The sequence below is a fragment of the Camelus bactrianus genome, chromosome 3 (assembly GCF_048773025.1).
Source record: "Camelus bactrianus isolate YW-2024 breed Bactrian camel chromosome 3, ASM4877302v1, whole genome shotgun sequence".
NCBI lineage: Eukaryota > Metazoa > Chordata > Mammalia > Artiodactyla > Camelidae > Camelus > Camelus bactrianus.
Window position 1 is genome coordinate 36,030,177 of NC_133541.1, and position 288,358 is coordinate 36,318,534.

At 37.2% G+C, this 288,358-nt stretch overlaps 2 protein-coding genes, 1 long non-coding RNA gene and 1 pseudogene across 6 annotated transcripts; 2 read left to right on the forward strand and 2 right to left on the reverse strand.

The window, feature by feature from the left end:
- Window positions 1-48,960: 48,960 nt before the first annotated feature.
- Window positions 48,961-49,660, reverse strand: LOC123620048 (serine/threonine-protein kinase VRK3 pseudogene; annotated as a pseudogene).
- A 14,890-nt stretch (window positions 49,661-64,550) lies between these two features.
- FST (follistatin) lies at window positions 64,551-71,208 on the forward strand. 3 transcript variants are annotated; one of them, XM_010966300.3, is made up of 6 exons: window positions 64,551-65,050; window positions 66,946-67,137; window positions 67,575-67,793; window positions 68,124-68,348; window positions 69,018-69,245; window positions 69,997-71,208. In XM_010966300.3, exons 1-6 carry the CDS (start codon window positions 64,966-64,968, stop codon window positions 70,077-70,079), a joined length of 1,032 nt encoding a protein of 343 aa, XP_010964602.1. In that variant the 5' UTR covers window positions 64,551-64,965; the 3' UTR covers window positions 70,080-71,208. The 3 variants fall into 3 exon arrangements, with proteins under 3 accessions (XP_010964602.1, XP_045381070.1, XP_010964601.1); XM_045525114.2 differs by lacking the exon at window positions 69,997-71,208 and adding an exon at window positions 69,714-69,924 and having other exon boundaries at window positions 64,552-65,050; window positions 69,015-69,245; XM_010966299.3 differs by having other exon boundaries at window positions 64,555-65,050; window positions 69,015-69,245.
- A 41,966-nt stretch (window positions 71,209-113,174) lies between these two features.
- Window positions 113,175-211,493, forward strand: NDUFS4 (NADH:ubiquinone oxidoreductase subunit S4). 2 transcript variants are annotated; one of them, XM_045525073.2, is made up of 6 exons: window positions 113,175-113,324; window positions 153,668-153,746; window positions 181,530-181,702; window positions 193,375-193,448; window positions 196,555-196,585; window positions 211,275-211,493. In XM_045525073.2, exons 1-5 carry the CDS (start codon window positions 113,227-113,229, stop codon window positions 196,581-196,583), a joined length of 453 nt encoding a protein of 150 aa, XP_045381029.2. In that variant the 5' UTR covers window positions 113,175-113,226; the 3' UTR covers window positions 196,584-196,585; window positions 211,275-211,493. The 2 variants fall into 2 exon arrangements, with proteins under 2 accessions (XP_045381029.2, XP_010964600.2); XM_010966298.3 differs by lacking the exon at window positions 196,555-196,585.
- Window positions 200,763-202,839, reverse strand: LOC141575991 (uncharacterized). Its single transcript, XR_012504138.1, has 3 exons — window positions 202,774-202,839; window positions 202,076-202,253; window positions 200,763-200,902 (listed from the first exon to the last, which is right to left on the reverse strand). It is a non-coding gene; the product is annotated as an uncharacterized LOC141575991 (long non-coding RNA).
- Window positions 211,494-288,358: the final 76,865 nt, after the last annotated feature.

Consider the following 288,358-nt stretch of genomic DNA (forward strand, 5'->3'; position numbering starts at 1 on the left):
GATATGATTTCAATCTTCTTAAATTTACTGAGACATGTCTGATGTCCTAGCATGTGATATATCCTGGAGAATGTTCCCTGTGCACTTGAAAAGGATGTGTATTCTGCTTCTTTGGAATAGAATGTTTCTATCATAAAGTCCATCATCCAGTCTAATGTGTCATGTAAAGCCAGTGCTTCCTTATTGATTTTTCCACTTGGATAATTTGTCTATTGATGTAAGTGTGGTATGAAAGTCCCCTACTATTATTTTATTACTGTCAATTTCTCTCTTTATGTCAATTAATATATACTTTATGTATTTAGGTGCTACTGTGTTTGATGCATATATATTTACCATTGTTCTATCTTCTTGTTGAACTGGTCCCTTTATCATTATGTAATGTCCTTTGTTTCTTGTAAGTCTTTGTGTTTTAAAGTCTATTTTGTCTGAGATAAGTATTGCTACCCAGCTTTCTTTTTGTCTCTATTTAAATGGAATACCTTTTTCTATGTCCTCACTTTCAGTCTGTGTCTTTAGATCTGAAATGAGTCTCCTGTAGACAGCATATATAAGGGTCTTGTTTTTGTATCCATTCAGCTACTCTACATCTTTTGACTGTGGCATTTAGTCCACTTACATTTAAAATAATTATTGATAGGTATGTACTTATTGTCATTTTGTTCATTGTTTTGGGGTTGTTTCCATGGTTCTTTTATGTTCCTTTCTTCTTTTTAGATCAGCTAAAGTTTCAAGTTAAGATGTCACTAGTGCTTAGAAAACAGCACAAAGGTGAGACTAAAAGGAGGAAAAACAAAAAAGTTCTCAGTTGCAGTATTTCTTTCTAGGGCTTGTCTAGGTTATAAGCAAAGTAAACTGGAGACTTCTACTTCGGAAAACAGGAAATGAAGAAATTCTGCCCTTCTTATAAAAATAGCATCACATCCTTCCTGTGCATACTTTAAAAATAAATATTTTACTTGTTTATGGTGATTTAAGTGCCCTTCATTATATTCCTTTGGAACAACTCTTACCCTAGGCTGAACTACCCTCTCACTGATAAACCTCAGCACTCACTTCTGTGTCTTCTCAGGTTCTCAGCCTGGGTGGCCAGGGAGCAGCACATCACTGGATCCAATCTAGAGTAGGAACAACTAGGAGCTGAGGCCATAACAAACTACGAGTCAAGATTAGGAGTCCCATTCTTCTGGTTCAGAAGTGCTTTGGGGAGATCCCAAGGGGAGGAGCATCAGGGAATTTCTCATCAGGGTTGAGGCTTATGGAGCTCCCCATTCTCCACCAGTACAAAAGGAGTAAAGCCCAACTCTGAGGATTATACCAGGGATTGAAATATAAGAGAACAAATCTAGATCTTAGTTCCAGAAGTTCTTGGATAGCTTCTATGGCCAGGCACCATGCCAGGTGCTAAAGAGAGAGAGATAATGATGAATGTTGCTGTGGATCCCTACAGCCTCAAGAAGCTCACAATCCGATATGTTTTGTAAGATTCTCTCACATGTTTGCATTTACCAATTTTATAGTTTTAGCTCTTATATTTAGGTCTGTGATCCATTTTGAACTAATTTTTGTATATGATGTGAAGTAAGGGTAGAGGTTTATATCTCTGTACATAACTATCCAATTGTACCAGCACCCTTTGTTGAAAAGATCATTCTTTTCCCCACTGGATTGCTTTGATGCCTTTTCTGAAAATCAATTGGCCATATATGCATGAGTCTATCTGTGGACTTTTTATTCTATTCCATTGACTTATTGGTCTATTTTTACACCAATACCACACTGTCTTGGTTACTAATGCTTTATTACAAGTCTTGAAACTAGGTAGTGTAGGTCTTCCAATTTTTTTTCTTCTTTTAAAAAATCTTTTTGGTTTTTCTTGATTCTTTGCATTTCCACAGAAAGTTCAGAATCAGTTTGTTCAAAAGCAAAACAAAACAAAAAGTTTACTGATAGTATGATTGAGTTCAAGTTGACTTTATAAATCAATTTGGAGAGAATTAACATCTTAACAATATCACTATTTCCAATCATGAACATACAAAATTCCTTTTTCATCACTATGCCTGTGTTATCAATCTTTCTAAGTACTCTTCTTGGAATTTTTTAGAACCAAAATTCTCTTCTCAGTATTGAGGACATATATGATGTCTAATAAGTGTCAAAGTCAATAATGCTACACAAGAAATGGTATAAAAGCATATTATGATTACAACAAATAACAGAAAACTTACATTATTACATTTAATTTTGCTAATATGCCTTCTTACTAATAGACTTTCTAAAATTGTTATGCTGTTTGGTCTTTATGTATTTATTCTCCTTGGATTGTGTAAATAAATGTCTAACTTCACTTTTTACTTAAAGGATATTCACCTTCACTTTCAGTCTTTCAGTTCCTCAGGTCTGAGCAAATCCTTTACAAAATTTGTCCCTGAATAGCAGAAAATGGTGAAATCTCAAGATTTCACATCTAGATTCTTCTTAATGGAAATAAGAAAGGACTATATCTCTTTAGATATGCAAGTATGATGTATGGCTAGGGTTAAAGTTCAACAGTCCAAACAGAATAGATCTAAACAATCAGAAAAGATACCCTCCAGAAATAAACCATACAGCAATTTTGTTGCAAGCCAACTAAATACAAGCCTTGTTCATAGACATAAGGAGAACTCTCTGTTAACTTCAAGTGTCTCATAGGAAGACAGTTGAACTTCAGTGAAATTTTAATGTTTGCAACAATTGTCTTCACAACTGCCCACACTTTTATTTTCTGAATCTTTTGTAGCTTCAGGCAGTTCCTCCTGCTTCCCAGAGACCAGCATCACAATGTCTTATCCTCCCCAAGCCTAAAACTGTTCCATGATTCCAATAGTTCTCTCCAATGAATCCAGGAATTAGAGGTTATCAGTGCTAAGAGGAATCTTAGAAATCATGTAACCCAAGGCCCCTAATTCACAACTGGGGAAACAGAGACCTAAGAACACAAAATTACTTATCCAAAGTTATGCCATATAGTGCTAATACAGAAATTGAGCTGGAATTCAAGCTTTCTACCATTTACTGCCTTCAGAACTATCACAGAATACCGTATCAGAGAAATTAGTTTAAACTATTATGTTACAGGACTAATTAACCCAGGATAGTCCCATTTATTTTCTCTTTTTAATTAAAGAAATAATATACAGAAATTCATTTTTTAAATTTCAGATAATATAGATAATGCACAAATCTCTCTTGGTCCTACAAAATCCCACTCCCACCCGCTGACATACTTTAATTCTCAGACTGGTCTATATCTTTTTTTCTTCACATTTACATACAAATATTTCTACATGTAATTTTGTTTTTAAGGTTTTTTTAATAATATTACAATTACCTATTGTTGACAACTTGGTTTGTTTATTTGTTGACTTAGCATATAGGAGATGTACCACATAATATTCAACAGTGTGTCAAATGGTCAACATCATAGCTTCCTCCTTCTATATTCTTACTATCACAAGGGAAAAGCTTAAAATTATCTTTCCTAGAATCCCTTTTAATTCTGGTTCTGAGTTAAATTCTGTCAGTAAGAGGTACCCTCACAAGAATAAGCAGACAATAGAGGAGAGCCAATATTTTCTATTAGGCATTGAGGACAGATGTGGACAAATGGGAAAAGATGGGTGTTTACAGCAATTTCTGAGAAAGCTCCTGAAAAATCACCTGCTCCCAACTTTAAAAAGCCTCATGAAGAGCAAGGATATTAATGAAGGACTATTTGAAGTACAGAAATTCCAACCATTTCTCTAGACACAGGTTTACTTCCTGGATCAAGTAGAGCCATCATCTCCCATGTCCTATTGTCAAACTGCACCTCCCACTCTCACTTTTTATTTTCTTTCCCTAAGGTTTGTTTTGATTCAATATCTAGAGGTGGCACTAGTGATTCAATTCACTCTAGAGGCAGCACTGTAAATCCAGTTCTGATATCTTCTTAGCGATACTGCTAAGGACATTGCTTCCTATAATGAAGGTCCACTGAGAAATTTCTTTCAGAACTAATGCCAAAAGAAACATCTGTAAATATAAGAAACTGGTGTGTTAATCATTTAACTTATCATTTTGTCTGATAGGAAAATTAGAGCTAACTTATACTCAATTTTCAGGAACTGCATAGGACACAATGGCTTGTATGTTATATCTTCACATACCTCCCACACAATTTATGCTTTCCCCAGCCCATATTTTTTAATTTACTTAAATTTTCCCATTTTATCATGTATATATTTATATTTTACACTACCTCCTCCAATTAAGAAATATAATATACACTTAACTATAAAATTTTTTTAAATACATGTAGCCCAAGTTTCCTCAGACCTCATCACCATATGAATATAAATATGGTAACTCAAACAATAATTAAAATTTTACTAGTTTATACTCTTATTTATTCATGAAAGTCTTTAGATTTCTATAAAACATGTCACTTCTGCCCCCAACCAAATGTTTCTGGAAGTCTCCAGTGGGTGTTTTACATGGATTTACACATGTCTGTTTTCCTATCAGGCACCACCATGGTAGCTGGACATCACAGTCATGTATTTCTCCCCTCAAGTGACAGTTCTAAATGCATACTCAGGTCAGCAGGGCAACTCACCTCTCCATGGTCACTCATGAACCTAAGCTGATGGCTGCTCTGCCATTTTCAACATGTGACTTCCAACTTGCCTGGAGTATTAACATCCCAATCAACTGAAAGTATTTAAAAAAAAAAAAAAAAAAAGCAGGGGAAACCTGTGGGACATTTTTATAAGTCAACCCTGAAAGTGGAATACATCATTTATGTTCACATTCCATTGGAGAGAACTAAATCACATGTTCTCATGGTCACACAAAAGTGCAAGGGAGCCTGGGAAATATAGTCTATATGCTATACACTAGGAATAAGCAAAGGGATTTTGGTAGATAATCATAGTAGTTTCCTCAATGGTGCATTTTCTTCTATACTTTTTGCTTTTTTTTTTTCAACAAAATTAGGATCATATTTTATTCACTATTCATTTAAAATTATATTAACCATTTGCCTGTCATAAAATTGTCTTCAAAAGCAGTTTTAAAAGACAATATATTATTATGTATGTATATACCTATTCTCCTGCTATTGGATATTTAACTTCTTTTCAATTAAATTGTTTTTGATTTAATAAATGAGACTAAAATTCATGTATTACATACAAATCTTTAGCAGCTCTTCTAAAACTTTTCTTATGACAGGTTCTTATAGTGGAATTACAGGGCCAAAGGACATATACATCCATAGAGAGTGTGTTTTATTCCCATTCCTCTTGGTGAAGAATGGAAATGTTGAGTTAGCCCTGTTTAATCACATCCCAGTATCGATGCAGATTTCCCTTCCCCATCATCACCCCTCTAGGTGTTGAGGGCCCCACCTTCCTTCTCAGAAGGCATCTAAGATTATTCTAAGCCATTGAAAAGAGGGGTTTTTTTGCCTAAAGTCAAATAGGAATTGACCATAATCTCCAAATGATCACTGGGAAATATACTGGCTACTGGGCCTGGAAGGCTCCCACCAATGTCAATATGAAAGGCATCTAAGCAGGTCCTCAGCACAAGCTATGTATAATATTTAGTGAAAGGGAAAGAGAATGGTCCACAGACATTGGTTTTGCACCCAAGTTATTTCCTGGTACTAGCAATGGATGTACTCAATCTCATGTAACAGGAGCTGACTCCATTCCTACCACAAAATCTCAGCAGGCCCCAGTGACCCTCTAACCTGCTATATGCATTTTTAAGCATGTAGTGTTATATAAATTCTTGTAAGTGGCTTCAAACATTATGCAATGTGTTGATCTACAAACAAGTAAATAAGAAAAATTATATACTATAGAATAGGAAGTGGCAAACTACAGTCCACAGGTGAAATCTGGTCTGCAGCTTGTTTTTGTAAATAAAAGTTTTACTGGAACACAGCTATGTCCATTCATTTATGTACTGTCTATGGCAGCTTTCTACTACAACTCCAGAGTTGGGCAGTTGTGGCAGAGACCTTATGGGCCCCAAACCTAAAATATTTACTCTCTAGTCCCTTACAGAAAACGGTCTCTATGCCCTGCTCTAGAATCTAGGCTACAAACTACTAAGCTGGCTGCTGTACTCAACACACATCCCTATTCATCTGTTGAGCTTGTTTAGCTCCACACAATTTTTTTTACTCTACTTATGAATGTCCAGTAATATATTAGTGCATTATTAATGCATCTGGCCTTCTTAACTTCAGACCACCATGCCCACTTGCCATAATTAATTTTTAAATTTCACTCCTCTCCTCCTACTCAACTTTGGTTCACAATTTATGTGTACACACTATGTTTCAGTCATTAATAATAAACATGTTGAGTGGCATTTTTCCCTCTGGAAATGAAGAACTTAAGTATTTTCAAACGCTTGGTGAGCAGCACTATTGATATTTCTTTTTCTCTTATTCCTAGTAAATATTATGCTGTGTCTGTGTGGTCATAATCATTTACATCACAAAAGACTCTACAAACTCAGGATTACCTCATCCCAATAGAAACAAAGGGAAAAAGGAATTAAGCCGAAGGGAAAGCTAAAGTAAAACCATTTTCAGTGATATCAAAGGGTTTTAGAAATAACAGAGTGTGTTTCTTTCAAATAAATGTCCCTTTCTTTCAAAAGCCTATTGTGGCATAGAAAACTATCTTTAGAGTCCTAAAAATTGCCATTAAATATAAAGGAAGATAGGAAGGATCATTAAAATTAAAAATCAATTAAAAACATTCTAAAATTTAAAATATTTGCCTAAAGCAAATTAAGCAGCACAAGGGAAAACACATAGCTATTTCAGAAGTACACATAAAACTGCAAGATATTCTTGTCTCCTAGTTAAACAGCTAGTTAGTTAATCACTGTTTCCAACTGACGTAACAAGGATGTACTTGCGTGTATTATTTACAAAACCAAATACATGATTAATAAAAAGACAGAGTTTAAAACACCCTCTTTTAATGTTTTTGTTATACAAGTGGACCCAGATTTGTGATTAAAACTCGTCAGAGAAGCATGTGAAAAAAAGTGGTATGAATCACTACTGATTTCCTGCCTTACCTCTCTCCAAAGAACCTCATCCCTTCCCCCAACTAAAAACATATAAAACATTGACAGTTATAAAACCACTTAGAAAGAAAGCAATTTGTTTAAAAGAATTTTTTTAATCTCTAATACAAAGCTTTCTTAAATGCTCATATGTCATTTAAGTCCTTCCTGGAGTTAGAAAAGTGACTCATAGTTTAATATAGTTGGAATAATTTTAGAAAGAGCCCCTTTTGTTTAAATGAATATTTAAACCTTTTGCCAAACTCTGGAAACTGCTGCTTTCCTTGGCACATTGACTTTTAAAAGGTGAGACAGTCTTTGGTAGCTTCAACTAGTGTCTTGTATAGGGGAAAAAAAGGCCTAAAGAATCTCCAGAAAGAAAATTTTTTACCTCTATTACTATCATCATACTATTTGATGAAATCCAAGATTTGCTCAAGTGAAAATCAATTTTTGAAACTTCACATAGTGTTAAAAGATAGATCCATTTCCAAGTTTTCATACTCAGGAGTCCTTCCCAAACTAATGTCCACCCCTTTGACTTTTTTCTTTCTTTCTCGTACTCTGGGAATGGAGTATTAAATTCATTTTCTCCTCCCCACCCTCACCTTTCCCAGCCCCATCTCTATATACCCTTTATAAAGTGTAAAATAGTGTCTGTCGTTGACTTTTCTGAAGTTTCCTTTCAATATCTCCCTCCTTAATTTTGCTTTTTTCTTCAAAAAATCTAGCACTATATGCTGGGCCCTATTTCTGTTTAACAAATTACCACATAACTTTATGGCTTTAAACAATAAGTATTTATTATCTCACACTGATTCTGTGGGCCGGGAATTTGGATGAGCTTTAGCCAGGTAGTTCTCCTCCAGGTATCTCATGACACTGAAGTCAACAGTCTTCTGAAGGCTTCACTCGGGCTGGAAAATACACTTCCAACATGGCTTGTGCATTTACCCAGCTAATTAGTGCTTATTTGGAAGAAGGCCTTAGTTCTTCACCATATGAATTTCTCTATAAAGCTGTCTGAGTGTCCTCACAATATGGCAGCTTGCTTTCCTCAGAAAGATTGATTTCACAGAAGCCTCAACGTGACATTGGTTGGTTATAATGCAACCCTTACTCAAAGTGGTAGAGACAACAAAAGTGTGACTAATAGGAAACGAGAATCACTGGGGGCCATCTGGGAGGTCACCACAGACCCTAACTACCTAAGGCCTTCCATTCTGGCCTGTCCACCCGCATGGGTTCTGGCCATCCTCTCCAGATGGCCTCCTCAAACAAAGCAAATTTCTAATGTGTTTATCCTCTTCATTCTCTATTCTTTACTAAGTGTAGCTTTGCTGATCTGGTAAGTAATTTTTATTAATGCGTTCAGAGAACGCTGCAGGGGAAAAGTATTACTTCCAGCTCACATTCTCCTTCATCAGAGAATAAAAGAGCCAAGTCCTTGATAAGCACTAACTCTAGGGATGGAAACATCAAGTATACTACAAATAGATGGGGGAAATGCCTTGTATTAAAGTCCTGGGAAAATCTCACCACGTAGGCATATACCTGTTTCCACAACTCCTAAATCTGAGTTTGTAGGGACAATGTGGACAATAGAATAATTTTAGTCTTAAGTTTTTACTTTAGCTCTCCACTGGCAGAAATAACAGATCATGATCGGATTCCTGTGCACACTTGTGTATCCTCAAAGCCTGCCAGAGACTAAGCGTTCGATAAACACTAGTTCAATAAAAGAAGGAAGGTGCAGACAGACTTGATTTCTGAATAAATGAAAGAACTGATGTAGCTACCTACTTGCTTTCTAGAAACTCAACAGGCACAATTTCAATAAAGAAGAGCAGAAAAAAAGCAAAAGAAAAACTGTTCAGCACACTTTAAGTCAATGCAACACAGTTACTATTAGACAAGAACAATTAGAAGCAGAGCTCTCTGAAATCAAAAAAGCCAATCAGAGGATGACTTAATTCAAGTTATGTATTTAAGATTAAAAATAAAAGAACTACAGTCATTATGAGAGACTAACAATAATAACTCCATTTACTGAGCATCCAACTTGGGTCATGCACTTTGCATACATTAGCCATACTTTTTTCAACAACCCTATAGGACAGACACTAGGAACCTCATTCCAAAAGGAAAAACAAAGAGGAGTCAAATGGCTAGTTAGAGACATAGAGCTGGGCCTCAAACCCAGGTTTGTCAGACTCCAAAACACAAATGGTTTCTTCAAAGCTATGCTGACTAACTGGCTGCTTCCTCTAATCAAAAAACCAGGTTCATGTGTACAGGTGTTGTCAGACTGGCCTGGTGCGAAACTGTGGGTTTGCCCAATAAGCAAGCCTGCCAGACCCAGGGACTTTATAGGGTTCATCCTGACTAAACAACTTTCTTGGGGAGTACAGGAAAAATATTACTAGGTTAAGGTTCACCACAGCAATGAAGCCTATAAACTATTATGCTGTGTATAAATTGACTGGAAGATGATAGAAAAGAGAAGAATGCAATATTTACACTTCCTGAAAAATGGTAAGTTAAATTTATTTTTCCCCTGTTGGTGTATAGATACATGCAAAAAGTTGATTTTTTTTTTGTACATCACTATTTTCTTAATTCTGTAGCAGCATTCACCTCTGCATGAAAATTCTAGGCCATTAATAAAGCGTTTTAATGAGAAATAAAAGAAGAGGAAATTATTACCCATGTTCACATATGGCCATCAAGCACACAACCTCCAAAGGAAAAACAAATCACCTATAAACTACAGATTTAGTTAAAAGAATGTTGGAAACATAATGTGTTGAATTCTATCATCTGATTACTCAGTGCTAAACAACACTAAAATCCTTACAAAAGGAAAGAGAAAAAATGAAGAAATTCTCATGAAGAGGATTATTAACAAACTTGCAAACTAATCCTCCATGGAAATCAGTAAGAAAACAGTAGTTTTTTTATTTCTTAAAATTTCATAAACTTTTGAAAGTGTTTCCATTCTCTTCTTTGCATGTCATTGAGAATTTAAAATTTAAGTTATCTAGAATTTTAATAACTTCTGTATTTCAGCTTTGTCCTGGCATTGTGGAGGATACAAAGATTTGTCTTTTCCTTTATAACAGTGGTTCTCAAATTTGAGTGTATACTCAAGTCATCTGGAAGGCTTGTTAAAATACAGAGTGCTGGGCCCCACACCTAGAATTTCTGATTCAGCAGCTCTGGGGTGGTGCCTAAGAAATTATAGTTCTAACAAATCCTCAGATGATGCTGTTATGGCCTAGGAACTACACTTGGAGAACCACCACTATTGAACCGAGTCTGTAGCCTAGATAAAGAAGCAAGGCACAGACATCTACAAAGGGAAGGAATTCTGCACGGTAGCATCAGATCAGACACCAACTCAGAAAGATAAGTGGTACAAAAGAGAGTGATGAACCTACAGAGGGAGTGATAGCACAGGCATGAGTCAACAGAAAGGAAGTGAGACTTGGGTTGGTTCTCACTGAATTAGTAGGAGGAAGAAGAGGAAGGGCACCTCAATCGTGTTTCGCAAAGCTAACCAAGCCACTCTGAGAAGAGATTCCCCACTGGCTGACATGTTTGAAAAGTACACTGGGGCCAATGAATGCAGAGAAGCACTGAATGAAGATTAAAGGATTCATGGGCTTTAGGAACCACTGACAGTGCTTTAGGGGAAAAGCAAGAATTTTAGTCAAGATTTAATGAGGATTTTGGTGAGGATTAAAAGGGAACAGCACACACATTTGATTGGGAGAGACCAGACAGAGGGAAGCACCAGCTAGACAGTAAATGCTATGATCTAGGCCTGAGGTGATAAAAGCCTGAAAGGACTGAAGGCAGCAGAAAACAAGAGGAAGAGACAGACTGAAACAAGCAGAGAACTATCAAATCAAAACTACCTTTTGATACGAAAGCCAATGTAAAGGAGAGAGAAGAGAGTCAAAGTTTACTGAGGCTATGAACCCTACGACTTGGGAGAAAACCATACCACTTTACTCTGTTGGACAATGCCCAAGTATTTCTGCTAACAATATAATATCAGAAGGTATTGACATTTAGGGAGGAATATGAGAGTCTATTTTGGCAAGTTTCAAACTTTCCCTAATCTTACAGGGTCAGGATTTCAAGTCTGAATCTCATTTGTGTCCAAACCCATTTAAACTCTTTAAAAAGTGATTTCCTGTTTTAAAGAGAAAAATTATATATATATTTCTTTAAAATTATTCAAAGGGCTTAAATACTTCTTAGACATCAAACAACTCTTAAGAAATAATATTTTGAAGATTAATCAAAAACATACGGATTGAATTTCCTTTCAAATACACACAGTGTTTAGAAAGTAAGGGCAAAACTGCTTCATAAAATGAGTTTGCTCTTTTATCAAACCCAATATGGCTGAAAAGCTCTTCAAACATTCAAATTCCAGCCAGATTTGTCCTACCCTGGTTTCTGTGTTATTGAGTATCAGAATCTTTTAGGGCATTTTACTTTTTTCAGTCAATGAATCATGACATTGGTTTCCACAAGACATAATATTTATGGACTGTTTTGACATGTACATCTACAAAATAGGTAATGCAGTTGAATCCGATGAATGCTCCAGTGAGAACTTCCATACACATCCAAGAGTGCCCACTGCTATCAGTAACCTATGATGATGGTTTTCATCTTTGGGAAAAGAGATGGTTCTTCTGGGTAAACCCTCCTCCCTAAGGAGTCATGTGGAAGATGACAAGCTTTGCTAGCTGTGGTCCACTCAACACCCTCACCACCAACCTGCACACACACACAAAAGCAAAACTGTATGGCTTTTGTGTCTTCCTTGTATATTCTGATTCCCATTTAGCACAAACTCCATTACCCTCATCTTAGATTTTGTCATACTCCAAAATCCGTTATGTATCTTCCCATACTCCTAATTAACACCTCCCTGATTTCTATATTGCATTCCTTCAAAGCCCTAATCCTCTTCTGCAAAAATAGGTAATAATGGGCTATTCACCAGAAAAATCAAACCCGTAATTTCTTCACACCTGAGGGGTAGGAAGAACTTCACGGGTCACTTAGTTCAGCTCCCTTGCTATCAGACAAGTGAAGAGAGTTCCCCTAGGAGATACAGCTGGTCAGTAGCCAAGCCAGGATTAGAGTGTAAGTCTCCTGATTTCCTTTCCATTTTTCCCCCCAATACACCACATTATCTCATGGACACCTGGTTTTCACAAGTGACTGTGTGACTCCTGAGTGGCTGTCTTTTTTTTTTAAATCAAAAAGGAACCATTTCCCTGGCTGATTTCCCAATCACTTATTCTCAACTTTCTGTAACTATTCCAGCTAACATGTTTATGGTCAGCCTTCCTAGAAGATGCTGTGGTCAGGGGTAGGTATTATTGGTCAAAACAGTATTTCCGGGGTGCTTATATCGTATTTCATTATTTACTACTGCTGACTCAACTCATGCATAAAGCCAGATCTATTCCACACAACCACGCTTAGTTTAGGGCAGTGACTCCAACTGGGAGTGACTTTGGCCCCCCAGGGGACCTCTGTCAATGTCTGAAGACATTTTTGGTTTTCACAACTGGGGAATACTAGTGGCATCTAGTGGGCAGAAGCCAGGGATGCTGCTAAACCTCCTACAATGCACAGGACAGCCCCCTACAACAAAGAACAACAAAGAATTGTCAGGCCCAAAATGACAACAGAGCAGAATTTGGGGCCATGGTTTGAGGATGCTGCAGACATCAATACAAGAATTCCAATACGTTTCCAGCTTTGCAGGTAATAGCTAGACCCTTCTGTCTCAGAGCACTCATTCAGCACCTACTACATGCCAGGCATTGCACTAGGCACTGCTGCAAAATTTACATTAGAAACACAGAATGTCGCAGTCCTGCAAGGTTCGACACGATGAATGACAGTGTTCAGCCACATGTGTTCTGGAGCATGCTACATTACAACTGAAATGCTCCACCCACTGGAAGTCATGATGTGCCTCACCCATCCCTGGGATCAACATCAGCCTGGTGGAGAACTTTCAAAAGATGAATACGGTGTCGGTGCCCTGAAGCCATCCAAGAACAACTAGACAGGCATCTGTAAAGAATGCTTTGCAAAGTGAAAAATGCCCACATGGTTTCTTTTGTTGTTGTTGTTGTTGTTGTCCTGCCAAGTGAAATGCAAACTATGCTTTAAATGTTTCAGGAAAGAAAAATCTCCCTTTGATAACATGTCTTATTCACTTTCACCAAAATGTCATCCTGTCAGGCTGGGTGCTATTCGGGACATATCAAAAGCCTCTTTTATCAGTGTTAATTCCTACTTTGGACTCATTCCTTTAATTTAAGTCAGTAAGACTGGTTTGTATTAAAATACTGGAAAGATTCTTGGGTTTCAAACTGATAATAAATCCATAAAAAAGCAAATGGCTTTTCCATTTCCGGGAAATCCAATTAAATGTTTTGAAAACAAATGTGCTCCAGTGAAGTATATAATGGAATAATATTGAAGAATAAATATTGAGTGTCTCTTGTTTGGTAAGCTCTCTAAACTCTTAAGAATGTGAGGAAAATACCTTCCCAAGCTATGGAATCCAGAAACAGGGAGATAAGGAATGATAACACTCTCTCAAAGCTACTCCAGATCCTCCATGCTAAACCTAAATCAAATTAAGGGAAGACCTCCTCTACAGGTTCAGCTAACATAGTTCTCCTGTCAGTCAGCAAATTTTGTATCTGAGGGGTTTTATCTCTCCTAGAGTCTACCAGAATCCTCAGGTGAGAAAAAACATTCCCAGGTCTTCTATGTCCCTCTCAGCCTTTCCCCAACTATCACCACATCACACTCAATCTCACTTGGTAATGGTAGACCCCTCCACAAGATGGCGGTCAGAGTTTATCTCTGTTTTCAGTGTCTATCTTTACAGAATATTTGTGAGGTTCAGTGATTCTGCCATGGGATCTCTTTGGGAATGAGGGTACATGTAGTGTTGTAGTGACCCATAATCTACACTGGTGCCTTTCCTACCAACCTGCATACAATCTAAACAAAAATGTATAGCAAAAATGTATTTGCTATACAAACACAGCTTTGAGGCAAGTTCTTTTCCAGACAGATTGCTGCTTAACGAAACTATTCTACAGTTCAACATCAATGCACATGGTTGGGATTTATATTTTTATAGAAAATAATATCACTGTGACTTATGTCACCCAATTTACAAGGTATTGAATGTTCTATTATATTTCACAGTTTATCATATTTCTGACACCCTCCCCCAAACTCGCAGAGTTATAGAGGCTGGAAGGAGGCATCATGCACTTCTCTGTACTGACCTGGCCAATAATCCTGCCTACTCTCCCATCTCCCTTCTGATCAGCTTAACTGGGATTGAACTTTAAAGGAATTAAGACTACCACCTTTTCTGCCTTCCTAAATCCCCAGGAAGCTCACTGCCAGTACATTTGAACTACCTTTCCTGCTTCCCACTTGAAGAAGAGACTTAACTATTGGTGACTTTTGTACAGATACGTTTTATAATTTTCCAAAAACATATACAAACATTAACTCTCTACTGGATGTAAGTAGGGCACTTACTATCTTACTAACTCACTCAGGTTTATATGGTTCTTAATAAACTGCAGCACTGATGTATTAAATCAGCTTTGCTTTAATTGGCAAATAGAGATCTCATGAATATGGGCCTCCCCAGCTGGAGTGTCCTCTTCACCTAAGTAACATCCTCATCACCAGCATCCTGTCTAATACTTTCTCATAATGCCACTTGGCTCAGCTGTGTCTGTATGACTCTATCTGTTTGAGTAGGTCTGCTTAAATGTGTACAGTGGAAGGTCATGGAAGCTATCAAAGGATCTAGCTGAGTGAGAGCATCACTGCAATTAAAGATATAGTAAAAATCGCTCACACTATATTACCTCAGAGAGTCTTTACTCTTCGTTCTCTGGCCTTCAGAACCAGTAGCATAAGCATAAGCAATAACCACTGAGTTAAATATGTAAAAAGTCTCATTTAAAGATAGAACAGTAAGCTAAAAAACAGTAAGCAAGTTCCAATATATTGTGAATTTGCTAATAGAGAGAGGAAATATTATACCAGTTTCAATTTTTCTCCCTCTGAGATGACTTATAAGCAACTGCTCACAACTCTATTATTCTTAAAGTAGTAAGTTTTGTCTAACATGACAAGTGTAACACCTTAGTGCATTTATTTCTTTGCAAATCTGCACTTCCTCCAACCACCCCACCCTTAAGAGGGTAGGTATTATATATCATATACTGTGTTATATTCTCTGAAATCCCAACACCTAGCATTATGCCTGTACAATGCCAGTGGTTAATAAATGCCTGTTGATAAGATTAAACAAGTGACTATGAAAAGTTCTTCTAAATTAAAAAATTAAAGTTTATAAAAATGGGCAATAGATAAGAGATGTACATGTCCATGAAACACATTAAAAGATTGTCATCCACATTACACATCAGGGTAATGTAACCCAAAATAATGAAATATTCTTCATCCATCAGATGACATTATTTAATTAAAATAATTATTCAAATATTACGTCTTGACAAATAGAAATAAGCACACTCAAATGTATAAATTGATTCAATTTGACAATATCTATCAAAATGTAAAATGTGCTAAAATTTTGATGTAGCAATTTCACTTTGAGGAACCCACACAGAAGAAAAACTTAACATGTGCACAAAAGTATAAGGTTCAACAAAGCATAGCTTATAACTGAAAAAAATGGAGAAGTCATATTTCCATTAATAGAGTAATGGTAAGTAAATGGTAGTACAACCAGATTATGAAGCACTGTGGCAACATCAGGAAGAATGAGGTAATTTCTTATTCATGTTGAAAGACTTCTGACTCTCATTAAGAAGAGCAATAAGACACTGATGAAGCAGAATATGCCACCCCAAAATATGCATCGTTGGCGTAAGGATTATTTTGAACTGGTTATTAAAAAAAAAAAGAGAGAGAGAGAGCAAGAGAGAGATGTAGGAGAAGCTCTGAAAACCAAGTGGAAGTTACCATTTTGCAAGAAACATTTACATTTATAAAAGAAATCTCCATTTTTACGGGTGCCTCCCCTCTCTGTACCAGGAAGAGGAAGTTGACTCTAAATCTTTAGAATTAATCTCTTATCAATGCAGAAAACAATAAATCTGCAAAATAATCATACTCTTGTTCACTGTGCTTTTCTTGGTAACCTCCTTTAACAGGCCTCCCCTACCACTCCCACCCCACACCTTTCTTTTCTCTTTAGCTGGAGATAGTATTTAAAGTGGTGGCTTGGGACATTTCAGGGAGTTACTCAGTATTCCTGGATATCTCCCATGTATACAGCAGGTATACATGTTATTAAAGTTGTTTGTTTTTCTCTTATTAATCCAACTTTTTATTACAGGAGGTTCTCAGCCAAAAACCTAGAAGGGTAGAGGAAAAATTATTTTTACTCCCCTACAAGATGATCTCATTTTGGCTTTTTTTTTTTTTCTTTCTTTCTTTTTTTTTTTTTTTAATTTGGGGGGAAGTTTTTGTTTTGGGGGTTTTTTTTGGATTTTTTTGTATGTGCACATATATGTGTGAGGTAGGCTTTGTTGAAGAGTGCCTGGGGCTGGACATAGAGGAAAAGGGCACTATAGCACATCAATTTGAGGCTAAATACGTTATTCGTCTTCTTCTTAATAGTCCTACTAGAGTATTTTCATTGACTGCTCTGCCACACATGGTGCCCTGCAGGCTCACACCTTCTCAGTGGTTTTTCTCTCTCTTCTATTTTTTTAATGTGAGTGCATCTACAAATATGGTTATGAAATGCACAGAGGGGTAGTAGAGAAAATGTACATCTAATTTGATAATGGTTTACTCTGGGAGGGGAACAGAAATGATGTTAGAAAGACATTTTCATCTTTTATTCTTCATTTTTTCAAACAACTGTGTGGGTGAATCTAAAACAAGACTGTACCCATGTACTACTTGAATAATAAAATAAAAAAGAAGGGAGTAAGAGATGAACTACGAGTGATTTTTTTAAATTTCTTTTATATATCTTCCTGAGTTGTTCAAATAATTCTTTTTAAGACCCTGGAAAGACTCAGTTTCCAGGGAAGGAAAGGGGAAAGAAATAATTCAAACTATGATAAGTGCCACAGAAAAAAATACAGAGAGCTACAAGTACCTTTAAGATGTTCTGACCCCCAAGGGGAAGACTTCTCTAAGAAAATGACTAAGTGGAAGTCTAAAATTTGTACCTTGTTGTTGGGGGGATGGTGTTATTTAACTTGTAGTAACTGAAATTCATACATATAAGGAACCAGGCAAAATGGAGACTACGTGTACATATGACCTCTCACTACTCTCTTGGGAAACTGAGTCTTGTTGCCTTCATCCTCAGTGTACTGGCCTTTCACATGCTTAAAAAAAGGTTTCATAATCGATAGGGATACACAAGTGTAAGGGTAGAAACTAAGATTGAAAGTTCTGAGGTTGGCAGAAGGAAAAGCAGAGGATAAGAGAGAAATTTGCAAGATGGGAGAAAGGCATGCCTAGAGCTTGGAGACCAGTTAGGTGGCTAGTAGCCAAGTGAAAGAAGGTAGTAGCTAGGAGTGGAGATATACAAAAGTAAGCAGACCTTGAGAGACATCTGGCAAGTAAAATGGAGAGGACTTGATGGGGAATTATGTAGGAAAGGGGAGTGTCAAGGATGAAGCCTAGGTTCCAAGGCTTGCATAAGCAAATAGTCAGTGGTGACCTTCCCTGAGCCAAGGAGCACAGGAAGAAGAGAACTGAGGGTGGAGAACACGCAGGGGAGTTCTTGAGGTCAACATTCAATATGTCCACATTGAATGGTCTTTAGAACAGCCAACTAGAGATGCTGAGCAGGAGTTCAGAAGAGCAATCTAGGCTGGATGTAAGCATGGGAATCACTGACATATAGATGTGTCGGTGATGTCAAATGGGTCAGACAAATGCTGAATAGAAATAGAAATGGGTAGTGGTCAATGGCAAAAATTACCCAGTTTGACATGACCAGAGCTGGTAACCATAAAGTCCACTGAGATAAGGCCCATCTGCCCTCTAGTGGAATCCAAGCCATTTTAACAGTCTGCATGAAGAAATACATTGAGCTGATTTTCAAATGACTGTGAACAGAAACACCGTAGGCTTTCTGTGGAGGACAAAGGACCCCACGGTAAGCCACCAATCTCCCTCCACAAAGCTCTGGATAAAATGAGATTTCTCTCTTCTTAATGAAATCCAAAAAATAAAGCTAATTCATCATTTTGTTTTTGAAATATCAGTCTACAATCCTTTTTCCTTAACTCAGATAACCAAAAGTTTCTAAAGACCAAAAGGTTTCTTTTTCTAAACTCTTTTAGTGGCAAATCTGACTTGATCTGAAAGCTCATTTGATGGCAAAAATCTGACCTGAATGTCCATGAGGCTATTTACAGTCTTGATTTAGCCCTCATAGTATAAATATAATGCATTTCATTGCAAAAATGTGATTGACTATGGATGCTGGTCCAGACCCAGATAAGGGTGTTACATCACATACTAAATACATCTTATTGTCTTTCTAAAAATCTAAAACATAAAGTCTAAAATCTCTAAGACACTCAACTCTAAAACTTACAAGTTTCAAGTGGTCCTGAGGTTTTTAGCATGAGGATCAGACAGATTACCAATGGCAAAAGAAGCCCCAACACTTCAGCTTTTAACCATAGGGATGTTCAAAGAAGGAAAATTACCACTGAGTAATTTAAACAAAAACATATGCAAGCTCTAGTTATCTAAGATTCAACAAGAGTGCAACAAGGAATCTGAACAAAAGGCACAAGCCAAGTACTCAAGTTCGACTGTTTCAACAGCAAGGTTAGCCATCGAGTGAGCTGCCACTGTCCTGATGACATGTGTGTATACGTGTGTGTGTGTGTGTGTGTATGCACACATGTGTAAGTATATCATGCTTATGAATCAAGAGTCAGGCATAGACTGTAGATGCCTTCACTCTCCCTGAGCTGCAAGCCATGGCCAGGGGTCTCCCTGCTTTGAAGTCTCTAGGAAATATAGACTGCAATGGACTTATCAAGATCCTACATCCTATATCTAGTTCTCTTCTCATATAATTCTTAAAAACTGAGATGCAAAAAATCTAGAAGACGATTCTATACAGTGACTTTTCCTTTAAAAATACATAATAAAAAACAATAACCATTTTCCACTAAAACCATGCCTAGAAAAAAACACTGTGTACTCTGAAAGGCTCTTCACTACTGATATGAAAAATCTATGATAATCTCATTCCTTGTGCTCTTCTGATAGGTCCATGGCCCAGGGCCAGAAGCAAGTCAAGGCAAAAATATTATCAAAAATTTTTGTTTTACTTTATGTTTAATAAAAAAAAATTGACTAGTTTAAAGTGCAACATCCTCTCCCAGAAAGCAGTACCTAAAATTCATTTAGAGCTAGAGAATTTTACATGATATTTATTCATTCATTCAAAATATATTTATTGTGTGGTTATTAGGCACCATGCATTGTTCTCGATATGGTGAACAAGGCAAAGTCCTAATTCAGGTGTAGGGTGAAGAAGCCAGAGAGCATTTTCCCATTTTACAGATGACAGAAATAAGACTGAGTGACTACGTGTAAACAATAAAAGTCATAGAAGCAGTATTTGCCTGCAGGCCCTCCTCCATAAGTCTCTGTCTACTAACTCATAACCCTCCACCTGCCCCATGCCCTGTATATCAGAGGCCAAAGCAAACAGCAGAGATAAATCCTAGAGGAGTAGCAGAGATGACCACAGGAGGAAGTCAGAGCCAGCCAGATCACATACATCCAAGCCCCAACGTGAGAGGAACAATACAATGGCCCCAAAGAAGCCAAAGAGGAGGGTGACCCCAAAACCAAACCCACCAAAATCCAAATCTAGATTATGTTTAGGTCTCTTTCTAGAATGGATAGAGTAGAAGAACTGATTTATAGCTAATTTATTTATTAGGATTTTCCTCCACAGGGTGCCTTAAGATAAAGATTTGAGAGGGGTCTTCTCCTGAAAAATAGGAAATAATCCCAAGAACAACATACCTCGATTTTAGAGGGCTTCTTTTCCTGCCAAGGACCTCAGAGCACTTTCTGGGGGTACCAGATTTCCAAGGAGCAGTAGCTAAATAGGAGGTGTTTCCACAGTCTCTTGGAATTTCCTGAAGAAAGACAAAAGCAAAGAAGGGGTCACTGAAGGCCGCAGACACATTGTGTAAAGTATGTATTCATGCATATTTTACAGACAGGTATAGCAGGAGTTAGAGATGTTACAGTTCTGTAAGCTTTGGGCTCCCAAAGGATTGAGACTGGCCAAAAATGCAGGTAAACAAAATACCAGCTGAAAACTCCTCTACAAGAATGCTTTGGAATATCACACCTGGATTTTGGCTCCAAGCCACCAAAAACAGAGCATGTGGGCTTACTGGCATTGGAACAAGAATATCTGTGGGAGAAATCAGGGGAGTAGATGGCTTAGGGACCTGATAATGGGATACATTTTGCCTCTTATCATCTGGCTCAGATTCAGGCCAGGTGGAAAGAGACAGAAAAATGGCTGCCTTATTGTGGCCTCTGGGCTTGGACGTTTCTACTCAGGTTCTGGTAAACAAGGATCCAACTCCCTCAAACAAAAGGCTTAAAACAGAAACCTGGAGCAAATGTCTAACAGATCTGCCAAGAACTCAGTGGGCCATAAAAAAGAAAAAAATAGTAATAATAATAATAACAATAAACCAGGAGAAAAAAGGAAAAAAGCCTTCATCTTAATAGATGATTAGAAGCTGGCTGTTATTGTGGTAAACCTACCTGGGGTCTTGAAGGAGGGCTCATGTAAAGAAGCAGTCAGTTAAGGCATGAAGTCAGTTACTAGATTACAATATAATGAGCAAAATCTCAGCCTCAAGTAACTCTGAGGTGGGAAGAGATGAGACAGCTAGATTTAACTGAACACAGGAAAACAGGAATGTCTGAAGCCACATCTTCATCTCACCCATAAAACTGTCTTTCTTTTCCAACTTCCTGAGCTACAACCATCCTTCTAGGTCAAGGTTTCTCAACCTCAACACTTGATCACTTTGAGCTGGATTGTTCTTTGTGGCTATTCTACACATTATTGAGCAGCGTATCTGCCCTCTACCCACTAGAAACCAGTAGCAGCCTCCACCTACCCCACAAGTGAGACAACCCAGAATGTCTCCAGACATTGCCTTGGGGGCAAAACTGTCCTCAGTGAAGGACCACTGCTCTCAGATAAGGGGCTGAATAAAGTAACAAAAAAAGCATAAGTTCTGGAGTCTGCAGCCCTGGGTGTGGTCTGAATCTCTCTTTCTATCTGTGAGACCCTGAGCAAGTTACTGACCACCCTGAGCCTCAGTACCTTTGCATGCAAACTGCTACCCTTCTAGGGTAGATTAAATCAGAATCTGGGATATGGTGGGATATGGATAAATTAATCTGGGAAGATTAAATCAGAGCCTGGCATATGGTGGGTGTTCAATTTTCATTTTCTTCCCTTCTACTCTCTAAGGCCCCCTTCCTTATTAGTCTAACCTCTCTCCCACTCCTGTTCTCCAACAAATTCCCTAATTCTTTCTCTGGTCTGTCCGTGTGAGAACTGAAATCAAAAGACTTGAGAATTACGCCTCAGCTTTGCACTTACTGGATAGATGACCTTGGACAACTTATTTAACCTCTTTTGGATTCTCTGATATTAAGTCAGTATCATCATCCTGGTACCTACAAAACTACATGAAGTTATTACTGCTTTGCTCAGAAGCCTGACCTGACCCAATATTACTTTGTGAGTCATGTAAAACATGGATTGCAGGCTCTTTACTCAATCACGTATATGTCTTATTAAATTGATTCTCAAACATCTCTATGCATTAAGATATCTTGTGAAAATTTTCAAAACAAAACACGGAGACTCAGGACACCATCTCCAGTGGTATCTTATTTAAAGGTCTGCTGTGGGGCTCAAGCAGCTATCATTTTTTTTGGTTTAACTTCTCAGGTGATGCTGATATCGTTGCCAGGATTGAAACCACAGTCCTTGACTCAATCTATTAAGCACACTTGCTTACCATCCCTAATTTATGACTAACTCCCTCCCACCTTCAAGCTTTGCACAAATTACTGCCTCTACCTGGGTTGTTTCCCCAACTCTTTTCCGTCAGTCCTTGACTTTTCCTTCTTTCAAGACTAAATCCCTTTAGGAAGCCTTCCCACTTTTCTCTGGTACCAGGACTTGCTCGTCCATAAAAATTCTTAAGACATGCATGATATATGATGCTTAGAAAATAAAATTTATTTTCAAACAAAAATAAGCACTACACAGTATTGTTACACAGTAACAAAAGAGAAGTTCCAGAAGGACTTCTACAAAGAGCATCACTAATTAGAACGTTAGTTTGAACTCTTCTTATTTAACGGATGTCAAAGACAGATTCTGAGACATACTGTTTGGGTTACAAAAATCTCTACAGTTCATCTTCATCAACACACCCTGCTCACCAGAGCACCTGGCTCTAAATATCTTTCAGAGATTTCTAAATACTAAATCCACCATGTAAAAGGATGATTTATTATGGTCGGTAGTATTTTTAAATTGTACTACAAGATCTGAAGACAATTTTTTAAATGCTTTGAACACAGCAGCATTGTTGGAATAAGAGTATAGTCTTACAAGTCGATTACTTGGATAGAAACACTCATTTGAATAAATAAATAATAATATGTTTGTTTTGAAAGAAACTGTCACCATCAATCAAAACATTACTACAAGTTTAACTACTATTATTAGCTTGAAAGCTGTTTGATTAGAGTGGTGGTTCTCAATGAGGAGACATTTGGCAATGTCTGGAAACCCTGTTGATTGTCACAAGTGGAGGCGGCTTGCTACTGGTCAATAGTGCCACACTTGAAAACACTGGTTCAGATGTTTCCATGGCTCTGCAGCATGTTTTCTTTATATTTTGATCTGCTTGTTCCCTCTTTAGAAGAAATTTCATAGCCCTCAGGGCAGAGGTGAATAGGTGAAGGCAACAGGGGAAATGCTATGTGACTGGCTAGCAGTTTTCTTCTGGTACTTAGAAATCCCCATTAATCAGGAGTCATGATCCCAAGATGTGACAGACAACAGCATAATGTGACAGGGAGTGTGGACTCTGGAGGTTAGCCTGCCTGGGTATAAATCTCAACTCTGTCATTTACTAGTTATGTGACTTGGGGGAATTTACTTAACCTCCCTATGCCTAAACTTCATCTATAAAATGTGAGTAACACTACTTCTTATCTCATTGTTTTTGTAAAAGGAAAATAAATCGTAAAGTGCTTAGTGCCTGGCATATAAGAAGTGCTCAATAATTGTTAGTCATCATCATCATCATCATCATCATCATTTTAAATAAACATCATTGCAAAGATTAAAGTGCTAGACATTTGCAGACAGTGCAAACCCAATTAAACTCATGACTGGAATTGACAGAGCATGAGAGCAGCGGCCCTCCACCTTGGCTGGCTATTAGGATCAGCTAGGGAACTTTTTATAAAACCCTAAAGCCTGGGCCACATTACAGATCTGTCCATCACAATTCCTGCTGATGGGACCCAAGTATCAGTATTTTTTGACCTCTCCACATGATCCCAATACATAGTAAAGGTTGAGGGCCACTGCATTAAAGTTATTAACAAAGTACTATATCTCTCAGTGGGATGATAAAAAGAGGGCATATTAAGAAAAGAAACAAAGGTTTGTGAAAGAAGAGGTGGGGAATAATCTTTGAGTTATTAAACACATTCAGCTTAATAGAAATACAGAGATAAATATACAATAGTTTCTAACCTTTGAAGAATATACAACCTCTTTACCAATAAAACATCTAAGGTGCTATGGGAATAGGAAGGAAAAAGCACTGAAATATGGCTATATGGGCAAGTGGCTGTAAAGCAATTTATATAGAATTGAGTGAGGAAAGAAAAACTCTATAGAAAGTTGGGGAGGTAAGAACACCCAAGACAGTTTACGACTGGAGACAATGTCACCTATGATAGGGTGACAAGATTTTTAAAATTTAAAAGCAATCACACTGATAGTTCAATAAGGAGTTCTTAATAACCAAGGAAAAGTTATTTACTGTTGGTATTTTTTAAAAGGTTAATTTCACAGAGATGAAGTACTTTATTGCCTATCCCAGAAACTACAGCAAACCAAACATACAATCTTAAAAACTGGTCTGCTCTACTGGGCCCAATATTTCATAAATCTTGTGCCAACAATATACAGAATGACAACCCTCAAGGAAACCCACACTCACCAGTTTAAAAGCAGACCAGTAAATGACCCATGTACAATCAAATGAATTCATTAATGAAAAGGAATGGACACTTTTTATTCTTACCCCAAGACTCGAATACAGATAGAGTAGGTAACATTTTATATTCAGAAGACTAACATTCAGGACCAAATCAGCTTTTGAGCAATAACACCAAAAACCCTGTTAACAGAAACTTATATCCTATTGACCTGGGTATTAGTCTCTGGAACACCAGGGAGGGTTTTGTTTTGTTTTGTTTTTTTTAAGAAAATTTTGCCTTTCACTTTAACTTAAAATAAAAGCATGTGCAATCTTCACTTGGTAACCACTAAAACAAGTAGTTCTATATACACTGGAAGAAGTTTTCAGTTTGTACATTTGCCTCTCCAAAGGCCTATTAAACAGATCAAAACCTAACTGGGAAAAAAGCTACCTCCATTCACTGGAACCAGGCACAAGCCTTGATGTCTTGTACTTTTCTATGTGCATCCTATTATGGACCTATGTAACAATGCAAGACCACCACGCAGGGTGGGGAGGGACTTGAATTGTAACAGCTGTGGTCTCAATGCAGGAACCGCAGCACACTGTGAAATTCTCCATAGCTTTGGATCACAGAGTAACACCTGTGCAAAACAGGTTTTTTCTGATCCCCTAGAAAGCCCTCTATTTTACGCAGGCCCAAACTGTGTTTGTTGTTCTTAAGCCAGTCTCTGCCTTGGAATTTAGACAGTCATTCAACTGCTTGTTTCATCCCTCTAAAGCAATCCAGAGAGTTTATGGGAGATACATCAATGAGTCAGTTCATTTCTGCCTCACCCAGTCCTTCTCTATGTGACTACCTGGGCAAGACCACTTTTACAAGGATGAAAAAGAATATCCTTTGTCTATGATACATAAAGGCTTTTCATGAAGTCAAATCTTCTATAGTGCTGATGGCATGGAGGAAGAAGGGGAAGGATGTGATTCCTCCATTCTGCAGGCTCTACTCCACAGGGGAAAGAGGCACAACTGCGTGCCCCAAGGAAAGGGCTACCAAAACTGAGGCAATCACACTAAAACTTTCTGCAGCTTCTGCTTAAAAGGAGTCAGAAGAATGTTATTCTTGGACACTACTAAAAACGTGATTAAGACAACTCTTCAGAGGTTCACAATAGACAGGAAATGTCAAAATCAAATTTTCAGGCTCAATTATTCATCTCATAAATAAATTCTGAAGATGGGTTTGTCTCATGAAAGTTGAGAAGTACAATGTTTAGCAATTATGCAAACCTTGAAGACTTGGCTCCCTGAAATCATTTCTGTTGGTCTTGGAACGCTCTCTGGATCCAAGTAGCTGACAAAGTTTTTTATTATTATTATTAATAACACAAGGCTTTAAGAAAGGTATGAGCTCTTTGAGTGAGTAAAGAGACTCTGGCTTAATTCCATTTTTCCAGTCTTACTATTGACCAATGGTTGCTGGTTTTCTACTTCTACTTTGCTCTCATGTCTTTTCTAGTAATAATAATTCATTATTTAATTTGGGATGAATTCAAAATCAAGATGTTAGGTTTTTTAGCCTAACAGAAATATATGCACAAAGGAAAATCAGGTAAAATCTCAGTAGGTAGTAACTGCAATAATTGCTCTCCTGGTGTGCCTGGCCACTGGGAGTATACCTACAGAATAGCTCGTTGCTGTCTCACATCCATCATAAAGTATCAGAGCAAGCATGCATCCCATGGAAACTTTTAATGAGGTTTCTATTACTCTCATGGCCCTCATTGTTCAATATAGTCAAACAGCCTAAAATGTCTAAAGCCCCATTTTAAAAAAAAAAAGCCTGCAAGCCCTAGGCTGTGACCCCTAGGGGCTTACATCCTTAGTGGGTAAACCACACTTGCACATAGTTAGTAAGAAATGTGTTTAAATAAAATGCTTACCATGCACTTAGCATTTTGCTAGGTACTGTGGAAGTTTAAGACACATAAAACATGCCTCATCCTCAAAGAGGATGCAGTAGAGTTAGAGACAAGATAAATGTGAGAAAGATCAGCAAGGACTGGAAAGATAAGAGAAAAGTTCAGGAAGACATGTACTTTTAGCTAGGCCTTGAAGGACAGATAAGATTTGGGTGAAAAGAAGGCATTTAGGCAAGAGGCTAAGATAAGCAAAGATGTGAAGGCAGGAACATGGCAGTCAAATGGGATTCACAAGGGGGTTTCTTTCCTCCCTTCCATTTTTCTTCTGATCTTATTAGAGATGGAAACAAGTTTATAATTATTTGAAAAAATTTTGTCTCATCCACATGGACTTCCAATGGAAAAAGAAAGACAAAGGAGCCTTTGAATGAGAGAACTGTGATAACTCAGTGGACTGGAAACATTGTGTTTGGGGGAAAAAAGGTAGTCAGAAGGATTATAATTACAATACAATGTGTAAAGTGCTGCCATGGGACAGTCCTGGGTCAGAAAGATTCCCAGGAAGACAGGACTCCTTTCATTCAGTTAGGTGACCACACACACACTCACACTCACACTCACACTCACACACACACACACACACACACACACACCATAGATCTGGTTAAACTTGGCTGCCAATTATAGACTGTGAGAGTGCACAACATTACAGGTGATGTCCAAGTTTCTCATCCTTCTCCCTGGCTTCATGCTCTCCCATCCATGTGCTCCCATAATTCTAAACAGAGCCTCCTCATGGCTGCCACCAAAAATCCACTCATGCTCAAGCATCTCTTGAATTTATTACCTTGTTAAAGTCATGAAGAGAGAGTGTATTACAGAGTATGTGACTTTCTGTCATTTGGGTGGATCCAGCAGTACTAGTCTTTCCTTTCCTCTCCTCCCAGAAGTGAGAAAGTTCTTTGTCTAGCCCAAAAGAGTTACATCCTCATCCTTGGAATCTCTTCTAAAACACACTCACTTTCCTAAACAGTACGTTTGTCCATCTAAGTGAATTCTAGTGAATGAAATTTTTCCATCTTATTAAAATTCCCCTAAGTGAAGGGGAAAAGGGGAATATTAGCAGTCTTTCACAGTTTTTACCAAGTTCTCCCCCAAAGGAAAAAGTAAGGAGAAGACAAAGCATGTTGATTACTTGGCACTCCATTCCCCTCCACACCACACCTGCTTCACTACAGGGCCCTAACTTCCTCCATCCTTCTCCAATGGCCTTAAAGAAATCCAGCCTCTAAAGATCTTGTTGGAATTCTCTTCCAGTTTTGCTTCTTTATTCATCTGAGGGGTCCTCTCCCACTCAGTTCAATCAGACAGTCTTCTCTGGCAACAAGAACCTGGAGAGAAGTCTGTGAATGTAGCACTACTGCAATACAGTCAGTGGCACTAGGCTTAAGGGAGCCCCAAGAAGGGGGTGAGACTCCCAGTCTAAACCTTATGCCACATTTCCTTCATCCTCAGAGTCATAGACCACCCTGGATATCGTTAAGTGGGTACCCTCCCCCCTGCAGCTCCTCCCTCAAGAGCCTCACCCACATACAAGGAAAGGTTAGGTGTTTATATGAGCACCTTTGCTCATGGTGCTAGAGTACTTCACTTCTTTGACCTCTTCCCACTTCCTCACCTTTGGGAAAAGCAATGGTTTTCCCTGTTAGTAGGAGTTTGCCACAAAATGTCTCTTCTCTCCATTAACAAAACCACACTGCCATGGATGTTCCTATGTCTCTTATATTGACAGATATTACCACCCATCTTGTTTGTGATTCAGCACATATCTGGCTTTTTCTGAAATAGCCAGTATTAAACTTTCTCCAAAGGCTGCACTGTGTATTTCAAAAAGGTTTCCATAACTTTGCTCTAAATTTAAATGGAATTTCCAAAATTATCAAAAATTTTAGTCAATCCAGCAAACCCGTAATCTCCCTGTACAGTGTCCCCCACAGTTTGGAAGTCATTATAAGGCTGTACTTCTGGCTCAGCTCTGCCCCTTAATTCAAACAATACTGGACAGGACCCCAAAATGAAACACAGATGTCAAATAGGAAACTTGGAGATCTGTTTAAACTTGGGCAAACCCAAATTCTGTAAGATTGTTAAAGGCAGAATCCTCCCCATGATTCTTGTGAGTGCCCAGGACTGGTTTCCTTGGGCTTCTGCCTCTATGCTTCCACACATCAATCCAGGCAGGAAGCCCAATCTGTTCACCAGTTTCTATAAAAATCTACTCACACCCAAACATTTTTTGAGTCTAGAATCTTTAGGAGGATTTGGGGACAGTTTCACCTTGTTGTTCTCCATCTTCCTCTATTCATTTCTTCCTATCTTCCTTTCTTTCTTTCTTTCTTTCTTTCTTTCTTTCTTTCTTTCTTTCTTTCTTTTCTTTTTCTTTCTTTCTTTCTCTCTCCCTCTCTCTCTCTCTCTACCCCCCTCCCCAGAAAAAACAGAAGAAAGGGAAAAGAATATTAAGGCAGAGAAAATGGGCCCCTTAAAGAGGAAACAAGGACATATGGTAAATTAGTGGGGGAAAGCTGAGACGCTCCAATGAAAGCGCGTGGAGAAAAGATTCCTGGTCCTAACATTTTTAGCTGGAAATAACCAACAAATGGAAACACATGGTTGGTGATTGAACTTGAATCTATTAGGTTGAATCATATGACGTTGCTAATATTCAAATGTTTTTCTCCTATGGAAATAACAATGCTATATGATTCAACCAAATCTAATAAACCAGACAATTCAGTAGATGATTACTCAATCTGAGGAGGATGATGGGAAATAATTGTCTGTAAATGATTCATTTATTTATTTTTTGCCTCATAGTTTCAAGTTAATGAAAATACAAGCAGAAATTAAAGTTACCACTAAAACATGACAAGATCAACTGTATTTCTTTACATCTTTAGTATTTGTCTGCATATATTCAAATATAAACTTTATATTAAATGTGTATGTATACTTTAATTATGAAATCAAATGTACTATCTAACAAGCCCATTAATAATCAGGCAAGTGGTTATCAGGAGGGTCAGGTAACTTTTTTTTAATTTGCATATATGTATCCCACAATATGTCCAAGTTCTATGGAGAGCAGAGTAGAAAGATGCCACAACTGTCATTCAGCCAAGGCCAGGGACTAAAAAGACAAATGAGTCCTGTGTCAGATCTTTTCCTTTACCCAAAAATGAAAATACGGGAGGTGGGACTCACCAGAATCAGGTATAGGAAAACTAGCAGATGGAATCTGTGATCAAGTGGAAACACAGTGCTTATCAGAGGAAAATATTGCCTATGGAAGTATAGACATTGTTATTCTCCAACACAGCTCACTAATGGAATGGGATTCTGTGCCAGTGAGTAAAAAGCAGTAGAATACTGTAACCATATATATGTCTAGCTTGAGATTTTCTATTTCAGAACTTCACTTGCTCCAAGAATGACAAATTAAAGTTTAACAAATATAATAATTTTTGGTCTTTGTTTATTTCTTCTCAAAAGAAAAAGAAAGAGTAGAAATTTCACAACTGGGAATAGAAAATACCTTGTGGATATGGATTTTACTGTAAGCTATGCATCTGAGTTAAATATGTTAATGCTGAATTCACCCACCAAGATCAAAACTCCTACAAAACTCTTCCAGCTGCAGCATTTATGGCTCCAGGTTTTGTTTCAGAAAGTGAGGAATACGTTCCAGCATTATGATCTTATTTCTCTTTCCTGCCTGTTGTAAGTATAACCATAGTCTGCTCTTTTAACGCTATGGGAATGTTCAGTTGGCATTGTTTTTCCCACAACCATGGAAACACCTGCTTCCAAATTATTTTATAATCTATTTTGCACTTATGGCTGCAAGCCACATTCTAGTGTTTTGGTTTTTTTTTTTTTTTTAAGAATTTTGGGATAGAAAAGCATATAAGTTTATAATGTCTGCTTCTTCTCTTTTCTGCTCCTTATGACATAATGCTGGCTTTTACAAATTTCATTTTATTTCCAGTTTTTTAAGATGTTAATAATATGTAAAGATGTGTGATATGTTGGAAGACATGTAAAGTTTTTTCTGAGTCTTTCAATTCATATCTCAACACAGACATTGTACACTACACATACTTTTCTTGCTTCTTGGTCCCAATTTCTCTTTTTATTTGGCCAGATAAAACCATGCAGTAAAGTACCTTTGGAGTTACCTTAATGAAGAAAGAAATCTGAGCGTGCTCTCAATTTCATTAACTTCAAATGTGAATGATTCACTTCTGTAAAAATATTTATTTCCCCTTAGATTTTATGGTAAGGTAAAGGGAAGATATGTTTAATATATTCCAGATGATCCTATGGAAGAAGGATTATAAAATCAATCTAACTACTGTTTCCTTGACTTTGCTTTGTTCTATTTATCAATTACAGGGGCACAGAACTTTATAACTAAAACAACATTTAAGCTATTTTAAATATTATACTGAGGCCAGTATTGAGTTACTATATTAATTTTTTAATATTTTAAAATATTTTATGAAAGTAAAAATTCCTTTCTCACAACAAAGAGAAACAACAACAAAAAAACTTGAAACTGAATCAACTTTGGTAACAGAAATATCTAGTCTGACAAAAGACAGGCAATTAAAATCAGTGACATCATATTGCCTTCAAATATCTGTCATTTTTTAGTTCAAGAATGGTGACAGTATGCTTACTATCTATAGAAAAATTAAAAATAAAAAATGTTCAAGTTGAAAAATATTTAGTCTCTTTCAGTGCTGAACTTTATAGAAAAAAGAGCAGAGGGGAAGATGGGAATGGAAGCATTTGCTTCCAATAGCAAAACCTGAGCTTGCAAATCAAGGATAATACTATTCAACCATTCTGGGTTCCCAAACTGGGGATGAGTCATCATTCAAAAGCATCAAAACTGAAGTTCACCACTTGCTTCTTTCCATTACTGAGAGAGAGCCTGTGTAATCTAAGGATAGAAATAAATACGTTTAGCTTCTAAGAATTCCATGTGTCATTATTATACGATAAGGAACTTTTGTTTCAATCACCGTCATCATTTGTGATTAATTCCTCTATAAGTTAATGAATAGGACAAAGAAGTAATAAATCGATTTTTTAAATTAGTGTCTTGGGAGCTTTTGACAAATATTAAATGTTATTCATTCCTTTCTTATTAAATGTATATACAGTCCAATATATACTGATTTTACAAGCAGTCACTAATACTTAAGTTTTTTGTAACGTGAGATGTAGGTCACCATCATTTGAAGTCTCCCGAGTTATGTTGTTGCATCACTGTTGTTTATCATACCAACCTGCAAGTTCACACAGGAGTGTCAGCATGGGATGCCTTTACAGTTCACAGACAAGACTCATAATTCACTCCCTCAGAGTCCTGGAGCATTCATTCCTTCATTTGTTTATCTTCGTAATCTTTTCAATTAAAAAGAAAAAGATTCTAATGCAGAGGACACAAATAACAGGTACATTAGCAGCCTTGACTTTGTAGGAAGGGATTAGTAACATCACCGTGTAAAATGGTAAGGAGCCATTGCCTAACTGGTAGGCCATTCCCTACAGACCACGGTATTAGTCACCTATTTATTTACTTCTTGTTTCATGTATCAAATTTGCTTACTGGTTTTCCCTGTCTAAAAAGGCTTTCATGCCCTGCCACATTGGTGTTGTTCATGCTAGACTGTCAAATCTCAAGATCAGGGGTATGGCATCCAGAGACATATTATAACAGTTTTACAGAGGATGAGTGGATGGGTTAGTTGTGAAATAAACACATCTACAAACCCTTTAGTAGTCATAAGATACTCATTATTTGGGGCATTGTCATTTTAATAGTGCATGTTGGTGTTAAGATAAAAATTAATTTACTTTGGTTCTCCATTTCTAGGCAACAAAGTGGTTCACTGCCTTTCAATCAGCAATCCTCTAGATATTTGCAGAAACTGTTAAGACATTACCAGAGGATGATGAAGACTGTTTGTATTGGAATACACTTTTGATAAGCATATACCTTTTAGTTATCACCTACATAGGAACAGTAAAAACAACTTTTAAGAAGCGAATTCCCTTCCTTTCTTGCCTCTCTTTCTAACTCTGGTAATGTGAATACTATTCCTCCTTCCCTGGGTCTTCTTCCTCTTTCCAAGGAATTCTCCTAATAAATGGGCAACCTCCAGAACTGAGACCTCAGGCTTTCAACAAATCCTGCTTTTTTAAGAGTCCTCTCAAGATGAGTTTGAGATTTGCAAATGTTAACCACTATATATAAAAATAGATAAAAAACAAGTTTCTTCTGTATAGCCCAGGGAACTATATGCAGTATCTTGTAATAACCTCTAATGAAAAAGAATATGAGAATGAATATATATGCATAACTGGGACGTTATGTTGTACACCAGAAACTGACACATTGTAACTGATGATACTTCAATTAAAAAAAAAATTTAAACAAAAAGAGTTCTCCCAAGATAAAAGCCTCAGTTACTGCAGCTATGCTAGCGGCTCCCAAATCTACATTCTCAGTCATGCATCTGTTAGAATTTTTGGCCTACATTTCTCAGAAAATAATGCTACTAATGTGTATAAATCCCACCTTTCCCTAACAACTAGCTCCTTTTCCAACACCTCAACTTCAATTATTTATCACTGTAACCTCTTTATCTACCCCTAACTCATTATTCTCCTTCTCTGCTTTATTTTTTTAAAGCACTTATCAGCAGCTAATACACTATATATTTTACTTGTTTATATTTTTAATTATCTGTTTCTCCCTCTCTTGAATGTAAGCTCCATGAGGCCAGGGAGTATTCAATGCTTCTGTTCACTGTATCCCAGTACGGAGAACACAGTAGGTACTAAATAAATACTTCTTGAATAAGTAAAAAGATAAGTGGATAAATGAATGAATGAAGCCATAATTCTCAAAAACCTCTAGACCAGAAAAAGTAGAATTACATTTGAATCTGATCTCACATCTGTCCTGAACATCTAATTAGTTACAAGTCCTATGATTTATCCTTTCAACATTTCCTCTCCACCAAGTCCAAACCCAAATGCTTCACACATGGATTTAAGACAAAAAGTCTCCAGGCTGTCTCTATTTCAATCACTTCCTGCAAATGAGTCTTTTTACAACTCTAGTTTTCAAATATACCAGTTGTCCTTTGTAGTTACAAACAACTTCCTTGGTGTAGCCTCTAAAACCCTCTATAAACTGATCCCACTTTACTGATACATTGTAATTCTCAATTGTTATTCATCATTCTTCTTTCTCTTTCCCTTAGGCTGAACTCCTGACTAGCCCCCCTTAGATGTAACGTTCATTCCTACCTCCTGCCTTTACTTTGGTATATTTCTTCTGGCTAACATGTCCTTCCTTCTCGCCATCTATTCAAGTCCTATATATTTTTTGAGATCTGAGTCACAGCTATGTTCCATTAAGCTCTTTGAGAACTTCACCAACAACCACAGCCCACATTGATTCTTGCTTTGTCTGGTATCTGGAAACACGTATCGTCTGCACCTCACAATCCATCACTCTGTTTGCCAGTGGTTTTGTGGCTTCAACTTGGCTCTTCAATATGATAGTAACACAAAGCTGAACCATTCTCATGGCCAGTCTTAGATCAGTGCTGTATCCAACAGAAGCATAAGTTCAAAACCCAAGATACATTTAAGAATATCTTAAATTTATACTGAGATTTTTCAAAGAGACAGAAAATATCATAAAGATCCTCTTTTTCCATCACTGTCTCTGAAGTCTTTTATAACAGCTGCTTAGTAGTCACTCTTCTCTCTCCCTCTTAATTACATTCTCTACCCTTAAAACTCTAGTCCATACTTCTGTTTTATTTCTCTCATATTCTCTTACCTCTCAATCTAGTATTCTCCCTGAATATTTCTCTACTCTGTCTCTTGAATATTGATTTTTAGAGCTTCTTCATTTAGTATACCCCAGACATTAACCAAAACAAAATCCAGTCCCTGGGATGGTTGAAGAAAAGAGAACTCTTCCTCCTTCAAAGGTAAAGAAAAAGGGGAAGGCTAACAGTATTTACCAGGTTAATTCTTTTGTTCTTGTCATAGCTTCCCCCTAGTTAAACCTTGATGGGGGTGTCTACAAAAAAGGACATGCTACTTGTTCCCCAGAGGCACTTTCCATCAGATCACAAATCTTTCCAACCTCTCTCCTTCTCCTGTAGGGTTGGAAGATTTGTCTTAACAGCAAACATTATCATCAGCTGGACTGAGCCAGACAGTAGACTATCCAGCCAGAAGCTCCAGCTACACTCCCTCCAGTGATTTCCGGCCTCTGACTGCCATACCACATGTAAAAGCACATCAGATGAGTGCCCTGCACACATCAGCCCTTCCTTCCAGATGCTTTGTCCTCTGTAGAGAAAGATCATCTGGTCACTAGGTTGTTTTTCTCATAGATTCATGATACTGCTGTATCTGTGCACAAAATAGGTCATGATGTGACAGTGGAGCAGGCTCAGTGCCACAAGGTCTTGCACATTTCAACCCCTGGAGACATCAGCAGGCACAAACATCCACAGCAGTAGACCAGAGGAGGAAGAAAATGGTAGACACGACATGGCAAATGGAAGGGCAGTGGTAAATGCAGACTATTTTCATGAGTACACAGGGGACACCCCCAGGCATTTTCCATAATAATTAAGGGGGCTTTGGAAGAGTGAAGGTCTATAAATATAGACAGCTTAAATACAGAGCTAGGAACACAATGATATTATGTGTGTGATTCCTATTTTATCCCTTCATTCTGCAACTAGGAAAACAAGGAATGCATGAAAAGTGAATTAAGCACAACTACCTCAAAGGGCTTTTGTAAAACTTACAAGGTGTGGAAAGTGTGAACATAAAGTCTAGCACATAGTAGGAGCATAACTCCATAGCTCTCCCTCTACTATTCTTCTCAACCCCTCGAAGGACAGGCTCCATATTTTCCTAAAATTTATTCATTCAAAAAATATTCATCAAGCACTTATTAGGCATTGGAATCAGTGGTGAATAGGACAGAAATAATTATACGTCACTGGAGAGCTGGGCACAGAGCATGTGCTTCATAAATACCCGTGCATGGACAAGACCAATCCCTAGAAGCCTCATCTCAGACAACCCTCCACTGCAATCCTCATACCTCACGGAGCTCTAACCAGGGTCTGTTGTCACAGGGAGTAGTTAATACTAACTTCATGCTTAAGGATAACCAAGAGATGGAAATAAAAATAGGTGTCCTGGGGAAAAAAAGATGGCGGAGAGATCTAGCTTGAAAATGAATTTCTAAAATGTCTATCCCCAACAATAGGAAGAAAAGCTGGCAAATTCCAGGTGGGAATATATCAATGTTTACATTACCAGACTACACCAAAGTCCATCATAAATTAAAGCAGGGAAGGGTCAAATGAAAATTTTTACTGCTGAGATTTTAAATAGCTACTTGTATATCATTCAGGGTATACAATTTAATTATTACAGTTGATAAGATTTATAAGGGGTCAGTTTGCAACTGGATTCCACTTAAAGGATATTGAATAAAATTTAAATACATTTTTAAATATATCAACAAATCACTATAATAAATTATGCTTTCTTAAGATCTTAAAATCTGTTTGTCACAGAATGACCTGTTAAATATATGCCATATCTTCTTGGGTCTCACATTACAAGAAAAGATTTTCTTAGTCAACAAGCACTACTGAATGCCTGCTTACCACGTAACACGTACCCTTCCATTCTTTGGAGAGACAACGATGACTAAGGCAAAATGCCATGTAATGTGAAGTTCACAGACTAGCACAGAGAAAAAATAAAGAAAGATAAATAATGTAACCAGTACTCTGAGAGAGGCTGGATAATGAAAGAACAGTAAATCCTTCTTGGGGGATGGAAGATGATCCAAGTGTCCCCCCCTAAAAATGGTTCTTAAATTAAGCCCTGGAAAATAAATAGGAGTTTGTTTGGTGGATGTGGGTAGAGGTGAGGAATAGAAGGGGACCGCAGTCATGGCAAAGAAATATGAGGGTGTGGCAATTCTGGGATCCACAAATATTAGCTATGTATTGTTGTTGCAAGATTGCTCCATCATTTAATAGTATTTTCAAATAAGGACAAAGAAAGTACTCCTTATTTACCATAATATTTTAACAGATCCCCTGGCATACAGTAGGCATTCAATAACTGTCTATTAAATGAATAAGGTCTCAAAGAGCAGAGAGGTTCCAAATTACTAAGGGTTCCGTAGGTTATGCTAAGAATTAATCCTCCGTGGGACACTCTAAAGAATTCTACAGCAAGAGAATAATATGACTGGGTTTGGGTTTTAGAAAGTTTCTGCCAGCAGCCCTTCAAAAGACGGACTGAAGAGAGTAAGAAAGTAAATAGGGAAACCAGGTTGGAAGTAACTGCAAGAAATGATGAGACCTGGACTAAGGCATAGCCAGGAGCTGGAGAGGAGAGATCACTTGGGAGAATCACTTGGGAAACAGAACTCTAGTGCCACGTGACTATTTAGACAGGGGGGAGGAGGGAGGGCGAAGGGGGCAGCCTAGACTAACTCCCAGATGTCTGACATCCGCCACTAGAAGAATGCTGCTGCTGTTCAACAATGTAAGAAACATGAACAAGTATCTTCTACGAAACTATGAAAAACACACCCACATATATATACATTAAAAATCGTGGACTAGATATGAAGATACATGTTGGGAAAGTTGGGATTGTTTCGTGGTTTGTTTATTTATTCAAAGAATACTTAACGAGCTCCACACTCGGTAGTCACTGGGCAAATAACTGCAGAGAAAAGAACAAATACGGTCTCCACTCTCACTGAGCTTACAGCTTTTTGTGGGAAACAGGCTATCAATATTATTACAGAGAGATGGGGGCACATCGCATGAGGCCTGGAAGGCTAAGTAAAAGACACTCTCTTTATTTACATCAAGAGCTACAGAGAGTCCTGGAATGGTTTTGAGAAGTGAGGGGAGGAAGGAGACCAAACACGGTATGTACTTGAAAACCATCACTCTGGAGACCGTGCAGCAGATTAGGGCACACCAGAGGACCCGCTTAGGAGGCCCTTAAGGGTCCAGGCCAGAGGCACCTGGACCTCAGATTCCAGAGAAGAGGGGTGACCAGTATGACTGTTTTGGTTATTTATAACCAGCCTCCATCCTGACAGGTCAGTGCCTTGTGCCATACTAGTTATTAAATATTCTGAATATAAACCCTGCTATGGAGGTGGTAGTGGAGATGGAAAGAGATGGAAGAATTCAGAAAGTTTCTAGGAGCTAGAAATGATACCCTCTCAGCATATCAACAGGCTTTACCACCAGTCACCAGCCTCCTCTGAGAGGTAGGAGGTACTGAGGGCACAAGAGGGACAAGAAAGAGCCCACGTATTTGGCAGCAGTGAAAAACCACACTGGGAAGTCGCCATCCCCTTTTTTTTATTTCTATTCCTCCCACTGACACTTGGCCATTTCCATCTCTAGGGACAGCACCACTTAGCCTTTCGGTTTATAAATGAGGAAAACTGGGCATTAGAAAGTAAGTAGTATAGTTCAAGCTCTTCATGAAACAAATCGTCAGATGCTTGTTTCCCCACAAGACAAGGCGAAATGCTTGTTGAGTGCACTTGGCAGGTGTTGCTCTTTGGCCAGCATAACCAGACAAAAGCTACCTGTCCTGTGCATATCCTTTGCTTCTCTTTCACTCTGACTTATGTTCCTTATGCTATTTGTAGCCAAAGCAAGCAGAGTGAATGAAACTCACCAATTTGTTGCTTATTGCAACTCAGCTCAGATAAAAGGCTCAGTTGATAGGGGAATAATTAAACCCTTTGTTCTAAGTGAGCTTATAGGATTATCTCTAGATTTTTAGTTCTCTATGCCATCTTTGTCCTGAGGTGCCACACATAATCCCATGTTGGCTAGAAGCAGGACCTGGCAAGCAGGAAAATTGTGAAGTAAAACTAAGGCAAAAATCAATAACCAGCCAATATATTTTTATTGAGCAGCTGCTTTTTGGAAATCATTGTGCTACTCTCTACAGCAGGTACAAGATGCTGCACCTTCAAGAAGCATACAATCTTACTAATTAAAAAAAAAAAAACAGTTACTAACAGTATGTGATCTGCATCAAATGAAGCATAAACACATGTCTTTGAGAGTCCTGAGGAGAGGTGGAGTTTGGGGCAGTGGCCAGAAACACAGGGACAGAGCTGCCAGTGATGGGCAAGATGATGTAAAAGGGAAGTCCAAGGGAAGCATGGTCCAAGAATGGATGACTAGAGTCTAGCAGAGCAGGAAAGAGAGGAGGGGGGCTTTCTAGCTGTTGGACAGTTTTAGGGATTTGGAGGAGAGGTTGGATTTGTTTGTTTGTTTGTTTCATTGGTTGATTGGCTTTCAGATACATTTGCTTCAACTTTACCAGAAAGTTTGGGGGAGGAGTAAGAAGTAGAAAGAAAAGGCCTATACTGTTTACTCTGGTAGATAACTTAAAGTTTTGAGAAATACTTTTCTTATTTATTTTTGCTTTTGTTGATTATGCTTTTGGTATCATATCCAAAATATCACTATCAAAACCAAAGGTAAGGAGCTTCTTTGCTATGATTTCTTCTAGTATTTTTACAATTTCAGGTCTTATGTTTAAATATTTAATCCATTTTGAGTTAATTTTTGTGAGGAGTGTGAGACAGGCATCCAGTTTCACTCTTCTGCATGTGATTATCCAGTTTTCCCAGCACCATTTATTGAAAAGACTATCCTTACCACTCCCACCCCCAAGTATTCTTGGCTCTCTCGTCAAATATTAGTTGGCTGCATATGCATGAGTTTATTTCAACAAATGGGACTACATCAAACTAAACAGCTTCTGGATGGACCCAGAGAATATTATGCTTAGTGAAATAAGTCAGAGAAAGGTAAATGCTCTATGTTACCACTTATATATGGAATCTAAAAATTAAACAAACAAATATATATAACAAAACAGAGCAGACTCACAGAAAACAAACTAGTGGTTACCAGTGGCAGGGGTGGGCAAGACAGGAGTAGGGGATTGAGAGGTACAAATTACTATGTATAAAATAAATAAGCAACAAGGATATACTATACAACATAGGGAAATATAGCCCTTATTTTTGTAATAACTTTAAATAGAGTATAATCTGTAAAAATCCTGAATCACTATATTGTACACCTGAAACTACCATAATATTGTAAAGCAACTATATTTCAATTTTAAAAACTAAACAGCCTCTGCACAGAAAAAGAAACAACCAACACAATGAAAAGGTAGCCTAAAGAAGGGCAGAAAATACTTGTAAACCACTATCTACATGATAAGGGGTTAATATCCAAAATATATAAGGAAATCATACAACTCAATAGCAAAAAAAAAACTGATTAGAAAATGGGCAGAGGACCCAAATAGATATTTTTCCAAAGAAGATATACAAATGCCCAATGGGTACACAAAAAGATGTTCAGCATCACTAATCATCAAGGAACTGCAAATCAAAACCTTAAAGATGGTCATTCTCATTCTGTCACTCTCACCTTCTGCACTCTGTCTATCAAGTGTGTTTCTACTTTTACTTTTAACTGAACACCCCACACCTCTCAGTCTCTCTCCCTCTCACATTTCTGAGATGGTCCACATTCTGCCTATGGACTGTATATCTCCTAAGCCGTTTCCCCTTCTGAGTGAGACAGACCACACTTTGTCTATGGAGTGTGTATCTCTCTAAATAAACTTGCTTTCATTTTACTATGCCTTGCTCTTAAATTCTTTCCTGCGAGAGGCAAGAACCTATTCTCCCTCAACACAACCACATAAGGGACCCCAGGACAGAATCTCCCACTGAGCCCTCCCTGAATTCCCAACCACAGAAACAGGGGTTGGTAATAAAATGATAACAAAATGGTTGATTTAAGTCAAAAAAAAAAAAAACAGCTTAAAGAGCTATCACCTCACACTTGTCAGAATGGCTATTATCAAAAAGACAAGAGATAACAGGTATTGGCAAGGACGTAAAGAGAAGAAAACTCTTGGTCACTGATGGCGGAAATGTAAACTGGTACAACCACTATGGAAAACAATAAGGGGAGACCTCAAAAGGTTAAAAATAGAACTAACATATGATCCAGCAATTCCTCTTCTGGATATAAACATCCAAAGGAAATGAAATCAGGATCTTGAACAGATAGCTGCACTCTCACATTCACTGCAGTACATTAACCAAGGTTTGGAAAGAAACTAAGTGTATGTGTGTCTGTGTGTGTGTGTGTATACAGCATTCAGCCATGAGAAAAAAGGAAATCCTGCCATGTATGACAACACAAATAGATCTTAGACAAAGCAAAATAAGTAAGTCAGAGAAAAACAAATACTGTATGATCTCACTATGTGTGGAATCTAAAAAAGCTGACACTATAATGATACTCTTGAACAACATGGGTTTGAACTGCATGGGCCCACTTATACATGGATTCTTTCAGTAAATACAGTAGTATACAACCTGCAGTTGGATGAATCCAAGAATGTGGAACCTTAGAAAAATAGGGCCAACGATGGGATTTGAGCACCTACGGATCTGGATATCCACAGAGGGTCCTGGAATCATTCCTGTGTAGATACCAAGGGATAACTGTATTATGTACCTGGATGTTGCTAAGAGAATAGATTGTAAACATTCTTACCATACATACATTTTTTAAAAGCATTATATGAGGCAATGAAGACATTAACTACTCTTATTTGGCAATTGCTTCACAATATATATGTGTATCAAATCACCATGTTGTACATCTTTAATGTATATAATGTTGTATGTCAATTTTACTGTTATGACTCCGAGGCTTTAACTCAACATGAGGAAACCATGTGTCCTCCAGCAAGCAAATTCCTCTGGGGATGGCTTGTGCTTAAAGAAAGAACCTCCTGAACACTGAGGCAAAGACCACCAGGGGCCTGGTCCTAAGAGAAACCTCTGCCTGTGAGCAGCAGCAGAGAGCATCCTCCTGCTCACGAGCCTCTTTACTCCTGGGTCACCTGTTTAAGGCTGCATATCTAAGTCTCCCACCTCTCCTGGAACACCAAACCAAGAAAATCTACACAAGCACAAAGGAAGAAAAAGCACTGTGGGCTACAGTCATATGGAAAGTTCTTATACAAAAATAATGTGAATAATAATAGCTACCATGTATTGAATATCTATTCTTATGGGCACTGTACTTGGCATATTTCTATATTATCTAATTAAATTTTGACTCTGTGACAGAATTATGTTTTCAGAGCTACCAGTAAGTAGCAAAGAGAGGATTCCAATACTGGCCTAAGTCTGAAACCCATAATATTTCAGTTCAGGGAAGCCACTGAAGTACTTAATATGATCTGATATAGAAAATAATGAGATGAAGAGAGAAGAAACAGCCGAAGTGATCAAAGGAAAAAGCACAAGGCACGTCTAGATGAAGGGAAAACACAGAAAGGGTGAGACTACAAGGTTACCTGGCAGTTTGGGAGCACTCACAATAAAGAGAATAGGACATATAGGTGAGCATGTGAAAGGACTGGTAGACTTCAGGAAGATAAGAAACAGTGGGAACACAGTCAAGGGAGATCCTAACACAAAGAGAAGTTGGTAAGTGTCCCAGGGCTGGGTTCCAACATGACAGGCATACTTGGCTTGACAAACCGGAAAGTGCCTGAAAGAAGAAAGCCTGGATGGAGATGAAAGGAAAGAAGCAGACACACCCACCTGCTGGAAAACAGAAATGGACCTACAGCAACAGCAGCTGATACCCTGCATTTTCAAACGGGCTGAGCTCTAACACAAAGGAGTGACAGATTGTCAGCAACTGTTTTCAAAAGAAAGACTGTGATCACAAGACCCAGGACATATCTGGATCTGCACCACATGTCACTGGGGCCAGCAGAAATGAAAACCCTCTACCCCTACAGCTCGGTTAAGTTGAAGGAGTTTATCTCTGAGAATTCTTTGTTTTTCAGACTTTCTTGTGGACCAGTACTGCCTTTTCCAAAAGAAGGTTTTCATGTCTCCCATTTTCCAGATGAGGGAGATTAAGTCATAGACACACTGCCCAAAGCAACACTTAACTCTTCTGGGGACTGGCCCTGGACAGAATCATGAAGAGGCCAAAGCTCAGCTTTGGTGTCTCCCGTTCACCCCCTCTCTGCTGTCCTCTTCATCTTGACATATTCTTTCCTCCTCCTCAGGCACTACCCTGCATTCTAAAGAGTTTTGTTCTCAGAGGCCTCTCAACTTTTTTCAGTGATTCTACAACTTCACTGGATATAAGTCACCCTGGCTCACTCATCTTCCCATCCAAAGATTCTGTCCAAACTGGTCTGGGGTAGGACCCCTAAATCAGTGTTTTTAACAGAATTTCCAGGTGATTCTGATGCAGATCGTTCACCAATAAATACTGCACTAAGCTTGGTAATTATGCATTACGGTATTATTGGTAATTAAAGTATTCATTGATAATAGCTTAGGTTTCACCAAAGAACTCTTGACGGAAAGTATTTAGAGCTTCAGATATGTATCTCCAATGGTGTAATACTGGCCACAGAGTGGATATTTGAAATGCAGAAGATCTACAGCCATGCCGCCCTGAACATGCCCAATCACGTCTGAAATGCCGATCACTTTCAGTGCTCTCCCATTGAACGTCGTTCATCCTATAAAAAAGGGCTCAAATAAAACACTGTAAGAAATAACTACTACCCTACACATAAGATGGGGACCCTTGGAGCATCCTTTTTATGACCAATACATATTTGCCTCAATCCTCAGGATAAATTCACAGAATATCTGACTATTTCCAAGCTATCCACACAGCAATATAATTAAACAGAAAACAAAGTTTATAAAGTTTAAATTTAAAGATGCTGCTTTTTTCCTCAAAATCACAGTCAAAACCAAACATCAAAACCAGTCACCATAGTAAAAATGACCATGCCTCTATTCTTTGTAGGTTTAATTATTCTGCCAACAACTTTTTATTTTTATATTTTCAATTTTATTTTGGATTATAACATCTTTTTTACACATTTATAACTACCTTAAAAACATAGGCCTTACTAACATGAGCTGATAACCAAAAAGAAAGAATAATAAAATGATAAATGCATACTCTACAGGTCACATTTGACCTTTACTCTTTCTACTTTAAATTGCCCTCCCCATCACTGCTGTAGAGAAATCTAAGAAACAATATGGAATTGCATACAACCCTCGACCCTAAGACAGCTCTCTATTAGAACCCTCCAGCCCTAAATTTCAGTAAGTTCCACTAGAGGGCAGTTTTCCAGGTTCCTGCAAGGTTAAATTTATTCTGCCAGAACTATTTCCAATTGGCTAGTTTTCCTTTTTTTCCTTTTTAAAACTACCATTAGTTGAGGGAAAGGGCCAGCAGCAGGGAAGGGGTCATAATTCCAAAGGAAGCGTTTTTAGCCCTAACAGTCATTAATACAAGTACCATGCTCCAAATTTGAAAAGTCTGGTTATTTTCCAAAAAACTCTTAAAGATCAAGTATATGACATCCATATTACATTCTTCTCTGAAGAAGAATGCCCTTTGTTTCTAAAGTCACTGCTTCATAAAACCAATCATGAATCACTTCATTATTGTCCCAGGCCAGCATAGTTAATTAATACAAAGGAAAGCTGCTGGTTGTCATTTTAAAATAATTTCTCAGTAGAGTTCATTCCAAATAGTCTAAGACTTACCCTTTGCTTTTTAGAAAGCTGTAAAGGTTAATTAATAAAACATACTCCTAGAACATTTTGAAAGTGATTTTTCACAAATTCAGAGAGTTAGGGTTCTGGTTGAGGGAGCCGATTCCCCCTGCCCCCAACTCTCTGGAACAACTCTGTTGCCCCTTTTTACAGACTTCAAGGAGTCTGAGCATGTGTAAGTCTTAAAAGATGCTAAGATTCTCCAACAGTGTTTTCATTTGAGAAGGGAAACCCTGTGTAGGTTCTACTTGTCAACAGAAAATCAAGGTATCTTTAACATCTCTTTGATTGAATCAGGGTTCATTCATTCATTCAACAACTATTTTTATTTATCAATTTTATTTTGGGTTATAACATCTTTTTTACACATTGTAACTACCTTAAAACACAGGCCTTACAAACATGAGCTAATAAGCAAAAAGTGCCAGAATGGCGTGAACGAATCAACAATGCATTAATCAAACAAAATTGAACTCATCTTCATCTTCAGTTTGTTGAGAAAGAGGTTAGGAATGTGATCAAACCAATTCTGAGAGTAAATGTTCACAGGTTAAAAAATATATATATTTTTTAATGTTTTGTCCTCCTAGAAGTAAAATGAAATTCTGCATAACATGACTTTGGTTAGACATTGAAAGTTTACTAAACCACAACCCAAAACTTCTTGTCTCCAAGCCACTTACTTTAGGGGAAAACCATTCATCTACACTTGGAGATGTTATAAAAATGGACTGGGACAGGGATTCTAGCATATTTGAAAGGAATTATAAAGTATTATATAATTATTCCTCCCAATTCTCAGGGCCTAGCTCAAACTTCATCTCATTGTTGAAATATTACACAAATTTCACTAAACTCCTACAAATAACTTTTACCTTTGGGGGCTCTAAAGCACTTACCACATGCTGCCTTACATCACAGTCCAGGTGTGCAGTTGTGCATTCATTTACCTCTTATGGAGTACCTAATATGTTATAAACACTTCGGTGCAGTCGTTGAGAGAGGGAGCCCTGGACCAGATTTTCAGAGCTAACTCCCATTTCTGTGTGACCCTAGCCTGTTTTCACATCTTTAAAAATAAATGATAACAGTCCTACCACATGGAATTATTGTGATGAGTAAGAATGCTACTTTATACTGTCACAGTCAAGAGGAGCCTAAGGAAATATAACAACTAATGGTAATGTGGTATCCTGGATGGATTCTAGAACAAAAAAAAGAAAAGAAATTAGGTAGAAACTAAGGAAATTCAAACGAAGTATGGACTTTTTGTTAATAATAATGTATAATGTAGATTCATTAATTATGACAAATATATAATAATAATGTAAAATTAATAATAGTAGAAATAGAGTGCAGGATACATGGAACTTCCTATACTATCTTCACAACTTTTCTGTTAATCCAAATCTATCCTAAAATCAACAGTTTATTTAAAAGGTAAAAACTAGAAATAGAAAAAATTTAAATGTTACTATAGGTAAAGCATTGGGAATAATATATAGACTTACTATTGTTAAAATGCTATACTATCCAAAGTAATCTACAGAGTCAATGCAATCCCTATTAAAACCCAATGGCATTTTTCACAGAAAGAGAAAAAAAATTCTACAATTCATACAGAAACACAAAAGACCACAAAGAGCCAAATCAATTTTGAGAAAGAACAACAAAGCTAGAAGTACCACATTTCCTTAATTCAAAATATATTGTAAAACATAGTAATGGTACTGGCATAAAGACAAACGTATACATCAACGGAACAGAATAGAGTCCAGAAATAAATCCACATATAAATGGTCAATTGATATTCAGCAAGGATGTCAAAAACATACAATGGCAAAAGAACAGTCTCTTCAACAAATGGTGTTGGGAAAACTCAATATCCATATGCAAAACAATGAAATTGGATGCTTATCTTACACCATAAGCAAAAAAATCAACTCAAAATACATCAAAGACTTAAACACAAGACCTGAAACTATAAAAATCCCAGAAGAAAAATAGGGAAAAAGCTTCATGACATTGGTCTTGACAATGATTTGACACCAAATCATTGCTGTGCTGACAAAAGCACAGACAACAAAAATAAATAAACAAGTGGGACTATTATCAAACTAAAAAGTTCTACACAGTAAAGGAAACAGAGTGAAAAGGTAACTTATGGGTTAGGAAAAAATATTTGCAAACTATCCATCTGACAAGGAGTTAGTATCAAACATATATAAGAAACTTCTACAACTCAAAAATAACTAATAGTGCAATTATAAATAGACTAAAAGCTTGCAGAGATATTTATCCAAAGTAGACATATAGATAGTAGACATGCAGATGCTTAATGTCACTAATTATCTGGGAATTGTAAATCAAAACCATAATAAGATATCACTCCACACCTGTCAGGAAGGCTAATAAATAAATACATAAATAAATCAAAACAAGTGTTAGAGGGTGTGGAGAAACTGAAGCCCCTGGCACTATTGGTGATAATGTAAAATAGTGCAGCTACTATGGAAAACAGTATAGAAATTCCTCAAAAAATTAAAAATAGAACTACCATAGGATCCAACAGTCTCATTACTGGGTATTTACCCAAAAGAACTGAAATCAGGATCTCAAAGAGATATTAGCACTCTTCTGCTCACTGCAGCACTATTCACAATAGCCAAGATGTGGAAATAATCTAAATGTCCATGGGATAGATGAATGGATAAGGAAACTGTGGTATATACATACAATGGAATACTATTTGGCCTTAATAAAAGGAAATTCTGCAATATGCAACAATATGAACCAACTTTGAGGACATTATGTGAAGTGTAATAAACCAATCACAGAAGACAAACACTACATGATTCCACTTTTATGAGGTATCTAAATTAGTCAAATTCATAGAACCAAAGAGCAGGATTGTCAGAAGTGCAGGGAGGGGAAAATAGGGAATTAACTAATCAATGGGCATAAAGTTTCAGTCAAGCAAGATAAGTAAGATCTAGAGATCTGCTGTACAACACTGTACCCATAGTCAACAGTTATATACTAACACACTTTAAAATTAGTTAAAAGGGTAAATCTCATGTTAAGTGTTCTTTCCAGAAAAAAAAAATTTTTTTAACTTGTAAAACAAAACAAAACAATATCTGGCCAATAATAGGTCCTCAATAAAAGACAAATAGCAAGTGTTTGTACAAGTAGCAATAAGAGCAGTAAGAAGCCAGCAAAATCTTTTCATTAAAATAGTGAATTTCTTTTGCTTTTTGCTTTTTGGTTGTTTTTTGTTTGTTTATTTGTTATCTTTTTTTTTTTTTTTTACTGCTTTGGAGGTTTTCTTTTTTATATAATATTTAGCAAAAGGCTGTAACTTTAAACAAAACTATTATCTAATTTTTAGCACTATATAGGAAAGGTTTTAGTGTGCTGAAGACTGTATACTTTGTGCCTTTTGGTCATAATCGTATGTTGTGTGATTAGCTAAAGAGACATGTATGAAATGTTAACAGCACCTGCTTGAGAAGCTATGAACTTACTCTATAGGCTTTCCATCTGAATTGTTGGAGTTTTTTGTTTTTATTGAATGATTCAGTTTACACGGAAAGTCCGGAACAGGCAAATGGAGACAGAAAGTAGATTAGTGGTTGTCAAGGGCTAGAGAGCCAGAGGAAAAGGAAGTGACTACTAAAAGCCACGGGGCTTCCTTTTAAGATGATGGAAATGTTCTGGAATTAGATAGGGGTGATGGTTACACACTATTGTGAATACACTAAAACCCACTGAACTATGCACTTTAAATGGTGAATTTCATGTTATATGAATTTTATCTCAATTTAAAAATTGCAACAACAACAAAAAAAAACCACATAAAGCACTTAGAACAGGGCCCGGCCTTAAGTAAGTACTCAGTGAATGTTAGGTATAATTGATACTAATACCCCCTGCACAGTTATCATTTTCTTCATTGCAATAAAGTGATTCCATTTTTTAATGTTTGACAACTGACAGCTTTTCAGCCTGGCCCTGTCTCTTCCCCACCTACCCACATCTGGGAAGCTGATAAGAAAGCCTGGGTGTTCCCTTCTTTGGTGCCAGTGAGGGATTCAAACTAAGTGAGGCCCTGGCCCCCTTAACCACAACAAAAACCCAGGCCAAGCTCCTTCCCTTGCTCTCTCAAGGCATTTCAAACCTACTCTCCCCAGAGACCTCAGTTATGCAAGCAATAAACATTTCATATCCTCTTGATGTCTGACATCATCAGTCTCAACAATCAAGCCAAATTTGGGGGTGGGGGGGTGTCCATCCTTTCTCTGCAGGGTTTATACAACAATCATCATCATCCTTATCCATCAGCCACACTGGGGCCTGCACTCCCACATGACAGCACTAGGTGCCACTGAAGAAGAGAACCCTCTTTACACCGGGCACAAGCTCTCCAGTTGGCCACAGTCCCCACCACTCCCAATTACCTACTCCCAGAGTCCAGCACTCATTTATTCTACCTGCCCTGCCCCTGTAGGGGGTAGGTTTGCAGTCCCGAGTCTAAGAGAAGGTTGCCTAGAGGCAGGTCTGCAGCTGGGATATGGATTTCATTCCCATTCGGAGAAAGGGATCCCCCTCCCCTCACCGTGGCACTGAGATGACTGGGCCCAGCCCAGCACCTGCCCTCCATGGACAGTGTACCTTAATAGAGAATGCCTTGATCATCCCTGGTCCGGAGGGATCCATAGTTTGCAGTGCTGCCCACTCCTGTCTGTCAGCACCGTTTCCCCGGGCAAGGCCTCAAGCAAGGCGGTCACTCGGTTTCACTTCAGTGTTTGAGGGCTTCACTTGGTCGCGTGCAGGCCGCTTTAGAGGGCTGGGGTCTACACCAGGACCTTTGGGTCTCTCGAGGGGACTCAAGGTATCTTCAGACCCAGGACTCTCACCGTCTGAGAAGAGGGCTGATGGAGAGGTGACAGAGCTGGCCCACTGCACTTTCTTAAAAGAGATTTCCAGAAGCGGCATTCAGCTCCCTCCTCGAGCCTCAGAAGGCTGCTTCAAGCACTCTGACGAAGGTCTGGGACCTGACGCTCCTCTGGGAGCAAAGGTTCACCGCGGTAGGGGCAGAATTCGAACAGTGCTCCGATACTTCTGCCACAATCTGGACAGAAGGTGATTATGCTTTATGGGGCCACAGCCCGAGCCTCAGATTCACCGGGCTGGAAACTCCACCTCAGCGTCCTTCCCGACTTGCGCCGCAGAAACGGCCGCTGGGAGCAGGCGTCGCTGCGCGCGCACCCTCTGCCCAGAGGCGGGACTGCAGCTGCGCAAGCCGGAACTCTTGTTTCAATTCCTGAATATTTCTGGATGTATTTCATAGTAACAGTTACAGATCTAGTCATGTTTTATGGCCTTTAATGTCTCACATTGTTCACAAGATCAAATCTAAATGTCTTAATCTGCCATTAACCTGTACAATTTAATCTTTCCGGACTCACCAGCTACAGTACCCGCCTCAGAAGCCTGTGCTTTTCAAAAATTGGCACTATTTCTTCTGCTTCTGCCTAGACTACCCTTCTATTCATTCTTCTCGTAATAAAATAATTCTCTTTTGAGGTCTCTTCCATATGTTATGACCACTTCTTTGACTTCTTTGGAAAATTTAATTACTTATGGAGGAATAAATAGTGCCAATTTATGAAAAGCACAGGCTTTATAGCATTTTACCTATAAAGATTATAAAAACTATTATCTTCTGGGGATCACTAAGTATGCTTTATTCATCTTTATTTTTTGAGTTGAATTTGTCATTTCAAATTATCCTGTCTTGGAAACATAATGACTGTGAACAGCTAAACTAACAGATTCACACAAAATATTTTCTTATCTTGAATTCCTTTGGAAATTATGTATACTATGTGTACCACATGGCCATTAACTTGATTTTAGGTTACTTTGCGATTAGTCCATTGCTGTTCAAGTCTTCACTCTCTGCCTTAATTAGACAATCTTTTAAGAAATGAGATCAGATCTACCTTTTTTGTTGTTGTTGTTCCCTCATAGGTCAAGAGCATAAGTAGCTGTGTATAATAAAGTGAATAGCCACAAGTTTATAAACCTGAGCAAGCTTCATTCTGTATTCAAATAGTTGAAATTTTAATGTTTATTCTCTTCAATTTTATCTCTGAGGAATGCTGAACCTGAATACTCAAGAGTTCTCTCATCTAAGAGTCTGCTTGAATTTATATTTTATCCTTAGGTACCTAAACAACCATTAAAAAATGCTGCTTCACTTTATAGAAGGCTAGTATTCTCCTCAAAGATAGCCAAAGTTGACAATACGCATTTTTTCTTTGCAAAATTAATATATTTTTACAAGACTTCAAATACCCAAAAGTAGAAAGGTAAATCCCTCTTTAATCCCCCAATATTGCAATTTATTTCATAATGTGTAAGACATCTCATTTCTAAATACACTAAATGTTTCATATATTAAATACATATTTCTCTAATTTTTATACCCATAAATCATTTCGTATCAACCATTCTACTTAATAAGTAACAGAAATCTTCCTATGTCTACATTTCATCTCTTTTGTTTTTATTTTGACCAAGGCATATAAACCTATTTGGAAAAGAGCAGTTTTAATAAGAAACAGAATATAGAATGCAGTAATAAAAACAAGTGTCCAAATGTCACATCTGTCTACAGACAGGCTTTTTTCCTCAATGAAGCAAGAGGTTCAAGTTCTGTGGTATCAGGGATAATCCTCAAAAAGCACAGAACTTAGTTCTTGAATTTAAACTTTACCCTGATCTGCTTCATTTCCACATCTTTGATACTATCAGTTCAATGTATATTGTTAGCCTAACTCAGACCCTTATACCAAAATCTTAACAAGTAGGTATCTTGACAAGAAAGTTTTCCTAAACTTCTAAAATAATGATGAAGCCAGCATGTTAGATTGGTGGCAGACTTTACTAAAGCTATGAAATCTGCTCTTCACCACCAGTTGAATTTGGGTACATCTATTTGTGCAGTGTGCTAGACAAAACCGTGATTCTAAAAGCCAGAATCAGACTATGCCCAGCATTCTCTTAAAAATCAAGCCAGCACAGAAGGCAGGATCATGCAACATTGGTGCAATCATTCAAGAACTTCTATATATTCATTGACTGTACTTCTAAACCCAAAGCATAAGAAAATACATGTGATTCCATGGAATTCTGTCCCAGATGATACAAAATCATACCAAGGCAAAAATATGATCCAAAGACTGAGGTGGTATTCTCATCCTCACAGAGGAGATTTCCAGAAATCCAATGAGGAGAACTAATTGCAAATGCCCCTTCCTAGGAAACTTGTTCAGAAATGCATGGGCAGCCTTAAAAAAATAGAACACTTGTTCAAAAAAGCTGCCTTCTGGTGGACATCACCTCAAAAGGACCGAGACATGGCATCAAGCAGTCAACCAAAGTAAACCTCTGCACTGTAAGGATTTCTCCTAAGGAAGAATGACAGTAACTTGGACTCCCATCTGCTCCCTCCCGCAGTTTCCACAGCATCACCCATGCGCCATAATTAACATCAGTGGAAACGCAAGAGTGCCAAAAACAAAGATCCAAGGTATAGTCACTCCATCAGCATCTAAGCTCTGCTCATTGAATCTCTGCCCCAGACATATGCACTAAACCACAGCAGCTGCACCCACCGTAAGCCAAAGGGGCTTGATTAGAAGCAGGGTCAACAAAAGAAAACTGGGAAGAATGTGTAGAAGCTCAACAGCTAGCCACGCGGCATATTCTCTGGCTCTGGGAAACCACAGCAGTCAACAAATCAGTGCTGCATAGTTCAAACCTGGAGGAGCTTTTTGTTAACTGAGATTTCATGCAGCCCCAGAGGTGAAGAGGGAAAGTTACCAATGGTGACAGACAGACAGCCTGTCTACATGCGTACTTAGACGCCATTGAACTATGCGTCATTAATCGGGCAGCTTTTGAGCCCCGCTCTCACACATGAATCGTAATGCCATCAGCGGCAGCGTCTCCTAATACCAAGTACAAAAATAAATACTTAACATGAAGTATAGACACAGGTCAAGACAGGCCTCTCTTGAGTCTTGAATCCTCATCACAGACGGAAGATGATGGATGGTGATGGTGCTTTGGTTAATGGACGTATCACTGCGTTTCCCATCATTTTTCCAGTACATGGTTCTGAGCCCCCTGATGATATTCAGCCTTTACAATGTAATTCTTCCTGAAATCCCCATTCCACTTTCTCGTTGCCTCAGCTAACCAGCGGTTTCACTGAGCTGGCTGTGCTCTCCTTTCCTTTCTGTCCGTGTAGCATGTGAGCTTTCATTGTTCAGCTCCCTGAGCATTTGTCCTTTCCCCGCACCCTCCCCCACCATTTGACCCAGACTGTTCTAGCCTGTCCAGGTGAAAACAACACTGTGACACTCAGAACAAACTTCTCCTGTCAGATGCACACAGGGGCCCTCTGTTGCACAGTCTGCACTTGTCCCTCATGCAGTAGAGATTCAACGCACAGATACGAGATCCAGAGTGCAGATCAGAGGGGAGACTAACTTCTGCCCTTCATTTGGGCCAAAGAATCCTTATCTCCTTATTTCCAGCTTCCTCTCAAGTTGCAGCTAGACCTGGGGAGATGTAAATATGTAAGTAAAACCCAAGACCATATTCACAGGTTATCCTTTTCAAAATGCCAGCACTTCTCAGTTGCCTTATCACAGGCTGAGTCAACTCCTTATTCATAAAGGGCCAATAGCAAGAAAAGGCAGCTCAGTGTGCTGGGAGGACCGCAGAAGTTACCGCCATATACTGATCTTTTTGTTCTGACACATTGGTGTGTGGGACTGGGCTGTGGGCAAAGTTTCTATGTCTCTCTTTCTTGCAGCCCCAGGCTGTCCTTAATCCATAGCTCTGCTGAAGAAATCCTTTCTAGGGCAGACATAACATAGGAAATTTCAACAATTGTTGTTAGTGTTTAATATTTATTGAACACCCACGATTGGACTACTGATGTATGGCTTGTATCTTATTAAAAGTTTCTAGGGGGGACAAAAACACTTTGGCTGAAAGCTAAAAGCTGTCTAGCTATTGTGAGGCCAACAAGAACACACATTCCTCAAATATCTCTAATTGCTTCACATAACACAATACAATTTTCTACTTCTTTCATTAACATTTTAATGAATATAATATAGTCTATGAGCAAGCTTTATGGTACTTCTTTAAACATTCAATTAAGGCCACTAGTAGCCTGAGCTGAGAAAAAAGACATCATATTAAAACAGTTTTAAAGACTTCTTTTTTCAGAAAAAAAAAATGTGTAACTATAATTAGAAATAAGACTTATTTTCAACCTGCATGGTGTTAGTCCTTGGCTTGGTTATCTGCCTTTCTTTTCCTCAGAACCCCAGGTTGGAGCCTCTGATGAGCTCCATCAATAGAGGACAAGTCCATCCCCTTTCCTGAGACAGTCCTACCAGAAAAATGAGGAACAGAGTAGCCATAACCCTACCATTCTTAAAGAGCTTGGCAGCAGGTCAGTTTCCCCTGACGCACGAGCCTTCCATCTTGTGTCTTCTTCACTGGCAGTGAGATCTGGAACCCTGCTTGAAACTCAGTCTGCAGGCTGAGAACCCTGAATCCCGTCTACTTCCTATGAGCCTTCCTTCCTAGAGCTAGACTCTGTGTGTTGGCAAGAATCCTGAAAAGTGGGAATTATTTGCAGCATCCCTACGTCTTTGTTGGTGAGATTCTACACGCCCAAAAGGACTAGTATTGGTGATCTTCTGAGTCATTGTTTTTATACATAGAAAAAAATCTGGATGAATATACACCAAAGCATTAATAATCATTATCTCTGGGTGGTAAGAAAACACATGATTTCAACTTTCTCCTTTACTATATTTTCCAAATGTTCTTTTTAACTTTTGTACTCAGGGAAAAAAAAAAAGTTCTGTTTTCCTAAGTTACCAAGACATACCACTATCCCTTCACCTGTGTTTCTGCTTCAGTAAATTCTATATTCTCTTTTCCAAATCCAGCCCTGATAAAAGAGAGCTTTCTCTCCACAAAGAAGGCCAAAAATCTAAAGAACAAATTCTAAGAGAAAACATTTTAAAAATAGGTTTTAAGATCTTCTGTATCATAAAAAAGCAAGGTTTTGAAACCATATCCTTTATAACATAGAAAAAGAAAAGTAAATGATTTAATTAATGATATAAAAAAATCAAGATTTTGATGGCGCTATGAAAATTATAAAGTAAAAAACTGAAGTTAAAAATTAGAAAATAAAAAATTACATTAGTTTAACGTATTGTTAAAACTACACTGGAAAATGTGAATCCAAGCCACAAAAAGGGGAAGGCAGGACACAAGGAATTAAGCCCTGGACATAAAATCAAATGACCTCCAACTTTAGAAGTGCCCCTCACTCTCCCCCTCCCCCACCCCCCACCAGTGCTTTAGTAGCAAGACTTGAATCTTTCTGTGTTGATGGGGCGTTGACTTCTTGTAATCTCACAGTTTTTCACTCTACCTGAGAAATGTGTTTTCTTCCTCAATGAATTGTTTATATTGTGTTGCAGTCTCTATAAGCTACTTTCCTCAAATGCATCCACCAAAACTAAAGTTCACTGTTGTGCATTTGAATTTTTTTCCTCTGAAATGTACAGGCTGCTGTCATTTGCTTCCTCATTACAAAATCTCTTTATATGACTTTAGTTTCAAAAAGAATCTATTACTTTTGGGAAAAAAAAAAACTTAAGATACCACACCTATTAATATGGCTATAAAAAAAAAAAAGCAGTTACTAGCAAGGGCTGGCAAGAATGTGGAGAAATTAGAACACTCGTACTTTGTTGGTGGAATTAAATATAATATGAACAGTTTCCAAAATACTGTTGGAAAACAATTTGGTAGCAAATCAAAAAGTTTAAATGGAGTTATCTATGATCCAGTAATTCCACTTCTAGGTTTACATGTATAGTATTCCTAGATATACAAGACAGATGAAAATATAGGTTGTAAAAAACTTGTATGAGTATATTCATAGCAGTATTATCCAGAACAGCTAAAGAGTGAGCACAACCCAAATATTAGTGAGGATATATAAATATTGACATAAATGTCAATTCCCCATCAATTATTCATTTAATGGTTTTGCTACCAATTGTTACTCAATTGTACTCAATTAATTCTGTTCACACAATAAACATTGTATAATGTATGAATGAACACCCGAAGTAGCTGAAGATGGATTTCTCATCTTCTACTCTCTCCATCCCCACTTCAGGAGCTGGATCCTGGATAGCAATGCCTTCTGGGACTGGGATAGATTTACACAACATAAAGATTCCCACACAGTTGTGTATCTTAAGAGAGTGCTTGGGCCCCTTTCATCCTATCCTCATGTAAGTTTTATATATTGAGTTGCTGCTACCCTTTAAAGCTAGCGCTTAGAAAGTGCAAAGGGGCACATGTATTTTCTTGGTATTGATTTATGAAATAACCACCCATTTGTGTTCATTTGTTTAGTTAGTTCATTCAAAGTGCTTTGTATTCTTGGTTGTAATTGGTCATATCTAGGTAGATCTGCCTATTTTCAGGGTCAGAAAGAAAGACTGTCTTGTGTTACCCACAACAGATTTGTTCACAAAGATGACCTTAGCAATTCAGGGCATTCAAAATTTCTTGAATCCCACAAGTCCCAAACAGAAACCTGCCCCTCCACCAGTGTTGTTTATCTCAGGAAATGACATCACCATCCACATCCTTATTCATACCAGAAACCCGAGAGTCATCCCTGTGTCCTTCTCCTCCCTCATCTCCCTCATTCCATCAATCAACAGAACGTATCAATTCTACCTCTTAACCATGTCTTAAATCTATCCTCCTCTTCAACCCTGATAGAGTTCTGCTGCAGGGATGGCATCCCAAAAGGTAGCCTTTCACCAGTGCTAGTGCCTTCAAAGTCTGTCTCCACAGTTCAGACACAGAGAACATTTCCAGGTCAAATATTCCCATGGATTTCCTCTGGGCAACCAGTGAACCCAGGATTTTTATAAGCACACATGTAACCTGCACCATCAACTTCTTCCATCTCCTCAATTTCCACTTTTCATCTCTAAGTATGTGCTTTGGTCATTACTAAACATCTTTTGGTTCCTCAAACGATTTTTCTCTTGCCTCCTGGGCTTCAAAAATACTCTTCCACCATCTCCTCCATGCACTACCTTCTGCTGGATAACCCCTCCTCAAACACAAGGAAGGTCTCAGCTAAATGTCACTTCATTAGGAAGACCTTCCCTGGCCATCCTCATCACAATTTATTATTTGCACTTATTTAATATCTGCCGTCCCTGTTATCTCAAAAGTGCTAAGCAGGCTGCAACTAGATTCGCCTTGTTTTCTTCTCTATCTGTACCACAGAGTCTGGAAACTATCACAGACGTTTAATAAATATTTGTTGAAATTATGTGGAAAATTAAGCCACAGAAAGACTGTAAGCTATTTGCTTTAGCAAATTTTGTGTGCCTCAACTGCAGATTTTATGCATACAGTAGAAAAACATCATTTGTAAAAGTATGTTAAGTTGTTTAGAATATAGTATTCCTTATAGAGCTGTTTCTTTTGCTCATTACTTTTTGGAATGCTAAAGTACAATCCCTTCCTAAATGCTGGGCTATAAAGTTTTCCTGGCTCAGCTTTCTTTGGTTTTGTGGAGAGATCTAGGAAATGGTGATAATATCATCTATCTGGAAAGTAGTTAAGAAAATAGAGATGATATATTTCCTCTTCCTGGCATGAAATAGGTACTCAATACATGGTAGCTATTATTAAAAGACAAAATAATAGATAGATGCATATCGGGGTGTGTGTATGTGTGTGTATTTTGAACCCTCTCAAGACAGTTGTTCTAATGGTTAACACTGGTTAATTATGTAAGACACATTAATATATGGAATTATTCTAGGGAGGACACACTAACTATGGTTTGAATGATTCTTGAAAAACAGATAGGCTGATTGGGGTGCACAGGCAGAATAATCAGACCATCTAGCAGTTGGATCTTTCAAAATCAGGGGTCTTGATCTGGGGTCCATGGAACCCTGCAAGGATTCATGCATAGATTTCAAAATACTTACAACCTTCCTAAAAATGAATGCAAAATTTTGTGCAGGTGTATATGTGTTGGTTTATGTGCACTATGCCAAGGAAATGGTTCATATCTTTCAATAGTTTCTCAGATAGACAGTGAATAAGAAAAAGTTAGGAATCACTGCCTAAAAGTTTCTTCAGGAAATCTGGTGCTCTGGCAAAATGAAAATGTTGACATTGTGATGGTTGTGTCATCTGGCTGGCCAAAGCAATGTTTTCTATTAAAGCAAAGATTAGACGTCTTGAGGCCAAAATGATCTCAACTAAATAGTTCTTCCACACTATGTTTCCATCTGCCCAGCATGTGAGCCATTAACACATGGTTCATGTTGATGATTTTCATATCCTTGTTTGCAAGGAAATCACACTGAGACTAGTTTAGAAGAATCATTTAACTAATGTATTGGAAAATCAAATAAATGAGCCTCCTATATACACAAAAAATTTATATTGTTAAAGAATGACTATTTATGGGAGATTAAGCATACATTGACCAAAACTGCCTTTAAGTCATTCATCTACTAGTCTTCAAAATATACATACTCCTATTCCAGTCCAAAAAAATACCAAGGTTCACCATGTGTTGAAATAATTTATTTCAACACTTAATGCATCATCTGTTCTTTATTTCCACATGTTGTGTCATCACCATTTGACCTCAACCCATTGTTAAATATTTAATAGTACTGTTGGATAAACAATATAAAGTATAGTTTACTTTTGAATGTAGCATTTACATGAAAAAAATAAGCCAATATATGCTGCAAAAGGTACAATTTTGGGTTATAGTACTAATCCTTCTGGTGGACGGAAAATGAGATATAAGAGGAAAAGAAACCACAGGGAGGATGAATGAATCAGGGAGAGCAATGACAAATGAAAAGATGACATAACTCTTCAATAAAGAATACAGACAAAAAGTAACTGCCACATAATGTTGGCACAACAGGAACTGCATGTTTCCACCTCTCAAAACTTAAGCATGATGATGGATTATTTTGAGTAGGAATATATTCACATGAAAATTCTGAAAGAATATTCAACAAAACACTAACCAATAAAGGGTCATTTGTAACACTCACTGGGAATCTTATGGTGACAGAAATTATTCATTTAAAGGAGTGACTATGGTCTAAGAGAAACACCAAAAGAATGCATGCAAGAGATCTTGATGAGTTAGCACATCACTCCTGGAAAATGTGCTCAATATATTTTTTTTGACTGACCATAGATAGTCAGCCTTAGAAAATCTGAAGACATGTATAAACCTGAACCAGGAAATCTTTATAACCTATTGAGTTCCTTTGTGATAAAGAGCTGAAAACTTCATTTATTACCCTGCTTCAGCATGTTTTTCAAAAACAGTCAAAATATAAAATGGATCTACAGACCATAGTTGAGAGAAATTAAAGAAAACCTAAGTAAATGGAAAAATATACCATGTTCATGGTTTTGAAAACTCAATATCTTTAAAAGGTCAATTCTCCCCAGACTGATCTATCCCAATCACAATCCCATCAAGCTTTTTTCTTTTCTTTTCTTTTCTTTACTTTTTTTTTTTTTTTTGGTAGAATCCAACTAGTGGATTCTAAAATTTATATGAAAATGCAACTAGAATACCCAAAGCAATCTTGAAAAAGAACTAAGTTGGAGGAACTACACTACCTGACTTCCTTACTTACTACAAAGTCACAGTGGTCAAGATGATGTGAGACTGGCATAGGATCAACAAATAGATCAATGGAACAAAATAGAGAACCCAGTAATAGATCCATTCATACTTATGAGGTGCAAAGGCAAATGCAATATAGATTTGGAATGACTTCCCCTTTGAGGAAAGATGACTAACTAAAAATCTATAGAAAGATGCAATAGGATGCATAAAGCCATGTCTGTCTTGTGAACTTTGGACCTATCATAAATATAACATTTCACTTTTGGGGTAAATTAGACATCAGAAATGAAATAGGATTCATGTCAAATAAAAAAAAAAATACAAATGACACCATGGATGATTAAACAGCAATTCTGTCAACTACTGACTGCAATATTGAATGGACAAACATTTAGAAAAGAACTAATTATTAAATGTGCAAACCACTGCTACTCTATGGGAAGCTAAAATGAGGTAACAGAAACCATAATATACAAAAGTAACATATCAGCTCACCTTCAACCAATGAATAATCCAGAAAGGTGGAACTGACTTTGACTGACACATTGTTTCAGTCACAAAGTAGGGAAACAGAACAGCAAATACTGATTTGCTCTCCTCACCCTTTCCATACAGTAGGAAATATAAACAGAATCAGGGTTAAAAGTGCTAAAGATCATACACTGATATTTTCATTCATATAAATATATGAATCATTTGTGCCGTCACAGTTGAACTAAAATACAGTAAACTATTAGAAGTTTCTACTAATCCAATATAACATTCCTATCCTGAGACATAATTTGAATTCCTTACTATGGTTTATTTTAATGACTTAGTTATATTAAACTTGAATATGCTTATACGGCTGGTTTAAGTGACTATGTGCCACATAGCATAGATGACTTCTGGAAACCCAAAATATTTCTGAAATTGAAGGGCAAAATAAAGCAATAGAAACGTTAGAAACCAGTAGTATCAAAAAGAAAGGGCTGTCCATGATTGGCTGACTCTACATAACATAAAAGCAACACTGAAAATAGAAACGTTCAGGTAATCAGTTGATTGTTTTCTCAGTAGTATGTTTAAAAACCATATATTCTAATGACTTTTTAAAAACTTAATCAACTGGTGGTTTGGACCTCTTGGATAAACATTGCTTTTATGTACTCACATTTCTTAACTTAGTTCTGCAACAATTCAGCCAATACAGAACTACTACCCCTGACCTCAAATCCTCATCCTAGTCTATGAAGTTACACAACACCTAGGACTATGACGCATTAAGTAACTGTTCTGTACCTAGAAGAACAAAATCTGATTTTAAAATCACTTCAGCCTGTTTCTCAAGTGCTTAAATTTTGTTAATCAAGGTTGATTATCTGCATTTGAAATTTTAATATTCATTTTGGAAAATCCCTTACTTCAAAAAAGTTTGATGGTTAATTTTAAAGCAAAAAATAAAAGCTACTTAGTTCATTATTTCCAAAAATTCCATATATAACCTCACCCTACCCCCTCCATATTTTCTTTTTAGGGACTAAAATTTAACCAGGTCAGTTCTGCCTCAAACAACAATTTGATAACGGTTTCAACTAGCTATCTTGGGAGTTAGATTGAATTATTTGCTAAGCTCTATATATTTTAAATTTATAAACTTTAGAAGGAAGATAGTTTTTGAAGCTGACAAGAAAACAATCAGAGAACAGCAGTCTTTTTGTGTGCTGCCCAGAGAGTCAGCTACAAAGTGGTCCTATTGTGTTTCTCATGATTTACATTTACTTTTCTGGCAGAGCAGAAAGGGAAAAAAATAAGAAGTCAAACTTGGAGGCATACAAAAAAAATGAAAGAAGGCATTTTTATTTTAAAATGTCCCCTTGACATTTAGACATCTACAAACCCAATATTTAACATTTACAGGAGATAAAACAGTAAAAGAAACAGCAGCTGTTTTTCTGTGATGTCACTGAACAGGTGTGATACCATTTCATACCCAGAAATTGGATGGATCTCTTGCTGATGTTCACAGGAAGCCCATATGAAACCAATATTGACCTGTATCTCATTTCCTCAGACTGGCCAGAAAATAACCCAAGGCCAACAAGAATCCTGATGACTGATCTGTGCCGATTCGGGAGCAGACATTCTCCCAAACAGATCAATACTATCCAAGGTGCAGCTGAAAACAGGATGAGCTTGTATCACTAAACAAACACCAAACTGCTTATTCACAAAGGCAAGAGCAACACAGCACTTATGTTTTCCACCGTGTGTTTGCCTGTGACCTCAACCCTGACCCTCAGGGCCACCCTCTCGGGGGCAAGAAGTAATCCTGTATTGGGTCTGCCTCTGGTCCTGGAGCATTCCCGTGAGCGGCGGCAATTTTTACAATGAGAGCTACTGTGTCTGCTTTGGCTTAGCCTAGACAATCACATGATGCCAAACCCACTAGTCAATGCAGTCAATTTAGTTAAATGACTGGTCTGAGTACTTGGCATTATGTAGACAAAGAATAAAACAGAAACAGAATTTTTACTTTTTACCCATCATACTGGAATTGTGTGGACATACCTTGGATTAAATTAATTTAGAAATTTTTTATGATACCAGTTGTTTCTATGTACACAAACTAAAATAACTTGCTGAATAAACCAAATACATTTGCTTAAGTATCCAGATTAAATATTCTTTTGATTAATCCCTCAAAACTGCATGTATTCTAATTTTCATTTAGCCAATTAGATCCTCCCCCAAAAAAGTCATATTGTGTATGAATTTTTATATCAATATACTCTATGTGCACATGTAAATGAAAAAGGGTTAAATCTATTGAGAACATGGAAGTGACACCACTATTTTTATTGCTATAAGGTTATAAAATACAAGGAAATTATGGTCTTTAAAACAATCGTCCCAAAAGTACTGAGAAAATAAACTATGCATTACAATATGACCCCGTATTCTTCTAGGCAAGATGACTTCATATACCACCAATCATGAGTAAAATTTAAATGTTTTGCATGGTCCTAAGGTGAAAAATTTAACTACAATTAGATTTTTTTCAGGTTCAAGAGGCTACAGAAGATTCAAGACCAATAAATGTATTTTTTAAAGGAGGCAAATATAAAATCATATGATTACATTTGAGTCTTAAAATGTTTTAATGGCTATTGGTAGCACAACCATAAGATCCCACCATCTACCTAAGATTTTTATGTATTTAGAATATTTATTTTCCAACCCTAGATACACGATTTGATAAACCTTAATATAACATAATCTGTGTCTCTTGCTGCTGTAAAGACAAATCTATACCCCCCCCCCGAAAAAGTCAAGTAACAATAATGGTTAGCTTCCCCCTTTCCTTCAAATAACTTTTCCCTGGAAAAAAAAGACTTGAAGGGGAGAAAGCAAACTTCCCCTCCAGCACATTACTGTATAAGCACTATGTCCATCTGCCTGAATAAAGAAGGAATAAATTCAACTTTGGAACTCAGCCATTGAGTGTCGGCTCCTGCAGAGGGGACAGTTTGCTATTAATTGTTAATGTCGTCTGCCATTAGAGGGCACTAAACAACTCTACATTAATGCTGCATTGGAGGGAAGAGAGAAAGGAAGACGGGAAAAAAAGAGGGGAGGGTAAAGGGTGGGGAAGAATGAGCAGAGTCGGGGAAGAAGGGAAAGAAAAAAGAGAAGGGGTGGGCAAACGGGAGGGAAAAGAGAGAAGAGGGAAGAGAGAGAATAAATCTGGAAAGATTAAAAAGGATGTGGAGCCCCCAGAGCCGTCTGAAGTGAGCAAAACGCCAGCGCCCCCACCCACCCGCCCCTACCGCCCGCGCCCCTCCCCTCCAGTACTCAGGACGGTAATTATAAAGCGAAAAGCAGCGGCGAGGTCACCCGTTTTTACCAGCCTGCTGCACCGAATGCGCGCGGTGCAGGTGCGGCGGCCGCGGGGCTTTGTGATTCATGCCCACTTTCAAAGGGGGGCTTGGGCCCGTCTGAGAGGCACCCAAACAACTGTCTTCTAATATTAGCACGGCTGTATTTCGGGATCTATTATAGTCTGTCCAGACAGATCCCATTGTAATGGGATCTTTTATTAAAAGATTAGCACTATCTCCTGCAGTTGGTGGAAAAAAATCTGTTATCACTGAGTTATTTGCAGTTGTGGAGGGGGTGGGAGGAGGGTGGTGGAAGATGGGGGGTGGGAGGGCGAGAGGAGGCATGGGGGGCGGTCTGGCGGGGGAAGGCTGGGGGTGGGGGGGCGAAGAGGGGGCGGATTTGAAATTTGTAGGAGAACAAATCCCAGTGACCTGCGAATGTCCAAGAATTTTGTCTGCATACTTCGCTGTCTGTTGTCCTTCGCGCTCCAGAAGCGAAAAGAATAGAAATTAAAAAGGCAGCTTTGGAATAAACAATATAGCATTTTCCGTGAAGTAATCGTTTTATATAAAAGGAAATATCGCCTCCTCAGTTTCATTCAGCGGTGCCAAAAATGTTATAAATGAGAGACCCGCCAACTTTCAGCGAAGAATGCCAGGCACTGTGCTTAATAAACTGAGGCTACAGAAGTTCATTATCGATGTTGCAATCTTTTTTATTCCGCGAACCGAGAGAGAGAGAGAGAGAGAGAGAGAGAGAGAGAGAGAGAGAAGAGGAGGAGACTGGAAGAGACAGAGACTCACAGGGCAGAAACTGGGGAGTCTCCGAGAGCGGGGGGTGGGGGGGGTGGCCAGACCGCCTACGTCGGCGCCCCAGCTCCAGGCTCCGACTCCGACTCCAGACGCGGCGAAGTGAAAGGGGAGAAAAGAAAGGGAGAGGGCGAGACTGTGACGGCGGGGCGGCCGGGCCTGAGGTGTTAAACATTTTTGTTTGCTTCTGACTCGTCGAGACCGAGGGCCGCGTCTCGGCCCGGCTCAGCTGGGGTGGAACGTGCCAGGGCCACGGTTCCCAGCCACAGCTCTGGGGTCGGGGTGGCCACAGAGCTCGGCAAGAGGAGACCCAGACACAAAACGTCGCGGGGTCCCGCGCCCAAGCTGCGGGGGCCTAAAACGGCGGCGACCCGACCCCGAGCTGGGTATTTCGGCAGCTCGGGGCTCTCTGGGCATTTGTAAAGTCTTCTTGGAACGGAGGAGTGGCGGTGCGGAGACCAACTCCTGGGCCACCCCTGTCCCCGCTCCACTCCACCCCGCCCGCCGCCGCCTCCAGCGCCCCCACCGCGACCCCCTCCCCAACACACACACACACACACACACACACACACACACACACACACACACACACACACACACACACACACACGCCGCCACCCCGGGCGCGCCGGCGCTGCCTGCGAGCGGCGGCGTGCAGGACTTGAAGTGGGTGTTCTCCCCCACTCCCCACCCCCGAAGCGTCGCCCCCATCCCCCGCCCCGGTCGCCTGCCCCCTCCCTCTCGCTCCTACGCAAATAAGAACTCGGCGATTCCCCTCCTGCCGCTTTGATTTCGGGCACCTCCACCAGATAATTGGGAAGGGTTTCCAGAAGGTGGGAAATGTCACCTGATTCACACTGAACTTTTAAAAGCTCCCCACCCCCAAGGAGCCTCGCACACCCTTGCTCGCGGCCGCCCTCCCACTGCCCCACACACTGGGAGACCGCCCACCGCAAACTGCGGAGACCCCCGTCTAGATTTAAAGCGCGGCTGCGCCCGGCTTCTGACGTCCATTGAATCGCGCGGGCGGCCGGCGGCGAGCGCGGGGCTGCGCCGGGATCGCTGCGCCCTCCGCCGCTCGCCTCTGCGACGCGCGCCGCTCGCCGGAGCCACTCGCCGCCGCGCCCGCTCCCCGCGCCGCCGCGCTCCTCGCCCCGCGCCTGCCCCCAGGATGGTCCGTCCCAGGCACCAGCCCGGCGGGCTTTGCCTCCTGCTGCTGCTGCTCTGCCAGTTCATGGAGGACCGCAGCGCCCAGGGTAAGCGAGAGGGGATGCGCTGGGAGGCTCGGCTGAGGGCAGGGGTTTGTTCTTCTGTCGTCTCCCCGGGGTCTGTTCTGAGCAACGTTGCTCTCTGAAGATGTTGGACCAACTTAGCGAGTCTGGGATGGAGAGGAGTGGGAAAACTGAAGGCAGTTACACTTTAGGACCGGGAGCCGAGTTTGGAGCGCGGTTATCCTTTAAAAGGAAAGGGAGTGAGCTGGAGTCTTTCTCAGTACTTAGGGTTAGATGCTCCAAGTTCTGGACATAGTGAGTCTAGATGTTATCTCCCCTGTTTGGCTCTGAAGAAGGGGACAAGCATCAGTAGTCCGGAGATTTAAGTCGAACCATTAGCAATCTAACCTCTCTCCTTCCTACATCTTTTGGATACTTTTAAAAACGACTGGGTGGGAAGGGGGGGAATACTGAAATTTCTTCGGTGGCTGGGGGACATGATTTCAGAAACTTTGCCCAAACTTGGAAATGTGGGTGCCGAAAATTTTAGAAGGAATTAGTTTTCTGCCTAGTGGACGCTTCTTCCAACCCCCTCCCCACAACCCCGCAGAAATATATATATATATATGACTGTTTTGAGTAGTTTACAGTTTCTTTTCCCTTTGCCTCATTCCTCTGGCTGTTAACTTTCTGTAGAACAGTGAGAAGCCCACAATTGATTTACATTCTGAGATACATTTAAAAGCAGATTTCTAAAGTTTGGGGGGTTTTCATTAGATTTGTTTACTTCAATTAATATTTGGGCAGAATTTTTCAATAATAATAACAGCTTGCTGTCCAAATATTGTTAAAGTTATGTGGATGATTCATGAGAAGTCTTCCTGACCAAAGTCCAAACATTAAAAGGGAGGAAGGGGGAAAATTCACTTGCAAAGATTTCTTGGTAGGTGTGAGATAGGTACATATATGTTACCGTGAAATGGTAGGAAGCCTCCCTCCCAACCCCTTTTTTCTCTCTACACTTTTCTTGAGACAGACGTGTAACTTTCCTGGTTTCAGCGTTAACATTTTGAGTGTATTGTAAGCTGTCTCCCTGGGCACTGCCCCATGCCGTCTGCAACGCACTCCTCCGAGTTGCCCGCCTTTCCGGGAGAGGCGCTGCCTGGGTGCCGGGGACGTGGGCGCCGGGGAAAGCAGCCCTCGGAGATTTCGAAAGATCGCGGTGGCCGCGGGCGTCCTCTGGGTCTAGCGGATTGCAAAACGGGCCCGTCGGGCGGGCTGCTCCTCGAGGCCGCGCGGGGCAGCTCCGGGCAGGGCCCGATTGCTTTTTTGCTTTCATTTTTCACAAGTGCTTTTTCCTTGATCTGTTCCTGTATGTGTGTCTGTCTCGGTCTCTCTCTCCACCTCCCAACCCTTTTTTCCCCTTTCTCTCGCTGTCTTAAATTCTCCTACTTTCTTAACCTCTGTCACAAATAATACTCATACCGCCTACATGAAACCGACATGTAAAAACATCCGTCGCATCCTGTTTTTGTCAGGTTCTTTAATCTGCTCTTCGAGTCGCTGCAGGTTATGAAATGGGACGAATAAAAGTAAACAGTCTAGTAAAAGTCAATGCAAGCTGCACGTGTTGTGTCTGGGTCACTGGTAACTGACATTGATATGGCTGGGGCGCTCCGGCTTCTCGCTCTCGCCCTCCCTCCCCCTCGCCCACCTCCCACTTCTTCAGTCTAGGCTTTTTCCCCCCTCTCTTTCCCCACCCCTTTCACTCCCTCCGGTTTATTTTCTGCTTTTCTCTACCGTCTCGCTCTCCTCCTCCTCCTCCACACTCACTCCCTCCCCATCCCCGCCGGGCCTCCTCTTGCCCTCGCCGGCTCGCCGCCTCCCTCCCCCTACCCCGCCGCTTACTCGCCCACCTCCCCACCCCTGTCTCCCCGCAGCTGGGAATTGCTGGCTCCGCCAGGCAAAGAACGGCCGCTGCCAAGTCCTGTACAAGACAGAACTGAGCAAGGAGGAGTGCTGCAGCACCGGCCGCCTGAGCACCTCGTGGACAGAGGAGGACGTAAATGACAACACGCTCTTCAAGTGGATGATTTTCAACGGGGGCGCCCCCAACTGCATCCCCTGTAAAGGTAGGGCCCTTCCTCCCCAATTTGCAGGCTTTCAGTAGAGGGCGTCTTACCCTCAGCTTCCCTGCTGCCCAGCTGGGGTTTGGGACTAGGAGAGCTTTGTTCGCGGGTTTCCCCTAAGTCCCCCAGCCCTGGTAAGCCACTCGGGTTGAATCTTGCCTGTCTCATACTACAAGCAAAACAAAGTCGGCAGAAGTTCTCAGACTTCTGAGCCAAATGTGGCGGTGAAGCCAGCCAGCCCGCGCGCTTTGAGCGAAATTTGGGTATGGGATGCAACCCACGGTCCCCAACCCCCGTCCCTCCTCAGCTTCTGGGCAAGAGCCTAGGCCCCTCGGTCTCGAACTCTTGGTTGCAGATTGCGCAAGGCATCCGCAGCCCTGCTGGCTGACCTGCGTGATGCCTGACCCTGGTTTCAATCTCTGCCTCTTTCCAACTCCTAGAAACGTGCGAGAACGTGGACTGTGGACCCGGGAAAAAATGCCGAATGAACAAGAAGAACAAACCCCGCTGTGTCTGCGCCCCAGACTGTTCTAACATCACCTGGAAAGGCCCAGTCTGTGGGCTGGACGGGAAAACCTACCGCAACGAATGTGCACTCCTCAAGGCTAGATGTAAAGAGCAGCCAGAACTGGAAGTCCAGTACCAGGGCAAATGTAAAAGTAGGTCCTACCCCACCCCTCCTCCAGCTTTCTGCCTGAGCTAGACCCACTGGAAGACCCCTGTGGGAAGGTGTAGTCTGCAGTAAGAGCATAATAAAAATAATAATAATGATACCAAATAAAGGAACCCTTTTCTAACTTCCAAAGACTCCTTAAGAACACTGAAGGGACCAACCTAGAGTCGTAGTTTGGTTTTGAAAACCACAGGGCTCCCAAAGGGCTTTTTGAAAGCTGGGTGCTTCTATTTTGTGATTTCCTTAATAGTATTAAATGCTCAGTCCTCAGGGACCAGAAGATGCCTATTAATGTCTGTTTCCCTCTTTGTTTCAGAGACCTGTCGGGATGTTTTCTGTCCAGGCAGCTCCACATGCGTGGTAGACCAGACTAATAACGCCTACTGTGTGACATGTAACCGCATTTGCCCGGAGCCCACCTCCTCTGAGCAGTATCTCTGTGGGAATGATGGAGTGACCTACTCCAGTGCCTGTCACCTAAGAAAGGCTACCTGCCTCCTGGGCAGATCTATTGGACTGGCCTATGAGGGAAAGTGTATCAGTAGGTATTCTGGATTGAGGAAAGAAAAGAAAAAACAGGAAAAGAGAAAAATGCTACTTCTAGTGTTAAAACTGTGAGGTTAACCAATAAATAGGCCCAAAGCCTCCCCAAACACATAGCTTCACCAAAGGGAGAAATACTCTCCAGCTTGGGTAAACTGTCATGACCACAGCATTCCTGAAGAAAACCATTGTCTTCCGGAAGCATTGGCATATATATTCAAATACCAGCAAGAAATGGGAAACAATTTCCCTTCTTAGAAAACTTAGAACTCAATTTTACACATTTCTTAAGTGCTAGACTTGCTGGAAGCAAGAAATAATTACTTAACAGTTCCTAAAATGTGTTATCAGATTCTGATAACTGATGGAATTCTTTTTTTTTTAAAGAACCCCCTTGTGGGAAATCAAATACACATTTAAGTCAAGAATACTGTGAAATCCTGTTCCAAAAAAAATACTACAGTATTTTCATACACTAATATAATAAGTAGGAAACGGGGGTTGGGGGGGTTGGTTTCAGTTTTATTATAAAGCATTTTTTGCACAGTATCTCCATTAGTGAGAGATAAGCTGTATGTTATATGTTGACATGCATTGATAGGAGACTAGAGAAAGGGGGCAAGGAGGAAATGGATTTACTCATCACAGGTATATTATATCCTAGAAGCAAAGTCCTGTGAAGATATCCAGTGTACTGGTGGAAAAAAGTGTTTATGGGATTTCAAGGTTGGCAGAGGCCGGTGTTCCCTCTGCGATGAGCTGTGCCCTGAGAGCAAGTCTGAGGAGCCTGTCTGTGCCAGTGACAATGCCACCTACGCCAGCGAGTGTGCCATGAAGGAGGCGGCCTGCTCCTCAGGTGTGCTGCTGGAAGTTAAGCACTCTGGATCTTGTAACTGTAAGTGCGATTTCTAACCTTGCCACAATTTAAGGCTTTCCTAGGCAAGCCCTAGGGAATGGAGATGTAAGAAGCACTAAAAACTCCCCATATAGGCCCATTTCTGTTTCAGTTAGGTGGCTGATAAGTTTCACCAGCAATTCAGCAATTCAGCAATTCACGGAGAAAGTCCCTGGAATGTCTCCGGGCTTTTAGGTCTTGCTCAATGATCATCAATGGGGTTGCATCTAAAAACCTGTTTCCACTCATTTGCTCATAATTTCTTTTGCTTTAGTAGTGTGCTTTGCTGTTTGCTTTATTAACACTTGAATCTAAACTAACTGCTTCAAAGTATGTTTTTTTTTTTCTTTTCCAAAGACAGCTTTGTCACACGTGGGCTGCTGCTTTGTGCAGTTGCCTCTACTAACTGAATTAAGGACCCAAAGCAGTTATACCTAGAACACAAGAGCGCTTTTTATCTAATTTCAGGAATCTGCCTGTAAAACCTGAGCCATTGATTCTTCAGAACTTTCTGCAGTTTTTGACTTCATAGATAATGTTTTTTTAAAAAAAAATTTTAAACTTATTTCATAACAGCAGATGCCAAAAACAAACCAAAAAAAAAAAAAAAAAACCATCTTACTGCAAGTCACATAAAAATGCAACGCTGTAATATGGCTGTTTCAGAGGGCTTTGAAAACATACACTGAGCTGCTTCTGCGCTGTTGTTGTCCATATTTAAACAGCAGCTCCCCTGTATTCCCCCATCTAGCCATTTCGGAAGACACCGAGGAAGAGGAGGAAGATGAAGACCAGGACTACAGCTTTCCTATATCTTCCATTCTAGAGTGGTAAACCCTCCACCAATGTTAAGTGTTGACATAGCCTTTGGGCAAAAAAAAAAAAAAAAAAAGAAGGAAAGAAAAAAGAAAAGAAAAAAAAGAAAAAGAAAAATATATTGTCCATACTGTAAATAAGTGTATGCTTATTTATTTGGGGGGAAAACTATACATAAAGGACCTTTGTCCTAATGCTCTCTCCCAGGCCACCTTGTTACTCATTGGACCCGGAGAGGCGGTCATTGTGAGGTCTACTGGATGAGGCCCGTAGTTGAGACTTGTAGACATTTATTTATACTGTGTCATGTTTTATAATTTATACATAAAATGTCTGGTTGACTGTACACCTTGTTTTTGAAGAAATTTATTCGTGAAAGGAAGAGCAGTTATTTATTGTGAGGTCTCTTGCTTGTAAAGTAAAAGCTTTTTTTTTTCCTTGTAAACCATTTAAGTCCATTCCTTACTATCCATTCACTCATCCATCTCCCTTCATTTCACTGTTGTTAGGCTCCTTTCCACTTTAGCAAACTGGCATGTCAGTTTCTGTCATGTTTATTTATTGGATTCTCTGCTGCCTGTTGTGTACATACATGATCCCTCGGGTTTTGTTTACAAGGAATCTTGACTGACCAAAAGGCATTATAACTCTGACTCAAAGAGAAGGTACAGAGGATACATCTTTGAGGAAACTCCTACTTCAGTTCTCTTGTTTTGATGAAGACATTTGTGAGAGAGAGGGGGTGATAGGATTGTTAGGTTTCTAATTACTGTACTTTTAAGACTTTCCAGATCCAAAGAAATTGAGTGATATGGGTGTCAAGAGCCTGAAGGGGAATCCTACACATTCAACCTTTTCTTAGGTGTTTCCTTTAAGCTAGTCTGCTGTACCTTTCAAGTTAGTTCTCTTCACCCAATGTGTCATGAAAAGTTATATCAAAGCTTTATCAGTTCAAGTTTCTTGCTTTTCATAATACTTTTTTCTGATGCAATTTTATATTTTCAAACATGGCAAGTTAAATATAAATTCATTTAAATATATAGTTTTGTACTTTTCTACCATGTAAATGTGCAATGTATATAAAAGTTATAATGTGTATTTGTAAATAAATGATGAGTGAAAAAATAAAAAAATTTTAAAAAGCCAATGGTCTCAATTGCTGCTGATGTCAAAGAAGTTATTTGGGCTTTTGAGTAAAAATGTATATGATACATTTGCTGAGAAATAGAGTTGTCACTGAAATTAAATGGCCAGGGCAGCCAGAGCTCCAAAGCAAGGTAAATTACAGGTCATCTCAGTGGAGCTCAAAAGATAAAGGGACCTAAGGTCCAGTAACCCCTTTGTAGGAGTGATGGCAGACCTACCACTAAGCAAGGGAGAGGAGGGCTACAGATGTTCCTCCTGCAGTGCACCAAGCCTAAAGTTTCCTCTTTAAAAACACAGTCTTCTTAGCTAGCCTTGTTCCAAACTCATCTCCATAGCCAGAGGCACCCTTTATCTTTCCTGATCTAAATAAAGTGGATCTTAGATCTTTAAAAGACAAAGCACATTACAAGGAACAGTGAAAATAGACTAATCTATGACAACATATTCTAGAAATCAGAATATCAGCTACAGAAATAAAGGCCATATAGTGTTGGAATTCTAGGGGGGCTTGGTGAGCAAAGGATGGGGCAGGGGTGGGTTTCCACAAAGAAGTCCATGTCACATGGAGATCAATGACACCCTCAAGGTAAGAAGACGTGGCAATATATTGCAGTTTCCACTAGACAGCCAGGTCACTCACACTATTAGAGCCTCAGATTGGCATTTGCCACATCAGTTGTCCCTGTAATACACTAATACGCAGTGACACATAACTAGATAATCTCAAGTTTCCAACTCACTGTGTGCTAATTCATTGGCTAAGTATTAAAAATACCAATTGCAAGTTGTGAAGTGAGGATTAGGATTGTGGGAGCGAATAAGCAAAGAATAATCAATATTGCCAACATTTGCTAAACAAATATGTTCTTTCAAAGACTGTGGCCCAAGTTCTTTTAAAATGTTTATCCCTTTTGTGAAAACCTAATATAAATAATTATTTTAAATGATTATAGGAGACTGTTGGCTGTCAAATGTGGTCACCAAATGAGAAATTTGGTGGAGGCAGAGGGGCCTCTTGGGTGGGCAGAGTTTGTATAATGATTAGGAGCCTGTAGGGTTTTGTTAGCCCTCAGCCCCGGGTTCCCAGAGAAAGGGGAAAGGGAGGTGCAGAAGACAAACAGGCTGCCGTTAACCACGGGAAGACAAGGATTATAACCTCTATGGTGACCAGGAGCTGCTGGCTTGCCACTAAGGATGGGCTCTGGGAATAGGAAAGAATGGGCAGATAAGGTTTCATATCCCATCCTGGAATTGATATGTTACCTTTTTCTGGGATGCTACAGATGCTTTAAAACTACCATTGATGATCAGAGTAAAAACGCCAAATTTAACAGGCACTAATATGTGTCCTGGCAAAGGAGTGTGACAAAATAAACAGCTTGCCTTTTAAACAATATCTGGATTATTTATTTAAAAATTTTATTTTATGTTTGTCAGCATCAATCATTCCTCTCAAACACCAGACAGTATCTCACTTTCCTTCTTGGAGTTTCCAACTTTTCCCGTAATCCTTCATTAGGATAATTAATACCAAAAAATAGAAATCTCTTTTAAAATTAAAATTAGATTAATACCATTAGGCTACTGTTAGAATTTTAGTTATGACTCAGAAGATTCTAATTCACTTAGGCGTATAATGTAATTAATAGAAACAGTTGCTAGTAACTAGTTTTAATTAGTATGATTACATTCTAATCATCATTAGGAATTGCAAAATATCAAGTAATAAAGAGAAACCTATCAGATGTCTAATTTTCATCAGATATCCACTTCAATTAAGATTTTTATATGTTCCATAGGTATGGTCCTTAGTGTATAGCAAAAACAAAATCTGCCATAATTGGAATCATTCTCAAACAATGTAGCTCAATACGGTACCAGACCTTAAATTGTACCCAAGGAGGAAAGTGCTATATATAACATTATTAAGCCAATTGACAAAACTGGACTACTGTTCAGAGATTAAAGTATCAATGTCAAATTTACTGAAATTAATTACTGTACTATACATTCAAGAGAATATTCCTATACTTAGGAAAGACACACTGAAGTATTTAGGGGAAAGGACCAAAATGTAATTTACCCTTAAATGATTAAGCAAGAAAAAATATGAATTCAGAGAGCATAAAAATGATAAAAGAAGCGGAGTAAAATGTTTATTAACAGTAAGTAAATTTGAGTAAAAGGTATATGGGTATCTTTAATACTATCTTTATTTTTGCAACTTTTCTGTGTTTGAAGTTATAGCCAAATAAAAAGTTTAAAAATTTAAAAAGTCATTCTCAAGGATAAGTGCACAGTGGACTGCTTCTCCCAATCTCTAGGAAAGCAACTGAAAGAGAGTCATTTACCAAATCATTTTGTGGGGGGAGGGTATAGCTCAGTGGTAGAGTGTGCTTAACATGCAGGAGGTCCTGGTTCAATCCCCAGTACCTCCATTAAAATAAATTAATTAATTAAAACCTAATTACTCCCCCCATAAAAAATGATTTATAAAAAAAATTTTTAAATCATTTTGAATGACCGAAAGACTGGAAAGTAATTCCAGTGATTTTACAAAGGCTAAAAATCAAAATTGGCAATGAGAGAATTTCTGACATCTAAACCTTACCTAAACTGAGAAAAATAGATTTTTTCTTTTCTATAATCATCTTAAAATTGAGAATGATTAATAGCTTTGCTAAAACACTTCAAACACCCAAAACCCCAGTTCTCCCCACTACTTGGTATGTATTATTTGGACAAGGAATTTAACCCCTTTGTGCCTTAATTTCCCCATGTTTGTAATCAGGATAATGAAACTGTCTCCCTGAAAATAATGTTCTGAGGATTAAAAGAAATAAGATGTATAAAGTGCTTGGATCAGTGCTTGGGATATAAAGAAACAGTCAGTAAATAAGTATCCTCTAGGATTATAATAATTGCTATTAATTAAAGGAAATAAACCTGGAATTGCGATTCATTAACCAAACTCTACCTTGAAGATTCAATGAATGAGGAATGGCACCAATCAAGACCAGAAGCACAAGTGTAAACATTTGTTTTAAATGAAAGGTATATATAATTTTAAAGTATCTAGCCATGTTAATGTTTAACAAAACATCAAAAAGTTCTAGGTGCTATAGCAAAAGTTCACAGTCCAAATACCAGGTTTAGCTACATTATTTTCCATGGAAATTTAGAAAAAATTTCATCACCCACCCACCTTTCCGAAGCCACAAAATATGCCTTTTGTCTTTTTATTCACACACTCAACACAGTCCCTGGTAGTAAACTAAATTAAACCCATCTTCTTTAATTTTGATATAATTTCCTACAAGAGGACTATAGATTCCTAAAGATAGTAATAAGCTATTTCTAAACTACCAAAAATCCCAATGTAAATTGTACAATTACCAGATTTAAAAAGATAATATATGATTTAATCAACAAACTCATATATTAAAAAACATTTTTCAAAACCTGAGTCCTAAGACAGACACATTTCTGTTCTTCCCATTCCACTTTCCATTCAGATCAGCAATCACTCTTCAGCCAAAAGCTGTCATGTAAATAGACTCCAGGCATGCCTGCCCTGAGTATTCAGCAGACCTGCCCAGACATGTCCAAATCCCAGCTTCTGCTTAGCTGGACTCCCCCCATGAGTACTGATGGTCCCTGGGTTTTGCCATCCTTGGACCTCAGATATCTTGGCTGGTACCATCAAGATTCCTGTGGCTGAGTCCTTAGACAACTTGAAAACATATTCTCTGGATTACACCAAATGTAGTCCTGGCAGAGCTGTAATTTGTCATTTTTCTATTTTAAGAATATGGCCCAGGAACCAACTGGTACGGTTGGGAGCCAGATATATTCCCACCAAAAGTCTCTTGTATTAATTCCCTAACAACTCAGATCTCTCTTTTCTCAAGAATTTGAGGCAAGCAAGAAATTAGAGACAAAGTTACAATTCTGGTGAGACAGAGAGGGCTGTATATCTATTCTAGTTCCAAGAGATCTGGATAGATCTCTATCTTTTCTAGCATCAAAAAAAAAAGTGTTGGGGTGATTTCATGGTCATGATGCTTCCCATAAACAGTGGTTGCAGTGAAAGACCAAGGCAAAGGTCAGTCTCTATAGTTTCTTGAAATTGCTGTGGGCTTACTGGCTAATGATAGCAGAGGAACTGGATTACTCAAAAGGCTAGCCATACCTGAAACTCCTAAGGTAGAGACTTCTGTAGGATCAGTGCCCCAGGGAAAGTTATCAAAATAGATCTAGAGCAATTTATTTATTAAGTATGTGGAACCAGGACCCAGACAATAAAATTCCCAAATTGAAACAGTGCTGCTTCAAGCGTTGGTGCCTGGACCAGCAGCATCAGCATTACCTGGGAGCTTGCTGGAAATACAATGTTAGAGTGTTACCAGGAAAAGGAAAATATGAATTACTTCGGTTCTTAGTCCCCCGAAAAAAGATTTTTGATGAGAGACAGAAAGCGTGATATAAGCAAGATTTTCATTAGTGAAGTAAAAAAATAGTGAAAGATAGTACACTCCTGAGAATTGGGAGCGGGCCAATCCAAGAGAGGAAAAATGGTGCCGTTCCTTTGTTTCTCCTATTTTTATATCCTGGTTTCATGATTGATTGATTGATTGACAACTCAGGTTCCCTGCTCTCTGGTTGACTGACAGCTCAGGTTCCTTGTGTCCTGGATTGTTCCTTTCCCCTTCCACTCCCCCTGCCCAGTGCTCATTTCTATCTAAAGTATCTAACAAGAGTACTACCCCAGAATCACTGAACAAAATTCACTTGGGGTCAAGATCTATGACTTAACAAGCTTTCCAGGTGACTCTTATGCATGCTAAAATTTGAGAACTACTGCCTAGAACCATTTCAAGTTCTGAGTGAGCCCTGGCTACCTGATGTTCCAAAAGTAGCCAGAATACCCATGCATGGGTCTCTGATAAGGCTACAGAGAAGCCATGCTCACCCTGTTCCCCTAGCCTGACATGGCCAGGATTCCTACACATAACTAGCCTTATCTGTAGGAGTGCACCTGCTGGTGGTAAAGGCACTTGGCCATAAACATCACAGGGCACATACTTTCTAAGAATATTCTCAGCCTTCACCATCTTAAAGGAGATCTTCTTCCCAATGAGACTTAAGTTGGGCTGGCTAAGAGTTGTAGACTTGCCTCTACCATTCCTTCCAGCCATAGGTGGTGGTTTTATCAAGTGGTAAGTTTGTCAAGAAGAGACATGAATTTTGAATGGAATTGCAACATTCTAACTGTGGTCTTCCCCTAAGTTCACATTTGGTCCACTTCCCTTCCTTGGCACTTGCCTACTTCTTCCAGGAGTTTTACATCATCTTAGAGTAGCATTTTAGCTTCATTCATGGGTCAGGAAGCCAAAACTGCTTCTTATCTGATCCACGTCTTCTAAGAACATGGAGGTCTAAGCAACCAGATGGAATACACATATTCCAAACAATAACAAGTGACATCCTCCTAAGGTTGCATCCAGATGCAACAACATCCCAAGGTGCATGGCCTGAACCAAGGGTAGACAGGCCTCTCTCTCAATTTTTTAACATTCTAGCCCTCCAGACCTCATGTCATTTCCTACCTCAATCTCCTCAATGATTCTCTCACCAGATCCTTGGTTCAGTTCATTTCCACACAATCTCTGACCAAAATCCTAACCATCGATGAAATCCACCTTCTCCACACCTATACCCATGCTGCTGAGCAAGGATGAAATCCTCAAAAAGTTCCACTGAGTGACCTTACACAAGTATGGTATCTAATCTCAACCGGGTTCTTTAAGAGCAATACATTATGCACATCTCTCTTTTCCCATCTCTCCCTCTCTGGCACTTCCAAACCCTCACCACCTTCCTCAAGCAGCATATCCGCTTCCACTCCCCTCCCTCTCAGTGAACTTTCTCTCATCTACTTAGCTAGAAAATTCTGCCACCAGGAAAGAATTCTGTCAGCTTCCTCCACTGCCAGCATTACCATGAGTTTGCCCAAGTCCATACCATTTCTAATAACCTTCCCTCCACTCTCTGAGAATCTCATTTTCCAGCTGTGTTTTCATAGCTATGGTACCCCCTCCCATCTCTTCTAGAAATTCACTCTATTAGCAGAGCTTTCCCTCCATCATTTTAAATTTCTCCCTCTATGGTGGTTTTTATTAATCTGAGCCTGTAAATATGCTTTATAAAGTTTTGTAAATAAGGATACAATAATTGAAATAATATAATTAGTAAAGTTTGCCTCATTCAAGATACCCACACACACATAAATGCTTCAGCCTTGGCTAGCTCTTTTAAAAAAAAAAAAAAAAAGAAAAGAAAAGTCTTCTTATGTCTCCCTCTAGATACAACCTGTGGAATAATCTGTACTCTGCCTCCACTATCTCACCTCTCATTCATTCCTCAACCCTCTATAACGTGGACTTTTCTCCTATTATTCATCTAAAGAGATTCGACACAGATTAGCAATGACGTTCAAGCTCTCAATACAATAGACACAGTGGACATTACTCTGTTCTTATCTAATGAATCACTCTCTAACTTGTACACTGTCAATCAGATTCTGTTCTTTTCAATTCTCCTGGCTTTTGTATTCCCACTGCCTGTTATCTCACCATTTTTATGGGACTTCTTTATGCGCTGTGTACTTCTCACCAGTTAAAGTAGGAATTAAAAGGTGGCAATCGATGGACTGTATCCAGTTTATATTTTACTTGATCACATAAAGCTATAAAATTATTTTGAATTAGTTAAAAACATTTTCAAATTAGGAAATTCCACCCCAAATCTGAATTTCTACTTTCTCTTGACAAATCTGAAAAACAGATATGACAAGGCCCAAATCCCATAAAGGCACAATCACCAGGAGCAGAGCAGACAGCAGCCGCTCTTTCCTTTAGATGGGGTATTCACTCCCTAGCTTACTGCATCAGGAGTATTTTCTCAGAAGCACTCAAGAACCGGGAAGTGGTTCACAATCTACTACCAGTCAAACGCTCCACCCAATAAAATGCAGCCTCCAAACACTCTATGCTGTTCCAGTGCAATTCAGAGGAACATGGGGAGGGCAGGGAAACAGAACAGAGAGCAACAAAATCAGGCAAACAGAGATAAGCAATTTCTTAAATCATGAACAGCAGTCAGCATTTGGCAGAATGTTTTGCAATTGAAAGCTTTTTGACCTCCAGCCTCTAATGGACCAGTGCAGGAACTCATCCTTACAAATACATGACTGAGGAGCCTGAACTCAACCTCCAGCAAAGACTGGTAGAAAACTAGGAATTCTCTGAAATTAGCAAAAATCTTATATAGGAAAGTCAGCTCGGTGCTGATGACATGGGACAGAGATCTAGGTGACAAAAGATAAAGGATCAGATCAAGATAAACATTTCCCTTCACTGATATTCCAGGGCCAAGGGAATGAATACAGACTAAAGTAACATTTTGAAAGTTGTTTGTTTGATTTATTGATTTTTTTTATCTGTTTAAAATTCTCCTAAAGTGTTTTACATTTTATGGGCCAAGATTTCACCTCAACAGAAATCCAAGGGTATCATTTATTCATACTTTATGACAGCAGTTTGAGGATCAACTATACTTTTTTCAAAAATCTTATATGTGACCTCAGTATTAAATTCATACAAAATTTCAATAGTCAATTAATTAGAAAGAAAACAAATTTGTATAACAAATCAATGTAAAATTCAGAATTTGTCTGAGAAATATTGTACCTTTAAAAATTTGCCAAGATGTCCAGAATAGACAAATCTATAGAGACAGAAAGATTATTGGTTGTCCAGGGCTAGGAGGATGGGAGAGAAATGGGGAGCTGACTGCTAATGGGTATGGGAATTTTCTTTGAAGGGATGAATACATTCTCAAAATGATTGTGAAGATGATTCACAACTCTGTGAATATAAACACCGTTGAACTGCACATTTTAAATAAATGAATTTTATGGTATATGAATTTTATCTCAATGAAGCTGGTTTTTTAACAGAATTTCCAAGATAATTTAAGTAGAAGAATTTCATAGTTTTGCTTACTTTTAAAATTGTTTTAGTTTAACAAAAATCGATTTATATAAGACACACATTATTAGATTTTAACACATTCTACTGTGTACTCATATTTACCCTAGATTTCTATGCCCTAAAATATCAGTTTTGATGGTGGTAAATGTAAACCAAGTATTGAAATTATAGCTCTAGAAAATAAAGTCATTTTAGCTTCAATAGGAATCTTTTCATGAATTAAAAATACACCATACTTTCATCCCAGTTTCATTACCACAGAGACAGTAAAATAAGGAGTCAGACTTCTATGGAAAAAAAGGCTTAATCTACTAATATAAATTTCTTTTAACATTACTGAAATAACTCTCAGAGTAGGTAAATGATAAAAATCTCAGTCATCTCAAGTCCTAATTTTCACTGAAAACGTTTATCATAAAATTAAAAGAACAACAATAACCAAATTTATATAAAAACTTTACCCAAAGAGAATAATTTTTGTTCCCACCTGGCTATTAACATAGTCAATCTTAAGGCAATTAATTATGTCAGCACATGTTTTTATTGGTGTGCTGCCAATTTCTATCAGCACAGAAGTTAATTTTTTTTTCCCTTTTGGGTGTAAAGTGATGTTGGAAAAGAGAATTATTAGTGTAGTACAGTTTAATCTGTAGTAATATTTTTGTTTTGCTTGTTATGCTTCATCTTAGAAATGAAAAGTTTGTAACGTTTTTGGGCAAATACATTTAAACACACTCATTCTTTCTGATTAGAGCAAATGATTCCTTCTTTAAGAAAAATTTTTAGTCCTCAAATAAATACACTTTGTTTTCCACTTCAAAACTCGGTAAAAAATTAGACCCTACCATCTGAATGCTAATTTTCTTTAATTAAATTAAATTTTCACACATTACAGTTTTAAAATTGCAGCTTTCCCTTTCAAAATGCAGAAGGAAAGAGTTAACTATATCTTTTCTCCTTAACATGATCTTTTGTAAAACCCTCCAATTTTACTCAGATTATTATTCTTTAGTTAAAGTTGAATATGCACTTTTTCTTTTTTTAGATTTTAATCTGATCATTCAATTCCTCTAGGTGGGAAACTTGAGAATTTATGCAAGCACTTTGTTGTTTATCTAGAATATTAACTACATATCTCAAAATATGATAAGCAACATACTATGGCAATGATGCATATGTCATGAACAGATATCCAGAGAGAATCTTTCCTTAAAACTCTACTTCCACAGGGCTCCCATAATCACCCAGAGCTAGTTGCGATTTGGAAAAACCGAGGTTACTAATAGCTTACCAGTCAGAGACACACGTACACATTTTGCTCCATCTTGGAATTTACCCAGGGGATTTTAATGCAGGAAAAGCTGAGTGTGCTGATTATTCTGTTTGCATTTCCACTCCCATCCACGCTCCATCCTTCTGTCTCCTGCTCTGTGCCCTCCAAGGCTGAGCGCTGCAGAATGTGTTTCTCATGCCCCCATGGGGGCTGGTCTCCCTCTAGGTTTGGCCAGGGCACTGAGAAGAGAGTAGAGGCCGGGGGCAGAGAGATGTGGGGTACTGGTACCCTGCTCCCTCCTTGTTTCAACACCAGCTCTCTGCCAATAGCTGCTTCCCCGCAAGATTGTCCAGGAGAAGCAGGGCAGCCCTATCTACACATTTCCACTTCTCTTTGACTCCAGAAACTTTATTTCCTGCCCTTGTCCCTTATTCTCTGGGGAAAGCAAGGTCTTCCTATTGTTGCTTGTCTAGGAGCCATTGCTTGCTTACTCCCTACACCTGCCCACACCACTGTGAGGAGTCCTGTCGTGAATGAAGATTCAGACACACCCTGGAAGATCAGTTCTCTCTTCTTGCCTGAACTTTTGACTGACACACGAGTCATCTACACTTCCTATTCAGATCTGATTTTTGGTTGATCAATCCTTATTTCATATAGGAAAAGGGAGGAAGAAAAAACTCAGGGAGAGAATAGTTCCTCTACCAGTCCCAGATATGATGCTTCTTAATTTGATCTACCTCATTTTCTAAAATTAAAAACCCCTGTTTTTGCTAACACTGCTTCTAAACTTTGGATCCTTACTGAAAACACCTGCATGCATGCATTTTTTTTTTTCTATCTAATTTAGTGAATACAGCAGTTTCACACTCTCAAATTGGGAATAGGCAGCAAAGACAGGCAGCTTTCACTGAAAACCAAAACAGAGGTTTCCTGAGTGTTCCTCACTTGTTATGTTTGCATACTGCACTTTTAGGGCAATCTGTTCCACCACCCTTTGTTCAGATTTGTCTCCAGGACCATGGCACCAATCTGTTTGAAAGCACAAGTTTTTCAATTGTGTTTTTGATAATGAGTCTGCTATAAGCACTGCTTTATTTTCTTGCACAACTGAGGAGAAAAGTCTAGACTCAGAATCTGCTACATTTTTGAATTAACAAGAGAGCTTATCGTATTTATATAGAGAATAAATATAATAAGACCAGTAAGATCACAGTCAGTGTGTTAATTATCACAAGTAGGAAAATAAATTCAAATTTCTAAGACAAACATATATATTACTTTAAGTGAATAAATGTAACTTTGTATAACACATATTCTAACAGATCCAGTTTCTAAAACATGCTTTGAGATTAACATAACTAAGTTTATAGGTTATAATTGTTAACTAAAAGTCCTTTATATTTAGAAGCTGCATATCATAGAGGACTTCCTCATAAATGTTAATGGACATAAGAAAACATAATGGTGTTTAAAAGAGACAAAATTTATACAATTTAAAGTGGAAGAGCTTTGCTCCTCCTCCCACCCTAGGCTGAGAGTTATTTGTATATCATGTTCTTAAAATCACTTACACACTTTTTTTTTTTTAAGGCATGTTTTATTTGAATAAGAAATGCATACACATGTTATGAAATCAAAAGGGAACAAAAGGATGGTTAGGGAAAAGAATATTTCCCTCCTACCTCAATACCCTCATCACCAAATTCCCCTCTTCTGAAGCAATAATGGTACCAGATTCCTGTATATTTTTTGGAAATATTCAGTGCATAAATAAACATGTACCTGTACTTTTGTTTTGCATAAATGTTACCTTAATAGAAATTTTATTGTGCAGTTTGCTTTGTCTGCTTTTTATACCTTATAACTTATAAATTGTTTCATATTGGTTTAGAGCTGGCTCATTAAAAAAAAAAAAAGGGAAAGTGTTAAACTGCATCGGTGTACCACAACTTAGTTTATTTTTTAAGATCATTCTTGCTTTGAGTGCCCTGTACAATCTCCTCATCAATCCTTTACTTCTCCCTCATCTTTTATTTTCAGTTCTTTTTTTTTTTTTTTTTTTGGTTTATTTGTTTGTTTTCACTTATATAGCAGGAAAGATAAAAACAATGTGATAATGATGATAATGACATAAGGATATATGAGGGTGAAGAGATAACTTGCTTCCACTGAGGATTTTTCAGTTGTGTGCTGGTAAGTGTGGTTTAACAATCAGTGTTGCAGAGATAAAAAGCCCTGAGTTTGTGGCATTTGCTGATTATCCTATCAGAGTCAATTTCAAGCTGCCAGTATGATGCCACTGAACCCAGAGTTGGGAAGAGATACCCACCATTCTGTAATATTTGCACTGTATAGATATGAGATACTTTTACCCTCATCATCATGGACAATCATTAGGAAGTGATGAGTTTTAAAATATGTATTATTTTTGCTTTGGTATAATTTAATTAGTACACCTTATATACTTACATGGCTTAATTTTGAATAACAGCTTGTTAATTTTTAACAATTGGCTAACAAAATTCCTGAAAATGGTGTAATCAGCTGTCATGAGCTGGTATGAGCCAGCTCTAGCATACCTCTAATTGTGTTTCTCCTCATCGAACAGATACCCACATTAGCATATACCTAAAGATATCTTTTCTTGACTCAATAAGGTAACTCAGACTTAATATGTCCAAAACCAAATTCCTGATTACCACCCCATCCTCAAACCCTCTCCTCCAAGAGTCTTCTGTATACCAGCAAACAGTGACTCTGTTCTGATTGCTCCAGTCAGAAGCCTTGAAGGCATCCTTGACACTTTTCTTTCATAAATGACATCTAATCTGTCCATAAATCCTATGGCTATGGGCTCTACTTTCACAATATATCCAGGATCCAACCACTTCTCCACTGATACTAGCCTGGTCCCTCTTACATGTCAGCACAAGGTGTTGCCTAGCACATACTAGATACTAAACAAATGAAGATGTGCCTGCAAGGAAGAATATTTTGAAAAAACATTAATCTCATTTTCATGTAGTTTAACTTTCCTTTGTCATTGTCCAATCCAAAATCTTCAATGGATCCTTATTTTCCAGAAAACTATTTGCAATTTGTAAGCCACTGAGTTTGCACGGAGTCCACAAATCCATGTACACACCAAATATAATACATCTGGTAAGATACAAACATCCATTCTTTTCTTATGTCTGTAGATGCTTTGGTGATAAATAGAACACAAGTTTATTTTAAAATACCATGAAGGGGGAGGATATAGCTCAAGTGGTAGAGTCCTTAGCATGCAAAAGGAGCTGGGTTCAATCCCCAGTACCTCCTCTAAAAACAAATAAATAAATAAGCCTAGTTACCCCCCAATAAATAAATAATAATAATAAAATGTTTTAAATACCATGAAATTTATAGTAAATTTTTTGTCATTATAGTTTTTCAGGAAAATCCAGAAAGTATGATTACAAAGGAATCTTTGTACTGGAAAAAAAAAGAAAAGAAAAAGCTGGCCTAGAGGAACAAATTCAGAATCAATTACATTTAATTTTAAAACTCACTAATTAAAATTGTGCTGGGTGATACCTATAGATCAAAGGAGTGTGCCTGGCTTTGTGAGTGATTACAACATGAAAAGGACATATCCTTGGTCCTGTAGAATTCTAATCTACTTGGGAGAGAGACAAAATTCAACAGAATCCTACCAAGAGTTCCACTGTGGAAAGTACACAAAGTGCTATGAGGCTATCTGGAAGAGAGAGTAACCCTCCCTGAAGGAAACAGACTTGCCATCAGAAGAGGCGGGGACAGGCTGAGCCGAGCCTTCAAGTCTGGCTAGCTGGAAGGCAGAAACGGGTCCCAGGCAAAAAGAAAGGCCTGAATTAAAGAACAGGTGTGAAAGTGAAGAGTGCACTCAGAACCACTGTAGAATGGTTTTTACGGCTAAAGGTAATGTAGCTGAAACGCGTGGAGTAGCAGGATACACTAGAAAGATAAATTGCTGTCAAATTTCTGTGGGTTAGACTGATGACTTTGGCTTTCTCCTGCAAGTGAAAAGCAGCCATCAACGTTTTTCAGCTGTGTTCAACAAACATCTATGAGTCCCTACCATGTAACTGGCAGTGTACTGTATCTAGTACCAAATACTAGAGATGCAACGGTCACCAAGTGAGATGAGACGGTGCCTACCTTCAGTCTTAGAGCAGGAGAATGATGTCACCTGATCTGTATTTTTGGAAGACAAATCTGTAGAAATGATTAACTGACTTCATTGTTTTTCAATCATTTGTAAGAGGAAATTATTTTGGACAGATAAAATGTATTCACTATTAACAATTCCCCTCACCTGTATTTCCCTCCAACCCCTTTTATAGGGAAGATAGAGTCAAATAAAGAGACTTTTCTTATGCACAGGGAGGAAGAGCAGGAGGATTGTTACAAGTTGAATTGTGTCCTCTGAAAATTAATATGTTGGCGTCCTATTCTCAGTACCTCAGACTGTGAGTTTATTTGGAAATAGGATCACTGCAAATGTAATTAGATAAGACAAGGTTATTTAGGGTGGACCCTAATCCAGTATGACTGGTGCCCTTATAAAAAGGGAAATTTGGATGTAGATGCACACAGGGAGAATGGCACGTGCAGGTAACAGCTGAGATCAGGGTAATGCTTCTACAAGCCAAGGAGTGCCGAAGATCTGGTGGCAAACTGCCAGAAGTCCTGAGAAGGAACCAGTCCTGCCCATACCCTCATCTTGGAGTGCTAGCCTCTAGAATTGTGAGACAATAAGTTTGTCCTTTAAACCACCCAGTTTGTGGTACTTTGCTATGGCTGTTCTAGCAAACTCACAAAAGGCTGCAAGCTAAAACTGTTCATTAGAAAACAAATAGAGAAAGAGCCTTGTTGGCATGGTGAAATCAGAGTAGTGAAGCCAAGAGTCCATGAAACTGGACAGGCTTCTTAGGAAATGAAGGAAAAGACAACACACTAAAAAGGAACTTCGAGGGGAAGAATAAAAATGTCCCTTAGGAATTGTCAGAAATTGTAGAAAATTAAGCTAGACAGGTGAGCCCAGGTCAGATTATGTAGAAATTTGTAGGATTTTAAATTTTACCTGAAGAGAAACTGGAAGCCATTGAAGGATTCAAGCAGGGCAAGGATATCATCAGAGTTTAATTTACCGAATTCTACCGTCTACAGGACTTGGGAAGAGGGATTGGGGACGAGGGAAGAGGAAGAGGGGACAGGAGGGACATGAATAGATGGGAGGAGGCCGGTTCGAGGACACTTGCTATGGTCCCATTAAAGATGACTTAGCCTCAGGGAGGTAAATTCTGGGATCTGACTTCAACACATGTCAAACCACTGTGGGCTGTGCTTTTGGTTATTTGAGGAAACCTTGTGTTTCTGCCTACATGGGAATTGCTGCTTCCCTGCAAGTCATGCTCTAAGATGCTAAAGGGACTTCTCAGTTGTTCCCTTTGGAGAAAGTAGAAACAAGGTAAATATATTAAAGAGTGAGATCGTCCTTGTAAATTCTCCTTATTCTCACTTGTGTTTTCTTTCCACATCTAAGTTGTGACTTACACCATTTTATTTTCATTGACTAGAGAGCACTGCTTTTAGACTCAGATCCCCTTGCCTTTGGCAAAGACCATCAATGTTCACTTATTTTTTATTATATGCTTACTGATATTCATTCTATTTGGCTTCTTTATCTTTTCAAGATTTGATTCTACATAGAACATTATTTTTTTTAAAAAAAAACTTCAAAGCAATGACTGCTTTTTTACAAACAGAAGAATTTTTACTTAAAAAACTCTTAATGTTTACATTTATTCGAGTTTCTCTTCTCTGTGCTGATTCAAATGAAGGTCATAGCCACAGTTTTATCTAGACTATAAAAAAGGTTATAAAACAGCAACACTTTTAAGAGATATTTGTTATCTATTTGCCATATGGACACAACACGCTCCCAACCTCATATTTGACCCTACTCAATGTTTTAGTTGTCTGAGGGTATCAAAGAATCAATATTTTTTTAAAAAATCTCCTATTTTCTCAATACTTAAAAATTTATCTAATATTTCTAGGAACATGTGAAGGATGAGATACGGAAAAAAAGAGTATGCACTTTCCCCAAGACTAATTTTGGCAGCTTAAAAAAAAGAAGCATTTATTACAAAATATTATTTAGACTGAAAAGAAATCCAAACAAACCTTCAAGCCACCAGTCTGTACTTTAAACATCAAAACCAGCCAAGGACTTGAGATTTTACGCTTCCTTTGGTGTGAAGCTAAATATTATGAGATGTAATATTATGGGATGTACAAACCTTGATTTCCATTTACATGGAATTTGAAAGAAGAAACTAAATTTGGTGTTTTATTTGCCATCACTCTAGGGGAAATTGCACCTACCAGCAAACCTCCCATCACCTAAGATAAGAGTAAGATGTCTATTTCTCCGTTCCATTATCGATATATTAGTATCTGCTAGATTCTCAACTCCCAAGTTTAGGAACAATGTCTGTCTTACTCATCACAGCTCACCTACCATTTAAGATAGTGTCTGGCGCCTAATAAACCTTTCATAGGTATTTGTGAAATGAATGTCTGCACTAAATTTTAACATAATCCGTCAGTATACAGATTTTTTGTACATAATTCTTTAATCCAAAAAAGTGCCATATTCCTGCCTAATCTTTTAACCCATATCATTTCCCATCACTGAACCCACATGAAGAAATTACTCACCTTTTAAATCACTCCTTGAAGCCTCTAAGTTCTAAATGTGTGAATCTATAGATAATCACAATTACTAAAGTGTCTATTTCTTGGACCACAGTCCTTTGAACTGAATTCTCCAGCTAAAATATTCAAGCCTTTCTGGTCAAAGAATTATTATTTCAGCACACACACAAAAACAAACAGTATAAAGGTGATTTAAATGACAGGATACCAATAACAAAATTCTCAAGATTGGGTGACAAGAAAAATACCATGTGCTTGACAAATTTTAAAGGGTGATGATTAAAAACAAATGATAAACTCAAGGTTTCATAAAGTCATCCAAAATCAGAACTGAGGCTATAAACTTATTTAGATATCTTTATTATCCTACAGTGTGCCAGAAGGACTCAAACGACTCCCCAGAGTACTAGAAGCATACTTCTTTGAGCACTGCTTTTAATAGCACTGATGTATTATAGTGCTGTTGTCTCTGATGTATTTCATATTAAAACTTTGTGTGTGTGCATGCACGTGTGTGTGTATGTGTAAAAAACACATGGAATATTGCTTTAGTAGGTATTTTTCTCCTGATGGGTCAATTGTAATCAATCATCATATGCCCTACTTATTTTGCCTCCATTTGTGTGGGCATGCCAGTCTCTTTCTTTATTTGAGCATGATAAAAGTGAAGGCAAAAAAGTTGGAGTGAGCCTTGATTTCATGTTTTGGTTAATAGCCTCAGCCCATGGTCATGGATAAAAGATGGGTAAATTGTAAAACTGGAAGTGATCCAGTTGACTCATAATAAGAAAAATACCTACAGAGCCCTACTCATTTGGATGTTAAAATTCTTGAGGAAGAAGACCACCTTTTAGGAATTAGTGGAAGAAATAAATGGCAAATAGCAGAGCCATTTACAGATGGTGATCATTTTTTTGTCCTCATTGTAACTAATAAGAAATGACCAACAGTTTTATGAACAGTGGTTGGAAGAATATAGTCCAAGAACATTTCTTGATTCTGGATATTCAAAGAGGGTAGAATCAAAATTGTCTCTGCAATGCCCAAAATGTAATTCTTTATCATTATCTGTTTGTAGTTAGCACTCCTTTTTCTATAAATGCATCCCCGTGCTAACAGAGTATGAGTACATTAAAATGACTACATTTAGCTACTTTAATTTTCAAATTGAATCATCACAGACTATTAAGTTGATTCAATTTAAGCAATAAATATTAAGGATTAATCTCAAGCCCAGCACTTTGCTGAATGTATCAGGTATATAAAAGAAAGAAAAGTTTCTTCCCATATTAAAGCATGAATTCACTGATGAGATGAGAAATTCACAAAGAAAACAACTAGAAAATAAACACCAAAGAGTATATAATTAGGAGTTAAGCCATTTAATATGAATCACACGATAAATTCTATTTAAATTGAACAAGTCCTGGCATGATTCATGGCGAGGATAGGACTTACACTGGTTGATGAACTGTGAATTGAATTAGGTATCAAAACTGAGAATGGAGGTGTTTTCGATAGAGAATACCAAAAGTGAAGGCAGAGAAGTGAGAGCCAGCCCGATGGGTACAACGCAGCAGTGAAAACAGCTTAGAGAAGAGCTTTTCTAAATCTCTGCATTAGGGTTGTTTGAAATCAAGTTAGTGATGGAACTCCTGTCCCCCAAGGAACCCCAGTCTCAATTATCATGACTTGCTTGTTATGACCAGTGTCATGTAGTCTTGGCTTTAGGTTATAAGCACCTGGATGATTCAAGCAAAAATGCCTAAATACAATGAGATGAATAGTGACTTACTTTATCAATATGCTTAATGATGACTCAATTCCCACACAGTAAAAACAATTCTCCAAACTTTTATAATATGGATTGAAATACACTCAGTATTACTTAGATGTGCAAAAATTTATACATTTCCTTATTTTAATCTCATCTTGTCCTTGAATCCCCATTGCCATTGATAATTGAAGAAAAATTTAGGGCTTAGTTAAAATTAACTGTTTCTTCCAGCTAAAATTCTCTTAATCAACCCATAATTTTAACTCCCTATCAAAGACATTTCTTAGTGCTAGAAAAGTCTCCTCTCCCTCCTCTTCCTTGCCAAGATTGTTTCTAAGTATTTATGTTGGTGGGAAGAAGGACCTTCAGTCAGCCTGCTATTCTCTTGATCTGTGCTGTCCAGTACAGTAGGCACTAGCCAGGTGTGGCAATTGAGCACTGGAAGTGTGGCTGGGCCAAATTAAGATGTGCTGTAAATGTAAAATATACACTGGCTTCCAAAGCTTAGCACAAATATATATCTCTCTATTTAACATCTCGTTAATATTTTTCTATTGATTACAAGTTGAAATGAAAATATTTTGGATGTATTGGGTTAAATAAATACATTAACTATTAAAATTAGTTTCATCCTTTTTTAAAACCTTTTTAGTGTGGCTACTGGAAAATTTTAAATTACATATATAGCTTGCGTTGTACTTCCATTGAGCTGCACCGCTCTGGGTCTTCTATCTCCAGTGCAGTGCAGCTAGTCTGTGTTTCCTCAGCAGTCGGCACTGACTGGCATCTGCTGAAGAGTGTCTGGTCCTGCATAACAATTACTATTGATGGCTACCATCCCCATCACGGGGACCATAGTCCAGGTGTAAGTTCTTCGCCAACCCCAACTTTCTTTTCCCAGCCCAAGCCACTTTGATCTTTCAGTCTGTGATATTGTGATTTATAGTAAGAAATGTATATTTGGTCTTGGTCCTACTTTCAGCACAGAGCTCCTAAAACCCTTCGAATAGCATATAATGAGAGCAGATACAAGTGTCTCTTGTTACGTTAATGAGGTGACGCTAGGGAAGCACCTAAGGGTGGGGCTGGCTCCCTGGAGAATCCACCAACTCACCCTGTGATTAGCAGGTTGGAATTTTCAGTCCCACCCCCCTGATCTTCCGAGAGAGGATAGGGGCTGGAGGTTGAATCAATCAGCAATAACTGATGATTTAATCAACCATGCCTTTGTAATAAAGCCTCCATAAAAGCCCAAAAAGACAGGGTTTAAAAACTTCCTGAGTTGGTGAAGACTTGGGAAGAGTGGTGGGCTCAGAGAGGGCATGGAAACTCCGAGCCATTTCCCCTTACCTTTCCCTATGCATCTCTTCCATCCAGTTGTTCCTGAGTTGTATCCTTTTATAATGAACGGGTAATCTAGTAAGTAAAATGCTTCTCTGAGTTCTGTGTGCTGCTCTAATAAATTAATTGAACCCAAGGAGGGAGTCATGGGAACCTCTGATTTACAGCCATTTGGTCAGAAGCACAGATGACAACTTAGACTTGGAATTGGCATCTGAAGTTAGGCAGAGGATGGGGGTGAGGGACAGTCTTGTAGAAAAGAACCCTTAACCTGTGGAATCTGACTGTATTTCAAGTAGTTAGTGTCAGAATTGAGCTGAATTGTAGGATATCCACCTGGGGTCTGGGAATTGCTTACTCGATGGTGTGGGAAATTCCTTCAAACACACTTCATTGGAACTGTGTGTAGGATGTGTACAGTCCTTGCAGCATCTCTGCTTCCTACCACTGAGTAGCATACGAAGGTCATGGGCTTTGAATAATACTGTATCCCAGACCCACAGCTCTGGAATCCTCCCACTGCCCTTGCTGATTTACCATTCCAGAGCTCTGACAGAGATATGAGGCAGACTACAAGCCTGGATGTTCTCAGATTCCTGCTCAAGCTATCTGGGGATACTGTTCTCTCCCCACTCCCTCCTTTGCCCAAGGTCCAGAATGATGGCTTGCCAAATTCCTATTCCGGGATTCAGTTATGCTTATCTTCTCTCCACTTGCAACCCTCCTAATCTGCCTTCTTTTCTCTTATCATATAAACTTTTCTCTTTCCTCTTCCTGTCTGAAAGCTCATTCCCATCTGTTCTGCATGCTCTTTACATTATGGGTTACAGTAAAATTCTGTAATCTGAGTTCATAAGATTGGCTCTTGGTATTCAAAGGAGAGCATTTAGGAGACAGACTATAGAGCCAGTGAGCTCTACTGGAACATACTACATCATCCCTAACATCGGGGACATAAATACATGATTTCCTGTTTTACCTGGGCTGTCAATAATTTGCTGAAATCCTGCAATTCCTATATAACAATTGCTTCTAGTCTTCACATAAACTATTTTATTTCTTCCTTTATTATATGTTAAAAAGAGGCTGTATTTATAAATATTTTGTAAAATTACATGTATCATTTTAAAAATTCAAAAATAAAATAAAAAAAAATTCAAACAGCACAGAAAAATCCAAATAAGAAAAAAAAAGCAGCCAAAATACCAACAGCTAATGCTGACGGCTGCAAACAATTTTGTGACTCTCTTTTCAGATCCTGTAATTCCAGGCTGTTGCCAAAAGATCGGTCCCCATCCCTGACAAGCCAGATTGCAACTCAGAGAGACAAGGTCTGAGAGCTTAGAAGAAAAGAGACAACGTTATTACTTTGCCGGGCAAAGGGGACTCACAGCAGGCTAGCGCCTTCAAAACTGTGAACCCACCTTGGGGATGGGGTAGGGTGGTTATATAGCCAATACTCAAACAATAAACAATCACCAGAATCATTTTCTTGTAAGACTTGGAGTGGTGTCATGATGCCTCCAGGCAGCTAACTCTATAGAGGCTAGCGGGTGTGCTTTTCCAATCTCTTTATCTCGTAAGAGCCCAAGGCGTGGTCTTCTTTGTATTTAGCCTGTTTTGTAAGGCTACAGTTTGTGACCTTTCTGGGGAACAACTCAGAAACCAAGTATGACTATTACTTTTGATTACTGGAATAAAGCAGAAACAGTAAAATTAATAGCTTTATTTTAACAACAGGCCTGGAGCTGTGAGTAGCAACCGGTCAGTCAGGTCAGTTGACTGTTTCAAGGGTAAGCATAAAAATAAACAATCTGTTAGCCTAAATGTGGCCATTTTATTAGTTCTCCTTCAAGATTTCTATGCTTAGTAGTCATTTTTAAATAAATGAGATTGTTCTTTATGTGCTGTCTTTTTCACTGGTAGGATCTTGTGGATATATTTTCACATGAATTTAGAAACATATGCTAATTTTAATGACCACAGAGTATTCCACTATAGGATTGTATCTTAATTTTTTTGTCCAGTATCATATTAGTGAATTGGGAGGGGGCGAAAATAAACAATGCCAGAATGGACATCCTAACAGATACAACATTTTGCATTTGTGCAATTACTCCTTGAAACTGTTGACTGAAATAAATGCACAGCTTAAAAGTTGAGAGTTACATTTTATTTGGCGGGAGGACTCGAGCTGGGATGACAGCCTCTCAGATCGCTCTGAGGGACTGCTCTGAAGAGGTAGGGGAGGAGCTAGGATATACAGGAGCTTTACAAGAAAGACCAGGTAGTTGGAACAATAAAAGATTACTTGTTATCTAAAGATAACCAGGAATCTCAAGTTAAAAAATTTAGTGCTATTCTATGTATGGGAGGAAGCAAACATTTGGGCTCATTGAATTCATTCCTTTGACAAGCACTTAGCTATCTAGGGCCAGTGTCTTGTCCTTTGTTATTCTGTCCCCTCAGAGTGCACCATTGTGAGTGGCTGCAGAGGCTGGGCTGCAGGCTTGTCTTTACTAGGGGGTTGCGGCAGCCGCTGATGACTTGATGGTTTCAGCATTCTTTGTTCACTGAAATGGTTTGCAGTATTTTTCGTTCACAGGATAAATTCTAAAATTGAGGCTGGTGGTCAAAAGCTATATACATTTTATATTTTGATACATTGTGTCAAAGTGCCTTATAGGGAAGTTGTATTTATTTATACGCCCACAGTAAATAAGAGGGTTTGCTTTCCTTCACTTCCTACAACAATGAGTCTTTTCAATATTTTACAACTTTATAGATGTGGAAATTATATTTCTCAGTTGTTTTAGCTACATGTCTGATTATTAATATAGATGAAAATATTTTTTTATTTATTTACCAATGTGTTTCTTCATGTATCATTGGCCTGTTAAAACCTATCACTGATTTTTTTCTACTGAATTATTATTTTTATAGATTTATTCATTTGTATGACTGTCAATTTTTTGACATGTGTTATGATTTTTTCCTAATTTTTTTAGGCATCTTTCAGCTTCATTATGTTATTCTTTGCCATAAAGATATTTTAAATTTTAATGTGGTTTCCAGTTTTTGTGATAATTTCCAAACAACAAAATATAAATATATACACTTATGTTTTCTTAAAGTTCTGTTACATTTAAATCATTGATTTATCTTTAAGTTTATAGGGATCTAAAAGTAAGGATTTAACTTATCTTCTCTAAATCATTAGCCAACTGTTAAAATATATTAGATAAATAATCCATCTTTTGTTCCACTGGTTTGAATATACATTTACCATGTAATAAATGCCATGTATTAACTTGGTTCTATTTCTAAACTCACCAGCTTTTTCTATAAACCTATTGCTGAGCCAATAACACACTGTTTTTCTTTTTTGGTAGCTTTATAATATATTTGAATATGTGATAAGTATATAATCCTCCAAGTTCACGCTTCTCCACTATGCTCTATGACGAAGAGGCTACTCTGTTAGGAACTACAACACAGATTCATTTGCTCTCTGGCTTCTAGTTGGGTTTAGCCAACTAAGTAAAGGAAAGGATAAGGAACAGTGAGGTCTAAGCATTCTCCCAGCTCCCCACTTGTGGGTCCCTCTGAATGGCTGTGTCTCTCATCCTATCAAGAGTCCCTGCTTCTGAAAGCCAGCCTCTCCACTCAGCTTTCCAAGTTTCTGAGTTCCAGTAACTGTTCCCTCTTTTTCCCACTTCCATTCTGGGAGTGGTAACAGTGCCTTGGGTTACCATTCCTGGGGTGTTGCCCTAAATCTTCCAATTCCCCTTATGTGCTGCCCAAACCTTTTTCAACAGCCCCTCTGTTACCCTTTCCTTTCAATGTCTGTAACTGAGTGCGTCATCTGTCTCTTGCTGGGAATCTTACTGATACAAATGGTAATAGTGAATACTTCTATCTAGTCCTGGCTTAGGTTGGAATGCTTCTAGTGTTTCCCCATTAATCCTTCTACACTCCAGCTACATCAAACATCTCTCTCTCCTGTCCACAGACACGCACTCTATCACCTCTTCCCTCCCTCTCAGCAGATAGTCTCACCTGCTACTACATCTGCCAACCCACAAGCACATCCTTTCTTCCTTCTCTCCTCTCACAATGGAAGAGTGATTTCTCCTTTTGCTCCTTTTGTCTCACCTTGATTCCTTTGGCTATTAAGCTTAGGATTCCATCTTCTCCCTTTTCTGACGGGTCTAGGACTATCACCCTTTCTACTCACTCCAAGTTACCAGATTGAAACATTTCATGCTCGTCTGTTCTTCAATTGAAGTGTCCGTTGGCTCCAGCTTCTAGCCTTGCTCTTCCTCTTCACCATTAAGAGTCTTGAACTTTACTGGGTATTTACTCCCAACTTCCTCTAATTCATAGAATTCCACAGAATATTTCCGTGCAAGGTCACAGTGAAAGAGTGGACAGAGTGAACAGTGCAAGAGGTTTATTTGGGAACAGCACCTGAGAAATACAAAAGGGGGAGAGAGCAGGATTTGGGCATGGAAGGCCTTCAGATGATGATGCAAATCTGAAAAATTCTTGGTTAATCCAATAAGAAGTCCTGGGGCAAAAACTGGTCCTTAAAGGAGCCCTGTGCTGAGTAGAAATGTCCTTAATTTACTCAGTGCCCTTGGCATGCTCCATCGTTGGCTGTGGGCTGTTCAGGAAGAGCTTGGCCTCATTCTGAAAACTGAGGCAGATTTGGGAGGTGCTAAAAGCTGGAATCTGTCAGCTCAATGCAACTGATTACTCTGTCCTTAAAAATCAGTCTTCAGATTCCTCAAAAAACTAAAATATAGATTTACTATATGATCCAGCAATCCCACAGTTGAGCATATGTCCAAAGGAAAATATAATTCAAAAAGACACATATACCTCAGTGTTCATGGCAGCACTGTTTACAATAGTCAAGACATGGAAACAACCCAAATGTCCATTGACAGATGACTGGATAAAGATGATGTGGTGTATACACACACACACACACACACACACACAAATAGAATACTACTCAGCCATAAAAATGAATAAAATAATGCCATTTACAGCAATATGGATGAACCTGGAGATTGTCATTCTAAGTGAAGTAAGTCAGAAAGAGAAAGAAAAACCATATGATATCGCTTATATGTAGAATCTAAAAAAAAAAAAAAAAAAAAAAAAAAAAAAAAAGACACCAATGAATTTATTTACAAAATAGAAACAGACTCACAGACATAGAGAACAAACTTATGGTTACCAGTGGGTAAAACTGGTGGGAAGGGATAAATTGGGAATTCTAAATTTGCACCTCTTGGGGATTAATGGAAATGTTAGCTATCTTGATTGTGGTGGTGGTTTCATTGGTGTCTATGTCTATCAAAATTCATCAAATTGTACATTTGAAATATGTGTAGTTTACAGTACAGGAATCATACCATAATAAAGGTGTTTAAAAAAAAAACAGTGTTTTCCGATTCTTCCCTGTGACTCTCTCAGTTTCTTTTCAATCATATTTGAAGGATTCTCTTTCTCTGACCATCCACTTATGTTGTTCCTCAGGGTTTGATCCCAGGCCTTGTTTGTCTTGTATCCTGAACACTCCATCTAGAAAAGATAGCTTCAAAATGCTGGTGACTTACAAATGCACGGTTGGCTGAGATCTCTGTTACTTGCATGTCTTGCAGGCACCTTAAGTCACCCTAACTGAATTCTTTACCTTTCCTCCAAACTTGCTTCTTCCCCTCCAGCATTTTCTATCTCAGTAAAGGGCACAGTCATCCCCCCACCCCATTGTCCATTATCCTCATCTCCTTCTCCACAACCTTATGCAATCACTAAGTCTCGTCTTTTTAAACTTTAACCATCTCTCCAATCTGTTCTCTCCATCCTCACTCCACTATCTTATCTCAGGCTGGGGCATTTTTCTCTTCTAAATATCACAGCAGACTCCAAACTGGTTTCTCTCCTTTCATCCAAACTTATTATTAAATAAATAAATAAAAATTGAGGTAGCCACATGTCTGGTGAGAGAAACGCAGGTTAAAGCAACATTGAAGTAAAAAGTTGGCCTGTTATATTCGTTTCCTGCAGCTTCTATAACAAATCCCCACAACTTGGTGACTTAAAACAGTAGCAATTTATTCTCTCACATTCCTTGAGGCCAGAAGTCTGAAATCAAGGTATTAGCAGGGCCACATTCCCTCTGGAGACTTCAGGGAAAATCTGTCCCTTACCTCTTCCCTCTTGTGAGGACTGCTGGTGTGGCATCCTTGGGCTTGTGTCCACGCCACTCCCAGGTCTGCCTCTGTCTTCACATGGTCTTCTTCTCTGTGAGTCTGTATCAAAACTTCCTCTGCCATGCTCATAAAAATACACGTGATTACATTTAGCACCCACCTGGATAACCCAGGATAAAATCTCCTCTCAAAAGCTTTAACTTAATCACATCTTATACTTACAGACTCTGAATATTAGGATGTAAATGTATCTGTTGGTGAGGCCACCATTCAGCCCCCTACACCCATCAAATTAGCAAGTCTTTAAATAGAATGAACACTTAATGCAAACAAGAGACAAAAAATAAGATGCATACACCTCCACAGATGGTGGGGCTATAAATTGGTACAACCCTGAAACAATGTGACAGTGTGAATTAAGGCCATTAAAATATTCATAATCTTATCTAGTAATCTCACATCTAGGAAACTGTCTTAGACAAATACGTTTAAATATGGACAAACAGAAGATTCAAATTTATGTATGTATAAACCTTTATTATACATATGGAGAAAAGACTAGAAAAAAATGCATCAAATGCCTGTCATAGTTCTCTCTGGATGGTAACATGAGTATTCTTATTTAAACTTGTCTATGATTTTTAAAGGTTTTGTGATGAGTGCATTACTTTAATAATCATTTAAGTCCATTTTCAAGTTTAATCATATGAAATGTGAATTACAGTTTAATTCACAAGGAAGGAATAAACGACTAGCTATAGAAGATTTGCGAATTACTTTCCAAAATATTTAAAAGCCTATTTGGCTATACCTCAGGAGTCAAAGCAAGAAAATAAAAAATGGATTCTGGAAATCAGACTTCTGAGATTTGGGATTATACACTCAAATGTGGCAGGGTTCATTTCTCTCTGGAAAAAATTAAAAGTAAGAGAGAGATGATGAAGCTGGTATGGCTGCTAGGACCACCTCGTTATGAGACTAAAGGGGACCCAAGAAGTCACTTTGCTCATTTTATCACCTAAAGGCAAGTAGCTGCTCTAGGGAAATCTAAAGGTCTCTCTTTTTCAAATAGTGTTCTAGAAAGAGAAATCCAGTATCTCCACTGGGCTTCCATGTTCTTAAATATATCAATTATATTTGACAAAGTTCTGCAAGTTAAGTAACTAGAAGAGAGAAGTGAGTCTAAGAATTTTCTTTTGGGAACAATTAAAGAAACAAAGGAGAGACTGTTCCTTTGATTCCGTGTTAAATCTAGCTACATACAACACAAAATTATTTTATGATTTCTTAATAACAGTCTCCTGTATGAACTCTGGCTTAAGATCAAGATACTGGTAACAAAATAATTATTAAGCAAAAGGCTATCTATATGCAAAATATCATGAAAAAAAATCCCCCCCCCAATAAAAAGATTTTTAATGTGCCAAATCCAGCTAGAAGTAATGAAACTACACGCATTATCAACTGAAGAAATCACTTAGTTCAACAAGACAAGTGCCTTTTTCTTTGTGAAATGTTATCACATACCGGTAAATGTAACCTGAAGGCACCAAGTAACCTTAAAATATAGTTAAAGAGACTTTCTTTAGCATGTGCTTATTTAGTAATTATTAACTTCATCTATTCAACACATTACTCAATAAAATCACCAGACGCAAGTGTCTTGCAGATCCCGTCTCAGGAAGCCTTAGAAGAAATGATGGCTTCCCCATTCAGGACACACAAAACATCTTAAGGATTAAGACAATTGTAGTCAAAGGACTCTCCTCTTCCATTATGTACAAAGATCCTTAAAGCCTTTAACCTCCTCAAGAGATTATGCAGAAAATGTGCATACAGTTTCCCCAGAGGAAATTCGGTTTGGGTGACTAACTCCATGAGAAGATGAAGCACAAAGAAAAGGACAAGAATAACCAAGAAAGACTTGCTGAAGTTGTGCAATTATACTGAGAATTAAGATCCAGTTAGGTGTATTCATTCTCAGGACAGTGGTTACAGTTCTGAAAGACATCTTTCAAAGGGAATGACTCTGTTATAAACAGGGAACTTACTTACATAGGCTTGTTTTGCAAATAACCTGTTATTTGATGGAGTTGGTAAAGACAGGTTTTCTTATCATAACCTGTGGACAAAATAATTTTAAATGCAGTGTGAGACTTAAAAATAAATGTGGTAATACATATGTATTTCAAGTAGACATACTTATGTGGATATATTAACTCATAAATATGTACAAGGCTGCCTTTTGCTTTCTTCAGTCAAAAAATTAAGTGACAGAAATAATCATTTTTATAGTAAACTTGAGAAAGTTTTGGTCTTAAGAGATTGGTGTAGAGATAAGAAATGAAGAATGGTCATAAGAACAATAGTTACATAACTAGTCAAGCACTGCATGGAGAAATACTAGACAACTCTGAGAAATGATAATCTAGACATATTTATTGTCTGTGATATTTTTATTATTAAAAAGTAAGTAATAAAATGGTATATATGATATGTCCCTATTCATGTGGAATTGTGTGTGTATATATGTAAGCATGTGTATATTTGCGTGTACGTATAGAAAGATGTCTGTCATACAGTGAGCATTGAATACACATTTTGTTAAATCAGCAGGGTTAATCTCAGAATGGTAAGACCCAAGGTGAATTTTAGTTCTTTCTTTTTCTATATTGTTTTTTCCCCAAACAAATATATTTAGAAGTAGACAAATACTTTCACTTTTTTTTTCAAAGGAAAAAAAAACAGAAAAAAAGAAAAGATAAACATTGTCAATTCCCTACATGTGACTCAGTGATGCAATATTGTGGAAATACCATTCATCACTCAATTTGGATCACAACAGAGTTCATTCTGCTGTTCCATGTCTTCTCTAGTCCAAAGCCTTGGCTTTAGAACCCTGGGTTTTTCAGAGATAGAAGAATTTAATGAGGAAAACACATTGAAGATAATGGTGAATATATGCATTACCATAAAGTTGGGGGGGGGGGAAGATTGCATATTTTTGTGTGTTAATTCTGCTTGGACACCCTAACTGTGGTAAGAAGAATCTGGAAGGCCTTCATAATCTAGAAATTTCATTAAAGTCATACATTTGATCTAAAAACTTATGAGAAGTTTGCATTGTATCCATAATACAGCTGTAATTTTAATACAAAATGAGGCTTTAAAAATGTATTGATCCTAGAGTAAAAATGATGCTCCAAGAAAAAGCTGGTCACATTTTTTCCAGTGGTTTTACCTTAATGCCTGGTGGGCTGAGGGGTTGGGGCAGTAGAAAAGAAAGTCAGTCTAGAAAGTGCAAAGGGTGTAAAATCAGTATCATTGACAGACCAGTTGATCTTGTGAAATAAGGCTCTGATTTTGCCCAAGGTGTCTCAGCACTCTATGGAAATCACAGAACAGGGAAAGAAAACAAGTGATGAGAATGTCAGAGAATGTATTGGATCAGACTGTTACTTTAAAAAATATTGTTCATTTAACCAATTCTCCTTAACATTCAAGTCCTAAAGACTAAAATAGTATTTTAAAAAGTAAAATATGGATAGTAAGGTAAAGTGAGACATATTTACTAAGTACTCATTTCAGCACATCAAAAAATCAGGAGTAAAGCTGAAATAAAATTTTTGCTTAAAAAGGTTTTATGTGTGTAATAATCTTATTAGTATTCTATTGTTTTTTTGCTGCATATGTTTTGCAAAATTTAAAATGTTTGCAGATGCTTATTAGAAAATGAATAAGCCCCAGGTTTTCATAAATTACAATATCAAATTTAATTTTAAAATAAAGTGCTTTTTTCCTCCTCTTCCAGGACCACAAAGCAAAATTTATAATATGTACCTCTCCTCTGGATAATAATGTTATCCTTTAAAACGTGCAATTTTTCTCTCTTAAGAAAACTGTTCTGACAATCCTTGAAATTAAGAAAAGAAAAAGTTTTAATAAGTATTTAATAATTCCAAATTTATTTATCATTCTTCTTGTTTACAAAGGAAAAATATAATTACCCAGTGTATCTCAGTAAGAGGGAGGCATGAAGTAATAAAGATACCAACTGATGAAATGAAACTAAAACCATGTGAAAACATGGCAAGAGGATCAGGACAACCAAATTACAATTTAACAATTAATCTTTTTTGAATTTTTGGTAACTGAGCAATCAAGAAAAATGAACTCTATATTGTTGTAAACCAGTTACTGTTCAAAATTCTAAAATAATGTCTTTTTACAAGAGAATGTTGCTGGAGCTGACAAGGTCTGGGGAAGCTTTCCAGTGTTAAATGAAACTTTAAAAGGCTTCTTTTTCTTTTGCAATTATTCATTTCTTGGGTTCAGTGAAACGTGCTGGATCACAAAGAATGATCTTATTTTATTTTTCTTTCCCCCCTAAAACATAGTGTTATAAAATGAAAATTATAGCAAAATGCTTACTTCTAACAAAAAGGGGCATTTTAAAAAGAATTACAATTAGTTTTTTACATTAAAAAGCAACTCAATGTAGTAAATTACTGTATCTGAATATCTTATTTTTGCACCACATTTAAAATATTGGAGCCAGAAAAAGTAAATGCTGGTGCTTGATTCAAAGAGATATTTATCACACTCTCTAAACTGATGGGAAGAATACACAGACACAATAGGGATTACAAGTCTCTTTGATGAAGTCTCCCTGATTTGAACCTGTTTTTTCCTCTTTCACAGAACAAGAGATAATCTCCCTGAAATAAATATTTCTGCCTTTGAAAAATGATTCAAACAAACGATAATTGGGCAAAATAAGGTACGGAACACATAGTTAATGTGGGAAATAATGCCTAAATATAAACAGATAAAACACTAAGATTATATCTCTTCACCGTATTTTCAAAAGAAAAAAGGTAATGAGCAGACAACCACTTGTAATTTACGAGCTGAAGTCTTCCTTTGACAGCCCACAGATCAATTAAATCCTCTTCAAATTAGTTTTGATGTGTTAATGTGTGAGTTCCCCACCTCCCCAAGTCTCCATGGACCATTACTGGGGTTTTATGCTGGTTTTCCACTGAATTGTTTCTAGTGTTTTGTTGCATGTTAATACGAGGTCATCTAAAGCTATGTAAATACAGAGAAAAATAACTCTAAAGCAGATTATTCCCTACTTTGCTTTATTTTCTCACACTATCTTCTGTCTTCTAGCTAAGAAAAGGTAGAAATATTTGCATCTTGGCTAGTTTTTCTCTTTGATAGCTGTATTTGTAATCTTTAGTAATACTTAGACTATCAAAATACAGCAGGTGGCCAGATCCCAATCTCCGCAACCTGTTCAAAAACACTTAGATTCTCAAAGTTGTTAACCTTAACCTGTCACAGATACTTAACTCTAATATGGAGTGACTAACAGGTAAAGAAAGAATTTTTTAAATTATGACTGGGTAATTCTTTTCACAAATGATGGAATCCAAAACAATACCTCAGTTTTATCTGACAGGGAATTACTGTCACGTTTGCCTCCCCAATGCTTCCTGTTGGGGGTGAGTGGTCTATTCTTCAGCATGACAAAGTCTGATTTCTGAATGGCTGGTAGTGTCAAAGGGCCATTAGTATGCTAAGCCTTTTAGTGGCATGGGATAGCTCCATCCTGCGTTCCTCAATTGTTGCCATTGGGCCACGTGACTAACTGATGATTTCAAGGCAAGCTTTGGAATCTTGATGTCTTCCAGAAATTAATATTCCTTCTGGTAATATAATCTATTGACTCTTGTCCAATTCTTTAATGCCTGAATGGAGGAACAGTCTTAGTGAAACTCCCAAGCAATGAGAAAAAGAGAAGACTCAGCAAACAAAATTGCTAGATTTCTCCCATGATTCGATTTTAAGAGTTTAAAAAGACAAGTGCAGTCTATAAACTGTCCACAGTTTTTATCATCTCTATTTTTAAGAATTCTACAAATAATGGTGGCAGAATTAGAAAGCAATTTTTCGAAACTATAAAAATGTTTACAGATCTGATTTTATTTTCTATAGTCAAATCTTTATTACCTGCACTGATATTTCTTTTGCATTTCTTAAAAAATTCGTTTCATGCTTACTGACTGCCAGCACCCACAGATAATATAGTAGAATAAGCACAAAACAGTCATTTGAAAATTAAGGGAGTGGACTAGATGATTTCTGATTCTATACTGACTAGTTATTTATTTTATTATGTCATTCTTATTCTACAGTTAGCCTGCAAACCAATAAGGAAACTTACTGAAATAGCACATTCAGCTCCAAAAAGATATGAAAGATGATACACTTTAGTATGTCAGTAGTTCCAAAGGAAGAGATGAGCAGGGGAGACTAGATAACAAAACTGATCAGTTTCTCAACCTTGCAGGAATGAAATCTACATAGTGCATGTTGTATGGTTAGAGGGTATTCCAAGAATATGAGCCACATACATATTCAAACAGAGAGAAAATACACCCCAAAGTCCAATGCACAGTGATTTTCAGAGTATTGATCTATACATTATCCATAAATTTGTCTTTATTCCTAAAGGGTAAAAAACTGAAAACTAAGAATATCTTGCCACTTTGTGATCTGGTATAGCAGAAACTGCCTGGCTTTTCAAAAGCCTGTTTCTTTTTTTTAACTTATTCCCCCTTGGGGCACACAGCTAGACGACACATCCCTGCCATCCTTGCAGTTAGGTGTAATTATTTGACTGTGTTTCAGCTGTAGGATGAATTTAGCTAATAGGATGTGATTCACTCCCAGGCATGGCCCATAAAATGATCTTTTATGCCATTTCTCTACTGCCAGCTTGACTCAGGGCATGATGACTTTGACAACTTATGATGAAGAAGACAGACCCACAAGGTAGAATCAGCCTCCATTCCAGAAACACTGCTTAGAGGAAAACTCCCACCAGTCAAGAATACTTTCATTGGACTTTATGTGAGTGAGAAATAAATTTTTATTATTTTTTAAGCCATCGCACATTTCATATTGGAAGTAGAGTATGGCTGAAAATAACAACCTCACATTTGTGACATTGGTTAAGTGGTTGAGCATCAAGCAAGGAAGAAACTGATATTGGGGGCTGGAAAGACAGAGAATCGTGATACCTAGAAGCAAAACACATGGTAAAACTGTCTCCAATGATAGCTTAAAGGAAGACCATGTAACCTCGGGGCCTCTAGAGCTAGTAGAAGTGACTGGGAAAAGTAAGGATAATTGCTTTCAGCAAGCTATCATAGAAACTGATGTCCCCAGAAAAGAATCACAGTTTCCAAACAGAGATGAAGGGATAAATTTAGTTCCTCGAAGGACTGGAAAAGTAGACTGCTTCTAAACCCTATGGAATAGGAAAAAAGACTGAAAAAAGAGATTTTGAGCAAAAAAGAACTATAAAGCAACTATATATTCTAATTTGTTCACAATAGTCATACTTTATGCCTCTTAATTCTGCCTAAATATTAATAGTACTAATATGACCCATTCTGAGGCAAAAATCAGATAGCAGATGTGGTCTTTCAAGGCAAAGTCCAGGTGCCCTGAAGGTAGTTGGCTAGTCAGGAGAAAAAAAAAATGCATTGCATTACAAGTTATCTATTGCTGTGTAACAATCCCAAACTTAGTAGATTAAAACATAACCATTTATCTACTCATGTTGCACAGTTGCAGAATAGGTCAGAGGGATATCTTATCTGTGCTCCACAAGGAATCAGCTTGGGTCACTCAGTAGCTGCATTTAACTGGAACATTGTTTATCATAAGAGGCAAGGAGACCAAAAAAAAAAAAAAAAAAAAAAAAGCTTAAGAGTTAAGACAAAGAAAGACCTTTAGGTGTAGTTACTGACACATGGAACTGAGTAAAAAACACATCAACCAGAAATCTACCATGATTTTGAAGGGATTGAGCTATCTAACACAATTAAAAGCACAAACTTGCATGTTGGAAGCAAGCAGTAAAAACGGGCAGTTCCCAAGAAGGGCACACTTTGGTTGTACCTGTGGACAGTATTAGACAAGGAAGTACCTCCCAGAGGGCAGGGTCTCGGAACCACAGAGAGCAATGGACAAGGGGATTCCTGTCAGGGAGAAGACTCAGGGTCTAATCAAGGTAAGGACCTTCACACTGCCTGCTCAACAGAATTTCAAAGCCGAGAAGAGTACTGATGGCTGTGTGTCTCTAATTCTTTCCCTTCCTGAGTAGGAGGGCTTATTGCAGTTATCTATCTTATTCTATCACTGTAATTTGAGCAGATACATTGATGGCAGTGGGGGACATAAAACTTACCTTTTTAGTTCACATTGGTAGGCTACCCATTGGGACAACAATATAAACTTCATCTGGTTGTGGTGTCTCATAGCTTTGATTTGTCTTCCTTGGGAAGGGAATGAGTGTTTTCTAAATGTAAGGAGAAAAGAGAAAAGATACCTGATGATCAGATGAGCAGACTGTGGTAGAGACCTTTCTGTGCTAACCAAAGCACACAGATATGCTCCCTTTTTCCAGAATTCCCCTTGCAGTTAAGTGTGACTATGTGACTGAATTATGGCCAACGGAATGTGGATAGAAGTGATGTATGCCACTCCCAAGTCTAATCCGTTAAAAACTTTCCACATCATCTGTGTGGTACCTTTTCTCATCTCCTTACTGAAGGCAAAGTTCTCCAAGGACCTTGGGAAGGGTAGAGCCTGGGTCCCTGGTCTAACTGGGAACACCTTATTTTACTGATATGTGAGAAATAAACTTTTACCATGATGATTTGCCACTGCAAATTTAGGGTTTATTTGTTACAGCAGGTAGGATTATTTTAACTATTATAAGAAAACTAAAAGTACCAGAGATAGGTGTTGCCTGATTTATAAATTACTATACAGTCAGTCTTATTTATGATCAATAAACCCAAATGTATTCATTGTCAACAAATATTTTTAAGTTTTTATGGTCTTTTATGAGTTCAGGAGAAAAATAAAGCCTATATCTCTTAGGAAAGGTTGGGATATCTACCTGGGTCTTCAAAGGCATGGGGGTAGGCAGACATATCAGCCCATGAAGCACCACCACCCAGTCGAGCTGACTGGCAGGGGTGGAGATCCAACCAAGATGGACCAATCTGATTCTTTTCATAGGAAATTGATATTGGGAAACTACTAAGTAGGAATTGAGCATAACTAAATCATTTTAATAATGGGATCCATGGATGAACTCCATAAACTTCTGTTGGTTAATGAAAAAAATATATGATGTGATGTCCAAGATTTGTTTTAAAATACTCAAGGAAAAAAACGTTGAGTACTGCATGTGTGTGTATGGGTTTTAATTTTTTTTTAATATTAATTTAATAATAACCCCCATGTACTCATTAGCCAGTGTCAACAATTATCAACATTTTTGCCACTCCTGGTTCTATGCACACACATGCGCGCACACGCACACACACACGTACATTTTTAAAGCATTATATCTGTTGTATGCTTAAAAATTTAGATTCTGGGATGATAGACTAGGCTTCATATCTTATTGCTGATTAAAGATTAAATGAAATACCTAAAGCACTTAGCACGTTATCCAGCACATAGTAGGTAGGTAATATTTGCTTTTTAATTTTTAATAGTGCCATGGTAGAAATGTGTACAACATTTGGTGGTAGCACAAAGGAAAGACTGACAGATACCCTTTGTGGCATGGGGTAGGGGGCCACATCAAATGAAAAAAGAAACTGTTAAGCTGGGTCTTGAAGGTGGCATTAGACTTTTCTAAAAGTATAAGTTAGTGTAAAGAGTATCCAAGTGAGGAAAGTCACAGTATTTTCGATACATACAAAGATACAGTGTGTATTTGTAATTTTTTGGCTGTCCAGCATGTAAGTCTCCTTTGTATGTTTGGGAAAATACTACCTTCTGAATATTGATGAGAGGTGGAGATTGCCTCTCACCAAGAAACCTGAAAATAACATATACCTTTTCTCAGCATCCTGTGCAGTTAGGATACGAACATGTGTCCCCAACCCAGGCATTCAGACACATTTGCCCTGGACTCTGGATAGGGAGTCATTAATACCAAGGGCCCAGGGTCGTGGAGAATCCATTATGGAGACAGGTGGCAGTAGTGATGGCAGTGCCATCCAATATTCACAGACAGCAGTGGCCATGGTCCCAGCAGTGGGATCTAGACTCCAGTGATACACAAGGCAGCTGTGCATCTGTATGTTACGCAGCCATACCGGAGTCCTCATTGGGCTAGCTTCTGTGGCATGCTTTGGCTTTGGTCCTCTTTCCGCCTTACTTCCTGTGCTATTGCCACTTATTAATTGAGCTTAGTTCTTCAGACCTCCTATGATTCTATTTGCTAGCCAAGACGTTTTTAACAACTTCTTTTTCTAAAGTCACAGTAGGTTTCTGTTGCCTACAACTAGGAATCCTGATAAACAAGCAAGCAGAGCAGGGTAAGAGGAACTGGCAGTATGTGGGATATGTGGGGCTTGGGATCTTGCAGTTTTTGATGGGTGGTATGCTGAAATTTCGCCAGTGTCCCTTGGATTCCTTCCTTGACTTCCCATGTCATAAGGAGCAACATCTCTCAGGTTCTTGTGACTTTGAGCTTCTAGGTATGTTCAGCTAATGGGAGGCACTAACAGACTGGAGAGCAAGTTGGGTACTTACCTGCTTCTCCTGTCCAGCTTGGCGGGGTGGTGATCTCTGGTACTTTTTCCATCATTCCATTCCAGTTCCTGTTGCATTATCTCTCCCTCTCTGGTCCTAGCTCCTGCTCAGCCTCCCGGCTGTGGTTTCAGAGCCCACGGATCATCCCAGCTTTGGAGTTCTGGCAACGCTACTTACTGCTCCCTGTGGTGCTTAGCCCTGGGGGTGACAGCAGCTCCGGCTGATTCTGATATGTGAGTTGCCTCATGATCTCCCTTATTTGGCCCCTCAGCAATTCCATCACCTGTGTAAACAATTCCCTGAATTAAATTTCCTCTGTTTGAAATAGTAGTTTCTGTTTTCCTGGCAGGACATTGACTGATATGTATGTCAAGGAAAGCCTCATTGAAAGGTGACATTTGATCAAAGACTTAACAGAGAGGGAGTTAGCCATGTTGATATGTGGGGGGAAGTGTACTCCAGGCAGAAGCAGCAATCAATGCAAAGGCCCTACGGTGAGAAAACGCCTGGCATGTTGAAGAAAACAGCAGAGTAAGGAAGGAGAGAATAATAGCAGGTGAGATAAGAGAGATAGTAGCACCAGATCATCTTTGATGGAGGGTTTTGATCAACAGGGTGACGTGAATTGCCTTTTATTTTGAAAGGACCACTGTGGGAACTGTGTAAATAATGTACTGTAGTGGGTAAGGACAAACAAAGGAAGTCATGCTCAAAGACTCTAGCAGCATTCTGGGCAAGAGATGATGGTAGCATGGACCTGTGAGCTAGCAATAGAGAAGTGAGAAGTGGTCATATATTATAGTTATACTTTGGAGGTAGAGTCAGAGGAATTTATGGGGGTCAGAGAGAAAAAGAGGAGTGAAGGAGGACTCTGATGATGTTGTGAATGTCTAACTAGAGCTATACAAAGTGGCCAAAAGTCTTTAGGCATGGTGGAGAGAAGTTACCTGCATGTGCTTCTCTAATAGCTGCACAATTTTTTTTAATGCTTTTCTGGACCTCTTCTAATGTTAATGGTTGAAAGTCATTAAATCAGTTTTTGGAGACTGGTTTTAGGTCTTTGACTGTTGTTGAATCTCATGTATAGGGACTTTGTGGTTACTCTTGTAGTATGGAATCATTTTTTAAAGATATTCCAAGATGTTTCAGAACTAGTGTTTCAAAGAGAGAGAAGGGAGTTAAGGATAACTCCAAAGATTTTAGCTTGAACAACTGAAAGGATAAACTGGCTGTTAGTTAGATGGGGAAGGCTGTAATTGGAGAGATTTAGGGGAGATCAGGAATTCAGTTTTGGACATTTTAAGTTGGTGATTTCTATTAAATATCCAAGTAAGAAAGTCAAGTAAACAAGTAGAAATACAAATCTTTAATTCATGATAAAAGACTAAGCTGGAGATAACGGTTTGGGAGCTACTGGTAAATAGATGACATTTAAAAGCCTTTGGACTGAATGAGGCTGTCAAAGAGAAGAAAAGATGACCAAGGATTGAGTTCTAGAACACTCTGACATTAACGAGTTCGGTACAGAAGGAGGAACTGGCAACTGGAGCCTGAGAAGAAGCATATAAATGAAGTGGGAGGAAAACCAGGAGAGTATGGTGTCCTCGAAACAAAGTGAAGCAAATATATTGAGGACTGAGTAATCAACTGTGTCAAATGACATAAAGCCTGAGAATTGATTATTGGCTTTAGTAACATGGAGTATATTGGGTTTTTTTATTCACTGAAATTTCTCAGGGAAGTAAGAAAGTTACCAGAAGTGAGGATAAGAGAAGAGGTAACAGGTTTGAGGAGAGAGAACAAAGTGTGAAAGAGTGAATGGATAAGAGTATATGAATACAGAATATAGGAAAGTTTAATATGATTAGCAAGTAGGATTAAGGGCTAACTTGAGGTTTGTGGTAAAGTGAGACAAATCAGTATAATTTGGTCCTTTTCCCAGTTGTGTTCGGCTGCATATGTGCAGGTGCAAGATAGAAAGACAGCTGGATTTAACTTACGTGGCAGTTTTGCTGAGTACAAGAAAGTGAGAGAGGGGCAAAAAATGATCAAAATAATTGGCCATGGAATTTCATGTGTATAAGCAGGGAGAGCTGTCATCAAGGGAGTGAAGAACAGGGAGATGGTGGTAGGATAAATGGATCCGCAGTTCTCATGGAATCAGAGGATGGTTGGAGTATCCAGGCTCTTTCCACCTCATTATTTGCTCATCACAGGGCTCTTGTCTTCATGGTCTGAGTCTTCACATTGGCTTCTAGGTTGCATGATGATAGAAGAGATAAAGAAAAATGTGGGGAGCAGGGCAAGGAGGTACAACTGCTATCTATGTTTAAAGGAGGTTTCCCAGATGTTGTCACATGATACTTTTTTTTACATTTCATTGGTCAGAACTTATTACATAGTTATTCCTAGCATTAGAGAGTCTGAAAAATAAAGTCTTTATTCTAGAGATCAATAAATAATGGTTTCTATTACTAAGGACAAAGAGGAGAAAGTACATTGGGTTAGGCAATTACTATATTTTTTTGCTTTTTATTTTACAGAAAATAATGATGTGTTTTATAGTTGATGACATCTTATACTGGAATAGAGATGTCAGTATTTCTGCCAAGGCAGAGAATACTAAATAGGAGGGAAAGATTTGCTTTGGGTAAGAGTAAGGAAGACTATAATAAGTTTGGTTTTCTACATGTTAAATTTGAAAATGACCTATAAGCAGTTGAAGTTTTAGGATTGGAACTCCAGATTGTGATGGGGCATGCAATCAAATTTATGTGGGAAAATTCCTTCAGTTTTTAGGAACTTTGATTGTACCCTTTGTTTTCCAAAAATAATTTCAAGTGGTATTTCTTCACTATAGGTAGAAACTACTTCATTTGTTGCCAAAGACTCAGCAACCCTGCCAGATGTTATAATAATTTTATAAGATGATAAGGTATTAATTCAAGGTTTTCGACTAAATCAGCAGTGAAAAATAAGATATGATTTAAAATATTTGTTTGTAGCCAATAAATGATACTGGAATTTTTTTCATGTGTATAGCAATTGCATGTGAAACTTCTGATAGAAATGTCTGGTTTTAATTTATCTTCTGGATGCTTTATTGAAGACCCATGTGCAAGGGGAAAAAATTAAAACCAGACAACTTCAGATCCACTGTAAATTTCACATGCCATCAGAAAGACTAAACTAAATGTTTCTTTTGGCCACCATGCTTGAAATGCAAGCAAAAAGTAAAATCAATTCACATTTTAATACTCCTATTTGAAATAATAAAATGCTATTTGGACCTAGACATCTATTAAGCCTTATGGTAGAAACTATAGTTGGGGTAAAATTATAAAAAGAATAAATGTACACAGCAAATTATTTGTGTTCCACTTTTAGGCCTATATGATGTATCTGAAATGTGAGAAACAAGGAAATGAAAGGGCTTATTAAAAATTTTTTTTAATGTAAGCCTAGTAAAAGGTAGATTTATGGTTTCAGGTCTCTTGACAGAAATACTGGGCCCCTACCCCCAACATCCCACCAAGTCTTCAGGAAATGGCATTTGATCAAAGATGAAATATTAGAAGCCAATAAGATCTGTATACCTGAGATAAAGAGCACATTAAAAGTAATTTGTACAAGCTTTTTGAAAGCAAAAATAACAAAAGGAAAAGGCCCTTCCTGCCCCTTTATTTTTGACATTTTAAAAGTTCTAATTAGCTTCATTCATTCATTCATTCATTCCTTCATGTGTTCTACACATTTTTTGGGGTCCTACAATGTGTCAGGAACCAGGCTAGTGGTTCCTGGTGAAATGATCAACAAAAACAGATATGATCCCTCTCCTCAGAGAACTTAACTTTACTGCAGTATGGGAGGTGCTCTGGAAGAGAAAGATATGGTGCTAGGTGGGTCTATAAAAAGAGGAGTTGACATGTCAGGGAAGTTAGAGAAGTAATCCTGTGTAAGAGCATCAGTAAAAATGTTTCTGGCTGCAGGATATCTAACAAATGGCAGTGTAAACAATCAAGCCACTTGTTATTTCATATAACAAGAAGTCTGGAGGTATTTTGATCAGGGTTGACTCAGAAGCTCAACAATGTCATTAAAGCCGTAGGCTCTTTCCCTCTCTGCTCTTCCATCCTTTCTTGTTGACTAGGTTCTTGTTTGTCTCTGCATGCTGAGGAGATGCCATAGCTCTAGGCTTAATGTCCTCGTGCAACTGCATCCAAAGTCAGAGAGAGAGACATTTCCCCTTGCGTGTCTCTTTTTTCAAAAGCCTTTTTTCCCAGAAGGGATGTCAGATCCCTTTGGCCTTGGGTATGTCCATGTAGTAGCTGCAAGCTGATGGGAAAGTGAATATGAATATACAACATTTTTTTAGTCTCTGTAGGAGGAGTCAGATTCTGTGCTCAAAGAAGGCGATGGTGGGAAATGCCTGTGAGACACCTACAGTTTCTACCACAGGGAGTGACTCGGGCTGTGATCTGAAGGGCAAAGAGGATGACTAGAGAAGAGGCAGGAAGAGCACCCTAGAAGGTGACTGTGAAAGGCTCCGTGGCAGGACAGAAAGTCAGTCGGTGGGCTAGAGAGGAAGGAAGGTGACAGACTACCTGGAGCCTGTCAGATCAGGTTAAGGAATTCTTGTCTATCCTGAGGACAATGGTAAGCCCACTGGAGGGATTTATAAGGTGACATGACCATGTGCTTGCTTCCAGAATGGATATAAATTGAATCCCAGAATGATTGTGTTAACCCAATAGGGGCCATTGCCAATCTCCAGGTACAAGGGAGAGTAAAATTATAGTTTACTAATTATTGTAAGTTAAGTAAAAATATCTTCATTTGATCAATTGCAGAATTAGAATAATTGTTCCTGGAAGCATTACTGTGAAGGTAAGAAAATTCTCTCTGAGACATCTCTTCCTTTTCTGCGCATTTCTTCTTTCCCTGGATGTGGCTTTCTATTTGGTGCTAGATGCTAGGTGCTACGGTGCTGAAGCCCTTTCTTTTCCCTTTTCCTTGAGTGTCAAGTTTTCTTTTAATTGGCCATAATGCAGAACAAGTCATTCCCCATCCTCCTGTTAATCCTATTCTTTTAATAAAGGTTATTGTTTTCACTTGCTTGATTTTAAAAGCAGTAATGTTCTAAGCATTTTTAAAAAGCCTCTTAAAAAACAAACCCCACAAACTAACTTGCTTTTTATTTTATGATCCACAGTTAATCATCATTGGAAACGTCAGTAGCCCACAATGCAAACATATTTCCAACACTTGCCTCAGAAGATAATTTTTGTTTTATACGTATGGTGTCTGTGGATTATGATCACACACTCAGGATTTACTGGGAAAAGAGTGATATAAAATAATATGTTTCATTAGTTTTTCATATAAATACACACGTCAAAAAAAATAATCCTTTGCCAGGCCATGTGTCCAGACTTTTCATTTGGAAAATATGATGATTACAACTATCAACTACAGAACATCAAACTGAACACAGCCCTTTCCTGAGGGCTTACAAACTCAATCTGGCAACACTTTGGAAAACTACTACTTCAGGTTCTCATGAACCCAACGAGCCCTCTGGCTCTTCCAGTGGGCTCAATTCTAAATATTCTGAGTCCTTTGAAAAAATTATGAGTTGCAGGTGTTTAAATTTTCAAGCATTTTTGTTTGGTCTCTTTATTAACCAGTAAATAACCAGTCCTAACAACAAACAAGGATTATACTTTGTGAGGGCGATTTTTACACTTAATGAATGTCTGCATTTTTCTTCCACCCATTTTCCTTTTTATCTCTTTCAACCAAACCTTTCTTCTCTTTTCTAAACCCCAGCATTTAACAAAACACCAAACAAGAATAAATTATCCCCCAAATCCCCAGTCCGTTGTATCGCGGTTCCACTGGCTTGAAAACGAAGGAAGTTTGTCCCTTGCGGAGATCCGTCCTGGTGTTTGCCTGCAGCAAGATGGCGGCGGTCTCAATGTCAGCGGCGCTGAGGCAAGTGTTGTTGGGGAGAAGGGCAGCAGCTGCAGCTGCCATTTCCGTTTCCAAGGTTCCGACCAGGTAAAAGGATTGTGAGGCTTCTTCCTCACGCTTCTTGGGTCTGTCCACTTTTGCAGAGGTCTCTGCTGGCTCGGTCCCGGAGAAGGCCTCAGGGAAAACGTCCTCTGCTGACCCTTTCCTCGGGAGAGGGCGGGCGGATTTGGGACGAGCTTCGATCAAGGGGCGCTCGGCCAGGCGAGTGGGGCGTGAATGCGGGGAGAGGGTAGGAGGACCTTTGGTGTCTTGGAAACTTTTGGACCGCTGCTGTGGGAGAGGGTCTGTGGGGTCGGATTGTCTCCGGAGCTGCGAGCCGAGTCCTGGCCCCCAGAGAATGGGCGGAGTTTCACTCGTTTTTATCCCCACTTTCCGCACCCCTCCATTTTCCACCTGTTTGCCCATCACCCCAGTCCTTACTAAAGGGTAAACTCACTCTCTGCCTTCCACGGCTTTAAGTGGTATTGCTTGGGTTTCCGAACAGAAAGATTGTTTTATCAGGCTGCTTGGGAGGAAAACTTGGTTGGAATTCAATGTTAATAGAGATATCCTGCTTGTAATATTGGCAGGTAATGTTTAAAAGGCTGATGATGGTCATGCTGCGAGGTTTCCCATCAAGAATTTCATTAATGCCTCACAGTAATTCAAAGATTGGTGTCCATTGTTTTTCCTTGAAGCATTTTCGTGATGGTGGTTTCTTTTTCGACTGCATTACTTAATTCTCCATTTCCCTATTTTTCCGAATTTTCCTGACTTTCAGAAATTGTACTAACACAAAAGCATGAGCGCTCGCGCGCACCCCCCACGATTTTTATCTACGAAGAATTATTTTGTTTCATTGTTGTTTTCACAACTTGTTAGTATAAATATAAATCTGAGTTTATGTTGAGTGTCTTATGCATGAGTGCTTAGAATAGTGATGAAAAGACTGAGTAGATGTGAAGGAGGTAGGAAGAACGGGAGTCGTTATAAGTTGAAGAGTCTAGTGAAATGGTAACTAACTTAGTGTTATATTAAATATAAATGGAATACAGAGAGTTAGAACGAGTGTTAATTAGAAAGGATTTTGGGAGGTGTTTTATTAAAGTTTTGAATAGTGGATGATGGGTGGGAAAGATGTCCTGAGTAGGGTCAGTGGCTTATGAAAAGTCTTGAAGGCAATAGTAGATATCTCTATCTTTATCTCTGTATCTATATCTGTCTATCTATATATATGTAAGAGAATCGTTGAAAAATAAGAATGCTAAGATTGGAGAAAGGTAAAGAAGAAGTTTGCTGTTAACTCTTCTACATATGGGTAACTTCAAGAATAGAAAGTATTTCTCAAAGATAAGATACTCCACTGGTTTATTTAGGTCTCAGATAGAGGTGACCCAGGTTAGTTTTTGTTCTCCTAGACCCGATGGAGATTAATTTTGCATTGTCAAGTAATAATGTACTCGCAGTAGCTATAGAACTGAAAACAAATTTGAAGGGTCCACTGGTGCATGGCTAATCAAAACGTGGCTGTGTAAGTCACAGCCATTTTGTTAGCAGCTTATAGCAGTTGAAATTAAGATAGTTAGGTTTTGGAAACTTTGATGGTAATTAGTACTTATCGAGATTTAAAGAGTTTCTGCTTGCAAATGTGTTGGAAGAGATTTGAAAATAAAATAAAATTTTAAATCATGTAAGATGACCTTTCATATTTTAAAAAACTTAAAAGCCAAGGAAAAGTCAAATGACACATTTACTTGCTTTCTATACCATTTTTTTACCCAAAGAGCTTATGTGGTTTATCTCACCTTGAGGGAAATTTATGGCACTGGTCTCTTACACGTAATTTACTTTTCATCCTTAAGCACTCTCTTTACATTATGATTTGAGAGTAATGAGGATCTGAAAAGGTAGAGTGTGGAAAGAGAACCAATTATTGGGAAAATCTACATCGAAAATTCATTTTATTGTATTGCTTAGAGAATAATTTGCAAATGATGTGAGATTTCAGATCACCTGAGTGAGATGAGGGGGGAATGCAATCAGTAAGGCCCTTGGTAAGGAAGGGAGTAGCAAGCAAATATAAACACTGAAGAAAAGAAACTCTCAGCAGAAGGAAAGAAGCAGTTAACTGCTACATTAACTTATATGAACTTAACTGCAGTGTATCAGTAAAAAACAAAAGAGTAAGCCAAAGAACCCAACAACATGTACACATAAGAGAGAAAAAGTAATTTAAACAATATAGTTGATTCAGCTGATCTCGTTTCTGAGCTCCTGCTTTAGAGTCTGTTTCCATGTGCTTCTTATTTCCCTGGGCTGAAGGAGAGCTGGGAAAACCCTGGATCTATGGCCTACATTTATCCCTTACTTTCCCTGACTTTCCTAAGGGATTGTCCAGAGTAAGTTTAACTATTTAGGACATTAATCTACAAGCCAGATAAAATGGCACTCTATTTCAAAGTAGCAATGCTTAGGACTCAGGAATCTTTTTTTTCCTTTAACCTATTCATGTATATTTATCTCACCTGGACCTGTTTCATCACTTCTCAGTTGGAGTGAGTCTTGTGTTTACCACAAACATAGCTCCTTATGGTCTTCAGAGGGTGTTAATTAACGACTGTTGGGGACTAAGTGTATGGGACCTTTTTGTGAGGCCTATTTTGTGCTCCAGTCTCTGGCTGTAGTCTGCTGATCTATTTCCTTTTTCAGCATCACGGTAAGCCAGTAGGAAATTATGAGTTGGCAGGGGCCTTCAGTGAAAGAGAGGTCCTAAGTTTGACAGGAGTTCTGTGTATATTACACCTTGCTGAGAAACTGTCTCAGCCCAAATTTGAGAAGCATTTAGGACATTTAGAACCAGTAGGTTGGCTTCTACTTCAGATAAGCTGTATAAACAAATTCCTGTCTGAAGGGCGCTACTTTTTGCACTCTTTGGAACATATTAAAGCCAGGTTTTGTGACCTTGCAGTGTTTCTACTGTGTCGTCTAATAGGTTTCATTGTTTTGCTTGTTTTCCTCGTTAAAAAATACTTAAAATTAGTTGGTCTGTTTTCATCAGTAGTAGACATCTTTGTTTAATTCCTCTTAGGAGATTTAAATATTTTAATACTAGTAAATATTAGAATAGTGTCCAGCACATAGTAAACCTTACTACATATTAAACTAAGTACATGCTAGTTTTATTATTGGTTTGAAAAAACCTGAATATTTTCCTTTTCTTTAATCTTGTTGATGGATGTTGTGGTAGATGGTATTATTATTTACAATATTCATTTCCATTCCCTGTGACACGATTATACTTCATTGCCCCATTGGCCAAGTGACTTTTTTTGACCAATGAAATGTTAACCAGAAACACTATACCATGTCAGGCAGAAGCTTCAACAGCTGTCTCATGTTTGGCCATGTCATTTTTCCCTCTGCTGTCCTGGGTAGGGTCTTTTCTTTCAGCCTAGATCCTGGAATGAAGATAACATGGAGCAAAGCAGAAGCTGATTCTTGTAGGTCATATAAAATATAAAATGACTGAAATAAACTTTGTTATAAGCCATAGAGAGATGTTTGGATTGTTGGCTGCCTTGACATACTGACTCTTTTACACACACACACACACACACATACGCAAATGAGCAGGTTTTGGCACATGCCCTGATGTATCTATCATTAAGGAGGTCACAGGCTTTTGTAGGGCTGGAAAAAATTTTAATTTACTTTGGTATACTTCATAGAACCTAGTGTAATGGCTCACACATAACTGGTAAGTGCTTATCACTTAGATGAATACATACATATTTAGAGATTTGTGATTGTGATGAAAAGCAGGAAGCCATAGACAGTATTTCTGTTAATAGCTTCATCAGTGAAAACCAAGTGGGCACTAACCTACATAAATGTGAATATGAAATATATAGCACACACTCTAATTATTTGCAGTGATCCAAGGTTAGGATATTCACCTAAAACTCTGTTAACTTCTGGATTGAAATTGTCTTATAGATTTTTTTTTTTTTTGGTACTCATACATTTCTTTGACAAGTGTCCTGATCCTCTTTTGTATTCAAATTTAAAAAAACTAGTGGAAATGAATTTATTTGAGAAAAGGTACTTGTGGAACATGAGAACTCTTTTGGAATAACAGTAACTAACTGTGATTATTAGGCTTGCTGACTGCAAACTACTTTACATGAAGTTTTTACAAGTTAATAATACATGGAGGGGGAAGGGTGTAGCTCAGTGGTAGAGTGCATCCTTAGCATGCCTAATGTCTTGGGTTCAGTCCCCAGTACCTCCATTAAAATAAGTAAATAAACCTAATTACCCCCCCCCCCAAATTAAATTTAAAAAAGTAATAATACATGGAACTTCTTGAAGACAGATGGGTCAACTTGGTTCCTGTATTACATGTTAGAGGTCTCTGAGTATGAGGTGAACGCAGAATAACACCATTTCAAATGGGTAAGCTTCTAAAATATATCCTTTGATGGAATCAGTTGTTTTTGGTGTTTATTCTAAGCACAAATTAAAATAGCAGCTAACATTTATTTCTCACTTACTGTGTATTAGCCACTGTGCCAAGGACTTTACCTTCCTTACCCCAGTTCTCACAATAATCCTATGAACTCAGCTGTTTTTTATTCTTATTTTTCAGATGCGGAAACATTTTTAAGTTTACTAGGAAATAGTCTGATTTAGCGGTTTAAAGCAATATGTTGACTTTTGCAGAAAGAAATAATTTGCCTAATAATAGTAAATTAAAAGCTCTGTGTCTTCTGTTTTTTTTCCTTTTAGCAATGTATGTTTCTTCATTGAAAGACTATTTGATGCTCTCTACTTTCACTCCACTGTTCCTTTTATACAGTGAGAGTGTCCAACTGAGAACTTAGGTTTTTTGTTTGTTTGTTTGTGGCAAGGATTTTTTTCCTCTAAATTTTGTAATTATTTTTGATGAGAGACTTTCTTTGGGTGACTTACTATACTTTCTTACCCTTTTAAACAAAATACCTGTCTGAAACAAATTATACTGAATATATTTTTCTTTTTCTTTACTGCAGTGATCATTAGGAAAAAGTCACTGCATTCTACTGCCTTTAAAAACTGTCAAGTGTCTGTTTATGCTTTCTGAGTTCTTGTGTCACTTTTTAATAGTGTTTCTGTATCCTGCCTTGACTGGTCTGCTTCCCTTTAGCAGTTCCACTATCCCTTTTCATTTGTTACAGATTTGAATACCAAACGAGTAAACCTGTTAGAATTTTGTGTAAAATAAAGTAGGCTTAATGAAGCTCTGCTGATGGCTGAAATTTACTTTGCTGTAATTAAAGTCTTAAACATACATGAGCTCTTATTATAACTTTTCTTTAGTTTGCAGTGTTCAAAGACCCTGATGGAACCTTTGCAGTGGCTGCATTCTTCACAACAGTTCCATCTAAATATTTGGATATTTTAGCAAACTATTTTAAGTCTTTTGTCCTTTAAGTTATGGCAGGAGGAATCAGAATTACTGTTTCAAATTCTCTTTCTGTTTGTTGCCGAGTATTTTAATAGGTGAATACAACCTTAGTTTCTTTAGAACTATTTAGTTTCTCAAATGTGACCTTTTATTCTTGCCTTTACTCACTAGGCTTTATTTTTCCTTTGTAGGATCATGCTCCAGTTCAGTGCTTTTAAACCCTTGCTGTGGATCAGAATCACCTGTTGTGTGCATAAATAAATCAAATGCCTTGCTTGGCCCCAGTATATGTTGGTTCAGTGAGTTTAGGTTGAGACCTAGAGCTATGGTAATTCTGAAGGGAAGTTAGGGCTGAAAACTATTGTTTTTGTTTTTTAAAATAGTTTCCATACTATGTCTTGAAGGACTTCAAAATGCATTTTTCCTCAGGTGGGGGAGATTTCTAGAAACAAGCAAAAATGATTCGATTTTCCTAATCTAAGTTGAGTTTTATGTTTTCCATCCATGTGCTGTATAGAGGCTTTTTCCTGAAGAAACTTTACTTTGAGGCAAAGCAGGCATTTTGATAATTTTGGAGAAAGCAGGCCATGTTACTCGCTCTCCAGAGACTCTTGTTCTTCCTTTTGGAAGGGCTCAGGTTTAATACAGCGCAGCTGTTGAACTCTGCCCTTCAAAGTTTTAAGAAGAAAGTGTTTTATCCTTTAAAATGGAAATGCCTTGTTTTAGGGAGGTGGTCTTTGGCTGGATATAGTTCTCTAAGAAAGCTTTTCTAGAGTTCTTTTGTTTCAGTGATTTCTTAGAATTGTTTCAGATGTTGAGAGCGTAGTCTCTGAGAGTAAAGACCTGGCTGCTTTTGTAATAATGTTTTGCTGTATCCTTAACAAAGCTAGATGAAGAGTTCATTTCTTTGTGTTTTCTAGGACTCAAAAATACGTTCTTTTCTTTATTCAGCCACTCTATATGTAAGTAAATGGTCCTTGAATAGGATTTACTAGACAAAAGATCCTGTTCTAGATGACTGTTCAGCAACCCATATGCTTCTCCTAAAAATGTCAGTCTGTCTTGATGAGCTTTAAAGTGAATACAGATGTTTTGGCTCTTTTGAGGACTACCACCCTTTGTGTGGAAAGAGTATTTCTTTTTCATGAAATTTCTTCAATGTACTTATAGAAGTTTGCATGAAATTTGTATTCATAAACTTTTGCCTTTTAAGTCTAATGAAATTAGATTTAATTTGACATTAGTAATTGAATTTAATTTTAATATCTTTGGTATAAATGAGATTTGGAGAAATAGGGCTTAATATGGCTTTTGTTAAGATTTTATATTTATTTAGTCTTTTTTTAAAATTTGGAACTTAGAGTGCTTTTTAATATTTGTTTTTTGCAATGAAAGGTGATACTTTGACAGGAAGGGCCACCTTTTTAGATATTCAGTGTCTTCTGCTTTGGTAGTTTAACTCTAGAAGTTATAGTTCATAGATTCATATAATGTTTGAGGTGGAAGGAACTCTTGGATCTTCCTGTCCCACCCTTTGTTTAATGCAAGAATCTCCAGAACTTCTTTCTTGATTATCTAGCAGTTGAGGAATATATCATGAATTTTTGGTAGCCTAGAAAACCCTCTATACTTTTAGACTCAATGGTAAATCAAGTTTCGCTTTAATACTATATGAAAAAATTCTAACCCCCATGCACGTGTCAGCCTTTGGAAAATTAAAGACATTTGTCATCAGTCATTCTCCCTCTGAGTCTGTGTTCCAGGCTTAACATGTCTAGTTTGTTTACCCTTAATTAATGACCAGATCTTTCTAATGTTTTACTCTTGGTACTCCTTAGGACATATTTCATTTTGCCAGTATCTTTCTTTGAACAATATAGTGTACTTTTAACTAAATGAGATGATTAGAAGTGATAGTTTAGTGAATTGAAATTGAATTAAAGGGTTGACTCTAGTTGGATTTGACATTTTTAATTTTTAAAATTATAAAGAAAAATCCACTATTTTACTTTTGGTGAACAGTGTTTAGAATTTTAACATATGTACAGATTTATATAACCACCACAATAATCAGGGTACAGAATACCAAAAGACTCCCTCTGTACTGCTATTATCTCTGGCAACAAGTTATCTTTTCTTCATCTCCATAGTTTTGTAATTTTAAGATTGTAATGTAAATGGAACTACCTTGTAAAGATTGGTTTCTTTAACTCAGCTTAATGCCTCTGAGATTATTCCAAGTTGTGTGTGTCAATAGTTCATTCTTTTTATTGCTAAGTAGTATTCTATTGTGTGAATGTACATAGTTTATTTATCCATTTACCCCTTGAAGGCCATTTGAATTATTTCTAGTTTTTGATAATTATAGAGCCACTGTAAACGTTTGTGTACAGGATTTTGTGTGAACATGATTTCATTTCTTTAGAGTAGATACCTGGGAGGAAGATTCCTGGGCCATAGGTATTGTATGTTTAACTTTATAAGATCCTACAAAACTGTTTTCCAGAGTAGTTATACCAGTTTGCTTTTCCACCATCAGTGTATGGAAATTTAGTTGTTCTGCATCCTCATTAACATTGATATTATCAGTATTTTAAAATTTAGCCATTTTAATTGGTGTATAATGATACTTCATTGTGTTTTTTAATAACAACTTTATTGAGATAAAATTACCATATAATTCACTCATGTAAAATGTACAATTTGATGGTTTTTAATATATTCACAGAGTTCTGCAGCCATTCACAGTCAATTTTAAGATATTTTCATTACTCCAAAAATAAATCCAGTGCCCATTAACTGTCACTTCTGTTTCTCCCTTCCCCCTGCCCTCAACAACCATGAATCTACTTTCTGTTTTTTAGATTTGCCTGTTCTGGACCTTTTATACAAAGAGAAACATATGTGATCTTTTGTGACTGTTTTAATGTTTTGAAAGTTTATCCAGGTTGTAGCATATATCAGTACTTTGTTCCTTTTTAATTGATGAGTAATATTCTATTGAATGGCCATGTCACACTTTATTTATCCATAAGTTGGTGGACATTGGGGCTATTTCCACCTTTTGGCTATGATGAATAATGTTCTATGAACATTTGTGTATGAGTTTCTGTGTGACACAGGTTTTCATTCTTTTGGGTATATGCTGAGGAGTTGAATTGCTGGATAATGTGATTACTCTATGTATAGCCGTTTGAGTAACTGCCAAACTTTTTCCAAAGTGGCTACACCATTTTACATTCCCACCAGCAGTGAATGAGGGCTCCAGTGTCCTCATAACCTTGTCAACACTTGTTTTTGTTTTTAATTAATTAATTAATTTTTATGGAAGTATAGTTGATTTATAATGTGTCAGTTTCAGGCATATAGGAAAGTGATTCAGTTATATATATATAATATATATTCTTTTTTAGATTATTTTCCATTATAGATTATTACAAGATATTAAGTATAGTTCCCTGTGCTATACAGTAGGTCGTTGTTTATTACCTATTTTATATATAGTAGTGTGTATATGTTAATCCCAAACTTGCAATTTATCCCTCCCCCCTTTTCCCTGTTGGTAACGTAAGTCTGTTTTCTATGTCTGTGAGTCTGTTTCTGTTTTGTAAGTTTACTTGTATCATTTTTTTTAGATTCCACATATAAGCAATATCACATATTTGTGTTTCTCTATCTGACAGTATGATAATTTCTCAGTCCATCCATTTGCTGCAAATGGCATTATTTCATTCTTTTTTTGTATTCCATTACACACACACACACACACACACACACACACACACACACACACACATCTTCATCATCTTCTTTATCCATTCATCTGTCAGTGGACATTTAGGTTGTTTCCATGTCTTGGCTATTGTAAATAGTTCTAGTTTGAACATTGGTGTGCATGTATCTTCATATTAAAGTTTTCTCTTGATATACGCCCCAGGTGGGATTGCTGGATCATATGGTAACTCTGTTTTTAGTTTTTAAAGGAATCTGCATACTGTCCTCCATAGTGACTACGCCAATTTAACATTCCCACCAACAGTGTAGGAGGGTTGCTTCTTCTCTACACCTTTCCCAACATTTATTATTTGTAGACTTTTTGATGATGCCAACACTTATTACCATCTTATTATAACCTAGTGAATATGAAGTGGTATCTGTTGGTTTTGATTTGTATTTCCATCATTGGAAATTGCATTTCCACTCATTGTGGTTTTAATGTGTGTGTCTCTAATGGCTGATGATACTTAATTTTGGTGAAGTATCTGTTATGTCTTTTGCCCATTTTTAAATTGGGTTGTTTATTTTCTTATTGTTGAGCTTTGAGAATTCTTAAAATATTCTGTATACAAGTCCTTTGTCAGATATGTGGTTTGCAAATATTTTCTCCCAATCTGTAGCTTTTCATTCGTTTAACAGTATCTTTCAGAGAGTAAAAGTTCTTTATGTTGATGAAATCCAGCTTACCAGTTTTTTTCTCTTATGGGTTGTCTTTTTTTTTTTTTTTTTTTGGTAGTATTTAAGAACACTTCGCCTAACTCCAGGGCATAAAGAATTTTTTCTTATATTTTCTTCTTGAAGTTTTGAAATATTTTAAATTCAGATCTATGATCCATTTTGAGTGAATTTTTATATAAAGTGTGAGATTTAAGTTGAGGGTTTTTTTTTTGCATATGAATGTACATTTGTTCCAACACCATTTATTGTAAACATTATCCTTTTATCATTGAATTGCTTTTGCACCTTTGTCAGTAGTCAGTTGGCTATATTTGTCTGAGTCTCTTTCTTTGATCTAAAGCCCTTTGCCAATACCACACAGTCTTGATTACTGTAGCTTTATAGTTAGTGTTGTAATCGAGTAGATGTGATTTTTCCAATTTTGTTGTTTTTTATCCAAATTGTTTTAGCTATTCTAGTTTCTTTGCTTTTCCATCTAAATTTTAGAATCAGTTTATCTATATCTCTGAAAAATCCAGCTAGGATTTTGATTGGTATTGCTTTAAAATCTGTAGATTAATTTGAGGAGAGTTGTCACTTTTACCATGTTGAGCCTTCCAATCTGAAAACATGGTATGTCTCTTCATTTACCTATTGATTTCTTTCATCAGTGTTTCAGAGTTTTGAATGTACAGATCCCATATATGTTTTGTTAGATTTATGCATATGTATCTCAGTTTTGGGAAGCTATGGTAAATAGAATTGTTTTTAAAATTTCAGTTTCTAATTGTACATTACTGTATATGGAAATAGGACTGATTTTTGTGTGCTGACTTTGTATTCTGCAACTTTGCTTAATTCACTTGTTAGTTCTATCTGTATTTTGCAGATTCTTGGGGATTTTTTAAGTAGGTAATTATGTAGTCTGTGTGAATAGGGACAATTTATACCTTCTGTCCAGTCTCTACACCTTTTGCTTCTTTTTGGTTTCCAGGAGGATGTTAAATAAGGGTGGTAACAGTAGACAGTCTTGCCATTTACCAATCCTAAGGGAAAGCTTTCAGTTTTTCACCATTAAATATAATGTTAGCTAAAGATTTTTTTTTTAATAGAAATGACTTTTATCAGATTGAGGAAGTTTTCTTTTACTCTTGGATTGCTTATATTTTATCATGAGTGGATGTTATATTTTGTCTAATGCCTTTTCTGCATCAATTGATTCATTCTTATGATTTTTCTTCTTTAGACTGTCAGTATGGTGAATTATATTGATTTTTTTCAAATACTGAACCAGCTTTGTGTTCTCAGGATAAACTCTACTTGGTTGTGTTGTTTAATTCTTTTTATATATTGCAGTGGTTTTCGTTCACTAATATTTTGTTGAGGATTTTTGCTTCTACGTTTACGAAAGATATTGGTGTAGTTTTCTTTTTTGTTTTTTTTTTTTTGTTTGTTTGTTTAGATTTGGTATGGGTATAATCCTGGACTCATAAAATGAGCTGGGAAGCATTTTTTCGTCTTCTGTTTTCTTTTGAATTGTTTAGTTCCATCCCACAAATTTTGGTATGTTGTATTTTATTTTCATTTGGTTCAAAATATTTTATTTCCATCAAGACTTCCTTTTTGATGCATGGATTATTTAGAGATGTTTTAATTTCCAGGAATTTAGAGATTTTTGCTCTCATTTTTCTGTTTCTGATTTCTAGTTTAATTACTTTTGTGTTCTAAAATTCTAGTTTCCTGGTTTTCCCTTTTCAGTTTCCATCCAGAAACTTGTAGCTCTTGTTACCTGCTTTGTAGTGCAGTTCTACAGTTGCACTTGCATCAGGGGCTAAGGGACAGGAGGACAGAGAGAGGAAAAAACTAAAACAGTAGGTGTTGGTCTTACCTTCTTAGAATCACAACTTCAATGAAAGAGAAGTGTTCTTTCCCTCAAAGTTTTTGGCTCTTCCCTCAGAGCTTCCATATGGAAACCGTAGGATTGCCTACAGCTTGGTGAATGGTGTATGAGAAGACAAAGGAAAGAGAAAAAAAATGAGTGATTTACACACTTGACCATTTTTGTTAGTTCCCTTTCTAGCTTCTTGGGACAGAATGCTTCTCCTTGAGAAGTGTTCACTTCTAGGTTTCTAGCTGTGAGGTGTATATATTTCAGGCAGGGTATACTGGAGGGGGAAAATATGGTGAACTTGTCTCTGGTGGAGTGATACTTTGAATTCTGGTGATCTTCCCTGATCTGCTTGCTATTTACTTTTCAGTCTTCAAATAGCTTTTCCATGCATGTTGTCGAGTTTATGGTTGCATTCAGTGGGAGAGACAAGGGTAGAGTGTGCTTACTACATTTTACTAGGACCAGCCATCTTAGGATGAATTATTTTAAAAGCTCAATTCTAATATTCCTCATATTTTAGTACATCTGAATAGATTTAAAAGATCTAAAATGAACCAAAAAAGTTCTTTATACAATTAGATTCTAAACCATTGATTCTCAACTGTGGTGGGAGGAAGGGAGTTATTAACATACCAGAATCTTAGAAATGGGCTAGAGAAAGAGTTTCAAAGAAACTACATGTACCCTTAGGTGACAATGATGGCATTTAATAAAAGATGGAAGTTTGTTCTCTGTGTATGTGGGCAAGAAAATACATTGAGTAACTGTTTTAGACCACCAAACAATAAACCTTAATTTCTTTGAGAGGGTGTAGGAGTCAGAGATTTATTTGAGTAACTGATGGAAATTTTTGTGACTTCTGTGTAGAGATATGTACACTCATATATGTAAAATCAGAGTTACATTTCTAGGGGATTCATGGATCCCAGGCTTTGTAGCCCTTCCATAGAGAGTGTTGGGTGTTATACAATGTTTTGCTTTTACTAACTCTTGTGTTAGACCTTTCTCAGTTACCAGTGACAGAAACCTAAAAACTCAAATGGTTAGCTTAGGCAAGAGGGGGGAATTGTTTTGTACTACCAAGCAATGGAAAGGGCAGGGGTTCTACTAACTGGTCTCAGGGATCAGAGCTAGAAAGTTACCAGACTCTCTCTCTAATTTGTCTCTGTCATTCTCTCAGTGACAGCTACTACTTCAGATTGTTTTTTTCCGATGTGATAGATGTCATAGCTGATGGAAGTTTTTTCAGGCTTATATTCTACAGTTTTCTCGTGAGGGAGGGACTGAAAGTCCCTTTCTTTGGTACCAAGTTTTAAAAATCTTGGGGGAATACTCAGGTAAGTCAGATTAAATAGACTAAGGGTTTACTATAATATAGTCATTGTTTGTAATTTTACTTATCCTGCTGTATCATATGCCTATAGGTCATAGGAACCCTGAAAGTCAGGTTGTAATGGAAACTGGGCCCCTTGAACAAAAATGAAGAACCAGGAATAGTTTGACATTGATACTGAAATATCTTTAGGAAACAAATAATGTTTGTATATACTGTATAGGCTGACCTCTTACCTTTTTCTTAATGAACTCTGGGACTTTGCTTGCTAAAGTTTGTTCACTTATTCAATAAATATTTGTAATTTTTTTCTAGTCTCAAAGACTGCATTTCCACACTTTAGTAGGATGTATGTCCTTGGAACATCTGCTTTGAGGATGACTGTAGGTAGAAATACTCAAAGACTAGATGATCATTTCTCAGGTCTTGTGGTAAAGTAGAATCTGGGACAAAGATGTGGGTATAGGTAGTTTATCTGAGAGTTTACCTAGAAACTAGAAGTAAGGAGCTACGGAGTGAGACAGGTAAGAAAGACCAAAAGTGTGATAATGAGATTGCTGTAGTGAACAGTAAGAGGCTCAGTTCCACCCGAACCTCCTGAGAAGCATAGAGAATGCCTTTCAGTATTATCCATTTGAAAGTTGGAACGCTTGAACATTTATCCATTGGTTCTCATTTCTCGTTGGTTGAAGGCGTTGGCTCTTCTGTACTTTGAGCTATACTTGGCATAATGGGTTCACTTTAGGTGTGATACTGGAGGATGACCCAAGACTGAACTTCTGTACCTGTGGCCGAAATGGCAAATGGGTCGGGGGAGTGTAACATGAGTACCAAAGGTAGTGGTTATAGCCTCCTTAAACTCAAGAGTCTCTAGTGGGGAGGGTATGGCTCAGTGTAGAGTGTGTGCTTAGCTTGCACGAGGTCCTGGGTTCAATTCCCAGCACCTCCATTAAAAAATAAGTAAAATGAAAATAAATAAACCTAATTACCTCCTCTCACCAAAAATAAAAGTCTATAACCTGTTTCTTTTTGGGGGGGGGTGCTAATAATAAGAATTCTAATAGTTCTAATTTGTTAACACTTAGGCACTGAGATGATTGCTTTATAAATGTCATTTCATTTTGTGAAATTACTTCATTTTAGATGGTCTGTTGATATAGTTTAATCTATTCCTAGGTTTGTAAGTAAGTCATTAGAATTTGCTTTCTTCACCTGCATTCTGAAGGACATGACAAAGAATCAGGAAACTGAGGTCTTACAACTCACTTAACTGCAAATAATAGAAGTTCTATAGGGAAGAGGTGGTTTCTTCTATACAGTTCCATGTTTAAAGAAGTCTTGACAGCATAATATTCCCATACTGTGTACCAGGTAGTTGACCAGTGACTGTGTATAACATCCCAGCAAACAAAGATCAACCTACAGAGTTTTCTTTGATTTTGAGAATGTAGCAGATAAGGTAAGTGGCCAGTAACCTAGGTGATCTCATTCTCTGGGTAGGCATATATTTTCCCTTCACTGATGCTACCTAAATGATTCAGTGATAGTTACGAGAATTTTTTTCTACACCTACCTTTTAGGCGCTTGCTCCTGTCCCACTGTCATCTCTGACTGATTACCATGGTGGTAGTCTTGCCATCCATCTTATTAATGTGTCTTAGCATTACCATTTTAGTGCATAGTTAGCATTGGGATGGATACAATGTGCATGTGGGGTTATTTCACAAATTTCAGTTTCCTTTTCCTTTAGTTGAGACTTAAAACATTGATATTGTGCTGATGAACTTAATGGTTTAAGTATATCTTAGTTACTGCTTGTAAGTGGCTCCTCTTTAGGGCTTGAGTTTTTATTTTGGTCCCAAATTTAACTTTTTGGCTTTGAATTCAAACTGTTGGTGTGGCCAACTCCCTTAATAATCTCTTTACTAAGTGTCCTTGACTCTAGCTTTGAGGAAAATTGCTTTCCAGAGATTTTTCTATTAACTCCTGATATTAGTCATGCTGCCAGGCTATATTCTTAATCTTTTTCATATTTGAACTACTCTACTGGATCCATTACATGAGTCTAATATAGTACTTAGGAGCACTTGTTTTAGAGTTAGCTGCACCTACATTTGAGTCTCAGCTCTGACACTTCTTAGCTTTGTGCCTACATTGTGCCTGTTTTCTGTCCTGTAAAATGGACATCATAATCTCTGTTTCATAAAGTATATAAAATGCTTAGGGCAGTGCCTGGCATATGCTAAGGCCTAATAAGTTGTAACAACAAAATTATCATCCTTAACATCATCCTTATTATTCTTTCTTTTATGTCTTCTTTCTTTTCCTTTTTATTCCTTTCTCCCTTCTCTACCTTTTTTTTTTTTCTTCTCCTTTCATAAATCTTACCTGGATTCTAGTTCTTCTTCTTGGATTATCAGAACATCTTGGCATTTGTCTATTATTTACAGTATTTTATTCATGAGTATATAAAAGATTTATCTCCAGCTGGCTTTTTCCAGATTGTGACCTCCCATGCACTCCTCAGCTCAGTGCAGTCTATTTTTGATATCCACCATTCCACTGAAATAGCTTTCATCAAGGTCAACAGTGAACCTGTTGCTAAATGAATAGACTCTTCTCAGTCCATATCTTACATGACCTTTGGAGTCCAAAAGGATGATTTTTTTTTCGTTCTTGAAAGATTCTTCCTTTTGCTTCTATTTTGGCTTTCTTCCTTAGTTCCCTTTGAATGCCCATCATCTTTTACCTGTTCCTGGAACTGCCAGTGTTTCTCAGAGTAAAGAGTTTTATAGCTCTTTACTCTTTTGAAAGTGTTTTACATTATGTAATATTTTATATATACATGAATATATGTAACATATATGTTAAGAAGCATAGTGGCAAAATGAATTCATGTGGACCCACCATCAAATTTAAGAACTAGAAAATTACCAGTACCTTTATTCTTTGCACATACTCTGTGGTAGGCTGAATAATACCATTTGCCCTAAAATGTCCATGTCCTAATCCCTAGAACATGTGAATGTTACCTTAGATGGCAGAAGTGACTTTATAGATATGATTAAATTGAGGATCTTCAGGTGGGAAATCAGGCTCCTGTTGGGCCTGATGTAATCACAGTGGTTCTCACAAGGACACAGGAGGTGTCAGAGAAGGAAATATCATCATGGAAGCAGAGACTAGAGTGATGTGACCATATACTAAGGAATACCAGCAGCCTATAAAAGCAAGAAAAGACAAAGAACAGATTCTCCCTTGGTGCCTCCAGAAGGAACCAGCCTTGCTGACGCATTGGTCTTAGCCCTGTGAGACTCATTTTGGACTTCTGACCTCCAGAACTGTAATTTTTGTTGTTTTAATCCACCAACTTTATGGTAATTTGTTGCAGCAGCAATAGAAAACTAATATACTCTTCCTGTATCTCATTGTTTACTGTGACTTCAGTTACCATCTATTTACACAAAAGCTTAAGTGTATATATATAGTTCATTTGCATCATACACACTTTCCACGCAAGAAAGTCGACCCATATACGTGGCAAATGAAAAAGAATAGAAAATGTATTAAAAATAGTTAAAAATTCAGATTGAATCTCTCATTATTCTACTTAGTGATCATTTTGTACTCAACCAAAGAAACAGCAGTTTGTTCCAGTGCGAGAGAACTGGCTTGTTAAAGAGATGGTATGTGGGTCTCTACTGTGCAGTTGAAAGGGCTTCCTAAAGGATTTTGAAAGATAATTTTTACTACTTGCGGTTTTTACCTAACACACTGACTTTAGGACCTACTCTCCATGTAAGATATGACTCTGCATATTTTTCTTGAGTTCTAGACCCTTAGAACTAACTACTTGGATTTTCCACAGGCATCTTAATCACAGCATATCTGAAATGATTTGATAACGATCATCTCCATCAGTCCACTTGTTCTCCCTCTTAGTTACTGTCACCGACACCCAGCCAGCTATCTGAGCCAGAAACTTATGTGTCATTCTTGTCTCCTCCCTCTCTTAGGCCTCTTATCAATATCATTCAATCCTAGTATTCATTTTCCTAACTCTCATTCAATTTCCATCCTTATTGCAACTGTAGTTACTATCATCCTATCTCCTAACTGGTCTCCATGTCATTGGTCTTAATTTGTTCTCCATGTTTCCTGTAGGACAAAGTCCAAACTTCTCAACATGCAAGAGTCCTTCATATTCCCCGCTCACATCTTCTGTTCATTCCTTCATGTTCATCCTCTTGTCAGTCCCCTTCTGGTCCAGTCTCCAACCACACACAAACTGTATTTTAGTGATTCTGAACCACTTGCAATCCCTGACTGCTGGCACTCAGTGCACTCTCAGTCTCTCCTATACGATTAAAGGTTCTGTCTGCCTAGATTGTTTTCTGCTTTCCCTTGTGTCCTTCCTGTCCCTACCCATAGATTGTTTTCTGCTTTCCCTTGTGTCCTTCCTGTCCCTACCCAACCTCAACACCTTTTGCTTTATTTAAGTCATGTTCATCCTTCAGGTGGCACATTAACCATCACTTTCTCTAAGGAGCATTATTTGAATTCACAAGCTTGGATTAAATACTTATCCTGTGTGGTCTCAGAGCCCTCTGTTCTTAACTCTTTCTAGTACTAATTACGCTTCATTGTGATTGCCTATTTCCTTGTGTGTGTTTCTCAGTGGTCATCAGTTCTTTGACAGCAAAAACTGTTTTCTTCACCTTTTTGCTTTCACAGCATAATACAGTACTTAGCGTATAGTAGATACTCAGTAAACATCTGTGGACTCATTTGATTATGGAGCAGCATAGAAAATTTAAAATATTTCATAGCAGCATTTCCTTAAGCAGTACAGCATTTTAGATTTTTTTTTGTTTGTTTTCCTTATTAAATAACTATTTGGGTTTTAAACGTAAGCATCATGGACAGTGATGTTACAGATTACTGGAAGATGATGACTTTTTTTCCCCATTTTATCATATGTCCTTTTTCCTTATATTGAATAATAATATTGCATATTGCAGACTATAAGGCACTGTTTACTAAAATGTGTAAGTGGGATTCTGTCAGAAAGACGGATGTTTGTGTGAATTGGGTTTTCACTACGACTCCAAAGTTTTGCATCAAAGACTATGGAAAAGATGGAAATGTATTGCAAATTTAAATAATTGCCAATAGTAATTTCTTTCTATAGTAACTAGCTGTGTAGTTATTATACTGTAGATTTTGGAATGGCAGAGTGCTCGATATACAGAAGGAACCCTGACTTTTTGAGATTGAGAATTACATTCTGCTGTTATATAGTCCATATGAACAAACCACATGATTTTACTTAGTTAAATTTGTTCAATTCAATTTATTTTAGAAATAAAAGCAAATAAAAAATGGCATCTATTAAGATTGAAAGGATTTTGGAATATTGTAGATATTGTTAAATTTTAACATTTCATTTAATTTACTGGAAGGGAGTTGGGAGGAGGCAAAAAAATAAGCATTAGTGGGAAAATAAGCATTTTTGGGAAAATAAAGAATTGATAATATTTCAACCAAAATTTAAACTACAGATTTTGTGGTACTATACCTAATTTAAAAATAAAGTGTGAACATGTTTGCCAAGACTGTAACACGCATAATAGGCACTAAATGTGTGACTGAATCAAAGTAATATGTTAAAACTTTTCTTTTCAGTCCTCTGGCTCAATGAAAACAAAAGTATCTGGACAGCACAGGCAACATTGTTAAGGAAGTTTTTCCTGACAGTCCTGCCATATCCCACCACACCTCCCACTGCCCTATATAGTTTTTCCTCCATGCGTGGAAAAGCACCTTGATACACGTTTATAATAGAAAATACCACTAGCATTCAAAGCAGTGACACTGTCTTCCCCCCAATAAAATCTTTAAATCCAGCTACTGGGTCTAGTATTGTGTGTAAGACATAGTAGGTATTTGAACAGATGTTTGACTGAGAATTGAGAATAGGAACTAGAATCTTGGTATACATTCTTGAGTATATACAGTCAACAGAGTTCAGCTGGGCTTTCTGAGCATAGGTACACTATTTTGTAGTTGATGAGTATTAAGTCTTGCATGATTTTTCAAACTTCTCTTCAGAATATTTTATTATCTGGATATTTGTCAGCATACCAAAACTACTTTAAAGTTAAAATCTCTTCATTAGGTATAGCATAGTGATTATACCTAATGTAAAACTATTGCACATTTGAAAGTTGCTAAGAGATGAAACTTAAAAGTTCTCATCATAGGAAAAAGAATTTGTAATTATAATGATGGATGTTAACTAGACTTATTTCTATGGATCATTTCACAGCATATGTAAATATCGAATCATATTGTACACCTGGAACTGATACAGTTTACTTCAATTAAAACATTCTTTAGGTGAATATTTTTAAAAGATGTAATGTTATTATGAAAAGTCAATGGAAAAAGTACTGGTTTCATGTCTCACTTTCTTTATTGATTACTTTTGTGATTGAAATCAAATTGTATCTACAATTCTGAAAATACTTATTTAAAAATCATAGACTTAGGCATTTAGTTAAGTAATTTAGGGAAGTCATTGAGAGTTCTAATTACTCTGCTCACATCTAATAGTTTGCAGTTTTACTGGATTTGGATAAATTAATTAATTTTCTTTCTTTATTAAAGTATAATTGACTTACAATATTATATTAGTTTCAGGTGTACATAGTGATTCAGTTTTTTATACATTACAAAATGATTAGCATGATAAGTCTACTTATCTGTCATCATACAAAGTTATTACAATATTACTGACTGTACTCCCTAAACTGTATATTACATCCCTATGACATTTATCTTATAATTGGAAGTTTATACCTCTTAAATCTCCCTTACTTATTTCACTCATCCTCCCCACCCTCTCCCCACTGGAAACTGCCAGTTTGTTCCCTGTATCTGTGAATCTATTTCTATTTTGTTATTTTTGTTTTGTTTTTTAGATTCCATGTATAAGTGAAATCATGCAGTATTTGTCTTTCTCTGTCTGACTTATTTCACTAAGCATAATACCCTCTAGGTTCATCTGTATTGCCACAAAGGCAAACTTTCATTCTTATGGCTGAGTATTATTCCATTGTATATATATATGCCATGTATTCTTTATCCATTCATTTATGGATGGACACTTAGTTTGCTTCCGTATCTTGGCTATTGTAAATAATGCTGCTGTGGCATAGGGGTGTGTACATCTTTTTGAATTAGTGTTTCCATTTTCTTCAGAAAAAATACCCAAGAGTAGAATTGCTGGATCATATGGTAGTTCTGTTTTTAATTTGGGCAGGGAGGGACCTCCGTACTATTTTTCATAGTGACTGTACCAATTTACATTCCCACTAACAGTGCACAAAGGTTCTCTTTTCTCAATATCCTTCCCAATGCTTGTTATGTGTTATCTTTTGGATAATAGTTATTCTGACGTTCTTTGAGGTGATATCTCATTGTGGTTTTGATGTACATTTCCCTGATCATTAGTCACGTTGAGCATCTTTTCATGTGTCTTTTGGTCATCTGTATCTTTGGAAAAATGTCTATTCAGGTCATCTGCCTATTTTTCAGTTGGCTTGTTTGTTTGATGTTGAGTTGTATGAGTTCTTTGTATATTTTGGATATTAATCCCTTAACAGATATATTGCTAGCAAATATCTTCTCTCATTCAATGGGCTACCTTTTCATTTTGTTAATAGTATCCTTTGCTGTGCAGAACCTTTTTAGTTTGATATAATCCTATTTGTTTATTTTTGCTTTTGTTTCCCTTGCCCGAGAAGACATACCTGAAAAAATATGCTAAGACAGATGTCAAACAGCATACTGCCTGTGTTTTCTTCTAGGATTTTTTATGGTGTCTGGTCTTACACTTAAGTGTTAAATCAATTTTGAGTTTATGTTTGCATATGATGTGGGAAAGTTATCCATTTTGATTCTTCTGCATGTGGCTGTCCAGTTTACCCAACATGATTATTGAAAAAGCTATCTTTCCCCCAATGTATGTGTTCTTGCCTCCTTTTTTTGGTAGAATAATTAACAACAAAAATCTGGGTTTATTTCTAGGCTGCCTTTCCTGTTCCACTGATCTATTTTTGTGCCAGTACCATAGTGTTTTGATTACTGTAGCATTATTATATAGTTTGAAATCAGGAATTATGATACCTCCAGCTTTGTTCTTTCTCAAGATTGTTTTGGCCTTTTGGGGTCTTTGGTGTTTCTAGATGAATTTTAGAATTACTTGTTCTAGTTCTGTGAAAAATGCCATTGGTATTTTGGTAGAGATTACATTGAGTTTGTAGATTGCCTTGGAAAGTATGGTCATTTTAACTATTAATTCTTCTAATCCATGAGCACTGTATATCTTTTCATTCATTTGTGTCATCTTCGGTTTCTTTCATCAGTGTCTTACCATTTTCCGAGTATAGGTCTTTTATCTCCTTGGTTAGATTTAATCCAAGGTATTTTATTCTTTTTGCCATGATTGTGAATGGGATTGTTTTAATTTTCTCTTTCTGATAGTTTGTTCTAGTGTATAGAAACACAACAGATCACTATATATCAATTTTGTATCCTGCAACTTTACTGATTCATTTATTAGTTCTAAGACCTTTTTGGTGGCATTTTTAGGATTTTCTATTTATAGTGTCATGTTACCTGCAAAACAGTGTCAGTTTTACTTTTCCTTTCCAATTTGGATTCCTTTTATTTCTTTTCTTGCCTGGTTGATGTGGCTAGGACTTCGAAACTATGTTGAATAAAAGTGGCGAGGCTGGGTATCCTTGTCTTGTTTCTGATCTTAGAGGAAATGCTTTCAAGTTTTCACTGTTTAGTGTAATATTGTCTGTAGGTTTGTCATATATGGCCTTTATTACTGTTGAGGTATGTTCCCTCTATAACCATTTTGTTGAGTTTTATCATAAATGGATGTTGAATTTTGTCAAATGCTTTGTCTGAAATTTTTCTTCAGTTTATACCACACTGATTGATTTGCAGATACTGAACCATTAGTGTCTTCAGGATAAATCCCATTTTATTATGGTGTATGATTCTTTTAATGTATCATTGAATTCTGTTTGCTAATATTTTGTTGAGGATTTTTTTCATCTGTTTCATCAGTGATTTTGGCCTGTAGTTTCCTTTTATCTTTTTAAGTTTTAGTATCAAGGTGATGCTGGCCTCATAGAATGAGTTCAGGTGTATTCCTTCCTCTTCAATTTTTGGAATAGTTTGAGAAGGATAGGTGTTAACTTTGCTTTAATTGTCTGATAGGATTCACCTGTGAAGCTGTCTACTCATGGAGTTTTATTTGTTGGGAGTTTTTTCTTTTCTTTCTTTTTTTTTAGTTACTAATTCCATTACTGTTATTCAGCCTGTCCATATTTTCTGTTTCTTTCTCATTCAGTTTTGGGAGGTTGTATGTTTCTAGGAAGTTACCCATTTCTTCTAGGTTATTCATTTTATTGGAATATAATTGATTGTAGTAATCTCTTACCTTTTTTATGTCTGTGGTGTTAGTTATAACTTCTCTTTCATTTTTGATTTGGCTCTGTCTCGTACGTGCTTTTTTTTTTTTAATGAGTCTGACTAAAGATTTATCTGTTTTGCTTATTTTTTCAAAAAACCAGTTCTTAATTTCATTGAGCTTTTCTCTTTTTTTTTTTGTTTTTTGTTTTTTCTTTTTGTCTCTTATTTTATTTATTTCTGCCCTGATCTGTATTCTTTCCTTCTACTAACTAGTTTTTATTTTTTTTTTTTTTCTAGTTCCTTCAGTTATAAAGTTAGATTGTTTATTTGAGATTTTTCTTGTTTCCTGAGTTAGGCTTGTATTGCTAGAAACTTTACTCTTAGAACTGCTTTTTGCTGTGTCCCATAAATTTTGGATCATTGTTTTCCTTTTTCATTTGTCTTTTTTGATTTCCTCTTTGATTTCTTCCATGACATTTTGGTTGATTAGTAGCATATTATTTAGCATCCATGTGTTTCTGTTTTTTGCACTTTTTTTCCTTACAGTTGATTTCTAATCTCATAGCATTGTGGTTAGCAAAGGTGCTTGATATGATTTGTCTTAAATTTATTGAGACTCAGTATATGATCTATCCTGGTGAATGTTCCATGTGCAGTTGAAAAGAATATGTATTCTGCTGCTTTTGGATGGAGTACTCTATATCTCTTATGTCCATCTGGTCTCATGAGTTATTTAAGGCCAGTGTTTATTGATTTTCTGTTGGGATGATCTTGTCCACTGATGTAAGTAGGGTATTAAAGTGCTATAATATTATTGTGTTACTGTCAGTTTCTTTATGTTTCTTAATATTTGCTTTATGTATTCAAGTGTGGCTGTGTTAGGTGCCTGTATATTTACAGTTGTTTTATCTTCTTGTTTGGTTGGTTCCTTGCTCAATATACAGTGTCTTTTGTCTCTTGTTACAATCTTTGTTTTAAAGTCTATTTTGTCTGATACAAGTATTGCTACCCCAGCTTTCTTTTTGTTTTCATTTGCATGGAATACCTTTTTTTCATCCTTTTTTCTGTCCTCTAACATTTCTTGTGAAGCCAGTTTGGTGGTACTGAATCTTTTAGCTTTTCCTTATCTGTAAAACTCTGTCTCTCTTTCACATCTGAATGATAGCCTTGCCAGGTAGAGTATTCTTGGTTGTAGGTTTTTCCCTTTCATCACTTTGAATATATCCTGCCACTCCCCTCTAGCGTATAGAGTTTCTGCTGAAAAGTCAGCTCATAGTCTTGTCAGAATTCTGTTGTATGTAACCAGTTGCTTTTCTCTTGCTGCTTTTAATATTCTTTCTTTGTTTTCGGGTTTTCCCATTTAATTATAGTATGTCTTGGTATGGATCTTTTTGGGTTTATGTTGTTTGGGACTTTTTGTGCTTCTTGGACCTGCATGTCTTTTTTCTTTCCCAGGTAGGGAAAGTTTTTAGCTTTTATTTGTTCAAATAAATTCTCTGCCCCTTTCTTTCTCTCTCTTCTCACTCTGGGACTCCTGTAATGTGAATATTAGTATACTTGATGTTGTTCCTGAGGTCTCAAACTGTCTTCATTTAAAAAAATTTTTTCTAATCAGCTTGGGTTAATTCTACTACTCTTTGAGTTCAATGTTCCATTCCTCTGTATCATCAGTTGATTCCTCTTAGTGTATTTTAAATTTTAGTTATAGTATTCTTCTGCTCTGTTTGATTCTTTATATTTTCTAACTCTCTGTTAAACTTCTCACTGTGTTTGTTCATTCTTCTACCAAGTTTGTTGAGCATCTTTATGATCATTACCTTGAATTCTTATTTGGGTAGATTGCTTATTTCTACTTCACTTAGTTCTTCTGGGGTTTTGTTCTTTTCCCTTTGTTTGGAACATATTCCTCCATCTCTTCATTTTGCCTAAATCTCTGTTTATTTCTTTGTATTAGATAAGTTGGTTACATTTCCTGATCTTAGAGTAACTAGCCTTATAGGATACATTCCATAGGGCCCAGCAGCATACTCCACTGTGGTCAGCAGACCTTTAAGCTCTAGGGCTGCTCCCACTGTGGACTGCTGTTGTGGTGGGACCAACTACTGTGGGTGCACTGGTTGGCAGGGCTAGCCCCCAGCCTGGTTGGCTGCCAGGCCCTGCCTTGTATGGTAGCTGCTGGCTTGCTGGTGGGCTGGGCTGTGCTGGATCTCTGTGCAGCTAGCTGTATGATGGGGTTTCCAGGACTGGTGTTGGCCTGCTGGTGGACAGGGCTGGGGCCTAGAGTGGCTAGCTCTGGGACCCAGAGAGACTTCAAGCTGTTGCTGCCCCACTTGTGGGCCAGTAAGCCCTTAGGACTAATAGGCTAGAGGGAAGACTCCAAATGTTACTTGACAACAACAGTGTCCTCATAGTAGAATGAGCCTCCAAAATGGCTGCTACCAGCATATGTGTCCCTGGGGTTGGGGAGAGGGAGTCCCAGTTACCTCTTGCCTCTCTGGGAGGCTCTCCAAGATCAGTAAGTGGGTCTGACCCAGGCTTCTTTCAAATTAATGCCTCTGCACTGGAACTCAGAATGTGTGAGATTTTGTGTGCACCACTTAAGAGTGAATTCTGTTTCCTAAAGCCCTCTGGCTCTCCTGTACGCAAGCCTCACTGGCCTTTCCCAGCAAGCTGTTCTGGGGGCTTCTCTTCCTGGTGCAGGACCTCTGGGCTGGGTTGTCCAATGTGGGGATTGGACCCCTTGCTGCTTGGGGAGAACCTCTGCAACTGTGATTGTCCTTTCGTTTGTGGGTCACCCATCCACGAGTGTAGGTCAGGCCCTATTACCCATCTTTAGCTGTGGACTGTCTTTCGGGTTGTTGTCATAGGTGGTTGGTGTGCCCATGGGTGGAGGTGACTTCAGGGTCATACTACTCCACCATCTTGGCCATACCAAGATTTATACCAGGTTTCTTGTGCAAATTTTATAGTAAATATTGAATTTTTCTCAAATGGTATGAATATCTGTGAAAATATTAACATAATAACAGGCTATTTTCATTAAACTAACAACTGTAGAGTAGTTTAGTGTGTGTGTGTGTCTATTTTTATGTAGCCTTTTGTGCTCTTGTGCATATATATCTTGTGTTATGTTCATGAGGTGATAAAGTCTAGATTTTATTTTATGCTACTTTAAAAATTCTGTTTGGATTTCTTTAAACAAATTAATAGATCTGTCAAATTTACAGACATTATTTTTAAAATATACTATATATCAAACTAGTACTGCTTTGCTAACTAGTATAAGATATTTTCAGTTTTTCCTTTATTAATAACTCTTAGAATTAGGTTCAATTTCAGGGTAAAGCTAATAAAAGCTTAAAACTTCTAAATGGAATTTAATTATTAATTTTAAAACTTCAGTTCAAAAATAACAGTATTGATTGTGAATAACTTTTCTCGAAATATATCAGAAGCAGTGCTATTTATTATTTATATTTCATTTAATCTCAGTATCTCTATGATGTTATACCTTGGTTGACTAAAGGTAGACAATAACAAATTCTTATGATGGGAATGGTCTGCTGTGCAGTCAGCTTAGGTAGTAGGTCCTCCATGAACAGGTGATTTACAGGCCTCATGATGAGAATCTTGGTTCACTACTGATAACCAATAGCAGTAGTCTGATGGCAGAACTGGCCAAGTCAGGCAACAGTGTCTTCCACAAAGTGGGAGATCCTAGGTCCAAATGGAGGTCTAGACCTTGAATGTTGTTCTAAAAGTATAGGCTGCTGAGCTTGCTAAATTGTTAAACCTTGTTCAGTGGTGCCCATGCAGTTTTCTAGACAGTCATGTGTTTCAAGTACCACTCATTTCACCAAGGAAAAAAAAATTGCAATCTTGATTTATGCCAATCAAAAAATTCCTTTGTTAAAAATTTTGATAATGGATTTTGAAATTCATGTAACTGCCTACTTCTGGAGAGTGTAAATATCCCTTTGGTGTAAATTAAAATTAACTTGTACACATTAGATGGTTTTATCAATACTGAAGTTTTGTTTCTTACTTCAGCAGCTAGACTAGCTAACATTTATTGATCCTTGACCAAGTGCCAAGCACTAAGGCTTTATATCTGTTGTCTCAATTAATCCTCACAGTAATCATATGCATTAAATAAAAAATGATCATTACTTTTCAATGTAATATTTTGAATTGATAATGCTGTCATAGAGTTCTATGTATATAAAGTAAATTGTATGTTAAGAGTTTTCCTCTCATCTCTGTCTCCCATCTGCTCATTTACCATGTTCTCCCTACCCCTACAAGAAATCATTGTTAATTAGATTCTTATGCTTGGAAGTTTGTCTGTGCATATTCAAGCAAATACATTCTTATTCTTTTCCATTTTTCCACAAATGAAGCATACTGATTGTAATATTTTTCATTTTGTTTTCAATTTTACAACTTTTTATTAAAATCTTCATACGTGCAAGAGAGCTTATAAAGAATTCATAAACCCACCACTTAAATTTAACATTGTACATGTTTTGGATTTTTTGCTAATTTTGCATTTATGTATTAAATGTATATTGATAAGCAGAATACATATATGATTGCATATGCATATATATGTATATGAGAAAAATGCACATACAGATACGATCTTTATTATTTAAGCTGCTTGAAAGTAGAGTATAAATTCATGGTACTCCATCCCTAAATACTTCCATTTCTAAAAATAAAGTGTTGCCAGTCAGTGAAGGATTTTAAGCAAAAGAGTGACATGATAGGATGTAATTGACTGATGTGGAAGATGCCTTTAAGGAAAATAAAGCTAGAGGCAGGGAGGCCAATTAAATGATTGTTGTATTAGTCCAGGTGAGAGGGAAGAAGGACAGAAGTAGAGCAATGGATTTGGTAGTATTTTTTGATTAATTTGACAGAAAAAGAGGTTAGCTGTTTACATTTCTTAGAGAAAATCTGAAAAAGATGTGTTCGTTAATCCTTTGTAGGGTTCCATTTCCTCGCTTGCCAGTAGATGAACTGGTCTCATCTGTTACTGGGGAAAGAAAAGAACATTTAGTTCTCTGTACACCAGATACTGCATGTCAGTTATTTAACATCTTACTTAATTCTGACAGTCATTCTGTAAGGTATTATTATCCTTATTTTTTCAGATGAGGAAATTAAAGTGCAAAGTTGTGAAGTAATTTGTTCAAGATCATATTCCTCAAGTGGCAGATCTGAAATTTTAACATGGGTTTAACTAACTGCAGTGACTACATTTCTTTTTCATTGTTTCTTTGTTCATTCTCATTGTTACATGAAGTTAAAACATTGAATCAGTATAAATATGAATGTTAGTGATTTTTTTCTTCTGTGTATTTGTAATTATTCTTAATCATATAATCATCTGCCTTTGAGCAATAGTATGTCCAAGAGGGCCAGATTTCCTGATGGACAGGCTCATCTTTGAAGAGTAAGCAACACCTACCAACTGGCTTTCTCTTTCATGTAACATTGCTAGATGGTGAATGCTAGTCTGTTCAACTGTCATGTCTTATAATTCAAGCATATTTTCTGTGATCAAACTTATTTTAAATATATTTATGATTCAAATATAGTCCCAGTGGATTTATGACAGTTAGAAGTTTTAAAGTAAAACATTCTTAAATTGATGCAAATAAGCAACAAGTTAGAATACTTCAAAGTGAAGATAAATGAAGATACAATACATAGCCTTTTTTAAAAAAAATTAAGTGAGCTGTCCATGATGAAATAGTAGCATTAAAGTCTGGTGTGAAGCCAATCATATAATGGCTTTTTGACCCCTCCCAAGCTTTGGAGGCATAAGAAGATAAATTATGTTGCCCTTAAAGACCAAAAATGTAGTTGTTTTTTTTAAAGTGGCATCTAGATCCACTTGAAAATAATGAACTCTCCATCTATAACATTTCTAACCTCAAACAGGCAATGTAAAACAGACATTGTATAACTTAAGTTCTTACATGGCATTCCTTAGAAAAGTAAATGAATAGAGAATTTCTTATCAAGCTGTATTAGTCAGGATAAGGATACTAAACCAAAAAATTTCTGTGGCTTAAAATAGCAAGGATTCATTTCTTGTTCACGCTGCTTGTCCCTTGTGGGACAGCTGAGAGCTCTACTCCATTTGTCCTCCCTTGGGGACCCAGCCTAACGTCAGTTCCATTCCTGTTCCATTGGCTAAAGTAAGTCACATGCCCACACCAACTTCACAGATGGTGGTGAAGCATACTCTCACCATATGCCTGGAAGGAGAACTGGAATATTGATGCACTGCTGTAATGAGTGACATACAAGTCTTATGAGAAATGTAGAGAATTATGCATGGCTGATTAGTAAATTTTTTTTTCCCAAAGGATGCTAAGTAGTTCTGAAGTAATACTATTGTTATTGAATTAAGGATCTTGATGCTATAAGGTGAACCAGGTAAATAACTGAAAGTGTTCAGTACTTACCTTACTAGAGGAGTTAACTAGTTCATCTGGACTTGCTTTTCCTTGTATTTTGTCCATTAAATTTTCATAAATATAGTTTAAAATATTTGCTGTTATGTATTTGTATCATAAACCTATTAGTGAAATGATTCAAAATTATCAACTATTTTTATGCAAAACATGTTGAAAATAATGGTGTCAGTGCAATGGTATGAAAAATCACAAAGGTGGTATTTGGTATTAAGTATGGAACAGAGTATTACTTATTTTGTATTCCATAGACAAGCACTCTAAGTTTTTTAAAGTGTGTAAGTTTGGAAAAACTGCGTGAGACAGTACAAATGAATAATCTTATTGAAGTTCAGTGACTTCAATTTTGCCTTCTAAAAATTTGTGAAGACATGAGTGATTAATATAAAGAGAGTATTGTGCATACATACATGAAGAGACTTTCCCTAGGCAAAGCTATATATCTTCAACTTTTGACAAATTTTTGTGCTTATGTGTCTCTTTATTGGTGGTGTAAAGTAGGGTTCAGCAGTTTCTTCACAAGGCATATTTTTTAAAAATTATAGAATACATATAATACAAAATTTACCATTTGAACTCTGAAAGTGTGGTTCAGTGACATTAAGTACATTCATGTTGTTGTGAGACCATCACTACCATATAGCGCCAGAACTTTTTTCATCTTCCAAAACAGAAACTGTACTTGTTAAACAATAACTCTTCATTATTCTTACTCTCTAGCCCTTGGCAGCCACCATTCTATTTTCTGTCTGTGAATTTGACTACTCTGGGTACTTCATATGATGGGAATCATGCACTGTTTGGTCTTCTCTGACTGGTTTATTTTCATTTAGCATTTCTTCAGGGTTCATCCCTGCTGGAGCATGTGAGCATGTGTCAGAATTTTCTTTCTTTTTGCTTTTTAAGGCTGAGTTAAGTTTCTTTGTTCATATATACCACATTACTCTTAATCCGTTCATCCTCCAGTGGACACTTGATTTTCTTCTGCCTTTTGGCTACTATGAATAATGCTGCTATAAACATTGGTGAAAAAATACCTAGGTGAGTCCCTGCTTTCAGTTATTTTGGATGCATAGCCAGAAGTAGAATTGCTGGATTGTATGGTAATTCTGCTTTTAATTTTTTTGAGGAATTGTCAGGCTGTTTTGCATAAACCTATACCATTTTACATTCTAACTAGTGGTTTCAATTTCTCCACATCCTCGCCAACACTTTCTCCTTCTTTCCATCTTTCCTTCTTCCCTTCCTCCCTTTGCCATCCTAATGAGTATGATATGGTATCTGTTGGTTTTGTTTTGCATTTCTCTAATAATTAGTGATGTTGAAGATCTTTTCATGTGCTTGTCAGCCATTTGTATATCTCCTTTGGAGACATGTCTATTCAAGTCCTTTGTTCATTCTTTAATTGAGTTGGGTTTTGTTTTGTTATTATTTAAGTAGTTCTCTATATATTGTATGTATTAATACCTTTTCAATAAGTGATTTGCAAATATTTTCTCCAGCCCATTTCTTTTTTCCACTAAATTACATTCCATTGTATGGCTCTACCACAGTTTATCAGTTTTCCTATTGAAGGACATCTTGGTTGCTTCCATTTTTTGGCAATTATGAATAAAGCTGTGATAAACATTCTTAAGCAGATGTTTGTATGGACATATGATTTTAGTTCAGTTGGGTAAATCCTAGCAGCATAGTTGCTGGATTGTATGTTGAGACTTTGTTTAGCTTTGTACAAATCTGCCATACTGTCTTCTAAAGTGGCTGTACCATTTTGCATTCCAACCTGCATGAATGAGACTGCTTCTTGCTCCACATGCTTGTCAGTATTTGGTGTTGTCAGTTTTTTGGGTATTAGCCATTCTAATAGGTATGTAGTAGCATCTCATCGTTGTCTTAATTTTCAATTCCCTAATGACATAAGATGTTGAGGCACCTTTTTGTTCGCTTATTTGCCATCTGTATACCTTCTTTGGTGAGTTGTCTGTACAGATCTTCTGTCCACTGTTTAGTTGGATGGTTTTCCTATTGTTGGAATTTTAAGAGTTCCTTGTATATTGTAGATAAAAGTTCTTTATCAGATATGTATTTTGCAAATCTTTTCTCCCATTCTGTTCTTGTCTTTTCATTCTCTTAAAATGTCTTTCATAGAGCAGAAGCTTTTAATTTTAATGAAGTACAACTTAGCTATTTTTTTCTTTCACAGATTGTGCTTTTGGTGTATCTGAAAACTCAGCACCAAACAAAGATCACCTAGGCTTTTCTCTTCATATTCTTCTTGTAGATGTTTTGTTGGATTTATCCCTAAGTCTTCTTTATTTTTTGGTGCTAATGTAAATGATAGTGTTTTTAATATCAAATTCTAAGGTTTTTTTTCTGCTGGTTATGTAGAAAGCAATTGACTTTTGTATATTAATATTATATCCTGCAAATTGTTGTTTTTTAATTACATATTGGTTCCAGGAGGTATTTTTCCATTCTTTGGGATTTTTCTATATAGCCAATGATGTCATCTGCAATTTTTATATCTTCCTTCCCAATATGCATACTTTTCATTTCATTTTCTTGTCCTGTTGAATTAGCTGGAACTTCAGTACAATGTTGAACAGGGATAGCAAGAGGAGATACCGTTGCTTTTTTCCCAGTCTTAGGAGAATTGTCTAGTTACTCATTATTATGTTAGTTGTAGATTTTATGTATATATATTTTTATCCAATTGTGGAAGTTACTCTCTATTCTTAGTTTGATGAGAGTTTTTACCCATTCATGAAATGTATTTTCCTTTAGTTCAAAATATTTCAGAATTTCTCTTGAGAATTCCTCTTTGACCCATAAATTGTTTAGAAGTATGTTGTTTAATTACCAAATCCAAATACAGTTGACCCTTGAACTACATGGGGGTTAGGGGGCTGACACCCCACGGGTTTGAAAACTCACATATAACTTTGACTCTCTTCAAACTTAATTACAAATAGTCTACTGTTAACCAGAAGCCTTGTCGATAATATAAACATTCAATTAACAGATATTTTGTATGTTGCATATATTGTAGACTGTATTCTTACAATAAAGTAAGCTAGAGAAAAGAAAATGTTATTAAGGAAATCATAAGGGAGAGAAAATACATTAATAGTACATACATGTATTCATTGAAAAAAATCCACGTATATGTAGACCTGCATAGTTCAAACCCATATTGTTCAAGAGTCAACTGTAATTATGGGTTTCCCAATTTTTTGTTACTGATTTCTAGCTTAATTTCATTGTTGACTGAGAGCATACATAGTATGATTTTTTAAAACATTTTTCAAGGTATGTTTTATGGCCCGGAATGTGGTCTATCTTGGTAAATGTTCCACGTGAACCTAAGAATGTATATTCTGCTATTGTTGGATGAAGTATTCCGTAGATGTCAGTTAAATCCAGTTGATTGATGGGGCTGTTCAATTCAGCTGTATCCTTACTAATATTCTGCCTAGTGGCTTTGTCAATTACTAAGAGAGTATTGAAGTCTACAACTATACTAATGGATTTCTTTGTTTCTTCTTGCAGGTCTTTCAGTTTTTGCCTCACATATTTTGACATGCTCTTGTTTGGCATATACACCTTCAGGATTCTTAATGTCTTCCTGGAGAATTGACCCCTTTATGATGAAATAATACTCTTTATTCTTGATAATTTTCCTTGTTCTGAAATTTGCTTTAAGATTAATATAGCTACTGCAGTAAGATTTGATTGCTGTTAGCCTGGTATATCTTTCTGCATCTCTTTACTTTTAATCTGTCTGTGTCTTTATATTTAAAATGGATTTTCTTTCAGGAAGCATATAGTTGGGTCCTGGTTTTTTTCATTCACTTTGACAAATTTTCTCTTCCAATTACTGTATTTAGACCATTCTTATTTAAAGTAATTATCAACATAGTTGATATTAATGTCTACTATATTCATATCCTATGCTTTACTCTTCCCTTTTTTTGGGTGGTTTTTGTCTTGGTTTCTAAGAATCCTTTATATATACTAGATAATTAGTCTTCTATCTACTGTGTGTGTTATGCTTATTATCTCTGATATGTCCTTTATTTTAATTTAGTTTGTAGTGCCTTCTGTTGTTCAGAAGTTATTTTTCTTTCAGTTTGTGGGTATTGTATCTTGATTAAAAAAACTCTTTTATGTTTTATCCCAGTAACTTACACATACAACACAGTATGTGTGTGTGTGTTATTAATGCATCTGGAATATCTTGGTATATGATATAACTATTTTATAAGAGGATTTAAACATTTTTCTTCCATGAAAGGATAGCCAGTTATCTCAGTATCATTTATCGAATATTCTAGCTTTGCACCACTGATTTAAAATTGCACTTTTATTATATAATATGTTTACAGATCGACATAATTTGTTTTTGTACTCTGATCTGAGCTATTTATTTGATCTATATGCTTGTGCTCATGCTTACACCATGATATTTTAATTATTGTACCATATTAATTGACAAGACAAATCCTGCCTTATGCAAGCATGCCTCATTTTATTGTGCTTCACTTTATTTCACTTTGCAGATACTGCACTTTTTATAAATTGAAGCTTTGTGGCAACCTTGTGTTGAGCATGTCTGTAAGCACCATTTTTCCAACAGCATTTGCTCACTGTGTGTCTCTGTCGCATTTTGGTGATTTTTCCAATATTTCAAACTCCTTCATTATCATTACATTTATTACTGTGATCCCTAATGCTACTATTGCAAAAAGAATATGACTTGCTGAAGGCTCAAATGATGGTTAACATTTTTTAGCAATAAAGTATATTAAAATTAAGGTATATACTTTTTTATTTTTTAGATATAATGCTATTGCACACTTAATAAGCTACAGAATTGTGTAAATAGAACTATTATATGCCCCAGGAAACCAAAAAATTGTAACTTGCTTTATTGCTATATTTGCTTAATTGTAATAGTCTGGAACTGAACCTGCAATATCTCCAAGGTATCCCTGTAATTGTTTTTCAAAATTTTCTTGGTTATTTCTTGTGAATTCTTTTCTTCCTGATAAGAATTACCTAATTTTATAAAAATTCTGTTAGAATTTTCATTATTATTATATTTAATTTGTAGATTAATAATTGGCATCTTTATGGTAATTTGCTTCCAGTTATTTACAAAACATGCCAAAGTATAGCAACTCAATTCCTTCCTTTAAGGCATTCTAAACCAATAGAGTTATTCTTTAGTGTCCAGTATAGCTTAATGATTTGACTTCCCTAAATATGAACTTTTCATATCTTTGATGTGTTTTGTAATATAATTACTATCATCATCATGACGTATATATTTCTTATTCTCTTTATTTTAGCCTTATGTATGTTTATTTTGATTTCCTGTTGGTATAAACTTGGGTGTATTTCTTTCTCCTTTATAGTTTCCATCATACCCTCCAATTTTTTTTGTTACCACCCTTTGAAACCTTGCCCACATTCCCTTTCTTATTACTCTTCAATTCCATTCCAAAGTCTGGTATGTGAGCATAATTACCCTTGTCCCTCTTGCACAAATCTTTCCTTAGTCTGTTGGATGACTCTCAAAGGATTAGTTTAAGGTTTTGGCTTGAGTTGTGTCCAGAGGCACAACTGCTCTTAGTTCCTGCAACAAATTCTACCTGGCTCAGAAGAATGGGAAAAATACCTGTGAGCAGAATATTATGATTTTTACTGACTTGATTGGGTGAACATTTTAAGATAGTTTTAAGTACTGTAGGTAAAGATTAGAAATTATTGTACTAAATCTGAATTAAAATTAAATAACTTGTTTTATGAATAGATTGTAAGCTATCTCCACTGTTATTTCCACTGAATTTAACCAAAGCATTTGTAGGACCTTTGTCTTCTCTTTTACCCCATATATCTTCCCAGCATACTAAAATGGTCTCTTGACCTCTGTTTTTCCCATTAACAATTAGTTCCTTCTTGTTTCTGTCCAACGAGTACAGTATGATGAAGAGAGTTTAAATTTTCTCTATTGAGAAAATTCAAGATCTTGAAAAGCTTCAAGATCATCAGCTTGAAGGTGATTGACCCAAATATCAACATACTTTAAGTGTGAGATAATTATTGTGGCATAAAGTATATGGATATATTATTATGTTATTATTTCAGTTAGAACTCATAGTAATATTTCCTTAAATATTTTAGTTTGGAACGAAACATTTTTTGATTTAATGTGAATTTGGATTAATTCAATTTTGTAGTAAATTGACAACAAACATAATTGGGTTTAATCAAAAGGCTGAGGATTAATTGATTTTTTAATGATGTCTATAAGATTAGGGATTTTACTTTGTCTAGAAGTCCAGTAGATTATTTCTGGTCCCTGGAAGTTATTGGTTCAATTTTAATGTTTGTAAAACCATATTCAGTTATTTTTAGGGATGTTTTTGTTATCTATAGTTGAACACAAACTACCCCAATACTCAATTGCTTAAAACAACAGCAGTTATTTGTTTTACTCATAAATCTGCAATGTGGTCAGGGTTTGGCAGGGAAGCTTATCTGTACTTCATGTGATGTCTGCTGGGATGGCTCAACTTGGGCTAGAGGATCCATGTCTAATATATCACTCACATGGCTAGCAAAGTGGTATTTGCTATTGATTCCTTGTTGCATGGGTCTTTATGGGGCAGGTTGGACTTCCTCACAATATGGCTGGGTTCCAAGAGTGAATATTCCAAGAAACAGTGTTCTAAGAGACACAAAATGGAAACTGCCAGTTTTTAAGGCCTGAGCTTTGAAACACACATAGCCTCATTTCTGTATTATATTGATCAAGGAGTAATAAGGCTTAGATTCTAGCAATAAGGAACATAGACCTCCAGCTTTGATGGGAGGGAGGAGTGTCAAAGAAATTTGGAGCCATGTTTTCAAACTGCTGCAATGACATTCTTAGTTGATAAAGTTAATTTGCTTCAAAGGGAGAATAGTGTTAGTACTTGGAGTCAGTAATATGCTTTTTATTCAGATACTATTTTCCAGTGCAAATAGTTTATTTTTATGTTTTAACCATTAAGGCTTTTTGAAGAGTATGTTTTGAAGTATCAGAAACAATACTTGCAAGATGTATGTGAGGAAAACTACAAAACTCTGGTGAAAGAAATCAAAGATGATCCTAATAAATATACATAGATAGCATAGTACCACTCAAAACCTCAGCAAGCTACTTTGTGGATATCCAGAAACTGATTCTATATCAAAAGGCAAAAGGCCTAAAATATTCAATATAATAGTTAAGAAGAGTAACAAAGTCAGAGGACTGACACTGACTTCAAGATTTGGTACACAGCTACATTAATCAAGACAGTATGGAACTGGCAAAAGAATAGACAAATAGATCAGTGGATAGGATTGATAGCTCAGAAATAAGACTCCTGAAATATAGGTGACTGATATTTGAGGAAGGAGCAAAGACAGTCAAATAGAAAAAAGATAATCTTTTTAATAAGTGGAACAGGAACATAAGCACATGCCAAAAAAAAAAAAAAAAGAATCTACACACTGACCTTACACTTTTTACAAAAATTAACTACTCAACGTAGATCAAAGATTTAAATGTAAGGAGCAAAACTATCAAACTTCTAGAACATAAGAGAAAATTTAGGTACCTTGGTTTGGTGCTGAGTTTTTAGATACAACATAAAAAACATCATCCATAATAGGAAAAGTACTTCATTAAAGTTAAAAGCTTCTGCTCTGTGAAAGACACTTTAAGAAAATGAGAAGACAAGCACAGAGTGGGAGAAAAGATTTGCAGAACACATATATGATAAAGGACTTTTATCTGTAATATACAAAGAAGTCTTAAAATTCCAACAGTAAGAAAACAAAATTCAGTTTAAAAAATAGGCAAGAGACACCTCACCAGAGAAGATATGTAGGGGTAAATAAGCAGATAAAAAGGTGCCTCAACATCATATGTTATTAGGGAACTGAAAATTAAAACAACAATGAGATGCCACTACACACCTATCAAAATAGGTAAAAATCTAAGAAACTGACCACACCGAACATTGCTGAGAATGAAGAGAACCGGAAGACTGATTTATTGCCGGTAGGAATGCAAAATGGTACAGCCACTTTGGAAGACAGTTTGATGGTTTCTTACAAAGTTAGGCATAGTCTTAACATACAGTCCATCAATTGTGTTCCTAGGTATTTACCCAGAGAGTTACAAACTTATCTCCCCACTAAAACCTGCACATGTATGTTCTTAGCAGAAACAGCCCAAATGGTTATCATTAGATGAGTGGATAAACAAATGTGGCTGATACGCTTTTGAAAGTTCTAATTCCTTAAACTTAACGAAAAACATGTTATGAGCTGAGTAGTTACTACATAGTGTTTTCATAGGGGATGATTAAATTTGAACTATAATCAGCTCCACCTATTAGAGTCACATAGATTCATCACTAGAAAAAACTAGAGCAACAAGCCCTCATTTTACAAATTTACAAAAGTGAAATTGAGATGTGGAGAGATTAGGTGATTTGCTCATAGACACACAATAAAGTAGTAAAACAAGAATTAGAAATCAGATCTCTTTTTATCTATTTCCAGGATATCTTATTTTCTTACAGGAACCTTATACAGAAAAACTAAATAGATTATACACTCTAATAATGATAATTGATAATAACAGTCACAGTCTTCATAGTTTGTCCTTTGGGCTCAGAATTAAGGTTGGCACTTAAGAAACCTGGAAATGTGAACAGGCCAGTTAACAAAACAAATGGGTGGACAGAAAGCAAGCTCAGGAGGCCAGTAACATTTTTAAGTTTCTTAAAAATGGGTACTAAATAGCAAAATAAAATTACCATTTATTTACTAATCATTACATAGTAATCATTCCTACATGTACACTTAACTTCCTAGCATTATGATACATGGTCTAATAAAATATGATTGTTAGTATTTTGACAATTTTTGCTTTTTCTGTTGCTGCTGTGAATGTTTGAGGCCCTGCTTTTCAATTATTTTGGCTATATACCCATAAGCGGAATTGCTGGTCATATGTTAATTCTGTTTTTAATTTTTTTAGGAACTGCCATACTGTTTTCCACAGCAACCACATGATTTTACATTCCCACCAGCAATGCACAAGTGCTCCAATTTCTCCATATTCCACCAACACTTACTTTTTCATAATCATCCTAGTGGTTATGAAGTGGTATCTCATTGTGGTTTTGATTTGCATTTCCCTAATAACTAGTGATGTTGAGCATCTCCTCATGTGCTTATTGGTTATTTGTAGATCTTTGGATCAATGTCGATTCAAATCCTCTTTCCATCTGTAGTTGGGTTGTTTGGTTTTTTGTTGTTTGATTCCCTCTTTTGAAATTCATTATTCTTACATACTGATTAGTAGGAGCTTTCATACCTTTTTTGGGTATTGATCCTTTCCTGTTTTGTGTTGTAAATAATTCTTATTATCTGTCTTATTCTTCATTTATAATATATTTGGTTTAGAAGTTTTAATGTCATTTAATGTCATTCTGTCATTTTTCCTTTATGCGTTCTAGGTTTTATATATTGCTTAGTAATTTTTTTTTTTTGATAAAGTGAAAACAAGTTTATTTAGAGAGATAAACACTTCACAGAGAGTGGGGTCTGTCTCAATCAGAAGGGATAACGGCTTAGAAGATACACACTCCATAGGCAGAATGTAGGCCATCTCAGAAAGGTGAGAGGAGGAGAAGCTGAGAGGTTTGGGGTGTTTAGTTTAAAGTAAAAGTAGATACACACTCTATAGACAGTGCAGGCCATCTCAGAAGGCAAGAGAGAGAACAACCATGAGGTGCGGAGTTGTTAGGTTTTATGGGCTCGGTAATCTTATATGCTAATGAGTAGGAGGGTTATTCCAACTACTTTGGGCAGAGGATTTCCAGGAAACACCCCTCCCCTACTTCTTGACCTTTTATGGTTAGCCTAGGAACTGTCATGGAACCTGTGGGTGTGCCATGAGGCTCAAGGTCTACTGGAATGCGAATCGTCCACCATCTTGATTCTAACCAGTTTGTCCTGTCCTCAGTTGCTGTGTCATTCCTTCCGTGGCTATGCCCTGCTCCCTTTCATCCCACTTCATTCCCCCATCAGAGATTTTACTCCCATAATCTTATGTGGGTGCAGAGGGGCGACAGTCAGTCTTCTGTAGCTACTTCAGGGCTGAGTAGGGGCATAGACCCTGCCTGTCAGGGAGTAAAAATCTCTGGATGTCTTATTTAGGGGTTCCAGGGGCAGGACAGCTTCTTGTTTTGAATTAGATGGCAAGTATGGGCTGGAATCCTCAGATAGCTGTCATCTTGATGTGGAACCATTGTAACTGCTTCCATAGCTTTCTTATGAATCTTCTTGAAGATGAAACATTTTTGCAACAGCACCAGAGTACAATAATAACTGTCTATAAATGACAAAAGACTTAAAAATGCACAGTTAACAACTGATTTCAATGTAATCGATGAAGAAACTTGGTCGCAATCACCAGAATTACGACTGATTACACTTAACACACCAAATAACCCTAGTTAATTTAATATTTATCTGAGATGCCTCCGGGTTCCTCCACAAACCTTCCACAACTTTCTGTATCCATATTATTTTGCATACTATTTTGTCCCTTATTTTCTTTTTCATTCAGAAGCAAAAAGCTTTAGGAAAAAATCTTTTCTTCTCCCTTAACAAAATGTAATTCAGACTTTCTTCAATTCTGTGAATGGGATACAGAACTAAACCAATAACATTAGTTAAAATGATCATACTATTCATTCCTGTTTAAACTACTTTTGTTTTGAAATTAGAGAGGAGAAACTTTTTGTTAGCATTATACAATTGAATTCTGCCACTTTTGCTTTAGTCCCTTAAGAAAATGAGATTTTTCTTTTTCTTTCTGATGCCATCATTTAGGAATCAGCATTCCAGAAGAGTTGAGATAGCTTTGTATTTTTCTTCCTTGTAGTGACAAACTAGCCACTGTACACTCATAGAGAGCAGCACAGTTCTTGTAACTGGCAGCCTTTCTATGACAGAGAGCCTATAGACTGACATAAAGTACAGCCTGTTGTGAACTGTCAAGTGAGAGTCTGCCAAAAACTCAGCAGACAGAACTAATTGGGGGAGAAAAAGGATTTTTGTGCCCTCTTCTCTTTCTTTCTATTCTTTTCATTTTGTAAGACAGATATTGTTAAAGTAGCTGGCTTATGTAAGATTTGTCTGCTTCTCTTTTCTCATTGCATGGATCATTTTTTAACTTAAAGTCTTGCACTGCAGGTTGGTGAGCACTTCCATGTGGAGGCTGGCACAGGACCAAACTCGAGACATGCAACTCATAACAGTTGATGAAAAATTGGTAAGAATTTTCGACTGTACACTGCTAGGAGTCAGCCTTTGGGGTTATTTTTGTACAATAGATTTTTCGGTATAGTGTTCTGGGTTCTCAGAAAGTGATTGGAATTTGATTTTTTTAGATTGTGTATAAATTGTAAGAAGAAGTGTTCATCACTGAAATACAAAGATAATTTATATTAAGCATTATACAGAAATATTAAGTCAAATACAAATATTAAGAAGTTGAAAGTACAGAAGTCTTCCATTTTTGTGGCATGTGTAAGAAATCAGAACATTCTTATTTTTGTAGTGAATATATTGTTCTTTATTTTCTCAGTTGCACTCAAGTTTAAGTTGTAAGACGCCAGTACTATCTAAAATTAAAATTAAGGGTGTTGGGTTTTTCTGGAACTGATAATTGTTACTGTGTGCATATATGTGTGTACACACACACATGTACACATCCCATTTCTGCATTATACGTGAGAGATTACAACTAGCAACAAATGAATGATGTTCTATTAATCAGCAGCAGATAGAATTTTGGTAGTGGTCATGTAAAATTTTTCAATGTGTGATGTTACTTTAGATGCAACTTGTTATTTATGCTTATATTACTCAAATTTTGTAAAGTTTCTAAGACTTCTAGTAAAAACATGTCATAATATAAATATGCTTTTCATTTTGTATCTGGTTAACAATGATCATGTAGATGGGTGTGTTAACTACTCCCTTTCTGATTGTTGTACAGTCTTTTGTCACTTAATTTTGAGCCTATAACCATAATTTAAATAATAGATCACACTTAAGTTTCTATTTGCATCATTAAATATAAAAACAGATAAATAAACAGGTAAGTAAACAGATAATTTGGAAGGCTGGCTCTTCTTAGGGCTGGTTGGTTTTATCTTTAAATTGTCTCTTAGATCTGTCTACTGACCTTGCCATCCTCCTAGTCTAGGCTACCATCATCTTTCACCTAGTTTGCTGCAGTAGTTTCTCAGTTGATCTCCACAGATACTTTAATCTTCCTCTAATTCATTTTCCACAGGATAACCAGAATAGTCTTATTAAATGCTGGTTGTGTCATCTTCTTGTGTAAAATCCTTTGCTGTTTCTTACTGACCTAAGAGTAAACATTAAAATCCTATCATGGCCTTTGAGGATTTAACTCCTGCCTTTCTAAGCTTATCTTGTACCTCTGTCTTTCATACTGTGTGCTCCAGCCACACCAGGCCTGGAACTTGCTGCTCTTTCCTGCTTCAGGGCATTCAGAGTCTGTTAATTATGCCTAGCTGCTTTTTACCAATTCCCTAGCTCTTGATCCAGGTACCATCTACTTATTCTTCAAATGTAATCCAACATCATTTGCTTAGTCAAGTGTAGAAGAAATGAGACAAGTATGTGTGTGAGAGGAGGAGGATTTACACATGCCATGTGTTCCTTAATTAATGAAAGTATTATTATTTTACTTTTTCCAATGACCATCTCTTTTAAGCCCCAAGAGATTACTTTCTTGTTCCAGTAATATGAGGTTTACTTTCTATAATAAAGTTTCAAATTTTAGAAAGTTTGTCAGTAGTGCTTCTAAATTCTCTTCTTTCTAGTTTGCAAAATGAATATGTCAGACAGCAATCTGTTGCTCTAAACAAGGTGCTATGAAGCATACCAGAGAGGTACACAAACTGCTTTGAATTTTGTGTTTTTAGTAATATCTCCTAAAATCAGTTGCACACTTTTAATGAATTTTGTTGCCCTTCATATATTTTCCCTAGCTTTGTTTTGTCTTTTTTGAAGTATGTTAGTCAAAATGCCTATCTAATATTTCAGGAGAAGTCTTATGTATAATTAATTATTCAAAGTTATTGAAGTGATACTTAGTATGGATAACTGAAGCCTTTAGATAATTTTCAAACCTAAGTTTTAGCCATTTGTTTAGTTTTACATCAAAATGAAACTATTAAATAATCAAATAGGTAACATAATACCATGTTCATGTCTTCTTGTTCCTATACATTGTTGGACAGAGAGTTTAATAAGTAGCATAATGACAAGTCCAGGGGCTGAAGGCCACTTCCAGAAATATTGGCAATTGGAGTTGATTATTTTTGCATTTTGACCAAAAATGATTCTAAAAAATACGTATCAACATTAAGTGATGAAAATATTTCAAAATGTGAAATAGATGAGTATTTTTAAATGAGATGTGGAAAAATTTTAATGTCACTATTATGTAAGATAAAACCATGTATTGACTTATAATACCATTTTTATTAATTACTCAACACTAGACTACTGTTACATTTGTAAAATTGGTTAGAAATGAGAATCTTAATTGGAAGGTAAAGAAACTAGCCATTATCATGATTTCTATTGAATATTTTTATATAATATATTTTTAAAATAAATGTAGATGATGCCTATTAAGGCCCAGTGATTAAGCATATGGACCAAACTTAGGGGTCGAATTCAATGGTTAGTCTAGTTTCAGAAAATGGATCTTAGGAATTCAAAACCAGAGGATAACTTTAGATATTACCAAGTTATATTACTGCATCAGGTTATTTTTCATTTAAAAAATTGTTTAACCTTTTCTTTAAGAGAAATTTTATGTGGGAATTCAAAAAGTAATAAACTAGATAAAAGCTGAACTGCTGTAGGGTGAGGATTGAGAGCATGAGGGAAGAAGTCCTCCCTAAGAAAGCTCCCTCTGGGGACTTCATAGAGTGAGATTTGGAAAGAAAATTTAATGTTCTGCCCTTTTCTAATTGGACTGAACAACTGGTTCTTGAATGTCTGTTTTAAAAATTTCCAGCTGATTCTCATTTCTTTTGAGGCTGTTCTTTATGTTACTGATCAGCCATGATTATTAGAAGGCTGTTTCTTATGGAAAAAAAATAAGTCTTTAAAACAAATGAAAACTGAATAATTGTATATTCAAATGCAAAAAAACCCTTCATTCATACCTTGAACTATACTTAAAAATTAACTCAGAGCCCTAGATACAAATTCTGAAATTAAAACTAAAAATTATAAAACTAGAAGAAAATGTAGGAGAAAATCTTTGTAATTTTGGATTGGACAAATTTTTTTTAGCTATTATACCAAAGCATAATCCATTTTTTAAAAAGTTGCAAATTTGGACTTCCTCACAAATAAAAATTTCTTTGAAAGACATTAAGAGAGGGAAAAGACAAGCCATAGATTGGGAGAACATATTTACAAATCACATATCTGATAAAGGAATTGTGTCCAGAAAATAGATACTACTTATAACTAAATAAGAAGATATTAAGCCAAATAAAAATGATTGATTTTTTAATTATTATATTTAAAAATTATTGAGTTTTAAAAATCTCAATTCTGCTTACACATCTTTAACCTGGAAGATACTCAGGTGGGAAATAAACACATGAAAAGATGCTTAACATCATTAGTGATTATGAAATTGCATATTAAAACTACAATGAGATCATTACACACTTATTTGAATTACTTAAAAAAACTGACCATGTCAAATGCTAGGAAGGATGCAGAGCTACTAGAACTCTCATAGGAATGCAAAATGGTATAGCTATTTTGGAAAGCAGTATGGTAGTTTCTTACAAAGTTAGACATATGTTTACCATATATAATCCAGTAGTCTCACTTCTAAATATTTACCCAAGTGAAATGGAATCTTATGTTTACTGCATGCAAATGTCTTTAATAGATTTATTCATAATTCCAGTAACCGGAAACAACCTGACTGCCCTTCAGTACATCAATACAGTAGATTTCAGCTCACTGATTAGGAACAAATGTGGATGACTATTATGTGCATTATGCTAAGAAGCCAGACTAAAAGGGTACATACATACTGTGTGATTCTGCATATTTGACATTCTACAATAGGCAAAACTCCAGGGACAAAAAACTGATCAGTGGTTTTTGGGATTGGATATGGGAGAAGGAATTAACTATAAAGGGCATTAGGAAATCTTGGTAGGGGGTGATGTAACTGTTCTGTATCTTGATTTTGGTGTTGATATTTTTAGGTCAAAACTAATTTTTTGGTATTCATTTGTTAGAAAACAACTGTACACTATAAAGGATTCATTTTACTGTTTATAAATTATAGCTCAGTTTTTTAAAAGGGAAAATGTTGTTTCTTAATTTGGTGCTAATCCGCTTCTTTATAAATAACATCCATTGGTTCAGGATCTGCCCTAGCAATATGTAGGCCATTTTCTACATGAAAGCCTGCTTCCCCACCCCACTACATCCGATTGGCTTTATTTTTTGCTTTTTTTTTTTCCTCTTAATTGAAGTATAGTTGATTTACAATGTTGTGTTAGTTTCTGGTGTATAGTGTAGTAATTCCGTTATACCTATATGTATCTTTTTCATATTCCTTTTCATTATATGTTATTACAAGCTATTGAATATAGTTCCCTGTGCTATACAGTAGGACCTTACTGTTTATCAGTAGCCTTCTGTATATTTGAAAACAGCTCTTTGGTCCTAAATCTGTGGTTCTCAAAGAGTTTTGGTAGGAGAGGTGAGGGGGCGAGATCTTTGTAGGAGGTCCACAAAGTCAAACTATTTTCATAATTATACAGAGACTTTATTTACCCTTTTCACTGTGTTAATATTGACACTAATGTTACAAAAGCAACTGTGCCAAAACTTTAGCATAAATCAAGGCAGTGGCTTTAACTGTGCTACCTGTCATTGTATCCTTCACATCATTGTGTTTGAGGTTTTTTTTTTTAAAACCAGTTTCACTTAACATCCTTGATGAAGCAGTGAAAATTATTGATTTTTAGAAATCTCAATTCTGCATACACATCTTTCTATGTTCCATGTAGCAAACTGAAGTATGCATAAAACTCCTGCATACTGAAAAGCACTTGCATGGTTGAGTTGCTGTTGCAAACTGAAGTTAGTCCTTTTTTTCATGGAACACTGTTTAGATGAAAAAGCAATAACAGATGACAGACTGATTATGGTTATTTGGTCTTTGGTACATGGCAGACATTTTTCAAAAATAAACTAGTCACTTCTAGAAAGTGTTGCCCATCATGAACTTCAAGCTTTCAGGTGAAAATTAGAATTTTTGTAAAACTTGATTCTACCACTGATCAGAGTGAGCTTGACAACTTCCCAGTACTTAAAGACTGTTCTAATGGGATATTAATGAATACGACTTTTTAAATATTGTGTAATGAAATTTGTTAACATTTGGAAGATCTGCGTACTTCAGTGAACCAGTATTTTCCATGTGACTGACGTATGATGTTATAAAATCATGCATGGGTAAAATTTCAATTAAAGTGGAAGAGCAAACAATGGATTTAATGTGAGAATGGAAATATTAAGGCTACTAAAGTATTGCTCCCTTTTCCAATTACATATCTGTGTGAGAATGAATTTCCTTCATATATTGCAACCAAGACAACTTAGCTAACAGCTTGACTTTAAGAACAGATGTTAGAATTCAACTGTCTTCTATTAAGCTAGACATTAGAGATTTTCAGAAGTGCTACTCTTCTCACTTAATGTTTTAGTTTTTAAAAATATTTTTATATTTATGTTAATATATAATCAGTTTATTATTAAAATATGTATTTAAATTTTTTCCATTTTAATTTCTTATATGATAATTATCTATAGGTATATCTCATATAAACAAACTTTCCCTGGGGTCCCAGTAGTAGTTAAGAGTGTAAAGGAGTCCTGAGACCAAAATTTTTGAGGATCATTCTCTTAATTAAGTCTTCTCTTTTCTGGCTTAAACATCCTCAGGGCTTTGATTCATTTCAGATGAGATTCAGTTAATTCATCATCTTGAGTACCTTCCAATTTGATGAATTCCTTTTAAAATGTTGTTGCCAGTATTTCTTATGGTACTCCAGATGTATGGTGCACGATATGGTGGGGATTATTATTACCTCTTTTCCTTTTAATCTCAGCAGTCTAGTTAGGGAACTTAAAATTTAGGTTCTCATACTTCTTCCTTATGGGGATTTCATGAAGAGGTGGAACCTCAGACCCTTTTTTATTTGTACTTTTATCAAGTCATGTTTCATTTCTTTCATCTTAAGTGTATGCTCCTTATTATTTTTAACTATTACCAGATTAGCTCAAAGGGCTTGTTACCAAGTGAAACTTGATTTTCATGGCTTTTTTTTTTTTTAACATATCTGACAGGCAGAATTTAATATACAAAACATAACGATAAAAGGAATTTTTGTAGTGTTGGTGGATGTCAATACTATACAAAGAAAAAGACGTTTTATTCTGGCCATCAGTTGTAGACTGACAACTTGTATCCTATCTTTTTTTAGGCATAGAATTTAGAGGGGGAATTTCTAGTGTAAAGAATTGGCATTTCTAGTGTAAAGAATTCTATTCTGTCATTTTAGAACTATGTACAGTGTTGACATTGTTAGAGAACAGATCTTCAGAGAATAAAATTATAGTAATTCCTGGATTACTGCTAATAATGAATTTTATATCAGAACACAAAGTAAATTTTTTGATTAGTCAGTCTTAATATCTTCTCTCTTGTTTGTTTTGTATAAGCTGCTGTCCTTTTACTCCTGCAACTAATAAAACGTTAAATATCAAAAGAGTAGATGACAGCATCTTAAAATAATCTTGTTGATTTATGTAGAAGCACAATGTTTAGAACTTTTGTGGGTTGCACCATTATTATTTCCAAATATGTGATGCTTCCTACAGATAACAAGGAAAGCTTACAAATGGTTGTTTGCCAGGCTCTTGTTTTTTGTTGCAGGAGTTGCTTTGCTATGGAAGTTGGGTGAAGAATGTCTTTGCCTTTGTACTTTATTAAGAGAGTAACTTTTTTCTTTATGTTACCCCACCCCAATCTCCTTTCAGTACATTTGATGAATACCCAATGAACACATTGTCTTTTTATATTCAATTTATTATGCAAAACAGAGAAGTTATATTTTCAATACTCTGTAAAGATTTGGGGTAGGTACTCCCCCACAAGACATCCAGAGCTTAAATTTGACCTATATAGGTATACTTTTTATTTGCTTTTTAATTATTTTTATTAACTATTTTAAAATACTAATTCTATTCATCATAGTTACCTGATATTAACTATAACTGACATAGTTAATATTTTAATACAAAAAGGAGAAAAATGTCCTGATAAAATATAAGAATTATTGGTTTATTAATAAAAATAATGTGAAATAAGCCTTAATAGTTTGACATTAGTATATTACTTCTGTAAAATTATGTTAGCTGTCATCTTTCCTTCATTCTTCACTTATTCAATAAATATTTATTGAGCATTTAAGTGTGCCAGGCACTATGCTTCAGTATTTATATTGATATTTTCAGTGCTTTGTTTTCATTTAGGTACTTAGTTATTTTACTTAAAAACTATTAAGCACCACTTGTTTTAAATCTTATGGAAGTGTTATGGTTAGTTATACATGTATGTTCAACACAAATGCATATAAGAAAGGAAACTATTTAGCTGTCTGTAAATCTCAAATCTGTGTGTTGGGAATGATTTCTAAGCTTTTTTTTGAAAAATTACTTTATAGTACATACTATTAATATGAAATCCTAATAGTTTGAACATTTTAAGTAGTCCATATTAATATCTTTATTTAAAAATTAGGTGTGCATGTAAAATAAAGTCAGTGTTTTGAATGTTGCCAGTTTGTTGTGTTTTACTGTCTGACAGTTTCTTCCAAATAGTAGTAACACAGTAGTTAAAGCTTTATTACTACTGATACCTGTAGTAAATAACTGCTGTTTGATTAAGCACACGTTATTAACACACTCAGCCAACAAGGTGATAATATTGCTGTTTTAAAATGTCCGCAAACAGCAAGTTATTTTAGAAATTTTATCACTTTAATAGGTTTTAAATTTTTTCCTTGCTTTAACTTGCTCTAAGAAATTTGTGAAAATGAATGATTTTTGTCTTTAAAAATAAAACTATTCGCTACACAAACATTTGCTTTATATTATTTTTGCCTCCTACAATACTAAAAGTTTATAGATGAAAACTTTATAACTCTACAAACTTGAATTAAAAAATTGGTCATTAAGAGGTAACCTGCACAGAAAGATAAACCTAAGTTACAGGCTTACATTTGCTTTGACTGCTTGCTTTTTCTTTGTTTCTTTCTTTTTTTTTTTTTTTTTTTTTTTTGAGGGGTCAGTTTTTCTTTTGGTGAGATTACTTTCTTTTGGTGTATGGCAGGTCTATCTCTGCTAGATTATTGAAAGTAGTGCCTGCAGTTGGGGTTATACAGCCTTCTAATAGCCTTCTAGCATCTCAAGTGTCTGTTTTGTCTGGACTTTCCTCATGCAGCATTCTTGTGCAAAAATGTCAAGGCTTTAGTCTGGAGCACTGGGTCAAAGGATATGTCTCTTTGAAGGGTAGACAGGAGTTTTTTATGTGTTATTCACTAAGTAGTATTTCATTTTACATCAAAGAATAGCAGCCTTTGAGAACCTTCCCTGGTGGCAGTTTAGCATGAGGGTTTATTTCTTTAAGACTTTCTATAAATATGGAATAATGTTTTTTAATGTTTTTTAGTCTATAGATGCTTATTTATATTCTTGTATTTAGATGAGACTATTAAAAATGGAAAAAGTATTCACTAAATATAAATGTTGGTTTGCAATATAGTTTTCGGTTTTAAAACAGCAGTAGTTTTTTAGAATATACTTATCTGTTGGTTTTACACTAACCACAAGCTACTGAAAAATAATTGGTGAATAGCCTTTAAGATTTTAGAAATACGTTGCTTAAAATTCTATGGAAGAAGAAGTGACTAAAGATTTTGGAAGTGTAAATTTTATAGTGACATGGTGGTCATTCTTTAATTGGCCTTTTTTCCACTATTGGTGTGTGTGGTGGGGGATGGGGTGGGGAGGGAAGGAGATTTTGAAAATATAAAAAAATTCAAGTAATGAAAAATGTTATAACTTAGTATAGTTAGAAGTAAACATCTACATGTTTGGGATAGTAAATATATTATGTACCAATAGTGTTAATCACATAGTAAGTGATTTTTTATATGTTCAGAAAATTTCTAAATTGCATTTAATATTCCTATTATGTAACATATATACCTAAGCATATGAACTAATATTAAAATAGCTTGTTTTATGTTTATGGATAAAACATTCTCTTATATTTCTGAATTCTATTTAATTAATAGAATTAATTCATCATTTAAAATTAAAATATTTCTACTCTTATTAATGACATATCATTGGTTTTAAAACAGGTAACTCCTGCATTTAACATTAATTAAAACGAGTCAGATCATTTATTATATACACTTATTTTAAATAAAATTATATTGATAAATATAGAACTTTGTGTTTTAAAATATACTCCCAATTATAATGTTATTTTCACATACTATCAAGCTGTATAAAACTTGTACTTATTAATACAGAAGAAATGAATGTTATAACAGTTCTAATATGCAGCTAGGAACCATTTACATTTAAAATAGAAAATGATCTTTCTATATATTAAAATTGTTTGGGGAACAAAAACATCTTTCCTCTACAGTGTTCAGCCGTCTCTATTATCTCTGATTCTTCAGCAATTAAAGCAGATTTATTTTCCTCTTTGTTCCTACTTGGAATACTTGAACAATGCTGGAGAATTGAACTGACTGGAGTGTTTTATCTTTCAAAAGCTTTAAAGCTCTATGTACCAATTAGCAAAATACAGTAAAGGTTTAAACTGTTAATAGCCACAACATCTTTAATGCATAGTTCTGTAGTATGCTAGCTCTGTGTAACAGTTCTCCATTGTATGTCTCTTTTAAGGAGAGTAACTGTGTCAGTTCTTTTCTTGCTTTACTACCTGCTGTGTATGGAAATTGTGTATGGTACTTGACACTTGCTTTCACGAATTTAAAATTCTTGCATGTTATTATGTAGGAGTTTTTGCTCTCAAAAAATAGAATTGATAATATTTTGTTTAGATTTTACATTAAGATTTCTTGGTCATATTTTAGGGATTATACAATTTATATGTGAAAATATATTTTCTATTTTTTAATGAATTCAAAATATATAAGCTGTATATTATCTCCTTGGAAATTGGTTGTCTAATTTTATTTATTTAACTCAATATAATTATAAACTGATCATCAAGGTTTATATCAAAGTATGTAGATAGTTGATGTTTTATTTTTTACTGTATTTGAATGTAGATAGGATTTTGTTATCGTTGTTGTTTGTTTCTTTGGTGGAAAGAAGATACTGTTTTTAGAATTATAGCTTTTTTAATTGACTGGCTTGTCAGATAATTTCAAGAATTAATCCAGATAACCCACATTAAACTTGTTAAAAGCCTCATGTCCATCATCATATAATTAAGTTCTTAGTGAAGGCAGGAATAAGAGGAAATGAAGAAAAGAGCAACATCTTTTGGTGACAGTTTTGTTTTTTTTTTTTTTTCCCTATTTATGTCATATATCTCTGGGAATAGAATGTGGAGGAAAGGAAAGGAAGAGGCAGACCTTGGAATTTGAGACTAGTGAACTTGAAATCTGTTTCTGTGTTTAGGCTTTCTAATCTTATATGACAGTCTGTGCTCTGATTTTACTCTTCAGGATGTCTCTTGCAAGCCTGCACATATCGTTCCTGTTTTACAAGATGAGAAAGCTTAAAACATAGGGTAGTGATATGGAAGCTTTACTGTATGCAACATACTATGCATCCACAAAATTCTCTTTATAAGGCATACTTTTCAAGAAATGTGTGAATAGACTTTCCTTGTTCAGTTCCTGTTTCATGTTTAATACTTTACTTGTTTCAACTTTGAGTTTATTGCATGTTAGTTAATGAGGGTCTTTTTTAAAAAATTCAATGCTTTCCATAAAATAGGTATAGAAAATGATTTTAGCTTTTTCTAAGCAACATATAGGACGCAAATATACCAAAATGATGGGCTGAGAATGCTATTTTAAGTTCAGCAACTGAGGATCTGATGAGTTAGTATACTGATTTGCATCTGTTACAATGACTAATGAGTATGTATTATTATAATTAAAATCTATCAATTAAAAAGATTTTTAAGCCTAATTCAGTAGTTAGAGACTTGACATCCAAAATATTAAAACAAAGTTTCTGGTTTAGTGAGCTTTATAATGTATTAAACATTCAAACGTGGCTGCTGTGGTCCATGCGGAGAGTGTTTGGAGACTAAAACGCCTTTAGGGCTAGGAGTTTTCACCTACTATAATCTTTAGCTCTTTGTGAAGATCCTGCAAGGAGGGTTTGTTTGTTTTTTTTTTTTTTTTTTTTTTTTTTTTGCTCATCCCTTATTTATAATATAAAATGCTACTTTTTCATTTATTCATTCAATTACTTGAGCACCTGCTATGTGCCATATTGTAGGCCCTGAGGATATAGCAGTAAATAAGGAACAGCATTGTTGCCATTAGAGCTTATATTTTCATGTGTAAGCATATGCTAACTTTATTTCTAAATTATTAAGATACTCTCAGATTAATGTTATAGGAAAAAATCAAGCAGGTGATGGATAGAGAGTAGTTGGGGGCTTAGGTAGAATAGAGGTTATTTATAGGACAATCAAGGAAAGACACTTTGTGAAGGTATGAACCATGAACTAAGATCTGAATGATGAGAAGGAGCTAGCTACGTGAGAATCCGAGGTAATAGCATACCAGGTAGATGAAGAAGCTAATGTCCCAAAGTGTCAACTAGCTGGTGGTGGTAGAGAAGAGAAGGAAAGCTTTGAGACTGAGAAGAGGGGAGAGTGATATACTTAGAGAGGTAGGCAGGAGCTGGATCCTTAGGCCCATGGTAACAAGTTTGAATTTTATCTTAATTTTAATGGGAAGCCATTATAGGGTTTTAAGTGGGAAAGTGATTTGATTTGATTTACTGATCAAAAAACACTTGAGAATTACTTAGCTATTATGGTTGAAGGTCACTTCAAAGAAGCTCAAAGAAAGTTATCTGTTTGCTTTTTTGTTTACTTACATGTCTTTTTTTGACATTCATAAAATTTTTTGCAGTTTTCATGAAGTTTTCTATAAGTGATTGAATTTTTAACAACTGCTTTTTTAAAAAGGATCCCAGTTTTTTTGCATTTTAGATTTTAGATATGGTATAACAGTTCATTGATTCCTCTAAAGAATCTTCTGAATTTGAAATCACTTTTTGGAGGGGCATGAGGGGAGGCTTACTTGTTTATTTTTTTATTTTTGGAGGAGGTACTGGGGATTAAATGCAGGATCTTGTTTGTGTATGCTAAGCATGAAGTCTATCACTTGAGCTATACCCTCTTCCCTGAAAATTGCCTTTTGATAAAGGTTATTTTGGGACTTGGAATAATAAATTCATCTTCTTCCTCTTAATTCCCCACTCTCCATGGCTCTCCTACACTGCCACCCCCAACTCCACACCCTCCCCCTACCAAAAACGGGGGGAAATAGTGGAGATTTGTAATTAGGGTAAAGGAAGATAAGGAATTGTCTGAGCTGCTGTCCACCAGGTAGGTGCTGACAAAGTCCTGAATACATTTAAGCTTCTGGACCTTGCTTCGGCTGGTGGCTTGGGCTGATGTTGGTGGTTATCTGTCTTCATCCTGACTTTGATTCTACTTTTCTCTCTGCCTCTCCTTTCTCCCCCTTTCTCTCTGCTTCTTAGAATTTGTCTCTCTTCCCACTGTTTTTATGGCTTTTTTCCCTCTCTCTTTGTCACTCTGTTGCCCTTTTGCTATGTAGCTGACAGTTCTCTCTTTCCCTTTCTGGCTGCTTGTGTTTCCTCCCACCCCCATCAATGCCCCGTTCAGTGGCTGGCTATTTCTATCTCTTCCTCTGCACCTTCCTCCTGTCTCTGTCTGGTTTTGGTTCTCTGGCCAATTCTTTGGCAATCATCATTCTTTTCTTTTTTTCACTCCTCTATGTCTCTTCTCCTCCTCTTTTTGTTCTTCCTCTCTTTTCTCTTCTTTCTTCCATACTTCTGTTCCTTTTACCCTTTTTCTTTCATTGCTTCTTTCTTCCTCTACTTCTTCCAAAATGATGGGGGAGCTACATCAGATCTAGAGAGGAGAGACAGAGATGGTCCTACCCTCTAATTGCTTTCTTCTCTCATTGTCTTATTTCCCCCGTTGGGAATATACAGGACTTTTTAAGGCATTCACTAACCTTAAGAAGAAATACCATGACTTGTACATTATATTACCTGAAAATTTCAACCTAATGAGAAACTTGGGATACTGGGAAGACCATGGGTTTATTTATAGATATAGCATTAGGTCTTTAAATCCCTTCTTTTAGCTGTGTAACCCTAAGCATGTTATTTAATCTGAGTGTCCTCCTCTTATAAAATTAAAACATTTTTTAAAGTTGCTTTGAAAGTTAATTGAGAATACCTACATTAAACAATAGGAGAATACAGTATCTTGCTTATTTCATCCTTCAATAAAAGTTCTTTTCCTCCCCATCTCCCACCTTTTTTTTTTTTCCTGTTTGGACTTGTTAGCCTGAAAAGGAAAGCAAACTGGAATTATGATTGTTACACTTAATTGAATCTGAATGAATTGAGAAGACTGCTGTTCTAAGTCAATTTGCTGTTCAGGTATTGAGTTCTAGGGGATCTGAGAGCAAAATATTGGTCTCAATTTCAATGGTCTTATATAGTAAAGTGTGTTCATTTGTGTATGTCAGTGTATGTAAAATTGGTCATGTAACTTGCCTTTTCTAATAGCCCATGGCATGTTACTAAATCATCTGTGATGTTACTGTCTTTCCTTCCATACTTTCTGACAATCATTTATGTAGGTGTATTGCTATATAATTACCATTCCAATGAGAAATTTCTTTAGTCATTTATAATCTATTTTTTAAATTTAAATTTTTATTTATTTATTTATTTATTTTTATTGAAGTATAACTTATTTTGGCCTTACTCGTATTATTAAACAATATAGTTGATCATTAAAAACAATTTTTTTTTACTGATTTTAATAGTAACATGTACATTACAGAGACATTAACTTGAAAATTTTAACATCTAAAAAAATTAAAATCACCTTTAATTTCATAGTCTTGGTGAATTTATTTTTTTATATGAATATTTAAACACACCAACATCCAACATACCTATATATAACACAAATTATGCTTTATAGTTTGATGTCCTGCTTTTTTCACTTCATTTGCATTAGATTGTAAGTATCTTTGTTTTTAAAATTATTCAAAAGAATGATTGTCAGTGAATATATCAAATCCCATTGTATGACTAGACCATAATATATCTTATACTGCAAGTTGTTTACAATTTTTGTGGTTAGACACAACGCTAGAATCAACATCTTTATTCTTAAGTCTAATCTTTGATATTATATTTATTTTAGAATTGATTCTTTGAAGTGGGATTACTAAATCAAAGGGTTATTTAGTATTAATATTTTAAATTGTTTTGACACCTAAAGATAACTAACCTTCTTGAGAGGGTTTTTTTTTAAACTAGTTCACTCTATGTAATTTTAGAGATATGGCTCTTCCTAGCCTGTATTTTTTTTTTTTTTAATATACATTATCCAGTTCTGTAGATGCCTTTCAAACTCTGACACATGGGGTGTGACAAGTTCTATCTAATAGATAAATACAGTACATCTGAGAATTAGAAAATAATAAAAACACATAAAACTTAAATGGTGTAGCATTGAGTTAGAAAGCTTAGTACATTCTGAGGATCAACATGAACTTAGCTGTCATTAGACTATCAGTTTGTGGGTATGCAGGTTGATATATTTCTGTGATACATATATGTAAAATATTAGGCCACTGCATAGCAATTAGTGCTCCTACTGCTATTACTGTTTTTTATAATGCACTGTAACAGTTGTTATATAAAGAATGTATCTGAGAAATATTCTCCCTGTCTTGTGTGTCAGCCTATATTCTTATTAAAAAGCCTTTCCAGAACAATGCAAGGTGATCATCTGCTAAAATATCTTTAGTAGTTATCTTCATTATTTATTTGATGAACTATATTATTTTTGATTTCTAATTTAATTGTATTATGGTCAATGATACTAATGATTTTAATTTTGAAATTTCTTTAGACTTTTTATTTTTATGGCTCAGAATATAGTCTATTTTGGTTAATGTTTCTCATATATTTGGAAAGAATGCATTTTTTAGTTTTGGGGTTGGGTGGTCTATAAATTTCAATTAAGTTTTACATTGGTTAATAGTGTTATTCAAGTTTTCTTTATCTTTACTGATATTTTTGTCTATGTCTTCTGTCAGTTACTGAGAGAGAAGTGTTAACATCTTAAATTATAGTTTCTTCTGTTAGTTGATCACTTTTTTGCTGTAGTTATTTTGAAGCTCTACTATTAGATACATAAATATTGAAGACTGTTATGTGTTCTTGATGAATTGATGTTTTTATTCTTATGTAACACCCCTCTTTATCCTGTGCTAATCCTTGTTCTGAAGTCTACTTTGATGGCGTTTATATAGCTGTTCCCATTTTCTTATTCTTAGTTTTACATGGTGCATCTTATTCCACCCTTTTACTTTTAACCAGTTTATGAGCTTATATTTAAAGTTTGTCCCTTGCCCGTGTATTTGGCTCTTGCTTTTATTTTCTCTAGTTTGACAGTCTCTGCCTTTTAATTCACATTTGATTTCTTTTCTCCTCTCTTCCTCCCTACATTTCTCATCCTCTTTTTTGGATGAAATACATTTTTGGAAACCTGTTTTATCTTCCCTGTTGATGTTTTAGCTGTACCTCATTTTTAAGTGGTTGCTTTAGGGGTTACCATATGCATTTTTAACTTTGTATGTTCTATTATGAACTAATAATATATCACTTTACGTGTAACATAAGAACCTTAAAACAGTGCTTCCATCTGTCACTCTAGTCTTTTGTGTTAATGTTGACATAGATTTCCACATAATTTATAAACCTCATGGTAAATTATTAATATTGCCTTAAACAATCACTTATCTTTTAAAGAAATAAAGAAACAAAAAAAATCTATATTTACTCAAAAATTTACCATTTCTGGTGTTCTTCATTCCTCCTTATAGATGCAGATTTCCATCTGGTATTTCCTTCAGCCTAAAGGACTTCATTTAACATTGCTTGTAGTCCATCTACTGGATCAAAAGCTCTTAACTTTTGTTTATATCTGGAAATGCCTTGAATTTGCCTCTGCTTTTCAAAGACGTCTTAGTTCAGGCTACCATAGCAAAATATGATAGACTGAATGGATTAAACAACAGATATTTATTTTCTCATAGTTCTGGAGGCTGGAAGTTCAAGATCCAGGTTCCTCTGTGTTTGGTTTCTGGTTAGGATTGTCTCTGTGGCTAGTACATGCTGCCTTCTCACTGCATCCTCATATGGCAGGCAAGGGAGAGCGATTAAGAGAGGGACAGAGACAGAGACAGCAAGCACCTTGGTGTCTCTCCTTATAAAGACACTAATCCCATCATAAGGACCCTGTATCATGACCCATCTAATCCTGCTTACCACCCAAAGGTCTTGTCTCCAAATATAGTCATATTTGGACTTAAGTATTCAAAAATGAATTTGGGGAGCAGGGGGATGCTGAATGATACTGACATTCAGTCCATAGCAACCTTTTCGTTGGATATAGAATTCTAGATTGAAGGTTTTTGTTTTAGTACTTAAAGGATGTCACTCCATTTCCTTTTTTTTTTTATATTATAGTAAATATACATAATACAAAATTTATCATTTTAACCACTGCAAATGTACGATTCAGTGATACTAAGCACATTCACAATGGTGTGCAACCATCACCACTATCCATTTCCAGGACTTTTTCATGACCTCAGACAGAATTTATCATGATGTTTTCAAGGTTCATCCATTTTGTAGCATGTGTCAGAATTTCTTTCCTTTTAAGGTTACATTGTGTGTATATGCCATGTTTTGTTTATCGATTAATCCTTTGACAGACATTGGGTTGTTTCCACCTTTGCCTGTTGTGAATAACGCTTCTATATACATGGATGTACAAACAGCTGTTGTAGTCCCTGCTTTTAATTCTTTTGGGTATATACCTGGAAGTGGAATTGTGGATTATATGGTGATTCTATGTTTAACATTTTGAAGAACTACAATACTGTTTTCCACAGTGACTGTACCATTTTCACATTCCCACCAGTAACACAAGGGTTGCATCCTCACCAGCACTTACTTTCTGTGTTTTAGAGAACAGCCATCCTAATGGAACCAAGCAGAACACTGAAGGCTACCTCTGTCCTCCAGATACAAAGCTGAGCAGTTAATGATTGGGACAATATAGTCACAGACTCAATGTCTAATGCACATTCCTGAGTTGTTTTACAGATACTATAATGGCCACCAGAGGAAATTAAAAAAAGCTAACTCGTATGATGACCAAACTGTAGACGTGGCATAAGCTGCTTCACCTTGAGCAGTAATGAATCTATGGTTAGCACAGTTCCAAGAACTGGCCTCAAGAGAATGGGATTAACATTATTGCTCATAATAATCTGTATCTTTGTGGGCATCAAAATATTTGTATCTTGCTCTGCCTGTATATATAAGCAGACAGCTAAAACTGTCAGCAAAGAGATCCTGCAGACCCACGTTGACATCTTCCATTCTGAGAATATGGCATCCTGTTAGCATGAAGAAGTTACAGAAGATGGACCTTCACCCCTAATCCCAAAGAAATGGATTGATGTTTGACAGTGGGGAATTGAAAGCAGCTCTTTTGCCCCTTTCCTACTTGCCCATTTCTGTCCCCCTCTAACCTTAAAAGAACCTAATTATAGGAATGAGATCACTAAGCCATTGAAACTAACTCCTGACTTATGTTCTCCTGAATGTACACCATGCCTTGCCTAACCTGTTAATTCTTTTCCTAGATAAAAAGAAGTAAGAATGAGAACTAAACAGTTAAAGAATGATTAAATCTGAACCCCCAAAAGCCCCCTTAGTAATCCTGCAGGCAGATCACTCAAGCAAGGTAACATCTAAAGAGAGAGTCAGCCAGTTTGCACACAGTGGAGAATGATGCAGACCCAACCTTCTTCCTTGATGATTCACTAACACCCCCCACCTTTTTTCCTTTAAAAACTGTTGTGGCTGGGCAGAATTTTAGGAGTTGGTCTTGGGACATGAGTCCACCTTCTCCCCTAGATTGCCAGAACCTTTCCTTTCTATTGACACTTGTTTCTCGATTACTGGCTTTTGAGAAGTCGGCAAGCAGCCGAATCTGAATTTGGTAACACTAGTGGGTGTGAAATGTATCTCATTGTGGTTTTGATTTACATTTTCTTAATAACTAGTCATATTGAGCATTTTTTTCATGTGCTCATTAGCCATTTGTGTATCTTCTTTGGAGAAATGTCTCTTCAAGTACTTGCACATTTCTTATTTGGGTTTTTTACTGAGTTGAAGGAGTTCTTTGTATATTCTGGATATTAATCCTTTATCAGTTTTATATGTCCTTTGGTGCACAAAACAGGCATTTTATAGTTTTAAGCTTTTACATTTATGTCTTTGGTCCATTTTGAGCTTACTTTTATATGTGGTATAAGGTAAAGAATCCAGATCCAACTTTATTCTTTGGCGTTTGGAAATGCAGTTTTCCCAGCACCATTTGTTAGTGGTCTTGGCACTTTTTTTCCATTTTTTTTTAAACCACAATAAATCTGTCTACTATCTGTTACTAAACAGTTTTAACAATATTATTGTCTATATTCTGTTTGATATACATTACATCCCATGACTTAGTTTATATCTGAAAATTTGTACCTTGTATTCCCTTTCACCTATTTCACCCACCTCCATTCCTCCCTCTGATAACCACCAGTTTCTTATATCTATGAGTCTGTTTCTGTTTTGTTTTTTAGATTCTATATATAAGTGAAATCATATAATACATGTCTTTCTCTGTCTGGCTTATTTCACTTAGCATAATACCTTTTGGGTCCATCCATGTTGTTGCAAATGGCAAGATTTCATTTTTTATGGCTGAGTATTATTCCTTTGTTTTTAAATACACCACATCTTTATCCATTTATCTATCAGTGGACACAGGTTGTTTCTATATCTTAGTTATTGGAAATAATTCTGCAGTGAGCAAAGGGGTACATATAACTTTTCAGTTGTAATTATTTTCTTGTCTTTTCATATCATTCATTGTTAGTTTGTAGAAACACAACTGATTTTGTTGTATGATTTTTTAAAAAATCCTGCCACTTTGCTGAACTTATTCAGTTAGCTCCAACAGGTTTTGTGATTGTGTGTGGAATCCTAAATCTGTGAACAGAATTTCACTTCTTTCCGATTTGGATGCCTTTAATTTCTTTTCCTTGCCTAATTGCTCCTCTTCAGTGTTCTGCCTCACAAATGTTAGTTACTTAAGCAGCCCTGAACTCTAATCCCTACATTCTCTGCTTAGTGAGATTGCTGTGTTCTGCTTGGACTCCATCATAGTCTAGAATGTGCCTCAAGGGATAAAGCTGGGACAACTGTAGGACTGTATCATGAATTTTCCTTCTTTCAAGGATAACAGGATGATGCTGCCTTTTATCCAGTTGTCTAATACTTGAAAAAGTTTCCTTCAAATAACTTTCCCAATTTTATAGTTTTATATGGTAACAGTGGTAGTCTGATACCTGTTACTCCATCTTGGATCCCAATGAAAATCCATATGCTACATGTAACAATCTTTTACACTTAGGGCATTAATGAATCTTTACTTTTTAAAACCAGTCTTTAACAATTTACACAGTTATTGATGTTCTCATTTCTTTCTATGAAACATCCTTACCAACACCCTGACACGCAGCATACTATGCCTTAATTTAGATTTCATTTTAGTATACTACCAGACTTCAGCTGTCAGTAATGAGTAATATGTTTACCAAGATTCAGCTGTGCTTGTTTCCACACCTTTCTATGCCAGTTTTACTTGCCATTGTAATTATATAATTTAATTGGATACTATGGTCTGAATGCTGCTATATGGGGAACAAAGAGTTCTTTCTATGTCAGTTCTCTTGAATACTTTGAAAAGATAATAAAGGTGAATTTCTAGCACAATTTTTGTCAAATTAGGTGCAGGTGAAACAATTATAAAACATTGTGATGTAAAGGGAGATCTAGACAGATTTTGGACTCATGTTGTTTCAAAAATGTCTTTCTATTCTCACTTCACATGTAAAAAACCAAAACTATAAATTGTTAATTATGCATTTTCTTGGTAGTTTATGAAAGAAACAACACTTGGAATTCTAATCACTGGCCCTATATCAGAAGATTATCTTAAAAATACATGTACATTTTTTGAGTTATAATACAATGTTTAAACTGTGGCTGTGTCAGTGATTAAAGTGTGCCTGTGTATGTGTGCACGTGTATATTTGCTTACTTAATGGTCCTCTGTTTTCACTAATGTTTTCAGTTAACTGAACAACTATCAGCTCCTAAGTCAGAAGGGAAACTTCTGTTGCATAGCTTAACTTTTATTCTGTTGCTAAATTAATGAGGGATTGTCTTATATTTTTTTGTCTCCTTGTAATCTAGCTTGATTTTCACATAATGCCTCTTGAATATTGTTTTATTAAAGGAGAAGCATTCAGCTTTAGAGCCATTATTTTTCATTATTTCCAGCTTTCTCTCCAGATTTAACTAATTCATTTATTGCTTAAACCATCACTTGATTTTAGGATGTTTATTTACCTTCTGTTCCTTTGCCCTGATGTTTATTCAACAGTTATTTCATATTTAGTTCTCTACTGCTGTGGCTTTTGTTCTCATAATTCTTAATTTATGTTGTGTGTATGTCAGCCTTTTAATTTATTACCAGGGTATGAGGAGGACTATTTGATTAAGAAATAACAGATTGGATCTTTTCAAAATTTAGTATGCTATGTATGTTTCAAGTGCTTTGTGGCCTAATTTTTTCCCCTTTTATTTCAGCTTCTGGAAAAGTTGCTATGTGATATAATACAGCTACATGACTTAGTGATTTAAAAATCCAAAAATTTCTGGAGCAGTGCATTAAAAACAACAAAAAAGGGGGGGTATTCTAGGTATTAAAAATTGATCATTCTTAATACATTGTATCTTCTAAGTTAAACAAATTATTAACATGATAACTTCCAAATGCTTCAGTGAAGCATACTTTCACTGAGGCAGTATAGACTATTCATTTATTTATTAAGATTTTTTTTAAGTGACTTTTGGTTGTTTCAAAGCTGGTAGGAAACAAAGATTATTTCAAGTGATTGAAGTTGTCCAGTGAATTTTCTTGATTTGGGGAAAAGAAAGTTTATTTCTGTATCATTTTTTTTTAAAGAATTATAGATTGTGTCTTAAAGTAGCTGTTTAATAGACTTGATTTAGCTATGCCATATGTTAAATCATGTACTATAAAATATGACTATGTACAGAAAGAATCTGAAAATATTCACCATCCTTAACACCATTACAAGGAAGTTATACATCTGTATGATGTTTCAGAGTTATATTTTGAACAGTTAATTAGATTTTAGGTGAGTGTTACCTTTTGGTGCCTGTTTCTTCTGGTAGCAGCCCCTATAACATCATTCAGGTCAATTTTGAGGAAATTTTGTTAATCTTTAAAATGTGTTTAGAAATCAAAAATCAAACTCATTTTCTTCTTTATAGTTTTGTATGGAAGAATACACAATAAATAAATTCAATCCAATTAACATATACCTGTTTCTCTGCCTTGAGAGCATAAATGGAAATTGGCCCACATAGTGGGTGGCAATATAAGATTTCGCCTCCCTTTTGGAAAGCAATTTGACAGCATGTCAGGAATCATGGAAATTATTATAACCACTGAGCCAATTAATATTACCCTCAGTGACTAACCTTAAAGAATTAGGCTACTGAAATTTTCATTGCATTAATCTATGCTTTAAAAGAAATAATAAAACAACTTGATTTTTCATTAATGAGGAGTTGGCTAAGAAATTGTGGCGTATCAACTTAATAGGTTATTAAGGAGGCCATTAAAACAAGAAATATGAATACTGGGTAACTACATGGAAAAAAATAAGTGATCTGATACTTGAAAATAATCAAGGCAAAATAACAGAAGTATATAAAGTAGATATGTATATAGATAATTATTGGTAGGTAATATACATAAGAAAAGCAGTTGCTGAGGTTTTAAACATATGGATGTATTTTTTAAAATTTCTCTTTAATATTGTTAAATGTTTTAACAGTATCTTTTTAAAATCATAAATATCCTGAAAGAATCGTCTTCTGTCTCCATCTTCAGTCAGAAAAAGTATTTTCTGATACTTTTGCACCTTTCAAACCAAGTGCAGTCTCTCTTTTATTTGACTCCCATGGCATTTTTAACATTTTACATCATAACCTGACTTAATCCTTCCAACCAGTGCTATGAGGTAGCTTTTGTTGTGCATTTTTTAAAGGAGGAAACTGACAAGAGTTTAAGCAACTTGTCAGTACTGCACAGGTAGCAAATGGTAGAGCTTGGGTTCCTCCAGATTGATCTGAATGATGATTCCTTGCTCTTAACCAATATTGTATTTTACAGTAATGATTATTTAGTTATCCTCCCTCCTATGGATGCACAGATTATAGACCTCCTAAATTCAGGAATAAAGTCTTATTTTTATATTCTCCTTAGTCCCTGGCGTAGATAACTTGGCATAGTTGGATCTTTCAATTTGAACTGAAACGAATAAAGGTAAATTGTACCTTATTCCTTTACTTTCATGAATGTCATAGACTTTTCAGGATGTAGTTGCATACTTAAATTTACTTAACGTATATCATGCTCACTGTTTTTGACAGAAGTTCTAAGTGGGGATTCTAACCAGTTTTGACTAAGCCCTTTGCTTTTAACCATTGCTCTACCCTGTCCTGCTCAGAAGGTTCTAGGAGTAATGAAAATAGTCTGAGATTGAGACACATTTCTAATTCTTAGTTTTTTACTTGTTCTATGATTACCACATCATTTGCCTGATCTCTTTCTGTCTTAACAACGTTTCACTTAAAACTAAACTTGGTTTCATGATAGCTTTGCCCGATAATGCAAGATAGAATAGATGTCATATTTCAACACTTGTTTCACTATCTGATTGGACTCCCAGATCAATGTGTTGCTTTAACAAACAAACAAAAATTAGTTCCACCAGCACACTTCTAATTTATTTTTACAGTTTTGATTGTACCTTTAATCACTATGGCCACTAACTTTTTAGAAGTGTTTAAAGTTCTTCTGTGCTAAGTAAATACATATGGTTATGCTATCTGCCAACTCTTTATTATTTTTCAAACTGTAAATTTTATTTTGTAAAATGTCCTTCATTATTTATGAGATCATTTAATGAATTTCTTGTGTTAAGTATCTGAGGGTACTTGAAAGGAAGTTTTTATTACAGATCTAATGTTATTTTCCTTTTAACATCTTTCATGGTTGAAGTACAATATAAACACAGTCATCAAATTTAGATCATTTTAGCCCTAAAATAGATTTTAACACATAATTAATTGGTAACTAATAGTCTGCAATAGAACATGTTTCTGTGAGCAGTATTTGTTAATGTTCCAGTATGTACTCTATTAAAACTTTTCAACATTGATCCATAACAACGTGCAGTTTAGTGAACTTACTACCAAAAAGCCTGGTGAGAGTTTTGGCTCTTCTGGGTATACTGAAAGACCTATCACAAATTCATCTTAAAGTGGTGAAAACCTTTTTCATTTATTTCTCTTTATGACAAGTATAAACTATTAAGCTTAAGTGGGTGGGGCAACCGGAAGTAATTACTAAGGCCAGTGGCATTTTTGTGGTTTAATAAAGGCAGAAGCTAATTATTCAGTTTTTATTTAAGTGAAATGGTGCCAAAAAGGAGGTTCCTGCAGAGCAGCTGCACTCCTTCAGTGTTACCCTAATTTACCAAAGACACAACTGTCACAAACAAAACTTTTAAACTTGATATATAGCCACAAAAGTAAGGAGGCTTTTGTTTGGAGTGCATGCAGAAGAACTCCTTTATACAAATCAACCGGCAGATGACGGACAATGATGAAAATTTGATTCTTTGAAGTCATAATAGTCATTGAAATGTGTGAAATTCTGGTATTGAAAAGAGAGCGGCCAGCAAGACTCTAAATCCTGGGTGGTTGCAAGTAGCTTGCTGGGAGGTTTTTCTGCATTTTGACACCAACTTCCCATTGCTTGTTCCCTGCTTCCTTTGTTTAAAAAAGAAAAAAGTTGAATTCACACACGATAAATGGGGACAGTTGATAACCGAATCATACAGTTTTTGTATGGAAAACTAATATTTTATAATGGAAGTTGGTATTTGAAAAATAAAGTTCATTTACATATACTGGCACATACTTTCTTAATGATTTTTTAAACTCCTCTTCCATTTAAGAAGACTTCTAAAATGGAAGGTCAGCTATCAGCTCTTCTAGAGTTTAAAATTGTGGAAGAGATAGTACCGAAAGAGTAGAACATTGAAATTATGAATCGCTTCTTTTCAGTAGCAAATTTTTATTTGAATGCTCTTTAATCTATGAATCATGATTAGCTAATTAGTTGCTGTTTCCTAAAATAGTATATTGTATATAAGATTGTATTTCTGAAATTTTATTAAGATAGTGACATTGTTTAATAGAAATATACGTTTCATGCTTGACCCAACTGTTTAAAAATTAGAAGTTTTAAAATTCAGTAAGTCTGTGTATATTATCTATAGGATAACTTGTTTTATTAGAATTTATAGATAATGATTAACTGGTGAGTCTTGAGGTTCTACAGGTGCCAACTTGAAGGCTTCTCATATCCTATGTGATTTAACTTTTTTGTAATTATAGAACATTTATGACTTAATATTTATAAATTATCAACTTTACCAATCTGATGAGAAGTCTGTAAAAGACAGTATTGACATCTTCAGAACATTTCTTTTATAAATGGGTTTTTAAAAAAATTACACATGATCCATATTGCAATAGAGAAGTAGAAATCTAGAGAGACTATCATTAGTTTAATAAAGTTTAAGTAGTTTGCAGATGTTTATTTATTTATTTTCAAAAATTGAGTCGCAGGTAGGTCAGTGAGAACTTTGAGGGAAAGCAAAGCATTGAAGACACAAGATTTCCACATAGTGCCTTGTAGTTCTTTTCAAGTAATACATTGTTTTAATGGAATCTTGGAATGGGAGCTTTAGCCCATTGAAATGTCGCTTAAAGGACAGGTTCTTCTGTCACCAGCTGAAGCTGTGTGGGTGAAATGATAACAATAGAGTGTTGTGATGCATTTTAAAAGTGTGAGAAATCAGTTTGTCTAGACTGGGAGTGTGCCTACAGGGACTAGGAATGTTAGAGCTTCTGTGCCCTTTAGGTGTCAAGTATGTGAGAGATGCCAAGCCTTTTTATTCTGTCTTTGGCAGCAGTTCAACTCAGCTGCAGTACCTTACATGTCTTCTGCAGGCAAAGACAGGGATTCTATGTCAGAATAACTTGGGCTTCAAAATTCAGAAACTCATTTGTTCTAATGCCAGCTTTACTGGGGGAAGAGATCAATAAATAATTGCTATAATTTGAGGAAGCATGGAAGCACTGGTAGCTAGGAGCCTCGCAACATTTTGTAGCTACTTATGTTAAAGAGGTGTTCTATCCTAAAAAAATCATTCTGTCCCTTTCTACTTTGATAATACAAATCAAGAAATACTCTTCATTTTATTAAAGCTTTATTGGTTTTTTAATTACTTTGATGTATATGTATATACAATATAGACATTTATTAAGAAAAACTAAGTGTTTCCTGATCTCAGCTTTCTGAGGTAACTGGTATTAAGAGTTTAATCTGTTTCCTTTTCTGTAAGTCTTAATTTAAAGAATAGCTAAGTTATAGCTCCAGTTTTTATGATCTCAGCTAGAATAGAGTTGCTACAGAACTTGGAAAGGATGTCTTGCCCCATAATTTTGTAACACATGTATAGTGTTTGTTTATACCTTGCTTCAACTATAGCTGAAGAAATATGACATATCAATGTGAAGATACATGATATTAAATAATAAGTTAATATGACAGATTACAGATACTGTAGTGAATTCAAAGTGGGGGAGGGATAAGCATTAAGGACTTCCCAGATCAAGCTTTTGCTTTAGAAAGTCATTAAATGTAATAATACCTGAAATTACTTTTCTTTGAAGTTGAACTTGACAATTAGAAATTAGTAATTAAAACTAATATTCATGCCTTTAAAAATTATATACCGATTGTATTCATTTTTATTTTATCCTATATGCAAAGAAATGTTTTTTAATGTAGACATGTACTTAGAAGTACATGTAAACATTTATATGGACCATTTTAATAGTTTCTCCAAATAGACAAGCTGTGACAAAGTAACCACACCTAATTCTTCATACAGGTAGAGAGGTATTGTGTTAAGAAGGGGATTGGTTGCCAGCTAAAATAACTTTAAAGAATTGTTTTTTTTAATCTGTGGGTAGAAGGACTAGTCAAGTCAGAAGTATACTTAGTTTTTTTCCAGTACATATTGCAGCACTAAGTACTTATACTTATTCTTTGGTCCACAGCATTGATTAGATTCTACAAATAAACATTAGCCTTCATTAGAGGACATAACACAATGAAATTAAAATTGACAAAATGGGCTAAGTTTTCTTGTTTTCATAATTTCATTTAATCAATTCCATGTTAAACCTGCTGTTTTTAACCAGTTATTTAAAATTTACCTTAGTAAGTGAACTGTGATTTTAAAATGCTTCATTTATAAGAATGGTATAGTTGACCCTTATATGATCTGACTTGAAGTAGTTTACCATTGCTAAATGGAGACTTAAACTCTGAATTACATTATTATTGTTTACCCTGACTGCCACTATAATTTGATAAATATATCTTATATGGGGCATCAAATTGTACGCATTCATCAGTTGAGCATTTGTTACTGGATAGAATTATAGAAAGAGTGTCAAGAAAGTTACCATTGTTTTCATCTCACATTTCTGCAAAAATTGTGCAGATTTTTTGGTTTACCTTTGCAGATTAGATTTGATGTATCGTTTTCTCTTCAGTATATTTCACCAAAGGGAGCTAAATAAAAATGCTAATTAAAGTTGTTAATTGATTCTAATTGTTTACAAAAGGGTTCAGGCCTTCTTTTGAAGGGAATGCTTTGTTGTAAGAGTTTGACACAGAAATTGCTGGTAATAGATTTTTTCTCTATTTAAAAGTTAGTCACTTGTTATATTCCTTTACTTTTAATATCTCTTTATATTCTTTCTCTGCTGACCAATTACACCTGCTCATGAAATAAGAGTCTACTGCATACATGTGTTTTACTGACAGACTCTTTAAAAATTACCAATGCTTTGTTGGACCAAAGGGGCATAAATTTTTTTTTATCAACTGTTTCCCACTGTACCCTACCACTCCCCCAATATAGCTTTCCAGGTATCAAAATAGCAGTTTATATGGTAAAATAACAAAGTAGTGAAATAAGCCAGAAAGCATAAAAAAATTTATAAATAATCCAAATCAAATTGCAAGATATAGAAAGCAATAAAAGTACATTAAAGTGTATGTGGGCTTTTAGAAACACATTTGTTTTGAATATTTGTATGTTCATGTATAACTGAAAAATTGTGCTCTACACTGGAATTTTACACAACATTGTAAAATGACTATAACTCAATAAAAAAATTTAAAAAAAAAAGAGAAACACATTTGCTTGTTTTTCCATAGGATATTACTACTTTAACTGGCGTTCCAGAAGAGCATATCAAGACTAGAAAAGTCAGGATCTTTGTTCCTGCTCGCAATAACATGCAGTCTGGAGTAAACAACACGAAGAAATGGAAGATGGAGTTTGATACCAGAGAGAGATGGGAAAATCCTTTGATGGGTTGGGCATCAACGTGAGTACATTGGTTTAATTTGAGTATTATTTTCAACTCTCTTTTTCTATGTAGCTTTTCCTTTTAAATATGCTGATTTTCAAACTCTTTTATATACAGTACGCTTTATGACAATACTTTTTGAGACCATTTGTGTAGATACCACTATGTTCAATGATATAGACCTCCATAGTATATTATTTATATAATAGACCTCCATAGTATATTATTTATATATAATCGTGGCCCAGAAGAGTAAACTGTAAGAACAGGCTCTTTCAGAGTACTATTTATTAGATAAAAATGGCTGACACTGTGATCACTCTTAGCATGGTCCCCAAGCTATATATTATTAGTTTAAGATACATCTTATGAATAGTGTTAATAATTTAGTGACACTTTTACTTATTTCTTTAACATTTTTTTATTGAGTAATAGTCATTTTACAATGTGTCAAATTCCAGTGTAGAGCACAATTTTTCAGTTATACATGAACATACATATATTCATTGTCACATTTTTTTTTTGCTGTGAGCTACCACAAGATCTTGTATATATTTCCCTGTGCTATACAGTATAATCTTGTTTATCTGTTCTACATTTTAAAATCCCAGTCTGTCCCTTCCTACCCCCCACCCCCTTGGCAACCACAAGTTTCTATTCTATGTCTATGAGTCTGTTTCTGTTTTGTATTTATGTTTTTTTCTTAGATTCCATATATGAATGATCTCATATGGTATTTTTCTTTCTCTTTCTGGCTTACTTCACTTAGAATGACATTCTCCAGGAGCATCCATGTTGCTGCAAATGGCGTTATCTTGTCAGTTTTTATGGCTGAGTAGTATTCCATTGTATAAATATACCACCTAGTCTTTATCCAGTCAGCTGTTGATGGACATTTAGGCTGTTTCCATGTCTTGGCTATTGTAAGTAGTGCTGCTATGAACATTGGGGTGCAGATGTCATTCTGAAGTAGGGTTCCTTCTGGATATATGCCCAGGAATGAGATTCCTGGGTCCTATGGTAAGTCTATTCCTAGTCTTTTCAGGAATCTCCATACTGTTTTCCACAGTGGCTTTCCTTGCTTCCCTCTCCCACTCTTAATTATTTAGATGTCTTCTTTTACAATTTTGTGTTTATTCTATTTGGAATTCATGGTAGTTATCACCTTTCCAGTTATGAGTTCCTCATTTTTGTAGCATCCTGCTTCTTTTCTATTTAGAGTAGACCTTTCAATACTTCTTTCAGCATGGGTTTAGTGTTGCTAAACTCTTAGTTTTTGCTTGTCTGTGAAGTTCCTTATCTCTTCTTCTATTCTAAAGGATAGCCTTGCTGGATAGAGTATCCTAGGCTACATCTTTTTTTCATTCAGGACTTTGAATATATCTTGCCACTCCCTTCTGGCCTGTAGTGTTCCTTTAGAGAAATCAGCTGAGAGCCTTATGGGGGTTCCCTTGTAACTCACTCTGTTTTTCTCTTGCCTTTAGCATCATTTCTTTATCCTTGACTCTGGCCATCTTGATTATGATGTGTCTTGGTGTGGGTCTGTTTGGGTTCTTCCTGTTTGGGACCCTCTGAGCCTCCTGTACTTGGATCTCTGATTCCTTCTTTAGGTTTGGGAAGTTTTCAGTCACGATTTCTGCAAATACCTTTTCAATCCCTTTGTTCTTTCTTCCCTTTCTGGAAACCCTATTATGTTGGCATGCTTTATTTTATCCCATTGGTCCCTTATATTGTTTTCATTGTTTTTTATTTGTTTTTCTCTCAGCTGTTCTGATTGGGTACTTTCTGTTGTCCTGTCTTCTAGGTCACTTATTCGTTCCTCTGCATTATCTAGCCTGCTTTGTACAGCCTTTAGGTCAGCTCTCATCTCAGCAAATGAGTATACTAATTCTACTTGGTCCTTCTTTATAGCTTCTATTTCATTTTTGACATATTTTATATCTGTAAACACTATTTCTTTTAGTTCCTTCAGTACTTTGATCAGTCCTTTTTTGAAATCTTGATCTAGCAGGCCATCAGTGTCTATTTCCTTGATTGTGCTTTCAGGGGATTTCTCTTGATCTTTTAATTGGGAGTGGTTCCTCTGCTTCTTCATATTGCTCATATCTCTCTGGCACTGTGGCTTAAGGAGTATCAGTTATCTATTGTGGTCCTTAAGGAGTTTATTTATTTATCTATCTAAAGCCTATACAGGAATAAAACTGGTGGGCGGGTGGGTCACTCCCCCTCCCAATGCCGCAGTCAGATGCTGTGCTCGGGCAAGGCAGGTGGTCGGATCACGCCCCCTCCCAGCACTATGGTCTGGTGCTGCATTCCTGCCAGGAAGGCGAGTTTCCGCCCACCCTCTCCCAGCGCCAGTAGCTCCGCTGCTCTGTGCAGCTGCCTGCTCCACCTTGGGTCAGCGCTCCATAGGCAGGCTCGGGGTAAACCGTGGAATGGCCCCACCCCTGCTCCGTGCCAAATCTCAGCACCTTGTTTGTCTTGGTGGCGCAAGTTCTCTGAGGGGCTAGGGCAGAAAGATGCTATCTGCCTTGGGCTGTAAACAAGTCTCAGTCCTGCCCAGGAGGTTGCGGAGCCCCTGGGTGCAGATTCAGGTCTCGGCCCTGCCCCTTCCTGGGCACTGTGCACAGGAGGATATGGCGGCTGTGGCTGCGCCCCGCCTCTCTTGCAAGAAGCGCCAATAATGGCCGCAAGGGTCTGAGGAGACAAAGGCTACCACCCTCCTCCCCCCAGGGCACACCAGCCGTGTTGCTTTGCTTTTTTCGCAATTTATGGGGGACTGAGGTTGTTCTGCTCCATATCCCCTCCCAGCCACCGCACGCAGCACCCTGCATTCCCCTAAGGCTGCCTCAGTGCAGCTGCCCCAGTCCTCCGCCCGGCTCAGGCGACCTGTCCTGGCCCCAGCTGCTGGCTCGTGTCTCGGGCTGGGTGTCACAGGGACCCTCTGTGCCCGTTTAACTTAGTTCTGTCTGTCATGGGGTGCTCGGGGCAGATCTGAGCCTTGGAGGCTCCCCCTCCGTCCCGCTGGCCTCTCCATTGGAGAGGGGAGACCCAGTGAACGAGCACTGTCCCTCCTTTGCCGCTCCCTCCCCGCGGGATCAGTCCCGCACTGTTTTGCTTTTTCTTCTTTCTTTTTTCCTACCAGATTTTTGGCATGTCTTTCGAAGAGGGCGATATTCTTTCGGAGTTCGGCAGGTGCTCTGGTTGGCTTAGTGGGTCCATAGATGTGAGTTTTGGTGTATTTGTGAGAGAGGGTGAGCTACAAGCGTCCTTCTACTCTGCCATCTTGCTTCTCAAGCCTTATTTATTTTTAAAATAAAATTTCTTTATAAAGTAAGTTTTTATTTATAAGAGGAGGAGGTGAGTTTAGAAATTGGCTACTTTGAGGTAAACTTGTAAGTTCCTGACATCTAGTGATTAGTAAATTTACAGGTATTGGAATAAAGTAGTCATAAACTCTGTGGCACTAATGAAGTTACTGGCCTAATCCTTATGGTGGAATAGGCCCAAATGTTAAAAAGCAGGGCTGCCGCCTCATTGAATGAAAAGAGCCACTACTTGAGAAAATCGCTAGATTTCAAGAAAATTGTCTTTCTTACTGAGACTCCTGGGACATTATATGAGTTCAGTCTCCAGTTGAAAGTAGTAACCTATTTAAATTATGTCTCATTTTAGAGAAGTATGAAACTTAACGTCTTTTTTTTTGGTAGTGTACCTGGGAGAATTTGTGTTAAAAATATCTCCCATGTTGCATTTTAAATAGAATTCTATTTTGTTTGGCAAAATGATTTATAGACATAGTTTTTTAGGTGTTGGTATCTTTCAGTTTTATGTTTCATGTAATATATGGAGTGTTATAAGTCACATACTTAGGTTAAAGAAATTTATAAGGAGTAACTGTCTATAGAGTGGATAATAAAACAGGAGCCTACCATGTGCTGCCTACAGGAGACCCATTTTAGGGTGAAGGACTCACATAGATTGAAAGTGAGAGGATGGAAAAGGTATTTCATGAATGAAGGTATTTCGTGAATGAAAATGACAAGAAAGCAAGGGTAGCAATATTCATATCAGACAAAATAGACTTTAAAACAAAGGCCATAAAGAAAGATAAAGAAGGATACCATATAATGATTAAAGAAGCAATACAAGGTGAGGATATTACACATGTTGACATATATGTACCTAATAAAGGAGCACCTAAATATGTAAAACAAATACTAACAGACATAAAGGGAGAAATTGATGGAAGCACAATAAAAGTAGGAGACTTTAACACCCCACTAACATCACTGGACAGATCTTCCAGATAAAATCAGTAAGGCAACAGAGAAACTAAATGACACAATAGAACAGTTGGACTTAGTTTGTATTTTTAGGACTTTACATTCCAAAAAAAAAAAAAAAACCCAAAACAAAACAAGGTAGAATAAACATTCTTTTCAACTGCACGTGGAACATTGTCTAGGATAGACCTCATACTCAGACACAAAAGAAGCCTCAGCAATTTAAGAGGACAGAAATTATTTCAAGCATCTTTTCTGACCACAATGGCATGAAACTAGAAATCAACCACAGAAAGAAAAATGAGGAAGAAAAACAAACAAACAAAAAACAACTGCATGGAGACTAAACAAAATGCAACTAAAAAACCAATGGGTCTGATGAAATCAAAGAATAAATTTAAAAATACCTTGAGACAAATCACAGTGAAAGCACAAGCACACAAAATCTATGGGATGCAGTAAAAACAGTCCTAAGAGGGAAGTCCGTAGTGATGCAGGCGCTTCTCAAAAAATAAGAACAATCTCAAATAAACAACCTAACCAGCCACCTGAAAGAATTAGAAAAAGAACAAACAAAACCTAAAGTCACCAGAAGGAAAGAAATAATAAAGATCAGGGAGGAAATAAAATAGAGATTTAAAAAACAATAGAGAAAACCAGTCAAACCAAGAGCTGGTTTTTTGAAAGAGTAAACAATATCCACAAACCTCTGGCCAGGTCAACAAGAAAAAAGAAAGGACACAAATAAAATAAGAAAAGAAAATGGAGAAATTACAACCAGCGCCACAGAAATACAAAAAACTGTTAGAGAATATACTATGAACAACTATATGACATCAAATTGAACAACCTAGAAGAAATGGACAAGTTGCTAGAAATATACAGTCCACCAAAACTGAATCAAGAAGAAATAGATCACTTGAACAGATGGATCACTAGAAATGAAATAGAATCAGCAAAACAAACAAACAAATAACCCTCCCTTCAAACAAATGTCCAGGACCATCTGGGCTTCAGTGGGGAATTCTACCAAACATACAAAGAAGAAATCATACCGATCCTTCTCAAATTTCCAAAAGATTGAAGAAGAGCGAATACTTCCAAACTCACATAAAGCCACCACCACCCTGATATTAAAACTAGAAAAATACGCTACCAAAAAAGAAAACTATAACCCAATATCATTGATGAACATAGATGCTAAACTCCTCAGCAAAATATTAGCAAACAGAATCCAACAACACATAAAAAAGAGCATACTCTATGACCAAGTTAGATTCATCCCAGCACACCAGGATGGTTTTATGTACATAAACCAATCAATGGGATACACCACATCCACCCAAAAAAAGGACAAAAATCACACAGTCATTTCAAAGATGCAGAAAAAGCATTTGATAAAATTCAACACCCATTTATGATAAACACTCTTACCAAAGTGGGTATAGAGGGAACATCTCAACTTAATAAAAGCTATTTATGACAAACCCACAGCCAACATAATTTTCAATGGTGAAAAGTTGAAAGCCTTCCCACTAAAATCTGGAACAAGACAAGACTGCCCACTCTTACCACTTCTATTCAACATAGTCTTGAAAGTCCTAGACATAGCAATCAGACAAGAAAAAGAAATAAAAGGGATCCATATTGGAAGAGGAGAGGTAAAAATGTCACTATATGTGGATGACGTGATTTTATATATAGATACTATATATAGAAAACCCTAAGAATTACCAGAGCTGGTAAAAGAATTAGGCAAGGTGGCAGGATACAACATTAATGCACAGAAATCAGTTGCATTTCTTTACATTAATAATGAAATATCAGAAAAGGAAAGTAAAGAAACAATCCCTTTTAAAATTGCATCCAAAACAATAAAATACTTAGGAATAAATCTGACGAAGGAAGTGAAAGACTTATATATAGAGAACTACAAAACATTGATTAAAGAAATTAAAGATGATTTAAAGAAATGGAAAGACATCCCATGCTCTTGAATTGAAAGAATTAATATTGTTAAAATGGCCACACTACCCAAAGCAGTCTACGGATTTAATGTGATCCCTATCAAATTACCTAGGACATTTTTCACAGAACTAGAACAAATAATCTTAAAATCTATATGGAACCAAAAAAGAGCCAGAATTTCCAAAGCAATCCTGAGGAAAAAGAACAGAGCTGGATGTACATTTATATGATGGAATACTACTCCGCCATAAAAAAGAATAAAATAATGCCATTTGCAGCAATGTTGATGGAGCTGAAGATCATCATTCTAGGTGAAGTAAGCCTGATGGAGAAAGAAAAATACCATATGATATAACTCATATGTGGAATCTTAAAAAAAAAAAAAAAAAGACACAAATGAACTTATTTACACAACAGAAGCAGACTCACAGAGATAGAAAACAAACTTATGGTTACAGGGGAGGGGAGTAAGGGGGTGAGGAAGGATAAATTGGGAGATCAAGATTTGCAGATACTAACTACTGTATATAAAATAAACAGGTTTCTACTGTATAGTACAGGGAGTGATATTCAATATCTTGTAGTAACCTATAATGAAAGAGTATGAAAAGCAGTATATGTATATGTATGACTGAAATGCTGTGCACCAGAAATATGCTGACACAGCATTTTAAACTGACTATACCTCCATTTTTAAAAATAAAACAATTTAATTTAAAGAAAGGAGTAACTGTCTATACCTAATGGTTGAAATGTTATGATTACTCTTTTTTTAAGTCACATGAGATTTTAATATGTTTATCTATATACAAGATTCATCCTACGCACTATTTATTAACTGCATTTGGTAGTTTTCAGTTGGAGTTATTATGCATAATTCTAAAATGAAAATTCTTACACATATATTTTGGTGAATGTATGACTTCTTACTAATATGCTGATTGGCCCCTGAAACATTAGTTATCAGTTAATGATCAAACCAGTTTGTATTTAGAAGTATTAATAATCTATTAACTCCCTATCTCTTATGCTTATCTAGTTAATCCCAGTGGTATTGTGACGAATTTTGTTCTAGCAGACAGTTAAATTACTGATAGAAAACCTTGAATTTATGGAGGATATATTTTATGCTTTATTGGAGTAGGTCTGTTGCAGTTTTACTCCTCCTAGTTCTGAAACATAATGTTGAAAAATAAAAAGCATGACCTTCCTGAGGTTTGGATGGAAAGCTCAAGGTGTTTACTAAGTCCTTCTAACTCTGTGGAACTCCAAACTCAGTCTCCTGTGTAGCAAGCAGGTGGAATCTCTGCTCGGTTCTCTTAGCCTTCTCAGCTATTGTTTTAGAGCCTTGTAGATTCTTGTGTAGTTCAAAAGTTCTCTGCTCCGTGAATTCCTCCTTTTCACATTTTTTTGCCCCTAAATTTCCAGCTTCTCTGGGAATCCTAAAGTCCTTCTTCAAACTTCTTGTGCTGATAAGACTACGGCTTTCTGCTTGAGTTCTTGATGCTCCTAGCTGTCTAAACTGGAGAGTACCTTTAGAGGAAAAGCTGTGTAAACTTGGATCTAATCCACTATGGTTCCCTTTCTTTCAAAGATTTTACGGGGGACAGTGAGTTTGGAAGTTGAACTTTAGGAAGATTAATCTGGCATATCGGGATCTTATGGGCATCCCAGAATAGTAACCATTTTGTATGACCAGAACTTCAGCAGCAACAATTTGTGGATCTTCACTTCAGTGAGAGCTGTTTCCCAAGTATTCTCTGCTGGGTATATGTCTTATTTTACACTATCCAAATTACTTCCTGAGCCTTTTTTCCTATATTTTTTACTTCCACATCTCTTACGATGCTTCACAGAATGCTATACTTACCTTAAATATTCATAGTAAACATTTGTAGCAAACAGTGTTCTACCTTTTTAAAAACATATTAATAAAAGTGACATTTCTGAACTTATGGTTATTTTGTAGAGTCTATGTAGATTTGTAAATATTACCACTATCCTAGTTTGAAGAACACAGTTGTCAGATCTTAGAGCTTCATTTTTTAACTGGCCAAATGCTGAAAAGAGTATTGTCAACATGATATATTCTGAAGAGTATTCTCCATAATGATGAACGTTCATTAAGAAGAATGAGTGTTGTCGCCATCTATTTGGGGTGGGGGGCAGTAATGATAGTAGTAATAATTGCACTCTCATCAGCAATTTTCTTGATATTGAATTTTTTAAATTGAGGTATAGTACAGTATTAGTTTCAGGTGTACAACATAGTTACTCAAAAATTGTATACATTATACTCCATTTATAGTTATTATAAAATATTGGCTACATTCCCTGAACTATACAATATATCCTTATAGCTTATTTATTTTGTACATAGTAGTTTGTACCTCTTAATCCTCTACCCGTATCTTGTACCCTCCCCCTTTCTCTCCCTCCACTGGTAGCCACTAGTTTGTTATCTATGTGTCTGTTTTGTTATATTTATTTATTTGTTTTATTTTTTAGATTCCACATATAAGTGATAACATACAGTATTTGTCTTCCTCTGTCTAATTTATTTCATTAAGCATAATACCCTTTGGATCCATCCAAGTTGTTGCAAATGGCAACATTTCATTCTTTTTTTACAGCTGAGTAGTATTCCATTGTATATTTATACCACATCTTTATCCATTCATTTGTTGATGGACACTTAGGTTGGTTCCATATCTTGGTTATTGTAGATAGTGCTTCTGTGAACACTGAGGTATATGTATCTTTTCACATTAGTGTTTTCATTTTTTTCTGGATATATGCCTAGGAGTGGACTTGCTAGGTCATATTGCTAATTCTGTTTTTAGGTTTTTTTGAGGAACCTTCATACTGTTTTCCATGGTGGCTGCACTAGTTTACAGTCCCACCATCAGTGCACAAAGATTTGTTCCTTTTTCTCCACATCCCCGCTAACATTTATTTGTGGTCTTTTTGATGATAGCCATTCTCATAGGTGTGAGGTGATAGCTCAACACCATTCACTGTGGTACTGATTTGCATCTCTCTAATGATTAGGGATGTTTAACATAGGGATGTTGTCCCAGAGGTCTCTTTAATTGTCTTCATTCCTCTTTGTTCTTTTTCCCTTTAGCTTCAGTAACTTTCACTACTCTTCCTTCCAGCTCACTGATCCATACCTCTGCATCATCTATAATCTCCTGTGATTCCTTCTAGTGTATTTTTTATTGCAGTTATTGTATCCTTCAGCTTTGTTTGGTTCTCCTTTATATCCTCTAACTCTTTGTTAAATGTCTCACTGTGTTCATTCTTCCGATTTCTTTGATCATCTTTACAGTCATTACTTTGAACTCTATCAGATAGACTGCATATCTTCACTCAGTTCTTCTGGGGTTTTATCTTGTTCCTTCGTTTGGAACGTCATCCTCTCGCCTCATTTGCCTAATTTTCTGTTTTTGTTTCTATATAAATAGAAGGTAGGTTGGTTATGTTTCCCAGCCTTGGAGAAATGGCCTTTTATAGGAAATGTTCTCTGCATCCCAGCACCATGCTCCTCTCTCATCACTAAAGCTATATGATCTAGGGGTTGCCCCTTACGTGGGGTGCGTGGGTCCTTCTGTTGTGGCAAGCGGACTACTGTGGGCAATTTGGTAGGCGTGGGTGGCCCCTGGTCCAGTTTTTCACCAGGCCTTACCTTGTGCAGAGGCAGCTGGCTGTGGAACCCCAGGAGGGCATGGAGCTAGTCCTGGCTTACTGGTTGGTAGGGCTGGGTTCCAGGGTCTAGTGTCAGCCTACTGGTGGGTGGGTTTGTTTTCTGACATGGCTAGCTGTGGGTTCTGTGGTGTCACAACACTAGTGCTGGCACCCTGGTGCAGGGAGCTGGACCCCATGTCAGCTGGCTTAGTAGTCCAAGGTGTTTCAGTGCTGATGTCAGCCTGCTGGTATGTTTGCTTGGTCCTGATAAGGCAGATTGTGGAGCTGCAGTGGTCCTGGGGTTGGTGACCACTTGCTGGTGGGCAGAGTCTGGGCCCAGGATCTGGGGGCTAATGTCCTCCCACTGGTGCATGAAGCCGAGTCCTGTGGTTTTTTGCTGGCTCACTGGTAGGTGGAGCTGGGTCCCAGGACCTCTCGCTGCAGGACCCTGAGGGTCCTTGAGCTGGTTTTGGCTCGCCTGTAGGTGGTTCCAGACACTAGGACAGCTGACTGAGGGGCCCGTGGCATCCCAGGGCTGGTGCTAGCCTGTTGGTGGGTGGGCTGGGTTTTGTATGCCAAGCTTAGGGTCGGCAGTGGTCCTGGGGCCTCTGACTACAGGGCCTTCTGGTGGACAGGGCCATGTCCCGGGTAGCTATGGGCTCAGGAGGTCTTAAGGTAGCCTGCTTCCTAGTGTGTGGGGCTGTTCCCACCTTGCTAACTGCCTGGCCTGAGGCACCACAGTATTGGTGCCTACAGGTTGGTGGGCTGGGCCAGGTTCTAGTACTAATAAGCTAGACAGGATTCCAAAAATGGCACTTGTCAGTAACACTGTCCTTGTAGTAGAATGAGCTCCCCCAAACGGCTGCTGCCAAAAGTCTTCTAAGTCCCCAGGGTGAGCTGCAGTTGCCTCCTGCCTCTCCAGGAGACTCTGGAAGATCAGCAAAAGGATCTGACCCAGTCTCCCTTGAAATTACCGCTCTTCCCTGGATCCCAGAGTGTGTGAGATTTTGTGTGAACCTTTTAAGAGGTAGTCTCTATTTCCCACAGCCCTGTTGGCCTTCAAAGCCAAATGTTCTGGGGGCTTGTCTTCCCAGTGCAGAACCTCCAGGCTTGAGAGCCTCATGTGGGGCTCAGACTCCTTGCTCCTTGGGGAGAAACTGCATTGTAATTATCCTCCTGTTTGTGAGTCTCCCCCTCCTACTAGTCTCACTTTGGTTCCTTCTTTATATCTTTAGTTAGAGATGGTCTTTTCTGCTAGATTCTGGGTTTTCTCAATAGTTGCTCTGTAAATAGTTGTAATTTTGGTGTGTCTATGAGAGGAGGTGAGTTCAGGGTCTTCCTAGTTCACCATCTTGGCCCAGCTCCTTCTAATTTTGGTACTGAATTTATAAGGTTAGTTTGAAATTCCTCTTGGGTTTTTTTTTTCCCTACTCTAATTTTTCTTTCTTTTTTCTCTTAAGTTGAATAAATGATTCTAGAGACTAAACATTGCTGAATGTTTTTGCAATTACAGATTTTTAATTTGACAATACATGTTAAAAAAACTCCCAGATTTAACACAGAAAAACATATTCAGACAGTTAAGTTTTAAAGGAATTATTTAAAATAAGTAATTTCATCAGTAGTGTACTTATTTGATAGTATAGTGATGGTTTGTTTTCTAAACATTTTACTTTATTTTAAATATTGATTTGTGTTTCCAGCAAAAGCTTAATGTTAAATTCTGAAAAAAAAAATTATTTCTTACAGGGCTGATCCCTTGTCCAACATGGTTCTAACTTTCAGTACTAAAGAAGATGCAGTTGCCTTTGCAGAAAAAAATGGTAAGTTTGGTCTGTTTTTATTTTCCTTTGACAAATGATAAAATCAAGATATGATTTTATGTTCTTAACCTTAATCACATTCTGTCTCCCTGACTGTCATTAAGTTGAACGAAGTCTTTCAGTGTATCTAATCTAGTGGTTTTTAGATTTTATTTTTTTACAGCATCAGAATACACCCTCTCCCCCCTAAAAAAATCTAAGAGGACATGCACATATAACATGTAAAAGTCAAACTGCTCTAAATTTGAAGTAGAGGCAGGGAATAAAACTTGTCTAACTCCTACCTTGTTTACGACTCCCTCTGCAGAATCACTAACATTTGGTTTTTAAACTGTAATTAAACATTTCATAAGGCAACCCATTCCAGTTTTGACATCTCTGTTTATTATTTTCTTACTTTCAGCCAAAATCTCATGTCTGTTACTCCACCTAATAGCTTTTCAGTTATTTGAAAATAGTTATGATCATATTCCCTCTAAAATTTCATGTGAGCCCTAAGTCTACATTTGCCACCTTTATAGACATGATGCATCTAGTACCAAGCATAATCTCACCTCTACAATGATATTAATACAGCTTAAGAGTATATTAACTTTTGAGGTAGCCACCTAAAACTGTTGGCCTGTATTGGTCTTGCTATCAACAAAAGTGCAAAATGTCTTTTTTTCCTCATTTTCTGCTGTTCAGTAGTGAATGGAGGCAGTGTGAATTCTAATTCTTATTATGCCACTTGAAGCTACATTATTCTGGATTAATTTCATCGTGGACTTAATGTTTCTTCATTGTTGAAATAATGGTCCTTATCTCAAGGTGTACTTAGTCCAGAACCTGATACATAATAGATACTTGGTAACTATTAGTTCTGACCCTTACCTCCCTCTACCTATTATTTCTGCTGTTTCTCTCTTGGATTTAAATGCACTACTGTGCATTTATTTGTACCTGCTGCATTTTGTTGTTCTCTTTGGTCCAATTATTTGAATAAGATAATGCCCATTTAAGTACATTATTCCTATAAGGCAGTAATAAATAAGTGTTAAAGATTATTAGTGTTATCTAACATATTTGACACATAAATGTGAAAGCACTATAAATATTGTCTGAAATATTTTCATCCCAAATTAGTATTATATAGCTTGTGATTAAGGCTGAAGCCAAACTGCCTGGGTCTGAATCCATAGCAGATCTCTATTTGTATGACTTTGTACAGGAAGGAATGGAAGGATTGAGTTAATAAAAGTAAAGTGCTTAGAATATAGTTAAGTATATAATAGTATATCATCAGTTTATTTTATTAGTAGTAGACTTTTTTTTTTTTTCCTTTTCAAATGGATGTACTAGGAATTGAACCAGGTACCTCGTGCATGCTCAGCATGTACTCTACCAACTGAGCTATACTCTGAGCCCCAGTGGTAGACTTCTAAAATTTAAAAAAAAAAGAAAAGAAAAGAAAAAGATTTCATAAGTGCGTTTCCTTGTGGACACTTTTTTGGCAGTTTCCAAATTTTTGAATTACATAATTGTTCTCAAAGTAGTCATAGTCTTTAAAATATTATTTTAATTTCACATTTACATTGCTCTTTTACAAATTATAATATAGCTTATCAACAATAGTTCTGTTAATGTTTTTCATTTTGCAGCCTGCCATATTTCATGTCTGACACCTCGAAAATGTCTGTAGCGTGAGTTTAATAACAGGAAGTCTAATTAAACTGTTAAATAGCTGGCTAGTCTCTGAGTGGGCACAAGGACTGCATGATTATAGTTGACATGTGAATTGCAGGTGTGAACTAATCACTGCCACTGTTGAAATCAAGTGTTCCTCCAGTCTGATTTCTGTCTCCCGAGGAAACGAGAATTGAGGCACATTATCAAAGTCAATAGACTGTGTAACTTGAAAAAGATTAGTAGATGGTACCTTGTAAAACTGTAGACTAACAGTGGATCAGGAATCTTAACCTACAAGCTAACAGAAATTATATTGACCTTAGTCACTGCTTTGTTTCTAGCACTTAGCATAAAACCTATATAATGGACACTTGCTATCTGGTGAAATCATGGATTTTCTAAAATATTCTCCTCTACTCAAGAATTTGAAGCCACTCTTCTTCCCCGAGAAAATCCTCAATGATTATTCCACCCTTGAATTCGATATAGTACTTGGGATGTCTCATTTATTTAACATTTTGCAATATATGTCTTTACATAGGTAAGTCCTATTTCCATAGCTATTGTGGTGGCAAGTCTAAATGAACAACATTAAAGTGGTACAGAATCATGGGGTGGAGGGTCTTTTCCAAATTGCCTAGCATCCCCTCCATTCTTTCCTCTTGGGTAAGTACATAGTGGTGGAGGGGCATACAAATGGATGCTCCCCTCCCCTCCAAACCAAACATTTTGTTTTGAGCTAGTGCTATTTAAGGTTGTGTGAACCAATGTTCTGGTAAGTTAAGGCATTAAAAAGAAATGATTCAGAAGCACTAATATGTAAAGACTGTTGGATTAAGAGGCTGGTAACTAGGATTCTTATTCTATAATTGTCTACCCAACAGGAGAGCTTGAGCAAGTTGTATTTCACTATACCTTTGACTTTGATAAATATTATTTCTTCATCTTTGAAAGGAGAAGTTGGATTGGGTAACGCTCAAAAACTATAGATTTAGGGATGTCAAGCCCATGGACCAGCTCATCTATATCTTTATTTCTGTACTGTCTAGCCCAGTGCCTTATGCAGCGTATGTGTTAGATGGAAAAATGTTTTTGTTACTATAGATAATTCTGTGTTGATAGTAAAATCTGGCAATTCATTTATGAGCATTAAATGTTTACCTTGCAGTAGTATCTAGAAATAGGAGGTTAGGGTACAACTACCACACAAAAAGATAATTTGTGCACTTGGACTGCTCTGAAAATGAATAACCTACCTTTCATCTCCTTAGTTTTCTCATTTCCTTTACTTTTAAATGGTTTAAAAGAAAAAGTTATGACCATCATCTCCCTTGACATAAAAGACTGCCCTGTAGAGTATCATTACAATGAAGAACAAGATTTCCAGAACGAGTTGCTTTCTAGAAAACACTTTTAATGCTTTATAATTCTCTTTCAGACTCAGGTAATGGATATCATCATTGCTAAAGGTAACATTCATAAACACTTAAATCATGAGCTAGTCACTATGCTAAGTGCTTTTCATTCTTAAATTCGCACTACAGCTCTATGAAGCAGGAACAGTTATTCCCATTTTATAGTCCAAGGAGACTGATGTTTAAGAGACATTAAGTAGCATTATCAAGGCCATATACCTGTGAGTGAGTGAGCAAGTTTTAACAGTTATATTCATTCATATATTGTCTATGACTTTTCAGCTCTAACAGTAGAATTAAATAGTTGTAATAGAGACCATGTGACCCCTGTTTTCTGTTTGGCTGTTTACTGACCCCTGGTCTAAACAGTTATATGTATTACCTGAATACTGAGACCCTTTCTTCTCTGACATTTTTATAAATCCAAAATACTCTATTCAAACACCTTGAAAGGCCTAAGTTTAATAGATATGCTCCTTAACTGATAGGTTAGTACTTTAGTGACAATTCAAGTTCATCACAATATAAGCAATAACTTCACTATGCCTCAACTCTCCTTTCTGCCCTTATCCCCAAACCTGCTATCTACTTTCTTCCATCTACAACCTTCCTCATGCTGTTCCCTTTCTCATCTTTATCCCTGCCTGTGAACTTCAACCTAGTCTTCAAAATACATTTTAAATGTTAATCTTCTTCCTGATTCCTTTTTCCCACCCCCAAATGAATGTGCTCTCTCTTCCCTTAAACTTCCAGACTGATTGATTTGTTCCTTTCTTACAACTCGTATAGTATGGTATTGTGTTTTACTTTTTTTGTATCACATTCATTCATACACTGTTGAGCACCCTGCGACATGCCAGCACAGGTGGCTAGGTTCTGGAGATCATTAGTTAAATAAGGCATAGTCTTCTTACTCAAACTGTAATATTTTACCCTGCCTACTGAATTATAAGCACCTACCAGGGAAAACACACTCAGTATCATTTATCTTCCTTTTTTAATGTGCTCAATAAATATCAGTGAATTTGAACAGTACATTTAGTGATGTTAGAAATTATTCTCCAGATCATGTTTTAAACTTTTCCCTAAATCAGTTTAATTTGGCTACTTGGTCTATCTTTTAGAATAACTGTTAATTTCCTCTAAGTAGAAATCTGGAAAAAAAATTATAGTAGAATGATTAGCACAATTAGCAATTTCTTATATTTGAGTATTTACAAAATACAACCAATAAATTTTGTCAAGTTAATTAGTTTTGCTTATCCTGAGTTTATTAATACTTAGAAACTTGAAGTATATTCCAGTGTACTTAAGATGATCATTTTATAATTTGAGTTATGTGAAAGCTATATGTTATTTGTTCTAAACTTTTTCTTTTTAAAGGATACTGAGACCTAGAGAAGTTAATAAAACAAGACTAATATCAATCATATAGCTCCTAACTGATACGGCCCAAGTTTCTAGTTTCCAAGTCCAGTGTTTTCTCAGTATTATGCTGCTGGTAGATCTTAAAAATTAATATAGAGAAGCATGTGGCCATATAGCACTTGAAGTGTGTCTAGTTTGAACTGAGGTGTGCTGTTAAGTATAAAATATACATTGGATTGCAAAGACTTAGTATAAAAAAGCATTAAATATCTCTAATAATTTTATATTGATTACATATTAAAATGAAAATATTTCATATATATGTTGGGCTAGGAAAATAATGATTTAAGTTTTACCTGTTTCTTTTTAGTCATTTTTAAAAATGTCTTAGATAATTTAAAATTCTGTGTATGATTCACATTGTTTCTATTGGACAGAACTGATCTAGAGTACTTCAAGCTATATAAGATTATATATGTATTCTAAATATTTCATTTATATTCTATGGTGAACATAAGAAATAGGAAGGCTTTATCTCTATCTTTGAAAAGTTCACATTTTATTACTTAAGAAATGCTGTTCTGTTCTCCAGTGTGAATCAAGGATATAACAATGAAATTAAATAGCTAAAAGAGACCTATATTATATCATAAAACCCTTGTTAATCACCTATTTTCAATTTCCTAATCAAATAAGGTATTGTGTCGGTCCATCTTTTTACATAAGAATGCCCTCATTTCTGAGACTAAAAAGTTTGTTTCCTGCTATTGCTGATTGCTCCAACTACCCTTCTGCTTCTGTCTTTTCTGCCTGGGTCTCCCTTCTCACCTTACCTCACTTCCTGTGGAAGCTGGTTCTATGAACTGGGGAGTGGGATAGAAGAAAAGACTGAATGCTCTCCCATGGCTTCTTCCCCACCCCCCACCCCACTCCCCACCTCTTCTCCCTCCCCCAACAGATACAAAGTAAAGAAACTATAAATACCCCTGTGTCTTTTGGTTATAACCCCAGAGCCTCATCCCAAAGGTCTACCTTTGAGCTCCTCAGCGTATACTCCAGAGGACCTCTTCAAAGATCCTCTTTCTTTTACAAAGGTTATCTGAGGTTTCCTCTGAAATGTAGATGAACCTTATTTTAGTTGTTTGTGTATGAAGAGACCCACCTTTCTCACCATGTGGCTTTTGTCTTTCCTTGTTTCATGTTGGGGTGGAAGAGTGGGGGAGGAGAAAGAAGCTGCATGCTCAAGGGGAGGTGGAAGCTATGGAAAATTTCCCTAAGAAGGTTAGGGTCTACCTCTATTTGCATGCTAATGAAACCAGAAATGGCTCCCCCCTACCATTTGATCTGATTTGAAACTTTGTGACTTTCCTCTGGTATGTCATTTTACCCCCTGTGTTTTTCTCATTGTTGTTAGCTGTAAAAACTCTTTGAAATTCTTAAAATAGAGGAGAGTTTCCTTCAGGAATAGGACTACAGAGCTATGAAACTGCAATAGTGGGTCTATTGGGGAGGAAAACCCACCACTGAAGTAATAGAAGGGAGAAGCAGGGAAGGAAGCAGACAGGTTGGGCCCTGAATTCAGGAAAATAGAGATAATTAGAGTCGCAGCCCAGAATTTAGAATTCTTCCAGAAGTGGACACCATCAGCAAGGTCTGTATTTCCACCTAACTTAAACCTTCTAATGGGGGTCTTAACCTCACATCTTTATATGTATTAAAAGACAACTTTCAAAACAAAGGTAAGAATCGTAACCCTCATATAGATTTAAAATGCTGGTTAAAGGATTTATTTTACTCTGTAGGGGAGCAGAATTTGCCACCCCAAAATATATTTCTTTGGCATATTGATTATTTTAAGCTGATTATTTTCCAAGAAACAGCAGACATGGGAAAAACTCTGAAAACTAAGCAGAAGCCTACCCTTTTGTAAGAAACATTCACATTTGTAAGGAAAATCTCCACTTGTAATGCTGTTTCCCTGGTTGTACCCAGAAGAGGGGGATGGCCTTATCTCCAGAAACTCTTATCAATGGAGAAGGCAGTGACTTAAATCTGCATAACAACCTTACCCTTGTTTACTATTCTTTTCCTGGTAACCTCACAGAACAGACTCTTCAGCCCTCAACATCCCCTTTTGTCTTTAGCTGAGGATGGTTTGTAAGGTGAGGGCTTCAGCAATTTTGGTGAATTACTCCGTTCTCCTGGGTCTCTCTCATGCATATATGTTATTAAACTTTTGTTTGATTTTCTGCTGTTCATTTCTCTCATGTCAGTTTCTTAGTCCTTCAATACTATCTCCAGTTAAAGACGAGATACTGTGGGCAGGGAGTTATGGAAGGTTATCAGGCAAAGTATCATAAACAAAGGTACGGTTGTAATGTAGATTTAGGTTCATTGATTAGTTTCTAGAGTTTTAGTCATCCCTCCTCTTCTGCTACAGGGAGGGAGACACCCTTACAAATGGAAATTTCCCTTATAAAATGTAAATGTCCCTCACAAAAGGGCAACTTCTGTTTTCAAAGGTTTTCCTTTGTTTACTGTTTCTTAAAAAATAGCCAGCTCAAGATAATCCTTATTGCCAAAGAGGCACGTGTTGAGGTGGCATATTCTGCGGCTCTTTACCACATAAACTTTCTTAAGTTTGCTGAAAATTTCACAAGGAATCTCAAATTGGATTTTTCAAAGCCTCTAGGAAGTCAATCCAGTAACTTGCCACCAGATTTCTCCTATGATACCTCTTAAATCGGGCAAATTATTTCCTTCTCAAAGACCCAAAATATTCTAAGGTCCTCAAAATATCCTGAGGTTCCTTACTATGTTAGAGAACTTTGTAAGCCCTCGTGCCAGACCACTTTCCATGGAAGAACTTTGGAAGCATTGGCTCCATAAAGTGAACTTTAATTCCTTAGAAATGTTTGGTCATACCTGAATAAATGAGCATCATCCTCAGCATGCCATTCCAGATAAGGTTTTGGTTACATAACCATTGTTTCCAATTATGTTCTAATAAAAAGGAAGACATAGTGTTATTGAACATATACATGTTGATTGAACATAACATGTACATATATGTATTGCCATGAAAATCAGAATATTCAACCAGAGTTCTTGAATTCTGTAGAGATCATGTAGGGAGAATAAGATATCATTTACAAATGATACAAGTTTTAGTTGACAAACTCTGTTAAATTGTAATGAGTTACAGCTACCTCAGGAGGAAAGGGAAAGAACTTACACATCCAGGAAATAGAACATTAAAAACAGTATCAAAAATATTCCAAAAAAAAGCTAGAATTACCTCATCAATTTATTCAGTCCTATATAACTAATTTTTGTTTCACTGGATCATAAATGTATCTGCTTCTTAAGCAGAGTCCTAGAAATTGTCTTCAGTCCACTGATACGGTTTTATAATTGTTTAAGTGATGCCATCAGAAGCCTGTACCCAAAAGTACCTAAAATAGTCCTTCTCCACAGGGCTGAGACGGTCTCTTTTTTGTTGAAGACAAAGCTCTCTGCCTGTAGCTGTTTGCAAGAATTCTTAGGGAAGTAGTAGAGTAAAATTAAAAACCTATCCATAAATGATAAAAGACTTAAAATGGATGTAGTTAGCATTTACTGATGAATTTCAAAAGTGGAATGTATGATAGATCATAACAAGGATAATACAACTTAAAGGCATTCCAAAAAATGTTATAGACAAAACAACTGTACACAGTTAAGCCTGTTTTCAAAGAAAACAGTGAATATTCATCTAGTTTATAAAAACAGATGAATATAATCTTTACAGAGAAAAATCTTCATGTGACAGAATAATCCTGAGCCATAATATACTATGAATATACTGAACATATAAGAATATACCAAAAATATATCAAGTAAAAAGATTCCGTAAGTCTAGGGCAGGTCCTGAACATCTGTACATTAATAAAACTTCATAGATATGTGATATGGGTTCCCAGTTGACATATAGAAGAGCCAAACTAAAGAAGTAAAGATGCAAACAACTAAGTTAAGATTTTAAAAAGTAACTGAAATTGTGACTGATAACTTATACTGCTTTCTGTAACAGGCAAGGCAGCACCAGGACTCAGGTAACTAAAACCTATCAAGGACAGTGAGGGCATTGACACACCCCTATAGTTAGCATATAGCAACAATTTGTGAAATACTTACACTAATAACATTTTATCCATATATAGATTTAACCTCAGGATGGTTAAGCATCTCTTCTGACATGACAACTCTTCCCATGTAGCTCATCATTAGTAACAGATCAAATAAAACTAATTATTTTTAGCACTTCTCTTTTTACAGAGTTGAAAGACTGCATCTTTGAGGTTCCCCAGAGAGCCTGTGGAAAATCAAAGAGATGATTTTAGGTGCAAAGACATTCTGAATATTTTATTTTACATTTAAAATTTGACTTGGGGGAGGCAAAACCCAAAAATTTTCAATAGATTTGAACATTTAGGAAAGAATAGGATCATGGATGCCTGAGAGACTTTTTGGCTGCTCATTTTAAAGTGACAGTAAAGCTCATAAACGCAGAAGTTAACATAACGGTATAGAACATGAGCTCTTACATAAGTCATCAAGTACTTAAAATTAGCATAAAGGAGATAAAGTTATTCTGCTAAGCCACAGAATCTTTGCAGTCTAGGCAGATTAGACAAAAAGAATTACGGTTTATATTATTGGTGAAGGCAATATATTGTAGGTGAAGGTGAAATAATGAAACAAGCCCATCAAAATTGAGCAAACCTTGCTAAGATTTTAACACACTTTGTAGATTTTCAGACTTATTTTTCAGATATACTGTATCTAAGGCAAATAAAATTTCCTTTTTGCAAATCTTACATAACTTTCCGTACCCATTCAGATTTTGTCTTCACCATTCTTTCTCATTCTGAAACAGTTGTTTTACTTTAGGACCGAACTGTTCTCTTTCCCCTTAGTAAACAAGAACACATCTCATTACCTTGCATACAGAGTTATACCTCTCTGCCACCATTGCTACCAGTAGAGTTTCGTTTATATATACACTAAGTATTTCTTTGACCAAAGTTACTTTGATTTCATAGAAGAAACAGAGATCAATTGAAAACTGTTACACGTAAGCATTTTATAGACTAGCAAAGCTCATAAATACACATAACACAACTTTCCACAACTGTGTGCATTCTTTATAGTCCAACTTCTCCAAGTGGCAAAAATGAACATGTCCATTAACAAGCCCAAAGATAAAGCCTCACTACAGCATATAAAAATAAGAAGCAAAAGTATATAAATTTTTTTTAGTAATTAATGGCTCAGTATTTTATTGCAGAAATGATCTTGGTATCTAATATTCATTAATATTTAAGGTTTTATGTTAACTCAGGTTCTTGGAAATCCATTTTCAAGGTGACATCCCACAAAACATTAATTACTGTGAAATAAAATTGTCAGAATAATGAATCGTTGTGGATAAACAGATTTATATTTTGCAGAATTGTAAACATTAAACAGAAGTAATGTCAGCTTATTCGATTAGAAAACTTGTATAAGTTTAGAAAGAACATACTCAAGTAGAGTAAAATTCTGTGCTTGTGTTACATTATATATAGCTGTTTCTATTAAACAAAAATTATTAAATTTGCCATTTGCCGAAAGTTTACTTATATTATCTGAACTTGAATTCTTAAGTGTTTGGTAGGTTCTGTAAGAATACTTTTTAAATCTAGCACATTGAAAATATTAGAAGTTTAATTTCCTTATTTTAGGAATATTCTACTTACATAAGCATGTATATTCTTTGTAAGCCAATCAGAACAGAACCTCTTAAAGAGATTTTTATATCTGTTAATTTCATCTGGAGGTAGAAAAACTTTACCCAAACACATAATAAGAAAAGACCTTTCTGAATTAATAGACATAAAGTCACACAAAGAATTTATAACTTCAATTCTAAAATTTCAGCCATGAGTTAATAGTAAACACAGAATTAAAATATTCACTGGTCCATACCAAAGAACTGTTCTTTTCTCAGTGAGTACAACTTCTTCATTTTTTTTTTGAGATCAAATAGAAAAGATTAACAAACCAGATTTTGTGTCTTTTCTCACCCAACAGAGAATGGATTTCTAAAACCTTTAGTCCATTTAAAGGAATCATTAAATGATCAGCCCATGAAATCAACTTCCCAAACAGTAGAGAACAAAATTAAAATTAGAACAATGAGAGAATCAGCAAAGTTCTTATATAAAGAAGACAAGAAAACACATGCCTGGGCTTAAAATAAGGTCTACCACTTCTGGTGAAGAAGGTTGCCTGGCTTTAGTGGTTGAACCTATTAGGCATCTCAGTAGGATCTACAAAATTAAAAAAAAAAAAAAAAATATATATATATATATATATATATCCTGAAAAAGGTAAGATCATGACTTAATATGGATATAGGTGAACATGTGAAGAATTTATTTTACTCACAAAATAAGTGAGCCTGTCAAATGTTATAATCAGTTCAAAGGAAAAGATGATACGGCACAAATGTATATAGAGTAAAAGAATGTTGAGATGAATTGGTTTTTCCAAGGCCAGGGGAGTCACCAGGTAGGGCAGAATTTATATCCATGCATTGTTGATTCTCATTATTCATGGTAGTTCTATAAAGTCACCACAAACACTAAGCTAGGGAATGCTGAAATACTGCTCTAGGGAAAATAAAGAGCTAGATTCTTGTGAGCTTCTGGTCACAATACTTTGTCAGATGATCAATACATCATCTTGTTACGTGTGTTTCTGTTTAAAGACGCCTTATTTAATGTATTGAACTCAAGGCCAACAGCATTATACCTGAATGACACTTATCTAACACAGATTATCGAACACATCACAGCCTTCTTGCACTTAGGAACACTAGAAAGCACTAAACCACTACACTTGGGGATCATTTTAAACAGTGAAATTACCAATAAGAACCACAAAAATGCAAAAAATGTAGCTGTAAATAGACCACAAAAAGGATACTTGTTTACAGTGTGAGAGCTGAAACAAAAGGCAGAGCGTTACCTTGTTTGACCTCAGCTGGAGCACGTGTTGGGTGGCTCAAAGTTTTCACTGCTCTGTGCGTGTCACGAATGACCATGGAAGCATCAGTATTGATTTTGGGTTTACAAATGAATTTTAGTGAGTAGGTGAATTCACAAATACAGAATCTGCAAATAATGGAGATTATTTGTACATACAACTTTCAGAATTGCAAAATAGCTCAAAAACAATGAACTATGATTGGTATGCTGTAAACACTGCATAGTCTATATACTGAAGCACAAAATTTTTCTTCTCTGTAACTCTTCCCAATCCCCAGTCCCAGGTACTGGCCATCTTATGGCTAGGGGAACGTTCAACTTGACTGCTAAGGAGAGACAGACAGACATGAATTCCTTAGATTCTCTGTTGAAATCTGAAATAAGAGTGTTATACAAGGTGGCTTAGTGAGGTTTTAGTATATTATGGGTTACATAGGACTCTGGAAATCCCTCTGCACAGACCACACCCCAGACCAATTACATCAAAATCTCTGAGACTGATTTTTGGACATCTATCATTGTTATGTAGTTTCTTTCTCTAGAAAAATGTATTCTGAATTTCTAATACTGGATTTTCAAATGTACTTTTGGAACACAAACCAGTTTGTTTTACGGCAAATTCTGAATAATGTGGCTCCAAAACAATACTGTATAGCCACTATATTATTTGAACAGATAAAATTTAAGGGGCCGATAACTATTACATCAAATGTTCCTTTTTTTTCCCCTCTTTTCTTTTAGGTTTTGCAACTGTGGCAAGTGTAGGGTGTTACTAATCCAGTTTTTATAATTTTTGTGGAAAGATTTGCTTTGCCAATGTATCCAAAATACATTTCTTCATAATATTTTCTAAAGGGAGATCTAAGATAATTTTAAATTATTTTGAATCTCCTCTTCTCTTCCAAAATATTAGATACTTGGGAATTTCAAATAGAGGAACTTTTAAAATGAAATTCCTGAAAAGCTGTATTTCTTCCTCTCCCCCACTTCAATTATATTTTAAGTTGATGCTTTGCTTTCATCCAGGCATAATATGGGTACATAGCCTGGTGAGGGATCTTGAAACTTTCCAAGTACCAACATACCTCACTTTGGCCTCCCAGTCTCTGCTATTCTGATCCCATGCTTTTGTTAGCAGTGACTGCCAGTTATCAGTTTATGCCAAATTATGTGATCATTCTTGCTTTATACACAAATGGACAGTAGGAAAAATCATTAAACAGTTCACTTCCAAATAATGTCAGAGTTTGCAATTAGGTTATAGGAGGAGAAAAACCTTTAACAGAACTTGAACCAGGGTTACTAGAGGTAACATATTTCACAGGCGGTAAAAACAATGAGTGTTTCTCTTTATTTTTGCATTACTTAACTGTAAATAAAATACTTCTGTTAATAAAAATGAATGGGATTTTCATTTGTCTCACACATGAAATTTATAAGTTAATTACTGGAATCCTGTTTTGTTCAGAGGCTTTTCTGTTTTTGTTTTTTGGTAACATTTGAAAAGATTATATCAAACACTCATAGTAAAATATCTCAATCACAGTCTGGAGATCAACAAAATAAATGGACATATTTCTGAAAAGGAAATTGAGCATAGGATATTAACAGATCACATTTTAAGTTTACTGGAGCATTTGCCAGAGGTATTTCTCTGATACTAGGGCTTAAAGTACAAAACATCTTTGTGAAAGCATTCCAGTGTGTGAAACAGCAGAGGGAATCAGCTTCTGATCATTTAGGTGCTGGTGGTTGGATTTGTGGTTAATCCATGCCATATGGCTGCTCTCCTCAGTAGGAAGTGACGGCAGCCCTGGGAGCTTTACCCCATCCCTGGGGCAGCTGCCTTGGACTCAGTTGCTTTGATCATCTTCTGTTGCACAGCTGGGAGGAGCAAGGACTGGTTTTCAGTGTCCCAACAGAACAACAAATGAAACCATTGTCACAGACTACACCTTGATGTTATACAAGCATTCTTCCGAGTGCAGATGTTTTCACTTCCATTAACTCATTCAGAAACTCAAGTTTATTTAAAAAAAAATAAACTTTAAGGTTGAAAAAGAAATTCTTAGGGAAATTTAAACATTTCACAAATACGATTCCATTCTTAAATGTCTTATTTCTTGCAACTTATATTATGTTCTAAGAACAAGTTTCAGATAGGAAGTGGAAGAATAAAATTCATGTAATGTACCCATTAAGTACAAATGTTCACTGTCAGTTAAGTGCTATTCTTATAGTTGTTTTTTTAGCTAAAGCTCACCACTTGCTCCAGTAGCCTTTATATAAAAATGTATGTAAATATATAAATAAAGAGAAACACTCATCATTGTTTTTACCACCTGTTTTTTGGTATGAAGTTTTTAGTGAGACCAGTACATTTATTTGTCCAGGTGCTGTAAGGAAAACTCTGGAGGGGAATGCTTGGAAATGTCAGATTCTTAACGGTTCCAAAAAAGAGCAAATTTTCATTGTAATGTCAGTCCTACCTAGTAGAAAAGTTTGCTGAAAAATCCAAAGGGAGATTTATGTAGACTGTACCTTGAGTTTCAGCCTCTATTGTGAATTGTCATTAGACTTCCTCATACCCTTCTTTGCTTTTACTTAGAGAAACACACTTGCTTGTGTCGCTTTGGGAACAGAGTTGTTTTCCACAGAAAAACATGAGTGAAAGAAACTTTTCCTCCTATACATCCTTATGGGTGCCTGTGGTAGAGTGATAATATAGAGATGGATACTATTAGCAAATGCAGGTTTCTTCCATGTGTGTTTTTGTTTGTTTTCACAGGGTGTTTTGCCCATCCACATTCCAATCCCTATAATGATACTTCTATTTATTGTTGTTATCACCATCAACAGCAACTATGATCTGGCTCACAATTCCCAAGAGTCAGCTCACTGCTTAGTTACCAGGAGAAAACCCAAACCAGTTGTTCTTTTATGTGTACAAAACCCCAGTCTTCTCACATTGCAGTGACAACGTTTTGAGACTCCATGGACAGAACAGATAATACAGCTATGTCTGCATTCTGATGCAGTTTAAAAAAAAATTCTTTTTCTTCCTGGTGGTTGAAAGATTAACTGTGTATATAAGAGTGATTATCAGGTATGTGCTTGTGTATAATACCAATTCCTAAATATTTCCAAGTGCTTTCTCATTTCTTCTTTAGTGCCTCTTCTGATGTCTGTATTGGGCTGGAGAGTCTGTGTTGGGAGGCAGAGCAGGGGAAGAACATAAGTTCTCTCACCCATCATTTGGCACAAAAAGATCATGGAGGTCTTGGGTAACTTACCAACAATTATTATAACCAGACATAGAATCTACACTAGAAACCACTTCCCTTTGGATGAGAACACATATAGGAGACATACAGACTTACTTTCCAGGGGATTCTTAAAAGTCTTTTCAACTCATTACAAAATAAACAGGAAAAAAAAAGTTAGAAAATCACACAGATTGAAAGAAGATGGGTGAAATAGATAAAAATTGTAATTACAGAACATTTTTAAAGAAATGCCATTTTATTATGAGGTGGTTTGGTGCACAGATTTAACATGAGTTAAGATCCAGGCTTTGTCATGTGGCTTTAGGCTGCCTGTTTAACATCCCTACGCTTTATTTTTTCCTCATAATTAAATATAAAATCAAGGTATGTATAATGCCTACCTGATAAGCCAAACAATCTCTATGAACTCAGTTTTAAAACGCAATAAAAATACATTTAAAGCACTTAGCTCAGGACCTGGAACATAGAATACCAGGCATGCTTTTGCCTTAAGTTCTTTGAACTTGTGTTCTCTTTTCCTGAAAGCTCTTTTTCCTGATATCCACATGGCTAACTGTGACCTCCTTTAGGTCTCCACTCAGATGTGATCGGAGAAGGTTTCCCTGTCTACCCTCTCTAAAATGTTTTCTCTTCAGTACTCATTAGTTTGTATTTTTAATTGTAGGTCTTACAATATTAGCACCTAATATCCTATGCATTTAGTTACAACTTCTTCTCCCCTACTAACTTGAAGCAGCTTGGGAATTTTTTGCTCGCATCTTTACCTCTGGTGCCTAAACAGTCCTTGACACGGACTGGGTAGGCAATTGATAATATTTATTAAATGCATAACAAATGCTCAGTAAATATTATTATACCTGCTTTATTGAATTTAGTATTTTTAATAATTATCAGCATCATTTGCTGATTAATGTAGGAAGTGCTTAATATTAAGATTATGCTCAGTTCACAATGTTAATCTGCTTACCAAAACCCTTTTCTATAGTTAATAACTAGCCAAAATTATACCTAACTATATTCAAACTATGATAAATTCAAAATTAATGGGTTCCAATGTGACAGAAATTTTATTTACACTAATACTTCATATGGAAGATGAGTTGCTAGGAAGTTGCAAATCAAATTTAAGGGAGAAATGATAGCTTAACAATTATCGAGTGCTTGCCATAAACCACAAGTAACAGTACATGAAGGCACAGGCTCCAGAATGAGGCTATGTTCAGATCCAGATTCTTCCCCTTCCCACCGAGTGACCTTGTGCTAGTACCAGTCTGTGCCTCAGTTTCCTCAGTTATATAAAGGAAATAATATTAATTCATATACAGGTTTTAGAAAAAGACCTTTCTCATAGAACGTAACAAATGCCAGATGTTTTCTAAGCACTTTATGTGAATTAGCTTGTTTAATCCTGACAACAGTCTATAAAGCAGGTACTATTCTTAGGCTCTTTAGTAAATTTTTTGAAATGCAAATAACACTTGTTAGTGTACCTATTTTATAAGTAGTTTAGGTGCTATTAAAGTAAGATGTAGCTTTGTGATTTTTTTTTCCCTCTTTTTCAAGGATAGGAAAGTACTCAAAACATTTTCTCTCTTAGATTCTGATGTTTCATTTGTATTTTTAAACCATTTGTTTCATTTGCTTTCCTGCTTCTCCATTTCCTTATAGCAAATGGACTTTCTTTGAAGATGGAGTTCTAGCAGTGAAATTATTCATTATTTCCCCTTTTTTGGACACTGAAATCGGCATAGTACAGTATACTTTGAAGATCTGAGTTTCACGGTCTTCACTTTTATGGCAAAATTGAATTCTAATTAAGAGGCTTGTTGAAACATAAGCTTTGTGGTAGCAAATACTCACCAAGAGGAACGAAATTCATGTCAACTCACAAGATTAAGCAGCTTACTTAATTAGACTACATTATATTCAGTTTGGATATTTTATATATGACTGCATGATTCAGCCATGAATCAAGTATTTCAAGATGAGTTATTTGAGGAAAGTTATGGGAGAGAAGAATGATAAATTACAGGGATGGAAAATGGATCATATGAAGAAAGTGAGTTATATAGATAGGTTGCTTGGACTAGGGAGTACAAGCATGACTTAATTATATTTTCAAGGAGTATGTTTACTTGGTTTTTCTCCATATCTTAGAAGAACTGAAGAATTGGACTTAAAGCAGGAGATATAGAGATAAATAAATTCAATTTTCAAAATTGTAAAACACCAAGAAGGGCTTTGGAGAGAAGGTATAAAGTCTTAGAAGAGAACAGGCAGTTTGGCTCAGTAGTGCTCAAATTTCTATGCACAGAAATCTCCTGGAATCAATTAAGTGAAGATCCCCCAGGTCCCCTCTAGAGATTCTGATCTGAGGAGCCTCTGGTCAAGACTAATAATTTGCATTGTTATCAGATTCTTCAGTGGGATTCTAACATAAATAGCCCTTGAAACAAATGTTGAAAAACTTTATGAATTTTATCAGTAGCCTGTCAAAGTCCAGGTAGCTCGACCAAGTAAGCTCATGGTCTCCTCCAGCTCTGATTTATATAGAGAGGTGGATACACGTTTTTCTGTATCACTTCAACTGAACTCCAAACTGTTATAAAGGCACCAGCTCTTAGAATACAGTGGGATGTATTATATTGTTCAATTTTCCTCACTACAATTACTAAAGAAGTCACATTCTGAACCACAAAGAGGAGTGGAAATTTTTACATAATACATAACCATGGGTACTTGAACAATACTGAGCAAGGAGAAATCAAACCACCTCATAGGTTACACCTTTTAGATATGGTAAATCGTCTTCAGGCAATACTTTGGACCCTCTTGTTACACAGGATTAAAGGGGAACACATTACTAAGTAAGCATTTATATTTCAGGTGTGTTGACATGTACTCCTGGTGATAAATGAACATTAAATTTATGAAAGTTAACCTCTGCTTGCTGTATTTTTCAGGTATGCTCTTTAATTCTGTTCCTGTGGGTTTGTTTTTGTTTTTGTTTTCTAGGATGGAGCTATGATGTTGAGGAGAGAAAGGTTCCGAAACCCAAGTCCAAGTCTTATGGCGCAAACTTTTCTTGGAACAAAAGAACAAGAGTATCCACAAAATAGGTTGGCACTGACTGTATCTCTGTGCTTGACTGTGAATAAAGTCAGCTGTGCAATATTTATAGTCCATGTATAATACATCTCTTAATCTCCTAATAAATTTGACCTTTAAACTACAGATACATTTTGTGGTGTCTATTTTAAATGTTTTTTGATGTCTCAAATTAAATATGCTATAATTTCCTACATAGAGAAAGGTTTTCAGGTCATACCTCTAGGAAACTACGTCACTTAAAAATCTGTTAAAAGGAATGCTTGAAATCAGCTGCAGCATTTAAGTTTTACACTTGCTTTTGTATGGCCATTCTTAAGTTAATAGGGTTTATATACTGCCAGCCATCATTATCAAAATACTGTCCTAAAAATTCTTTGATTTTATCATAGGTAAAGAAATTCATGCTTACATTGCAATTTGATATACCTGAACCCAAATCTCCTTATTATCGAAGTTCTCTTCTTTAATTAGAAATATTCTCTAAGCTTCTTTGAGCCTGAATGAATTCTGTTCCATACTAAACTCTGCCCACAAATCAACACTTCATGATTGTGAGGGTTCAGGTAAAGATTTTATATTCTTACGAATTAAAAGACTCAGAGAAAATAAAAACTGGTTCTTTGTTGGAGATGTTTAGTGTTCACTCTTGTCTTTAGATAATGTAAGTAGCTCTGTGTTTTTGTTATGTATTAATCATTTAGGTCATACAGCATGAGTTACCAAAGCACTCACTCTTGTCTGGCACCGTAATAAACACTGTGTACTAATCTTCATAATAACTCATAATAATTCACTATCTTCCCCATTTTGCAAAGGCATAAATCAAGGCTTCAAGGGACTAGACAATATGCTCAAAATCACACAAGTCCGAAGTGCCAAAGCTGGCACTTAAACCCTCACCTGTCTGTCTTCAAGGCCCATACTCGTAATTATGTTAGTTACAAAGAAATAGGATTGATTAATGGCAGATGATTTCTTTGGATTGTTACTACATTCTTTGATGTTTCAAAAGTTATATACTAAACATACATTTTCACAATCACATGTCATAAAAAACACTAATAGCAAATCAACCTGCCCAACAAAGAAAAGACATCGGAGTATAAATTTGAATAATATTTGTTTCAGAGAGCATATTGGCAGTCTTTTTTCAAAATGTTAATTGCCTATTCCACTTAATTCCAAAAATCCTCTTCTATCACATAGCCTATGGATGGACACAGAGGTGAATGTACAAAGACATTATAGAATTCTAATAGCTAATAAACTGAAACTATCTAGATGTCTGTTAAAAGGGAAAGGAAGTTAAATGGGGTGTTATACAGCTGTTACAAAGAACAAGAAATAATCTTACAAGCTGTTTAGAATGATGTTCAAGATACAGTGCTAAGTGAAAAACAAAGAATAGTGGGTAACATATCTAGGGTGAGGTGGGGCAGCAGATGCTAACATACATGCACTTAGAATGTTTTGAGAAAGAAACTGCTAACATGATTTTATAGGTTATCACTGGTTATGGGAGAAGGGAGACTAGGGTCTTTCACATTTATTCAACTTTTAATAATGCTGTTTGCATATATTACTGTAAGGATGTATTATTTGTATAACTAAATATACATAATTATATCTATATACACTACAGTTCATATCTTGCCTTCTTAAGCTTTAATTTAAGAACTACACATTTTAATTCCTATTTTAGAATTTTAAGTAAACCATAAACTCTACAAAGTGATAAAATACGGCTGTTAAGAAGTTCCAGGGATATTTCAATGAGTGTGAGTCTAAATTTCAGTTTTAAAAAAAACCTACTTATATCTCGTACAATAAGGCAATACAAGCAAGTTTGCTTCAAAAAATGATTTAGCATTTCACCTTCACTTTGGTTTTTAGCATAAAATATAACACTTTTTATTTCTGTTGTTACTCTGATAGAACTAACTTCATAGGGCACCCTCATGCATCAGCTGAAAATTAGGTATTGTTCTTTTGTCATACCTGGCCCTTATTTATATCATAAGTCAATTCCTAACTGTTTCTGGGTTGTTTCCTTCCCTTATTACTCTATAGGAGCTGCCGATGCAGTGACTTTTATGTTCATATTTAGTATAATTTATAATTTAATTTATTTCTATAAGACTAGCATAAAGGAGACCTCATTTGTTTTATTTTTTTTTTAATAGTTTTTTGTCTTTTGGGGTAAGGATGACAGATCCAGAAAGAGAATAACCTAGACAGCTCTTATTTTTGTAGTATCTGCCTTATGCCCAGGGATCCCGTGTTGTAAATTTTCTAAGTCAAGACACAGATATTTCACCAGTAGTCCTAAATAGAGTATCAGTACAAAAATATTTTAATGACTTTTAACATCATTTATCTTAGTCTTTCTCACTATTTTAGTGCTACCATTATGATTGTAGATATAAAGCTATTGCCTTTATCGACTGAATTTGAACCTCAGGTTTAAGTTACCTAATTACTGGTTGTAAACCATAGTGACACGACTGACAGGGTCCCTGGTCTCGGGCCACTTACTTATAGACCTACAGAGGGAGCTTATATTCTGCCAGCAATTGCTAGTTATCTAGTACGAGTAAGATTGAGTTAGAGTCCTTGGACTTGAATTCTGGTGTAGCCATTTACTAGCTCGGCTATCTTTATAAGTTAATTAAATTTCTCTAAGTCTCAATTTTCTCATCTCCAAAATGGGAGTATCTACATAATGGGGTAGGTAAAAATTAAGTAAGAATCAGAATGACCTTACTAGGCACTTACTCTGTCATGCACAGGGCGCTGTGCACCATACTGTGTGGAAGTTCTGTCCCTTCTAGGAAGACACCCTGGACACCCCAACCCCGTGAAGTTTGTATGTAGAACTAACTTTCAGGACAGTTTGGTGCTTGGAATGAATACTGGTTTATATTTTTAATGATGTCTTTAAATTCTTTCTTTAAAATACTTGTGTTCTGATAATAAAAGTGTTGCAAAAATATTTGATCTAGAAATCATAAAGAAGAATGTAATCACAAATTGCACCAGTTTAAGATAGCCATTGTTATACAGTTGGTGTGTATGTTTCTGGTATTTTTTTCCCTATTCCCTACATACACATGTGCTGTTTTTATAAAACAAAATTACAATAACATTGTACATTTTTTAAAAATTACCTTGGTATCAAACACTTTTTTTCACTGACTGTATCATGTTCTCTCATGACATTTTTCTACAGTGTGATATGTAATAGACAATTCAAACTTCTGGTTTTCAACATTTTGATTTTTCCAGTGTTTCGTTTTCGTATTAAAAAACAGAACTTACCTCCCCAGCCAGACTACAAATGACTAGAAGGGTAAGTATTGTAAGTTCTTTATCAGTGTCTTCCACACAATCTCCCTCATTGGAAAGCTCAATAAACAATGCTTAGTTTGATTGTTTAAATGATTCTGAATACAAACGAAACCTACTCTGTCCCATTCTCTTCTGGTTTTCAGTTGATACGTCTTTGAATTGTTAGTGCATATTTACTGGGACTACTTAATGGCTGCTCAAAAGTTGATGTTGACACTCATCTAAGAATTATACTGGCCACTCAATTAATTTTAAATGGATTTTTAAAATTTTAGGACTCATTTTTTTTAATTAAAAAAAACAGTCTTGTGGGGTTTTTTCATAGTGTTAAAATAATTTCCCATGTGTTCTCAAAAACTGGGGAAAGTTAATTTACAACTATTACAGTGGGTTTCTTTGGAAGATAAATGTCAAACCTACATGGGTAAAGAAGATTAAATCACAAAATTGAAAGATTTTGAACTGTGATTTAATTGATCACCCATAGATATAGAAACCTGCTTTGGACCCTGGTTAAGAGTAGACTAGGTTGAGGAAACTGCTGGAATTTATGGCAACTCTGGGAACCTAATGAGATTCTTTGGTGTCTCTCCAGTTGTCAGTTTAAAAAGAATAAGTCCATGGGATTTCATTACTGTAGGAACTCATGATGCTGACTTTGTGAACAAAGCCTGCCAACCACGGTATGCGGTAGTAATAATGTATTATAATGTAATGCATGTTCTCCTAGTCTAAAGGTCACTGATATTTTTAAAGTTTTTTTTTCTTTTCACTGGGCTTTTCCCTAAATTTTTATTATAAGAAGACAATAAAGGTTAAAAATGAACACTCACATACCCTTCACTTAAATGTACTAGTTAATATTTTGTTACATATATTTTCCCTCCCTTCTTCCCTGCAACCTTCATTTAAAAGTTAGGTGCAGACATCATGCTATCTCTAGTTTTGAGATATATCTCTTCAGAAAAAAGACATTATTCTTCTGTGTACAACAATAACACTCACAATTTTTAAAAATTTGGTGAGTTTAACAATATATAATTCATATTCAGACTTTGCCAGGTTGCCCCCAATGTTGTTCTTTATACTGATTTTTTTCAGTCCAGGATCCAATCAATAACTGTGTTAAATTTAGCCTCCTTTGATTTTGAGCAGTTTACCTGCTTTTTTTGTTTCTTTGAAAAAATCGAGGCTAGTCAATCAAAAAATGTTCCACAATTTGGATTTCTCTCATTGTTTCTTCATGATAAGATTCAGGTTAAACATTTCTGGTAACAATACAAAGAATGCTAAAATAAAACCAATGGTGAAATGTTACTGGGAAACAGATTTATGCAATCTCAAAAGTCTCAACTCATACATTTATGTATTAGCCAAAAGAGATAAAAGTACTTTTTGATAGAGGAGTCTGGCATGTACCACATCGACCAGATGATCAAACTTAACATCCCCAATAATTAGTAATTTTACGTTTTTCTTAAAAGAATCAATCCTGGAGGCACATAAACTCACCGTCCAATTATTGGTGATATTAGTGTGATCACTTAGTTAAGGTGGAACATGCCAGAGTCTCCATCATTAAGTACTCTGATCTCTTAACTAGTACATAATCCATGGGTTGGTATTTTGAGATTACATAAATCCTGTTCCCCAAGGAAATTTCATCAAATTGTGTTAGTATTTTCAGACTGTCCTTACTCAAATTAGGTATTACTCCAGAGATTGAAAATTGTGGTTTTCTAGTTCTGTCAATTCTGCATTTACTAGCTGGCCACTGGGTTTGTTGTTGTTATGAATTACTGTTGTTGACTTATGGATTCTTTTTTATTTAATATGCATTATTGTCATTATATTTAATGTCCCTGATCTGATCGTTGGGAACTCCTTCAAGGCAGCTCCTATGTTCCTTTGGCATATCTTTACCCATTTTTAATACTTCCTTGGTTTCTAGAACAATGTATTTTAGGTTTACCTTTTACATTCCCTCCTCAGACCTGGAATCAATCATTTCTCCAAGGAGCCCTGTTTCCTTCTAGTGGCAAGTAATATTTAGAAATCAAGATGAGGGTGGTATATAGACCCATGTAAGTGGACAGAGTTTATATGCACACACATTTTATACCTTGATGATCCTCAATTCCAGTCCAGCAGCTCAGAGTTCTTCCTCTGTACCTCCTCCCTCCATCCACTCCCGCCCCCTTTTAATATTTTATCAGTCTTCTCACACAGTGAGAATCCTTGATCCTAACATCACTCTATCTTACAATACACACAAAATGGTTTTAAAATTACGAATACCACCAGTAACAAAGTACAAGGTAAAGTTCAACTAAAATGAGTTATCACCACACACCAGTCAGAATGGCCATCGTTTTAAAGTCCACAAACGATAAATGCTGGTAAGAGTGTGGAGAAAAGGGAACCCTCCTACACTGTTCATGGGAATGTAGTTTGGTGCAGCCGTTATGGGAAACAGTATAGAGATTCCTCAAAAACACTAAAAACAGAGTTACCATATGATCCAGCAATCCCACTCCTGGGCATATATTTAGGGGGAATTTTTAATTTGAAAAGACACATGCACCCCAATGTTCATAGCAGCACCATTTACAATAGCCAAGACATATAAACAACCTAAATGTCCATCAACAGATGATTGGATAAAGAAGTTGTGGTAACTTTATACAACGGACTACTACTCCACCATGAAAAATAATAAAATAATGCCATTACCAGTAAAATGAATGAACCTGGAGATTGTCATTCTAAGTGAAGCAAGAAAGAGAAAGAAAAATACCATAAAAAAAAAAAAAGACAAACTTATTTACAAAATAGAAACAGACTCACAGACATAGAAAACAAACTTATGGTTACTGCGGGGGAAGGTGGTGGGAAGGGATAAATAGGGAGTTCGAGATTTGCAGATACTAATATATATAAAATAGATTAACAAGAATTTCATACTGTATAGCACTGGAAACTATATTCAATGTCTTGTAGTAGCTTGTGGTGAAAAAGAATATGAAAACAAATATATGTATGTTCATGCATGACAGAAGCATTATGCTGTACACCAGAAATTGAAACATTGTAAACTGACTATACTTCAATTAAAAATGTATATATGTACAAATTAAAAAGATTTCTTCACAATTCTTTTTATCTTCAGAAAAAATTTACAGAGGAGGTAGAGTTAGCAATTTCCCAAGTTACTGGAATTTATACTTTATATTATCTATTTTCATATACAATTAAGTTCATTTGTTCCTTTGTATTCATCTATAGGCTTTTTTTTCTTGCTGATTTATTTTGATAATATGTAGTATTTTAACCAGGTTCAAAAGTCAAAATTGTACTAAAAAATTGGAGTCCCATTTTCATCCACATTCTGTGGTTTAAGCAGTTTTATTACTCTCTGATTTATCCTTCCTATGTTCCATTTTGCAAATTAAGCAAATGTACATATTCATATTTCTCCTTTCTTACACAAAAGGAAGCAAACTATATGTACTCTTTTGTACCTTGCTGTTTTTTCCTTAGTATATCTTGGAAGAATTCCATATCAGTTCTATACTTAAACTTAGTATATCTTAGTGAATGTAAATTATACCTCAATAAAATTGATTTAAACATAAAAACAAACCTAAGTGTGATGTCAAAGTAACACAGTGTGCAGAATCTCTTAGCATCTGATATGGCTTATAATGGTTAAACAGGAAAACAACTATATATTAAAGTGTGATACTTGGTTGAAGAGATTACATTGTTAGAATTCATATAACAGAATAGTCTAAAAGTCATATTTTCCATTCCTGCAGCACTAGCACCATGACCAAGATGGTCCATGTGGAATGAGGCAAAGTGAAGAAATGTTGGAAGAAATATTACTCAAAACTAACATCTGCAAAAACCAAAAAAATCAGATACTTCTCTAGTTTTCCATTATTGTGCAAAAGAAAACAACAAAATTCTTAACATACCTTATTTGATGAAACATTCATTTCTGGTGTGATTTGGTTTTCTGTTTATAAATCAATGCATGGGAAGATGAATTCATTAAAAAAAACAAAAAATAACAACTGTTGGTTATGATATGGAAAAATTAAAACCTTTGTGCAGTGCTGGTGGGACTGTAAAATGGGGCTACTTTCATGAAAAACAGTATGGCAGTCCCGTGAAAATTAGAGCTACTATATGATTTGGCAATCTCATTTCTGGATATATATCCAAAAGTATTTAAAGCTGGGTCTCAGAGAGACATTTTCAGAACCATATTCATAGCAGCACCATCCCTAATAGCCAAGAAGTGGAAGCAACCCAAATGTACATCGACAGATGAATTAATAATCAAAATGTGGTATGTACATAACAGTAGAATATTATTCAACTGTAAAAGCAAGGAAATCCTGTCACATGCTACAGCATGTATGAATCTTGAGGACATTATGCTAAGTGAAATCAATCACAAAAAGACAAGAGTTACATGTTTCCACTTATATGAAGTATCTAGAGTAGTCAAACTCAGACAAAGTAAAATGGTGGTTGCTAGGGTGTGAGAAGTTACTTAATGGGTACAGATTTTAGTTTTGCAAGATGAAAAAGTTCTGGAGACCTGCTTCACAGCAAATTGAGTATACTAACACTACTGAACTATATATTTAAAAATGGTTAAGATGACAAATTTTATGTTACATGTTTTTTTACCACAATAAAAATTAATAGTACTCATATATATAAATTATAATGTTATAACACATGAGAGAACTCTATTCATAATAGCAATAGAAGTTAAAAGATGAAATACTTAGGAATAACTTTAATAAGAACTGATCAAAATCTCCATGAAAAAAAAATTTTAAACATTCCTGAAAGACACAAAAATAGACTTGAACAAATAAGGAGATATATTTTGTTCTTTAAAAGACATCTCAGTATCATGAAGATGTCAGTTTTAGTTTATACATTTAATATGATCCCAGTAAAAATCCCAATAAATCTGTATATGGATCTAGGTAATTTCATCTTAAAGTTTACATGTAAAAACAAACACAAAAGAATAGCAAGGAAAATACTAAAAACAGAACAAAACTGAGTGTGATCTACCCCTTCCAGATATTTAAACATATGAGAAAAGCTATATTAAAAAAATTTGGTCCTGAGCATGAATGGACATGCCAATGGGATAGAATAAAAAGTCCAGAAATAGACTGACTACGTATAGAAATATAGTATATGACAAAGGTGATATCTCATATAATTTGGGGCAAAGATATTTTTAAGAAATGGTATTGGGACAACTGGAGAAGATAAAATTTGATCCATTCTTTCCACCATGAAAGAGAATAAACTCCAACTGGATCAGAGATGAAGGAAGGAAGGAAGGAAGGGGAGGGAGAAAGGCAGAGAGAAAGGGAGGGAGAAGGGGAAGAGGAAATTATGTAAGTTCTAGAAGAAAACACGGGTGAATTTGTCTATAGCATCGGAAAAAGTTTTTAATCTATGATTCAAATTATTTTAAGTTATAACTCAAAATCCAAATGCAATGCAACAAATGATTGATAAATTTGACTATATAACAATATAAATCTTTGGGATGATAAGAAATTATAAGCAAAGTTTAAAGCAAATAAACTGGGAGAAAACATTTGCAATAATATATCACAGTTAAAGGGTTACTCCCAACTATACTAAGAATTTTTAAGAATTGAGAGGGGAAAGGATGAAAATTCTATAGAAAAATTGACAAAAGTCATGAACAGACAATTTGCAGAGGCAAAAATAGCCCTAGAACATATGTAAAAATGTAATTTCAAGCATAATAAGGGAAAATGCTAATTAAAAGTTCCCTGTGATACTATTTTTCACCTGTCTGATGGGCAGAAATTCTAATCTTGCTGATATACTTTGTTATTGAGACTGTGGAGAAACAGACACTATTACATTGTTATTTAAAAAATTAGAAACTACATAAATATCTAGGTGTGAGAAATTGAATGAATGTAGTATGCAACATCCACATAATTGAGTATAATATACCTATTTTCAAAATGAGGAAAATTTATATGAACTGATATGGAGTGATTTCTAGGAGATATTGTTTACTGAAACAAGTATAAAATACTATGTTTATATATACATGTATATACATCTAATATTTTTATTACAATTAAGGCTGTGATTGATTACCTACATATGTGTGTATATGTGTACATTATGTAAATGTATAAATATACATACATGTATATAAATGTATGTGTATATATATACACACACATATACATATCCTTTTGCATAAAAAGAAGAGAAAACTGGAAAACAATGAAATTCTTTACCTATAAGTGGTAAATGAATATCATTACCATTAGAAAGGGGAAAAAAAGAAAGAACTTATCCAAGTTAATTTGAACACAGTATTTGACCATATACCCGCAGTCTTGGATGGGATGGAATGATGGGGATGAACTGCAAACAAATCCTTCAATCTTTTTTTTTTTTTTTGGAGAGTTGTTTTACCTAGTGGTATGGGCAATGAAATTCTGAAACAAATCTGGACGTATTAGAAAATTGAGTGAAGGAATAAATACACTTTTTGTTGTTTTCACTGAAGAAGGGGCATACAAATGTGGAATGAGAAAAGGCAAGAAATAACTGTGGGGGTGAATTGGAGGTATAAATTCAAAATCATGATTTCTAAAATATGTATATGTGTGTGCATGTATATGTATGCATACATATATGTGTGTATAATTACTTTTATATTTATATGCACAGAAATTTCCCAGTTTTGCCCACTGAAGGGTGAGAAGCAAAAGTGCTCCAGAATCAGGCAGCATGCTTACCATTAAGATCTTGGTCTATTAATAGTATTTCTCAATGAAATATACTAAGGCTTCTCAGAAAAATGACTGAGTGCAACACTGGGACAGGGTAAGTACAAGCTGAAACCTAGAACATGCTGCTACACCAGAAAGTGAGAAAATATTATATCCAAATGATGTGCAAAGTGCAGAATCTAGCTTGAAGGGATCCCAATTGGTCAAATCTGTACAAACTGAGCAGATAAATCACTCAGTACAGTAATGAAGAATAAATCATTAGGGAAAAGAATAGCAGCTCATGAATCCACATTGAAAATAAATACATAAAGATATGGAGGAGAAGGAAGGGCTCTTGCCTATAACAGAATGCCAAGTACAGAGTGGTAAATTCGGAGAGAGTGCTGCTGGAGTTGGAAGATCAGTAGTTTGCAACCACCATAGTCAAGATTGGATTAGGAGTGATTCTGAAATGTTTACATGAAAAGCTTGACAGAATCTCTCCTCACAGAAACAGTGATAAATCAGATAAATACATAAATAAATTAATTAGTAAAAAAATTTTAATGTCTGTGGAATTTGACCAGAGGGCATATAATAAATTGAGAAGCATCTGCTCAAAAAAATCTATGCATCCTGGTAAGAAAAGTGGGAGTATATGTCATTTTAAGCCAGGGGCTGCTCCCATTCTCCTCATCTCTACGTTTTAGAAATTCTATACTATGTAGGTAGGGCAGCTCATGAGGACTGACAGCTCCCATTCTCCCTCACCAGTTCCCAATTTGGGACACAGTTTCTACTCCAGGAAAGGATGGGACAGGTTGGGAAGACCAATGACTCCTATCCCTATTCCCAGGGCCCTGGCCTTGTGTTGTGGAGATTTTGCCCAGGGCGGGCATGGCATGTCATGAGAACTGGTAGCTGATTGGCCTTGCCTGAAGGGCTAATTTTACTTGGAGAAGAGCATGGAAAAAGCCATGTTCAGGAACACTGTCAAAAACGGTAGAGATCAATGACAAACAATCAATAAAGGCTAATATCTTTGTGCTACTAGTCAGGGTAAACAAAATGGCATTATCAGAATTTTCAGAGGGAGATCCAGGGAAAGAGATAGCCAAAAAAAAAAAAAAAAAAAAAAAAACCTTGCTAAGACCACATGCATCCCTGGTCATTTGAACAGCTGTATACATGAGCAAGACAGCACCCAAATAACCAGAGAAGTTGCTAGTCCTTGGCTGAACATGGGGCTGACTTATAATTTTAACTCCTGATCTTTGAAAGCATTCCCAACACTATACACAGATCCACCAACAAAGAGTAGAAGCATTACTGGCTTAGGGGGCTTAAAACAACCTCTGATTAATCACTGAACATTAAGCTATGCTGACCTAGGGGTGATGCCTAGGAAGCTTAATAATAAAGGAAAACAAACGAGTAGTGACATACATCAGAGACTACACACTGCAGAGGAAATAGACTTCACAAAGTTTGTTCAAACAAATCACTAAAAAGAACAACAACAACAAAAAAATAGCAACCACAAGCCTCAAGTGGAGACACAGATTAATAATTGAGAGTTGCTATATTGTCTAAAATGTCCAATTATCAACAAATAAGTATGAGGCATGAAAAGAAACAGGGAAGTGTGCCCCATAAACAGAGGGGAAAAAAATCAGTCCATAGACATTGCTTTTGGGTGCACCAAGATATTAGAATTAACAAAGGCTTCAAAGCAACTACTATAAATATGTTTCAAGAACAAAAGGAATCCATATTTAATGCATTAAATGAAAGTATGCTCACAATGACTCACAAAAGAGAATATTAATAGAGATAGAACTGTTTTTTTAAAAATCAAGTAGAAATACTAGAGTTAGAAAGCACAATAACTGTAATGAAAAACTCACCAGAGGCACTCAACAATAGGTTTTAGCTGGCATAAGAGATAAGTGAATATGAAGATAGATCAATAGAGATTACCCAGTTTGAAGAACTGAAAGGAAAAAAGAGAAAAAAAATGAACAGAGCCTCAAAGATCTGTGAGACACAATTAAGCACATCAATATATGCATAGTGGAAGAACCAGAAGAAGAGAAGGGAGCAGTATTGGTTTACTATTGGTGCCACAACAAATTACCACAAAATTAATGGCTTAAAACAATACAAACTTATTCATTCATTCATTCACTCACTCACACACTGTTTTACAGTTCTGTAGGTGAGAAGTCTAACATGGGTCTCCCTGGGCTAATTAAGATGTTGGCAGGGCTGCATTCCTTCCTGGGGACTCTAGGGGAAAATCCATTTCCTCTTCTTTCCCAGCTTCCACAGGATGCCCACATTTCTCAACTGATGGCCCCCATCCTGTTTAAAGCCAGCAATATTGCATCTCTCTGATCATTTTTTGTAGTGATCAGGGCATCTTATTCCAGCATTGACCTCAGCCAGGAAAAGTTCTTTTAAGGACCTGTGATTAGGTTGGGCCCATCCGAATAATCTAAAATAATCTCCCCATCTCAAGATCTTTAATTATAATAACATCTGCAAAGTTCCCTTTTCCATGTGAGGTAACATATTCATAAGTTCCATAGATTATTGTTATCTGTGGGGTGATGGGGGTGGTGTGGTGCATTATTCTGCCTATCACAAGAGTAGAAAAATATTCAAAATAATAATGGATGATTACTTCTCAAATTTAATTTTTAAAAAAGCAATCTAAACAAGAAGTTCAAAAAAACTCCAAGAAAGTTAGGAAAGAAAAACAAAACAAAACAAAACTTAGACACATAGGCCAACTGTTGAAAGAAAAAAAGAAACCATGAGAGCAACAAGAGAATACATGAGCTACAAAGAAACCATAATAAGATTAACAGATGATTTCTTATTAAAAAAAATCTCATGGAGGCCAGAATACAGAATACAGTGGAATGACATACTTAAAGTGCTGAGAGAGAAAAAAAAATCCTATATATAGCAAAACCATCTTTCAAATATGAAAAGTCATTCCTAGATAAACAAAGACACAGGATACATTGCTATCAGATATGCTTTAAAAGAAATATTAGAGGAAGTGATATCACAATGTTGAGGGCATAGGTTGTTCCCAAATTTGCTCCACATCACAAGAAAAACAACTAACAAATATTTACCAGGCAAGACACCACTGAGAAATTCTAGAATACAGAGTGAGGCTGAAGCACCCCCTGTACCACAGGGAACAAGAGAGAGTACATTAGAAGGGTTAACAGGAGGGTTACATGCTGACCATATTGCTCCTCCTCCAGATTGGTGCAGAACCATTCTGAGAGATCTTCCCTCAACCTATGATTCCTTCAGTGGGAAAAGAGCGTATAAGGTTGACATCCAGCTCCCCTAGTACTGTGAGTCACTTCTTGGGATCCCTCACTCCAGTCTTGCCCCATAGAGATTACAGGAATCTGTGGGGCTTGACCACTGGGAATTTGATTGTGATGGGGAATAGGGAGTGGCTTATAACAACCAGCACGTGGATCTTGGCAGATCAAGTTTCTACATGCAGCACCCAGGTACTTGTTCCAACTCTTGGCTGTGCTCATCTGTAGAACCAAGTCAGCAGCACAGTCGGACCAGGGGACTCAGCAGGGTGCTGGTCTCCCTAATTTGCTGAGTTACAACCCTATAAACTGCTGAGTGTAGCTCCTGGCCCCATCTAACCAGGCTGGCAAGTTACAACCCTATTAACTGCTGAGTGTACAGGAGCTGAGTTACAACCCTATTAACTGCTAAGTGTAGCTCCTGGCCCCATCTGACCAGGCTGGCAAGATCACCTGGAAGCTACATAGCCCAGTAACACTCAAGCAAAGAGTCTGGCAGGCAAAGCTGATTATTGCAGAGCAAAGCCAGTCCTGGGATTAGAGGGTTCCTTTCATCCATCCACCACTGAGTGAAGCTCCTAGACCTGGCCAACCAGAAAGCCTGTCCAGAACAGCTGGAAAACTGTGTAGCCCAGCAATGCTCAAGCAGAGAACTTGGCAGGCAGAGCCGATAATCTGTAAAACCAAACCAGTGCCCTTGTTTGGCCAGGTTACTTGGGGCACTGGTCAGCTTGAGTCAAGACCACAAACAAAAAACCTTTCTGAGTTGGACCTGGTTCTCCTGCTGTGCCTGTGCTTGGAAACTAATTTGTAGCCCCACCCATTGCTGCATACAGCTTTCAATTTGCTCAACCAGGGAACCTAACCAGAGCACATGGGAAGCTGTGTAGCCTATCCAACAACCCTGCTTACACTGACACTTCAACAAGAGAACGCAGCCCATGGATTTTCCTGTCTGCATAGCAAAACTGGTGGCCAGGGAATTCAGTGCATAGTTTTGCCCAATTTGGGTCCCCAAGCAATGGGCTGGACAGGTTCTGGGGTCCATTCTGCTATCCCACCTGGACAGAAAAGCTAATTCATAGTACTATGCTGCTAAATATAGTGCCCAGTCCTGACCATCTAGTCAGCCTGAACAAAGAACCCAGTCGACTGCAGAGCCCATCCTACAGCCTTGCTTAGTCAGGGAAACAAACCATGAATTCAACAAAGAAATAGAAACCATTAAAACAAAAACAAACAAATCCAGAGCTGAAAAATACCATGATTGAACTGAAGAATTCAATGGAGAACTTCAAACTCAGACTCAGCCATACAGAAGAAAGACTAAGTGATCTAGAGAACAGGATATTTAAAATTATCCAGTCAGAGGACCAAGCAGAAAAAAGAATGAAAAAGTGAAGAAAGTCTCTAGGACTTATGGGACACAATCAAAAGAAACAATATCCACATTATGGGAATTCCAGAAGAAGAAAAGAAACAGAATAGGACAGAAAGTATATTTAAAAGCAAAAATCTCTGAAAATATCTCAAACTTGGGAAGAGACATGGACATCCAGATCCATGAGGCCCAAATAATTCCACATAGATTCAACCCAAATAGGACTACATTGAGACACATTATAATTAAATTATCAAAAGACAAAGAATTTTGAAAGCAGCAAAAGAGAAAAAATTAATACAAGGGAACTTCCATAGGACTATGGGTAGCTTCTTCAGCAGAAATGTTTCAGGCCATGAGAGAACACATGACATATTCAAAATACTGGAGGAAAAAAGTCAACCAAGAACTTTATTCTCCACAAAACTGTCCTTTAGAAACAAAGGAGAGAAAGATTTTCCTTAAAAAAACTAAAACTGAGGGAGTTTATCACCACTAGACCTGTCTTTACAAGAAACGCTAAATGGTGTTCTTTGAGTGGAAGTGAAAGGACACTAACATCATAAAAACTTAAGAAGGTAGTGTAAAACTCACTGGTAATGATAAACATATTGTCAAAGTTAGATTCCATAATATAGTAATGATAGTACATAATTTACTTAAGACTATAGCTTAGAAGTTAAAAACAAACATAACCACAAATATAATAATCTGGTATTAGTTATACAATATGAAAAATATGTAAACTGCAACATCAATAACTCAAAATGTGAGGAAGAGGAGAAGTTAAAATATAAAGTTTAGAAGTCCTATTGAAGGCAAAGATTGTTATCAGTTTAAAATAGGGTGATTTATTTTTAAGATACTTTATGTAAACCTCATGATAAAGAAAAAAAAGTCTGTAGTAATTACACAGAAGAATATAAAGAAGTCAAAGTATACTGATACCAAAATATATCAAAACACAAAACAGACAGAAAGATAAGCAACAAGGAATAATGAACCTACAAAATAACCAGAAAACCAGGACCAGAGGATTCCATTGGTGAATTTTACAAAAGATATATGCCAATCCTTATCAAATTCTTACAAAAAATCAAAGAGAAGGGTATAATCCCAAACACAATTTACAAGGCCAGCATTATCCTGATAACAAAAACCAGAAAAGGATACTACCAGAAAAGAAAACTACAGACCAATATCACTGATAAATATAAATGTAAAAATTCTCAATAAAATTCTAACAAACCAAATTCAGCAGCACATTAAAAGGGTCATTAACTATAATCAAATGGAATTTATCCCTAGGATGCAAGGATGGTTCCACAAATACAGATCAATCAATGTGATACATCACAATACAATGAAAGAAAATAATCATATAGTCACCTCAATAGATACAGAAAAAGCATTTGACAAAAATCAATGTTAGTTCATGATAAAACTCATATCAAATTAGGTTATAGAAGGAATATACCTCTACAAAAGTAAGGGCCATATATGACAAAAACACAGCCAATATTATACTCTATGGTGAAATTTTGAAGGCATTTTCCTCTATGATCAGAAATAAGAAAAATGTGCCCTCTCTCACCATATTTATTCAACACAGTACTGGAAGTTTTAGCCAGAGAAATTAGCAAGGAAAATAAACAAAATTCACCAGAATTGAAAAGAAAATAGTAATACTGTCTCTATTTCCAGAGGACATGTATATATACATATATATATAAAACTCTATAAAGACACCACAAAAAAAAAACCCTGTTAGATCCAATCAACAAATTCAGTAAAGTCATAGGATATGAAATTGATACAAAAATTTTAGCATTTCTATATGCTGACACCCAACTATCTGAAAAAGAAATATTTTTTTTTACAATAGCATCAAAAACAATAAAATCTTGAAATAAATTTAACCAAGGAAGTGAAAGATCTGTACACTGAAAACTACAAGATGTTGATGAAATAAATTGAAGAAGACACAAATAAATTGAAAGGTATCCTGTGTTCATGGATTGGAAAAATTAATATTGTTAAAATGTCAATACTACCAGAAGCCATAGATTCAATACAACCCCTCTCAAGATTCCAATGGCAATTTTTAAAAAGTAAAAAAAAAAATCCTAAATTTTATATGGAATCACAAAAGACCCTGAATAGTCAAAGCAATACAGAAAAAGAAAACAAAGTGGGAGGAATCACACTTCCTGATTTCAAGCTATGTTATGAAGATAGAGTAATCAAAACAGTATGGTGCTGCCATAAAAACAGACAAATTGACCAACAGAATAGAACTGAAAGCCCAGAAATAAACCTAGGCATACATGGTCAACCAATATTTGACAAGGAAGCCAAAAATATTCAGTGGAGAAAAGACAATCTCTTCCACAAATAATGCTGAGAAAATTGGATATTCACATGTAAAAGAATGAAACTATAGTCCTATCCTACACCACTCACAAAAATTAACTTGAAATGGATTAAAGATTTAAATGTAAGACCTGAAACCATAAAACTCCTAAAAGAAAATATGGGGGGAAATCTCCTTGACATGGAGTCTTGGCAATGAATTTTTGGATATGATACCTAAAGCACAAGCATCAAAATAAACAAGTAGGACTGTATTAAATTAGAAACCTTCTGCACAGCAGACAAAAGAAATGATCAGAAAAATGAAAAGACAGCCTATGGAATGGGGAAAATATTTGCAAACTATGTATCTGAAGGATTAATATCCAAAATATATAAAGAACTCATACAAATCAATAGCAAAAACAAATAGTCTAGGTATACAATGGCCAAGGCCCTGAATAGACATTTTCCCAAAGATGTATGAATGGCCAACAGGTACATAAAAAGATGATCAACTTCACTAGTCATTAGTGAAATGCAAATCAAAACCACAATGAGACAATACCTCAGGCGTGTCAGAATGGCTAGCATCAAAAAGACATGAAAACAAATTCTGGCAAAGATGTGGAGAAAAGCAAACCCTTGTGTACTGTTGGTGGGATTATAAATTGGTACAGTTACTATGGAAAACAGTATGGCGTTTCCTCAAAAAATTGATATGATCCAGCAATTCCACTTGTGGGAATATATTAAAAGGAAAAAAAACACTATGATGAAGAGATATATGCACCCTGATGTTCATAGCAGTATTATTAACAATAGCTGAGACATGGAAACAATTAAAGTGTCTATAAATGGATGAATGGATAAAGAATTGGTGGAGTATATATACAGTAGAATAGTATTCAGCCACAAAAAAGGGAGGAAAGCCTGGCCTTTGTGACAGAGATGAACCTGGAGGGCATTACACTAAGTGAAATAAGTCAGAGAAAGCATATACTTTACGATCTCACTTATATGTGGAATCTAGAAAAAAAAAAAAAAACACAAAAAGCTGAATTCATAGAAAAAAAATCAGATTTGTGGTTACCAGAGGCAGGGTGTGGGGTGCTGAGGGAATTGTTGCAAAGTTGTTCAAAAGGTATAAACTTTCAGTTATAAGATAAATAAGTACTATGGATGTACTACGTAACATTATGACTATAATTAACACTGCTGTATGATATATATGTAAATTGTTAAGAGGGTAAAACCTACATCCTCATGACAAAGGAAAAATAGGTTGTTTTCCCTTTTTTTTGTTGGTATCTATATGAGATGATGGATGTTAACTAAACTTATTGTGGTAATCATTTCACAATATATGTAAGTCAAATCATTATGCGTATATCTTAAACTTCTACAGTGCTATATGTCAATTAAATCTCAATAAAACTGGGGGGAAAACCCAAAAAACAAAACTAAACTCAACTCTGAATAAGCATTTTTTTGCTTCAAAAAAAAAAAAAAAGAAAGAAAAATATTAAAAGTAGTTTCTCAGGCTGAAAGGAAGTGACACCATATAGTAATTCAAATCTATACAAAGTAACAAAGAGTACCAATAAAGATAATTTTGAAAGTAATTATAAAAGGCAGTATAATTATATTTTTCCTCCTTTCTTCTCTTAACTGATTTTTAATACAAAGATCATAAAATTGTATTTTAACATTATATAAAGATGTAATATATATTATAATAATAGCACAAAGAAGGGAAGAGAGAATGAAGTTACATTGGAGCAAGAAAGTGACACCAGACTGTAACTTGAATCTATGGAAAGAAATAACATGTACCAGAATAATAAATAAGTATATTGTAAATAAAGTATATTGTAGAACCATAGAGCAATCATTAAGAAAATGAGTCAGAATATATTAAAAAATGAATAAAGGAATTAAAGTGGTACATTAGAAAATAAACACATAATATAAAAGAAAGCAATAAAGGAGGAATGGAGGAACAAAAAGATATGAGAATGATAAAAAAACAAATAGAAAATGGCAACTCCAACTATATCAATAATTAAATGTGAAGGAGTTAAACACTCCAAAGAAAAGGCAGAGATTGTCAGACTGGACTGAAAAAAAAAAAAAAACACAGGTTCCAACTATATGACATCATAAGAGACATACTTTATATCAAAAAATACATGCAGTTTGAAAGCAGATGATGAAAAAAGATATACCAAGTAAACAACAGGCATAAGTGAACTGGACTGGCTATCCTACTATCAGACAAAATATACTTTAAGATGAAAACTGTTACTAGAAAAGAAGAGGAACATTTTATAAAGGGCCAATTCATTGGGAAGATATATCAACAAATATGTATTATTTGTATGACAACAAAGCTCTAAAATACATGAAGCAAAAGCTGATGGAATTGAAGGGAGAAATAACCCAATCTTGATTATGAGTAGAACAACTGGACAGAAAATTAGCAAGGATATAAAAGACCTGAACAACACTATCAACCTACTAGACCTACCTGACATCTATATAACACTTTACCAACAACAACAGAATATAAATTCTTCTCATATGCACATGGAACATTTTCTAAGACAGACCATATGTTAGGCCATAAAACAAGACTCAATTTAAAGGGATTGAAACCATACCAAGAATGTTCTCTGACCACAATGGAATTAAACTACAAATCAACTACACAAGGAAATTTGGGAAATCCACAAATATGTGGAAATTAAGCAACATACATTTAAATAACTCATGAATCAAAAAAAAATAACAAGAGAAATTAGAAAGATTTTTGAGCTGAATAAAAACACAAGGTATCAAATATATGGAATGCAGCTAACACAGTGTTCAAAGGGAAATTTAGAGCCACAAATGCCTACATTAGAAAAGAAAAAAGATCTTAAATCAATAACCTAACTACCTTAGGGAACTAGAAAAAATGTAAAAAATGTTATAAAGGGTATTATTATCAATTTGATAGAACTGAAATACGGATAGATTAGGTTAAAATATTGTTATCAAGATTAAATTTACTAATGTCAATATACGTATTATGGTGGTGAAAGAATATTCCTATCTGTGGGGAATACACATTGAAATATTTAGGAATAAAGGTTCAGAACAATCAACCAATCTCTTTCTCCCTCCCTTACCCCCTATACACATATAAGCATGTGTGTGTGCATGCAGGCCTGTGTGTAGGGGGAAGGAAGAAGTAATAAACTAAATGGGATAAAATGCTAATAAGGTGAATTTATATAATAAGTATATGGATATCCTTTGCATTATTGTTATTCTTACAGATTTTCTGTAAATTTAAAATTATTTAAAATTACTCTGTAAGTTTAAATTACTATATTATCAATATACATTTGCCCTTCAGTATCTCTGGGGCATTGGTTCCAGGACCCCCATGGATATCAAAATTCATGTATCCTCAAATCCCATAGTCAGTCCTCTATATTTGTGAATTCCACATCCTCAGATTCAATCAATCTCAGATTGTAAACATAGCAGTATATGTTTAAAAAAAAAAGTCTCATATATGTGGCACACACAGTCCAAACTCACGTTGTTCAAGGGTCAACTGCATTAAATTTATTAATAATTAATAAAGTTATTATATACCAACTAATATATTATTCTGTAAATTTAAAATAAACTCATCACATGTTAATATATTTTTATGAAACAGCTGTACTTTGTTTTTTTACCCTAATTGCTTTTAATTTGAACAAGCTCAGCCTGATTCTATTCTTGTACATTTTTCTCTGAAGAATTAGATACCATTTGAACAAACAAACAGAAAACCACCACCACCACTACCAAAAAACTGCGTGTCCCCTGTCATCTTCTAATGTAGATCATCATCTTCTTTATATTTTGATAAGGCCCAAGATGAAGAGTTTTTGATTTTTTGTTTTTCTCCCTAACATACCTTAGACCCAGAACAATTATTTTCAAAAACAGAAAGTAATTACTAAGAAAAGTGGTATTGCTTTACATGTTTTGCAAATCTCTGTCTAGCTTAATAGAAGGTAATAGGATTCACATTATCTGTTTCTGCATTCAATTTTATAATATCTTGTTTGGATGAAAGTATATGAAGAAAAGCTAGCATTATACAGATATGTAGTTGGAAAAGGAAAAGATATTTTAAATAGCATTTTCAGATAACTATGGGTATTTGTCATGCAGCATTTTCTTAAAGGTTAGTTGGAATGTGGAATGAGAAACTGTATCAATGAAGTTTTCTGTTGCATTAAAATCCATTGGTTTATACTGTACTTCAAGTAAGTCACTTACTTACCCATGAACAATTTTGTAACATCATATACTGGTCATTTGTAAAAATCCTAGTTCACTAAATTATACAAATTTTCCAATTTTTTTCTAACATTTTGGAATTTTAATCTTAACTCATTGTTTTTACTTTGAATTTCTGAGTAAGTTGCTTAATATTTCTTTGGCTTTTATTTTCAAGAATTATTTTGGAAAACATGGCTAGATTGATTTTTTTAATTTTTTTTTTTTTATTGAAGTGTAGTCAATATACAAGGTTAGTTTCTGATGTACAGCAAAGTGATTCAGTTATACATACATATATATGTGTGTGTATACATATATATATTTTTTTCAGATTCTTTTCCATTATAGTTCATTATAAGAAATTGAATATATTTCCCTGTGCTATGCAGTAGGTCCTTGTTGTTTATCTATTTTATATATAGTACTGTGTGTCTATTAATCCCAAACTCCTAATCTATCCCTCTATTTTTCCTCCCTGGTAACATTTTGTTTGACATACTATATTATATATTATCAACAACTCACATTCATTAATATCAGTACTAATCTCATCAGAAAAATCTTTTGTGGTGAAGGAAAGTGCAGCATTTATTGCAGGGTGAAAATTCTTTTAAATATTCTGGTCCCAATACAGGGACAAGTTTTCCAAAGTTCCAATTTTCACTTGAAATCTCAAAATTTGTAATAGGCTAAAATATTATCAGTTGTTTCCTTAAAGTGGCAAACTCACTTCACTTGCCTGAGAAAATATTTGCCAAATATCCAAGCCCAAATAATCATAATTTATCTCTCAGCTGGCCTCTCAAGTAAAAATTGCTCCCCTGAAAAGAGTGGCTAATTTAGCCAGTAACTCAACAAGAATCACAAAAGCACTTTTCCTTGAGACAACCCCCCTACTTCAGTCTGCAAGAAATGTGCCTCCTATTTTATCACACATAATATTAAAAAGCCATGCACTGAAGGGTAGATATTTAAATAAAGTTAATTTTTACTGCTTTGCTAATATCTTTGAGTAAAACTATTGGCTTTTTAAAATTTTTACTGCACATGAAAATTACAACAAGCAATGGGCATATTTGGTGTTACACCCTAGACTCATGTTAAGACACCAACAATTTTCCTCTACATTAAAAATATATATATAATTTATTTAGAACATCTGGCCAAGTGGCACATGAAAAGATGCCCAGTATTATTGGTCATTGGGGAAAATCAAATCAAAACCACAATAAGATATCACCTCACATCTGTTAGAATGGCTATTACCAAAAAAATGAGAAACAGCGTGTATTGGTAAGCATGTGGTGAAAATTATCTCTTGGTCACTGAAGTGTGGGAATTTAAACTGGTGCAACCACTATGGAAGACACTATGGAGGTCCCTCAAAAAATTAAATATAGAGCTACTATATGACCCAGCAACCCCACTTCTGAGTATTCATCCAAGGAAAACAAAAGCACTAATTTAAAAAGATATATATATCCCCATGTTCACTGCAACATTTATAATATCAAAGACATGGAAACAACTTAAGTATCCATCAATGGATGAATAGAGAAAGAAATTGTCACACACACACACACACACACACACACACACGAATACTATTCAGTCATCAAAAGAAAGAAATCTTGCTATTGACAACACGGTTGGATCTCAAGGATGTTATGCTAAGTAAAATAAATCAGAAATAAACCAGACAGGGAAAAACAGTATTATATGATCTCTCTCATATGTGGAATCTAAAAACAAAAACCAAAGACACAGAGAAACTGGTAGTTGCAAGAGGGGGTTGGTGAGAGTGGGAGAAAGGGGTGAACTATTATTCTTTCTTTAGTTTAAATAAACTGAATAAAAGTTTTTAAAAAGAAAAACCACAGCTAAACTGACATTATTTGAAGCACAACTAGACTAATTCCTTTGTCAATTGCTCTATCTTGAAAAAAAAAAATCACAGGACAAGTTAATTTCATGGTTTTGTTTTTTGTTTATTTGGGTTTGTTTTTTGTTTTTTTTGTTTGTTTGTTTGTTTATCATTGTCTCTGAGTCAGTTTTTTGAGAATTTAGTCTAACAGATGATTTCTTTTCTATTTTTGTAATTTTTAGAATGGTTACCTTAAAAGATGGAAGAGAAAGCATAATTTACTATATTTACAAATGGTACAAAAATGTTTCCTTGTGTTTAAAAAAATTTGCTAATTGTGCCAACAATGCCTGAGTATGCTTCACTATCTGGGAGCCCTATTATAACACTTAGTCAAATAGCAAATTTTATTTTTGAAATATATATATTTTAGTTTTATTATGAAAAGCATTTGCCTTAATAGATTTCCTGAAAGCACCTCAAGGAAAGCCAGGAGTCTGTGGACCACTTGTTTCAAGAATCACAAGTTATAATGCTACTTGTTCTATATCTACATGGGAAGCAGAAAATAATGTAATGAGCATGAAATTTAGGGTCTGTGTACAACTACATCCTGACTATAAAGTAATGCAAAGGAATTAAATAAAGCATGTCTCTGAGACAGGTTGAAGAATTTTCTTTTATGTGATTTATGTTTATTATGAAATTTTTTCAACATAAAAGTAGAATTTTATTGTGAATCCCAAATGTTCTACTTAGATTAAACTGGTATTATTTTGCTGTTTGCTAGCATATTGCTGGAGTACTTTAAAGCAAATTCCAGACACCATGACATTTTACCCTTATTAAACTTAATACCTAGATCATATTCAATTTTTTCCAATTGTCCCCATTCCCCCACCAAAGTTGTTCCACACTTAACTTGTTTGAATTTTAATCCAAAAGTGTTCTACATGTTAATTTGGCTATTATGAATGAATAAAAAGCCCAGGTCAGTTTTCAAATAGACTGTCTAAATTCTGGATTTGTCTAATTGCTTCCAAATGGTGCTGTTTATCTCCTTCCTTGGTTTCCCATATTTCCTATAAACTGAGATTTGAGCTTAAGGTTTGGCAAGATTCAGGTTCAGCGTTTTTAGCAAGATGGTGGTACTGCAATAAAGCCTTTATGAACCAAGGCATCACCTACTACACATAGGATTACACAGATTTTCTTTTTCTTCTTCAGGAGATATACGGCCCAATCCTAGAGATGGAACGATATAAAACAGTACCATAGCTCCATGGCACTTGTTAGAACTGGAAGACACCTTCATGATAGAGGTCTAAGCCAAGTGGTTTACCCAAAGGCATGCAACTTTTAAGAGGAATTTCATTAGCAGATTTACTTAGCTGTGGCCATTAAAAAAAAATAAGCAAATATTTTCAGAATCAGAGTTACTATTTTATTTTCATATTGCCCCACCTAAGTATCCTAAAAATCATAATCTGATAATTTTATACTTCATTGGGAAATATCTTTCAGTGATGGATAAATTGAGGAACTTAAGTTTGTAGTTTATTTATAGAGTGTTTTAGAATCACTGAAGGAAAGATTCTTTACCTATGTTGTGACTGTGGTTTTTTTGTGAGTGGGGTGTTCACAAGTTTCTGAATTAATGATCTTTGTTAAAATAAATGTAAATCAAAACCAACAAAGTGACAAATAGAAAGGGGGTTCAAAGACTATTATGGCAATTCCTGGTAGCATCAGTGTAACTAAGATTCTATTAGTTTTCTCTAAGTTAATGATTTCACAGTGAAAATATGCTCAAGGCTGACACTTGGCATGTAAATATTTAGCCCAGAGCAATTCTTTGTAAGGAAAATTTAATTAAGTTAGTCAGTGAAGGAGGGTTAAAAATGGCTGATCGGAAACCACAGAAAGAATTTTCATTTTAGAAGTCTTGTCGTGGCTAGTAGTGGTGAGAAGGTAAGTAAATTCTTTGGAATTTACTACTAAAAAGAAAAGAAAACTGTCATTTCAGTCTCCCTTCCTACAAAAACCCTCGTTCCCCTGGGAGAATAATAACCATTCACAAATAATACTTCTCATGATAAATTTGAAAGACTCCAGCAAATGTCACCTGAGGCCTAGGTGGCAGAAGCTGGCCTTTAGCTTGTGTGGTAAACACCTGACACTGTGGTGGTTACAAATAACTTGAGAACTGCATTTTTGCCAGAGAAAAAGGAAAGACTTTCATTATTAAAGCATCAAAATGAAAAGAAACACCAGCTCAGTGAGGCTGCAAAGTTGTCCACCCTTTCTGTGCCGCTCATGGTTTAGCTCATAGCTTCCGCGCAGAGCTACGATTCGGAGCTGAACTGTCCTGCCTTTGCACAGTTTCGATTCTAGAACCAGTGATTTGCTTCTGTGGCCACAGCGAGTCACGGCCCAGATAAAATCTAGGATCAGACTTCTGGCAGGCAGTCTTTCAGAATCTTAAGCAGAATTTCCTGGACTGCAGAGAGGGTAAGTGAATGAGTTCACAGAAATGACAGAAACAAAGTGTTTCTGTTTCATTTTGGAATTGCTGAATCTGGATTCACTGGCAACAGACACAGTTTAAATACAAAGGGAGGTCCCCCAGGTCCCTGCTTTGCTCCACTTTTTTAGTAACCCATATGGGTTAAAATTAGTGGCAAAAATAAGCTTACCTTTCAGGAAAAGAATTAGAATCTCTTCTCTGAAAAATGTAATGTGTTTTTATTGACACAATCTTATCAGCAGGTAGAATGACATTCCTAGTTTATAGATGGGGAGATTCAAGCAGACACACAAGGGTAGGGGAGTGAAGGAACACTGTGCCTGGAACAGGACTAGGGCACAAACACTAGGGTGAAAACAGTCTGACCAGTGTCCTGTGTCAAATCCTCACCCTTCATTTTCTATACCTCATCTCACCAGCCCCACCCCTACATAGAAAGAAGCAAGTAAACAGGGAAGTTAACACAATTCCTAGGATAATGAAAACTGACATTTATTGAGTATTATGTGTCAAGCATTGGTCTAAATGCCTAACCTGTAACAAATTATTTCATCCTCACAACCACTCTATGACTTACAGATGGGGGAAGTGAGAAACAGAGAGGTTAATTAATTTGTCTAAATTCAGAGATAATCAGCGCAGGGCAGACTTGTGAATTTAAGCCACAGGGCCTTTTTCTTCACTGTGATGCTGTGGCCCACTGGGCCCCTGGAATCCTCTTCCATGCTCTCCCCTCTAACGTCAAGATGTTTCATAGTTTTATTTTTCCCCTTAGTGCAACTTTTCACATGTTTAACTTCAGGGATAATGACTGTATTTGATTTCACAGTATTGCCTCAGAACCTACTGAAGGTACTATTGTAATATGTAATAAATGCATTATATTACATTTCAAAATAACAACAAATTCTAAATTTAAAAATCTATTTTGCCCCAGGGGTTTCTGAATTGTGGGTCCACAGCATGTGCTTTTTAACCCTCATAACTTAGGGGAAAAGGAAGTGGTTTAGATCAAGTTTGAGAAGATATATTCTGACATAAGCTTTCATCAGACACACAAAAAAACATGTCCAGAAAAAAATGTATGAAATTAACTACTACACACAGCTAGTTAGTAGTAGAATGGAAATTGAGACGCAGATCTGGAAACTCTGTTCTTTGATAAGGACAACATGTCTTTGACCAGGGATTCATGCTTCCTTGACTATGGACAGATGTCCAATGACTGCAGTGGGTTGACCAGATGCTAGGGCAGGCCAAGCCAGGACTGCTCCCTAGAGAAGCAGCTTAGGCCTTTTTCATCTGGAGCTTTTCTTAGGGGCAGACGGGAACCAGCAGATAGTAACTTCACCTAAAGGTAATTAACATGTTTTGCCAATATGCTCAAGAACTAAGTGTAATGCTTATTTTAAAAATAGAAATTTTAGCTCTCCTACCCTTCTACCCTGTCTCACGCTGTACAAATCTGGATGTTAACAAGCACTCCAGGCAGAGTCCTCTGACCATGATTTGTTTGGTTAGCACAGGCATTCTCCATCAGTGCCTGCTTCCCGGAACCCTTGAATTGCGTAGTTCCAGGGGCAGCCATTCTTATCATAGCCTCTATGCAAACGGGGCCCCCTGCTGTTGTGCAGTGTGCAGCCTGTGCAGCCCTACACTGGGGTCCTGCACTTCAGCAGATATCCTTCCCTCCAAGAATGTCAACGAGGCAGATGCAGTCCTGCATATGGTATCAGCAAGGGAGGGCCAGGGAAAATGAGAAAAGTTCAGCCCTGGTGAACTTATCCAGATGTTGCAATCAAGATATATAGAAATACTCATTTTCTGGAAAACACATAGAAATATTTATAGAAATGTATACAAAATTTAATTTTAGCATACATGTGTTTCTATTTTACAGTTAAATATGTTTTTATTTTTATTTCCAGCGCTTAAGCCTCTGGAAGAACATAACCTAGTCCTGTCGACATCTTTTCATTTTCTCTTTTGTCAGTCTTTCCTTACTCTCTACCACTTACCTGCCTACCTACTCCCCCTGCAAACTAACCTCACTCCAATTCCTCCAACCAAAAACAAAACAAAAACAAAAAAACCCACCCCCAAACAAAAAACATCTGCTTAGCCACTTTCTGATCAACCCCAACAGTCCTAAACACCACAGCCTGGCTCAGCTTCTGCTCGTCCAGTCTATGTTTCCTAAGCTAATAACTCATGGTGGAATTTCCAGCACTGGAGTAAGTGGAGAGGCATGTGTAGGGGTTTAGGTGATTTAAGTAGATTTTAAAAACACTTTTCAAATCATACCGCACATCTGCCTCATTATTCATGAATACTGATGGAAAATCTAGTTTCTTATCGTACAGGTAGGTCATCCATGTCTATTTAGGACTTATGCTCAAACCCATCCCCCACTATAGGCACTATCACAAAGCCAAATAAAAGACCTTTCTCAGAGGAAAAACTGGCCACTTCCAAGCTAGATTTGGTGCTACTGCATGGTGAGCTAGTTAGAGGGGCCAGAGGCAGACCATGTTAGTGCCCTGGAGAGTATAAACACTCCAAAAGGTCAAAAATGTCATTCTCCAATTGGCTAAGGCCTTGGAGAAAATTAGGCATATGCCATCAGCCCTTAGAGTCAAGGATTACATCAGTTGGTCTAGTAAATTCTTGGCGCAGGAGCATCTTATAGGTGTCCCAGAGCAATAAAGAGAAATATGACAGAGTTACCAAGAGCTGGCCCCCAAAGAGAAACCAAGGCGCAACCAAAGAGGTCAGGAGGTAGAGTGCAGATGAGGAGTGTGGTTAGGACAGACTGGGGTTCCCCCAGGAGCCTTCTGCCACAGGCCACCAACCAGCCCAGAGAGCTGATGGGAAAAAGCAAACTCACGCTGAAGACGACTTCCAATAAGGTGGCATTTCTATTCTTTACAAAAAGGAAAGCATTTCCCATTTCCTCCTTCATGAAAATATGATGGTCCCCCATGGAAGCACATCTCCCCTACAGACAATTCACTAATACAAGCCGTCAGCATGTACTCAGTTCTAGCGACACAGTACTAGCACCAAGTCCCATTCTAGTCTTAGAGCTAAGGAAGAGTTTTTATTTTCCTGGCTATATTTAATAAAAAGAAAAGCACATTCCCCGGAGCAGGGATGGGCAGTGGGAATGGCTCACTATTCTGAAGATCAGGCAGATGTTAACTATGATGAAGAGTTCCTTAGTGGTACTGAGTGGTCAGAATCTAAATGCCTCTGATTTGAGGGGGCAAATATAAACATCTGTACATATGTTAGATCTGATGTCCATGACCAAGGACTGGTTAGAAGTCGGGGTCTTGCTTAAATGGTTACTATTCAAATATACGCACTTAAAAGCAACTGCCCTCACTGGTACACTGGACCAGTCCCTATATGAAGAAAAGAACACCTGTTTTTATAAAATTTTAAATTTGTTAAGTGATTCTCAGTGATTTATTAAACAAAAATTATTTTAATTTCTCGAAAAGTTGAAAATTGTTCAAATTTATAGTTTTAACGCTTTTAGAATAGGCTTTGCTCTGTGAGAAAGGCTTTCCATGTAACTTTTAAAATAGAGGAATAATTGAAGTGCTTTTAAACACATCTGGATACAGTGTCAACATATTCTATGTCACAAAAGCAAATCTGCTCACAGTATATGTAGTTCAGGTTGATCGGTGGTTTTCAGCATTTATTTGGTTGTATTGTGTTTTGCTTATGTAGATAAAATATTATACATTAATTGACAAAAATAGTTTAGGATAAAAAGGAAAGGAGCTTGCATTAGTCAGCCAGGGCTGCCATTACAAAATACCACAGACTGGGTGGCATGACAGAAATTTACTTCCTAACAGTGCTGGAGGCTGGAAGACCAAGACCCAGGTGCCTGTAGGGCTGGTTTCTGGTGAGGGCTCTCTTCCTGACTTGCAGGTGGCTGCCTACCTATGTGTGCTCCTGGGGTTTTTTCTCTTTTTATAAGGACAGTCCTGTTCGATCAGGGCCCCACCCTTATGACCTCATTTAACCTTAATGTTAATTACTTCCTTCAAGGCCCTATCTCCAAATGTAGTCACATTGAGTTAGGGCTTCACTATACGAATTTGGGAGTGGGAACACAATTTGGTTCACCGCAGAGCTACCAGAACCAGAGCATTTAGGTTTTAAATGCTTATTAAATGCTTAATGCCCTGCCTGCTATGCTTTTATAAAACTAAATCTTGATCTTAACTCTAATGTCTTATAAATAGGCTTAAAGCAAAGAAAAAAGTGTTATGTCCATTACCCAGGGAAAAGAAAAGGTTCCTTAACAATGAAAGAGGACAATACCTATGGTATTGAAAAGAATAAATAGTATTTGTTCTCTCAATGCCAGAAGTATTTTATTTGCTACATGTTCTCATTACTACAGGCTACTACACACAAAGTTTTCTTGCTTTCTTTTGTCCATGCACATTGCTAATTTAGACTGGATTTTGAAGTGGACAACTCATTTAGTTCCTCAAAACATCTCATATGAATGGCCAAAATTAGGAAGCAACTGAAAAAGAGAGTTTAGTGCCTAGCTGATAGATGGCATAATTATTAACACATAAAAAAAATTTCCAGATTATTTTCCCCATATATCTATTGTTTCCCAAGACTTTCTAAACTGCCTTCTCTGTTGTGTCTAAATATCTACTGGGAATAAATGCTTAGAACAGGTCATGAGACAAGAGGGAAGAGGGCAGGGCACAGTCATTAAAAAAATTACACAGCAATTGAGGATAGAATATAAACTAGGCAGAACCAACTAGGCCCAAGATGGTGGAAGATTTGACTTCCAGTAGAACTTGAGCCTCATTATATGCTCATTACAATAAAATTAGCCTTACAGATAAGAAGTACCCACCGTGCACCAATGCCATGACACTTCCAATTAAGTCTAAATAAGGACAAAAATCCCTTCACCCTTGGGAAGGTGGAGCTGGGATGAAAATCAGGAAATGTAACTCCAAACCCCTTCTTCTGCAATGAATATTCCACCCATTCATTTTTACAACCCATATAATCAGCTTGCCAGAGAAACTCAGCACAGCTTCTTACCCAAGGCTGCCCGCTCTCCCCTTGAGAGCATCCTATCACTTAATAAATCCTCACTTTACTTTCTTGTCTCCATGTCTCATCTTTAAAATCTTTCTATGATGAGACAAGAACCTACTCTCTGGTAAAAGGCATACACCCTTTGAAGTTTCTTCTACTCTCGTCTTTATCTTCAACCCCATCCATAAAAAGTATCCAACTTTGCTTAGAACTTCAGGGGCTTATGCCGATTAAATAAAGTGGGACTGAAGTTGAAGTCCTTATTTATCTCATCAATGTGTGTGCAGTGTTGCTCAGCTCCCCTCATGAATGCAGAGCTTTTCCAGCTTTTCCCTGTCATCCCAGCACATTATAAATTTACAATCCAAGAAGCAAAAAAAAAAAAAAAAAAAAGTGATCACAGTAAGGACAAGTGCTAAATTTTTTGAGTAAGCAAGTAGATGGATGATAGATTACAATACAGAGTGTCCGAGTTGGAAAGAATCTTAAACATCATCTTTAATTTTCTCATTTTTATCAATGAGAAAAAACAAACACAAAAGCACATGAGGAATCTCTTCTGTGGTGATCATGGAGTGAAGCAATGATCATAGAAGGTCATAAAATCACAGGGTAGAGAAAGGATGAGTTGGCAGAGAGGAGGAAGAAAAGCTATAGCCAGTCTAACAAGGCAGGGACAGAGCATCAGGCAACAAAACCCATGGTTAAAATCATAAACTATGGCATCAGACAGACCTGGATTTGAATCCCAGCCGCCATCACGCAGTAACGGTGTAACCCTGGAAAAGTTGTTTGTCTTCCCCTTGCCCCAGTGTCTTCATCTGAAAAACAGGATAATAACAGTGTGAATTATGAGAATTTTTAATTCTCTGGTAGATTTTTTTTTACATGGACTAAATAGAGTGCTTAGACTAGAGCCTAATCCATAATGCTCGGTAAACATTATTGACTTATTCATCTCCCCTTTGAAAACCTAGAAATACTTCAGGGATTTAGGGATTTCAGGAATAGGTTGAATAACAGATATGAGAAAGAGGTAAGACTCATACAAACTCAGTGATGGAATTTCTAGTTTCCACAACATGTGGATCTAGATAATATAGACTCCTCTTCAGCTATGAACATATAAACAGGCCAGAAAAAAAAAATAACAAAAAATATTAAGTACATAGTTGAGTGAAAAGGGGAGAAGAAAAGTCTGAGCCAAGAATGAAGAACTTACAGCCAGAGTTGATGGCCATGACTGGGATGCTAAACACAGGGTGCTGGAAGGAAGGAGGCACTAATGCCCATGTGGGAACACCTGGGACCATGGGCTTGCCAACGACAGAGATCTAGAACTGAAAACTTTCAACCCGGCAAAGACTGCCATCTCCATGAAAGAATGGTAAGAGGTCTACTAACCAAAGCAGCAGCAAGAAACTTGCCTAAGGCTCTAGGGGAGAGCTGCTGTGAGAAGTTATTGTTAAAAGGAGTCCTAGGAACTGATATTTCTGTTGTAGCAATATTTCTACAACTTAGGCATGTTGAATTTCTATACACACACACCACAGACTACTAATAGAGATATGTTCATAATGAAAGAAACCAGAAGCTAGGAGATGATGTAATAATATCTTTAAAATGTTGATGAAATATATTTACCCGGAAGTTCTATACTTATCATTTAAGACTGAAGTAAAATTAATACACTTTCAAGCAAATCTGAGAACTGTTTTTTGAAATAACCACTAGTGGATGCCTTTCTCTAAGAAAGAAACTGAACCAAGGAGGAAGGAGTGGGTAGTAATGATGAACAAATTCTTAAGCCTAAGTATATGTGAATAAGTATTGGCTGTTAAACACAAACAAACAGTAATAATAACGTCTAATTTAAGAGGGTTGAAAATAAGGTGCAACTACAGTTGACCCTTGAACAACAAGGGTTTGAACTACACAGGTCTACATATACATGACCTTTTTTCAGTAAATATGTACTACACTACTATATGATCTGTGGTTGGTTGAACCTGTGGATGTGGAACCGTGGATGTGGAGGGATGACTGTAAAGTTTTATGTGGGTTTTGATAGCACAGGGTCAGCACCCCTATCCCCTACATTGTTCAAGGGTCAACTGTACTTCACTAGACAATAATAACACGAGGGTTGAAGAGAGTTTCTCAGGAGGAATGTAGTAACATCAATTAATTTTAGACTTTGGTAAGGCAAGTATGCATTTAATATTGAACAATATTGTAAGAATGGCAAGAAATATATAAATTTCAGATTAGCAGAGAAAGAAAAGGCAGAATAAGAAAAACGTAATGAATCCAATTAACAGCAAAAAAGAAGAAAAACCTACCTTTATCTATCTCACAAACTAAAATTAAAAAAACAAATCCAATTACAGTAGTAATTTAAATAACTAGCTGTACAGAATAAATTTGCCATCTCTAAGTCAAAGATGATCATGTTAAATAGAAGAAATACAGTCCCCCTGGGTGCTATACCCAAGAGGCACATCTAAAATTTAGTGATACCAACAGATTGAAAGTAAAAGGATGGAGAAGATATACTAATCAAACAAATTTTGAGAAGAAATCTGGAGTGGTAATATTATTATCAAATGAAATATATTTTAGGGCAAAATGCTTATTAATGTTATTAGTATTGTTAATAGCTACTACTTTCTGTATGACAGACATTGTTTTAAGAGAACATGAGTTCACTACTATAACTCTATGACGTAGATATATTATCTCATTTTCTCAGATGAGGAAACTGAGACTCAGAAGATTACTAAGTGGTGATATCGGGATTTGAACACAGGTATCCTGGTTCAAATGTCCATCCTTTTAACCACTACATGATGAAAAGAGCCATTATATACCGTAAAAGGAAATTCACTGGGAATTGAACCCGTATGCCCCTAGTAACATAACCTCAAAATAGGAAAGAAAAGAAATAAAATTTAAAGAACAGCAAAAAAAAAAAAAAAAAAAAAAAAAAAATCTGTAATTATTGTAGAAAGCTTAGCGTATTTTTCTCAGAAACTGATAAATCAAGTGGTCAAAGAAATCAATAAAGCTCTGAAACATTTGAATTACAGAATTAAGGAGTTTAAACTGATGTGTATGTCTCTCTTGCTGTATGTATGTATATACACACATAGACACACAAATATACAAACCTTTGGCAATATTGATCAAGGAGAAAATTATAAACAAACTTTATCAGAATTAAAACAAGAATCAGGCAAATAAAGTAGGTTTTTAAAATCATCTGAGCTAAATACAATGTGATATCCTGATTAGATCTTGGAACTAAAACTGGACTGCTATAGACTGAATGTTTATGTCTCCCTACCCCGCCCAAAATCATATGTTGAAACTTAATCCCCAGTGTGATGGTATTTGGAGGTGAAGCCTTGGGGAGGTGATTAAGTCTTGAGGGCAAAGCTCTCATGAATGGGATTAGTACTCTTATAAAAAAGATTTCAGAGAGCTATCTCTTCCCTTCCACCACTTAAAGTTATAAGAAGATGACTGTATGAAACAGGAAGCAGACCTCACTAAACACCAGATCTGCCAGCACCTCGATCTTGGACTTCCTAGTCACCAGAACCATGAGAAATAAATTTCTGTTGATTACAAGCCACCCAGTCTGTGGTATTCCTTTACAGCTGCCTGAGCAGGCTAAGACACTGACACTAGTGGAAAAACTGGAAATCCAAATAAAGTTTGTAGTTTAGTTAATAGTAATATGCCGATGTTAATTTCTTACTTTTGAAAAATGCACCAGAGTAAGGTGTTAACTTTAGGAGAAACTGGATGAAGGGCAAAGAGACCTTCCATCTGTACCATCTTTGTAACTTTTCTATAAATCTAAAAGTACCCCAAAATTAAGTTAATTCTAAAAAATCATATGGAATTTTACCTATAACTAGTGGTACTGGTTTTATCTGTGACATAAAGGAAACATATGATACATTTGAAATGTATGTTTCTTTTATGAACCACGAGAACTTGTCATCCAGTTATACTTTGAAGGACTGACTGACCAAAATACTACATTTCCAAGGAGCAAAATAAGGGAAAATAGCAGATGAAAGTCATGCACTGAAAATCTGAACATTGTATAAGAAATGTATTTCTAGCCCCCAATCCACTGATTGACATTGCTAAGTGGCAGGGAATCAGATAGGAAGTTTAAAAGGAAAACAGGCCACTGTGCTTGGTCACGAGGGCTACTTCTCTTTTGGGGAGGAAGTCCCAGTTTCCCCAAGGCTGGGAATTCTGCGTAAGGTTCCCATTCCTTTCTCTCCTGCAGGAATAAGCATGTAGGGGGAAAAACAGGAGTGGATTTTGCTGGTCTCAGGGCTATAACTTATATTACTTCCAATAAGAACATCACTTTATCACTGGACAGACAATGCAGCCAGACTATATAATAAAAGCTACTGCAAAAACATAGTTTCAGGTGAACATAAACAGCCAAAGCAGCCCAGGGGTCAACATTGTCCAGGAGCAAGGAAGTTGGAGATGGACAACTAAAATACTTTAGGGTATTTGGCTCAGGAAAAAAATTCTACCAGCACGTATTTATATAACTATGTTAAATGAAGACAAAATATTTCTGGAGCTCCTCACTGGGTGAGAAAACGCTCACATACATCTGCTGTTTCATATCATCATTTATTTCGCTTAAGAACATCAAAAGAGTCCCATTTGTATGTTTTCATCCATTTAGAGAGGGGACAAGGTGTTCAGACAGACTTGAAGCGAAGTAGGCAAATCCTTATTACCTGGGATATTCCCATCGTTTGGCTAAGATTACTCAGTCCTAAACTCCACACAACCTCACATCATCTTTTTACTTGATAGGCTGCTTTTTTGGGAAGGGCCCAAGAACTTCATGTGACTTTTTAGGGACACAAAACCAACCCTGACCCTTACTGACTCCAAGGAAGTCTACAGAGGGGCCTTGTTTTTCCAGCAGTCACACTCCCCGTGTTAGGCGGGGACCTCCCACGAAGACGCATGGACGACACCAGCACAGCGATGCCTCTTGATGCCCTCCATCTGGACATATTGCTTCTGCTTCCTTATCTGTAACATGGGGCTAGCCAATATACCTAGCTCAGGGTTAACATGTGGGCTAAGTAAGATAATTATCTCAATGACAAAGGCCCAGGCACAGTGCCTGGTATATCAACTGCTTAATAAATATTTGTTTAATGAGTTCATCAGTGGATGAAGGGGTGAATGAACTCATCTCCCCTCCTCTAGAAAAAACATAAGCCCCTGTCATGCTCCCCCTACTGCCTGCACCATTCCTCTAAATCCTGGAGGGCTGAACACATAGCTAGAGTCTCCTTTCAAGCTGTTGGGTAGCCAAGCACCGACCCCTAGTCTAAAACCAGACTCCAAAATGTTGCTTGGCTGGCCGATTGTGCTATAACTTGAGCCAGTTTCCAGTTCAGACAAAACCTTGCCTCCTTTGCTCCCTACTCTGCCAAAGAACTTTTCAGACTTTTAATCCCCAACTGCAGTATAATACCTTTGGAGACATGTCTGATTAATTTGCCTCCTTGGGAGCCATCTGGCGCTATTAGACTGTTTAGATCCCAACGTGTGTGTGCACAGGCAGCTCTGGATTGAAGGGAACTGGGTAGATTCTCTCAGTGGGTGATTGCATGATTTCTGCTTTAATGTGCTGGACCCCAGTTACCAATTTTAACCCCGTAAGTGTAGGGAAGAAAAGAATATGTTCTTTTATAGAGTTTGTCTTTCTCTACCAGGGTGGCCAATGCAAAGGATGTGGACACATTTCTTTCCTCATCAGGAAAAGTGGTCTGCTTTTCTCTATTAACCCAGGGTTGGCCCACTCAACCAATCTGGGCCTCCTTGAGGGTAAATCCCTTACCCTCAACTTCCTAAATCTGACAGCCAAGAACTTGCCCCCCAGCCCTGCCCACTCCTCAAGCCTTCTCGAGCCCTCCTGGGGTTGAACTCTGAGTAATGTTGCCACTTGCCCAGATCATGTGTCCCTGTTCCAGCCCACTCTTCTGCTTCACCCCCATCCCCTTTCCTGTCCTGTGATCCCCTGGCTGAACCTCCAGCCCTCAGAGCTGGGGTATGGGCATTAAGAACCTTATGCTGTAAATCTGAATTGGATTCAAACTGTTGGATATGTGAGATGAGGGGACAGCGGGCACTTGTGTCATCTCACCTGAAGCCTCACTTGGCAAGCAACAGAAACCATGGCTGACTTAAGCAGAAAAGGAACCATTTTCAAAGAATAGGAGGTAACTCACAAACTTTTCAGGAACACTGGGCTCGGAGCCGGCGGGAGCATGGACTCAGCAGTGAGTACTTCCTGCTTCTCCATGGACCACAGGAAGCTGGACGTGGGTGCTGTCGCTACTACTGTCACCAAACGGTGTCTCTCCTGCTTCTGCTTCTTTGCGCCTCTGGTTGTCTGTTTAAAGGTTGGGTTGATGCATCTGAGGGACCCACCTCAGGTCACATGCCCAAACTCCAGCTGCAAGGAAGGCTAGCAAAGGGGGTTTTCCAACCTTTAGGAAGGGGATTTCTCGAACACAGAAATGAAGATCATGTACTAGATAGCTAAAAAATGGCAAATGGCAATTACATGCGTCTCACCATTCCCTGTTCTGTTCCTCATTCCTGTCTTCTGCAGACAAGCACTACCAGCGTGCCCTCCCTGCCTCGCACTTGCAGGATGCCCCAGGATTACAGACTTTGAGCTCCTACTTCAGCCACAGTGGGTGGCTCCCCAGGCCAGGATCTGTGGTGTGGCTTCCTGCTTGACCTCCAAAATTTTCCTCGTGCCAGTTTTGTAAAGAAAAGCCTGTCATCCCTCTCCATTCATCCTGACGGACAGACTAGGAGGGCTTCAGTTGTCATCTTGCTCCTCTGCTCTCCACATCCCTTACTCTGAAGCTTACCACGTGCCTGCAAACTCTGTCTGCATTGTCAGCATCAGCCTCTGCTTACTTAGTGCTACAGTCACTGATTTTGGAATCTAGGGTCTGGGTCCAGGTTGCCAGGAGCCACAGGCTTATAGGGCTAGTAAGAACATTTCTGAGTCTGCAAACAAAGACCCTTGAAGAAAACAGGTAGCTTTAGAGGACACTGTCACACTAGTTCCCCTGACGGCAAAGCACTTACAGAGACGGAGAATTAAAAGGTCATCTACTGAGGGAGAAGATGCTCCTATCATCCTTCCTTGATGCTCACTAGTGAAGGGCTCTGTGTTGATGCCATCCCCCTGCCAACATTTGGTTCCCAAGCTTGTTCTCTTGTATCTGTCTACCCAGGTCCTGGAGTGCAGCCAGCTTACCGATGCTGAAAGGATGCTCACTACAGAGAGACTGCTTGTCTGGCTGTGTACAGCGAAGATGACAGCAGGACACCAGGACAGCTGCTGGAGGGGAGAGGAAGTGGGCAGCTGCGAGCAGGGTGGTCAGAAGACCTGCCTCAGAGATGCCCTGAGATGCAACAAATCACAAAGCCCTACATCTTTCAACAGTCGAGCAGGCAGAGTAGCCTGTTGGGAAGCAACCAGGAATCAGGGATTCCTTTAAGTGGGTCAGAGAAATAGAATTGCCGAAGGAGGTGAGGCCCGTCCATCATAGGCTCATGGCCATTCCACTGACCAGCCTAAGGCCCTCCTGTGTGCAGGCCCCCTGTGGAGGGTGGTCTGGGCCATCTAGTAGTATACACAGGAGAGGATCATGTTGTTTGGGATTTTTTTTTTTTTTTTTTTTTGGTTTAAAGCAAAAGAAGTGGTTTCAACATGTTTCCATTTTCATCCCAGCACTTCCAGCACATTCGGTTCACATACATGAGGGACAGCACAACATCCATCAGTAAGGTCACTTCAAGCATTGAAACAAATATGTCCGTACCTGGGCATGACTTTGGAGCCCAAGACCAAATTACTAACAGGCTACTTCACATAATTTTTCACCTGATCTACCTCCTGAAAGGATTTGAGATTGCCTAGGATAAAAGCTTAGGTGCAGTAAAACCAAAAACTACAAACACAAGAGAAAAACAAATAGCAAGTTTAAAGGGGAACAATCATACTGAGAAGCCCTGGCCAAAAAAAAGAGAACAGTAATGGAACCCAGATCTTTGTCTTGGGTGTTAACGGACCGAAATCTAAGGGAAAATCCAGTGGGTTATAGAATTCTTACTGTCCAGTAGGAACATAGCAATCAGTTTATGAGACTAGACATTTTTCTTGGCCCTGAACTAAACTTAAAATTTGTCACCAGCTTGTATATGACAGACGTGGTATGCAATATCACCACAGAAGTTCTAAATACATACCTACACACACAGACGTAAGTAGAGAGAGTGATGGCTTTTTGTATCACCGCCCCTCCACACCAGCAGCCTATCTGAAGTTCTTTTAAAGCCTGATTCTGTAAGGGTGATTCTCCAGGAGAAACACGATCCAAGAATTAGTTTTCTGGTGATCTAGGTGCTTAATACAGGATGGTGCTTGTAGACTCAAAGTCAGCCTGTGTTTCAGATTGGGCCTCTCAAACTGTTCACCACTGAAAATCTCTTTTATTAAGTTTTCCAGATCACAGTTGAGTCAGTTATTTGGAAAGATTTTTGAAAATTAAGTAAATATACTTTTTGTTGAGTAATAGCCTAGGCAGCCTTATCAGGAACAAATGTTTCATTTCTAACACAATTTTGGAAATGTTGAAAAGAGCCTCCCTTGCATTAAACCACCTCTCAAAAATATCTGTTCCTCATCCTGACTTTTGGCAGAAGCCCTTTTGGCAGACATGTTAATTTGGGGAATCTAACAAACCCCTGAACATACCTGGGCTCTTGACTGAAGAGCCACTACTGCAGACATAGGTGTGTGGGCTACAGACGTGATGTTTCACGTGAGCCGCAAAGAATCTAACTTGTATAACTGCTCTCACAGAGGACCCTGGCTCTGGCCCCCAGCCTCCAGGCTGCTCAGAGCCTTCTTTTTAGGAAGCCCTTCCTAATCTATTCCTGTTCCAACAAGTCATCAGTTAAAACTCCCAACTTGTATATGATAAATCATGGAAATCAAAGCCTGGTTTGGAAGATGTTGAGGGCAGGGATGGTTTCCAAATGCCCCCAACACATTCTATTTTAAATGACATTACTTATCTGATGAGCCCACCAGGAAAGTTGAGTGCCAAATAAATCCACTCATAGGAGAGATTTGTTGAGTATTATCCAACTGGATGTTATTGCACATTTCCATCTAATTAAAATGTAGATGCTCTTCCTGGCAATGATAGCCCTGTGACTACAATTAGGAAAAGGAGGAAAGGGCAGCTGAGTTGTGACACATACTTGAAATAACATACAGAATAAAGAGAATAAGTAAAATAAAGGAACGATGTGACACTGAATCTGGCCAAAATTGGGCTCTACCCATACAAGATCGACTGTAGGGAGTGTGTAAGGTGTAAACAAGAAAGAAAGAAACATAAGGCAACAAACCCATTTATAATTGCTTCAAAAAGAATAAAATACCCAGGAATTAATTTAACCAAGGAGGGGAAAGACCTATACGTTGAAAACTACAAGACACTGATAAAAGAAATTGAAGCAGATAAATGGAGAGATACTCTATGCTCATGGATTGGAAGAATTAATATTGTTAAAACGTTCATACTGCCCAAAGCAATCTACAGATTCAATACAATCCCTTTCAACATTCCAATGACATTTTTCACAGAAACAGATTAAACTTGTATCAACTCACAAAGACAGTAAAGAGCCAAAGCAATTTTAAAAAAGAAGAACAAAGCTGGAAGCATCACTCTTCCTAATTTCAAGTTATATCACAAAGATTTAGTAACTAAAACAGTATGGTAGTGATCTTAAAAGTTCTCATAAGGAAAAAAAAAAAAAAACGGTAACTATGTATGGTGACAGACACTAAACCAGACTTATCGTGATGACCATTTTGCACTATGCACAAAGATTGAATTGTTACATTGTACACCTGAAACTAATACAATGTTATGTGTCAATTATGTCTCAATTTTTAAAAAAGCAAAGAAAGAACAATACAACAAGGTAGGATTGAGAATAGGGAGTTAATTTTAAGTTCCCCAAAAGTCCAGATTCTTCACAATCATAGAGTTTTGAACAGGTAATGCTGGCTGCTGAATTTTCCCTTCTACCATTTTATTTCCAAACCTAAATTGCTTACAGCTTTTTTCTCTTCCATAATATAAAGTGGAATTATAAATATGTGATCCATGGAGAAATCTAGGATACTGATTTACTGATTTTTAAATCCAAGTGAGTCCAGACAATGTACAAATTCTGAAGTGAGTGATTAATAAACAGTAATATTTTATCTTTTATAAAGTCTGACTATGCTTCTTATGTTCAGTTATGGTTTTACTCCAGAGACTCTATGGAGAAGGGAAGGAGGGAGGAGGCGCCAGAGTCCAACAGTGAGAACAGTTTCCATCTGTCAAAGAAAATCTGCCATTGATGAAATGAAGACACACCTAGACCTAGCTAGCCCTAAGAGATTAAAAATAATAAAGCAGCAGCAACTAAATAGTCCATGACAGTGAGATTCCAAGGCGAAGCATCATGTCTTTCAGTTTCCATCCTAAGGGCCTGACAACGCCCTTGGGGCCAGGAGGGGGTGGTATGTGGGAGGCCCACACACCAACAGCTACTCCAAGGGTTCTGGGTCTCACAGCAACATCTCAGCCTCCCAGATGGGCCTGTGACAGGAAGGGGACTATGCAAAAGAAGAGCTGGGTTCTCTCTTTCCTCTCTCCAGTTAGGACCCAACTGTCCTCACAGCACGACGTGGAGGGGGACCCTTGGCTAGGAGCCGCAGACTTCAGGCCCCAAGCATCCCCCAGAAACGAGCAGTCAGGGCCCAAGCCCCGCCCCCCCAGGGATGAGCAGCCAAGGCGTCCCCTCCTCTCCCTCTCCTGCTCACCTGATTCAGAATTTCCACAGGAGACCCAAGATGTGCTGACACTTCTAAAGGCAGCAGGATGCAGTGGAGGCCACTCAAAAGGACATTATCATGCCAGCCACCTGTGTCTGGAAGCCACTACCTCCCAAACTCACGCAATTCATTCACCAGTTCCCCACTCGGGGCCTCCTCATCCTCAGAGTTCAGCAGGTGCTAAGGAGGGCTGGTGAGAAGCAGGGGCTGCCAGCCCAGCCACCCAGGCCGGACCCGGGCCCGACAGGGTGATTACAATCTTGAGTGCTGACCCTTCTTTGAGAGACCCTGATCACACAAAGCCTCTGTTTGTTAAATTTCTAGACAAAACACCTGCCCTCAGGGTCTTAAGTTCCCTTAGTGGGAGTCCTTATCTGTTTCTTAACTGTAATATTAGAGGTTGGATCATGCTGATGCTAGAAATTTTCATTCCATACAAATACCTAAGTGCTTTGTATCCCAAATGCATTAGTTAGAACATGCACATAATAAATTTACAAATTACTGAGCACAGCCCTATGCATGGTCTTATGCTGGGCACTTTTCATTGGTGGGTGTTTCTTTATCACAGTATTTAATCACGGTCAATTAGGATAAATGTATTTGCATGCTACTGACAAAGGGTAGTGTTCAAAGTGTATTCTGTGATGCCTAGGTATAATTATACCTATGGTTTGTTTCCTTGGAGGTTACTATCCCTTTGAGAACAGATATTAGCATACACAACAATGGCACGGCTGTTCCCTCCAATTTAGGTGGCTGATAACAACACACGTCTACCTTAGCACAGTTTCATGCTCATTAACATTTTAATCTAATTAAGGGGTGCTGTTAACTCTGGGTGACAGTCTGGTTTGCCAGGACTGATGTGGAGGGTTCTTTGATGTAACAAAAGTGATTTAAACGCATCCAGGGACCAAGCAGAGTTGCCCTAAAGCTAGTTGTGCAGAGATCTATAATCCTGGCACATGGGAACAAGGCTGAGCACTTGTCGGCAGCCATCTGGGGTGGGGTGGGAGCTGTGGGAAGTACACACCTACTAATGGGAACAAGATAACCCGCCCAGTGAGCTACGCTGCTCAAGAATGGGCTTTTTGTGACCAAGACTGCGCGGGTGTTAAAACTATATGAGCTGTGAAAGATTTTAGTGGAGGCCAGACTTTTTGGTTTTGAGCGAGATCAGTCTATACCTGCTGGCATAAATCAACCCCGCTGAAGGAACAGGCCCCAGCTTTCTCAGACACCTATTGTTGAGGGCAGACTGGGGCCGACAGCGAGATAAACACCACAGAAAAGGCTCTTCGAGGTAAATAGAAAGAAGGAAAAGACCCCAGCCCCCCTCCAGCCAGCGGTTCTCTGAGTTCCATCTTCAAAGGCAATGGCAGGTCTCTGGAAGCTGGAGGCATTGCCCACCCGACGGCACTCAGGGATCCCCTCCTGGGTCTGGTCTCATTGCCTCTTGGCCTCTGCACTAGCACCCAGCACTCCCCGGTTGGCAGCTCTGGAAACCCTGAATCAGCTTCTGATGGTACACAGGTCCCTCGGCTCCTTGCTGGTGACCTCTTGCCCAGGTCATCATCACCTGCTTCCGAAGGGATCTGAAGTGAGGCGTGGTGAAGGGAGTGTTCCAAATCCAGAGCTCCTTTCCCATTATTTGCATGGTCTTTCTTCCTCCTTCCTCTCATCTTTCCCTGTGTTCGATCCCTCTGGCTTCCCCTCTTCACCTTCCACACACTCAATGTCCAGGAGGCCAAGCGTCCAGACTGCGGAGGGGACACCTGTTTCCTCGATCCTCCCACAGTTGTTTCTAACCCCATCTCCTCTCTAGGACAGCACAGCCCATGGGTCACAGCCTCCGGGGAGCAGACCACCTGTGCACATGGAAGGCAGAAGGACCCGGCCACCGCTCCCAGCAGCCATCACCCCAGTGTTGTAGGCGGTGGGACTGGTGAGGATCCCCTTCTGACCCGGAAGAGAAAGCCCCAAGTCCTGAGAGACCAGTTCAGCAGTGAAGGGGTTACTCTTCTGGGTGGCGGGGGGTAGGGGGCTGGGCAGAAAGTCACTGGCCACTCTTCTCAGCTTGTCTGATGGAGATGCGACCTGGCACCACTGAAAAGCTTGAAGATTAATGGAGAAAAGGAGAAATCTGACAGCTTTTCCGCTGGTTGCAGTCCTCCTGGGTGGGCCGACTGGTCTTGAATGTCACTAGCTACTTAATCTTGTGTATCTGAAACAGACTGGCGTGTTTGAGGAGCCCTGCTTGCTCTGTATAGACATCAGTCGGTGAGACAGATAAAAGGAAACTGCATTGAATTTCTCCTTTAAGCTTTTCACCGGGCACTTTCTGACTGCAAAATAATCAGTGGCCCTAGCAGACACAATCACCCTGTAGTGGATGGTCCCACCACACCCAGCACGGCTACGACTTCCCTGGCCAGGCTGCCCTGTTCGGCTCTGCTCCACAGAGACACGCGCCACCCTCAGGGCTTTCTTGCTCACCATGATTTTTTTCCCCGACGTGTTCTTGCTTATTATTTATAAACCATGGGTGCCTGTTTGATCTGATGGCTAAGCTAATGGATCTCCAGAGATGTAGTTCTGTGAGGACAGATGTACACAGGGAAAAGAGAAGGGGGAGATAATCCCTACATGCAGCACATTACCTGCTCACATGTCCCAAACGAACAGGGTTTAACTGCTGTTCTAGATCTGAAGTCTCTAGCCAGGAAGAGAGATTTAAAATCAAATGATGCTTTCTACTTCCTGTTTTGTCAAACTGAACACATGAAAAAAAGCACCAATCATTTAAGTGCCAAACATCAAAGGAGAATGAATAAATAAAATGACCAAGTGTGCAGAGGAGGTTATAATAGGTTGGCTTCTTATATTTAAAAGATAGGAATGTTTTTGTGGTTACTGTGTGACATAACTGTGTCTGGTCTGGTCGGGTCTGATGCAACAAAGCTCTGATTAGAGTTACACACGTTAAACTGTAGACATAATGGTTTATGAGGAGCTTGTCATAAACCTAAACAATAGCTCCAATCAGAACTGAGCTTCTGTTGGCGTTATTTCAGATAATTTGCCCTTACCCTTTCATCACTTTCTGATTTTTCTAAATATATGAGCATGGCTGAGTGTATTGTCAAGAGTAAGTGAGGAATAGCCAAGGGTTGACTGAAGCCAACAGACTATATATTAATTGTCCTCGCCTAGCATCTGGGAACAAATGAAACTCCCATGTCTGAAATTTGTCACATTATAAGCACACACAGGTCTATGCAGAGTGTCTGCCCTGCAGTGTGCATTTGACTAGGGTGAAAGGTCTCCTTCAAGCAGAACAGTTCCCAATAAACATACACAAAACTCATCATAAACCAGACTAATACTTCTGTCTGCCCGAGGAAGATGGAAGACTAAAACGGAGCCCAACGCCACAGCAATGTGTCCATTATGCCTTTGAAATATCACTAGATATCTGGCTATTTTTAATTTACCAGCTTCTCCTCTCTGGTCAAGGATGTCTGCTTAACAAACAGTACAGGAAGTTACTGATGAGACCTAAAATGGAAAATGGAAGTGGAAGACGTCTTTGGTACACCAAAGCAACCTCATCTCAATAATCATCTCAAAGATGAGGTTACATTGTATTTTATTTGAGGGTTTCCTTCTCTTTTAAAGACACAGTCTCACACAGTGTCAAAGTGTAAGGCTAAAGCTGACTGAAATGATGTGGAGATTGAAAGCAGTCTATGTGCAAAGGGAGGAGATGGGAGGCCAACGTGTCCTTATCCTTCCCAAGTGTGGCTGTACTCTCAGGGGACCGGGAAGTAGCTGACCAGAGAGGACAGAATGGTATTGGGTGCAGGTTTCAAAAACATCAGGAAGTAAAAAGGAAGGAAGGAAATTCATATATAAAAACAAGGAACTGAAATGGGAAAGACTACTGGACAGAAAGGGTCATTCTTCTGGAGACTGGCTGTGGACATTTTTAACCATCTTGTGTGAGATATTAAGAACACATCCCCTCTGCGAGGGGACGGGGAAGCAGGGGTGCAGCTATGGACAAGAACCAGGTGAACCTACAGAACAGGAAACCAAGTTCTAAGGCACCTTTTGAATGAAAGGTAGAGGTCCCCACACATGTGAGGAGTCAAGAGGTCCAAATGAAAAAGCACTGAAAAGAAGAAACTGAACACTTGAACAATCCGATCACTAGAAAGGAAATAGAAATAGCAATTAAAAACCTCCCTACAAATAAAAGTCCAGGACCGGACGGCTTCACCGGGGAATTCTACCAAACATACAAAGAACTCATACCAATCCTTCTCAAAGTCTTCCAGATGATTGAAAAGGAGGGAATACTCCCAAACTCATTCTATGAAGCCACCATCACCCTGATACCAAAACCAAGCAAAGACACTACAAAAAAAGAGAATTATAGGCCAATATCACTGATGAACATAGACGCCAAAATCCTCACCAAAATTTTAGCAAATAGAATCCAACAACACATAAAAAAGATTACACATCATGACCAAGTGGGGTTCATCCCAGGGACACAAGGCTGGTTCAACATACGCAAATCAATCAATGTAATACATCACATCAACAAGAGAAAGGACAAAAACCACATGATCATCTCAATCGATGCAGAAAAAGCATTTGATAAAATTCAACACCCATTTATGATAAAAACTCTCACCAAAGTGGGTATAGAGGGAACATATCTCAACATAATAAAAGCTATATATGACAAACCTACAGCCAGCATAGTACTCAACGGTGAAAAACTCAAAAGCTTCCCACCAAAATCTGGGACAAGACAAGGATGCGCACTCTCACCACTCCTATTCAACAGTCTTGGAAGTCCAAGCGACAGCAATCAGGCAAGAGAAAGAAATAAAAGGGATCCAAATTGAAAAAAATAAAAATAAAAAGAGGTAAAAGTGTCACTATATGCTGACATGTTACTATATATAGAAAACCCTAAAAGGTCCACACAAAAGCTACTAGAGCTGATTGAAGAATTCAGCAAGGTAGCAGGTTACAAAATTAACGCTCAAAAATCAGTTGCATTTCTTTACACTAACGATAAATCAACAGAAGAAGAAAGTAAAGAAACAATTCTCTTTAAAATAGCACCCAAAGTAATAAAATATCTGGGAATAAATCTAACCAAGGAGGGGAAAGAATTATACACAGAAAACTATAAACCATTGATGAAGGAAATTAAAGAAGACTTTAAAAAATGGAAAGATATTCCATGCTCTTGGATTGGAAGAATCAATATTGTTAAAATGGTCACACTGCCCAAGGCAATCTACAGATTTAATGCAATCCCTATCCAATTACCCAGGACATATTTCACAGAACTAGAACAAATCATAATAAAATTTATATGGAACCATCAAAGACCTAGAATTGCCAAAGCATTACTGAAGAGAAAGAAAGAGGCTGGAGGAATAACTCTCCCAGACTTCAGACAATACTATAGAGCTACAGTCATCAAGACAGCATGGTATTGGTACCAAAACAGACATATAGACCAATGGAACAGAATAGAGAGCCCAGAAATGAACCCACAAACTTTTGGTCAACTCATCTTCGACAAAGGAGGCAAGAATATACAATGGAATAAAGACAGTCTCTTCAGCAAATGGTGTTGGGAAAACTGGACAGCAGCATGTAAAACAATGAAACTAGAACACTCCCTTACACCATATACAAAAATCAACTCAAAATGGATTAAAGACTTAAACATAAGACAAGATACAATAAACCTCCTAGAGGAAATCATAGGCAAAACATTATCTGACATACATCTCAGAAATTTTCTCCTCGAAGAAATAAAAGCAAGAATAAACAAATGGGACCTAATGAAACTTACAAGCTTCTGCACAGCAAAGGAAACCAGAAGTAAAACAAGAAGAAAACCTACGGAATGGGAGAAAATTTTTGCAAGTGAAACCGACAAAGGCTTGATGTCCAGAATATATAAGCAGCTCATACGACTCAATAAGAAAAAAATAAACAACCCAATCCAAAAATGGGCAGAAGACCTAAACAAGCAATTCTCCAAGGAAGACATACAAATGATCAAAAAGCACATGAAAAAATGCTCAATATCACTAATTATCAGAGAAATGCAAATCAAAACTACAATGAGGTATCACCTTACACCAGTCAGAATGGCCGTCATTCAAAAATCCACAAATGACAAATGCTGGAGAGGCTGTGGAGAAAGGGGAACCCTCCTACACTGCTGGTGGGAATGCAGTTTGGTGCAGCCACTATGGAAAACAGTGTGGAGATTCCTCAAAAGACTAGGAATAGACTTACCATATGACCCAGGAATCCCACTCCTGGGCTTGTATCCAGAAGGAAATCTACTTCAGGATGACACCTGCACCCCAATGTTCATAGCAGCACTATTTACAATAGCCAAAACATGGAAACAGCCTAAATGTCCATCAACAGGTGACTGGATAAAGAAGAGGTGGTATATTTATACAATGGAATACTACTCAGCCATAAAAAACGACAACATAATGCCATTTGCAGCAACATGGATGCTCCTGGAGAATGTCATTCTAAGTGAAGTAAGCCAGAAAGAGAAAGAAAAATACCATATGAGATCGCTCATATGTGGAATCTAAAAAACAAAAACAAAAACAAACAAACAAAAACAAAGCGTAAATACAGGACAGAAATAGACTCACAGACAGAGAATACAGACTTGTGGTTACCAGGGGGGTGGAGGGTGGGAAGGGATAGACTGGGATTTCAAAATTGTAGAATAGACTACACTGTATAGCACAGGGAAATATACACAAAATATTATAACTCACAGAGAAAAAAATGTGACAATGAGTGTGTATATGTCCATGAACGACTGAAAAATTGTGCTGAACACTGGAATTTGACACAACATTGTAAAATGATTATAAATCAATAAAAAATGTTAAAAAAAAAAAAAAAAGAAAAAGCACTGAAGTCACCCTGTGGCTGTAATAGCCAGTGGACTTTGAGAGCTTTCCCCACAGCCATCTTTTTGCCATATTATTTTATTTTTAATTGGCCCTATGGGTGGCAAATACAAAAGTAGACTAAATTAGGAGACCCCCCAGAAACTTCTCAAGAGAATGAATTCAGGGATCTTGAGATAAGTCTGAGAAATAAATATGACGGGATGTGTAACTGGGAAGAGATGGTTTCAAAATGTGTGCTTGGTGGCCTGTAAGATTTTTAGTTCTTCAACATGACATCATCTGGTAGGCACCTGAAAACGTCATCTGCCCGTAAGTACGTTACCAACTGGCCTACTTGGGTGCTTTGAGGTTAAAGTTCTGTGTTACCCAGAATCCTCATTCAAAGACAAATAACCCTGAGGAACGGTGCCATATATAATTATTGATTCAATAATTTTTAGCATCTGTTGAGTGCCAGATATTGTGTTGGGGATATAGCAGTGACCATAACACACATGGCTGCTGTCCTTTTGGATCTTGAAGTCTGTGGAGGGTGTCAGATATTGGACTAGGAATTAGAGGCTGAAGAGCAGTGAAAAGGGGTGCTACAGGGTGCTGTGGGAGTTTAGGCCGGGGGGGGTCAGAGAAAGTCTCCCTGGGTACAGCTGAGCGACGATGCTGGTGTTGTTCCAGGAAGAAGGAACAGAAGGCCCACAGGCAGAGAAGAGCACAGCCTGCATGAGGAACCGAAAGAAGATGAAACCCCCGGAATACAGAAAGCAAGGGAAGAGCAGTGAGGCATGAAAGAGTGGAAGGAGAGGCAAGACCAGGCCCTAAAGGACCTCGAAGGTACTGGCAAAAAGGTGGTCTGTATTGGAAGAGAATGGGAAGCCACTGAAGGTCTTTGAAAGGAGAGAGACATGATCGTATTTGTACTTCAAGACCCCCTGTGACGGCTTGGTGAATAAAATGTTGGACTGAGTCAGAGAGGATTCCAAGCAACAGGTAGGAAGCTGTTGCAGAAGTCCAAATGAGCACAGTGCCAGCCTGGACCAATGTGGTGGCAATGAGAGTGGAGAGAAGCAAGGTGTTAAGATAACCTAACACCTGTAGGCAAATTTCCAGTGAAGATGCTTAAGGCCCTGAACCAGGGCAGATGCAGGAGGAGAGTCCTGTGAGGACCAGACTGTATCCTTAGAAGGTGGGTCTTAGCAACTCCACCTGAGCCAGGTCTGACCAGTGGGTGCAGCAGAAGGTGAGGAGGGTAATTAGGAAGAAATGCAGTGAAGATAACTTTGGCATACTTCATAATTTTGCCTGGAATTAGTTCTAGGTATTTGCTTCAGAAAATCCATATGGGAAAGCTCTTACGCCACAAGGAATTTAGTTACAGTAGAAAAGGATTCTACAAAGCTTTCCTTTACAAAGGGATTTCAAATATAAAATGACCTGTGGATTTTAATTTACATGTACCCATGTAGAAGCCTACTGATGGGGGGAGGGGGATATAGCTCAGTGGTGTGTGCTTAGCATGCACAAGGTCCTGGGTTCAACCCCCAGTATCTCCATTAAAATAAATATACAAATAAACCTAATTACCCTCCTCCAAAAAAATTTTTAAAACTCTCCAGAAACCTACTGATTACATAGCTCCATAGAGTAGTTGTACATATGTATAAAAGCCAAAGCTCTGTATATGACAATATTATATTTATACATATATGTGTGTGTGTGTGTGTATATATATATATATATATATATATATAATATATATATATATATATATTATATATATAAATTCCATTCTTTCTCTTAACACCAGTGGCTAGTAGGCTTCTTTCTACTACATCTCTACTTCTGGGTCTAACAACTGAGCTGTAGGCTAAGAGTCTTTTTTTAGACTAGTTCTATGTCTTGTCCTTGTTACTGTATTAATATAATTTATATGAATATTATGCAGAGAGCAAAATGAGAGTTGTTTCTATGAAAGTTGAGCTGGAGGCTTGGAAGTATTTAACAAAAGTTGGTCTATAAAGAAAAAATTGCTATTAAATTATGGGCAATGGTTACATGGGTAAGACAAAGGATTGGAGAGAAAAAAATAGAAATATATTCTGTACTCAGGATCTAGAGCAACTGCCTTCCAGTTTTGGTCTGTTTCAATAAGACAAAAACAAAAATTATGGGTGTAGCTGATGTAAGAAAAGTGGTTTGGAACCCTAATCTGAAGACATATCCAAATAAATAGCTGTTTTAATTTGTATCCTATGAAAACACTATTTTAAATGTCAAAAATAGTTGAATAGCAGTAATTTTCTATCCTCATCTTATGTCAACTAAAGATACTCAATATAAAGTCAGAGATATCCTAAACCCATTAAGAAAATGTATCTGATTAGCCCCCATCCTAACAACCGGATAAGAAGGCTTCCTGTGTGGTACCGAGGGCTCTGAGAGGAGGAGGCCACCCTCCAAATGCAGGTTGCTGGGTTATGAGGACAGTGTGGGGTAACAAGAGGACCATCAGAATCCCGACTTGTCCAGAAAAGAGACTATTTTCTCAGCCACGCTTGATAAGATTTCATCAGTAACCAGCAAGGAGGAACTGGAAACTCTCGCCAGAACCCTCTGTATATCATTTATAGCCTCTAATATAAACATGCTGTACATGTTTAAGTTTACTAGATAGTAAACTGCACATAGGTCTTATTTCATACTCTGTTTAGTCATTCTCTCTTAATCCTTTTGTATCTTCATAAAGTCCTGAAAGAAAGAATCTCTGCAGCTGTGGTTAGTGATGGTCCTGTGCACCCAGTGAGCCTACTTGATTATTGCAGTTATATTATGCTTGGAGTGGGTTCCCAGGAAAACTGTCTCCTTATGGAATACTGCTTTAATGGAGCCTGTTTTGGTCAGAGTTACATGCTGGACAGGAAGGACAGCCCATTGCAAAGAAGTGCCATTTAAAGTCATGTCTGACTTTTAGTGATGCTTATATTTACCCTGGGTTCCACGGATGGGATTCAAGAAATCCAGGAACCCTTGGAAACTGTTACACTTGTATGTTTGCAGGGGGAGGGATGCTTAGCTTTCACAACATTCTTAAAGCGCCCCTTTATTCCCAAAGAGGCCAAGAATCACTGGTTTAATAGAAAGGAGTGAGGTAGTAACATATGCTACAGCAAAGATGGACCTTGGAAACGCTACACGAAGAGGAAGAAGGCAGTCATGGGTTCCTATTCACTGGTCACATAGGAAGGTCCTGAACTCACCTCCTCCTACAGACACACCAAATTTACAGCTGCACAATGGAAAATTTCACCTAAACCACCCCCCAAACTTCAAAAACTAGCTGAGTGACTCCTACACATTGGGCAAATGATAAACCCCCTCAATGAGGCTGGTAGGAGAGCCTGAGACACAACCTTGCCATAAACCCCAATCCTGGGGCAGTGACCCACAGCTGGGAGACAATGTAAAACTTCCCTCAGAGCTTCTCCCTGAGGAGCAAAGGGTTTGGACCCCACACTAGGCACCCCAATATTGAAGATCTGCACCTGAGAGACAAGCCCCTAAAACATGTAGTTTTGAAAACCAATGGGCCTCATGTCCATGAGACCCACATGGCTGTAGTGAACATAGAAATGGCTCTTAAAGGGCTCATGTGTTTGAACCTATCCACCCCAGGGCCCAGTGCGAACGCAGTCAACTGAAAAGCATCTAGACTTTCTGTGAAAGAGTAGTTGCTCATCTTAAAGCATCAGCCTGAGAGGCAGGCAGGTATTTTACACACATCTAGAGCCATCCTGAAATACTCTCTGGGGAGGGGAACTGGAGGGAACCATCTCTTTGCTTTCCCTCCGTCTCATTCCAGTTCTCCATTGTCTTCCAGAAAAGAGCTTGTATCCTCCTCTGGCACCTTGTTTTTTGTGGTTGCTGCCCAGGGGACACTTCTAGATCACCAGGCCCTGGTGGCCCATGGGGCTTATGCTTGCAGGTCCTATCGGACTGTCACCAATAGAGAAAGAGCTCCTAAGCAGCTACCACTTCCAGAGTACGGCAAAAAGCAAGTGTGAGGGGCCCAGTCATTCTTTCTGTGAAAGAGGCCTATCAGCTTATTTTCTTCATAGCTGCTGCTGGTGGGGGCAGGTTTTTAACCAAACATACAACTAAGGGCTGACTGTAGTTCTTTCAATGGACCTCAGAGGGTGGGTGCCATATTTGCACTAGTACTAGCCCTCTGCTATGCTCCAGAGCATCCGTATCTCCTGGGGTAGGGGAAACTTTACACACATCTGGCGTCCCAGTTTTTGTGGCTGCCACCCAGGGGATGCCTCCTTGGAAGCCTGGCCCAGTGATCAGCAGGGTTTGGGTTCCTGGGTCTTACAAGAATGTAACCAATGGAAAAACAGTTCTTAACAGGCTATTACCCCAAGCGTACAACAAAAGGCAATAGACAAAGGTACCTAGTCTTTCTATTAGTTTTTAAGAGTCCTATTAGTTTTTCTAAAAAGCTTGCACACTTTTCTGGTACCCTGATTTTTTGACACGTCACTTAGGGAATAACTCTAGATCATCTGGCTCTAGTGGCCAGTGGGACTTATACTTGTGGTCCTACAGGAGTTTATATATTTGCATACTTCAAAAAATACTGCCAGTGAGTCTGGCTTTCAATCAGCCTGAATCTAGGTGCTGATTGAGATCATCCCTTTAGAGACACTGACAGGTCTTAGCACACCTTCAGTTACTGGGAGCCACTAAAACTAAAATATGTTGCTTGGACAGTCACAAAGATTTGGGAGATAACAAAAAGCTAGGGCAGGGTTGAATTATAAGTTTTATCGCCCAATAAGGCCATTCCTTTGAGACTAGGAGAGGTGGAAAAAGTCCTTAATGAAACAGATAGTGATTTACCTGATAAATGTTTTGAACTCTAAGCTGCTTACCAAACTCAAGAGAAGAATGAATGAACAGAGTTAGAACAGCAACAAAGGGATAGAAAGCATAAGAAAGTACCAAATAGAAGTCACAGAGCTGAAAATACAATAACTGAACTGAAAAATACACTAGGAAGGTTTAACAGGATACTGGATGAAACAGAAGAAAAGATCAGTGACTTCTAAGGGCAGTGGAACTCACCCAATCAATGCATCAAAAAGAAAAAGCAATGAAAAAAAGTGAAGACAGCTTAAAGGATATATGGGACAATATCAAGAACCAACTCAGAAGGAGAAGAAAGAGAGAAAGGGGCAGAAAACTAATTTCAAGAAACAGTGGCTAAAAACTTCCCTAACTTGAGGAAGGAAACAGACATCTAGATCCAGGTAGTCCAGAGAGTTACCAATAAGATGAACCCAAAGAGACCCCACAAAGACACATTATAATTAAAATGTAGAAAGTTTAAGACAAGGAGGGACTCTTAAGAGTAACAAGAGAAAAACAATGTTACATACAAGGGAACCCCCATAAGACTATCAGCAGATTTTTCAGCAGAAGCTTTGCAGGCCAGAAAACAGTGGCATGGTATTTTTCCCCCCAACAATTTAAATTGTCTTCAAAGTATTTAATATTTAACTCTTTCTCCTTCTGTCCCACCAAGCTATTCTCTTGTTCCACTTTTCTGATCATCCTAAAAGCTGAATACATAGTGCTGAGAGAAAAACAAACTTCCAACCAATAAAACTGTACTCAGCAAAACTGTAATTCAGAAATGAAGGAGAGAAAGAGTTTTCCAGACAAACAAAAACTAAAGAGTTCATCACCACAACTGGTTTTATAATAAAGGGATGTCTTTAAGCTGAAATGAAAGGGTAGTAATTAGTAACAGGAAAATATATGGAATTATAAAACTCACTGGTGGAGCTAAATATATAGTAAAATTCAGAATAATTGAATATTGTAAAGGCAGTGGATTAAACACTTACAAAGCTAGTATGAGGATTAAAAAACAAAAGTAGTAAAAGTAAGTATAACTATAATAATTAAGGAATATATGATATAGAAGTATATAAAATATGGTATCAGAAATATAAATATGGGAGGATAGAGATTTAAAATGTGTTCAAACTTAAGTTATCAACTTAAAAAAGATTGTTATAAATATAAGTTGTTACATGTAAGACTCTTGGTAACCACAAAGCTAAAAATGATAATAAATATGCAAAAGAGAAAGAGAAAGGAGTTTAAGAATACCAGTGGAAAAAAAAGCAAATCACAAAGGGAGCAAAAAAGAGAACAGAAGAACAACAAAATATTTAGAAAACATTAAAAAAATGGCAAGTACATACCTAGCAATAATTACTTTAAATGTAAATGAACTAAATTCCCCATTCAAAAGAGAGTGGTGAAACAGTTAAAAAAGCAAGACCATTTATATGCTGCTGACAGAATCAGATATAAGGACACACAAAGACTGAAAATAAAGGGATGGAAAAAGATATTCATGTTGGAGTAGGTATATTTTTATTAGAGAAAATAAACTTTAAAACAAAGAGTGTAATAGGAGAAAGGCATTACATAATGATAGAGGGGTCAATTCAACAAGAGGATATCATGTTTACACTTAGGCACCCAACATAAGAGCATCTAAATATATAAAACAAATATTCACAGACATAAAGGGAGAAGTATACAACAGCAATGGTAGGAGACTTTAGTACCCCACTTTCTGTAATGGATGGGTCATCCAGATAGAAAATCAATAACAAATATCAGTCATAAATGACACATTAGATCAGATGGACTTAACAGACATATACAAACATTCCACTGAAAAGCAACAAAATATTCTCAATTGCACATGGAACATTCTCTAGAATAGATCGTAAGCTAGGCCACAAAACAAGTCTTAATAAATTTAAGAAAACTGAAATCATATCAAGCATCTTTTCCAACCACAATGATACGAAACTAGAAATCAATTACAAGAAGAAAACTGGAAAATTCACAAATATGTAGAGACCAAACAACATACTCCTGAACAACCAATGGGTCAAAGAAGAATTCAGAAGAGAAATAGAAAAAATACCTTGAGACAAATGAAAATGGAAATATAACATACCAAAACTTATGGATTGCAGCAAGCAGTTCTAAGAGAGAACTTCATAGTGGTAAATGCCTATACCAAAAAAAAATAAGAAAACTCTTGAACAACCTAACTGTACACCTCAGTAAAGCAGAAAAAGGGAACAAAGACCAAACTTACAGAAGGAACAAAATAACAAAGATCAGTGTGGAAATAAATGAAATAGAAACTAAAAATGGAAAAGATCAATGAATCTATGAGCTGGTTCTTTGAAAAGATAAAGAAAACTGACAAGCTTTTAGCTAGACTAACCAAGATTAAAAAGAAAGGACTCAAATAAATAAAAACAGAAATGAAAGGAGACATTACAACTGATACCAGAGTAATACAGAGGAGCATAAGAGACCATATGAAAAATTATATGGCAAAAAATTGGACAATCTAGAAGAAATGGATAAATTTCTAGAAACATACAACCTATCAAGAATGAATCATGAAGAAACAGAAAATATGAACAGACTGCTTACTAGTAGACTGAATCAGTAATTAAGAACCTCCTAATAAATGAAAGTCCAGGACAAGATGACTTCACTGAGTTTTACTCAAACATTTAAAGAATTAATACCAATTTTTCTTAAACTCTTCCCAAAAACAGAAGAAGGAAACACTTATAAACTCATTTTACAAGGCCAGCGGTACCCTGATACCAAAACCTGACAAGGATGCCACAAGAAAAAAAAAAAATTATAGGCTAATCTTCCTGATGAACATAAATGCAAAAATCCTCAACAAAATATCAGCAAACCAAATTCAACAATACATTGAAAGGATCATACACCATGATCAAGTAAAATTGATTCCAGGGATGCAGGTTTGGTTCAACATCTGCAAATACCAGTTTGCAACGTCAATCAATGTAATACACCACATTAACAAAATGAAGGATAAAAATATGATCATCAATAGATTCAGAAATATCTGACAAAATTGAATATTCATTTTTATTTATTTTTTATTGACGTATAGTTGATTTATAATGTGCCAGTTTCTGGTGTACAGTATAATGATTCAGCTATATATACATATACACTATATACATAAATATGTATACACATACACATATATATGTGTATATGTATATTTTTTCATATTTTTTCATTATAGGTTATTACAAGATATTGAATACAGTTCCTTGTGCTATACAGTAGGACCTTGCTGTTTATCTATTTTATATATAGTAGTTTGTATCTGCCAATCTCAGACTCCTAATTTATCCATCCCCATCCCTTCCCCTTTGGTAACCGTAAGTTTGTTTTTTGTGTCTGTGAGTCTGTTTCTGTTTTGTAAATAAGTTCATGTGTATCATTTTTTAGAATCACGTAAGTGATAACCTCTAGGCCCAATCCATGTTTCTGCAAATGACATTATTTCATTTTTTCTGGCTGAGTAGTATTCCATTATGTGGTTATGTCCATTTTTTTCAGTTTATGGTTCAGACCCTGTTTGCTGCTGAGCTGTGGGGTGTATATGTGTGTGTGTGTGTGTGTATGTATGTATATATATACATATATATGTGGTGTGTGTGTATGCATGTATGTGTATGTATGTGTGTTGTGTGTGTTGTCTGTGTGTGTGTATATATGTGTGTGTGTGTGTGTATATATACCACTTTATCCATTCATCTATCAATGGACATTTAGGCTGTGTCCATGTCTTGGCTATTGTAAACAGTGCTGCTATGAACATTGGGGTGCACGTATCTTTTCAAATTAAGAGTTTTCTCTAGTTATATACCCAGGAGTAGGATTGCTGGATCATAAGGTAACTCTATTTTTAGTTTTTAAAGGAATCTCCGTGCTGTTTTCCATAGTGGTAGCACCAAATTATATTCCTACCAACAGTGTAGGAGGGTCCCCCTTTCTCCACGTCCTCTCTAGCATGTATCATTTGTGGATTTTTAATGATGGCCATTCTGACCAGTGTGAGTTGATACCTCATTGTAGTTTTAAGTTGCATTTCTCTGATAATTGGTGATATTGAGCATCTATTCATGTTCCTATTGGCCTTCTGTGTGTCTTCTTTGGAAAAATGTCTATTTAGTTCTTCTCCCCATTTTTTTATTGGGACAAAGATGTCTACTCTTGCCACTTTTAGTCAACATTTTATTGGAAGTCCTAGCCAAGGCAATTAGGCAGGAAAAAGAATTTAAAAGCATCTAAATTGGAAAGGAATAAAAATGTCACTGCTTGCAGATGACAAGTTATTATATATAGAAAATCCTAAAGACTCTACCAAAAAGTGTTTCAAATAAATGAATTCAGTAAAGATGTAGTATACAGAAGTTACAAAAATCTGTCACATTTCTATACACTAATAACAACTATCAGAAAGAGAAATAAAGAAAACAACCCAATTTACTTTTGTGCCAAAAATAATTAAATACCTAGGAACTAACTGAACCAAGGAGATGAAAGGCTGCTATTCTAAAAACTCTAAGGAAGAAACTGAAGACACAAATAAATTGAAAGATGTTCCATTTTTATGGATTGAACAATTAACATTGTTAAAATGTCCATACAACCTAAAGCAATCTACAGATTCATTGCAATATTTCAACATTCCAATTTTTCACAGAAATAGAACAACCCTAAACTTTGCATGGGACCACTAAAGACCCTAAATAGCCAAAGCAATCTTGAGAAAGAAGAACAAAGCTGGAGGCATTGTGCTCCCTGATTTCAGACTATGTTATAAAGCTGTACTATTCAAAACAGTATGGTACTGGCATTAAAAACAGACATGTAGATCACTGGAACAGAATAGAGAGCCCAGAAATACACCTGCACATATGATCAATTTATGACAAAGGAACCAAGAATATAGAGAAAGGACAGTCTCTTCAATAAGTGGTGATGGAAAAACTGGACAGCCAATGCAAAAGAATAAACCTGGACCAGTATCTTATATCATACACAAAAATTTACTCAAAATGGATTAAAGACTTGAATGTAAGACTTGAAATCTTAAAACTCCTAAAAGAAAACATAGGTGGTAAGCTCCTTGACATTAGTTTTGGTAATGACTTTTGGGATCTGACACCAAAAGCAAAGTCAAGAAAAGCAAAAATAAACAAGTGGGACTACATCAAACTAAAAACCTTCTGCATAGCAAAGGAAACTATCAACAAAAGGAAAAGCAACATACCAAATGGGAGAAAATACTTGCAAATCATATCCAATAAGGAGTTAATATCCAAAATATATAAAGAACACACACAACTAAATAGCAAAAACAAGAACAACAACAAAAAAACCAATCTGAGTTAAAAGTGGGCAGAGGGGTTCATTCCCCAGTACCTCCTCCAAAAATAAATAAATAAATAAACCTAATTACCTCTTCCCCCAAAAAAATTTTTTTAAAAATGGGCAGAGAATCTGAATAGACATTTTCCCAAAGAAGACATACAGATGGCCAACAGGTACATGAAAGGTGCTCAACATCACTAATCATCAGGGAAATGCAAATCAAAACCACAGTGAGATACATGTTAGAGTGGCCATTATCAAAAAGACAAAGAAATAACAAGTGTTAGTGAGGTTGTGAAGAAAAGAGAACCCTTGTGCACCCTTGGTGGGACTGTGTATTGGTGCAGCCATTGTGGAAAACAGTATGGAGTTTCATCAAAAGAATTAAAAATAGAACTACCATACAATCTGGAGATTCAACTTCTGGTTGTTAATCCAAGGAAAACAAAAGCCCAAACCTGAAAAGACATATGTGGCCCCATTTTCACTGCAGCTTTATTTACAATATCCAAAATATGGAAACAACCTAACTGTCCATCAATAGATGAATGGATAAAAAAATGTAGTGTATATATATATATATATACACACACACACAAACAATGGGATATTATTTAGCCATAAAAAAGAAGAAAATCTTGCCATTTGTACAACATGGGTAGACCCTGAGGGCATTATGCTAAGTGAAGTAAGTCAGAGAAAGACGATACTACTATAATTTAATTTATATGTGAAATCTTGAAAGAACGAACTCATAGATACAAAGAAGAGATCAGTGGTTGCCAGAGGCAGGGGGTAGGGGTGGTCAAAATAGATGAAGGTGGTCAAAAGATACAAACTTCCACTTATAAAACAAATAAGTTTTGGGGATGTAATGTACAGCATAATGACTATAGTTTAAAATATTGTATTGTATATTTGAAGGTTGCTAAGAGTAGATGTTGAAAGTTCTTATCACAAGAAAAAAATTTATAACTATGCATGGTAATGGATGTTAAGTAACTTACTGTGGTGATCATTTCCAGTATGTACAGATACTGAATCATTATGTTGTACACTTGAAACTAATATATTATGTATCAATTCAACCTCACTAAAAAAATAAGGCAGTTACAAAAATCACGTATTATATATTTTCATTCATATGCAAATCCATAAAAAAGAACTCTATAGAGACAGAAAATAGGTTAGTGGTTGCTTTGGGCTGGGAGCGGGTGGAAGGCTGAAGAGTAGATTAACATATCTATGAATATACTACAAAGCCATTAAATTGTACACTATAAGTGGGTGAATGCTATGATATGTGAATTATATCTCCATAAAGCTATTAAAAAAAGAATCATTGGTATAGACTTATAGTTTGCCAATCTTGTTCACAGTCTATTTCATACAGCATTTTTAATCCCCATTTACAAACAAGTAATTGAATATCTGAGAATCACTAATAAGTGACTTTCAGAGTCTTCTTTGCCAGGTCTCTTTCCCACTGTGCTCCCGCTGGTGCCTAGTGACAGGATAGGGTGGGAAGAGAGTGGGCTCATAAGCCTTCATGTCCTGCCTTCAGATTCCACCAGAACTCTTGCTAACCACGTGCCTTTGCACAGGCTACTTAGTCTTCCTGTTCTGTCCTTCCTCTCCTGTTCTGACATAGAATAACATCATCCAACTAAGGGTGCACTTGGGAGGAGTTCATGAGGCCCTGTGTAACGTACCTCGGATCGTGCCTGGCACATGGCAGATGCTCAGCCAACGGTAACGACATGTAATGATCCTGTGTGAACTAGCACCGATTTGGTCACATGTGACAAAAACCCAGCTCACCCTCGCTGAAGCAAAGGAGGAAATGTACTGATTCGTATCACTGGGAGGTCGATCTGGCGTCAAGCATCAGTTATGGCTAGGGACTCAGGTGACCTCTCAGGACACTGTGTCCCTCTTTTCCTGGCTTCATTCTCAGGCTGACTTTCCATTCACGGAGGCAAAGTTGCCAAAGCAGCTCCAGGCTCCCATCCTATCAGCTCAGCAGCCCCTGTGGAAGAACATCTCTTTCCAGATAGTGCCAACACAAGTCCTGGAGAAGACTTTCAGTGGCCCACGCTGAGCCATGTGTCCCTCTCTGAGGCAATCACTATGACCGGGGAGAGGAAACTGCAGTGATGGGTCTGACCTGAACCCTGTTTGTGTGTGGAGGATGGGTTAGTCTCCCCCAGACCAAGACACCAGCTGCTCTGCTACGTATCCACAGACATTTATTCTCTTTCCCAGGTGAGATATCCTTTTAGGCTGAATGGTGAACCAAAGAAATTTCACATCTGAATTCTGCAATTATACCTTAAATGATCACCTACTCCATGTGGGGCACTTGTCTATTTATCCACCAGCCCCTTTATCCACATTCTGTGTGTGTGAGTGCTCTCCTGTGCATGAGCCCTGGGACACATGGGGAGCCTGCCAGATGCCAAGACTAATGAGAATCTCATCTAATCAATTGTTTACACATTTCCTAACAATAGTAATCCCTTCCTGATGGCTTCAACTAGTCATTGAAGTCTGGAGGAGACAACCTTTGTAAGAAATGTGCATAAAATTGTAAGTCATGGGTAATTTTACTTATTGAATATTTTCTTGGTTGTGAGTTTAAAAAAGAGGCCGAGAAAACACAAATGAATGTTTTGGGAAGCCCCTGCAGGGCTAGGCAGTGACTGATGGGAAAAGGCCATCAGTCATTTACAAATGACCAAACCCTGGAGAGAGAGCCCTGGTCTAGCTGAGGGTCAGCCCCCCTAGGGAGCTGGCATGGGTGTAAATCAGATGCATACCATTGCTCATTCTTCGAACCCCTTTGTCAGAAGTTTGCATTTAATTTGTGGACATCTTTTCCTTTTCCAAAAGCAGAGTTTAGACCATAGAGGGAATTAAGGCTTCAGGATGCACTGCTGAGTTGTGGCCTCCTCTGGGGCCTGTTTCTCATCTTTAAGTATTTTCATGGGTGATTCTCATTATGCTCAAGAGATTACCCATATGTGCCTCCCTTGCCTCAGGAAGAGTTGGGACCCAGTTGCTTATTATCACCAATGAAATCAGGTTCTTTATAGATTTCCCATGGTCAAAAAACTTTAACAGAAAATTGTTGTGAAAAAGTGGTTAAATGTCCAGGGTTTGACTTTCAATCTGGCTTGGAAGCCTTATCTTCCTCTACTTTTTCTTTATCACCGGATCATGCTAAGTCATTAATTATGTCTCTGGGTCACATCTATCTTCCTGGGTTAGAATATAAGATCCAGGAGGGCAGGCATCTGTTTTATTCAGTGATGTATTTCAAGCACCTGGAACAGTGCCAGGCCCTTCAAAGGCACTCAACGTATGTCGAGTGAGTGAATCTACAATCTACTATTTGTCACGGTTTCTATTTTCACCGTCAGGGTTTCATCTGGGGTGTGACTGACAGCAGGGCTTAACACCAGCATCTCAACATCCTCTCTTCTTCCCATCCATCCCTACTCCTTCATCTGCCCTGAGAGGGGTTTTAGCCTCTTTTTGTATAAATCAGACTCAGTGTGCATTCTTTCCTACTCTAAGTTTAATGTATGAACTCTACGTGATCAGGTCTCTACCTTTGCTCTTGATGTAAGAAGCTAGATTTTTGGAATGCCAACAGAAATTCTGTCCCAACGAAGCCTGCCTCTTGAAAACCAAAAATCCAAAGCACTTTGGCTTTTAGACTACTATCTCATCGGTAAACTTGAGAACTCTATTTTGTGACTCAGAACTGAGCAATGACTTCTTTGTCTCGAACTCTCTCTGACCTCCCCCTGAAACAGGGCAGAAAAAAACTATCAGTGCTGCCCAGGAACCAGTGAGTTCTATGTCGGCGTCACTCCCAACCAAATCCACTTCCACAGCTGACCAGCCAGCCTCTGACAGACCCTTACACGTGATTATTGACCTGGAGACTCTTTCCGCCTCTTTGGATGCCTTTACATATCCGCTTGACGCATGATAAGCTGATTTCATTCTCCAGTCTAGGAGGGCCATCTCCAACTGGAGGTTCAAAACCAACCCCATCACCAGAACAGCTACAGATCCTGCTCCTTAAAGCCTGTTTCCTATTTGGTCTTCTGTAAGCTGTCATTCATCAGCAAAGGTTCACCTGGGAAGGACAATTTACTCTTATCCCATCAGCAACTAATAAATGACCCTGAAAAGAGTTTATACGAAGGAAGGGGTGTAGAGGTAGGTTGAACTACAAACAGAGGGTCCGAAATCACCAGCTTCCATTATAGTAGTGATAAAAATTTTAAACACACTGAGACCAATTTAAAGGAAATTTGTCAGAAAGCAAGAAAGAAAAAACTAGTTCTTCCCAAAAAGAACTTTCTCATGCAAGTCAAGTCTCTGGGGGACAGTACGGGGCAGAGGGCACCTGGGCTGGGGAGGGGGTTTCTCCCTCAGTCTTCCAGGTGCCTCCTCACCTGACTGTTCTTCCTCTCCCCCGACCCCAAAGTGTGGAGAGCTGGGAGGACAGGTCTAGGGGAACCCCGACCACGGCAGCTACTGGACAGAGGAGGAAGCCCCTAACAGGTTGTGACTTTAGAAGCCTAGGGAAAATCCCTCAGTTCTTAGGGCTTAAATCCACCTCAAAGGATTCCAAAATCCCCCAAAATGGAGTTTAAATTTGGCAGTGTTCACAGAGTTCAGGGAAAGGGACAGCTCGCCAGAGGACTCGGTCCCCGGGGGAAAATGAATGCTCAGACACGGGACTACTCGCCACTGAGAGAATTCAATCAACTCACCTCACTTTGGTCCTTGCACACTTGGCAACGTTCCAATCTGAGTTGGCTTTCTCCTGTTTAGTTTTTTGGCTGTAAATAACAAAAGACTTGATGGAAACTGGCTTCAACAGCTTCAACAGTGAAGGTATTATTTTCTCAAGGAGCGGTCTGAGGAATGCGAGGTCCAGGGTTGGTGAATCTCGCACCTCAACAACGTCATCAGAATGTTCCCAAGTCTCGCCTCGCGCTTCTTAAAAACCCCGCCCCCTTCGTATCTTATTGGCTCTCGTCCTTACCATGCCCTTTTCTAGCCAATTGCTGGCAAATGGGATGAAATCTCCATAATTGACTTGAACTAATCAATACTGAAGGTGGGCCCAGCTGTCCTAAAGCACAGGGTCACACGTGAACTTACTAAACTCTATTTACAAGAAAAGCCTGGGGAAAGCCTGTTGCATCTCCAATATGATCATAAGTGTCTGCCACCCCATGCATATTTCTTGCAGGGAAAGATGCACTGATACAGAATTCGACGGTCTGGTTCCTCTGGCAGTTATTTGTCTCATTATTTAAAAAATGATAGTTTTGCTTACCAAAAAAAATTTTTATTCCTCTTCGGAAACAACAAAACAAAAAGCTGCTAGAAGGAAAAGGTGACCTATTAAACTTCAGAGTGTTGGTGACTTATCAGATCTGCTTTCGCATTGTGTAGACAGATGTCTGACAATCCCAAGGGCTGTGTGAGTGGACAGGAGAAATGGAAGAGCACCAGAAACCTTAGTTAGTAAAAGGTTCAGCAAATCCCCATTAAGGGCTCTTGATGTGACAGTGCTGTGTCAAGCAGGGTACCAAGGAGATAGTCTCTGCCCCTGGGAATCCAAGGTCGGCCTCATGACTTTGCCTGGGGACGCTGTTGTGAGAGGTAGACCTAACCAGTCAGGGAATCCTGCCCAGACGGTCTGGGCTCCTGGCTGCCGAGTCAGTGAACGTGGCCAGCCTGCCACCCATGGAGCCATGGAGACAGAAGGTAGTCTTATATCTGTCCCCTTAGCTGACCAGGCCCTGGGGGGTGCAGGTACCTTGTTTCAGTCCCTAGGTCCATGGTTTTTGTCAGCAGACAAGGCCAGCAGTGTCTGCCCTGTTCTACAACTATGACCTGGGTCCAAATCTCTGCTCTACAACAGAGCACTGGTAGCGGAGGAAGAGAAAGTGGGGGCTGTGGCAGAAAGTGAGGGTGGAGAAAGCGGGGCACAGAGGAGAACTAGATGGGGCTGGAGGCAGAGGTGGCGATGGAGGGCTCTGGGGCAGGTGACAGAGGTGCTGGGGCCAGAGGAGGTGAAGGGGTTACTGTGGGGAAAACAGGGGTGCTGAGGTGGGGCAAAGACGGGTGGTGGAGGCCCTGGGCTCTGAGAGGGGTAAGAGGGTCTCTGAGGAGAGGGGACAGGTATCTTTGGGATAATTGCTATATAAGAAAGCATTAAAGGAAGGCAAGAAACAAGCTGGGTAGAGTTGAAGGGGAGTGGGCAGAGTTCCAGGGAGGAGTGAGTGAAGCTGTATGTGAGAAAGCACAGGATCAGGAGTAGGCACACGATGAAAAGGCTTGCACCAGTTTCCCTTGTAAGGCGACGCTGACATAAAAAGAATGAATTCCAAGACCCCAAAGAAGCAATGTGCTGACACCACGAGTCCTTATTTAACAGACATTTTGGGCCTTGTGGGTATATTAGATTGAGCAGAGAGGGTAGAATTTTGTTATTGTCACTATGGTTAAAAGTAATTTGAATAAATCAGAAATACTAAAGGGAAAAATAAAGCAAATTCCCAGGAAAAAAGTAACCACACATATGCCCCCAGATGGGTGAATTATTTTAGTAATTTACTGCTGCCCATATAGAGGCAGCTATTTACTCACACAATGATAATTAATAGCATTGTCCAGAGAAATTTACCTCTGCAGATGTAAACAATGGCGATTCACTGAGGTTTCCCGTCAGTCACAAATCACCATTTCTCCATATTCTTTCTTGATAAAGAAAATGAACTGAACAAAGATTCTATCATGCAAACCAACAATTATCCGCGTTCTTGTGAGAACTACCATTGTCCTTTCTAACAGGCTAATGTATTAATGCAGTTGGGATGAAGTTATTGCCTAACATATAAATGTCTTAACATGGCTATGAAATGAGACCTCCAACCAAGAGACTGTTCAAAGACTAAAGAGGACCATGTCTGCTCCAAGAAAGTTTCAGAGTTAAATTAAAAAATCATAAAGGGTGAGGATTTGGAATGAAACACCAAACAACAATTCCACTTAAGATGAAGGAGATGGGGCGGTGAATTCCTTGATATATTCCAACTTTCCTGGGTCTACAATCTGAAACAAATGCCAATCATAGCAGACTCTCTATTCCCCAACCCCACAAGTCATTTGTGGTCTGACGATGACAAAGATGGTATTGGGGCCTCTGAATTTCCCAAGCTTCTGGAAAGATCAAAGTCTGTCAGGATTCCCAGATCCAGGATGGTTAATGTAAAAATGACGCAAGATGTGAATATGTTGGAATGAAATGATTTAAAAATAGGCTGTTGGCTGTGGCTGGAGATGAAAGATGATGATATTAAGATGCAGGGGTGGAAGATGGGTGATGTGAAAAGTGGTGTGAGCTCTGTGAGGGCAGGAATGTGGTTGGTCTTGTTCACTGTTGTATTTTTAGCATCTAGAGCTGTGCCTGGAACATAGTAGGAGCCAAATAAATACCTGTTGAAGAATGAAAGGATGAATGGGGCATGATAACTACCTGGCTGGCTCAGCCATCCATGCATCCTCTGTGCCCTCTCTTTGCAGGGGGCTTCCCTCTGGCGCTCTTTTCCCCCAGGGCTGGGTGGTCACCTCACCTTTCCCATGTCTCTCCTTCCTATTTACTTTCGTCTAGCCGATTTATGGGGTTGCTCAGCAAATGTTTTGACTCCAACTGGGAAAACAAGCTCTTGGTGCCATCATTGTCACCTGGCCCAGACTCCCCAAACAAGCCTGGTGTTGAAGGAAATGTCAACTGAAAGGTTTTGGTCGGCCCCTCCGGCAGATTTCACAGGGCTTAGAAAACACTTAACACGTCTGGAGATCGAATCTGAGCCTCTTCATTGTCTTTCCAGAGAAATCGCTCGTGGCCCCCCTCAGAGCCATTTCCACCTGCAGTGGCTCTAGAACTCTCTAAGATGGCAGCTCCCAACAAAGCAAAACAAAACAAAAGTGTGAAATTACGATGATGCTTCAAATGGAATCACCCTGTCCTGGAACTTGAGGATGAGAAAACCAGACTCAGTTCCTTTATCTGTAACGGGAAAGGGGTTGATCAGATTTATGGTGTTCCCTGCGTACCCGTCTGCCCTACAGTGCTTCACCTGTAGAAATAACAATTTAACATGAATTTGTTGCCAACACTCACAAATCCAGAGATTTAAGGTTAAAATCTACATTTCCGTCTTCTCTTGGAAAAATGGAAGGCTGGTAATATAGTGCCTGTACTCTCACAGAGCAACTGCAGAGGGGGCCAGGTCACCCCTGGGGCCAAATGGCAGCTGGAGCTGAGTCTCAGATTCCCTCCCGGGGAAGGCTGTGTGCTCTGCCCCTCAGTCCTCACTCCTCTCTATTGTCTCCTACCCTGTTTAGAGTTTTTAAAGCCTGTCTGATTGCTTGGGTGATGGACTTCCCTGACGCTTTTCCATTTCTTCCTGGCACCAGGACAGAGATTAGGAATGGCTGCACGACTATGATCTCTTCTAGTGCACTGACTCCTTGGTGGTTTTAACAAGTCACAGCTGAGACTCTGCATGGTTTTGTTTTTTTTTTTCTTTCTATCAGTCATACTCAAACTTTCAAGTGCCCACAGATGCTCTGAGGAGCTCATTAAGATGCAGATTCTGATACCGTAGATCTGGGGTGGGGCCTGAGATGCTGTGTTTCCAACAAGCTTCCAGTCTGCAGATGCCACATGTTTGTAGCAAGGCCCCAACTTGCCTCCAAATTCCCTTCCATTAGATTAGTGGAGATTAGAATCAGCTGGGGAGTGTTTTAAACCTATACCAATGCCCAGTCTGCATACCCAGAAATCCTGATTTAATTGGGCTTGGGTGGGTCCTGGCTTTGTGTTTTTATTTTCTTTTTAATGTTCCAGATTATTGTAATGTGCCTCCGGGGTTGAGAACTACTGTGATAAATAGTACTAACTCTCAATATCAAACTTCCATTTCTAGGCTGAAGCTTAGCTTTAAGGAGAATGTTAAATTTCTGTTACTTTCAAAGGCTAGATAGCCATGGTACAGGGTCGGATAAGAGGCCCCTTGGTACCTCAGTTGAGCCCCACCTGCCCACCCCTCTAAGCTCCTTCAAGCTGCCAGTGAGTCAGTTTTCATCCTCGTTAGTCCCTAGAAACCAAACCTGGTTACATCTCCCATGCGGTGGCTCACCTGCCCGGGTTTCCCAGCTCTGGAGTGAACACCTTCTCACCTCTTCATGTGTCCCTCCTGCGCCTGTCTCCAGGACTTCCTTCGGTTGCTCTCACCTTGTCAGGTTCATTCCCTTCCACCCACATCCCTGCTTCTGTGAGACTGCTCTTTCTGGCCAGGTGAGCCACGTGTGCTAGGCCACCACGTGTGACACAACCTGAACCTGCTCCCGGCCTGGGTCTGGTTGTCCCCGCTCCCCTGCTCCCTCACCAGCCCACTTCCTTGGGCACTCTAGCCTTCTGGGTCTCTCAGAGCTGCTGCTTGTCTCCTGAATGGGGAGAGGAGAGAGCAAGGTGGCTTGGCTCGGTTGGCAAGTGTGCTCCCATTCACTGACAGTTTATATTCAAAATCTTCCATCTCCCAGCCAGCATGCTAGAATCCATAAGCCTATATGTTAAGGAAAGTCTAAATGAACGAATGAAGAAAAAAAGTAAATAAATATATGCAGTCAAAAGGATGACCACAATTTCAATGCATACCCTTCCAGAAAGTCCAATACATGTTTGTTGAGCATCACCACAAGCTAGGACTGGATACTGGACCCAAAAAGGTGAGTCAGTTGGTGTGGTCCTTGCTCTCTCCCAGCGTGCATCCTTTAGTGGACCACAGCACCATGGCATTGGGTGGAATGGAGCTGACAAATAGGGTTCAACTTACAGGTCAGTGCAATCAAGGGAGAGCACTGGGCTGACAGTTCCATGACTGCCTCTGGGCGCCTTGGTCCGGAGTGACTCTGTAGGTAGATGGTGGAAGCAGAGACTAGTGGTGGTACCAGTTACTGTTATCTCAATATAACTGAAACAACATCAGACGAGGAACTGTAAGATCTGTGCTCTAAGCCTGGCTTGACGAATTCCTAGTCACCTGTACATGGTCAATTTTTTTTTTTTGGAAGAACTATTCAGTATAGATTGACTTTCTCATTCACGTAGAGCACATTCTCTTACAGAAATTTCCTGAGAAAGGATGCAGGATGGTGAATTTTTTGAGTCCCAGCATCTCTGAAAATAGCATTAGTTTGTGTTCATCCCCAAAACACATAAATCTGAGTACAAAAGACTGGCAGGGAGAATTGGGAATTGTGATGCTAAGAATTAAATCTAAATAATTATAAATGTATAACTGGATATAAATGTCAACAGTAATTCTAAAGTTGCCATAGGGCTGAGACTAGTGTGGGGCCTCCTACTGCTGTGTTTTGTTTAAAAGGAAACACAGATATTACATCACGTGGGCTGGGAACTCAGAGGAGACAAAAACTGGGCAGAGAATTAGAGGGTGAAAATTATGCGCCCCCCCAACATTATAAGGAATGCTTCCTTTTTGCTCAGCTTCCCGCGTCTTTGGATATTTCATCTCTGTATTTTCTAAATTTTTTAATTTCTGGAAGTCACAGTAGTTATAAATCAAATTTCCTGAATTTGTTATCTTTATCTTTTTCTATTTTCCATCTCTTCTTTTGCGTCTACTTTCTGGGTGCTTTCATTAACTTTATTCACTCCTATTGAGTTTTTCATTTCAACTATCCTTTTCTCTTTTTAATTTCAGGAGCTTGCCCTATTTTTGTAACACCCTATTATATTCAGAATATTTTCTTTTCTCTCTCTGTGAAAATGAATGCTAGCACATAAGGATTTACATTTTCCTTTTGTTTTGCTCCCTGATTTTTGTTTCCTCTGAGTTCCTTGTTGGTCATTTTTTATCCCTCCCCTTTGTAATATCCATGTTTCATTTTAAGGATTTCAGAATTGTTAATAATTATTGTTGACAGTCATATACAGGCACACCCTTACAATCATTATTTATGTTTAACTCTTTGCCATTTAAATTCTTCCTGCCAGTCTTTATACTATGATTGACTTCTTTGTTCTTGGGATCTTAATTCTGACTCACCATTGAGTCAGCCAGGGCACCTCTTCACATCACTTTCTCAAGATGCCATACATAGGAAGTATATTTTTTGAATCTGTCTACGTCTAGAAATGCATCTCTCTTCTTTCCACAGATGAAAAACAATATGAGGACAGTCTTCCTGGTTTATACATTTTCACTTCAAGATCTTGTAAACACAGCTCCATTGTTTTTCTAGGCTTTTCAGTTGCTCATGTGTGGGAATGGTTTTCCGGCTAGCTGCCTGCACATTTATCCACTTATCCTTGTAATTCAAGGTTTTGCTCAAATATTTTTTAGAAGACTTTTTGGCTGAACCAAGGGGGCCCTTTACATTTGCAAATTAAGGACTCTTTTCTTCCCTGGAAAGTTTTCTTTTTCATCATGATTTGGATTATCGCTTCTGTTCTAGAGCTTCTGGTTTCTTTTTCAGGAAATCTGTGGTTCTTAGGTTGCTTCTCTGTCCTCTGAATAATAATGCCTTCTTATCCACATCTTTTGTCTCATTTAAAAATATTTTCCTTTCTCTTTTTTTTCCCACCTCTATCTTCCGGAGGAGTTTCTAGGCTTCTCCTTGGCATTACCGATTTAAATTCTACCCTGTCAGGTCTGCTATTTACAGCTCTGATGTAGACTTTAATCATGCTATTGCAAGTATTGCTTCCTTGCAGTGCTTTTTTTTTGTTTTTTGTTTTTTTAAATGACTTCCAGCTCCCTTTTCTACTCAACATTTTCATTTTATGTTGTTGCATATGCTATGGTCATTGCATCCTGTGGAACTTTCATCTGTGGCTTTCTGATCTTATTTCATTAAGGTAATGTGTTCTTGAGGATGTTAACAATTTTCTAAAAATATATTCTTACAATGTCATTTTTAAAATTATGATTATGCAGTCCCTCTATGTCCTTAGTTCTTCAGGTATCAGAATTATCTGGGGAACTGGAGTAGCTAGTTTCTGGCTCCATCCTGAGGGATTCAGCCGGTTCTGATGGTAACAGGTGGTGTCCAGACTCAAGTGGGTCCTTAGCCTGTGGCCAGAAATGAGGCAGATGTGCACAGCACACAGCACAAGTCCTGGTCACTCACAGGTGTTTGCCACGTTGGCTTTCTTGGAAAGAGGTGTAAAAATTTCCCTCTACTATCAAGGCCTTACTTTCTGACATGTTGAATCAATTAAATACATTAAAAACTCTGGTCCCCTGCAAGCACGCTGTACCTGGGCTTTTTGTCTCTGCTCGACAAGTTTTTTCTGTGAGGGACCAAAATCAGCAATGCTCAGCGATGCTCCAGCATCAGCCCCCAGCGGGCCCTACTGGGATGAACACAGGTTGCTGTGAGGAGGGAGCCCAATGTCAATAGATATTGAAGGAATACGGGTCCTGCACTCAGCAGAGTGCGTGCGCATTATGTCTCTGAACTAGGAGGACCAGGGAGTTCACGGACAATGCCCAGCATCTTTCTCCTCTCTCTCCGGTGCAGAGCTGCCTTATGTTCCAAGGAGAAGCACTGTTAGCTCGTGGCTATGTCGCTGGTTTATTTTCCCTTCCAATTTGGATCCATCAGCTGTATTGAAAATCTCTCTCAGCTCCCAGCAGTAGGGTTTGTTTTGTTTGCTTGTTGGAGAAGAACAGTCTTATTCTGTGCATTTTTATCCTTAGTTGAGCCTTCACAGGTATGTTTGTCAAGCTGGAAGCCAAGAGAGGCAGTTGCTACTGGCTGGAGAGTGTATTCGGCAGGCACGGAACACCTTAGCATGTACAATCTGAAATCAGACAAAGGATGCTTTGGAAAGGGGGAGAAACTGAAACTAAGGAATTTAGCTTGTTTTACCCAATTGTTGTCACAACGGTGCTCCCATGTATGCACGTGGTTTCCGCTCGGCCCTTTTGCTTGTCTTTCTTTTCCTTTCTCTTTGTATATTACAGTGGCACTTTCCCCCATATTTCTCCTCTTCCCTTTCCAACCAGACTTGCCTGGGAGAATTTCATGCTTGACTTTCTTTCATTCTAGGATCATGGAGTCCTTCAGAGGGCGCAATCTTGGCCCTGGTGAACGGGCCGAAATCTGTCTTAGCAGAAGTGCCTTTCTGGGGTTGATGCTCATCCTGAGACTTTCTGTGAATTTCCTTCTTACCCACACTCTTTTCTAGTTAGCTCTGAGCCTTCTCTTCTCCCTGCTGCTGGACTCCTCACACAGCTGTCATCACTTAGGTATATGTCTTGTGCTTGTGTTACTTGTGTCATTGCACTGATCCATTATAACTGTCCTATTTCCACAATGATACTGCCTACTCCTTTGACTAGAGGGACCCAGTCTTCCATTCCCTTTGTAATGTCTCAGTCTCTTGTATGGGGACCCCGACAGAGGCCCCTCAAATGGAGAGAAGTCCATGTTTCCTTTTGCACGCACACACACACCTGACTCTGATGAGAGATTTTTTTTCTCCCCTGTAGGTTCTCTTGATTTTGTAATCACCCCTCATTTCCCTCCCCATTAACTTCACTTCCACAAGGCCTTGGATAGAGTTTGGTACCTTAAAGTCAAAGACACTCTTTTCTACTCCACCCACATCCACCACTTTGTAACTGTGCAAGTCATTTAACATCACTGAGCTCTGGGCTCCAGGGTATCTTGCAAGGCGGGGATGACAGTGGCCTCCCCACAGGGTACCTGATTGCTGCTGCTAATAACAAGCTCACATTGTGCTCCCACCTCTGCTGAGCTGTCGGAGCTCCCAGTCCAGGATTTTGTTCAACACTCCCTGCCTCTGGGCCATTCAGGTACATGTTGATTGAGACACAGTCCTGCCTTGATAACAGGAGGGCAGAGCTCTTCAAAGAGGAAGTCCCTGGGCCTGAGGCAAGCCACAAGGAACACTGTTTACAGGGTGTTGGCGAGCTCAGGAGGACAGCCTCACCTCCTCTGAGCACACGGGTTCACAAAGTGGGAGTGGAAGGGCGCTCCCAAATGACACAGACCAAGCCCGTCCATATGGGGAAAAGGATGACGGCCCAGAGTTCAGCCCCCATGTACATCCCCTGCCCAGAACCGAACCTTTCCTAAACTCACATTGGTTCTAGAATTGCAGCCCCAGTGCTGTCACACAATATCTTCCAAGGCTGCCATTTCCTTCCCAAATGTTGTGTACTCAGCCTTTATCCTAGAGCCGCTTAGTGGTGTTCAATTCCTTCCAGTAATAGCACTGGCTTTTCCACTGCCTGATTCCAAATGAATCATATATGGTCTTTTTTCTGAAATTGACATCCATTGATGTCAGGCCTGGGATTTATATAACAGCTAAGATGTTTATGGGCACCATCCCAGCATAACTTTCTTCTCTCAGGCCACTCGTCCTCTCGTGAGGGCTGGGTTGCAAAGCCAGGCTTCTACAGCTGGCTGGAGTCTCCCTCAGTTTCTAGACTTCCAAATTGAGGTCTTAGCACAGTGCCTGGTACAAAGTAGGCGCTCAGTAAATATTTGTGGGGTAAAGAAATGCATAAGCCCCATGAGGCATCCTGATGGGAAATTATTATTTTCTAATTTGAGCATGAAGTGCATGGAAAAACTGGTTCCTCCTCCAGAGAGCAAGTGATGAAAATGGCCAGTTTCCTCATTCTCCAGTGTGACTTGGGCTGGGATGCGAAGAGGGTTCCAACTTGCTAAGCAGTCTTGTTAATTTGATTCTCTCCCTTGTAGTTTCCTTTGGTGCCAGCTCCCACTAGCAGTTCCTGAAACTTTCAGCAATGATATCTCCTGATGGTGGCAATTACCAGTTGGCTGCCCTGGGTATGGCAGCCATGGCTGTAAACCCCCTGTCTTTTATGCCCCTGAAGATGTTCCATGCAACATTTTCAGCACCGTTCCTACAGAGCAGTCCGAAGCTGGAGCACTGCTCTTTGAGCAACTTCCATTTGTTGCTGCTCCGAGTCCTCTACTGCCCTGTGACTCAAAGTGTGGCCCAAGGAGCAGCAGCATCGGGATCACCTGGGAGCTTGGACTGCCACCCAGACCTACTAAAACAGTCTGTATTTTAACCCGATTCCAGGTGTTTCCTCTGCACAATAGTTTAAGAAACATTTCCCCCACTACAACTCTGATTCAGTAGGTCTAGATCAAGGGTGGCATCCAAGACTCTGCATTTTTAAACAAGGTCCCAGGTATCCCAGCTGGTCCAGGGTCCACTATTTGAGTAGCAAAGCTTTAGATTCATCAGGGAAGAGTGACTGTTGAACACCCACCCTGCGCCCGCCACCTGCAGCTGTTCCAGAGGCAGGGCACAGACCACTGATGCTCCCTTAGCCTAGAACACTGTTTCTCAGCCCCAGCCGCACACCAGAATCATCTGGGAAGTTTTTGGCAACATATCCCCAGAGTGTCTGATTTGAATGATGTGGGGCGGGGCTCAAGCATTGAGACTGTTTGGAAATTCTCTAGGTGTTTATAATGGATCAAGAATTACTGGCCTCTGATGAGCTCCTGTAATGAGTAAGAATGCTCCTTGCCTTCATGATCCACCAAATTCTACTTCTCCTACAGGTCTAATCTCTTACATCTGGAAGACTCTAGTTCAGTTCTAAATTCCACTTCAGTACCATCCAAGGAATCTCGAATAATGATGAGGATGCACTGACCGATGAGTCTTCTTCACAATCTTTGCCATGAAACCAGTCCTGAAAAGCACCATTCTTTAGAAGACTCCAGGAAGGGCCCTGGTCCCCTGTGTCAAGGTTTTTCTGCTTCACTCTGCATGGAGGTCTCTGGGAGAAAGGCAAGAGTCACCTTTCCCGCATCCTTCTGCAACCCTTCCTCAGTCCCCAGGCTTGTCATTGATTCCTCTCCCATGTCACTTCGTGGTGCTTGGAGGTGCTCCAGGGAATTCCCACAGGAGTCCCCTGGCTCCTATCCCTTTCACTCTTGAGGGCAGGGCTGGAGTCTGAGAGTGACGATTCATCACTTCCCTTGTTTGCCATGCTGAGCTCTAAAGCAACTGACACATGGACAGAGGAGGAGAACAGACTGGCCGCTCTACTGCTGGGAAACTTGTCTAGTCGGGAGAGCCCAGTGAGGAGGAGGCCCCAGTCGGCTCCTAAGACTCCTCCCACCATCCTGGCCGATATTTCCCACTGAGAATAGCAGGCCTCGCCTCTGCAAAGCCAAGTCCAGTCCCAGGAAGCTTCTGGAGAAGAGAGAAAGCTCTGTCTTAAAGAGGATTTTCAGAAGATGAGCGGGAGGGGGTTGCAATGCACACATTCTGTTCTCCATCTCAAACCACCCATCAGAGAAGGGGGACAAGAAGAGACGTGGTCACCTTCCCAACTTGCAAAATGTCCTCCTTTGGGGCCAAGACAGGAACCACAGGAGAGACTCCCCCGGGAAAGTGGAACGGTGCTCAGAGTTTCTCAGAGGTAACTGTCAGGGCTGCCAACACTCACTGGCCCTCAGGGAAGCCAGTAATCAATCAACCAGCAAGCCAAGCTCCCCCACTATTGTGGACCACAGCCCAGCAGAGCCAGAACTCCTTGTGAAGTTGCCCTGAGAATCCCATTGGTCCATTTTGACAGGGGTTCACCAGATGTGACAGGCTCGGGGAGAGCTCTGCTGGTTCCCATTTGCAGTGGAAATGTGGAGTGTTTTAAAGGAAATATCTTCCCCTCACACTCACTCATGCTCAGCCGGCGGCGATATGTGTGGGCCAATGGGAAGTTGAAGCCACTCTAACCGAAAGAAGAGATGCTTGGTGCCAAGCAGTTTTCCAGTAAAATGGCTTAAAAAAATAATAAGAGAAAAGACAATAATGACCAGAAGAAGGGACAAGTTTTTAAGAGAAGACTGCTGAGCCTAATTCCAGAGACACAATATGAATCCCTCTTTGCTTTGCTGACAGGAAATGTGGCTGAGGGGAGAGGGAGGGAGGGCTTGGGGTTCACAGTGGAATCATTGCTGACGTTTAGCCAAGACCCAGCTAATTGCTTATGAAAGTTTTCTCTTTTCATATTTACTCATCTAAGCCAGGGATGTCTCCCAGGCACCATTGATATAATTAGACTTGGTTTTCTGTCTCTTGCAGACTTGGGCTCCTCCTTGGAAAATTAGCCAAAGCATAGTGATCTCTGGTTTTTAAACTCTTTAACGATTTCCTAGAAGCATCCTCAAAGTACATCAGTGTAAGTTTCATAAGAATTCATTTTCAAAAAGATGAAAACTAAAATGTGGAGGGTCAATACCATGAGTGGTGCAGAGAAATTGAGGTTGGATAACTATTCTGTATAACTAATTACAGGAGGTGACGCTGTTTTCATTATCAAGTAGACCTGGGGCCCCTCTAAGCTAATTGATCCAGTTACGAGCGGTCATGGATGCAGTAAAAGGAGCGAGACCTGCCCGATCCACTGCTGTAAACAGGCCCTGTGTTAGGGCTTATGTGTTTGCTTTCTTTTCTTTTATCCCTCTGAAC

What these genes read in the sequence shown, in the direction of transcription:
- FST (XM_010966299.3), top strand. Translation starts at nt 64,966, where the DNA reads ATGGTCCGTCCCAGGCACCAGCCCGGCGGGCTTTGCCTCCTGCTGCTG. An exon ending in CAACTGCATCCCCTGTAAAG is followed by an intron (nt 67,138 to 67,574) that starts GTAGGGCCCTTC and finishes TCCAACTCCTAG; the next exon opens with AAACGTGCGAGAACGTGGAC. An exon ending in GCACTCTGGATCTTGTAACT is followed by an intron (nt 69,246 to 69,996) that starts GTAAGTGCGATT and finishes TCCCCCATCTAG; the next exon opens with CCATTTCGGAAGACACCGAG.
- NDUFS4 (XM_010966298.3), top strand. Translation starts at nt 113,227, where the DNA reads ATGGCGGCGGTCTCAATGTCAGCGGCGCTGAGGCAAGTGTTGTTGGGG. An exon ending in TTGATGGGTTGGGCATCAAC is followed by an intron (nt 181,703 to 193,374) that starts GTGAGTACATTG and finishes TATTTCTTACAG; the next exon opens with GGCTGATCCCTTGTCCAACA. An exon ending in TGCCTTTGCAGAAAAAAATG is followed by an intron (nt 193,449 to 211,274) that starts GTAAGTTTGGTC and finishes TTTGTTTTCTAG; the next exon opens with GATGGAGCTATGATGTTGAG.